At 42.4% G+C, this 263,362-nt stretch overlaps 5 protein-coding genes across 14 annotated transcripts; 4 read left to right on the plus strand and 1 right to left on the minus strand.

Moving 5' to 3' along the window:
- Positions 1 to 846: 846 nt before the first annotated feature.
- Positions 847 to 52,439, minus strand: BMX (BMX non-receptor tyrosine kinase). Of its 5 annotated transcripts, none has more exons than XM_060138253.1 (19): positions 52,314 to 52,439; positions 44,441 to 44,587; positions 43,509 to 43,613; positions 41,478 to 41,559; positions 37,254 to 37,373; positions 34,696 to 34,760; positions 32,092 to 32,267; positions 30,530 to 30,598; positions 29,815 to 29,868; positions 28,071 to 28,125; positions 26,680 to 26,759; positions 23,762 to 23,889; positions 17,249 to 17,323; positions 16,341 to 16,512; positions 11,556 to 11,772; positions 10,605 to 10,669; positions 7,778 to 7,896; positions 4,960 to 5,117; positions 847 to 1,309 (listed from the first exon to the last, which is right to left on the minus strand). In XM_060138253.1, the coding sequence occupies exons 1-19, from the start codon at positions 52,314 to 52,316 to the stop codon at positions 1,235 to 1,237; spliced, it is 1,965 nt and encodes a 654-aa protein (XP_059994236.1). In that variant the 5' UTR covers positions 52,317 to 52,439; the 3' UTR covers positions 847 to 1,234. The 5 variants fall into 5 exon arrangements, with proteins under 5 accessions (XP_059994236.1, XP_059994235.1, XP_059994238.1 ...); XM_060138252.1 differs by having other exon boundaries at positions 30,530 to 30,601; XM_060138255.1 differs by lacking the exon at positions 37,254 to 37,373 and having other exon boundaries at positions 30,530 to 30,601.
- A 13,780-nt stretch (positions 52,440 to 66,219) lies between these two features.
- PIR (pirin) lies at positions 66,220 to 169,787 on the plus strand. Its single transcript, XM_060138157.1, is given in 10 exon segments — positions 66,220 to 66,468; positions 67,803 to 67,933; positions 106,279 to 106,362; positions 108,273 to 108,479; positions 139,914 to 139,998; positions 147,482 to 147,526; positions 156,477 to 156,559; positions 159,587 to 159,653; positions 169,540 to 169,596; positions 169,599 to 169,787. Coding segments are annotated over 9 exon segments (777 nt in total). The 5' UTR covers positions 66,220 to 66,468; positions 67,803 to 67,837; the 3' UTR covers positions 169,652 to 169,787.
- Positions 169,788 to 170,278: 491 nt separating this feature from the next.
- VEGFD (vascular endothelial growth factor D) lies at positions 170,279 to 206,941 on the plus strand. 3 transcript variants are annotated; one of them, XM_060138154.1, is made up of 8 exons: positions 170,279 to 170,765; positions 190,181 to 190,391; positions 194,777 to 194,967; positions 197,908 to 197,937; positions 198,357 to 198,505; positions 199,665 to 199,765; positions 205,549 to 205,744; positions 206,325 to 206,941. In XM_060138154.1, exons 1-8 carry the CDS (start codon positions 170,676 to 170,678, stop codon positions 206,449 to 206,451), a joined length of 1,095 nt encoding a protein of 364 aa, XP_059994137.1. In that variant the 5' UTR covers positions 170,279 to 170,675; the 3' UTR covers positions 206,452 to 206,941. The 3 variants fall into 3 exon arrangements, with proteins under 3 accessions (XP_059994137.1, XP_059994138.1, XP_059994139.1); XM_060138156.1 differs by lacking the exon at positions 170,279 to 170,765 and adding an exon at positions 182,015 to 182,139; XM_060138155.1 differs by lacking the exon at positions 197,908 to 197,937 and having other exon boundaries at positions 170,282 to 170,765.
- A 5,119-nt stretch (positions 206,942 to 212,060) lies between these two features.
- PIGA (phosphatidylinositol glycan anchor biosynthesis class A) lies at positions 212,061 to 225,893 on the plus strand. 3 transcript variants are annotated; one of them, XM_060137388.1, is made up of 6 exons: positions 212,061 to 212,114; positions 214,067 to 214,846; positions 219,288 to 219,420; positions 220,178 to 220,310; positions 220,468 to 220,674; positions 223,541 to 225,893. In XM_060137388.1, the coding sequence occupies exons 2-6, from the start codon at positions 214,129 to 214,131 to the stop codon at positions 223,805 to 223,807; spliced, it is 1,458 nt and encodes a 485-aa protein (XP_059993371.1). In that variant the 5' UTR covers positions 212,061 to 212,114; positions 214,067 to 214,128; the 3' UTR covers positions 223,808 to 225,893. The 3 variants fall into 3 exon arrangements, with proteins under 3 accessions (XP_059993371.1, XP_059993372.1, XP_059993373.1); XM_060137389.1 differs by lacking the exon at positions 212,061 to 212,114 and adding an exon at positions 212,656 to 212,720; XM_060137390.1 differs by lacking the exons at positions 212,061 to 212,114; positions 214,067 to 214,846 and adding an exon at positions 216,230 to 216,400.
- Positions 225,894 to 229,257: 3,364 nt separating this feature from the next.
- On the plus strand, positions 229,258 to 254,390 carry ASB11 (ankyrin repeat and SOCS box containing 11). 2 transcript variants are annotated; one of them, XM_060137391.1, is made up of 7 exons: positions 229,258 to 229,454; positions 238,026 to 238,105; positions 243,224 to 243,331; positions 246,482 to 246,632; positions 249,634 to 249,768; positions 250,879 to 251,070; positions 253,784 to 254,390. In XM_060137391.1, exons 1-7 carry the CDS (start codon positions 229,274 to 229,276, stop codon positions 253,906 to 253,908), a joined length of 972 nt encoding a protein of 323 aa, XP_059993374.1. In that variant the 5' UTR covers positions 229,258 to 229,273; the 3' UTR covers positions 253,909 to 254,390. The 2 variants fall into 2 exon arrangements, with proteins under 2 accessions (XP_059993374.1, XP_059993375.1); XM_060137392.1 differs by lacking the exon at positions 229,258 to 229,454 and adding an exon at positions 230,342 to 230,546.
- The last annotated feature ends 8,972 nt before the right edge of the window (positions 254,391 to 263,362 follow it).

A 263,362-nucleotide genomic window follows, 5' to 3' on the forward strand; every position in this document is an offset into this window, starting at 1 on the left:
CGGTGACATTGTGAAGAAAGAAAAAGAAATTCATACTAGTTTTGCTGTCACACCTCAAACTGCAAAAGTTATGGCCGCAGTGTGTAAATGCTTAAAATGGAAAAGGCATTCAATTTGTACAGTAAGATACTCTGACAGAGAGACCACATTCACATAACTTTTATTACAGTATTCTGTTATAGTTGTTCTATTTTATTATTAGTTATTGCTGTTAATCTCTTACTGTGCCTAATTTATAAATTAAACTTAATCATAGATATGTATGTATAGGAAAAACATAGTATCTATGGGGTTTGGTATTATCCTCAGTTTCAGACATCCACTGGGGGTCTCGGAATGTATCCCCTGAAGATAAGGGGGAGTACTGTACAAAGCAACAATCTAATACAAGATCGTGGTTATACTTGAGTTGAAATTGAAAATAGTTAAGTGTAAGGAAAAAGGCATCAAGTTATACCTTAGCATCTTTAAAAATTGTGTCTGTGTGACACATAGTATATTATTGAATTATGTTATTTAACTTTAGTTTTATATTTGTGTACATAATGACATGAATTCATTTTTCTGATTTGGATATCAAATGAGAATTGTATCATTTGGATTGAATTATGGACCACCTAACGTGCCCACTACATAATGAGCCCCTAGGGCAGTTTGGACTGACTGCACAGAAACATCTGGGAGCTTGTTAAAAATACAAATTCTTGGGCTGCACTCAGATCTGCTGTACCAGAATCTCTGGGGTAGTTCCTAAGGAACCTGTGTTTTAATAAACTCTCCATTTGATTCTCATACATGCTAAAGATTGAGAACATTGAAACATGAAGGCAAGTGTCACAATTTCCATACTTGCTAATAGCATATTTAATTATCATGATAATGGTGATATTACGAAAAGAACAAATATCCAACAATTTTTCAATTCTGTTCAATCTTTACATATGGTACACACCCTCTCTATTTTGCAATCAATCAGAAGATGTGCTTCTGCTATAGGCTGGGAAGTATAATATTAAGAGCAGCATAAACAAAATTACTAATTTGACCTAAATTTCAAGGACATCTTTTGTTTCCTACCTTGTTCATTTCTAGATAATAGAACAAACAGCACACAAAATACCATTAAGAAGAACTAGCTAAATTACAATGTCTGTGCTTTGCTACATCCCTTAAAAAGAATGAAAATGTTGGCCAACATTTACACTCATTCTCATCAGAACTTCTCATTTCTTCTTCATGGTTTGTCTTTTTCCCGAAGCGGTTCAATGGAAGATAGGAGTTGCTGAAATGTGGGCCGCTTTTCTGGAAGCTAAATAAAAGAAAAATCCAATGGTTTAGTTTATGAGGGCTATGATTAAAAATAAACTATGTAAAATATTTATACCTCAGTCCTAAAACTAGCAAATTTTACAATGTGGAAACACTATAGACATTTCTTCTAAAGAGAAAACAATTAGAGCCCTAAGAATTGGGGAAGAAAAAGTATCTTTATTTGCATAAGATACGACTGCAGACCTTGGAAAACCAAGAGAATTAATGATAGAACCAACCCAAATAATAAAGGAATTCACCAGGAGAGCAGTATATAAAATTAACTTACAAAACCAATAGCCTTCCTATATGTGTACAATAACCAATTAGAAGATGTAATGGAAGAGAAAACCCCATTTACAATAGCAACAACACCTCAATAAAATATGAACAAAAATGTACCCCCCGCAAATGAGGAAAACTTTAAAACGCTGCTGAAAAATACAAACGTAGACTTGACCACATAGAAGAAAACATTGCTTGTCCTTGAATAGGACGCACCAATACCATAAAGATGGTCAATTTCCCGAGTTAAAATACAAACCAAATACAGTCTCCTCCAAAATATGAACAAGCTGGCTTCAAGCTGAACAAATTGATTATCTAGTTTGTGGATTTTTAAATATGTAAAATAGCTAAGAAAACTATAAAGAAAGATGAGCAATGAGGGGGTGCTAGCCTACCTAGTATTAAAACATGTTAAATACAGCAGAAACTAATACAACATTGTAAATCACTATACTCCAACAAAAATTAATCAAAAAAATTAGACATTAAAAAAAGTGTTATAAAGTCTCTGTAATTAAAACAATACAGTGCTAACACATGAATAGAGACCAGAGAACAGAAGAGAAAGTCCCAAAATGAATCCAAATGCCTATGCAAATTTACTATCCTGTTACTGGGTATTTTGACACCATTCGATAGAATGTTATTGCTGGGGATAACATAGTCTTTTAATAAATGGTGCCTCAACAACTGAGTAGTCATTTAGAAAACAAAATCTTTGGATCCATACTTCCATATACCAAAACAAACAGACTAGATCAGACACTTAAATGTAAAAGAATGAAACCATGAAAGTACTAGAGGAAAATCTGAGTGAACGCCTTTGCAATCTGGGTGTGGCAAAGCCTATCTAACTATAACTCAGTTTCCAGAAGCAAAAGAAGCAAATAATGGTGTAGTCAACTGTATTTTTTTAAAAAGAAAGTTTTGCATGGCAAAGAACATCATAAATTAAATCAAAGATAAGTGACAAACTGGGAGAAAATAATTACAATTTATGTCAGAGATAGAGTATTAATCTCCTGAATTTCTAAAGGGATCTTTAAAATTGAGGTGGGAGGAAAAAAAACCTTATAGAAAAAGGGAAAAGATATGACATATAATTCTCAGAAAGATATACATATGCTCTTCAAAATATGCCTCACTCATAATGAAAGATGTACCTAGGAAAGCTGCACTAAAATGCCATTTCTCGTCTATCAGATCGGCGGGAATTCAGAAGCTTAACAATGGTCTGTGTTGCTAGAGGGCCGATGCCTGTGGAGAGGAATTTGTATGCTCTTTTTTTTTTTGTAAGAAAGAAAGGGAAACAAAACCACACACCTATACATACGTGTTCATTTTTGTACAAAGAAATACGGGAAAGCTAAACTGGAATCTAATGAAAATTGTGAATTTTCTCCCCAAAATTGTGAAATAAAATACCAAAAAGAAGGGAGACTAAACTACAAAACACTCACTATAAGCAGGACCTTCAGCTGGGGACTGCCCCCGTGCAACCCCCTCTCAATGGATTCTGCCCCAATCCTCACACTTTCATGGACCAACCGTAGGAAGAAGGCAGTTCCTTCCTGTTCAGGGCCCCCTGTCCATCTGATGGTGCAGGCACATTCCCAGGAGCTGGAGTGGGGAGGGCCAGGGAGGGTCCCAGCTTCAACTCAAACACCCTTGTCTGCTCCTCTTCCCCGTCGGCCAGGTGACAGCAGTGAGTCTGCCTGGTTGTGGGCAGTGCCAGGTCTCTAACCCTTCTCTGACCCTCTAGTGCTGCCTAAGGCTCTCATCCCCTTTACATTTGGGGTAAAAAAGAGTGGGAGAGCCTTAGATAGTATTTCAAGTGACATTGGGTGGGAAGTCACCAAGTGCCCACATTCCAAGAAGAATTTAAGCTAAAAGATAAAATGTTACGTGATGCAGTCAGTAACTCTTCCAAAGTGGAATTCTAGGCTCCAACACAAGAGATGAGGAACTCTTTAAATCCTGTGCAGTCATTTATTCCTAGCACCCACATAGTGCCTGGTGCACAGCTGCTCTATTAATATGTAACAACAACGACAACCACTTAGAGCACTTACTGTATACCGGGCACTGTTCTAAGGACTTTATAATATTAACTCATTCAATCCACACAATAATCCTATCAGTTAAGTACTATTTTATAGTGAAGCACAGAGATGTTAGGAGGCTTATGCAAGGTCCCACAGCTAGCATTCAACCCAGAGCTAGCATTCTGGCTCCAGAGTCCACACGCTTAACCACGACACTGATCTGTCTCTTACGAGTGAATGAATGAATGTGTGAACGCATGACGGCAGCATTAGGCCCGTTTGTCAATGAGGCCACACCGTATAATGGCTATGGGCTGCGGGCTCTTAGATGAATGTTCTTAGAAGTCTCTTATCACATCACTCGCAAATGTCTTCAGGGGCTCCGTGTTGCCTATAGAAAGCCAAACTCACACTCCTCTCCTTGTCATTCAGGCTACAGGACCAGACGTACTCTTCCAAACTCATTTCCAGCCCTTCCAACCACAGCTCCAGCCAAGCATGCAGTGCTCATTCCTGCCTCCCCACCTGTGCTTGTGCTGGTCGCTCTCACCTGGACACCCTTGAACTGTGTCTCCACCCACATAGTTGGGGAAGCTCTGTAGGGCTTTCCAGACCTGGCTCAGATAACGATGCATTCCGGAAGCTGGGCTCCCTGTGTCCTCTGAGCTCTTCCTGTACTTACTTGTCTATGTTTCTAATTTGCACATATAATTATAAGCTACTTTCTGTTTTCAGTCCCACAAAAAAAGATACTCTTATTCTCTCCCTGCATGGAAGGCTTTTATTCAGCACTTGGGAGACAGGGGAAGGGAGAACAGACTGCTGTCCATTCTGTGCTCTCTACACGTGTTATTTGTTCTCTGTTACACATTTTCTCCTTGAGGAGAGACCCTCTAGTGTTGTGGTTGAGAACAGGGCCTCTGACACTAGCCAGCCTGCCTCTTACTAGCTGTGTGAGCTTGGGCGAGTCACTTAACCTCTCTGGGTCTCTGTTTCCACTTCTGTTCGTTTAGCCATGATAAGAGTACCTACTCATAGTGTGTTTCCTGTTGAATAAATGAGTTAATATTCGTAAAGTCCTTAGAACACTGCTGATACAAGTTGTTTGTTAAGTTGTTGGCGCCTACAGTGCTGGTTTCAGATCACAAACACCTGAGGGCAGGGGCCCAGGGCCATTTCCACCTGCTCTGTAGCAGGTGCCCCCACCCCCACCCCCACCCCCGTCCCCGCCTCAAAAACGCTTCTTCCGGCGGTGACGCAGCCACCGGCCCGGATGCGCCCGGCGCGTGCCCGCTCCCGCCAGTGGGTCACTCGCCTCGTGCCAGCAGCTGTGCATGACCTGGTAGACTGTGTCCCACGCCAGCTGGGGCCGGTAGAGCCGGTGGCCCTGGGAGACCTTCATGACCACCTGCGAGTTGTCGTACAAGTCATAAGGCTGCTTCCCCAGGCTGAACACTTCCCACATCAGGATCCCTGCACCATGGGGAGGGCGGCGGCGGACAGAGGAGAGAGCGCCAGCGTCAAAAGGTACAGTTTGTCGAACGAGCTTCACGCGGCAGGTCAGGAAGGCTCTGGGTCAGAGCCGGGATCCCTGGGGGATGAGTCCAAGCATGGAGGACGGGGTAGGGAGGGCGGGCCTGGACCATAGCTTACGGAGCCCAAGCTCTCTTCTCCCTGTTCCCTGAGACCCGGACGCCCATTCCTGCCGGGAAACGGGGAACCCGCCAGGGCAGCTGCAGGGGGAGCTCCCTGGGGTCAAGGCCCTTGGGCTGCTTCAGAGAGGCGGCTGAGGCCTGGTCCAACCCACCGTGACAAGCCCCAGCTCCAGCCCTTAGGAGTAATGGATGGGAGTCCTCGCCCTTTCTCTCTGCCTTGGCAACAGCTTCACTGCACCATCAAATTACCTTTTGGTGGAAATTTAAGATAAAATCATGGGCAACGCTCCTCCTTTTCTATTGCCACAGTGTTCTAGAATACTTTGTGGGTCAGGTGTCCTTTCAAGGATCTGATTAAAAGCATTAGCTTTTCCTCGGGGAAGTGAATGCACAGCGTTTTCGGGCTCCTTGTCTGGAAGTTCACAGGGTATTTTCTGGAAGTATCCAGTGTATGGTGGACTCCAGGTTAAGAAACCGAGTTCTGGTCATGGTGGTCAAGAGGGTTGCGTTTGGGGCCAGTCAGACGTGCCTTTTGAGGCCCAGGTTTGCCACTTACAGGCTGGGCGACTTTCTTAGTCCTTCTCAGCTCTGCTTGCCTTCTGTAATATGCGGATATCTGCACATCACAGAGTTGTCGTGAGGATTGAATAGGATAAAACACGCGGAGCATTTAGAAGGGCACTGGAGACATTTTAAATGCTCTCTAAATGGTGGCCATTGTGATGTACTGGCCAAGCCAGAGAATTCCAGCACTCAGCCAGCTTCAAAAGCTTGGAAAACTAGAAATATGTAAGAAGGGAGAAAATTGTTCTAGAACCATAACTGAAGTACTAACTTCAAAACATCTTTGACTTTTAGGGCTACAGATTTTTTTGTAAAATATTTACAGTAAGGCAATGTTACAAGTTATGGTGGCTGTGGGGTTTTTTTAAACAAATATTCTAAAACAACCATCAAAAAACGTGTTGCCCCTTTCATAGTTGTCTCTTTGGAAGGCTAACCACATATCTCAAGAATAATATCATTGCTTAAAATATCTGTGGGACCCCTCTTTGAGAATTGCTTTCAGAGGTCCTGGTTTATTTTGAGTATCTTCACTGGGGACAGATTATTTAAGAATGAATTTAGTTCTTGGAAACAGCCAGAAAATATTTGGAGCCAAATTCTGGCGCATAAGGTAAGCAGTCAGCCTGGGTAATGCAATGTTTTGGTCAAAACCCAGCTGTGACTATGGAGTAAGGATACCGATTTTTAAAAGTATCTCTCATAAGGCATATCATTTGACACAAAGAGATTGAAACTAATTCTGACAAGTTCATCAGCACAAAATGACTTCAAGTATTCACCAAAATGCTCTCTGTGGTTTTTCCTTTTTCTGTATACATTGGATTATTATTTTTTTTTACAATGAACAGTACCAATTTTACAAAAGGAATAATTATTTTTAACAATTGTCGCATAGAAAACTAAACAGCTGACTACATTTTCCTTTCTTCAGGCTGTCATGTAGAAAGTCAAATTGTGCTTATGGACTCAGACAGGCATGAAATAGTTCTCAGTTGTATTTAATAGATTCCATAGCCTTATGATAATTTGGAATATTTATCCTGGGCTCATCTGACAGTGATTTTAAACAAGCCTGACATTCCTCCCAATGTAGAAAAATACCAGAAAATCTACAGAATCACAATTTAAGAATTGTCTCTGTTGTCTAATTACGTTTACTAAATTTCAATATAGATCTTTCAATAAAATAGGGGTCAGCATACTCTTTCTATAAAGGGCCACAAAGTAAGTTTTCTAGGCTTTGAGGGTCATGCAGCCTCTGTGACAGCTACTGTTGCAAGCACAAAAGCAACCACAGACAATACATAAACCATATGTACAAAGGACATGGCTGTGCTCCGATCAAACTTTCCTTACAGAAACAGGCCACTGGAATTGGTCCTGGGCCATGGTCTGCTGACCCCTGACCTAAATGATGAATTTTAACAGGGACACTAGTTGAAGTTGGGATGGGCCAAAGAAAGTGCTGAGTCATGTTTGGTATTTACACCAGGCATGCCCCCCAAACTGGTCAATTCAGAAGGGAATGATTATCACCCCGCTTCCGTGCAGAAAGTCGATGACTTCATTTTAAGCCCTTCACCGTTTTGTACCTCATGCAAACTGGGTTTTAGTTTTCGGTGACTCCTTTTTGAAAACTGAAATCTTCAGTGGGAAAACTTTTATCCCTTTTGATTTTATGAGAAGGTGCTAGCAGTATGCCAGTTATACAATATGTGGCAGACATCCTAACACCAGCACAAGAAAGGGTCACCATCACCTTCTTCAATCCCTTGCTTGTCTCTAGCCATACATGTAATTTTGTAAGTGCCCAGAGCTTTTGCTGAAAATGGATGTTGCTGCTCTTGTGGTTTCCTGTTGTGGAAGCCAGCTTATGCAATGGGGCTGGGTCCCACGTGGCCACATTCTTACCGAACGCCCATACGTCTGACTTGCTGCTGTATTTGAAGTAGTGAAACACCTCTGGGGCTGACCATTTGACGGGAAACTTTGTTCCTACCGAACTGACATACTGGTCATCAAGAACATACCTGCAGAGGAAAACATCAACACAGCCTTTCAGCCAAGTATGCAGGACATACAGCCGTCCGGTCTCAGCGGAGGACCTTGGTTTTCCAGACCTTTTGCTTCCTTTCGGTGTGTGAGCTTAGCTAGAGGCTGCTTATGACTTGTAAGCATTTAAAAAAATGATCTCTAACTTTGAAAATAGCAAAATCTGAAGGCAAACTATTTGGTGAATAGAAAGAAACACAAACAAGTAAAAGTAAAATCACTCCGAATCCCACCCCAAAGATAACCTGTCACATGCTACCACTCAAGATACATTTTTGCTTGTACTTTCCCATCTTTTTTTCTATATATACTTTGAACAAAATTGGGTTTCTGTTGTATTGAGGTTTGCTTTTATTTTTCCTTTAAGGGCATATCAAGAACATTTTCCCCATGGTTACATTCTCCTACAGCATCATGTTTAATGGCTGACTAGTCTTCCTTCTTACGGATTAACGTAATTTGTTTAACCGTGTAACTTCTAATCTTTTGCTATTGTAAACAATGATGGACAGCAATAATATCCTATGAAGTTATCAAGACCATAAAAATATATGCTCAAGATATGCAGTACACTTATGTTTATAATAACGATAAAAATGCAATCAACCTCAATGTCCCCAGGCTGAGGAGTGATTAAATATAATATGGTACATTAATAGAATAGTATGCAGCCATGAAAAAAGAGATCACTCTACACTGACCAAAATAAAAAGATGCCTATGGTTTATGGTTAGTGCAAAAGCATGTATAGGTAATGTGATTCCATTTTTGTGGGGACAAACAGTAGATGTCCATATTTGTGTATATGATTGGGTACACTTAGGAATCAGGTTTGAAAGGACATCCACTGAATGTGTCAGCCATAGTTACTCCTAGTGCTGAAAATAAGGGGAATGGGTGGGGGGGTAGATTCTACTTTTTGCTTTATACGCTATTGCTATATTTCTTACAATAAGCATATATTATTTGTACAATTAATCAAGGAGAAGCCCACAAAAACACATAAATAATGACTACTAACTCAAGAAAATAGAAAAATGAAAATGATGGAGACTGAAACTTTGGATATAATTTATAGGAAAACTTCACACACAAAAATGTGTTAGAGATGTTTATTGTACTTTAAAATAGCTGAAAAAGCTGGTATGGCAAATCATTCTGGGAAATATTAATAATAGTAATAATAAATAATGCTTCCATAAGATTACATATAGCACCTTCCATACTTCCCTCCCAAGCCCCCTCAGCTCCTCAGACACCACCAGACACTCAGAAACAACCCTGACACCCCTGACTGGGCTCTGCTCATGACCTAAACCTTCCTTCAAATCATCAGGACCAAGTTCAATCACAGGCATCTGACTAATGTGACCCCAGAGCTTCATGACCAACAGAGCCTGGTGCATGGCCTCCAGGATCCCTTATTTAGAGCAAGACGTGCAGCCCCCTTTTCCTAAGTTACAAAGAACTTGACAGTATATTCCCTGGATGCTGGCGTAACAGCCCATATTTCTGCTTTGAGAACAAAGTGGGATCAGCTCCCTCGGCCTGGGAGCCTCTCCCTGTCCTGAGCAGCTGTGAGCAGCTTTTTCTCTTGCGCTCAGGCGAGCTGCACATTCGAAGTGTGGGCGTTGGAGAGGAAGTGCATGGTCAGAGGAGGGTGGCAGGGAGCACGCAGCTAAAGGGACACCCTGGCAACACTGAGGGGTCCCAGAAGAGGAGCAGCTTCTCTAATGAAATTTGGAGAAGACTTAAAAAAAATAGATCTTCCTATGGTGTTTTAGGGCCATGCTGGCTAAACATAGAGCTGGCTTTCGTCACCTCTTCAGATCGCTTTGAAACTGCGTTATCTCTCCTCAGAATGACGTGAGTTTATGTTGAGTGGGCACAACTTTATAGCTGTATTTTGTCTCAATGGCAGGGACATCTACTTGCCCTGTAGACTAAACCATGGGCAGTTTGAGGGCAGGGGTATCCCATACATTTCAGTATCTCTCATAAGGCCCAGGCACTGCGTAGGCACTCAATAAATGTTTGTTGAATGGAAAGGCTACCAGGTATGTCTTCATTTCCTATGTAAAACCATGAAAATTGACTCTGAGGCTTACATAGTATAAGGATTCAGAGTTCAGGAAATGGAAGACTCTTGTTAAGCTGCTGTCATACTCAAACTAATTTCTCAAATCCTGAAGTGTTGCTAGAGTGCTCACCGAGAGAATCTGAGTCTACTGCCTTACCTGATGATACAGGAAATTTAATAAAATGGCAAGAAAAATTGTCCTAGTGTTACTGCCCTGTCCATTTGAACATATAGTGTTAAGAGGAAACAGCCAGAAGGGGTGAAGGAGCCACAACACACACACACGCTCACTCAATCAAGGCTCTTTAAACTTTTCTGGGTTGTATGTCTGGCTGTAACATGTTATATTTGAATATTTAAGATTTTCATGGAATTTATTCTTAAGTTTAGGAAATATTTATCAAGGTGTTGAAAGAACTAAAAAGGACTTGGGGCAATTTCTGAAGAACAATCCCATCTTATGGGTGGAGAAATGAGGTGGGCAGAGGTAGAGTGGGGGAGGGGATCCCGGTTTCTAAGCCCCTGATTGAGAGCAGGTTCTATATCCGCATTTTGATGTGAATGGAAACCCCTGTTGCATTGGCTGCCCTGTGGGAATTGGCTTACCGCGTCATCCCAAAGTCAGAAACCTTCACAGAGAGGTCACTGTCCACCAAGCAGTTCCGAGCAGCCTTTAGAGGGAAAGCAAAATTACCAAGTAGTAAAGATGACCAAGAATCCCCTGGCATCAAAATCAGACATTTTCCTTTTCTTTGGCAGAATTCTCAGCAAAATCGAAGATTGCCTATCACAACCCCAAATGCTCTATTTCAAAGGAAATATCTAGAGTATAGGAGTTGTCTTTTTTCCTTCGCAATTTTCCATTTTTCAGAATGAAAATGTGCTCCCATAAGTATTTTGCCTCAAGCATCCATCCTTGTCAAACAGCACGAAAGGTATTAGACATTAAACACAGAACATGAGCTCATCAATGAGAAGGCAAAAATCATGTCAAGGGGTTCCCTCTCCACACTGCTAGGGCACCGTGCATTAACAGGCGCTTTGAAGGCGTAACTGCTGCGCTGGGAACCCCAAATACACTGGCCTAGGGTGCATGGCAGGTTTGCTGTTCAGCACAAGAAAATCTTAAAGATCAATCAATACCAGTGCAAACCAAGCAGAACGCTCTCCATGCCCACCCTGACCCAAAGACACACACAAATTTCATTTCTTGTATTTTGGGTTACGGTACTGAACAACTCCTTTAGCACTAAACGCTTCCTGGAGTAAAGGTAACCTTGGGTTAAATGGTTCCGGGAAACAGTAAAGTGACCAAAGTCTTTCCTTTCCATCTGTTTTCCTTTATACCGCAACCTAACTACATAGATCTTGATGGCTACTTCTACTCTTTCTATACTTCAAGTATTTTATTGTGAAATTGTGATTTTGATTACAAAAATGTCATGCGCTTAAGCATGTCACAAGTGAGCAAAGTATAAGCGAAGATGCCCTCCTTGCCATCCCTCCCAGTGGCCCCATCGCTGGAGGAGGGAGCTGGGGATAGCTTTCTTTCCTTACCAAGTCCCGGTGTATGAACTGGTGGCTCTCCAAGAAGGCCATGCCTTCACAAACATCATAGCACATTTCTAAGAGCTGGGAGGGCTCAAGTCTTTTCCCATGACTCTTCAGGTAATTCAGCAAGCAGCCATTGGTTATATATTCAGTCACTATGTATATAGGGTATCTCTTTGAACACACTCCATAGAATTTCACCAGCTTGGGATGGTTGAGTTTCCTGGAAACAACAGATGTTCAAAGTTCAATACTGAATTTCCATACTGCATTTTCCAGATGTCCTGAAAAAGAATCACTGTCGGATTTTTGTGTGTTTTAATTTCCCCCCTTCTAGTGGAACGGAGGAAGGGTCCGATTCTGGGAGCATTAGCCTTTGGAAGCAGAAAAATGCTGCCTCCTCTTGGATATTGACAACCTCAGCAGCCGTTAAGCTGTTCTGGGTGCTTGTTCAACTTTGCTACAGAGAATCAGGGAAGCAGTGGTCTGTTGCCTCAGAAATCCTGCTTAGTCTCGTGGCATCTTGAGAACTCCATGGCTGATTTGGAGGAAGCTATACCCTAGGAGAAGTCATTTCCATGTTAAAGCATCCAACTTTCATGTCTAAACATTTCCTTAAAAAAAAAATAGAATATGAAGGGTGTAGGTAAAATGAAAATAGTTTCCATGTTAGAGAAGTGAGATTAGTTCTGATTTTCCTTTTTAAAAAAATTTCATTTTGCATTATTGTGACGTTATTTTTTTGATGATAAACTTAGAAAAGAATAACCAGGTGACATAGCACTTCTAGTAGGTCATGACAGCTATTATGATGTTCATCAACTAGTCCTTATGTAATTGATCTATTCTTATCAATTTACAGGATGCTTCTTTTTCTTTTCCATTATGGTTTATTACAGGATATTGAATATAGTTTCCTGTGCTATACAATAGGACCTTGTTGTTTATCCATTCTCTATATAATAATTTGCATCTGCTAACCCCAAACTCCCACTCCATCCCTCTCCCACCCCACTTCCCCTTGGCAACCACAAGTCTGTTCTCTATGTCTGTGAGTCTGTTTCTGTTTTGTAGATAAGTTCATTTGTGTCATATTTTAGATTCCACGTCTAAGTGATATCATATGGTATTTGTCTTTCTCTGTCTGACTTACTTCACTTAGTATGATAATCTCTCGGGCCATCCATGTTGCTGCAAATGGCATTATTTCGTTCCTTTTTATGGCTGAGTAATAGTCCATTGTATATATGTTCCACATCTTCTTTATCCATTCATCAGTCGATGGACACTTAGGTTGCTTCCATGTCTTGGCTACTGTAAATAGTGCTGCTATAGATGAACTTATTTGCAAATCAGAAAGAGAGTCACAGATGTAGAAAACAAACTTATGGTTTCCAAGGGGGGAAGGGGGAGTGGGATGAATTGGGAGATTGGGACTGACATATATACACTACTGTATATAAAATAGGTAACTAATGAGAACCTACTGTATAGCACAGGGAACTCTACTCAGTGCTCTGTGGTGACCTAAATTGGAAGGAAATCTAAAAAGGAGGGAATATATGTATATGTATAACTGATTGACTTTGCTGTACAGCAGAAACTAAGAGAACATTGTAAAGCAACTGTACCCCAATAAAAAAATAGTCCTGCTATGAACATAGAGGTGCAGGTATCTTTTCCAGTTATGGTTTTCTCAGGGTATATGCCCAGGAGTGGGATTGCTGGGTCATATGGTAGCTCTATTTTTAGTTTTTTGAGGAACCTGCATACTGTTTTCCATAGTGGCTGCACCAATTTACATTCCCACCAACAGTGTAGGAGGGTTCCCTTTTCTCCACACCCTCTCCAGCATTTGTTATTTGTAGATTTTTTTGGTCATGGCCATTCTGACTCGTGTGGGGTGGTACCTCATAGTTTTGGTTTGCATTTCTCTAAAAATTAATGATGATGAGCATTACAGGATGATTCTTTAATGTTCAGATGTGTAGACTAAATTAAATTTAACATGTCAGCTTGACAATTTTTTTACCAGATGAGGATTCATTAAATATTCAGTTATTTTTTTCCTCCTTCGTTTAACTATAGGGACATGTGTTATCATGTTACTCAAGGCTGGGTTATGCATATTTGAGCAGTGTTAGGGACCTGCGTTGCTCCCTTCAAAGGGAAGGCTTGTGGTGGGACCAAGGTCTATCACCCAATAAAAGGTGTTCCTTGAGCAAATTCAGTCACTGCCCAGGGGGCACATGGTAGGAATACCATGTCAATTGACACCTCCCACATTTCAGGCCTCCGTTTGACCATTACATTTGAGATTTAACAGTTTCCCCTGATGATACAGTTTGGACTCGTTCTCTATGACTAGGTGATTTGTTAATGACTTTTTAGGATTCTGTAGGATTACCAGCTCTCTAATAGCAAAAAATATCTTTTAAAGTTACACCATGACACAGGGGTTACACCATGACCCTAAGGGAGTTCCTGTCGGATTTTTCTGTTCTGACATCAAGGACCCCTTCCCCCGTTTTATGACAGTACAATTGCCAGAGACAGGATGAACTACATAATTTGCAGGGATCAGTGCAAAGTGAAAATGCAGGGATCCTTGTGTAAGAATTATTAAGAATTTCAATGGTGACAGCACAGCATTAAACCAAGCGCGGAGCCCTTCTAAGTGCAGGAGCCCTCGACACTGTGCAGGTTGTGTGCCCGTGAAGCCAGCCCCAGCCAAAGGCTTCTGTTTGCATAGTACCTCTGCTTCCAAACAATTGGGCAATTGCAGTAAAAGTGGTTATTCTGACTCTCCGGGTGCCTTTGGTCTTCATAAAAGAATGACTAAGGAAATGGACGCTGGAAGGTCTGCTGGGTTTGCATCTCTGCTCTGCCACTTTTACTAGCTTGGTGGCCTTGGGCTAGTTATTTAACATTTCTGTGCTTTAGTTTCCTACCAAACACAACAATGGTACATCCCTCATAGCCTTCTTATGAGGATTGAATGCATTAATGTTTATAAAGCACTCAGAGAGATGCCTGTAAACGCTGTATATAAGTGTTTAAGTAAATTTTTAAAAAATGTTATTCCTCTGTAGCAGGCTAGGCTTTATGGTTTCAAGTGTCTTTGAACAAAGGCCTGCTATAGCATTGTTTTTCATACCATGCTGATTGGTTCCTTAGAGTAGGATGGCCAGCTCACTGTCCCAGTTTGCCTGGGACTGAGGGGTTTCCCAGGATGTGGGACTTTCAGTGCTGAAACCAGGAAAGTCCCAGGCAAAAATGGATGGTTGGTCACCCTTCAAAGTCTGATTCACCATGCTGACAAGAGGTATAATCATTAAAAGAGTTCTTTGTACTTACATACATGGGGGGGGGAGGGGAGGGGAGGGGGAGGGAGAGGGAGAGGGAGGGGGAGAGAGAGAGAGAGAGAACACATATGAATTGCCAAGAGTTGAGAGCTGTGCTTGGAGCTGAGGTCCATTAGGAAGGGTATCTTCATTTATCAGATGAGGAAAGAAGTAGGGTGAGAACAGGACCTGTACCACACTGTGTTGGGATATTGTTGTAGGGCGTTAGTTTTCAGTAGTGCCTTAGTCCTGGCCACTAGAAGCTCGTGCCCTTGGGCATGTGCTTTACAGGGCCCCACTCTGTTCCTCATTCCACCGCATCCCTCCCCACAGGACAAAGAGGCCAGAGGGCTAAGGAGACATGTCCACTCAGAACCAGTGTATCTCTTTATCACTCTTGGGGTACCAGGACTCTGGAATCCCCTGCCCACAAAGTACTGAGGCCTCTTCCAGGACCTTTGCAGACTCTTCCTGGTCTATCTCCCCAAGAGAGAACCATGCTATTGGTGTGCCTACCCCTAGCCGAGATAGTTGCTTGTGGGAGACACAGAGGGAGCTCGGATGTACTGAATGCTATGTCTGCACATAGGCACTGAGTACAGGATGGGGCTGGGGGTGGGAAGAGAAAGGGGAGGGGTGGAGTTTTGCGGGGGGTGGGGAGCATGGTCCAGAGGCTGACTTCTCTAAAGAGCCTTGAGAATTCTAAATTTGAATACGACCTTTCAGGTTGTTGTGAAGGTATACTTGTCAGAGGAGACGCATAGAACCAATTTTGTGTAATGTGTGTTAAATTGACTTATAACTTCTAAATATTTGTATCTATGATCTGTGGATTCTTTTATTCCTGTTGAAAAATGGTGTATTTTTAAATTAAAGTATAGTTGATTTACGATATTGTGTTAGTTTCAGGTGCACAGCAAAGTGATTCAGATACACACACACACACACAAACACACACACACTCTTTTTCACAGTCTTTTCCATTATAGGTTATTACAAGATATGAATACAGTTCCCTGTGCTGTACAGTAGGTCCTTGTTGCTTATCTATTTTATATACAGTGGTGTGTAGATGTTAATCCCAAACTCCTAATCTATCCCTCCTCTGACCTCTCCCCTTTGGTAACCATAAGTTGGTTTTCTATGTCTGAGTCTATTTCTGTTTTGTAAATAAGTTCATTTGCGTCATATTTTAGATTCCACATATAAGTGATATCATATGATATTTGTCTTTGTCTGTGTTCACTTAGTATCATCATCTCTAGGTCCATCCATGTTGCTGCAAATCGTATTATTCCATTCTTTTTTATGACTGAGTAATATTCCATTATATATTCTATGCTATGTGGACTCTTGATTCAGGCCTTGCAAATGTTAGGGACAGATCCGTTAGCATGAATGTCCCCTCATGGTGAGGGTAAACCACCATTCCTCCGGAGAAACTTACATCATGGTCTGGGCCTCCTGGAAGAATTCATCTTCTGACATGGAGCCCTCCTTGATCATCTTAACAGCAACATCATACTGCCCCTTCCACTTGCCCAGATGGACCACTCCAAACTGGCCACTTCCCAGCTCCTTCAACAGGGTAATCTCTTCTCTTTTCAGTTCCCAGATTCCTAATAAGGCAAGACAGACCCTCTTTAGGATGAGAATGGAAGGCTTTGGGGCTAACAGCTTCACAAGTGGTTCCCTCTCCAATGAGAGTTTAACACTGACAATATGAAGAACAGCAAGACCTTTTAATTTTAAGTTGATCACTTAAAAAGAAAATCCTTAGTGATATGGTCTTATGATCTGTTAGACCACATGATAATGTCACCAGAACAGTATTGTTCCTGAAGCACCTACAATTATTGACAAGAAAAGTTAGAGTGAAAAAACCTTTGCCAACCAGAGGCATCTTGGAAAGACTTGGTGTCAAAATGTGCTCAGTGCCCTTAGCTTAGTAAAATATCATTACATTTTCTTATAAAATAAATTAAGCTGTGATCCAGGTTGCAAACTGGCTCCCCTGAGCAGGCAGAGAATCCCAGAAGAAGAAAGGACAGGCAGTGGGGTTCTAGAGGCTGATGACTGGGTCAGTCTTTTTGGTAATGCTGGGGAGATTACAGAGTTAGGTTGGGAGGACAGAAAAGGTTTCAGTTTGTTTAAGAAAACGAATGAATATATTAGAGCTGAAGCCCTCCCTGACACAAGCTGAATAGGGATATCCTCCCTGTCTTCCATCTTTTTTTTCCAGTAAATTAACCACATATATATATATATATATATATATATATATATATATACACACACACATATAATGAAAAATGGTAGGAAATGGAGTTTAAGAACCCAAGGGCATGTCCATACCACTTCCCAAGGACACGGAGATGGGAACCTTGTTGGCCTTCGTTGACACAGGGTGGCGGAGTCGTGTGATCATGCCTGCAATGGAATCAGCTTCACATCATCACATGATGACATTATATCACATCACATTACCTTACATTGGTTCACACCTCTGCTTATGCTCTCTCTAGAGCAGCTGAAAAAGCACAGAGTTCATGATGTTGTCATGCAGAGAGAGAATCCATTCTAACCATATTCATCCTGTAGTTATATTAATTTGCTTGACTTGACTAACTAGTTCTATGTAAAGCAAAAATTCAAAGAGTAAAAGCTATCAATACTTTGTGATTTTTTAAAAATCTCATCAAAGTTGCTTGATGGAATCTTTTATTTTAAAAAGTTTCTCATTTTTATTTTGCTAGCTTTTCTTGTTTTAATTATTTTATTGCATTTGTAGCTAGCCATCAACTATTTTTTTAAATTGAAGTATAGTTGATTTACAATATTTTATTAGTTTCAGGTGTACAGCACAGTGATTCAATATTTTTATAGATTATACTCCACTTAAAGTTATCACAAAATAATGGCTCTTTTCCCCTGTGCTGTACAATATATACTTGTTGCTTATTTATTTTAGACATAGTAGTTTGTATCTCTTAGTCCCCTGTCTCTATCTTGTCCCTCCCCCCTTCCCTCTCCCCACTGGTAGCCACTAATTTGTTCTCTTTATCTGCAAGTATGTTTCTGTTTAGTTGTATTCATTCATTTTATTTTTTAGATTCCACATATAAGTCTTATTTCACTGACTTATTTCACTAAACATAAACCCTCTAGGTCTACCCAGTTGTTACAAATGGCAGAATTTCATTATTTTTTATTGCTGAGTAATATGCCATTGTATATACATATACCACATCTTCTTTATCCATTCATCTGTTGATGGACACTTAAGTTGTTTCCATATCTTGGCTATTGTAGATAATGCTGCTGTGAACATGGGGTGCATATATCTTTTCAAATTAGTGTTTTCATTTTCTTCAGATATATACCCAGGAGTGGGATTGCTGGGGCATATGGCAGTGCTATGTTGAGTTTTTTGAGGAACCTCCATGCTGTTTTCCATAGTGGCTGCACCAATTTACATTCCCGCCAATAGCGTACTAGGGTTCCCTTTTTTGCACATCCTTATTAACGTTTGTTATTTGTGGACTTTTTGATGGTAGCTATTCTGACAGGTGTGAGGTGATAGCTCACTGTGGTTTGGATTTGCATTTCTCTGATAAGTACTGATCTTGAGCATATTTTCATATGTCTTTTGGCCATCTATATATCTTCTTTGGAAAAATGGCTATTCAGGTATTTTGCTGTCTTTTTATAGTCCCATATTTAAGTATTATACACACAGCACATACATTTGGTTAAAAAAAACAAATCCAAACAGTACACAAGGGTACAAGATAAGTAAACCACTTGAATTTTTTTAAATGAGCTTGGGCTTCCCTGGTGGTGCAGTGGTTGAGAGTCCACCTGCCGATGCAGGGGACACGGGTTCGTGCCGCGGTCCGGGAGGATCCCACATGCCATGGAGCGGCTGGGCGTGTGAGCCATGGACGCTGGGGCTGCGCGTCCAGAGCCTGTGCTCCTCAGCGGGAGAGGCCCCAACAGTGAGAGGCCCACATACCGCAAAAATAAAAATTAAAAAAATTAAAAATGAGCTTATTCCTAAATTGCATTTAACGGTCAAGTCATTTTAATTGTTTACATGGAGTTATGGTAAAGCTGGGTTAAAATAATCAAAGTATTTGTAGTGGTTCAAAATAACTCATTTAAAAAAATACATGTTTCTTGCTTTAAATGTGTGATGTTTTCCAAGTCCTGGGAGCTCTCACACATGTTTCGTTTCTCTCCTTCCTTTTTTCTCTATTACTTATCTAGTTTTTACATGAGTGGTCTCTTGTAAATCCTGCACCTTTAATTAGCAAAAAAAAAAAAAAAATTAACATACTCCTCCAAAATATGTGTATATATAATTGCTGCTGTGTTGGTACAATATATGAATCATAAAATATACTCACAAATAGAAAACTTAAGAGAATTAGATTTTAGAAACAAATCTAAATAAACATTTTAGTATTTTCTTCCAATCCCCTGGGGAATTTCTTGTGTATCCTCTGGAGTGGAATCATTCCACTTGGAGACATCTATTTATACAATACCTTTTCCAAAGTGTATTTTTCAGGTGCTACATGTTAAAATACACAATTGGATAAATTGGGACCATGGAAAAATACAAATAAAAACCAAAATCAACACCAGGAGTAAGAGCAATTCACCCACATGCCTGTGATCAGGTCAGGTAGAGTTGCACAAATTTGATGCTGATCCCACAGCTTACTTTTACTAACTGTTGGAAATTCATCCAGTCACTGCCTGTAAGTGGAACTAGTCTAGATAAGACATTTAGAGTGGATTTTTAAATTTCATTTGTTTTAGGTTTATTGAGATTTTATTGACATATAGCATAAGTAACTCTTAAGGTGTACAACTGTGATGATTTGATACATGTCTACAGTGCAAAATGATTGCCACAATAAGGTTAGTTAATACTTCCATTACAAGGGATTTCTATATATTTTTATATTATTTTATACTATTTGTATCAGTCAATTAGGCAAAATTTAAAAAGAGTGATAGCACCCAGGGTCAGTGAGGATGAAGTGTTGCTGTTAGTGGGAGCGTACATTTCTGAATAGCATTTGACAGTGTCTGAATTTTAAACTTCTTAACCATTATCTCAAATTCCACTTTTAGGGAATTTGGCTACAGAGACACTCATACAGGTACACAGAGCTATGTTTGCATGAAACAGCCATTGTTATGTGAAAATATTGTACATAATCCAACTGCTAATCAGTATACGGTTCGGTGAATGAATTACGGAGTAATTCTACAATAGATTTCCATTAAACAGATCAGAGTGAGCTATACACATGTGCATGGAAAGACTTGTAAGACATGCAGAGTAAAGAAAGCAGGCTGAAAAGTAGTATGTACAGAATGATCTCATATCTGTAAACAGATAATGTGTGTACATACATATATATTATATATATGCATATATATAATGAATAATAAATGTTAGTGTCAGCATAGAAAAAAATTCTGTCAAAATAGACACCAGCTTGTCCATGAAGGTTATCTCTCCGATGATGCACATTTCTATATTGCTTGAATTTTGCAGTCATCTTACTTCTGTAGGCAGAAAAAAAACTGCAAATATTTTTATAAAGAGAATCTCTACTTCTAAGTCACTGAACTCACTCAACTTCATTTTTCCTGGCATTATAGAGTGTATAATGTTATATTCCAGGAAATGTAGGTTAAAAATCACAACAGTCATAGGGCTTGAGAGCATTTTTCCCCTACTTTCATGATTCCTTATATAATTAAGAGTATTAGGAGTGGGGGGAGGGATAAATCAGGAGTTTGGGATGAACAGATACACACACTACTGTATATAAAATGATAAACAACAAGGACCTACTGTACAGCACAGGGAACTACACTACTCAATATCTTGTAATACAAACTCTTCCAAAATATAGCAGAGGGAGGAACACTCCCCAACTCATTCTACGAGGCCACCATCACCCTGATACCAAAACCAGACAAGGATGTCACAAAGAAAGAAAACTACAGGCCAATATCACTGATGAACATAGATGCAAAAATCCTCAGCAAAATACTAGCAAACAGAATCCAACAGCACATTAAATGGATCATACACCATGATCAAGTGGGGTTTATTCCAGGAATGCAAGGATTCTTCAATATACGCAAATCAATCAACGTGATACACCATATTAACAAATTGAAGGAGAAAATCCATATGATCATCTCAATAGATGCAGAGAAAGCTTTTGACAAAATTCAACACCCATTTATGATAAAAACCCTGCAGAAAGTAGGCATAGAGGGAACTTTCCTCAACATAATAAAGGCCATATATGACAAACCCACAGCCAACATCGTCCTCAATGGTGAAAAACTGAAAGCATTTCCACTAAGATCAGGAACAAGACAAGGATGCCCACTCTCACCACTCTTATTCAACATAGTTTTGGAAGTTTTAGCCACAGCAGTCAGAGAAGAAAAGGAAATAAAAGGAATCCAAATCGAAAAAGAAGAAGTAAAGCTGTCACTGTTTGCAGATGACATGATACTATACATAGAGAATCCTAAAGATGCTACCAGAAAACTACTAGAGCTAATCAGTGAATTTGGTAAAGTAGCAGGATACAAAATTAATGCACAGAAATCTCTGGCATTCCTATACACTAAGGATGAAAAATCTGAAAGTGAAATCAAGAAAACACTCCCATTTACCATTGCAACAAAAAGAATAAAATACCTAGGAATAAACCTACCTAAGGAGACAAAAGACCTGTATGCAGAAAATTATAAGACACTGATGAAAGAAATTAAAGATGATACAAATAGATGGAGAGATATACCATGTTCTTGGATTGGAAGAATCAACATTGTGAAAATGACTCTACTACCCAAAGCAATCTACAGATTCAATGCAATCCCTATGAAACTACCACTGGCATTTTTCACAGAACTAGAACAAAAAATTTCACAATTTGTATGGAAACACAAAAGACCCCGAATAGCCAAAGCAATCTTGAGAACGAAAAACGGAGCTGGAGGAATCAGGCTTCCTGACTTCAGACTATACTACAAAGCTACAGTAATCAAGACAGTATGGTACTGGCACAAAAACAGAAATATAGATCAATGGAACAGGACAGAAAGCCCAGAGATAAACCCACACACATATGGTCACCTTATCTTTGACAAAGGAGGCAGAAATGTACAGTGGAGAAAGGACAGCCTATTCAATAAGTGGTGCTGGGAAAACTGGACAGCTACATGTAAAAGTATGAGATTAGATCACTCCCTAACACCATACACAAAAATAAGCTCAAAATGGATTAAAGACCTAAATGTAAGGCCAGAAACTATCAAACTCTTAGAGGAAAACATAGGCAGAACATAAATCATAATTTATGATTTAAATCATAAAACATAAATCACAGCAAGGTCCTTTATGACCCACCTCCTAGAGAAATGGAAATAAAAACAAAAGTAAACAAATGGGACCTAATGAAACTGAAAAGCTTTTGCGCAGCAAAGGAAACCATAAAGAAGACCAAAAGACAACCCTCAGAATGGGAGAGAATATTTGCAAATGAAACAACTGACAAAGGATTAATCTCCAAAATTTATAAGCAGCTCATGCAGCTTAATAACAAAAAAACGAACAACCCAATCCAAAAATGGGCAGAAGACCTAAACAGACATTTCTCCAAAGAAGATATACAGACTGCCAACAAACACATGAAAGAATGCTCAACATCACTAATCATTAGAGAAATGCAAATCAAAACTACAATGAGATATCATCTCACACCAGTCAGAATGGCCATCATCAAAAAATCTAGAAACAATAAATGCTGGAGAGGGTGTGGAGAAAAGGGAACCCTCTTACACTGCTGGTGGGAATGTAAATTGACACAGCCACTGTGGAGAACAGTATGGAGGTTCCTTAAAAAGCTACAAATAGAACTACCATATGACCCAGCAATCCCACTACTGGGCATATACCCTGAGAAAACCATAATTGAAAAAGAGTCAGGTACCAAAATGTTCATTGCAGCTCTATTTACAATAGCCCAGAGATGGAAACAACCTAAGTGTCCATCATCGGATGAATGGATAAAGAAGATGTGGCACATATATACAATGGAATATTACTCAGCCATAAAAAGAGACGAAATTGAGCTATTTGTAATGAGGTGGATAGACCTAGAGTCTGTCATACAGAGTGAAGTAAGTCAGAAAGAGAGAGACAAATACCGTATGCTAACACATATATATGGAATTTAAGAAAAAAAAATGTCATGAAAAACCTAGGGGTGAAACAGGAATAAAGACACAGACTTACTAGAGAATGGACTTGAGGCTATGGGGAGGGGGAAGGGTAAACGGTGACAAAGCGATAAAGAGGCATGGACATATGTACACTACCAAATGTAAGGTAGATAGCTAGTGGGAAGCAGCCGCATAGCACAGGGAGATCAGCTTGGTGCTTTGTGACCGCCTGGAGGGGTGGGATAGGGAGGGTGGGAGGGAGGGAGATGCAAGTGGGAAGAGATATGGGAACATATGTATATGTATAACTGATTCATTTTGTTGTGAAGCTGAAACTAACATACCATTGTAAAGCAATTATACTCCAATAAAGACGTTAAAATGAAACAAAAAATATCTTGTAATAACCTATTGAAAAGAATCTGAAAAAGAATATATATATATAATATATATCTGAATCACTTTGCTGTACACCTAAAACATTGTAAATCAACTATACTTCAATTTAAAAAAAAGAGTATTCGGAGGGTCAGTAATATCCAAGAAAATTTATATTTATCAACAAGGACCCATAAAAGAAAAACTGAACCAAGTTACCTGCTGAATTGTGTTGATGATAGTGAATAAGCTTTGGAATGGAATCAAAACAGTAGTTTTCTGCCAGGTACAATTTGTTCTCGGCATTTGTATGCACATGGTAATGTTTGACGATTCCTTTTTTATCACTAGTAAGGAAGAAAGAATGTTAGAATGTTTTTAATAAACAAGTGAAGCTTGATTACATAATGGTTAAATCATTATTTTATGTGCATTTGCAGAGTTTAGAAAGGGAAGTCAGAGGTGGCTTCTGAGTCTTGACATCTAGTGTGTTTCTGGAGGTGTCCACGATAATCCATAAGTATGGAAGAGGGCTCCTCTCTGAACTCAGTGGATCCTTTGTGCTCATACAGAATTCATCTATAATAAAATCCCCCCTTTCTGTACCGTTCTTCCTTTAGTAAGTATAAAGCCGGCATCTTCCTTTGGTGATTGAGAGCCCTGCAGTTTTCAGGATCATTATTCTGAACATTAATTCTCTTTTAGGATAGTAATGGAGATTAAAAGGTGGGAGGCAAAGGTCATTAGGCTGTGGATGGGAAGCTCTTTCTGGAGTGGAGTGTACAGGTTGGAGTTGGTGGGAATAGCCTTAAATTCCTCATGGGAACTTGTGCCTTTTTCCCATAAAACTTTTTTTATTTTCTGTTGCTCTACTTGTAGAAAATAGTGGTGAATTGATGCACGTTGATTTAGGCTAACCAGGAATGATATGCCTGTCTTAGATGTTAGAGTCTAGCGTAGCGGTCAAGAACTGGGCTTTGAGTACATTTCTATTGCTGGCTAGCTACCTCATCCAGTTGTTGGAAAGCTCAGATGAGAGTATGTATATATCAGTTGCACTATGCTTGGCACATAAGAAACTGTTAATATATTCTTGTTGCTGTAATGTCAGCCTCGTTAGAATTACAGTTATAAAAAGGAGAAAGGATGCTTTCTTGTTGCATATGGCTCATTGGCTCTTGGTCTGAGCATCACATTCACTCCAGCCGAATGATGGTGTTTCATTAAAGAAGGCTTCTGTAGTCTTTCATTGGGATTCTTTTCATTTGATTCCTCATCTATTTGCTGATTTTTTTTTCTATGTAGCCACCTTCAAAAATGAATCTGGTGTCAAGAAGCTTAACTAAGAGGACTTCTGACATCAGGTTTGGCTGAAACTGGAGGCCCTGAGGGCCATAGAGCTTTTGATATTCAGTGAACCAAGCCTTCTCCCCCTTCTTACTGGGTTGGCTTTAGTCAGCATCCAAGTTTGCAAGCTAGTACACGAGGTGCACCGGGGATGTGGCTTCTGGCCCTGGAAAATGCCATGTGAATGCTTATGGTACATGCTATTATCTCAAATTGGAGGTAGGTACTCTGTAAAAAGAATTCCCGAAATAAAATAACTTTTTCATCACTTAATTATTTAAAAAATACATATATGCACCACAAGGCAGGGCACATGGAGAAACCACCAAGGCCCTTCAATCATTCAAGGTCGTTCAATCCAATCATTAAAAAAGGGGTCGCACACATAGACTTTTTTTTTCAAATGGCCCTAATCGAGATTTGACCAGATTCTCATTCCAAAACATTGGGTGGTTTCAGCATAGACACAGGGATATGATTGAGGGAACATGAACTTGGCTGTTGAAGGCCTGGCTTCAAGTCTGTCATTTATTAGTTTTGAGGGTGGTCTTTATAAGCTCTCTTTGAGAGTGGCATGGACATATATACTCTACCAAATGTAAAATAGCTAGTGGGAAGCAGCCGCATAGCACAGGGAGATCAGCTCGGTGCTTTGTGACCACCTAGAGGGTGGGATAGGGAGGGTGGGAGAGAGATGCAAGAGACAGGGGATATGGGGATATATGTATATGTATAGCTGATTCACTTTGTTATAAAGCAGAAACTAACACACCATTGTAAAGCAATTATACTCCAATAGAGATGTTAAAAAAAGAAAAAATAAAAGCTCTCTTTGAACCTCAGTCCTCTCATATGTAAAATGGTGTAAATAAAAACAGCTTTCCTGTTTGCTTCACAGGATGTTTAGAAGGAACAAAAAGGCTAACAACCAATGGGAAAGTGGCTTGTAAGACTCTGGAGGGGGACCCTAATGTTGGTGAGGGTGACTTGCCTGAGGTAACCGTGGGGCCTTATATACCTAAGCATGCGGGGGAGGGGGGCAGGTAGAATTACTGTTTCCCAGCAACAACAATGCTAGTGATTACTATTACTTTATTAAGTGTGTGCTCTGTGTCAGGCACTGTTCTGATCCAATTTGTGAATTAACCCACTTCATCCATAGAACATAATAATGGTTATTATGTCCACTTTTCAGATGAGGAAGTTGAGGCACAGAAGTTAAGAAACTTGCCTAGTGTCATAACGTTTTGAAATGGCAGAGTCAGGATTTGGACTCAAGAGGTGCAGCTTAACACCAGAACTCTTAACCACACCAACAGGACAGCACCCCAGAAAGAAGCCATGCAGGGAATACAGCTACACTGATTCAACCTCCTGCTCGCACTGGAAAGACTTACTAAAAACCAGACACCGGGCTAGGTTTCTCAGCTCAGCAGGTGGCTAGGGCCAAGAGTGTAGAGGCACCATTGCTATTATTTTTCTCTTTCCAGGCTTAGGATGAATCAAGGGGGAATGACGCAGGATGCCTTTAACCAATGTTAAAGGCTCGCCATGCACTGGGCGTTCTGCTGCGGTCTGGGATGGGCAGGAGAGAATCGCCCAGAAAACAGCCTCTTGATAGTACGGGGTGGGGCGGGGGAAGGCAACTACGAATGGTCACATTCCACAGAAATACTTTGATCCCAAATTCCAGAGCTTAAAGATGGGATTTTATCCCCAAATGTGACTGAATGACCAGCATATTCAAAGAACATACACAAGAAGATGAAAGAAGTCTGCATCATACTTACTTCATAGCCTTACTAAACAAGGACACTGTGTACATTCCCGGCTGGCTGGAATTTCTAACCATAAATGCTCCTTCTTTTCCCTAAATAGGAAGGAGAGTGTGGAAGGGACAGAAAACATTTTCATTATTCTTGAAAACGATTTGCCCTGGTAGGTTGGTCGGAAAGTAGATCTTTTAGATCCACTTTAGACATTGATGGTACAGATTACTCACCAGTTGGCACAGAAGGGACCCCTGGTTTAGCTTTCCTCCTTCTCTCACTCAGTGTCTTTATAGATCTACCCTGTGTGCTTCAACTCTTCCTCCCCAGTTAATTTTTAACCTTCTCTGATAATTTTCCCTGTTTTGTGTTTGTGCAAGCCTAACGTTTTCATCTTTCAGAAATAAAATTTAAAACCACATATCACCATATCATGCCCTTGGAAGGTTTTAGAAAACCAAAGATGCAGAACAAATCATTTATTAAATTTATGCTCAACTTGTCTTTTGTAATGTGCTGATTCTAAGCAGATTTAGATTTAGACGAAGTGGATATTAAACTGTGCATGTGGCGAAATAGCGAGTTAGGTAGTGACCACCACGTTCTCACTAGGGCCCCTCCAAGAAATAATTGGTGTGTGTCGTATTAGGTTGAACTATAGCAAAGTGTCACTTTTGTAGGTCAAAAGAGTTTGCAATTGGAAAGTCCATTACCAATTAGTACCAAAATCCGATAGATTTATTCCCCATTACATCTGCTGTACTCCGGTTTAGGTGCTAATGGTTTTAGTGACAGGCTTGAAGTATGAGGTACAGGTGGCCCCCAGTAAATCATCTCTCTGTATATTCCTGCCCTGTGTAGTCCCCTCCCACATCGACTTTGGGCTGGCCCAGGTGATTTGCTTTGGCCAGTGGGACATTAGCAGACAAGGCAAAAGCTGAGACTCTGTAATTGCTTGCACTGAACTGTGGGGCTTGGCCTCTTCAGCCACTGCCTTGAGATGACCATGCTGTGAGGAAGCCCAAGTTAGCCACATGCAGATGGAATATGGCACCCTGGTTGACTACCCCAGCTGATCCCACCCTTAGTCAATCCACCAGCTGAATGCAGCCACATGAGTGGCCCTGAGCAAAACCTGCAGAACTGCCGGCCCAGCTGACTCACAGAACGGTGAAGAATCATAAAGCTTGTTGTTTCAAGCCACTAAATTTTGGAGTGGTTTATTATAGAGCACTGGGCTTAGAGGAAGTGGCTAGATGTGAAGGGCCTGGTAACCCACAGGGTGGGCAATTAACACTATGACGTCTTGACTGTATAATTAGCAGTAAGATTTCTATGAGCAGTGCATTACCCTCCACGCCCAACAATAGAAAGACATTCTTAGAGGCTATTTTAAAGACTAGACTACTTACCTTTTGTCTCAGTAACTGCTCAGATTGTGACCTGGAGATGTTACCTGCAAACCAGCTGCAATAGAAAGGAATTCCATTTTGAGAATTAATAGGTTTTAATTGTATAACTTGTCACTTAAGTTTCTCACCTGTAAAATGAGGCATTGACCCAGATCAGGGTTTTCCAAACCTGGCTGTTCAAGAGGATCACTTGAGGAGCTGCTAAACACTCAGATTCCTAAGTCTCCGCCACCCAGTTATGATTCTGGGGTGGGGCCTGCATATCTTTCCTGATCATTTCCCCAATGCACGCCTCTCACACCCCATTGGAATCTAGAAATGATGGAGATAGAGACTGTCTATATGGTCAGATCTGGGCTTTCCAAGTCAAAGAAAACCTTCCAATTCATCTAAATGCGAAAGACTAAAATCCATGATTAGAGGTTCTCTCCCTTTGGTTTAAGTCTTTGTCACCTGTTAAAGTATAAATATCTTTGAATAATTTTTGTGCTAGCATTTCTCAGTCATTTTTCTTTTTAACATCTTTATTGGAGTATAGTTGCTTTACAGTGGTGTGTTAGTTTCTGCTTTATAACAAAGTGAATCAGTTATACGTATACATATGTTCCCATATCTCTTCCCTCTTACGTCTCCCTCCCTCTCACCCTCCCTATCCCACCCCTCTAGGTGGTCACAAAGCACCGAGCTGATCTCCCTGGGCTATGCGGCTGCTTCCCACTAGCTGTCGGTTTTACATTTTGTATCTCAGTCATTTTTATCTTAGTTTGAATGATTCCAGTAGTTGCTTTCCAGAGGGTAGATGTTGGGGAAGAAGCTACAGTTAAAGGGGAACTAGAAGGTGGTGAAGAGTGACATGTACTTTGTAAATGCTCTCACTGCGCTCGTAGCCAATGAATCAATAACAGCACTCCTACAAAACCAGAACTAGAAATATGTGTTATCCTAGTGTCCAACTGAATTGGTCGCTGTTGGGTAGCAGGTGTCTGAGAGATGCACTGTGCCATTACTCCCACCTCTCCTTAATGCCAGACTTTAAGTCCAGGAGACGATTATTTTGTCCCTATTTGTTGTCGAATGGTAGAGTCTTAGATTTTGGAAAGGACCTTAACAACCACTTAAGACCACCCTGTCTCAGTATAATTGGGGCGATCACACGTTCTTATTTGCCCAGAGGAGTCCAGTTTATGCCTGATGTCCAGATGTAACATTGAGCAGTGCACTCTTTCTCTTTCTAAAGTGTCCTAGTTTGGATGTTCAATGATAAGGTCACTCTAGGAATAGGAATCTCTCAACATAAATGCTGTGATATTCAAGGCTCGGTTGTGCTACCTTGTAAAATTACTGCATCATAACTAACTTCACAATTGGACTCAACGCTAATAAGAGCCTTCAAACATCATCCTGGCAAGGAACCTCCAGGGAAGAAATAATCAGCAGAAATGTCATGGGCTGCATCTATGAAGTCAAAGCGAAATGAAGAGGAGGCCAGGTGTGTGATAGATCCCAGGAATGTGTGCAGCTGGTTTAGATCATCCAGACTGGGGAAAAATACTTTCATTAGCAACAACCCAGTTCATTGTCACCCATCCTCCAGATACATGGCCCAGAACCTCACATGAGTGCCTCCATGTAAATACAGCCTCCTGAGCAAGTTTGAACCATCTGCTTGTGACCTTAGGGGGAGAAAACAATAGAAACATCTATGTCTAGTTTTAGAGAAACACAGAGGACTTTCAAAACTCACTCATAGTCATCAAGGTTTTCCTCTTCTTCAGATGAACTTGACTCAGGGGATCCCCTTAAGAAGAGAGGGAATGACATGAATACAAAAAAAAAAAAAAACCCACCAGGAAATAATCCAGGTGCCTCCCAGTGCCATATCAGATCCCACCCTGCTTTCATCCATGTGAGTAAAATCTGGACTGTTAGCTTTCCCTTTTCTGCACTTGGGAAGGTGTCAGCAAAGTGAAGAGAGAATTGCTTAAAAGTTGAGCTCATGCCCAGTTTCATGAGAAATTGGCTCCTTGATACAGAAGGCCCCCAGGAATGTAGATTTCTTGGACTCTGTCGGAAGAGCAGGCTCGTGAAATAAATGAGGATGCTTCCGGGAGAGCCGTGATACAAAGCTAGAGAAAATCTTGGTTGTGCATAGAGCTATTCTCAGAGAAGAGTTACTCAACTCTACGTTGGTTTCCCTCCTGCTAGAGATGCCTGAGCCCGGTGTGTCCGTGTTCACGAGAACACCAGTGTATATCATGAACCATGGGTGGGAAATTTCAGCGTGACCCAGAAGCCATCAACTCAGACCACCTGCAGGGTTCAGAGAAGCAAACTAGCTGGATTTGTTTTATATTTACCTTAAAAAGTAAAGGCTAGTTGCAAAATTATCCCAAATGTGGTTAGTTTTCCTGCCAAAGGAAGAAATCCTGGGTGTAAAAGAATATCTGAATGTGATTTACCATGACATCTTTAGGGTGCCGTGATCTACAGCATTTCTTTCCCTTTGGTTACTGCATGCCAGCTCTTCACTGCTACAAAAAAGAGGGATGCATTTCATAAATTGATGTTTGTTTATAAATGTTAAATGACAAAAGTAGTTTTGTTAGATATGTTTCAGCTTTCACAGTTTGACCCATATATGTCACTTGGTTTGGAAATGGAAGCTAATGAGTCATTTTCACATTTTCATCCTTGCAGGGACTCCACTAAAAAGCAGTAGTTTGACAGGATGCCTAAAGAAAAGAGAATTTTTAATAATGGCTCATAATAACCCCAAACAATAGAAAACTTGGAATAATAAATCATCTTGACTGGGTTAGCCCTGATTTTCTTGTATGTATGCAAGCATTCTGTTGCTGATACATTTTAAAATAAGTTATTTTCCTCTTTGCTGTTACGATTGCAAAGGAAAGTCCTGAAAATACCAAACCGTTTAACTCCATGTGGACACAGATGGATCTGCAGGATTCTCTTCATCCTCTGCCACCCATCATTTTATCTGTCTCATTTGGGGTGCAAAGCGGAGCATGGGGAAGTACTGACTTCTCCAAGTCCAAAGGCTGTGTTATTTGGAATGTAGCACCTACTTCCTGTTTGCCTTCACAGCCCAGGGTCTTTCTCAAAACCACACTTCAGTGAATGCCTGGAGAAGCCCCAGCACAGCAATGCCTCCTTCCCCAGCTTCCCAAACAGCCTTGCTCACGAACATAGCTTTTTCCCTTCAGTTCTTCATAAGAAAACGCTCATTTAAAAATGCTAAGTGAAAAAAAAATGCTAAGCGATTTATTTAGCCTTTTTGTGGTTTTTAAGAGCACGTGGAGAGTATCCATCAATTGTGCATCGCTTAGGTTTATCCACATGGGGGAATACTATACAGACATTCAAAGTAATCAGGCAGGTTGCACAGCACTGGGAATGTAATGGGCACCACTGAACTGTACACTGCAAAATGACTAAGGTGGTAAATTTTACATGACGTTTTACCACAATTAAAACTTTAAAAAATTAAAAATTTAGTATGTTCTCATGTATTCAAATGGGAAAAATGTCCCAGATGTTAAGTGAAAAGAGGAACTGGCAAAGAAGACTGTGTGGGCGAAGGTGTACATCCTGAGAAGGCAGCCATGGCCTCACTCGATCGACTAGTCATTTGGCCAGTGATGCCGAAGTGCATTAAAAAGTAACCCACTCGAAGCTCTCTCAGACAGAGGATATAGTTGAAAGATTTGGTGTTCTGGAACATGGGGTTATTTGGAGGTGGAGGGGAGAGAAAGGAAAGGGAATAAAATGCTCAAGTATTACTTAGATCATTAGATATGATCATCTAAATGGAAAGTCTGTGCCACTGAGTCTCAGCAGGGCCACCGCTACCCAGGCTTCCGGCTCAGGCACCGACCATTTTCTCGGAGGGCATCTCTATGTCAGCTGAGGCCTGTGTGGACCGAGTTGAGGCTCAGCTCCAAGGCAGTGGGGCAGCGTCCACTCTGTGCGCCGCACAGCCAGACTGGAAGCTGGGGTTTACCTTTTCAGTCCTCTTACTTGCCACCAGTCAGGGCAGTCTTCTCTGGGCATAAACCATGTGTTGACGTTTGACTGGGAGCCACAGTTTTTCTTGGAGTCGCTGTCGTACTGAGCTAGAGCGGTACTTGAAGATGGTTCATCCATCTTGAGAACAGGAACTGCTCGAGGGACCTTCAGCTTTGGGGGATAAGAGATTTTAGTGCATCACAGTGAGGCGCAGATGCATGAACTGGGGACTAACAACCAAAGTACATTAGCTCTTAAATTTTAAAAAATCGGAAGGAAGGGAGGAGGGAAGGGGGAGAGGGAGGAAGGAAGGGGAGGGAAGGAGAAGGAGCGCGGGGGAGGGGGAGGGAGGGAGGGAGGAGGGAAGGAAGGGAGCAGGGAGGGAGGAAGGAGGGGAGGGAGGAAGGGAGGGGAGACAGGGGAGGAAGGGAGGAGGGCGGGAGGGAGGGGGAAGGAAGAATGGGGAAGGGAGAAACGGGGGAGGGAGGGGGAGGGAATTACCTGCCAGAGACTAGATGCCATGGTTTTGGGCTCCTAAATTATCCTCTGCTCTTAGATTTGTTTAAAATAAACTTTATTAGCGTATAATTTACATACCACATACTATAAAATTCACCCTTTGTAAGTGTAGAATTCAGTGATTTTTAGTAAATTTATCAGGTTGAGCAGTCATCACCACAATCCAGTCTTAGCATCTTTCCATCACCCCTGTAAGATCTCTCGGGGCCATTTGTAGTTAGTCCCCGTTCCCATCCTGCCCCTACGTAACCACTAATTGACCTTTGCTTATTCTGGACATTGCTCTTAGGTGTTTTACAGAGCCGTAATTTTCAAGCTTCAGGGCTGGAGCATGTATCCAAACCAAAAAAAGCAATATCACTGATAACAGACTAAAACTCCCAAACCTTAAAAATTCCATCAGTTTCCTAGGGCTGCCATAACAAATTACTACACATCTGGTGGTTGAAGACAACAGAAATTTATTCTCTCACAGCTCTGGAGGTCAAAAGTCCAAAATGAAGTTTTCACTTAAAGGCTGTGGGGGAGGATCTTTGCTTGCCTCTTCCAGCTTCTGGTGGTTCTAGGCATTCTTGGCTTGTGGCGGCATAAGTCCAATCTCTGCTTAGGTCTTTCAATGGCCTCCTTCTCTGTGTATCTCTCTGTGTCCCCTCATCTTATAAGGACATCAGTCATTGAATTTATGATCTATCCTAATCCAGTATGATCTCATCTTGATCCTTAACTAATTATATCTGCAAAGACCCTCTTTACAAATGAGGTCACATTCTGAGGTTTTGGGTGGACATGAATCTGGGGAGACAAAAATTCAACCTATGACAATAATGGATTTCTTTTTGTCCTTCATGTTGGTTTACAAAAGTTATATGGTTTTAACTTAGATAGAAAGAGAGAAGTAAGTACGTGTGAATGTGTGTAGGTGAAAATAAGTACCCAAGACACCACAGAGCTGATGGGTGGATGGAGATGCTCCCTTACTTTCAGGTGAGCTTCCAGAAAACCACAGGGAGGCCATTTTATGTGTCTCCTGGCATTTGAGGAGGCTGACACCTACCTGGGAAGCCTAAAAGCAGGGAGCACGAGCCACGTACAGTTTTACTAAGCAGAGCAATCAAGGTTTTGTTTGTTTTCCTGCAGGCCAACTCCACCCTTGAGTGAGGGTTGGCTGGGAGCCACCTTGAAAGGAACTCTGCCCTAGATGAGTGAATGGACCCTGTAGAAAGTTTGAGGGCTAGAAACCGGAAGAGCTAAGGGTCAAGACATTTGCTCTGTCGTAAAACTCCACCCCAGGGGGAAATCCACGAAAGTGTCCTGTATGATAAAGAATCAGCATTGGAAAACTGTCTCACCCAGAAGCCACCACTACCAAATCATGATGGGAGTGGCCACGTACGACTGTCTCTTTTTCATTATACCCTCTCTTCCTGGGCCTCAATCCTGAAAGCGTCAGAAATCTCAGCCTCTCCCTGACCTCTCCCCCAAAGCAGGCTGCCCTCTGAATGCAGACTTGATGTTTTAACTTGAAATGACGTTTCGAGTCATGGGATTATAACATTGGATGGATCACTTTAGAGGCTGTTCTCATGACTACTAGTAATTGGGAAATTTTATGTCATCTGAGGTAATGACATACCTCAGGGACAGAGAAGAAAGCCCACCAAGTGGCTCTGAAGGGATAATGGAGGGAAAGAATTATATTCTGCGTGTGCCTTATGGGGTCCCATTCCTTTGCCAGGATACGTACACGAGGCAGACTTAGCCATGCTGGTGGTGGGGGAGGAATGTCAGCCAATATAGCTGCCTGTCATATGCGATGCCATCTTAAGGGCTTCTCCCACATACGTCATTTTTTGCGTTTACAGGTTAGAAAAAGGCCCAGTCGTTAAATGCAAAAAACCATAAAATGGTTCTTTGTTTGAATTTATTATTTGCTACTGCCATGGCTGTTGGCGATAGGTCACGTCTTCTCTCTCTTTGCTGGGCATTCTGAATGAAGCCCATGTATTCCAGTCTTGAATTTGGCAACTCTTGGTTTATTTAATATATCTTGACTATGAAAAAAATTGAAATGTTGACTTACCACTCTGTCTGGGAAGATGGGAACTCTGTGTTTTTCTTCTTTGGGTTCAATGTGCAGATCAGCATCTGAAGAGTAAAACCAAGTAATAGCAGAAAAAACTTTAACTAAAACAAAGCAAAACACCCAATGTTATGAATCAAAAGAGTGAACTAGATTGTGTGAGCAATACTCCAGACTACATGAACTTAGAACATCTGGAGTGATTCTGTTGCTTTCCTGTATAATACCCAACTCAGATACCACTTCACCATTGATTATCAGTATCTTCCCAAGTGGATAAGAAATTCAAGGTCCTCTAAATTCTATAAACTGTTACTTTATGCCACATTTCTACCTCGTCTCTGAGTAACAGATATCTAATCTCATTGGGTAGTATCTACGAGCCTAGGATTCAGAATCCATGTCTGATTCTTCTTTGATCAGCTCATACAGGATGCATAGAAATAGCTGATTTATAAGTGAACAAACTTATCCTATGCTTCCCCTCACCACCCCGTTGTTAGGATACTTGCTGGTTTTTCTTTCTACTCACACCTGTAGATAGACATCCAGGTTGTGAGGGTGAAGCCATTGTATGTCTTATAAGTGGGGTCACCATATGGTTTATTGACTCAGCTGGAACCTTTCTGACAGTGATGGGTAGGCTTTTAATAACTATGCCAGGTCCCCAGCTGCAGGATGGATTGTCCCAAGCAAATTGGGGTGTATGGTCAACTTATTTATAGGCCATATATACCTTGGACAGAGGATGGTCCATGACATTTTGGAAACAGAAGGAAGCGAAGATGCCCAACTGTTCCCTTCCTAGTAGATGTGCCTGCGGGCTGCCTCGTAGCTCAGCAGAGGAGGAGGCCGAGGGAAGAAGTGACACTGAGGCAGACAGACAATATCACAGCTGTCTGCAAGCCATGACACCTCTACTACGTTCTGTAGTTTTCTTCAGAGGCTGGCAGAGAGCCTTTGGCACCCAGGACACGTGGCAGGTGCCACCCAGACAGGGCCCAGGAGGATAATCCCAAGGCAGTGCTCTCTCTGGCCTGTTTTCCTGCTCTTTACCAGGGAGTTAGGGCAGAGTCAGAGCTGGAATCTGGCCTGCTGAGTAATAATGCTGACCATAGACAGAATCACTGGGGTAAATGATTAATGCTGTAAGGCGACATTACTCTCTGGCCCTTCACACTGGAGGGAAGATCCATGCACAGTCCGTTCTGTATAGTTCATTAAATCATTACAATTCATCAGTATAAAGGGCAATGTGATCTCATTAAGATGAATAAATATTCATTGTATAGTTTAATTGAGATGGGAAATACAATGAATATTTAGTCACTGATTTTTGTGTGTGTGTGTGTGGTACACGGGCCTCTCACTGCTGTGGCCTCTCCCGTTGCGGAGCACAGGCTCCGGACGCGCAGGCTCAGCGGCCATGGCTCACGGGCCCAGCCGCTCCGCGGCATGTGGGATCCTCCCGGACCGGGGCACGAACCCGCGTCCCCTGCATCGGCAGGCGGACTCTCAACCGCTGCGCCACCAGGGAAGCCCTAGTCACTGATTTTGTTGTAAAATTACCCATAGTAACATTAACACGATTGTCGGGGGTCAATACTATTGTAGGGTGAATTTGAATAATATTTCACATCCTTGTTTTACAGTTCTTGAAGTTGTTATCATGCAGCTGATCTCATTTAATTCTTTAAAGTCATTATAGTCCAAGCATAGTTTGTCCAGGCTGGTAAAACTGTTACCAAAATAAGTTCTCCTTCTTATTTATCAACAACTTCATGTTGTTAAACAATGATAAACTTCTAAAATATATGACTGCTTCATGTAAGTATCCTGGTGATACAGTAGGACCCCGTAGGGCACAAGCAAAAAACAGCATAATTCTTTCCCTCCATTAGCCCTTCAAAGCCACTCAGTGGGCTTTTCTGTCCCTGGATAAAGTGTCAGGCAGATTTCCCTGGGAATAAAACTCTGGGTAGAATCCGATTGCACGTAAAGCAAACCCTACACTACTTTCTGTGATGTTATTAAGAAATCAGCAAACATGTACAGAATGGCAAACCACGTTAAATATATCTTTGAAAACTTGGCCATCCATCATTTTGGTATATATGGTGATTAAAAGTGTTACTTAAATTTTATCCTTGGACATATTTTTGAAAAGAATGTTGGTTTTTTAAGTTTATGATGTTAGTTTGTGCACCATGGTGATATGTTCACCACGTTCTACCCATCTGGAGTTTATCTTCAACCAGGAAGAATTTTGGGGGGAAATAAACAGCTCCTTGCTTGATTTATGATTTCCGTTTAAAAATATTTCTCATGACATGAATGAATGGCAGATGTTCATATTGTTATTATTTTAAGGAACATGACTCAGTTGACCCTGGAATTAGATTTCATTTGCTAGATATCATGTTCGAAGCTGGATATTCATGATGCTGACCAATGTGGCACATCTTGTTTTCCTGAACTGGCAGCTGTCTGGCATTTGCCAGGTTTGCCTAAAGGGCATCGTCCACCCAGGGTCCAGCCCAACAGAGGGGTCACATTACATGCTTCCCAGAGAGTACATCCTGGGGCCGCTTTGCAGCTCTGCTGGCAGCACAGGAACTTCCCGTAGGCGAAGAACCCACTGTGGTACTTGATCAGCAGATGGGGGTTGCCCCTTATCTCTGGGGAGCAGGCAGGAAGAAAGCACAGCATGAGTAAACGTTGGCCCAAGAGAAGAAACACATTCAGTAAGTGCTGTTATCAGAAAACAATGAAAACCTCATTTTGCTAGCAACCAGCCTAAGGGCAAATGGTTCCCAAAGGATGTAAGTCTTTCCCTCAGAAGTTACAAAGCCAAAAAGAAAAGTCTAATCATGTTTTAGTAAGAACAACACAGTAACTTCTATCAGTCTTTAAAAAATACTGCTAGAAACTACATATATGCATCAGCTTGGTGTTAGGATTTTAGAGTAGGACTAGATTGTAGCAAGAAGAAAAGAAGTTTCCAATAAACATATACTCCTCTCGCTTCTTTTTATTTTGAAACATTTCAAATGTGCAGAAAAGTTGCAAGAATAGTGCAGTGAATGTCCATATACCCTTCACACAGTCACCAGCTTTTAACTGTTTGTTTGTTTCATCTCATTTTCTCTCTGTACATACACATTATTATTATTATTAAAATTTTTTATCATTATTATATTTTGCTTAACCATTTGAGAGTAAGTCACAGATATCATGACCTAAATAATGTCATCCATCACTACTTGAGCGTGTAACTTCTGTTAACAAGGACATTTCCTTACATAACCGTAATACAATTATCAAATTCAAGAAATTTAACACTGATACCATACTATTACTTAATATATATTTTGTATTCAAAACTTTTCCAGTTATTCCAATAATACCCTTTGTAATCATTCACTTTTTCTGATCGAGGATCCAGTCTAGAAACACACATGGCATTTAGTTATCTAGTTCTTCCTGAGCTAGAACAGTTCCTCATCCCTTCTTGGTCTTCTGTGACTTTTGACCTGTTTCCATTAAGGAATAAATGGTTTATGGGGCTACTTTTCTAGAAATATGTGCATATTTAAAAAAACCATGGGACTAGGGCAATGTTGAATCCAAAGAAACGAAATTCTAATATTGGAGTATAATACTGTGTCTACAACAAATTCACCTCTCTCGAAATGCAGCATAGAAGCCTACAAGGTCTTAGTAGAGAACAGTTCAAGAAGATTCTCCGGGTAGGGAGGGCTGGTTCTCCGTGTGACTTAAACTCTTTCCTTCTTGATTTTGTATTCATCTTGAGGATTCCTTATTTTGATCCCAGGAGAACTCCTGGGATCAAAGTCCTGTGGCCCGACTCTGGGCTGGAATCAGGAATATTCCAAAGAGTTGATAGTCTTTTGCTTTTGGCAAAACTCTGCTTAATCCAATGGGTTTGTCCCTGTACAGTAGATTTTCCAAATGGAGTAATAAACTTTAATATAAAGTAAAAAACAGAACAAAACAAAAACCAAAAAAACAAACCAAAAAAACCCCTTCTTTACAACCATGACTCAAGGAAGTGTTTGGGGATAATAATATCTACTTTGCTGGGTCCTTGGGAGGAGATGAGCCAATGTGTGTAAAGCATCCAGCACAGTGTTTGGCTCAGAGCAGGTGCTCAGTGAACAGTGGGCTTTAATGATATCATTCCCTTAGTTTAACCCAGCTCAGCTTAGCTGAAAATTCTGGCATAAAAAAACTTTACCAAATATTAATGGGAAATTATTACAAAAGTCACAAAAAGCAAAAGAAGTAAAGATTACAAAACACTAGTTTCTGACCTTGGTCCCAAATGGCCATTGCAGTTCCTTGGGCACATTTCTTGCCTTCCTGCTCTATAAGCTCCTGGTCTCCATGTACCAGGATTCCTATTATTTTCTATTACATGGATTTGGTTTCCTGGGGAACTAATTGTTTTCCAGCCAAGTCCAAAAGTCCACATTGCAACACTCCCACCATCTAATAATGACAATAAGAGGAACTCATATATTGATTATGTGTATAGGACTTTACATTTGCATATTTTCCCTCACACTATCTCATTGAACCTACTCAACAACCTTGGGGAGAGCTATTACTGTTATCATGACTCTTACAGAGTCAAGTAAACTGAGGTGCAGAGACAACTTGCTCAAGTTCACAAATCTAGTCAATAGCGTATTTGAGACTCGGGCCCAGGCTTTTTCTACTATATTCCAATGCCCAGATGCCAGCTTCCCTGCCAAACCCCCTACAGTTTTGATTTTTGGAAAGAAGGATACAGTTTATTCACATCAGGTCAGCTGAATTCAGAGCCATGGTAGCTGATCTCACTCGCCTTCTCTCTTGCTGTCTTCCAGCACAGAGGCTGGAAAAGCCAGATCCTGTGTTCCAGCTTCCTTTGCACACAGAGATGGCCATGAGACACAGTTCTGGCCAACGAGACACGAGCAAAAGTTTGCAGAGGGGCTTCTGGGAAAGCTCAGAGCCTTTCTGGGAACCTCTTAAGGGTGGCAGAGCAGAATCTAGAAGGAGCCAGGGTTCCTACTGACTTCATTGAGCTGCTGCACCAGCCCTAGGTTTGCTTACCTCTGGCCATGGAAGAGGAACAAACATGTATCTGTTTCAGCAACTGTTTGGTGTCTTTTTACCTGCATCCCAAAGCATTATTAAATGATACAAATGGCTTACTACGCATATGGCAGCCTTAGTGATAGGGTCTCTCTGCAGCTTATGAGGGGCTAAGAGGTTCACTTCTGCTTCTCTCTCTGCTTTCCTTTTATGTTCTATAAGCCTTTACATGAGCTGCCCAGGGCCTACCCAAACCTGCCTACCATATATAGTTCCAGAAAGACCCACACAGAACCCTAGTGCGTGACAAATAGCTGCACACAGGGGGTGTCTCCATAGCAACTGCCCCTGGCAAATCCCCCCAAAGGAGACTGAATGGGAAGCAGCATCTTAGAGCTCCTCCCGGAGGCCCCGCTATAACACAGTGGTTCATGTTTGTGTGTCGGACTCTTTAATGTATTTATGAGTCATTCATTGCTGGCTCGTGAATGCTCTAGGAATAAAGAAATCTAATCTCCCATTTTACAGGTCAGGAAACTGAGACCCAGAGACGTTAGATGGTTTTATAGATGACACAGCAAAGCAGCACTTGTTCGCAGATTTGTGTGACTCTAAGAAGGATGCCCTTCTTACGTCAACAAGCTGGCGGCAGGTAGAGGGAGGCTTTTCTCTTACCTGGACCACTTGATTCTCCTACAGAATAGGTTGCTAAACCCTTTCATACAAAGGGAAAACTAAGCCCTATGAGTGAAAAAGGATGTATTTGCATTGAAGTAGAGGAGGTGGTTGTCTAAGTGGTGTAATTTGAAGGGTAGTGAGAAGAGCCCGAATCTAAAACTTAAATGAAGTAAAATCTTCCCCCATCTGGGAGCTTAATATCTGAAATTCCACCAACGGAGTCACTCGTTTGAGTTAAATATTGTCCTCATACCATTACCCACCTTTAAAATAAAAATATCATAGGGAGAAACATCATAGTGCCAAATTAGTAATAATTTTCTCTCTTCTGTCAAAGGTTGTTACCAGGGCAGCCTAAGAATCACTAAATAAATGTTTCATGAAATTCCCAGTTTTGCCTGGCATTTATACTGTACTGTTTAAAAGTTGGGTTTGGGTAATTGAATTATGTGTTCTCCATAATTAGGTATGTGACGTTTGCCATGTCTGTGTAATTTCACTTATCTGAAAAATGGAGAATAGTATTATTACCCCTTGCCGTGGAGTTGTCGAGAGGATTACCTAAGAAAATGTTTCCAACTACTTGACACAGTAGCTGGCAAATGATAAGTATTAGTAAGTATTAGACATAATTTTCTGTAAATACCCAAAGTACAGTAGCTACGGGACCCAAGAGAGAGCCCCATGAGGATCTAGACTTTGCTCTGATAAAGGCAAGCACAGTGGGTGGAGAGCAGGTGGTCTGGCTTCCTCCTAGCTGTGGGGAAGGCACAATAGCCAGGTGTGTGCTGGGCAGGAAAGGGAACACGATGCCCAGGCTTCCTCTAGGTAACAAAGCGAATGCAAAACAAGGATGAGTGCAGCACATTCTCTGAGGTTGGTAGGAAAATCAACAGATTTCTCTATTGGTGCTAGGCCCTTTTATTGCCATATCTTTCCTCCACTAAGCCTCAAAAGAGCTCAGTCAGAGACTCCCTTTGATGACATTTTAAAAAAATTACCTTTTTGTAATGCTTTCAACCACTGACTTCGGCTCTCTTCATTTGATGCATACACATAGAGAAGCCCATCTTTATAGACAATCTGGAAAGGAAAAGATTTGGTGCATTTAGATATAATTGTGTTATAGTTCACTCTGGTACAACTACAAATTTTTGTTATCCAAGAGAAACACTGAGTTTGCCTATATAATACACATTAGCTCTGGAATTAGATTTTTTAAATCTAGTTATTTTTATCCTCCACCCCTCAGTTTATATTATCCCAGACACCTCTACACTTCGGAAAATCACAGCAATGATGCATCTGACAGCAGTGAACATTGAGGCCTCAGCAGGAATGCCCTGGACCATGGAGAATTATAAAAGTATAAAATGTTAGACATTACAGGTGTCTTAGAAGTGTTCTGGTCTATCCACCAACCCAGTGCATGACTGTATTTATAGCCCACTGGAAAATGTTTATCTGCTCTATCCTTGAAAATATGTTCAGGGATAGAATGTCCTTTACTTTTGCTATGCCATCCTTGCCAATTTCCACTCATTCTGATCATTTTATGGTTCATGCTTATATTGAGTGAAAATATGTCTCCCTGTTACTTTACTCCCTTGGGTCATGTCCCACCCTGGGAATCCCCAGTATAAGTCATTTTCTATTCCTTATGATACTTGGTGAAATGTTTGAACATTCCAGTGTCTTGCCCAGATCCTTCTCTAGTTTATTCAGCTTTTGTGGGTAAACAATACAGACCATTTATTAAATACCAACTAGTTTCTGGGCTCTTTCCTAGATAATTTAACATTTTAATTCCCTTTCAAGTCTATAAAAATATATGATTATGCCCACTTTGCAAATGAAGAAACAAACTCAGAGAGAGGTTGAGAAGGTTGTCTATGGTTACGCAAATATAAGCAATGGGGCTGGGAGCTCTGGCGTTCCAAAGCTCATGTTCTTTTGAGTATTCCATGCCATGGTGATACTCATTTGAAGCATCTTCCATGAGCACACTATCCTCCGGTTTTTCCCAATTGGGCAATGTTCTTTTTTTGTAAGTGGGAACTATGGACTGTTCACTGACTGGATTATTTTATTTTATTTCATTTTTTGGCCACTGTTCCCTCATAGTAGCACAGGGTAGTCTGACCATTGGAAGAACAGTCTGTCTGTCTCTAGAGTAGAAAGATAAGTTTCCTTGATATAATAAAAGTGGGGCAGGTGTTAGATCGAGTCACTTCCATGGGGTACTGTAGGCACCCTCTCCGTAGGAGACCAGTGTTTGAAATACTTCAGGGTAAAATTCAAACTCCTTAGCGTGCTATGCAAAGCCATTTGTGATATGGCCCTGGCTACCTCTCCAGGCTCGTCTCTCACTCTTTCATGGGGCTCCTTAATTCTGAGCACCACCCGGATTTCTCCAAACATGCCACACTCTTTCACCTACCAGGGTCATGACATCTGCTGTTTCTTTGGTTTCGCTGCCCTTCCTGTTTTTGCTGGGCTAAACTCCCATTGTCCTTACCGACCTGAGTGTCACCTCCAACAGGAAACCTCCCTGACCTCTGGGAGTGAGAAGTGCAGCTTCTCCGTTCTGGGACACCATGGCTACGCTGCCGCCTTCGTCTTAACACTCACCTCCCTGCATCATAATGCTCTGTAAATGCCTTGGGGACAGGGGTAGTGTGCCTAGTACCTTGTAGCATATTGGAAATGCTGCGCAATGTTTGATGAAAGAGATCATCAGACCCCAAGGCAAGTCAGACCACTAAGGCCTACACACTCATCTATCTTTCTCTCCCACCGGGGAAGGCAGGTTGGTGGATAGAATTTTAGCAAACGGCCCCAATCCCATCTGGGGATGTTCCAGATTCAGAGAGAGGTTGAGAATGCTCTCTATGGTTACACAGATATAAGCACCTGCCATCGTCTTAATGAATCATTTAGCAACATCTTTATCCCCCCCCAATACTGAGTTCATAATAGCAAATATTAAAAGGAGAGTCATCCATCCGATGGAATGTTATCCCTCCCCTTACCTGAAATGGGTACTGTCTCTCCACGGGGGTCTGCTCCTCAAGATTTACTTTCTCCACGCATCTGATTTTCTTAATCTCAATTGATCCTTTTCTGCTGCCTCTTTTCTGAATTAAAAGGAAAATATAAGATGCCTCACGTGATATACAGTGGTGCACAAAGAACAGAATCAAGTTAACGTTACACTTAGGAGGGAGATTGGGAGATGAGATGGGCACGTGAGAATCACTCCAATTATTCCATAATAGTCAAAGTCTAATGATGAGAGAATATATTTTTCGAGTGTGGACATAAACTCCTCCAAGAGCAAGTCTTCAAGCAGCACTTAATTTTTTTTGTTAATCTTGAAACACATTTCAGATCACCTGCCATATGGTTAATCTATTCAGGAAAATTAAGCATCTTCATCTTGTTTCAATTTTATGACAGTATTTCAGTATTTCTACTGTGATAGAATTCTCAGCTGCACAGAAATAGTCTTATTTTCAGCATTTGTTAAGACAGGGTTTCTCACCTTCAGCACTATTTGGGGCCAGATGATTCTTTGTGGTGGAGCCAGCCTGGGCACTGTAGGATGTTTAGCTGCATTCCTGGCCTCCACCCACTCGATGCCAGTAGCAAACTGCCCCCCTCCCGCAGTGATGACGACCAAAAATGTCCCCAGCCATTGCCAAGTATCCTTTGGAGGGCAAAATCACCCTCAGTTGAGAACCACTGTTCTAAAGTTACAATTTGCCTTAGTAAAGTTAAGCAATGTTTGAAAATGCTTTATCTTGAATTAATTATAACTTGGCTAAGAAAAGACAATGTGATGAGTACAAGTTGATTTTTACTGTGTTTGCTAAGAAATCTGATGTTTCCTTATATTAAGCACTTTGTGGAGACTTGAGAAAAATAAGTAACATTAAAAACAATGAAATAAATAGGGTCTCACCATTTTGTCATATTCATAGTAGGAGAGGTTTGTTTTGGTCAAAACAAAAAGCCGCTCTTTGTAATTATTGGGTGACATTTTCTTCTTTTGCTGTGACCTTTTGAGAAGAAGTTCTTCTAGAATGGATTCTGTGTTCATATTGTCGTCCTAAATAAAATAAAATGATCAGAATGAATGTTGGCAGCATCTAGCTAGGTTGTCTTTTAGCTTTCATAATTTTTATTCAACTATTTCTCATTAACGGATAATACAAATAGTTTTTTTAAATTAGATTCAACAGTATAGAGGAAAATGCAATGAAGCAGGCTCTTTTTTTTTTTTTTTTTTTTGCGGTACACGGGCCTCTCACTGTTGTGGCCTCTCCCATTGCGGAGCACAGGCTCCGGACGAGCAAGGCTCAGCGGCCATGGCTCACGGGCCCAGCCGCTCCGCGGCATGTGGGATCTTCCCAGACTGGGACACGAACCCGTGTCCCCTACATCGGCAGGCGGACTCCCAACCACTGCGCCACCAGGGAAGCCCTGAAGCAGGCTCTTAAACACACACATTTCTGCACTTTCTTCTTACTGCCTTGGCTTTGACGTGTTTAAATACGTTGATATTTTTATAGCATTTTATGCAGTGTACTCATCTCCCAATTTGGATCATAAATTCACCATCTTCACACTACCTTCCAGACCACCATGTCAAAATTCTCCTTTTTCCTTAAATATTCTAGGAACATCTGTTGAATTGAATTGAATATCACCCAACTTTAAACAATCTGAACTCCAGACAGTTCATCGTGTCTGAAGTAACTGATCAGCTGAAATTTCTCTCCACTAATGTGGCCCATTGTTGGATCAAATTATCCAAACCACTGTGAGACTCTGATATTGTTGTAAATGACACCACAGTCCCTGAACATGATCAGATCTTTAGCATAAAGGACTTGGGTATAATTTTCACTGTTTCTGAGCATAAAACATTTTCAAAAGCTGTCAAAAGAGATTTAAAAGAACTGAAAGAATTGGTGCTTCATAAACTAAAAACACTCTTGCTTTTTCTTCCAAAACTGCATAAAACATTAAAAGTTAAGGTATTTCTGGAAAATAAATGCATTCATTTTCTGGTTCTACTAAGACTGTTGCTTCAACCCTCTGTCTGGTATCAGGTCTAGTAATGAAAAGCAATGCTGAGCAGTCGGCCACAAGAGACCAACCTCCTTATGTTCTTTGCTTTGTGAAATCACGTGCTTATTAGCAGTCAGATGCCCAATCATTACTATCTTTCTTTGTTTATTGATAATCTGAAGGCAATTAACTTTACTCACCTTAATTTCGACAGAGCTGAAGAAGTGTGCTTGTAGGTCTTTCACTCTCAAGCTCTAGGCAAAAAGTCACTGCTCTGAGACACCGCACTCATTTTCCCTCTGGCTATGCCAGGGTCATGCATTAAAAAGAAGATATTTGCATCCTATCTATCACCTGATCAGGAAGCAGCCACACAGTCACTAAGGGGCATGGCCGCAGAGTATGATGGGCCCACTATGGTAGGAGTGGAAGAAAGGGAGACTAAGAAACTCTGCTTGGCGTTGAATAAACCATGGTCAGGCCCAGCCAGCTTCCCTCCTGACATAGGCTACACGACTCTAAAGATGGGAATCAAGCAAATCAGCTTTTATTATTTATCTACACAGTCAGAACATATCTACATGTTCTCCAAGGGCATTGTTCGTCTCCTAGGCAGAAGTAGTAGAAATCTTAGCCATTGAATATAATAAAGACTTGGCCACTTTTTGCTTTGAATATTGTTTTACCTGGAAATAAAGTATAATTCTTTTGTGAAAGTAGAATGGGTTTCCTTTTGAGCCCAGTGAGTGCTATTCTCCATGGCCACTGGTTTATTTTTCCTGGACTCAAAGATGAGGCAGAGATCAGGACACAGTCAACCCAGCCGGCCCTGGGAAGGCAGGGAGCACGCCTCCCTTCACCTTTGCCTCCGTGGTAACCTCTGCGCACACGCCTGTTCAGATAAGATTATTTTCTACACCCATAGTCTATGGCCGGAAGAGAATTTGCTTGAAGACTTACTGAAACTCTGGAATGTCTACTTTTTGTGAGTTAAAGTTCCCTTTGGAGGAGCCATATCACACTGGGCAGAGGTGTAGGGAACTTTTTGCCTTTTAAATTTCTCCATGAAAAAAATTAACTAACAAAGCAGAAAGAGAACACTGTGAAAACTCTTGTCAAATGTCTTTTACATCCACAGCTAAAACATTCCTCCTCAAAGCAGAGTGGTAGTTAAATAGACCTGGTTAGTTGAATACAAAGTTAACTTTTCAACACTTATTTTCAGACGCTGAATCAATTTGTAACATTAAGAGCACTGTTTTAAAAATGCAAATCCCAATGTCCAAGGTAGAGCACAGCCCTTCTCGTACTACATGATGATACACATGCTTCTCTGTTTATAGAACTTGCACATTCATCACATGAAGAATGGTTTCTTGGGGAATTTTACCTAAAAAATGAATATGATGAACCACTGAAACCACTGACAAATGAAATTCACAGTCGCTTCTGTATATTGAAGGGAAGAAGGACATCGAGTAGAAAGGAAGGTACCAAGTCCTCAAGAACATTTTCTAATAAATCTCCAAGAGTTTATACACGTCGTTGCATCTAATGAAATATAATTTGTCAAATTTTAACAAAAATGTTTATTCCAAATCCTGCCCTTTGTGAATTTTTTGGCTTTCATCTTTAAAATCATATGTGATATATGTTTATTCGACAAAAGCAAGAACTACAGACAAGCAAAAGAAAACTTAACTTTTTGGTGAACATACCTTTAGATTTTTTTCAAATTACACATGCAGGTGTTTATTTTCACAAAAATGAGTTCACATGCTGTGCATATGTGTCTGTAATCTATGGTTCTCATGTCACACACACCTGGAGCCACCTGCCTCTGAAGTCCTTCAAAGTTCCACTCCCTGAGCTGGATTCCAGAGCATCTTAACAAAGTTAAAGAACCCTGTTTTGATGACTCACACTTCTTTCACCTCCGATCAGTTTCTTCTGAGACAATACTTGGTTCCTGATCAAGTTTGGACCTGCCTTTCTCCTTCTATTTGCTTCTATCCCTTCCTTGTACTTCCCTCTTCTCCTAGAGTAGCCTCGATTCTAAACTGAAGGCATTTCTATGGTGAGGACTAATTTTTAGAAATGGAACGTCTCTCGCCTCGTATTAGGACAGTAAGTCAACAGGGCTTCAGGGCCACTGTTCACTCAACCGCCTGTCCAGCGACTAGCAAACTCGGCTCTGCCTACCCACATTTAAGGGAAATTCAGTTGGGAAGGTTTTTTTTTTTTTTAAACTAAACAAAATAAAATTTGATCCTAAAGCTAGAAACCAGAAATCTATTTCCATAGAGAAGCTGGTGCAATTTGGCTGGACACTCATATATCACTACCTACATAGAACAGACACATCAATTTGCTTACCAAATAGCTCAGGCTGCCTATTTCCATAAACACATGAAACTAGAAAGATTAAAGTGCAGGGGAAGCCAAGAAAAAAAAAACTGTCAGAAATCAGTACAGTATTTTCTATAAGGAAGTCAGCAACCACTGTGTAAGTTTTAAACATAAAAGGTGCATGCTGAATTAACCAGACTTGGAATCATTATGGTTACTTAGCATTTCTAAGGAAACGATATCATGAGAGTAAGGAGTTCAAGCCTGCACATCTGTGCAGCACACTTGATGTTGAGCCTACAGTGTGCTTGAGTGACAATGAACGGGTTTGAGAGAGAGTTTCAGTAGCTCAGGGATATGCAAGCTTGCTGTGGGCTGGTAGACTCAGAAGCCTTCCAAGAGGTGACAGGACTGTCACTCGTGCACTGTGTCACCCTGACCAAGCCCCTTCCGTGCTGTAAATGTTAGTTTTCTCACCTGTGAAATGAAACGGGTAACAGCTCTTTCACTTTCTGTGACTTAAATGAGGAACTTCATGTGAAAATACTGGGCACGCTATGGGTACCCATAAGTTATTTATGATTAAAAGAGAAAAAGGTGGAGAGAAACAACTCAAGTTAGAGAGGAGTCCTTACTCTTTGCTACAAAAGGCCCGAGGAAGGAAAACTTATTATTTTTCTTAAGATAATTGAGAAAGATATTATGGAAGAGAGGGCATTCAGATTGGACCTTGAAGGATGTGAGTGATCGCGGTGATGATAATCCTGGCTAACATTTAAGGAGGGCTCACGAAGTGCCAGGAGCTGTTTAAAGAACCTTAAAATTAAAGATGCATTTGTTTACTGGTCACAACGGCCCTATGGGGTAGGCCGTAAACAGCCCCATCCTGTGGCGTAAGTTGTAACAAAGCCCCCCTACGGGGTAGGTTGCAGCATCATTCCCTGCTTATAGCTGATGACGCTGTCACAGATAAGTAAACCAACCAGGCCACGCTGCAAGTGCGCAGGAGCTGGGGTCTGAATCCAGGCAGTCTAACTCCATAGCCCATATTCATTTTATTTTATGTTGGAGAAATATAAAAAAAAATTTTAATTGAAGTATAGTTGATTTAAAATATTAGTTTCAGGTGTACAGCATACTGATTCAATATTTTTTTAGATTACATTCCTTTTAAAGTTATTAGAAAACAATGGCTCTATTTCCCTGTGCTGTACAATATATCCTTGTTGCTTATCCATTCTTTTTTATTGAAGTATAGTTGATTTACAATATTGTGTTAGTTTCAGGTGTAGAGCACAGTGATTCAGATATATATATATATATCTATTCTTTTTCAGATTCTTTTCCCATATAGGTTATTACAGAATATTGAGTAGAGTTCCCTGTGCTATACAGTAGGTCCTCGTTGTTTATCTATTTTATATATAGTGGTGTGTATCTGTTAATCCCGAACTCCTAGTGTATCCCTCCCTGCCCTTTCCCCTTTGGTAAGCATAAGTTTGTTTTCTGTGTCAGTGCCCAGCCCATATTCTTGACCACAACGCAGATGTTAGAGAGGGATATGCCAGCTGTGTAACGCTCCTAATCAGAGAAGGCTCTAACCTAAATGTAGGAAGGCAGCCACAGGGTATCAAAGGTGGTAGGAACCCTAGAAGTCATTTTATAGAGGCAACACTGAGCCCTGGCGGCCTAGGTGACTTAGCCAGAATCACGACACCGTGACTAGAGAGACACAGCCCACGGAGCCAGATCACTGGTGTCCTGCCTGGGACACTTGCCCACACCATCATGGCAATAAATACACTAAAAGAGATCTATGTGTTCAGCTAAATGTATGACAGCCTTGCTAAAGCCTGTGGTCTGGTAGAACTAGGCATAAATTTGAGCCTGACCAGGTACACGCAAGGGAGGTTTTACTGGAAATATCAGAAAGACGTGACCTATAAATAAGGAACCTTTAGAGGTTCCTTCTTTCAGCAGGAACCTCTCAAGCAGTGTTAAATAGCAAAACTCTAGCCCACGTTTTGAAAACAGGTAAGAACATACAATCTCAGAAGTTGGAATAAATTCTAAGTGGTGCAAAAGGGGCGCAGGAGTCAGGACAGGAAGGGAGAAAGGTATGTATAGTTAATTGGGGCCACTGGATGGCTCCCTCAATTAAAATGTATATTCCCTGGCTGGCTCAGGATGGTGGCTTTAAAGTTTTATTTTTTAGAATTGAGAGATGAGGGTAGCAATTCCTTACCCCTTTATTTGATTTGGTTATCCTCCCTTACTTTACGTATCATTTACCTAAGATTTTGGTAGGTGTCAAGATATTAAAATAATACGTGTGGTGGGAGGGCAGTGGAGGGGGGAGGGCGGGAAGGAAAGGGCAGACGCTCCAAGTGCGGACTGGGATGGGGGCTCCGAAAGCCAAAATGGTGGACCTGTGGCAAACTTGACCTTCAGATACTTGCCCAAGGTCAGGCCTGCTTATCTTCCTGCTAAATAACTGAACAAAATATGATGGTAAGTTAAACAGGAACAGAAAGCTTAACTCAGAATCAGGTAAAGTGGTTCAAAAATAGAACTCTTAAGATGCTGGCCAAAGACAAATACCAGCTGCACAGAAGCTGACGAATCCCCGTTTCATAGGACATTTTGCAGGCGAGAGAAAGTTACAGTTGATCTCGGCATGATACGGACAGAAATCCTTTAACGTTGACACTTGAATCCAGCATTTTGAAACACCATACCTTGGTTGCTCCAAAATGAATTTATGGAAAGCACACACTTTAGGAAGCCATTTTTGCACAGAGAATGCCAATACCTTTCCTGTTAGAGCTAAAATTTGCTTCTGGTGTGAAGCTCATCTTCAGTGCCTCACAGAGCTTTGCTAAGGCCTTTCCTTCTTTTCAGCAGCCTCTTTCCTTCTGCTCCCTCCCCTCTGCCCAGCGCACCCCTCTGGGCACCTTCCTTAGAAGAAAAGCAAAAAGTGATAAATTCACGTCCTAATACATCGTGCTGAATTAGTTTAACACGTAACACTGCTAAGGATACAGGTTGGTGTGGACAAAAGCACCAAGCTTTGGGGGGTTCAGATCCCTGGCCTGTCTCTATGCTATGGCCTAGCACCCTAGTAGGTGTTGCAGAAACCTGCACCCCTTCCCCTCATCACTCTGTAGGCGAAGTTTTTAAAAAGACCATAGCAAAGTGTAAAAACTGGAGACAACGAGATGACCTCAACATAAAAGTTTAGTCCTCACCCTCCTTCCCCCAGCCCCCTGGGGATAGGAGATACTGGGAGGGGAAGACACCTCACGCCTTCTCTCGTCAACAAGTACCTGCTCCGTGGCTCTGTTACGGCCTTGCAATCCTGGGACTGGTTACCTTAAAATCGGTTTGACTGTGTATTTGTGCCACCGATTTCTAACAAAGAAGTACGTGGATGTTACTCCAAGTGTGGCCCACGGACAGGCAGTATCAGCATACCCTGGGAGCTTGTTTGAAATTCATACTCTCAGATCCCACCCCAGCCCTAGTGCATCAGAATCTGCATTTTAGTGAGATACCCAGGTGACTTATGTGCACATGGGAGTTGGAAAAGCAATGACCTAGAGCACATTACAGTTGTACTACCTTTTAAATCCAATGAAACCATCATGGTCTGCGAGAACTTTCAAAATTCTATGTATGTGGCTGCAACTGTGTGGTTCACCTCCCTCCCATCTTTCTACCTCCATCTAGAATACCCGCAGGCCCCTGACTTAGGGAGACTTCAGGAAGCTAAGAATAAATATTCGTAGCAAAAAAAAAAACCCATTATAAAGCACAGATAAGTAAAAGAAGGCATGACTAACATTTTTTTTGTCTTTTGGGGAGCAATTACAAAGCCAATATGAAAAGTCACAGAAGGACCTATAATGGAAAATAATCTGAAAAAGGATAGATTTTTGTAAATATGTGTGTATATGTATATGTATGACTGACTCACTTTACTGTACGCCTGAAACTAACACAACACTCTAAATCGACTACACTTCAATTAAAAAAGTAAATAAAGGGGAAATAAAGAAAAGTCCTCAAAGGGCAATGGCTTAAGAATAGTATGGAGAAAATCAGCAGAGGAATAGACACAAAGCTAGATCAAGCTGATGGTGATGTACACAGAACCTGACAGGTTCCCTGAACGAGATCTTGAGCTAGGAGGGAATTTCCAGTGACTCTTCTATAGCAGGCCCCCGAATGACATGGTCCCATCCAAAGCCCCCAGAGGAGCCCCAGCAATTTCACCTTCATAATTTTGCACTATTTTTCTTAAAGCACCCCCCTCCCCCCAAGTTTGTGAACTTCAGGCTCTACAACACCCAGATCCGAACCTATTTTCCTGTAGGACGTGACGCTGTAGAGCCACCTGCCCTTCCACGTACCATTTTGCCTGGCTCTGTTGCCCGGGTCCACGGCGGTGAGGTCGCTCTGCTCTTGTAGGGACTCAGCCGCAGCTGTCCTCCTTCCAGCAGCCGCAAATTGCCTCACATTTTCCCGGCTGCTGGGTCAGAAATGGCTGCATTACTCAGTGCCCCCCAAACGTTTATTGTCCTGCAAGGTCTTACACAATCCCACAGGAAACCGCGCTCAACACTTAGCCAATACTTGTTGACCTGATTGAGCGCAACAAAAACGGAGACAAAAGCATATTTCATAAAGGTTCCAACTTTGATAACTACAGCTCCTGCTTTTCCCAGGCAGCTCTCGGGCACATGTGATAACCTCTCTTTGTTTGGAGAGTTCTGCGCTGGAAAGGACGAGAAAACATCTCGGCAAAAGCCCGCTTGTGATGCTGACTTCTCTCACACGAGTCAGGAAACCATGAGGTAACGCCAAAGTGTGCAGAGAATAAGCAATGAAAACTTCAACTCAACACTGGACCCAGGGAGGTCAGAGAGGATATGAGCGAGAAGGACTGTCAAATGATGGAAAAGGAGCACATTTCCACAGCTTAAATTAAGAAATCCAGAAATGGAAGAGAGATGGGTGTGGCTCACGTACCAGGCACCAGAAGTGCAGTGAAAGAATGTGATTATCACTTGAATAACTTATGATGATCACTCTAATGATTTATGACATCACAACTTTTAAATTTTATTTTTTATTAAAATTTTTTTTTTATTGAAGTATACTTGATTTACAGTGTTGTGTTAGTTTCAGGTGTACAGCAAAGTGATTCAGTTATACATACATATATATATATTCTTTTTCCAATTCTTTTCCATTATGGTTTATTACAGGATAATAATAAATATAGTTTATTATTGAATATAGTTCCCTGTGCTCTACAGTAGGACCTTGTTGTTTATCTATTTTATATAGAGTAGTGTGTATCTATTCATCCCAAACTCCTAATTTATCCCTCCCCCCTTTCCCCTAGGGTAACCATAAGTTTGTTTCCTATGTCTGTGAGTCATAATATCATGGCTTTATTCATTCTGCCATCTTCTCCAGTGCACACTGACTGTATGTAATCTGTAATAAGTCTAATGACTTATTTTAGGTTCAGCTATGGATGGCTGAGAAAATCATCCTTTTGGCATGCATTGACACACTATATTAGCTTATAAATTGTTGGCTACTTTAACTTATTTGTAAACGTCTGTGTTGTGATGAAATCTTGGGTGGGCAGAGGATGGTGAAGCCCCTGACTTTGAAAGAGGTATTCTTTTGAGTGGACACAGGGTGAGCATCATTTCTATTCATTCGTTCAGTCTTATTGAGAACCTACCATCTACCAAGCATTCTGTTAGGTCTAGAGACACAGCAGTAAACAGAACAGCGGCAGCGCACATATTCAGGAGGCTTATGTCCAGTGGAGGAAGGACTACAAATAAAGATTTAATTACAGTAGAGTGTCTGAAAAATAAATTATTTGAAACTGGAATTTGGGGAACGACAGAGTCCTTCAGAACAATTCAAAAGAGGAGAAATTACACCCTGATAGCAAATAAGTCACTGATGGATTCCACATAGGTCTCCATCCTCTAGGAATCAAGTAGGCAGTCATTCGAGAAATTGATGGTGAAGCAGAGTGACAGTGGCAAAGCACCTTGGCCAAATAAATGAATTCTACACTCTGCTAATTCACTACCTTTCCCACATGGCGATTTGTATTTACTGTGCGGTTTAAACATGGTAGCATGGCTGAAGATCAATTCTAGAATAAAAAGTCAGTTTAGGGGAGGAGAGGAGGACGTGGCAGAACGCTGAAAACACCTAGGCACGACCTCTTGGGATTCTCATCCCTTCTTGCGGCTTGAAACGCTCAAGGGCAGCTGGGAGGAGTGGCTTCCTCTGAGTCAAAATGTCCCAGATTTATGTATTTATTCTATTCATTCACTTCCTCTGCTACTTCTCCGGAACTTTTCTTGGGCTTCGTATTTTCCATGTCTTCAGTCCAATTCTAACTTGTTGTGGCGACCTACTGTTTCCGTTATGTGATTTAATTTGCTCGAATTATGGTGTGCGTTGTCACCTCTACCCAGGGAGACCCATAGGAATTTTCTCTGAGCTTCTCTGCGTGAGCTTTTAGCGCGCAACAGGTTTGTGTAGGGCTGCAGCATGGGGTGACTTGGCTTCATGATGTAAACAAGCTTGTTCAGTTGGGAGCAGTAGTGCTTACATTTTTAGAACAAGAAAGAACCTGATAGGATCCATTATATGTGTGTGTGTGTGTGTGTGTGTGTGTGTGTGTGTTTGTGTGTGTGAGAGAGAGAGAGAGAGAGAGGGAGAGGGAGGAAGAGAGAATGTGTCTGTCCGTGTTTCTTCTGGCTTCGAGTGACGTCTATTTTTCTCTTACTTTAAAAAATTCATTTGATCAAAACTACAATGAGATATCATCTCACACCAGTCAGAATGGCCATCATCAAAAAATCTAGAAACAATAAATGCTGGAGAGGGTGTGGAGAAAAGGGAACACTCTTGCACTGCTGGTGGGAATGTGAATTGGTACAGCCACTATGGAGAACAGTATGGAGGTTCCTTAAAAAACTACAAATAGAACTACCATATGACCCAGCAATCCCACTACTGGGCATATACCCTGAGAAAACCATAATTGAAAAAGAGTCATGTACCAAAATGTTCATTGCAGCTCTATTTACAATAGCCCAGAGATGGAAACAACCTAAGTGTCCATCATCGGATGAATGGATAAAGAAGATGTGGCACATATATACAATGGAATATTACTTAGTCATAAAAAGAGACGAAATTAAGCTATTTGTCATGAGGTGGATAGACCTAGAGTCTGTCATACAGAGTGAAGTAAGTCAGAAAGAGAGAGACAAATACCGTATGCTAACACATATATATGGACTTTAAGAAAAAAAAATGTCATGAAAAACCTAGGGGTGAAACAGGAATAAAGACACAGACTTACTAGAGAATGGACTTGAGACTATGGGGAGGGGGAAGGGTAAACTGTGACAAAGCGAGAGAGAGGCATGGACATATATACATTACCAAACGTAAGGTAGATAGCTAGTGGGAAGCAGCCGCATAGCACAGGGAGATCAGCTCGGTGCTTTGTGACCGCCTGGAGGGGTGGGATAGGGAGGGTGGGAGGGAGGGAGACGCAAGCGGGAAGAGATATGGGAACATATGTATATGTGTAACTGATTCATTTTGTTGTGAAGCTGAAACTAACATACCATTGTAAAGCAATTATACTCCAATAAAGATGTAAAAAAAAAAATTCATTTGAGTCATGGCTTTAAACACCATCTATATACTTATGGTTCCAAATTTCAGCCAGGTCCTCTCCCCTGAATTCCAGACTTGTATTCGACTGTCACCTTGTCCATCTATACTTGGAATATCTAAAAACCTCCTTTGAGGGGCTGCTCCAGCACAGTCCTAGGGAAATTTTTTTTTTTTTTGCGGTAAGCGGGCCTCTCACTGTTGTGGCCTCTCCCGTTGCGGAGCACAGGCTCCGGACGCGCAGGCTCAGCGGCCATGGCTCGCGGGCCCAGCCGCTCCGCGGCATGTGGGATCTTCCCGGACCGGGGCACGAACCCGTGTCCCCTGCATTGGCAGGCGGACTCTCAACCACTGTGCCACCAGGGAAGCCCGATACTTGGAATATCTAATAACCATGTCAAACGTAACATGTCCAAAGGTGACCTCCCGACTAACCCCACAAACCAGCTCCTCCTACAGGCTTTCCTTCTCAGCTGAGAGCAAATGTAGCCTTCCAGTTGCTCAGGCCAAAGAATGTGGAATCACCCTTGACTTTTACCCTTCTTTCACAACCAACATCTGATCCATCACGAAATATGGTTAGCCATATTGTCAAAATATATCCCAAATTTGGCCACTTTGCACCACCTCTACTGCTACCTACTGGTCTAAGTTGCCACCATCCGTCATCTGGAATATTGTGCTCGCCTCCTGCCTGCTCGTCCTGCTTCCACACTTGCCGCCTGCTGTCTGTTCCCCACTGACTAGCCAGAATGATGCTTTCATATGTAAGTCAAAGCCGGCCACTCCTCTTGTCTGAACTCTCCAATGGTTCCCCCTCTTCTGGTCCCCTAGTACTGTCTCTAACATCATCTTATGATTCTTCTATCTCACATTGCCACTCCTACAATATTCTGAGCACCACCTGCCCCAGGGCCTTTGCCCAGGCTGTTTCCTTTACTTGGCAAACCATCACAGACATCTGACTGGTTCGTTTCCTCATCTCCAGGCTCTGCTTCAAACGGCATCTTCCTAATGAGCCCTACCTAGACCATCTTGTTACTACCACAGCTCGCTCCACCCAGCACTCCCAATCTCCCTTACTCTGCTCTACTTTTTCTTTTTTTCATAGCACCTAACACCTTAAAACTGACTACATAATTTAGTTATTTATTACCTTTAATATCTGTCTCTCCTCCCTGAGGGGTAAGCCCACAAGGGCTCTGATAGCTTCGCTCTGCAGCCTGAGCTTTGTTCATGGGGATCTCTTCACTGGGGGCGTCACTCCGTCACCTCCTGCTCTTATGTCTCCTGGTGCTGAAATAATGTACTTGGGGGTTGGGATCTGATGTGAATAGTTTACACGTACTGGAATCAAAGATGAATGTGTCATCTCTCCTAAGGATGCTTGCATATTAAACCTCAGGTTCAATGGTGGAACCCGAGGTTTTTCTTCATGAAAGGAGATTGTGAGTGGAGGGTGAGGGTGGACACAGAAAGGTTTGTTTTTTGTTTGTTTGTTTTTCTTTTCTTTTTTTTTTTTTGGCCATGCTGCACGGCTTATGGGATCTTAGTTCCCTGACCAGGGATCAAACCTGGGCCCTTGGCCGTGAGGAACCACCAGGGAATTCCCTGTTGTGTGGTTTTGCTGTGCCCTTTCCCGACATCCATGAGATCTTTACACAGATTGTTGGCATTTTATCAATTTCACTCCTATTTTCTAGCGGAAGGTAAGGATTTGAGGTCTAGATGGGGTTGGCAAACTATTTCTACCACCTGTTTTGGGAAATAAAGATTTATTGGAGTGCAGCCATGGTCGTCCGTTCACGTGTTGTGTGAGGCTGCCCTCCTTCTCCAGCGGCAGAGTTGAGTTGTTGTGACAGAGGCCATATGCCCACAAAGTCTCAAATGTTTACTATCTGGCCTACATAGAAAAAATTTGCCAACTCATGCTCTAGAAGAATCCTGCCAGCTGTGGAAGTGACCTAGTAGCTTGGAATTTAGCTCAACAGCTCAATTCAGTAGATTTTCACTGCACTGTATTGTGTACAAGGTGCCAGTTGGAAGCAAAGGAAGTAGGCAGAGGGGAGATCTTTATGGAGCCCTTCCAGCTACGATTCCCACTTCGATTCAAATGATTTTTTCCCAAAATTTTATTATGAATAATTTCAAAACACAGAAAAGTTGTTAAAAAGTATGGTGAACACCCATGCACCACCAGATTCTACAATTACGTTTTATTATATCTGCTTTGTCATCTATTTATCCACCCCCTATGCATCCATCAGTCCACCTTATTGGTATTACTACTATTACTGTTATTTTTTGCTGCGTTCAAAGTAAGTCACAGACACCAGTGGACTTCATACGTGAACACCTCAGAGTACATAACATCAACGAGGATAATTCAAATTAGCCTTTTATTTTATGTATTTTTAGTTACTTTCTTTTTATTGGAGTATAATTGCTTTACAATGTTGTGTTAGTTTCTGCCACACAGCGAAGTGAATCAGCCATACGCATACACACGTCCCCTCCCTCTTGGACCTCCCTCCCATCCCCACCCCCCCATCCCGCCCATCTAGGCCATCACAGAGCACCGAGCTGAGCTCCCTGTGCTATGCAGCAGGTTCCCACTAGCTAGCTATTTTACACATGGTAGTGGATTTATGTCAAACCTAATCTCCCAGTTCATCCCACCCTCCCTTTCCCACCCTGTGTCCATACGTCCGTTCTCTACGTCTGCCTTTCTGTTCCTACCCTGCAAATAGGTTCATCTGTGACATTGTTCTAGATTACACATATATGCGTTAATATACGATATTTGTTTTTTAGCCTTTTAACTCCAATCCTGGGATCTTGAAAGCAGCCTTCATTTGGCCAGAAGACACAGTCTTACACAAGCTGAAAACTGAGAAAAGTTACCAGGATAACTGAGGTAAGTATCATTCACCTACATTTCTCCATTTCCCTGGTTCAGAGATGAATCGGCCTTTCAGGGCTGAGAATGTTTTGCATGTGATGAATTCTAGGAAAGTTCTGTGGCTCAAGAGAGAGGGTCATAAGCTATTCTTTTCTGGCACACTGCCAAAAACCCATGGGAAAGACAACTACGTGTTTCATGCAATGGCTGATCACATGTAGCCTCTGGGTCAGAGCCCTGGCCGATGGGCCAGACCACATCCATGCAGATTGCTCTCGCGAGGGTGGAAGCAGGAGTCACGTATACACATCTTTTCTGGATATTTTTGGATGTCCTTGACCACAAGCACATTAATGCCCTTCATAAATGAATGTTTACAAAATAATCAGTCCCTTACTTGGAGACATTTCCTGGGTCCAGAGAGTCTGAATCCCTAATATGGAATATTCTAAAGATATTTGTCATTTAATGAACAGCATTTACCATGCCCTGGGAGGCAAATTACCGAAACCTGATCCATCTGCAAGAAAGATTTTTTTTTAAAAAAGACTTTTTGAGTTGACTGCTTGAAGGAGAAAAAAAATTGCAAATGATGAAATGTATAAGATGTCCATATATTTCTATAAAGTATATTTTTGAGAAGAAAGTCAGTCAGTCATCCAGGAGAAGAAAATCAAATTTTGGAATGAAAAAGGAAAAAAGGTCACATAAAATATGTTGATAATATGAGTGTCTTCAAGGATAACGGTGTTACTTGGAATCATTGAGCGATTGATGCTGTATCTACACGCTCATATATCCAGCTGCCTGTTTAGCATCTCCAACTGGATGGCAAATGACTGTGAAAAGTGCTCAGAGCTCCATGTATGAAGTCACATTTCTCATCTCAAAAGCCAGCCTTGTTACAGTGAGACATTACTTGCTGCATGTTCTCTTTGTAACAATTTGCCCCCACCTTCGTTTTTCCTCATTTTAAGTTTTCTAGCTTTTCAGGTCTGCTCTTTTTCTTTTTTTCTGCAGCAGCCCACAAACAGACTTCCCTGCCTTACCCTGACAATGCACACCCTTGGACTTAGCTTCTCCCCATGACTGGCTTCCCAAAGTCAGGAAGGAAGGGAAGCTCTTCTGCCTGTTTCAGTTTCAGAGGTGGAGGGGATTCTGAGTCCCAGGGGAGGTTCTGAAAAGGTGATAAACTGAAAGCATCCTCAAGAGTATGGCAAGTCCAATATAGAAGTGGGTAAAAATGCACAGCGATGCCATTCTCTCCTGTTTTCTTGTATTAGGAAGCTGTCCTTCTAAATGCTACATGTAACAGAGAAAACTTTCAGGACATCCGTGCATCAGAGGTTACTGCTCTGGCCAGTGGGATGCAACATTTCATCTCTCAAGTCTAGTTTAATAAATTTTTATCTTACTGGATGGCTGCTTGCCTTGGTACTAACATTTAAATGAACAGATCTCTTTCTGAAAGGGTAAATTTTTTTTTAAACATCTTTATTGGAGTATAATTGCTTTACAATGGTGTGTTAGTTTCTGCTTTATAACAAAGTGGATCGGCTATACGTATACATATATCCCCACATCTCTTCCCTCTTGTGTCTCCCTCCCTCCCATGCTCCCTATCCCACCCCTCTAGGTGGTCACAAAGCGCGGAACTGAAATCCCTGTGCCATGCGGCTGCCTCCCACTAGCTATCTACCTTACGTTTGGTAGTGTATATGTGTCCATGCCACTCTCTCACTTCGTCCCACCTTACCCTTCCCTCTCCCCGTGTCCTCAAGCCCGTTGTCTACGTCTGAGTCTTTATTCCTGTCCTGCCCCTATGTTCTTCATAACTTTTTTGTTTTTTAGATTCCATATATTTGTGTTAGCATAAGATATTTTTATCTTTCTGACTTACTTCACTCTGTATGACAGACTCTAGGTCCATGTACCTCACTACAAATAACTCAGTTTCGTTTCTTTTTGTGGCTGAGTGATATTCCATTGTATATATGTGCCACATCTGCTTTATCCATTCATCTGTCAATGGACACTTAGGTTGCTTCCATCTCCGGGCTATTGTAAATAGTGCTGCAATGAACACTGTGGTACATGACTCTTTTTGAATTATGGTTTTCTCAGGGTATATGCCCAGTAGTGGGATTGCTGGGTCATATGGTAGTTCTATTTTTAGTGTTTTAAGGAACCTCCATACTTTACTCCATAGTGGCTGTATCAATTTACACCAACAGTGCAAGAGGGTTCCCTTTTCTCCATACCCTCTCCAGCATTTATTGTTTGTAGATATTTTGATGATGGCCATTCTGACTGGTGTGAGGTGATACCTCATTGTAGTTTTGATTTGCATTTCTCTCATGATTAGTGATGTTGAGCATCCTTTCATGTGTTTGTTGGCAATCTGTATATCTTCTTTGGAGAAATGTCTGTTTAGGTCTTCTGCCCATTTTTGGATTGGGTTGTTTGTTTTTTTGAAATTGAGCTGTATGAGCTGCTTGTAAATTTTGGAGATTAATCCTTTGTCAGTTGCTTCATTTGCAAATATTCTCTCCCATTCTGAGGGTTGTCTTTTCGTCTTGTTTATGGTTTCCTTTGCTGTGCAAAAGCTTTTAAGTTTCATTAGGTCCCATTTGTTTATTTTTGTTTTTATTTCCATTTCTTTAGGAGATGGGTCAAAAAGGATCTTGCTGTGATTTATGTCATAGAGTATTCTGCCTATTTCCTCTAAGAGTTTTATAGTGTCTGGCCTTACGTTTAGGTCTTTAATCCATTTTGAGTTAAGTTTTGTGTATGGTGTTAGGGAGTGTTCTAATTTCATTCTTTTACGTGTAGCTGTCCAGTTTTCCCAGCACCACTTATTGAAGAGGCTGTCTTTTCTCCATTGTATGTTTTTGCCTCCTTTGTCAAAAATAAGGCGACCATATGTGCGTGGGTTTATCTCTGGGCTTTCTGTCCTGTTCCATTGATCTATATTTCTGTTTCTGTGCCAGTACCATACTGTCTTGATTACTGTCGCTTTGTAGTATAGTCTGAAGTCCAGGAACCTGACTCCTCCAGCTCCGTTTTTCGTTCTCAAGATTGCGTTGGCTATTCAGGGTCTTTTGTGTTTCCATACAAATTGTGAATTTTTTTGTTCTAGTTCTGTGAAAAATACCTTTGGTAGCTTGATAGGGATTGCACTGAATCTGTAGATTGCTTTGGGTAGTATAGTCGTTTTCACAATGTTGATTCTTCCAATCCAAGAACATGGTATATCTCTCTGCTTGTATCATCTTTAATTTCTTTCATCAGTGTCTTATAGTTTTCTGCATACAGGTCTTTTGTCTCCTTAGGTAGGTTTATTCCTAGATATTTTATTCTTTTTGTTGCAGTGGTAAATGGGAGTGTTTCCTTAATTTCTCTTTCAGATTTTTCATCATTAGTGGTTAGGAATGCAAGAGATTTCTGTGCATTAATTTTGTATCCTGCTACTTTACCAAATTCATTGATTAGCTCTAGTAGTTTTCTGGTAGCATCTTTAGGATTCTCTCTGTATAGTATCATGTTATCTGCAAGCAGTGACAGCTTTACTTCTTGTTTTCCGATTTGGATTCCTTTTATTTCTTTTTCTTCTCTGATTGCTGTGGCTAAAACTTCCAAAACTATGTTGAATAATAGTGGTCAGAGTGGACCACCTTGTTTTCTTCCTGATCTTAGAGGAAATGGTTTCGGTTTTTCACCATTAAAAACGATGCTGTGACAGGGCGAGAGAGAGGCATGGACATATATACACTAACAAACGTAAGGTAGATAGCTAGTGGGAAACAGCCGCATGGCACAGGGATATCGGCTCGGTGCTTTGTGACCGCCTGGAGGGGTGGGATGGGGAGGGTGGGAGGGAGGGAGACGCAAGAGGGAAGAGATATGGGAACGTATGTATATGTATAACTGATTCACTTTGTTATAAAGCAGAAACTAACACACCATTGTAAAGCAATTATACCCTAATAAAGATGTTAAAAAAAAAAGAGAACAATGCTGGCTGTGGGTTTGTCATATAGGCCTTTATTATGTTGAGGTAAGTTCCCTCTATGCCTACTTTCTGCAGGGTTTTTATCATAAATGGGTGTTGAATTTTGTCGAAAGCCTTTTCTGCATCTATTGAGATGATCATATGGTTTTTCTCCTTCAATTTGTTAATATGGTTTATCACATTGATTGATTTGCATATATTGAGGAATCCTTGCATTCCTGGGATAAACCCCACTCGATCATGGTGTATGATCCTTTTAATGTGCTGTTGGATTCTGTTTGCTAGTATTTTGTTGAGGATTTTTGCACCCATGTTCATCAGTGATATTGGTCTGTAGTTTTCTTTCTTTGTGACATCTTTGTCTGGTATTGGTATCAGGGTGATGGTGGCCTCCTAGAATGAGTTTGGGAGTGTTCCTCCCTCTGCTATATTTCGGAAGAGTTTGAGAAGGATAGGTGTTAGCTCTTCTCTAAATGTTTGATAGAATTCGCCTGTGAAGCCATCTGGTCCTGGGCTTTTGTTTGTTGGAAGATTTTTAATCACAGTTTCAATTTCAGTGCTTGTGATTGGTCTGTTCATATTTTCTATTTCTTCCTGGTTCAGTCTCGGAAGGTTGTGCTTTTCTAAGAATTTGTCCATTTCTTCCAGGTTGTCCATTTTATTGGCATAGAGTAGCTTGTAGTAATCTCTCATGGTCCTTTGTATTTCTGCCGTGTCAGTTGTTACTTCTCCTTTTTCATTTCTAATTCTGTTGATTTGAGTCTTCTCCCTTTTTTTCTTGATGAGTCTGGCTAATGGTTTATCAATTTTGTTTATCTTCTCAAAGTGAAAGAGTAAATATTTGTAAGAGTTTTTTTTTAAGCCCACAGAGCTTTGAAAAGCCACCTTATCTGTGTTCTAGCATAAAAGCATATTTTCCAGTTATCTATTATCATGAAACAAATGACCTGGAAACTGAGTGGCTTGAGACAACCGTGTTTATCTGCTCACAAGTCTGTGGGTCTGGAAGTTGGGAAGCACACAGGTGGGTGTTCATGTCTTAGCCACGGGGCATCAGCTGGGGCAGCTGGGCCTGGATGAGCCACTTCCTAGATGGCTTGTTTGTCTATATGTCTGGCGCCACAGTGTCCTTGGCCTCTGTCTCCTTCCTCACATGGCGTTTCTTCCTCCAGGACCTCTCCTCCACATGGTGTGGGCTTCTCCCACAAAGCTGGTCTCAGAGTCCTCACTCTTCCTACATGGCAGCTGGTTTCCCAAAGGCAGGAAGCAGAAGCTGGCAGGTCATTTCAGAGCCACGCCCAGAAGTGGCACACTGCCCCTTCCACCATATTCCATCGGTCAGAGCAGCCAAAGGCCCTGCCTAGACTTAAGAGGAAGAGAAGTAAACTCCACTTGTGATGGGGGGGGTGTCAGGGTCACACTGAAGAAGAAGACAAGTGTATATGGGAGATACTGTTGGAGCCATCTTAGGAAAATAGAATCTTCCAAAGGAGGAGAAATGATGACTCTGGTCAACAGTGTGTAGTCATGATGACTGCCAAGTCAAACTTCTCACCCAGACTTGAGGGGACAGACAGGCAACGCTTCCTAGAGGGAGTGATGTGGAAACTGAGAGCTGAAAGATGAATGGCGATAGGCCAGATCAAGGAGAAAGAAATGTCCAGGCAGAGGCACAGCAAGTTGACAAGAGAGTGAATGCACATTCGAGAGCCTAAAAAAGTTGAGCATAATGGAAAGAGGGGCTGCTGCTGTGTGTGTGTGTGTGTGTGTGTGTGTGTGTGTGTGTGTGTGTCTGTCCATCCTTGAGCAAGTGTCAGCATGCTGAGGGTGAGGCTGGGTTAACGACATCACAGGACTTTCTTTTGAGGGCAGTGAAGGTTTTAGGCGGTTATTCCATTTCCCTGCGACGTGGAGAATGGCTTGGCTATCAGAGAAGATGGATGGTGGCAGTCAAAATGGGAAGCACTGGATATATTGCTACTTAAGAGAAATAGCAGAATCCACAAGATTTCAAGGTGGAAGAGTGATATCCTGAGTTTCAGGCTCAGGCAATTGGCTAAACATTGAACATTTTGGTAGGGAAGGCAGAAGTATTTACCCAGGTCTGCCAAGTGCCAGACAGAGAGCCCATGCTTCTATTTTCTTTGGAGACACCTGCAGACGTTAAGTAGAATGATGATGAGCAACAATATTATTTCATGGTACTTTTAAGGTTCACGTGTATTATCTCATTAGCTTTTTTAAAACTATTTTATTTATTTATGTTTGGCTGCATTGGGTCTTTATTGCTGCGCGCGGGCTTTCTCTAGTTGAGGCGAGCGGGGGCTACTCTTCATTGCGGCGCGCGGGCTTCTCATTGCAGTGGCTTCTCTTGTTGCGCAGCTCAGGCTCTAGGTGCGTGGGCTTCAGTAGTTGTGGCGCGTGGGCCAGTAGTTGTGGCTCGCGGGCTCTAGAGCACAGGCTCAGCAGTTGTGGTGCATGTGCTCCGCGGCATATGGGATTTCCTGGACCAGGGTTCGAACCCATGTCCCCCGCATTGGCGGGCGGATTCTTAACCACTGCGCCACCAGGGGGACCCTCTCATTTAGCTTTCACTCATCGGAGTAAAGTGGGAAGGGGGGACTTGAGCCCCACTGACATACAAGGCATCAGGGGGAATGCCTACGGACTGTTGTCTTAAAGCAGGGGTCTGCAAACTAGGCCTGCAGCCAAGTCTGGCCCACTACCTCGTTTTTTTAGAGCCTGCGAGCTAACAGTGGTTTTTACACTTATAAGCACTTGAACTAAAAAACCAAAAGGAGAGTAACACTTCCTGACAAGTGAAAATTACATGAAATTCAAATGTCAGTAGCCATAATTAAAGTTTTATTGAAACACAGCCACGCCCATTTACTTGTTGCCTCTGGCTGTTTTGTTGCTACAAAGACCAACTGGCTTGGTAGCCACAGAGAACACGTGCAAAATCGAAAACATTTACTATCCAGCACTTTCTTTCCTTCTTCAAAACCAGGCAGTGAGCTTTCTTGTATTTACAGAACAGAAACCGCGAAGGCTTCTGCAACTCCGCACTCCCCTGGGAACTCTCCAATTCCCTCACCCCCTTGCAGGAAGAGAGCAGCAAGCAACTTATTTATGTAGCCAACAGTTGTGTAATGCTTAGCACCTGCCCAGCTCATTTCATTCTCATCACAACCCCATCAGGTGGTATTATCACCTTGTCCATTTTACAATGGAGGAACCGGAGGCACAAAGAGGCTGAGCCATCTGCCCAAGGTCACACAGCTAGAAGTGGTGGAGGCAGGATTGAAACCCGTGCCGCCAAGCTCCTCGGATTGCGTGACCAGCGCACTCCAGGTAGAGACAGGTGTCCTAGAAGGTCCACTGGGGCCTTCGCCCTGAACAGAACACCTGCCAGGTCAAACCCCCGCTCCCAGGGCCCAGCGCGCAGCTCTAGGGGGCGGGAGGGGCGTCGAGGTCAGGCGGGGGCGGGGGAGCGGCGGGGGGCGGAGCGAGAGGATCCGCGCGGCGGCGAACTGTCAATCAAGGAGTATCAACCCCGCCCAGGGCCCCAGAGACCCACACACTCCCGCCTCCCGCCTCCCGCCTCCCGCCTCCCTGCGGCCGCCGGCAGCGAAGTGCTGAGTCACCGTGAGGCAGGTGCGCGGCGCCCTCCGAGCCCACCTTCCCCACGCCTCCCCCGCCGCACGGGCTGCAGCAGCCGCCCTCACCGGGCGGGACTACAGAACGCCGGCGGGGCCGGGCGGGTGCCGGCTATCAGTTAGCAGGACCCCGCCCTCTCCGGCCCGTCTCAGACTCCCAGGGGAATCTCCTAGGGAGATGGCCAGAGATGCTTAAATAGTCCTCTGCAATTGGGTGCAAGTGGTAGACAACTTTTCTTTCTGCAGACCACTTTGATCTGGTAAGTACCTCATCAATGATTCACGTGCATAGAATTTAATTGTAGGAGTCTGGAAAGACCCAGAAATAGTCCAAATTGAGGGGGCGGGGCGTAAAATACCAATACTTTCAAGATGGGTGTAGGTAGGTGATGACAGTTATGTACGGCGTGGAGGATTGAGCTCATTTTAGGTGCCCCACAGCCCAGCACCCAGTAAATATTTATTGATTGCCTGCCTCGGGGAGGGCACATTTAGGGTGAGCCTCGCTTGCCTGCCTGGAGGTCTTTGCCCCGCACAGTGCTCTGAGTAGCAGCAGCTCACGTTCTTAGAGCGCTGACTACACTCCTTTGCGGTAGGCCGTCTTATTACTCCTATTTCGCAGGTGGAAAAACTGAGGAACAGAGAGGCTTAGCAGTTGGCCTCAGGTCACACAGCTGGTACGTTGGTGAACTTGGGATGCAGACCCAGGCTGTTTGGCTCCAGAGTATGCTTCTTGCTGAAGCATCTCTCTCGGTTTGAGTGGGAATCTTTGAAGGAAAGGATTATACGCAGTTTGCAGAAGAGCGTTAGGGATTGCGGGTATTGTATGCAAGCATTTGAACTGGAAAGGGGGTTGATTATACCTGTTTTGTGAGATGCCGTTGAGCAGGCTTTCGACCCACAAAGAGGAAACACTTTTGGATTGGGGCTGTGGATGGGTGCCGAAATGGATAGCACTGTCAAGGGTACCTCCTCCATGAGTTTCCTGTGCTCTACTTCACATGAAAGCTCCAAGATTTCTTGCTACTTAAGTTGACCCTGAGCTTCAGGGATAGATGGGTCTTTGAATTTGATGACCCTCAAAGATCCCTTTCAATGTCAAGGTCTTTGGCATGTTCAGGTGAGAGTCCCAGACCTGTTGGTTTTTCTCCGTGTTCCCTGTGTCGCCACACAGATCTCTCTCAGCTCAAGGTAGCACCTCCGTCATGGGGCAGCGCGGGGTGGGGGGGAGGTCGAGGGACTTCAATCATGTAAAGCAGATAAAGTGAGCGTTCGAGGTCCTTAGTCAATGCCCAGCGGAGCTGTTACCACTAACCCTCGCCAAAGGTGGTCGTAGGACTACACCCGCTAAACATTGTAAATCATTAGTAGGGTGCTGGGAACCTAGTTAGTACTCCCACGCGTTCACCATCATTATGCTTGTTTTAAAGCACCTAGCCCAGGTCTTGTGCAGAGTAAGCAATTTAAAAGTTGTAGCTGTTAATACTTGGGGCAGGTGTGAATTTCGTATCCTCTATTTTATAGTCCTTGGGTGGTCCCTCCTTGATGATTTCTCTGTTTTGTTGTTCCTCCTCTTGCCCTCTGTCGTCTACAGCTCAGCCTCAGAACGCTCTCTTTTTAGCCTTGGGCATGGCGTGGTCCAAAAAGGTTACCCTCTCACTGCTCAGCCGCGAGCAGTCGGAAGGGGTTGGAGCGTGGGTCCGCAGAAGCATCGGCAGACCTGAGGTACGCTGGCTAGTTGGGTGGCTGTTTCCTGCTTTGTAGCAGAAAGGACTGGTGGGACCCTGAGGATAAACTTGGGAAGAGAGGGCATGAGACAATCACGAGCCGCCCTGTTGGGTGCCTTGGGAACCAACTCTAAACTTAGCAATTGGGGTCCTCCCCGGAGCAGCCCCAGTCCCAAGGGGGTTTCTGTAATATGGATCCGGTGGTCCTGAGGTGAAACCTCTGTGCCCCTCTCTGCACACCCATGTCCCATCCTGGGTTTATCTGTCAGCCTCTGTGGGCACTTCACCAGGCTCACCCACCTGATACCCCCGGGTTTACATGCCCACAGGTCAAAGCACCAAGGAGAGACACTGGGGCCCCATCCCAAATTCCCAGGAGAGAGAATCCGACCGGCTCGGCTTGGGTCAGGTCTCTACCCTGGACCAGTCAGCCATTGCCAGGGATCTGAATTCTTAGAGAGACCCCTGAGACCCAACTTTGTGGACCTCTTGGTGGGAGGTAAGTGGGGGCTTCCCTCAGAGAAGGTGATTGTAGGTGAGGCAGATATCTTTCCACATTAGAGAGCAGTTTTATTTGAAAATTATGGGAGACGTGAGACTTGGCGGAAAAGAAAATCTTATTCGCATAGAAAGGTCATCAAATGGTGGTTATCGCCCAAGGAATACAGTGCCCAGCCCCAGATTCCAAAAACAGATTTCTTTTTATTGAGGTATGATCGACATATAACATTACTTTCAGGTGTACAACACAATGATTCAGTATTTGTATATATTGCAAAATGATCACGAGTCTAGTTAACTTCTGTCATCATACATAATTATTTTTCTCGTGATGAGAACTTTTAAGATCTACTCTCATAGCAACTTTCAAATATGCAGTACAGTATTAACTATAGTCACCATGTTGTATATTCCATCCTCATGACTCATTTATTTTGTAACTTAAAGTTTGTACCTTTTGACCTCCTTCATCCATTTTGCTCACCCCACCCCCACATCTGGCAACCACCAGTCTGTTCTCTGTATCTATGAGCTTGTTTTTAGTTTCCACATATGAGATCATACAGTATTTGTGTTTCCCTCTCTGACTTATTTCACTCAGCAGAATGCCCTCAAGGTCCATCCATGTTGTTGCAAACAGCAAGATTTCATTCTTTTTTGTAGTTGAATAATATTCCGTTGTATATTTACACCACATTTTCTTTATCCGTTCATCTGTTGGTGGACACCTAGGTTGTTTCTATGTCTTGATTATTGTAAATGATGCTGCAATGAACATGGGGGAGCATACAGCTTTTCAAGTTAGTGTTTTCGTTTTCTTTGGATAAATACCCAGAAGTGAAATTGCTGGATCGTATGGTAGTTATACTTTTAATTTTGGGGGGAACTTCCATACTGTTTTCTATAGTGGCTGCACCAATTTACATTCCCACCAACAGTGCACGAAGGTTCTCTTTTCTCCACACACTCACCAACACTGTCATTTCTTGTCTTTTTGATAATAGCCTTCCTAATACGTGTGAGGTGATATCTCAGTGTGGTTTTGATTTGCATTTCCCTAATTAGTGATGCTGAACTTATCTTTCAAAAAATATTTTTGAATAAAGGAAGAAGTATATTAGGGAAATGGATTCTTTTTGAAAAGTGAGGCTGGTTTGTTCCTCTTCTTAAATTCTGCTCTGATATTCTCATACTCTTCCCACCGTTAGGTTCCTATTCATCTGAGAATGTCTCTTGAGGTCTGTCAAACATGGTTTTTCCGAAGGGACACACGCAAACAGGATTATTCTAAGGGCTAAATGCACAGTGGATGTTGGGAAGATGCAGGTGGGCATGGTGTCATTTTATACTAGGCCACATCGCCAACAGGGGAATTCAAATACCCATCAGCAAACCCACTATTGTATGTTGAGGGTAGCTAATACTTTAATTACTCCATCTGTCAGAAACACATCTGCTGAGGAGTTCTCAATTTTTCTGGTCTTGTGAACCCCTTTGGAGGTCTGCTGAAAACCATCAGTTCATTCTCAGAATAATGTTTTATCCATTCCTTCTCAGAAAAATGTTTTTTACTTTTATTTATTTTTTAATACATCTTTATCGGAGTATAATTGCCTCACAACACTGTGTTAGTTTCTGTTGCACAGCAAAGCGAATCAGCCATAGGCATACACATATCCCCTCCCTCTTGAGCCTCCCTCCCACCCTCCCTATCCCACCCCTCTAGGTCACCACAGAGCACCGAGCTGATCTCCCTGTGCTATGCTGCTGCTTCCCACCAGCCAACTATTTTATATTCGGTAGTGTATATATGTCGATGTTACTCTCACTTCACCCCAGCTTCGCTTTCCCACCCCATGTCATCAAGTCCATTCTCTATGTCTACCTCTTTATTCCTGCCCTGCAACTAGGTTCATCAGTACCATTTTTTTTTTTTAGATTCCATATATATGTGTTAGCATACAGTATTTGTTTTTCTCATTTACTTCACTCTGTATGACAGACTCTAGGTCCATCCACCTCACTACAAATAACTCAGTTGCATTTCCTTTTATGGTTGAGTAATATTCCATTGTATGTATGTGCCACATCTTCTTTATCCATTCATCTGTCGATGGACATTTAGGTTGGTTCCATGTCCTGGCTGTTGTAAATAGAGCTGCAATGAACATTGTGGTACATGACTCTTTTTGAATTATGGTTTTCTCAGGGTATATGCCCAGTAGTGGGATTGCTGGGTAGTTTGGTAGTTCTATTTTTAGTTTTCTAAGGAACCTCGATACTGTTTTCCATAGTGGTTGTATCAATTTACATTCCCACCGACAGTGTAGGAGGGTTTCCTTTTCTCCACAGCCTCTCCAGCATTTATTGTTTCTAGCTTTTTTGATAATGGCCATTCTGACCTTCATGAGGTGATACCCCATTGTAGTTTTGATTTGAATTTCTCTAATAATTAGTGATGATGAGCATCTTTTCATGTGCCTCTTGGCCATCTCTAAGTCTTCCTTGGTGAAATGTCTATTTAGGTCTTCCGCCCATTTTTTAACTGGATTGTTTGTTTTTTTGATATTGAGCTCCATGAGCTGTTTGTGTATTTTAGAGATTAATCCTTTGTTGTTTCATTTGCAAATATTTTCTCCCATTTTGAGGGTTGTCTTTTTGTCTTGTTCATGTTTTAATTTGATGTGCAAAAGCTTTTAAGTTTAATTATGTCCCATTTATTTGTTTTAATTTCTGTTACTCTAGGAGATGGGTCAAAAAGGATCTTGCTGTGATTTATGTGAAAGAGTGTTCTTCCTATGTTTTCCTCTAAGAGTTTTATAGTGTCCAGTCTTACATTTAGGTCTCTAATCCATTTTGAGTTTATTTTTGTGTATGGTGTTAGGGAGTGTTCTAATTTCATTCTTTTACATGTAGCTGTCCAGTTTTCCCAGCACCACTTATTGAAGAAACTGTCTTTTCTCCATTGTATATCCTTGCCTCATTTGTCATAGATTAGTTGACCATAGGTGTGTGGGTTTATCTCTGGGCTTTCTATCCTGTTCCATTGATCTATATTTTTGTTGTTGTGCCAATACCATATTGTCTTGATTACTGTAGCTTTGTAGTATAGTCTGAAGTCAGAGAGTCAGATTCCTCCAGCTGTGTTTTTTTCCCTCAAGACTGCTTTGGCTATTCGGGGTCTTTTGTGTCTCCGTACAAATTTTAAGATTTTTTGTTCTAGTTCTGTAAAAAATGCCGTTGGTAATTTGATAGGGATTGCATTGAATCTGTAGATTGCTTTGGGTAGTATAGTCATTTTACTATAGTCAACATACAATATTGATTCTTCCAATCTAGGAACAGGGTCTCTCTCTCCATCTGTTTATATCATCTTTAATTTCTTTCATCAGTGTCTTAGAGTTTTCTGCATACAGGTCTTTTGTCTCCCTAGGGAGGTTTATTCCTAGGTATTTTATTCTTTGTGTTGCAGTGGTAAATGGGAGTGTTTCCTTAATTTCTCTTTCAGGTTTTTCATCATTAGTGTATAGGAATGCAAGAGATTTCTGTGCGTTAATTTTGTATCCTGCAACTTTACCAAATTCACTGATTAGCTCTAGTAGTTTTCTGGTGGCATCTTTAGGATTCTGTATGTATAGTATCATATCATCTGCAAACAGTGACAGTTTTACTTCTTCTTTTCCAAATTGTATCCCTTTTATTTATTTTTCTTCTCTGACTGCTGTGGCTAGGACTTCCAAAATTGTGTTGAATAATAATAGTGGCAAGAGTGGACATCCTTGTCTTGTTCCTGATCCTAGAGGAAATGTTTTCAGTTTTTCACCATTGAGAATGATGTTTGCTGTGGGTTTGTTGTATATGGCCTTTATTTTGTTGAGGTAGGTTCCCTCTGTGCCCATTTTCTGGAGAGTTTTTATCATAAAAGGGTGTTGAATTTTGTCAAAAGCTTTTTCTGCATCTATTGAGATGTTATGGTTTTTATTCTTCAATTTGTTAATATGGTGTATCACATTGATTGATTTGCATACATTGAAGAATCCTTGCATCCCTGGGATAAATCCCACTTGATCATGGTGTATGAGCCTTTTATTGTGTTTTTGGATTCTATTTGCTAGTGTTTTGTTGAGGATTTTTGCATCTATATTCATGAGTGATATTGGTCTGTAATTTTCTTTTTTTGTAGTATCTTTGTCTGGTTTTGGTATCAGGGTGATGGTGGCCTCATAGAATGAGTTTGGGAGTGTTCCTTCCTCTGAAATTTTTTGGAAGAGTTTGAGAAGGATGGGTGTTAGCTTTTCTCTAAATGTTTGAAAGAATTCACCTGTGAAGCCATGTGATCCTGGACTTTTGTTTGTTGGAAGATTTTTAATCACAGTTTCCATTTCTTTCTTGTGATTGGTCTGTTCCTATTTTCTATTTCTTCCTGGTTCAGTCTTGGAAGGTTATACCTTTCTAAGAATTTGTCCATTTCTTCCAGGTTGTCCATTTTATTGGCATAGAGTTGCTTGTAGTAGTCTCATAGGATGCTCTGTATTTCTGCCGTGTCTGTTGTAACTTCTCCTTTTTAATTTCTAATTTTATTCATTTGAGTCCTCTCCCTCTTCTTCATCATGAGTCTGGCTAATGGTTTATCAATTTCATTTATCTTCTCAAAGAACCAGCTTTTAGGTTTGTTGATCTTTGCTACTGTTTTCTTTGTTTCCATTTCATTTATTTCTGCTCTGATCTTTATGATTTCTTTCCTTGTACTAACTTTGGGTTTTGTTTATTCTTCTTCTCTAGTTCCTTTAGGTGTAACGTTAGATTGTTTATTTAAGATTTTTCTTGTTTCTTGAGGTAGGCTTGTATAGCTGTAAACTTCCCTCTTAGAACTGCTTTTGCTGCATCCCATAGGTTTTGGATCGTCGTGTTTTCATTGTCATTTGTCTCCAGGTATTTTTTGATTTCCTGTTTGATTTCTTCAGTGATCTCTTGGTTATTTAGTAATGTATTGTTTAGCCTCCTTGTATTTGTGTTTTTTACAGTTTTTTTTCCCTGTAATTGATTTCCAATCTCATAGCATTTTGGTCAGAAAAGATGCTTGATACGATTTCAGTTTTCTTAAATTTACTGAGGCTTGCTTTGTGACCCAAGATGTGATCTGTCCTGGAAAATGTTCCATGTGCACTTGAGAAGAAAGTGTATTCTGCCACTTTTGGTGGAATGTTGTATAATTTTCGATTAGATCTGTCTGTTGTGTCATTTAAAGCTTGTGTTTCCTTATTTATTTTCTGTTTGGATGATCTGTCCATTGGCGTAAGTGGGGTGTTAAAGTCCCGTACTATTATTTTGTTACTGTCAATTTCTCCTTTCATGGTTGTTAGCATTTGCCTTATGTATTGAGGTGCTCCTATGTTGGATGCATAAACATTTATAATTGTTATATCTTCTTCTGGGATTGATCCCTTGATCATTATGTCGTGTCCTTCTTTGTCTCTTGTAACAGTCTTTATGTTAAAGTCTATTTTATCTGATACGAGTATTGCTACTCCAGCTTTCTTCTGATTTCCATTTGCATGGAATATCTTTTTCCATCCCTTTGCTTTCAGTCTGTATGTGTCCCTAGATCTGAAGTGGGTCTCTTGTAGACAGCGTATATATATGGGTCTTTTAAGCCAGTCTGTGTCTTTTGGTTGGGGCATTTAATCCATTTACATTCAAAGTTATTATCGATATGTATGTTCCTGTTACCATTTTTTAATTGTTTTTGGTTTGTTTTTGTGGGTCTTTTTCTTCTCCTGTGTTTCCTGCTTAGAGAAGTTTCTTTAGCATTTGTTGTAAAGCTGGTTTGGTGGTGCTGAATTCTCTTAGCTTTTGTTTGTCTGAAAAGCTTTTGACTTCTCCATCGAATCTGAAAGATCCTTGCTGGGTAGAGTATTCTTGGTTGTAGGTTTTTCCCTTTCATCACTTTAAATATGTCCTGCCTCTCCCTTCTGGCTTGCAGAGTTTCTGCTGAAAGATCAGCTGTTAACCTTATGGGGATTCCCTTGTATGTTATTTGTTGCTCTTCCCTTGCTGCTTTTCATATTTTTTCTTTGTATTTAATTTTTGATAGTTTGATTAATATGTGTCTTGTAGTGTTTCTCCTTGAATTTATTCTGTATGGGATTCTCTGCACTTCCTGGACTTGATTGACTATTTCCTTCCCCTAACATGTTAGGGAAGTTTGCAACTATTATCTCTTCAAAAATTTCCTGGTCCCTTTCTGTTTCTCTTCTTCTTCTGGGACCCCCTATAATTAGAATGTTGGTGCGTTTAGTGTTGTCCCAGAGGTCTCTGAGATTGTCTTCAATTCTTTTCATTCTTTTTTCTTTATTCTGCTCCTCAGCAGTTATTTCCACCATTTTGTCTTCCAGCTCACTTTTTCGTTCTTCTGCCTCTGTTATTCTGTTATTGATTCCTTCTAGTGTATTTTCCATTTTGGTTATTGTGTTGTCCATCTCTGTTTGTTTGTTCTTTAGTTCTTCTGGACCTTTGTTAAACATTCCTTGTGCTTTCTCAGTCCGTGCTTCCATTCTGTTTCCGAGATTCTGGATCATCTTTACTATCGTTACTCTGAATTCTTCTTCAGGTAGATTGCCTATTTCCTCTTCATTTATTTGGTATTGCAGGTTTTTACCTTTCTCCTTCATCTGTGACATATTTTTTTGCTGTCTCATTTTTTTTTTTATGAGTGGGATTGTGTTCCTGTTTTACTGGTTGTTTGGCCTGATGCTTTCCACACTGGAGTTTGTAGGCTATTGGGTAGAGCTGGGTGTTGGTGCTGAGATGAGGAATTCTGTGAGGCCTCACTCTGATGAATATTCCCTGGGGTCTGAGGTTCTCTGTTAGTCCAGTGGATTGGACTCAGAGCTCCCACCACAGGAGCTTCCGCCTGACCCCAGGCTTGCGAATCAAGATCCCGCAAGCTGCGTGGGGCAGCAAAAAAAGAACAATGACAAAGTAAAAGATAAAATTAGACTAGGAAGCTAACAGATATGTTAGAAAGACTGTAAAAATAAAAATATAGATGAATCAACAGCTGGAAGGTAAATCAGTACCACAATAGTAAAAAAGAGGAGGTGGGAGAAGAAAAAAAAAAAGGCAGGGTGGGGGGAAGGCCTTAGCTGTGGAGGGCAGGGCCTAAGCAAGGGCAAAGTTTGGGTGGTGGGCGGGGCCAATGCTCAGGACCCACAGGGCTGGAAAAGGCCCTGGGGGCTGTGTGGGGTGGGGCTTAGGCATGGTATTACATACAAAGGAAAACCTTTGTATTGAAATATGGTTAGCAAAATATTACAGAACAAATCTGTAATCTAGTAACTTAAATAACAACTCTAGTGACATTCAATAAGGAGATCTGGTGGCAGTTCTCATAACTACCTAATTTCAAATCTGTGAGGGGCATGAACAGTAGTTCGGTATACCTGCAACAGCTATGATGTGATATGAAAGGAGCTTTGATTTCGGTTGGGGGCAAAGTCACAGGTCCTGGTAAATTACTGTGGTTCTTTGACTACATCCATAATTAAAGGCAATGTTACATTTTACTTTGGAGCTGGGTGGTGGTGACTTGTTGCGCACCAGCGTGAATGTACTTAATGCCACTAAACTGTATACTTACAAACGGTTAAAATGGTAAATTCCATGTTATGTTTGTTTTACTACAAAAAAATTCAGAAGAAAAAAATTTCCAGTTAGAGGTTAGTGAAAACAAAAATGTGTGTGTGTGTGTGTGTGTGTGTTTGTTTTTTTCCCCCAGCCAAGTTTACCTGAATTGTATCCATGGTTCCCAGTTAAGAGTCCCTGGCTGGGCTTCCCTGGTGGCGCAGTGGTTGAGAGTCCGCCTGCCGATGCAGGGGACGCGGGTTCGTGCCCCGGTCCGGGAAGATCCCACATGCCGCGGAGCGGCTGGGCCCGTGGGCCATGGCCGCTGAGCCTGCACATCTGGGGCCTGTGCTCCGCAACGGGAGAGGCCCCGCGTACCGCAAAAAAAAAAAAAGTCCCTGGCTGAAAACCTATGCTTTAAAGACCTCTGCATTTTACTAATGCCATGCCCCAGGTGTGCCTCTACCCTAAAGAAAAATAAATGGATAGGAATCATTCCTAATGCCATCACTCTGGTTTAATCACTGTTAAGACAAAGCATGTTTCCTTTTGTCTGTGTATAGTTAAATATTTTAGTTGTACAGAATAAAGAATTTTGTGTCCTTAGTTTTTCATTTAAGAGGGTAGCAAAAGGACTTCCCATGTTATTATAAATTCTTCGTAAACACCATTTAAGTAGTTATGACATATTCCAGTGTATGAGCATACCATTATTCTCTTACTCCTGGCCCTACATTTTTTATTTTTTAATTTTTAAAAAAATTTTTATTGAAGGATAGTTGATTTACAATGTGTTAATTACTGCTCTGCAGCAAAGTGATTCAGTTACACATACATATATATATATATATATATATTCTTTTTTTATATTCTTTTCCATTATGGTTTATCATAGGATATTGAATATAGTTCCCTGTGCTATGTTGTAGGACCTTGTTGTTTATCCATTCTGTATATATAAAACCTTACATCTGCTAACCCCGACCTCCTCCCCCTTGGCAACCACCAGTCTCTTAACTATGTCCGTGATTCTGTTTCTATTTCATAGACAGGTTCATTTGTGTCATATTTTAGATTCCACGTGTAAGTGGAATCATGATATTTGTCTTTCTTGGTCTGATTTACTTCACTTAGTATGATAATCTCTAGGTCCACCCATGTTGCTGCAAATGGCATTATTTCATTATTTTTAATGGCTGAGTAATATTCCCTTGTATGTATGTACCACATCTTTATCCATTCATCTGTCGAGGGACGTTTATGGCAACTCTGTTTTTAGTTTTCAGGGGAACCTCCATACTGTTTTCCACAGTGGCTGCACCAGCTTACGTTCCCACCAACAGTGTAGGAGGGTTCCCTTTTCTCCACACCCTCTCCAGCATTTATTATTTGTAGACTTTTTGATGATGCTGGCCCTGCATTTGACCATTTAGATTGTTACCCTATTTGTTAGCACTCCGCACACTGCCAGCTTGCCAGAAAGATGGACCCCAACCCTCCCATCAGCAGAGGAGGAAAGCATCACTCTCACTTCAAGGTGGTTACTTTTCAAACTTTTTGCACCAAGGCTCTGTCAGTAGAAAATAAAATCTCATAAGAAATCTGGAGCCCAGAGCTATTCTAGTGTAGAATTTACAACAGTGTTTGATGTTAGTGGCCCTAGGTGACACATTCCCTGTGACTGTAAATGTGGAGGTGGAGGAATTCACAGTGCTCTTTCGGTGATGAATGGTAAACAGGATGGAGTTGGGCTGCCTGGCACCTTCCATTAAAGTTGTGTGTGGGCCGGGACAGCCCCAAGCTGGAATTGAAATGATCGCACAGCATGATGCTGACGGGTGGTTCCTCTATGCTTCCAGCAGGAGGGAAACCCACCCATCACCTGCATTTGCCTCTATGCCCCACTTCCCCTTCCACCAGACAGTCCTTGCTGATGTGATTTTCCTTGGACCACTGTCATGCAGTGACACCTCAGAGATGTTGCGGGTTCCATTCCAGGCCACTGCAATAAAGCGAATATTGCAGTAAAGCAGGTCACGTGATTATCTTGGTTTCTCAGTGCATACAGAAATTACTTAACGTTTAAACTATACTATAGTCTACTAAGTGTGCAATAGCATTGTGTCCAAAAAAACAATGTACACACCTTAATTAAAAAAATACTTTATTGCTAAAAAATGTGAACTGTTATCTGAGCCTTCAGTGAGTTGTAGTGGTAACGTCAAAAATCACTGATCACAGATCACCATAACGAATAGAATAACAGTGGAAAAGTGTGAAATATTGTGAGAATTACCAAAGTGTGACACAGAGATACAAAGTGAGCAAACGCTGTTGGAAAAATGCCACCGATAGACACTTGACGCAGGGCTGCCACAAACCTTCAATTTGTAAAAACCACAATATCTGCAAAGCGCAATACCTCTAAGTGCAATAAAACAAGGTATGCCTGTATATGTTTTTTATTAGGAAGAATTTCTAACGTAGAAAAGTAGAAAATAGTATAATGACTCTCCAGGTACCCAGCATCCACAGTGATCAACTCATGGGCAGCCTTGTTTCCAATCTTGGTCCCCATCCATTTCTTCCGTCAGAGTATTTTGAAGTGAATCATTTCATTTCATTCAGAAATATTTCAGTTTTTACTTAAAAAATATAACTGTAATCCCATTATCACAGTTAAAATTGTAAGAGTCTCTTAATATCAAACCACCTTGGTCCTAGTTGATGCAGGACTTGTAGATGGCGCTCTCCATTAGCAGTGTCTCTAGACCTTGAGTCAAGGTAGAGGAGCACAGAGTCACAGGTCAAGTCCATTCAAGGCCATATTTCGACCTCAGTCTGGACTACGTGTTGGCAGTTTCCTTCTACCTTCTCATTGTTACCCTCAGGCTCCAGTCTAGAGGCTGAGTTAGGCCCAGGGGATAGTCTGAGGTGTTGGGAGTCTACCTTTGGGGGCCTCTGCCTTTTTTTGCTGCCATATTATCTTGATGTAGCCTGGCCTTTTGTCAGGTGTTGGGAGGGTTGGGGGGGTCCTCTCCGGAGACAATAATTTAAAAGAAGAAAAAATAATGTAAAAAACAGGCCTTGCCCTTATATCAGTTAGGTTAGGCTCAGTTGTGTATAACAGAAAGCATCCTCCGAAACCAGTGGTTTATGTATGTAAGGATTTGTGTTTCTCTTTTGAAAATCCAAAAGTAGGTGGTCCAGGGTGGGCCTGGAAGCTTCACACTTACCAGAGACCCATGCTCGTTCTATCTTAGTTCATCCTTCTTACTGCATTCTTACTGTATCCCGTTATGGTCCAAGACGCTGTCAGAGCAGTAGCAACCATTTGCCCTTGGGGGCAGAAAGGAGGAAGGAGGGGAAAGGCAAAACGATATATGCCAGCTGTCTATCTCCTTTTATAAGGGATTTCCCTAAAAGTCCCACCCAGTTCCTCTCATTAGCCAGATTTGGTCATATGACCACACCTACCTACAAGGGAAGCTAGGGACCTAGCACAAGTACCACTTGGGATGTTGGTGGAGTACCTTCTGTGTACACAGAATTATTCTAGATTCAGTGGAGCATCATAGAAAAGCATAACGTTGGCCCTGTCCCCAAGGAAGTGATATTCCTGGTTACTTCCGGTGCTTCCTGATTTCACTAAAATGCCAGGCTGCTGAAGCTTTGTTAAAGGAGCACCACAGGCTGGAGGGGTGGTGGCCACAGGTTTCAGCTGGCCTTCTCAAGAGATCCAAAGAAATAGCTTGGAAGCTGCCAGCCGAAGGTGGCAGCTAAAAGATTTGGAAGTGTTTGAAGGAAAGGAAATTCTCATATCGTTCAAAAACTTTGAAAGATCATCAGTTTACTGAGTTGGGGACCAAGTCAAGACATTTAAAAAAGTCAGAGTTCTTATATGTCTCAGAGCTTGTCTTGCAGATAACAGGTGTCTCTCTAACATGTTCTTGGATACATGCTGACTGTTTAGAGAATGTGAGGAACTTTGGTGAGGGCTAATACCTAACCTGCAAATAACACTTTAGGACAATAGTCTGATGCAGATACTCTTGCTTGTCGGAGGAAGAGTGTCTCTTACACACGTGCCCCATCCTTTAGCCAGATAAACAGTTCATCCCTCTGACTTTCACCACATCCAGCCCCCTGGCTTCTGCAGGCTTCTTGTGCTGCCTTTCTTTGTGTGTGTGTCCATATGTCATGGACTGGTGACAGAAGGGTTGGATATGCGATCCAGATGTCACAAATAGGACTTTCCAAACAATGAATACCTACTGGTCTCTTAAGTGGCAGATGGTGATGAGGGTAGTACTGGAAAGAGGGAACCTCTTCTTTTCATGATTTAGTTAACAGCAGGACATATTTGCTCATAGGAAACTGATCCCAAGAAGCAATGCACATCTCTTGATCTCATCTTTACCCACATTTTAATACCATAGAACCACAATAATGTAGAAGTAAAAAGCCATCTTGAGGCTGTAGACCCTTTGTTTGGCAAGTAGTTGTGTCTCAGAGATTTATGGAACTGGTACAACGTAACAGATCCACCCATCTATGTAGAGCCTGCCCTGCTTTAGGCTCTGGACCAGGTGTTCTCCATTCATTGTTTCCAGGCCTTCAAGCTGTGTATTATCCTGTGAGAAGCAGCAGTGTATAATAAGGTATGAGAATTTTCAGCCTCTCCTCCTCCCAACCCCAGTTCCATTCCTGGGCTTTTCACTGAGCTGAAATGGAATTATGAGAGACAGGATGAGACCGAGAGGATCTGAGATCTGATTTTCACTGGAAAGGACAGGGAATTACTGGTGGGAGAGAAAAGAATAAATTCAGAAGGTGAGGGGGAGAAGGAGAAAAGGGAGGAGCTGCCTCCACATGGGTGGAGGAGATTTGAAGGGTTAGAGTGAGAGACGATGGAAATATTGGAGACATTTATTGGAGAGGAGGAGGGCTGATTTGAAATCTTTAAGCCGAAGCCCCTTTTGGCATTTTTGAGAGAATTCAATAGATATTTGAATTGTTTTCCAGTTACTTTTAAATATTGGACTGGATGAAACACTGGGCTAAGATGGGTTACAAAGTGGCCCAGCTATATATGGCTTACAGCCCGTATTTTATTTTTTATTTTTTTATTTTTTATTTTTTTTTACAGCCCGTATTTTAAAGTGAAGAAATTGAGACTTGATTAGGCTAAAAAACTTGTAGTAACTTGTTGAATGTGTGTGTGTGTGTGTGTATGTACTATATGTGTTACATGTATGTATATACAGATGTGTGTGCAAGTGTGTATGCATATTTTTTCCACAGAAAGTGAAAATAAGAGTCAAGACAAGAGACAGGGAGGGTTTGGTACCTTCATTTCCAGCAATAGGACAGAGTAGATACCCTGAAACAAAGAAGCAAACAAACAGATAAATAACCTAAAAATTAATTAGCTGAGCTGACAGGAAGTTAGAGCAATTCTTAGAGTCTAAAAACAATGAGAAAGAAAGGAAAAATAGGAAATCTGAATAGTTTCATAGCTAGTAGGGTAATTGAATCAGCATTTTGAAAGTTTATTACAAAGCAACAGGTCCAGATGTTACAGACAGATTTTACCAGATATTTAAGGTACAGATAATTCCACTAATACACAAACTCTCCAGGAGATGAAGCTCCAGGGGGTCCTCAAATCACGTTATGAAGTCCCGTTACCTTGCTATCAAGACCAGGCAAGGACAGCAAATGAAGGGACAATTGCCTCTCGTTTAGAAACATTTTTGCAGGACTCATAAGCAAAATATTAACCAACCAAATACAGCAATGTATAAAAAGGTATTATGTCATGACCAAGTTTGGATTGTCTGAAGAAAGCAAATTTGGTTTAATGTTGGAAAATCTATTTATATAACTTAACCAACACTAAGAGATTAAAGGAGAAAAAACATATAATGTCTCAATCAGTGCAGAAAGCACATTCACTGGAAGTCAGCATCCATTTATGCTAAAGAAAAAATCAGTAAACTAGGAATAAAAGGGAAATTCCTTAACATTACGACAGGAATCTACAGAAAACCCACATTAAACAACCTGCTTACCAGTGAAACTTTAAAAAGCAATCTGTGTAACATTAGGGACTAGGCAAGGTTGCCTATTACCATCTATTCTACTCAGCATCCTTGTAGAGGGGCCAGCTTGAAAGAAGACAGAAAAAGAAATAGAAAGTATAAGGGTTGAAAATAAAGGGCGGAAAACAGTTATTTGCTGATGGCTGTTGGTTGGAATATTACTCCCAAATATTCACTCCCTCCCTGTAATAGATTATACACTCCCACCCACTTTTGGGTGCGTTACCCATGAGTCCACAGGGCGGGTTTAAGTGCCCTCCTGTCTGCCTTTGGGCTCGACCACGTCACGTGCTTTGACCAATGGGACAATGTAACTGGGATTGTGCACCATTTGCCTCCTGCCCTTGGCTATGAGAGCAGCACGTCCTAGAGAGTGGCCACTGTTTCATCTTGGGACCCAGAATGAGAAGACATGTAGAGGCCAGCCTGGCCCAGCAAAACCCAGAGAAATGGCAGCCTGCCTCAGCTTTAATCTAATGCAAGCAAAAAATCCTTTGTGAACTATTGGCCAAAAGCTTATTGATAAATATACTGGTGATGAATGTCTGCAAAGAAAACCCAAAGGAAGCTACAGATGAATTATTAAAATTAATAAGAGCTTAGCAGTGTTCAAAATCGCCTTTGTATTCACGTTTCTTTCTTTTTCTTTTTTTTTTTTTAAACATTTTTTGGCTGCACCGCGTGGCTTGCAGGGTCTTAGTTCCCCGACCAGGGATTGAACCCGTGCCCCCTGCAGTGAAAGCACGGAGTGTTAACCACTTACCACCAGGGAAGTCCCTCTATTCACATTTCTGATCCCCAGCAGCAGACTGTTCAAAAACATTAGTTAAAAATGCTGTTTACATTCCTGTAGCTTTGTGATATAGTTTGAAATCAGGGAGTGTGATGCCTCCAGCTTGGTTCTATTCAGGGTCTTATGTGGTTCCGTACCCACTTTAGGATTGTTTGTTCTATTTCTATGAAGAATGTTATTGGGATTTTAATAGGGATTGTATTGAATACTTTGGGTAATATAGGCATTTTAACAATATTAATTCTTCCAGGACATGAGCACAGAATGTATTTCCTTTTATTTGTGTCATCTGCACTTCGTTTCATCAGTGTCTTATAGTTTTTAGTGTATAGGTCTTTCACCTCCTTGGATAATTTATTCCTAGGAATTTTATTCTTTTTGATGCAATTGTAAATGGGATTTTTTTTAAATTTCTCTTTCTAATAGTTTGTTGTTAGTACATAGAAACTCAACAGGTTATGGTAGTGCATATCTGAAAGTTGCTAAGAGAGTACCTTTGTGTAGTGACAGATGGTAATTAGACTTAGTGTGGTGATCATTTTGCAGTATTTACAAATATCAAATCATTACCTTCGGGGCTTCCCTGGTGGTGCAGTGGTTGAGAGTCCGCCTGCCGATGCAGGGGACACGGGTTCGTGCCCCGGTCCGGGAGGATCCCACATGCTGCGGAGCAGCTGGGCCCGTGAGCCATGGCCGCTGAGCCTGCGCGTCTGGAGCCTGTGCTCCGCAACGGGAGAGGCCACAGCAGTGAGAGGCCCACATACCACAAAAAAAAAAAAAAAAAAAAAATTACCTTCCACATCTGAAACTAATATAATGTTGTATGTCAGTTATACCTCAATGAAAATACTATTTACAATACTATAAAAGTATGTTAGAAAAAATGTTTAATGTATGCAAAATCTGTATGGAGAAAATTATAAATCCTATTGAAAGACATTTTCAAAGACCTGAATAAATGGAGATAACCATGTTTATGAGTAGGAAAACTCAGTATTATATAAATGTCATTTCTTCCCAAATTGATCCATAGATTCAAAGCAAGTCCAATCAAAAGTCTAACATTTTTGTTTGTATATGTTTTTAAGTTTTCTAAAATTTGTGTAGACTAACAAATGGCCAAGAATAACCAAGATGAACATAAAGATATGCTGATGACAGCCAAATCTGTTTCTGCCTCTAATTTAGCCTCAAGATTTATCTTCAGTTGCCATCTAGCTTTTGCACAATATACTGGACACTGAATATTCATAGTTCTATTTATATAAATATTTATATACATATCTCAAACTCAACGTGACCTAGAATGAAGTCACCTTGACTACTTCAAGGCTGCTGCTTCTGTTATGTTTCTTGTGCTTCTGGATGGCCCTACTGTCCTCCCAGGCCCCATAGCTAGAAATTTGGGAGGGATCTCATGCTCTTCCTTTTTTTTTTTTTTTTTGCGGTACGCGGGCCTCTCACTGTTGTGGCCTCTCCCACTGCGGAGCACAGGCTCCGGACGTGCAGGCTCAGTGGCCATGGCTCACGGGCCCAGCCGCTCCGCGGCATGTGGGATCTTCCCGGACCGGGGCACGAACCCGTGTCCCCTGCATCGGCAGGCGGACTCTCAACCGCTGCGCCACCAGGGAAGTCCTAATGCTCTTCGTTTTTCCCATTCTCCATCACTACTGCCATTGCCTTAGTTCTGGCCTTTGTCGTTGCCTGGACTGTTGAAATCACCTTCTGAATATTCTTTGCCTCACGTCTCTTCCTTTTCCAGACCATCTTCCACATGTATGCTAGGGTGGTCTTTCTAGATCTGATCGTGTCAACCTGATGAAAACCCATCACCTTCAGGATAAAACCCAAACTCCTTTAAGATTTGGCCTGTATCCTCAGCCCATCTCTCATCATAAATCCATGTGCTTCTTTTGCTTCAGTCGTTTCCTCGCAGTTTTTCAAGTTTGCCGAGCTGCTTCTCTGCTCTTTCATTTAGAATATTCTTCCTTCTCCCACTTCTTGATTAACTTCTACATGTACTTCAAGACCCAGCTCAAGTGACACCTCCTTGGTAGAACCTTCCCTGATCCCACCCTACGCTCCTGTGTGTTGTCTTTCTCCAGAGCATTTATCATCACAGCACAGTAATTGATGTTCTAGTCTGTTCCCCTGTGATGAATCTGTTTATATATAGACTGTATCTCAATTGTGCTTGACTATTCAGATCTTAGACAATCATAAATTGTCCACTTCTCATAAAATGTCAACTGTTTAACTTAGTGAATCCGTGTTTGTGTGTGTGTGTGTGTGTATGTGTGTGTGGGTGTGTAAGGAGTTCTTTCCTGAAAGCAACTAGCATTGCAAAAAGTTGCTCATTAGTCAAATCATTTTTAATTAGGTTTGCTAGATCTCTTCTTGAATGTAGCCCCGAGTAGCGTGGCTTAAAAGGCACATCTAATCTGCTGGATTTTTTTTTTTTTCAGTTAAAACATCTGGATCCATTTTTACTGTTTGATGAATTTAAAGGCGGTAGACCAGGTGGATTTCCTGATCACCCGCACCGAGGTTTTGAAATAGTAAGTCAAAGAATTTGACCACAGAATTGTGTATTTTAAAATTTACCTCTGTTCTTAAAATTAGTAATCACTTCTAATAGAAAATTCAAATTTAAGAGCAATGAATAATAGGCAAAAATTAATTTATAAGTTCCTGGCTATAGACTGGTTGTTAACAGAATTGTAATATCTATTTTACATGAAATATATTCAAATTTAAATATTTACTGTGTTTAATCTTCTTTGAATTTGTTTGAATTTGTGCCACTGGATCTATTCCTATCTGAGCAGTTAAAAAAGGCAAGAATTGGCTTCTTAAAGTATTTATATAATTAAAATAATTTATTGGAGGTAGAAGAAACAATTTAAGATGTGATTAAAATACTTTTATATGAAAACCTGCTTCTCCTCAAGAATTTTCAGAAATGTTTAATCTCATGTAGTGTAATATTTTACACCCCAAAAGACAATCCAAGAACACTGTTAGTATTTAACTCAGTTCTAAGGAGTTACAGAATCAAGGGGCCGAAACAGAATGTGGCCTAAAAATTAGAATTTTAAGGCCAAATATATACATTTACAAATTTAACTGTAAAGTCTATAGATTCTGCTGAACACTTATTTTCAGTTTTAGTTCAGTGAGAAAATAAGAATGTGTAATATAATATTGGGGCCCTTTCAAAGATTCCCATTCTCCACACACACAGGTACTGTGGGGAAAGATGCAGGGACAGTTCCCAGCCAAGTTCAGTCACCTGCTCCCTGAGGAAAACCTGTATTCTAAGGAAACAGACCAGGGCTTAGTGTGTTTGTCAAGTCCACTACTGAATGAGCAAATATTTATTGATGTCTGGTGACATGAAGCATGGTGTCAGGTGATCTTTTGTATGTTGGGATGTGTGTGTTTGTGTGTTGGGGGAACTGGGCAGAGGCAGAGGAAGGGGAGGCTAATGAAGAATGAGGCATGACCCCTGCTTGCCTCCAGTATGGGGTTTAGTTAAGGATGTAAAAGATGGACAGGTAAAGAGTAAACCTCTGCAGTGTGAAAATAGAATAAGCCTAGAAGCTTCTGGAAACAGTATGAAGGATTAAGGTCGTTGGGCTGGTTTCCATTTGTCACTTAGCCATTTGCCTTCTGGTTCTCTTCTCTGTGACCACTTCGGGGCCACTGTGCCTTGCTTTACAGCAGTAATGGAAGGCATGCCTTTCACCTCGCCTACACTCATGCTGAGTTCTGACTGTGCTCTTCTGCCTCTGGTATCAGGACATTCTCACCACTCCATCCCACAGCTCCAGCTACCATTTTACTAATCCTTCAAGATCTTTTCAGATATTACTGTCTCCATCATGTTTTCCAGACAGTCCCGAGAGGATACCCTTTCTCCTTCGTTTGGCCGCCGTAGCATTAGATTTTTCCACTCATACATGTTAGATATTTATGGTGGCCTTGATCATATTCTGTTTTGTATTAAAATGAGGAATTGCCTCAACCTCCCCCTCCCACACCCAAGAGGACTGTAAGTTTCTTCAGCTCACATCATCCCGCCCATCTCCATGTTCTCCTGGTGGAGATTCTCAGTCACTCCTGGCTGAATTTAATTGAATAGTAAAAAGAGAAGGTTTCTGCTGAAGACGACAAATATATTAAATAAAATGAATGATGAAACACGTTGCTTTCCTTTCCATTATTGAAAGAAAATTTAATTTCCTTTCTTTTTTTTTTTTGCCACACCACGCTGCATGCGGGATCTTAGTTCTCTGAGCAGGGATCAAACCCGCTCCAGGGAAGTCCCTAATTTCCTTTCTAAGTTACAATTTATAAATTGTACAGTGCTCAATGTTAAACTACTCTGGGAAGGGGTCCAGCTGTAGAATATCGATTTTCGGCTCTTTACTTTTGAGTAAAGCATTTTCCTGAAAAGTGTAATTGTAGCTATAGCCAGCCCTCATCGTCTGTAGATTCTATATTCGTGAATTCACCTACTCACTAAATGTATTTGTAACTGTGGTGCTTGCGCCGTCATTGACGGGCATGCGCAGAGCAGCCCAATGTGCACATGCTCTCAGCTGAGGGTCAGCAAGACGATGCTCTGCCTTCTTGTTTCAGCTCTCATACTGCAAACAGGTGTCCTTCTTGAGGTCTATTTAGTGCCACATTTTTGTGCTTTTTGTTGGTGATCTCGCTGTTTTAAGTGCTGTCCAGTGATCCTAAGTGCAAGAAGGCTGTGAGGGGCCTCATGGAGAAAATACGTGTGTCAAGAGACGCTTCTTTCAGGCGTGAGTTACACTGCTGCTGGCCGTGAGTTCAGTGTTAATGAATCAGTGATATATATTCAGTAAGGTGTCTTTAAACAGAAGCACACATAACAGGAGGTTACGTATTGATTCTTGGTTGTGACTTGAGGCTCGCAGGAACGTAGCCCTTTATTTCCCCAGGAGCAGAGGTTCAGTGTTGGCTCATTCAGTGATCATGGCAACTTTATAGAACATCGCTACTGTAAATAACTAGAATCGATTGTACCAGTTTCCCCCAGGAGTGTAGGTAAGCTAAGGACCCAGCTGTCTCTTACTGTGAACTTCAATGGTCTGCAGTTCAAAACCAGGTGCACTTCTAGGCTCTCCTCACCTCCTCCCTGGAGCATTTTCTACAGGCTTGTTGTAAATTTTGAAAATGCTAATTAGTATAAAGAACAGAGTTAGAATCACCTGTTACCTTACCATCCAGAAATAGGCATTGCTATTGTTCTTCCAGTACTTTTTTTTCTGGTATGCTGTATATGTTTTGTGTCTTTTTTATTTCCTAACATTATACTGTTAACAGTTTCCCAATGTTTAAAAAAAGACTAATCTGGGGCTTCCCTGGTGGCGCAGTGGTTGAGAGTCCGCCTGCCGATGCAGGGGACACGGGTTCGTGCCCCGGTCCGGGAAGATCCCACATGCCGCGGAGCGGCTGGGCCCGTGAGCCATGGCCGCTGAGCCTGCGCTTCCGGAGCCTGCGCTTCCGGAGCCTGTGCTCCGCAACGGGAGAGGCCACAACAGTGAGAGGCCCGCGTACCGCAAAAAAAAAAACAAAAACAAAAGACTAATCTTTGATGGCTTCATTAAGCATCTGCCATGAAATTGCACCAGTTGACATGACCAGAGCAACGTATGAGGGTACTTGTTTTCCTTCAGCATCACCAACACAATATATTTACCCAACTTTTCTTTATCTTTGCCATTTTGACAAGTGAAAAATAATGCTTCATCAGTTTTAATATGAATTTTTCTTATCTGAGCAAGGTTGGATATCTTTTCATTCATTTTTGGCTGCATGGGGTCTTCGTTGCTGTGTGTGGGCTTTCTCTAGTTGTGGTGAGCGGGGGCTACTCTTTGTTGCGGTGCATGGGCTTCTCATTGCAGTGGCTTGTCTTGTTGTGGAGCACAGGCTCTAGGCATGTGGGCTTCAATAGTTGTGGCCTGTGGGCTCAGTAGCTGTGGCTCGCAGTCTCTAGAGCGCAGGCTCAGTAGTTGTGGTGCACGGGCTTAGTTGCTCCGTGGCCTGTGGGATCTTCCCGGACCAGGGCTTGAACCCATGTTCCCTGCATTGGCAGGCAGATTCTTAACCACTGTGCCACCAGGGAAGCCCTTCTTTGCATTTTTAAGCATCTTTTTACCATACATGTTTATATTCTTGGCCTATTTTGTTCTGTTGGGTTGGTGGTATTATTCTTATTGCTTTATAAATGCTCTTTCCATATTAAGGAAATCAGGCCCTTTTCAATGATAGGAGTTGAAATAGTGTTAACAAGGATTTGGCTTGTTTTGCACGCCCCCAAAGGTAGACCTTTAGTTACAAAGCATAGATACAACCCAATAGAAGGAAGCCCTTTTTAACAATTTCTTATGCAAAGATGGAATAGGTCCCCTGGATCAGTCATTTTCTTATGCCTGGAGAAATACAAGCATGCACTGCATGTTAACATAATGGGTATGTTATCAAGATAAATGGCCCTCAAAATAGGCTTTGTGTGAGATGAGTCAGTGCTGTGCTGAAATAAAATATTAGAACTCATGTTTATATTTTTAAAGAAAACTGAAATTATGCTGGACTAACACATGAATATAAAATAGAACTAAATATATGTTGTTTAGTCCCTGCTCATAATGTTTTAAACTAATAGTGATACATGATCAAAGAAATGTGGAGAATATTATCCTGCAAAATTCTTATTACCCCAGGTGTGATCCGTGAACCAGCAGTGGTATCACCTGGAACCTCAGGTGCCAACTCAACCTAGGAGTCACTTATCTAGATGACCCTCCAAACCAGAAATATTATTTTTTAATTGAAGTATAGTTGATTTACAATGTTGTGTTAATTTCTGCTGTACAGCAAAGTGATTCAGTTATATATATGTGTGTGTGTGTGTCTATAAATATATATATATACTTTTTCATTTTCTCTTCCATTGTGGTTTATCACAGGATATTGAATATAGTTTCCTGTGCTATACAGTAGGTGCTTGTTGTTTATCCATCCTATATATAGTAGTTTGCATCTGCTAATCCCAAACTCCCAATCCGTCCCTCCCCCACCCCCACCTTGGCAACCACAAATCTGTTTTCTATATCTGTGAGTCTGTTTCTGTTTCATAGATAAGTTCATTTGTGTCATATTTTAGATTCCACATATAAGTGATATCATATGGTATTTGTCTTTCTCTTCCTGACTTACTTCACTTAGTATTATAATCTCTGGGTCTATCCATGTTACTGCAAATGACATCATTTCATTCTTCTTTATGGCTGAGTAGTATTCCGTTGTATATGTGTACCACATCTTCTTTATCCAAGAAATATTATAACTCTATGAGCTAGGAACAAGAACCTGATTTTACTGAGTTAATGGCTAATCATTTTCTAAAACTTAACTCTTCGGTTTAGATAGCGAAATATATTCTGTTAAAAACTTGCATAAAAGTTGAGGAAGAAGGAAGGCCCTGGAGGAGGCACAGCTGGTGGTACCAAGACAAAGGGGAAAATGCACGCAATATTTCCTGCCTGTAGTTTGGACTCCGGGGAGCATTGTTTTGAAAGGCCAAGTGGTAAAGGGTGGAATGATTTTGCAGTTACCTATTTCTGGTCAGGCCTGATATCTTGATTTGTTTAGGGCAACTCTATATGCTCAGAACAAAGAACCATCTGAAAAAATGCTCAACACTCTTCCTTTTTAATCCACGCCCTGCCCAAGTTTAATTTTGCCTGAAAGAGAAGTGCTTCAAGTTCACACACTGTTGATGAACCCTTCACCTACCATTTTGTACCTTTCAAAATCATCCTTTAAATTATAGCCTCAGGACTTTCCAGGTTTTAGCACTGAAAGGCCCCTTTTCCTAGGAACCCCTCTGTCCTGGGGAAACCAACGTGGTTGACCATTTCTGCTTCAGTTGAAGAACGTTAGGAGGAACCGTCCTGCCTGCTTTGCAGGAATGTTTTAGGATGGTCTCCATTCTGTCCTTAGTTGGGCTTAGAAATGTTTTATCAAGTTTTTCACCACAAGCCTCAGCAGATTCTTTGATTTTGTTCAGGAGAACAAACCCGCTCTGTTTCCAAGGGTGTGCCCATCAGAAAAGCCAGACTGGCATTTACTGGTTGGCAGCCAGCAGCGTTTGCATGCAACCTCTGAACAATACCTCTAGAGGAAGGGTAGGGTTCTGTTGATTCACACCTAAAACTTAAAACTGGACCCAAACCTCCCGTCTCCCACGCGGCCTGTTTTTTCTAGTTTGCGTTGCACTTTCAAACTCAGGCCATACCATCGTTGAATCAAAGCTGGGGGAAAAAAAAGCTTGATTGAATTCAAAATCCATTCTGGAGGGACTTCACTGGTGCAGTGGTTAAGAATCCGCCTGCCAATGCAGGGGACACGGGTTTGAGCCCTGGTCCAGGAAGATCCCACATGCCGTGGAGTGACTAAGCCTGTGCATCACAACTACTGAGCCTGCGCTCTACAGCCTGTGCGCCACAACTACTGAAGCCTGTGCACTTAGAGCCCGTGGTCCACAACAAGAGAAGCCACCGCAATGAGAAGCCCATGCACCGCAACGAAGAGTAGCCCCTGCTCGCTGCAAGTACAGAAAGCCTGTGCAAAGCAAAGAAGACCCAACACAGCCAAAAATAAATAAGTAAATAAATTTAATTATAAAAACATAACGTTTAAAAAAATCCATTCTGGAAAGAAAAAAAATACTCTAGGAAAGGTAGGAAAGAAGGATATTTTCTGAGCATCAGACTGTTGTTCAAGGAACATCCTCTTTCATCTCTAACATGGAGGTATTGACACGTTCCTGTCACTGTGAGAAAAAAGATGAGAATGTTTACCAGCACCACCACGATTGAATATGGTTCTGGAAGCTTTGACGCTATTAATAAGAGAGCTATTGGAAAGGAGGAGGACAAATTATTTATTTGTAGGTAATATGCTAATAAAATGAAACCCCACGGTGGCTGCATCCAGCTTTGGGTGGTGATGTGATTGGAGCACGTTGGAGGGCACAGGACTTGTTCTGAAGTTACCGTTACAGTGCAGCGTATGGATTTTAGCGTATACGTTTATTTGGCGTGAATTGGGGGTGACACTAACAGATTATAGGAAGGAAGCTAAAGCCACCCTCACCCCCAGGACACCCCTCGGCACCACCATGCTAAGAACATCAACCAAAACCTCTTATTAATAGAAAATATTAATTTTTTAATAGATAGAATGGATAGAAATGGATAGAAAATAACTATGCAAAAATCACCCACTTTCCTGCCCAAAGGCAATAGCCAGATATAATGGGGGGGCAGTCCCATTCATAGTAGCAATAAGACCCCTTATAATTCCAGGGCAAAAAGTTCTTCTCCTTTAATCCAATTATCCTACTTCTAGGAGTCTAATAATTTCCTGAAAAAAACAAAAACAAAACCAACATAAGAACAGAGGCTTGTTATACAGATGTTTCTTCCAGTGCAATATTAAAAAGTCAAAAAAAGAAAAAAAGGCACAGAGTAAGTATCCAAAATAAAAGGGAAATGATTATATATGTGGAGATTATATGTAAGGAAATTTTTGTATGTCTGGAAGGTGGAATATTATGCAACATTATTTATAAAAGCAGATATTATAAATAATTTAAATTTTCATGAATCGTGGTCTGTTTAAATCAAGGTTTCTCACCCTTGGCGCTATTGACATTTTGGTTGGATCATTCTTTGCTGTGGGGGTCTGTGCATTGTAGGTTGTTCCGCTGCATGCCGTCCCCTTCTCACCGGATACCGATAGCACCCCCCTTACCTCCAGTGGCGACAAGAAAAAATGTCTCCAGGTATTATTGCCAGTTGTGCACTTTGGGCAGGGAGGCCACCACATTGCCGCCAGTTGAGAACTAGTGGTTTACATACATGTGTGCATATAATGACATACTACGCAGCTGGTAGAAGAATGTCACAGCTTGATAGGTCCTGATAAAGAATCATCTCCATGATAGTTGGAAAGTGACAGAGGCAAGGTACAAAATTGTTACGGCATAATGTGGGATTTGTATAAAGAGCAAAGACTGTACCTTTATTCTTTCCCCAAAATGGTTTATTATTTATTGTGGGGAAGGGGGATTCTCTGAATGAATGATGACTTCCACAGATTACGCTGATGCAAAGAAAACAGAATTACAGAATTCATGTAACAATACCGAAAGAAGATGGTGCTTAGAGAGAAGACATATAACGGCAGATAAAAATATATATTCACAAAGCTTTTTTGAAAATTTAGTATATTCATAAGATTGTGCAAGTCTCACCACTGATTCTAGACATTTTCATCACCCCCCAAAAGAAAGCCGTCACCCATTAGCAGTCAATTGCATCACCATGTCCCCCAACCTCTGACAACATCTGAAACTTTGTGTTTCTGTGGATTTGCCTATTCCGGACACTTCATATAAAAGGAATCTTACAGTATGTGGTCTTTTTTTTTTTTTTTTTCTTTTGCGGTACGCGGGCCTCCCACTGCCGTGGCCTCTCCCGTTGCAGAGCACAGGCTCCGGACGCGCAGGCTCAGCGGCCATGGCTCACGGGCCCAGCCGCTCCGCGGCATGTGGGACCCTCCCAGACCGGGGCACGAACCCGCGTCCCCTGCATCGGCAGGCGGACGCCCAACCACTGCGCCACCAGGGAAGCCCCAGTATGTGGTCTTTTGTGACTGGCTTCTTTCACTTAGCATAATGTTTTCAAGCTTCATCCATGTTGTAGCATGTGTCAGAACCTTATTCCTTTATGGCTAATAGTCCATTGTATGGCTGTGTGACATTTTGTTTATCCAGTCATCTCATGATGGACATTCGGGTTGTTTCCACTCATACTTTGATTCTTGGGAGTGCCTAGATTCTCTCTTCAAAGGACACCCAAGAAGCTGATAATGTACCTTCCAGGGAAGGTTACTGGGTGATGAGGGAGAGTGGGAAAGAGTTAATTTTCACTCTAACCCTCTTTTTCTCTTTGTACCATTAGAATTTGGAGCATGTATATTGGTTGTTTAAAATATATTTTCAAAATTCCCTCTTCACACGCCACATTTGAAGATAAACCGTGTTCTCTGTCATGGTCGATGAAGGTCCTGGCGCTCACTTGCTCTCCAGGAACTCTTGCTGAGGCCTTCACCTTGGGGCGGCCTTCTCCACATGAAATCGAGCTCGTTTGTGTTCTGTTCCAGTCAACCAGATAAGTTAATAACATACGCCAGAGTGGAAGGTGGGTGGGGTGTGATCTAGGGGCAGCTTCCTCTAGGAAACATTTATGCACCATTGGGGTGCCCATGAAATTTAAAAGGGCCTCAAATTAAAAAGCATAACTTTCTCCTCCTCAACGTGTTCCCTGTCCGAAAGGAAACTATAATTGTGTGTGTGTGTATACACGGATGCGTGTGCATGAGTTTACAGGTGGGGGCAGAGGACTTCCAGTTTGTAAGAAAGTTAGAAAATGATTTAAGGAGGAACCAGAGAGGTCCAACTGATGTAGTTTTGCATTCTGAGGGAGAAGCTAGCACTTCTAACAAGTCTGGGAGGGTTTCAGGGAAGATCTTTAGTCTAAAAGTCTGGCTTTTAGACTGTGTCAGTGGTTCTCAACTGGGGGTGATTTTGTCCGCACGGGGTCTTGTGGCAATGTCTGGAGACCATGCTGGTTATACCAACTGGAGGGTGCTACTGCCATCTAGTGGGTAGAGGCCAGGAATGCCGCTGAATACCCTGCAGTGCTCAGGACAGCTCCCAGCATAGGTCATATGAGGGAAAGAAGCAGTTTAATGGAAATATTCTTTGAAAGTAGTCAAAATATTTTCCCAACCAATTTCCCCATCTGCCCCACTCCCCCACCCGATTCCAATTACAAACAGAAACCATTCGTGTCTGAGAGACTACATTCCTAGAGTTCTTAAGTAGACAAATTGAAGCGGGATGTAATAAAGACTATATACTAGTCGTTAAACATTCTTTTATGTTACCAAATATAAAATAATGCTTCTTAAGTGAGACCAAAGATAAGTCTAAAATAAATTAACATAGATCATTACGTGACAAAAAGCTTCTTCCAAATGTTAAGCACCATTAGCAAAGCTTCTTCAGAGTTACCCGTCAGTACAGTCTTTTCAAGTGAAATGCCTGAACATGCAGGAGTAAATGCAAAGGAAATTTGCCTCGCAGTAATATTAACTCCCTGTTGTATGAGACGCTTCACGTGCTGTGTCTGCATTAGCTCTAAACCTCACAGCAACCCTGAAAAGCAGGAATTGTTAGCACACATGCCCACCCCCCATTTTACAGATGAGGAAACAGAGGCCAGAGAAGTGATGACTTGTCAAGCTCACGGCCTGTACAAGGCAGGTGGGCCCCTCTGATCCCAGGCCCACACCGGTCCACTCTTCCATGCTCCCACTCCTGGAACAAAGTTCCCATTCTGTACGTCTGATAGTGTTTCAGTACATAGACACGTTCATAGCATTTGAAGTGAGGTTGCACAGGTGGCACAGATCCTCAAGCTGTGAGCACCTCATACTTCTTCTGTAACTTAGTGTGGGACCCACTGCTCTCATGGTTCAGGGACCTGGATTTTCCTGCCCATAAGTTCAAAGTAACGCTCTCACTTCTCTGAACTTCCAGTATAATGAGGAAATGGATTGGGTTGGTTGACTGCTGGGATATTTAAGGACCAATCATTGAACTTCTTGTAGCCACAAGGAGACCATTCATGATTAGGAATAACATGATAATTAACAAAATGGTGCTTTAGTTGCTTATGACCTTTTATTACAACCTAAAGATTCTTTTCCTCCTTCTCTGTACCGTTTTGCCCCACCCACCCCAGCTTTTCCCCAATATTTCAGTCCTTTAGGGACCAGCTGAGGGGGCTGCCTTCTCCATGAGTTACTCCCCCATTCCTCTAGATTCATCCTCATCAGGATTGATCTTTCTTCTGTGTCCAGTGGGACTAATTGTACTTCTCTGCAGCATTCGCTTCTCTTAGCTACATGTTTTAGTAGTGTCCTCCCTGCTGGAATTACCAGTACCTCCCTGAAGGTAGGGAAGGGATAATCATTGTGTTCCCCTTGGGTGCTTTCTAACTTCCTGTTTATGAGTTTGTGATGACATTTTCTCTTGTGCAGGCTGAAATGAAATAAAAAGAAAATGAGATTAAAAAATATTCCAAAATAAAAGGATTATTTAAAAAGGCAAAAGAAAGGGCTTACCTGGTGGCGCAGTGGTTGAGAGTCCGCCTGCCGATGCAGGGGACGCGGGTTCGTGCTCCGATCCGGGAAGATCCCACATGCCTCGGAGCGGCTGGGCCCGTGAGCCATGGCCGCTGAGCCTGCGCGTCCGGAGCCTGTGCTCCGCAACGGGAGAGGCCACAGCAGTGAGAGGCCCGCGTACCGCAAAAAAAAAAAAAAAAAAGACGAAAGACAAAAATTGGCATCCCTGTATCACACCCCCTTATTATAAAGTGTTTTATTGCTTCTTGAAGTCCAAAATCCCGAGAACTGTGGCCCGATAACATCAAGTGCAACGAACACATTCACTGAAACATTCAGAAATTAGATCCTTACAATGAATTAGGAATAATAAGAAATCACCCACCAAAAGGTGTCACCTGCTTAATTAAATTAAATATTATTATAATGAAATTTTAACAAAATATTAAAACGAGGGAAATCGACATGATTCCCTTAACTCTGTCTCTGTAAGAGCCCTGTGAGCCCCAAGCCTGCCTAGGACCATGTGTGCGGAGGAGCGTTTCAGGCCTTTCTTTCCTGGGTGTTGACCTTGACAGCTTTTAACTAGAGGAAAACTCACTTCTACACCACAGCACATCCCCTCCCTTGATGAATAGAGGGCAGCCTGCCCCATGGACACGTGTTCTTTGAGCAGAGACAACGCGCTTGGGCTGGAAGACATACTTAGTCATTGGTGAATCTTTTAGCCAGACAGCTCCCTGGTTTGGCGAGAACTGATTTTAGAAAAACAGTGAGCACCCATCATAAGGAGCCGCAGAGGGCACTCTTAAGCAACAGTGCTTTGAAGTACCCACTTTCCCGCTGGGTACAGACATAGTGCTTTTTTTTTTTTAATTAATTAATTAATTTTTGCTGTGTCGGGTCTTCGTTTCTGTGCGAGGGCTTTCTCTAGTTGTGGCAAGCGGGGGCCGCTCTTCATCACGGTGCGCGGGCCTCTCACTATCGCGGCCTCTCTTGCTGCGGAGCACAGGCTCCAGACGCGCAGGCTCAGTAGTTGTGGCGCACAGACCTAGTTGCTCCGCGGCATGCGGGATCCTCCCAGACCAGGGCTCGAACCCGTGTCCCCTGCGTTAGCAGGCAGACTCTCAACCACTGCGCCGCCAGGGGAGCCCGACATAGTGCTTTTGTATGTGGGAAATTGGGGTAATTGTAGAAGCTGGCACGCCATTCCCTAGAAGCCCCTTCAGTATAACATGGGAAATGAAACAATGGACGTGAACGCCTTGACCACAGTTTTACAAGATGTAGGTGGTATCAGTTAAGAGGCTGGCCTGACGACATGGGGAGCCAGGAGTAGTTTGTCTGAAGAGATTCCCCCAAAGGGTTGAATCCTGAGTGGAGTTTGAAGAGGAAGGGCATGTCTGAATCTGGGGTTCTAGAAGCAGCTGGAAGATTCTCAGGAAGTTTGCAATTCAGCCTGAGTGGATTTGGGAATGTGATCATCGTAGAACCTCGATGTGCATGTCTGAAATTGTATTCAGGGTGAAAGGAAAATTAGTAAATTTGGGAGACTTTTGTGAGGGGAGCAACAGAAAAATAGAAAAGGAAAGTTGCTTTCAAGTCATTTGTTCATTGCTCTGTAGTTAGACGTTGTTGGGTAGAACTTGTCAACGTCCACACCAAAGAAGGATCCCGTGATCACCTCATCGCGGGATCACGGGGCTGCCTGGCCCTCCATCAACCTCTTCTCCACTTCACCTGGGAATCCCGAGGCCTGTTTTCAGCTTTGTATACAATAGCAAGGACCCTTTCTTTGCCAGAGGTGCCAGGTTGCCTGAAGCCCTCGCAGTTGGCAGCGCTGGCTCCTCTTGCAGCTCCCATCAGCCGTCTCCTCCAAGGCAGGTGCTGTGCTCACAACACCTGTGTTACTGCCAAGATGGCGCCAGCATCTGTGGGACATTGTGGGAGAGTGAAAATAGTTTTATTCTCAGAGACAGAAAATGTTAAGTCCTTTCTCTGCTACTATTAATGGTGTAAACTTAATCACACTAAGCCACAGTGTTTTCATCAGTATCGTGTAGGTGATAATGTATTCCCAGGATCATATGCTTTTTAAGTGCTGAAATGCTATGCAAATACAAGATGCTGCCCTTCCTTCCTTCCTTCCTTCCATCCATCCATCCATCTTCAGTGTCAGCTATATGTTCTAGCCTTCAGGGAGGTTGCATTTTCTTAGGGAAGACAGATAATAAATGAATAACCAAATAATTATATAATATAGTGCCCTTCATGAAAAAGCTAGGAAGAAGAAACAGAGTCGGAGGATTGAGAATAGATTGACCAGTTAGATGACCTGGTTGGGGGTGGCCTCTCTTAGGCAGTGACATTTTTTTTTTTTGATGTGGATCATTTTTAAAGTCTTTGTTGAATTTGTTACAGTATTGCTTCTGTTTTCTGTTTTGGTTTTTTGGCCGTGAGGCATGTGGGATCTTAGCTCCCCGACCAGGGATCGAATGCACACCCCCTGCATTGGAAGGCTAAGTCTTAACCACTGGAGTGCAAGGGAAGTCTCTAGGCAGTGATATTTGAGCAGAGGCCTGAATGAAGTAAGGACGCAAACCATGAGAATATTGGGGGAAATCATTCCAGGAAGCCTCAGTGAGGACCAGAGGGAGGACCCATGAACAGGATCTCTGCTCGAGGAATGTGGCAAACGTGCTGATTCTAGAACTTACTGAACACTTGTTATGTGCTTTGCACACATCACCTGGGTTATCCCTCACCATGCTCGGTGAGCTCATTGCCTAGGTCCCTGTTGTAAGTGAAGAAACTGAGCCTCCGAGAAGTTAAGGCCTTCACCCCACATCTCACACCTGGCAAGTAAGTGGCAAAGCCCAGGTTCCCACCCAGGCTCCAGTGCCCGAGTGGCTCCCGAGGCAGGGCTTCACCAGCAGGGGGCGTCTCCAGGGGTTGTGGCAGAGCGTTAAAAGGTTTGGGTTTGCCCCTTGGCTGAATACCTAAACCATGTTGCTTCTCTTTTCCTCTTTTGTGCAAACGACCTTCTGGCGCTTGTGAAGGTGTTTTTGTGGGGTCGTGATTGGATGAGCCAACTTGGGGGCGGGGTGTGAATTTCTAGGTTTCTCAGTGATTGCTCAAGAAATTAAGACATTTTTGTAAAATAAGTCGGGTCCTGGATTGTATGGATTCAAACATGCTGTTTCTGTCCTTGAAGACCAGTTAGCCGCTTCGATTACGCAAGATGTTCCCTGCCGGCCTCTCTCATCAGCCATGACCTCAACCCGTGTTTTTGTTTTGTTTTTCTCTTTTTCCTACTCAGCTACCAATAGAGAAAAGGGCACCATTTTAGGGCAAATGGAAATTAAAAGAAAACAGAGTTTAATCTATAATATAACCTTTTTCTTTTAAAGAGTGTGTTTTGCATCTGTAACAGGGAATGAGGTCATGACACTCTTCTTCCTAAATACCAACCAGAAACAACAAACTCTGTTCAGTGCTGTAGTTCTTCAGGATTCATTTATAGCTCCTTGAGGTACACCTTCTCTAAACTTCATATTGCAGGTAATGCTTTACTTTCATTACTGTTGTGGGTTTGTGTCTTTCTCTTTCCAAATACAAACAAACACAGAAACAAATAAGAACTGACAAGGAAGCACAAATATTTCGTAAAGACCCGTGGAAAGTTTAGGACCAGGAAAGGATGCAGCAGGACCAGGAAGCACGGCAAGTCCTTTAAGAAAACACCTGTTTCAAATTACAGATTTCTTACTTAATTAGACACATGCAAGTCTCCAGTTTAAACATAACACTCCCAATCCTCTCAACCACCCACGGCAGTTCTCCAGGTGTTTGCGATTATGTAATGGCCTAAAAAATCATCTGGATCATGTCAGTTCTCAAAGTACTGCCTGAGGTTTGTTTGTTTTTTAATCCTCTGCAGCCCTTAATTTATCCTTAAGGTCTCAGTGTAACATTTACAGCACTTAGCAAAAATAAATAAATAAATAAAAGATAGTAAATAACATTTCCTGGGTTTCTGATTTTTCTTTCCCCAAAGGCGAAAAGCGTGTTTTTTGCTTTAAGTAGTAAAAGGTTGGCATTACAGACTCAGTAAAGCGTCCTTGGCCAGACTTCTCTAATTCAGATTTTATTTAGGATAGGGGAGATGCTGTTTACTTGTGTACTGCCAGAGAAAAGAGCACATCCACACGGCAAAGGTAGGGGAAAAAGGCAGCAGTAATGGTCTCGTCAGTCTTTTAGAAACAGTGTTGGAACTGCTCCCTAAAATAAAATTTGCAAAAAAAAAAAAAACCCTCTTTTGATATCCATGTAAATTTTCATCTTTAAGTGACTCATGTTCCCGACAATTTACTTTTGCAAGTTGCCTGACATAGTTTTAGATGATTAACAACTTGAAAGTCCCTAGGCTTGGATAATTGAAAGATCTTGGGGGAGGGAAAGAACATGATTTGAAAGAGACTCCTTTGAGAAGCCAAAGGGGAGCTTCAGCCCAAACAGAAAGAAATTTGCCTTTATTATGCAGTTATTTTAATTAAAAGTACATGAATAACAGGAAAAGGAAAGCAATTCTAGACACTGCTCAGTGTAGTTTGGCTGGTTGTATGAAGTTTGGAAGCTTTTTATTTGTCCTCTGAAATTCTTAAGCTCTGTATGGAGTCCTAAGTGCTTAATTCTTATTTTGGCATGAGTGCCCTCTATAAGAATTCCAGATATTTCCCATCTAGCAGCATATTAAAGGCAGAGGTACCTATGTGGTCCTCACAGGTAATAGGGAGTTATTCTGATTCTTAGTGTTTTGCCTTATGTCTCATTGCCTTCCTTCCAGCCCCAGTTTACGCACACAGGGAACCAATATTCGCCAGCATTTGTGCACAATGAAGCATATCACTTACTTTCATTCACTGATTAGTGGCAACATCTTTTTATTTTCCCCAAATAAAAAAAGTTTCCATTGTAAAAAAGTAAACTACTCATTGCAGAAAACGTAGACCAGCAGAAGAGAAAGCAGATAATAAAACGTACTTGCATTTCCACCCTTTGGAGATGACCTTTGTTCACATTTTGACATGTGTCCACCCAGGCACTTACACGCGTAGACAGCATGACGGGCTACAGTTTTATTTGAATGAACCCATTTAAATGCATCGTTGCCTTTGACCCTTTAAATACAATTGCTGCTCTGTAGCCTGCTTTTTTGATTAAATAATATTTCATTTTTCTGTATCAGTGAATAGAGATCTGTATCACTTTTTAACAGGTGCATAATAATATCCTCTTGTATGGCTGTACCATTATTTAGCTAAGTGTACCCTATTAACCCATCGTCCAGATTGTTCCTGTCTTTTTGCCATCATAATAAACATTGCTGAGAGAGATTTGTGCAGACATTTTGGATTTTTGTTGTCTCCTTACATTTAAATCTTCTAAGTGTATTTTTAAAATCCTTAATCCATTTGGAACACGTTTCTGCATGTAGTGGGGGCTTACTCTCTTTTCTCTGAGAAATAAAATACTTCCTGCCATATCTGTAAACAAAGGATGTCACAATCCTCAGGGATTGCAGCCACCGCCTTGGTGAGCTGGAGAGCCCTGAGGGAACTCAGGGATGAAAGAATACCTGCCATCTAGCAGCCGTCAGACTGCACCCACTCCCCACGGTGAGCCCTGAGGAGACTCAGGATGTGAAAACACAGGATCCTGGCCCCAGATAGCTGAGGTGCATATCAAAGGAATGGTTTCAGTGAGCCCAGACTCCTGCATCTTCCCATACGTAGAAAAGCCCTAAATTCCTTAACGTGAGATATCTGGTTTTCTTTAATTAACAGTAATCTTTCGACCTACAGACTACCTGCCCTTTGCTGCAAAACCCCTATATATCCTGCCTCCCCCTGGCCGCCTCGGAGCAGTTTCTCAGGTTTACTTGAGATGCTGCCTCTCGGGCTTGTGGTCCTTAGTATGCCCGCCGAATACAATATAGCTCTCAACTTTTAGGTTGTGAACATTCTTTTAGTCATATCTCATTTGGTCAGTCACTTGTTCCAATACCGTTTATTGGAAAAGGCATCCTTGCCCCACTGATTTGAAATTGCTGTCATTATATGTTAATTTCCCCTACAAATGGATCTCCTTTGTTCCCGTGCCAATGTTGCACTGTTGCCATTATGATAGCAAGTTTCCAGGAGGGGGTTTTAGACTTAAAATCTAGTCAGGGTTTTCCAGAGAAACAGAACCAATTGGATATATAGAGATTATGTAAGAGGAGATTTATTATAGGAATTGGCTCGTGTGATTAAGGAAGGTGGGGAAATGTCACAGTCTACTGTCTACCAGCTGGTGAACCAGGAAAGGTGGCGGTATAATTCAGACCAAGGCCCAGAATCGGAAGGCTGAGAATCGGGAGCTTTGATGTCTGAGGGCAGGAGAAGATTGTCGTCCCAGCTGAAGAAGACAGAGCAACGGCTCATCCTTTCTCCACCTTTGTGTTCTATTCGAGCCCTCAACAGATTGGATCGTGCCCCACCCACACTGGCGATGCTGGATCCTCTTTCCTCAGTCTGCTGATGCAAATACTAATCTCATCCAGAAACACCTTCACAGACACACCCAGAAATGTTTTACCAGCTATCTGGGCATCCCTTAGCCCAGCCAAGTTGATACATAAAGTTAACCACAGTCTAGACCCTCCAGTGTCTGTAGCCATCTGCCTGTCACTTGCTGGGATAAAGGTTGCTACCAAGGCCATTCTGTACACAGTATACCTCGGTGACATTGTTCTGTAGGATGACACACGAAGAGTCCTCGTGTCAGCCAGCTCGACTTGCGCTGGAGTAAGTGCTCTACAAATACTTGGTTTCAAGATCCAGCACTCAATAAAATAAAATAAAAATAAAATAAAATTTGCTCCAGAAGAGGTGGGTTTTTTATAAGGCTGTAGTATAAGATTTCAAGAGCATGACAGTACCAGGTCTTAAGTTGCCCTGAGGTGGGAATATGAAGAGGCAGAATAAACGATGGCCTGCTTTCCTAGCCTGAATTCCGAACCAGTTGAGATGAAAGAGTAAGAAAGATAGCAGACAAAAATAGACCTTTATTTCCAATAAAGCTGATACTGTCGAATGTGGCTTATATCTGCAGGCAGCTGGGCTTCTGAATACAGCACCTGAAACTGAGGCAGACTCCATTCAGACCTCACTGGCTGTGCTGGAGCCCTGCAGGCCACTGCCATGGGGGCTGGCCCTTCTCACAGAGGCAAAGAGCGGAGGAGGACCCTGACCTGTGGCAGGCTGATTCCCAAAGAGGAAAAGGAGAAGCAGGGTTCAGCTATGCGAGCGCAGCTGCTTCTTTCAAGTCCACCAATCAGATCAAGCTGTTTCCTTCCCACTATGGAGGGGTGGATGAGATACAGCAAGAGTTGAGGAGTGTTAATGTTAATGGAGTACCCTCCATGGGGAGGGAGATATCACCAAGGGCAGCGGAGGTTTTCCCTAACACTGTGTGGAAGGTCCTGCCCTGCTGATGGAGCAGGGGTCACACTGATATAGGACACCAAGGTCATGGCTGAATCTAGTGTTAGTGCAATCTTGGTTTTATTTTGTGGCCCCTTCTTGTCTCTAGGCTTATGTCTTGCCATTCGTGCTCCTTGCGTGAGTCATGATCTCCCTCACTTCTTGGTCTTCACACGTGCCTGAAACACACTCCTGGCCCACCTTCACTGCCATCTTTTTTTGTCTGGCTTACTCCCTTCCCTCCTTAGGACTCACTTCCTCCGAGAAGCTTTATCTGGCTCCCAAGTGTGAGCTAAATCCTTCCTGTGCTCCTCACACGACCGTGTACTTACCCAGCAGGACCCTTACTCCGTATTTTATTCCCAGTTACTCTGTTCTGCATGAGAATATGAGCTTCATGAAAACAATTATTGATATTTTCTGTGTCGTTTCCATTGGAAGACCTCAATGACTATTTGTTCAATGAATTCATAAATCTTTATTATTTAAAAAGTATTCTGTTGTAAGTTTTACATCTATGAATTGATAATCTTTTGGCTAGTTCCTAAATACACAAATGTATAGGAAAATGATCAGAAACCCATTGCCACTTACAGGTTATGAAACAACTTTTTGAATTTTCATATTAAAAAAGTTAGATCTACTTTTTATGCCTTAGGATACAGCAAAAACAGACTGCAAAAACAATCTGGCCTAGACATATATAATGCGTTCTTGTATGGAGGAGGAAATAATCTTATTTGTGTAAAACAGTAGTATCTGATATATATGCTGAAACCTTCATAGATATTTTCTCTTCTCTTATTACCTCTTGGGTGTATTTTTTTTTGTTTTTCTTTCCTGTTGAAATATAATATTTCTACTCTTTCTTTTTTGTGGTTTTAGAGATTTGTGATTTGTTCCTTAAAAAGTATTATTTACTCTTTTTAAGTAGTGACTTAAATTGCTATATTTGGTGGAATGGGTCTTTGAGCAAAAATTAGATCTGGCTTACATAATTACAAGAGATATTGGGATTTTAATTGCAGACTGCATTTTCTGGTTTGCTCGTTTAATAATGGTTAAAGAGAGTTTTGAAGTACAGTTTCCAAGGTTAAAACGGATAAACACATTAAGCTTTAAAGAAAGCATTTGGATAGCTAGAATGTGAAAACGTCATCCAATGATGCAAACGATCGGAGTTGTCACCCGTAAGCCTGAGGCGGGGAGCCACGCGTGGTTCGCCAGTAAACATGGTTTTGCAGACACCTTTCAGAGCTGTTGTGGCTGATTGGTATTTCTTGTTGGCATTACAGATGAATTTCATAAGTGTGTACAAAATGAGCAAAATGGAAAGTCGAATCTAAATAGAGGGGTACAGAGAGGACCCCAGCACCAACGTACGAACGGCGTCTTAAGCTTTCGGTGTTAAGTCTTACATTTCAAATGTTACCATGTCCCTGGGGTAGTTTAAAACGCTAAGTAGTTGGGTGTCTTTTTCGTTTTTGTTAGTTAGGATAATCACAGTCGTTTTTAAAGTGAGAATTGTAGAGCTGCTTGACTTTTCCGTTTAGTGAAATCATGAAATAAGAAGGGCTCGATTTTCTAGTGCTGTTTAGAATCGGTGAAATTTCGTTCTGCCAAGAGGTACTGTGATTGCAGACGCTCCCAGGAGGGTTTTGCTCCCTGCACAGAATGCCTCCCATAGATGGCTGCTGGTACGCAGATTTATTTACCAAGATCAGTGTCGTCAAATAGAACTTTCTTTGAAGATGGAAATGCGTTGTAATCTGCGCTGTCCACTGTGGTGGCCACTAGGCACATGGGGCCGTTGAACCTGCGAAATTTTTTATTTTGTTTAATTATTTTAAACGTAGCCACTTGTGGCTAGTGGCTACTGTGACGGACAACACAGAATGTCAACACGGACGGACAATGCTTTTAGATTTAGTACGGTCTTGCCTCTGGAAAAGTTGACTTTAATTTCTATGAATTCATCTGATACATCTCGCCAGCATTTATTGAGCGCCTCAGGAGTGCGTGTGCCTGGTGTTGGAAAGACATACGTCCTTTGGATTTCTCCTATCAGCCTGTGAAGGAAGGTGTGGAGGCCTGAGATCTGTCGTCCCACACACCTGGGTGAACGTGGCCTTGGTAACAAGGCTCCTGCTGTTTCAACAGGAGCTGCCTCTCTTTCACCCTGGGCTCTGGGACCCACCGTGGCAGGGCCTCATCCCGGCGGGCTGAGGGTATGAGTGGCGGTCCCTCTCACCCAGCTGGGAGCTCTGCTTGCTCAGGGCTGCATCTGCCCGGAGGAAGGGGCTCCCACTTGAAATTCTCTCAAAGATGTTGCTCAGGCTAGCGTGGCCCTGTCACTGAGGTTCATCCCCTCAGCTCGCTCAACCATCGTAGTTGCTCCTGACACTTTGGTCAACACATTTTCAGTGGAAAACGTGAACAACTCTTCACAGCCCTCCAACACCTACTTTTTCTTCTGTTTTTTTTCTTTTTTTCCCCAAAGGTACCTTACCTCCTGGAAGGGGGCAGCGTGGCCCATGAAGACTTCTGTGGACACACTGGCCAGTTGGACCCAGGAGACCTGCAGGTATGGCCGAGATGAGGAATGGCTGATGGTTTCATAGTCTTTGGGTGAGGCTGCTCCGTCCCACCCACTTCTGGTAGCTTCCCGCGTCCCCTGCTCTGTCTGTTACACCTTGGACTTGTCCCTTTCTATGGCTTCTTGCACTCCGCCTGAAAACCTGCACAGGTCCCTTGTATTCCTCTCTCATGCTTCCCTGGGCCCTCACAATCAGTTTTTAGCTCCCACGTAGGGCTTTTCCTGATGTTTCTGAAAAAAGTACTCACAAGTCACTGTCTCGGCTTCCTTCTCTTCCGTCCCATCCTCCAGTCACTGAAATCAGGGTTGGCCTCTCAGCACTGCCCCCCCAAACCTTTTCTGAAGCTGTTCAGGTCACGGTCACTCATGATGTCCCAGTTGCTGCCACATTCACTGCGCCAGTTTCCGGCCTCATCTTTCTAGATCTCTCTGCTGCCTTTGAGACAATTTTCTATTTATCTTCCAGTCCATCTGCAGGGGTAGGTGTTGTGACTTAAAGAGCATGACCCAAACCCGGCCACCATCCTAGTCCTGTCTGAGACGTGTTACCATTAAAATCCCCAGGAAGTGCTTGGTTCATCTTTGCCAGTTCTTGTAAGTGTGGACTCTGTACAGGTAGTTTCTGGGATCATTTACATATTTTGGGGGATGACATCTGCAAATATTTGAATCGTGGTGTTTCAGTGAACAGGAGATTGAGAGACAGAAAAGCAAAAGGGCAAAGAGTCGTGCCCAAAAGTCAACAGTAACCTGTCCCCGGAGCAGAGTGTAAAGCGTAGCTTCGACTGCTTGTGACCCCGGAAGTGGATTCTTCCGCCCTCCACGCATCAATTCTAACGTGCCTCGGCATGGTTCCCAGTGGGATTGAGCCCCAGGTGCCCACAGGTGTAACCTGCTCGTTAACCCCCCTTTGTGGCTTTCTCCCTTGCCTGGCTCACCTTCCTGCTCTTCCCTACTTGTGCTTTCTGTGCCACTTGCCAGATATACTCCCTGCACTCGAGCCTTTGTCTCAGCATCTTCTGTGGGAGAACCCAAGCTGAGACGGGCAAGAAACCTACCTATTGTGTTCTATCCCTTTATCCTCAGATCCCGAGGTTGGCATCTGGGGCTGGCCCCTCATGTGCTCTTAGTAAAGAAATAAATGAACGCTTGAAAAGTCTGCAGAAGAGCGGAGGCAGTAACTTCCTCCAAGTGGTGAGGGCTCCGTTCCCCGTGTTGAAGTCAGCTGCCTATGGTGTGGTGGGTCCCGTGGGCCTCCATGGGTACCAGTAGGCCCACCTCGTGTCCTCCAGCTGCTGCGAATACCGGCTGTTGATGGCTCTCAGCTGCATCCCACTCTGGGCGCTGCCCTCTGTCCCGGGAACCGCCTCTCCCAAGGTTGTGCTCGCTACTGCAGGGTGGCCCACAGTCAAGGGTTTGCTGATGTGGGGATAGAAAAGCCTCAATTTGGGACAATTCTGAAGTTTCATCTGACTCCAGAGCTCCCTGTTGGCTCGGCTAAGGCCTCCGTTGTACAATAACTGCATTGGTGATTGGCTTCTCCCCCTGCCCAGTCCTGCTTTCTTCACTTGTTAAGATGCGTCTCCGGAGAGCGCTTCTCAGTTTACTCTCTGCCCGCAACTCCCCATCTAGGGGCGCAATCTAAGACTCAGGGATGTCAAAGAGGGGGTTCTTCCATTTGTGTGAATTCCAGAGCTGATGATTTGATCGCACACGCGGAAGCATGGGACATGTTTGGAAAACTGGAAAGGGCCGCAGCAGTCGTCTCTGTCGTTTTGTTATTCCTCGGAAAGCAGACTTGTAAGGTGCCTGACTTAGTTACCAGGTGGTAATCATCCCACCTGTGGACTCATTAGAGGCCGGGTCGCACTTCCTTCTTGTCGGTCTGGTGTTTGCAGTGGATGACCGCGGGCCGGGGCATCGTGCACGCCGAGATGCCTTGCTCGGAGGAGCCAGTCCACGGCCTACAGCTGTGGGTTAACTTGAGGAGCCCACAGAAGATGGTGGAGCCTCGGTACCAGGAACTGAAAAGCAGCGAAATCCCTAAACCCAGTAAGGAGGCCGTGACCGTTGCTGTCATTTCTGGAGAAGCCCTGGGAGTCAAGGTAAGCCGCGCTGTGGTGTGTTTGTGAAAGCTGAGGTATGCGGCGACACGAGGCTGGCCCGCTCTGGGTCGACAACTCTCACCGGGTTTGTCACGGTTCAAGTCCCAGGGGATGGACTTGCTTCAAAGGTGTCAGAATAAATGCAACCTAAGGGAACCCAGAATTTATTTTGCCACGTGCAAACCTTTAGAGTTAGGAAAATTACAGGAAAGCAAGCCCATGTAAAGAATTTGGTAAAAAAGCAGTTTTCAAGATTCATCTTAATATGTGTGCAGATTGAGCCTGTTTCCTTTTGTTTATCGTGCAGTTTTAGAGTGCCTCGTTTAAGAAACAAAAACCAGAACTGACTCCACTCCCCGAAGATTGATTTAATTATTTATGCTCAACTTAGTAAGGACAGCACACTACGACATCATAGAGAGGTTTTTAAAAAAATTAACTTGAACATGTATTTAATCCATACACGCCACGCCCTGTACATTCTTCTTAACTGAGACTTTATAATATTTCGGTTCCAGGTCCCACCTTTTAATCAAATGAGATCAATTTTGGCTAAACTTTGTGAAGAGATTTTGGTAGGAAAAGGGTATGGCCAGTACTGTGTTAATTGCGCACCAGAACTGCTTGCCTGGAGCCCAGGCTTCTGGTGGTGAGCTCGGTAATGTGGTCTCTTAGGCGGAAATGATCAAAAGGGATGGGAAGGGGGGATCTGGGAGGGCCCCTCCCACCTCCAGTTCCACACGTGCTACCTGTTGTCTGTTACCTGTTGTTGAGTGGTATCAATATATTGGGAACCACTTTGCCATTCTCTTCGTGCAAAGAGCACTTAAAACTATTTTAAATACTAATTTATGTAAATTTAGATTTTGTTTATATGCACCCACAGGGATGATGGCCAGGCAGTGGGATGCATTCATGGTTAAGAGGTTGGTCATGATTACTGGTTAGGACTTCACTGGTTTTTGTATTTCCTGCACCGTAACCCGCAGTTCTTTTCCTGTACTGTGCCTAGGAGTATGTGTTATTTTGCTTTGCTTCCAGTGCAAACAGAAGTGATTGAAGAAAAAAAATATCAAAATTCACTCCCTAATAAGCATATATAGCTGACTGCTATCTACGCCCTGGCAGGCCTCCACGTTACTTTGCAGTTGGAAACGTCACCCTTCATTGTTTCCGTGACCCATTCGTGTTTTGCCAAGCATTGGGCAGTGCGCTTTTCAACTGTGCGTCTAGTTTCCTTCTCTTCAGCTTCACAGGGGAGAATACAGGTCCTGTGAGGTCTTTCAGGTATAAGGCAGAGGACCTCACCTTGTGTAGAGTCAGGCAGGGAGGGTCTAAGGAGAGCTGAATTGGTGCAGAGGAGAGGCGGCTCACTGTGTTGCCCTTGGCGTTTTTCATTCTGTGTTTTCAGGACTCTAGGGACGGGTCTTCTTGGGATACTGAGGCAGATGGTAAAGGTCAAGAGATTTCCTTCTCTCCACTTCAACCAAAGCCCAAGGCTTTACCCAGTCACATGTATTGGTATTGTCTTTAAGATTTCACTTACAAAAAGAGTTATCTGCAGCTAAAAAGAGAAATTAGACCACTGATTTAATGCATAATCAAAGCCAGCAATATCATGAATCCTTAACATTTAGAACTGCTTCTCATTTATAGAAAATACAGTGCAGTTTTAATGTCAGAGCTGGTACCAGTTACAGGCAGGAGGACATTTTAAAGCACTTCCAAGCAGCAGACCACGTGCTCTTGCAATCCCAACTAAGAATTAGAAACCAGAGGTTAATAATGTTTTAACTTAGTGAAATAATGTCTTAGTAGCTGCCAGCCTCTCTCTTTTTGTCAACTGAAACCTCTGAAGTGAATTACATTCTCCTAAATAACTGATCAGTCTTTATTTTTTAAAATTAATTAATTAATAAATTATATTTACTTTTTGCTGCATTGGGTCTTCGCTGCTGCACGCAGGCTTTTTTCTAGTTGTGGTGAGCGGGGGCTACTCTTCGTTGCGGTGCGCAGGCTTCTCATTGCGGTGGCTTCTCTTGTTGCGGAGCTCGGGCTCTAGGTGGGCAGGCTTCAGTAGTTGTGGCACGCGGGCTCAGAAGTTGTGGTTCACAGGCTGTAGAGCCCAGGCTCAGTAGTCGTGGCGCGCAGGCCCAGTTGCTCCGCGGCATGCGGGATCTTCCCGGACCAGGACTCAAACCCGTGTCTCCTGCACTGGCAGGCGGATTCTTAACCACTGCGCCACCAGGGAAGCCCGATCAGTCTTTATTATGAGAGCATTTGAATAAGGGACTCTTGGAAGCCTGGGCAGCATTAATTTGGGCTCTGAGAGGCCATGTGGTGCTGTGGTTACCAGTGTGGACTCTGGAGACAGCTGGCCTGGATTAGAATCACCACCATGAACTAGCTGTGTGGCTTAGGGCAGACCATTGAACCTCTCTGTCCTTCGTTGTCCTCATGTGTAAAATAAGGTTGCTGTGAGGATTAAGTGATTTTTTTTTTTTTTACACTTTAAGTTGTCAAAACAGCATCAGACGTGTTGTAAGCACCACACGAACGGTAGCTGTTATTATTATTTTGATTACTTTGTGTTAACTTGGGCAGGAGCTGGGCTGAGATTTATGTTTGTGGTCTATGCTAAAGGGACTTGCTGGGATTTGGGAAAGGCAATTAACCTGCTCTGAAGAAAAGACACCAGTGTGAGTCATTGTCCACACGGGGGGCTCTTGACCATTTCTTTCTGGGTGTCATAAGAAACGTAGTTTTGCACATCTGAAGCCTTAATGTCTGCTCACACAGGAATGATTGGATTGTAAAAAGTCTAGATCTACCATAAAAACGAACTGAAGATTGTATTGCATCAGGAAGGTAGTTTTAAGTTAAATCACGAGGTGAGGCTGAGAATATACCTTTCAAGAGATTGATGTGTTTATAACCAATAGAGAGTCACCAACAGCTCCCCTCCCAGCACCTTAAATAGCTAGAAGATGGAATTAGTGACCATTCCAGCGCTTCTCCGATTTTAATATTCACATGGATCACTTGGGGCTCTTGTTAAAATGCAGACTCCGATCCAGCAGGTCTGGGTGAGGCCTGAGGGTCTCCATTTCTAACCGGCTCCCAGGTGATGATGTTGCTGTGGTCTGGGGACCACAGTTTGTAATATGTGTAATGTTCCTGGAATTCAAGACATGGGAGTTCACTTATCAGGAGGGACAGTTTGATTAGGTACCTATAGAAGATGTTAAGGTCCAATTCTGTGGCTTTTGGCAAATCTTCAACCTTTATGTAGTGAGGGGGTTTTTGTGCAGAACGCTATAAGCTTTTGCATGCAGCACGACTGACCTTTGATATTCCCAAAGCTAGATGTGTCCCTGTTCCCCAGGTTATATGTGTCTGGGCATTTCTTTAGCCCTTGGGAAGCCACAGCCAACTGTGAGCAAGATTCTGCCAGGACAGCACAGTGTAAAGTGAAGGCTGAAAGGGGGAAAAGATAAAAATGGGATACTTTGAATAGTTTCTGTCACTTCTGGAAGGTCAAAAATCACATGTTTATTTCATGAGAGTGTGAAATTCTCCAAACCCCATTCCATCCTTATCAGGCAGCCGATCAGGAATATTTATTGCCAGTTCTCTCTGCAACATGATTCTTTTCCCAACAAACGCCTCTTCTTGCCTCCTGCTGTTTTAAATTACATTATGTCAGAAGCAAACCTTAAGGAGGCCTCAGCCCCACCGGGGTCAGAAAAAGGCTACCTTGAGCCAGACTGCTGAGTTCAAGGCCAGCTCCACCACTGACTGCCTTTAGAGAAGTCATGTAAGCTTGCTGGGCCTCAGTTTTCTCATCTGTAAAATGGAGATAATTATAATGACCCAGAGGGTCATTGGGAGGATTAACTTGGTTAATATGGGTAAAGAACTTAGAACAATCCCTGGCGTCGAGGAAGCCCTCTATAAGTGGTTGCTACTTTTACTTTTTTTAAAAATTATTTTATTTATTTTATCTTTGGCTGCATTGGGTCTTCGTTGCTGCACGCGGGCTTTCTCTGGTTTTGGTGAGCGGGGGCTACTCTTCGTTGTGGTCCACGGGCTTCTCATTGCGGTGGCTTCTCTTGTTGTGGAGCATGGGCTCTAGGCACACCGTCTTCAGTAGTTGTAGCACATTGGCTCAGTAGTTGTGGCACATGGGCTCAGTAGTTGTGGCCTCAGGCTCTGGAGCACAGGCTCAGTAGTTGTGGTGCACGGGCTTAGTTGCTCCGTGGCATGTGGGATCTTCCCAGACCAGGGCTCGAACCCGTGTCCCCTGCATTGGCAGGCAGATTCTTAACCACTGCACCACCAGGGAAGTCCTACTTTTACTTCTTTGCAGAAGCTTTGTGCAGTGTTCATGTGTCCCACAGTCATAACAAGAAGAAGCTTCCTTCTGATGAGCAGACTGTATATTCATGTATTGGATAACCAAAATTTAAAAAGTTCAGTTTCCAAAAGAGTTTGCCAAGCGTGTCATATAATTTGCTCAGATCTTGTTTACCACTGTGCCCCCAGCACCTGAAACAGTGGCTGATACATACAGGGCAATCAGTAAATATTTGCTGGGTGGATAAGTGAAATCGTTAAAATGTAAACGAATGCTGGAATAAGAAAGTAGGGTGAAGTAATAAGATCGACAATATAGGGATTAAGAATGACTGCAGTAAGCTTCATACAAGCTAACTAAAAAGTTGAGAGAACAATGGAATTAGCTAATTTCCGTTTTCAAATGAAATAAACTATAAGGGATTCGGAAGCAGGGAAATAAAAACCAGATTGATTTTTTTCTTTAAATATGAATACTAGGCTGTTTTTCAAGACCCACATTGTTCCTTGCAGGTTTCTTAAATTCAAGCAGTGACACCAACCACTGAGCAGAGGTTTGGAGGTTCGTGCTTCCCTTTGGGGGTCCACAGACAGGTGTCTCCTTGTCTTTGGTAGCGTCTTTCCTGTGGGTTTCAGGGCGTGGCTTGATCTGCAGTAGCGAACATACTGGCTTTCAGTGCGTCCCTGTGGGCCGTCCCCCTTCTTGGCCCCGATTTAGCTCCAGCAGGCATTGGGAGACCTCGTGTGCCTTGCACCAAAACCCAACGTGCCCACTAATCAGCCTGTGTTGGTTGTGGGCTAGCATGTGATTCGGAGAACTGGGGGTGTCTCCAGGCTGTGGCAGGTCGTTGGTACCCACACACGCCTTTTCTTACGCCAGAACTAGAGAAACAGCTGCCTGTACCACATTTCGCAGCTTTTGTTTTTATCCGGGAAACTCCAAGGGCCAAATGTCATTTGAAACACTTTATCATCAATATAGAATTTTGTCAGTATCCCCCTACCTTAATTTGATTAAAAAAATATGTAGTTTATGTGGCTTTTGAGGAAATGCTCTTACAGCACGTCCAAACGGCAGTGGGTTTTTGGCAGTAACACTGGACAGTAAACTTAGAACATTTTTACATTGTACCCATTTTGCTCTTTCAGGGGCAGTCTGAATTTTTTTAAATTGGATCTGGCAATGTGAACTGGACCTTGCCGACTTTACAGTTGGCTCCAGGTTCTCCGCTCCCCCGCTCCCCCCGCCATTTCCCTGGCCTTTCTGAGCTGGCTTCTGTTCACTTGGGGATGTGGGGAAAGCTGACCCCCTCCCACAGGAGGCCTCTCTTTCCTTCCCAAGCCCAGAAGAACAACTTCTCAAGGTAGCATTTAAAAAACAATAAATCTTGAAAGCAGGTAGCACAGACACTTGTTTTTCCTTTGAAGTATTCCAGCAGGTTCGTGAGTCTAGCTTGAAAAAGAATCATGGCTAGTCTCCCAGTGGCAGAGGTTGCGAGTGGAGCCGTGGGTTTCTGACGAAGGGAGCTCGGGTAACAGGCTTCAGCTGGCCCCGAGAGCAAGCAGAGGGAAAACAGCACCTGCTCAGAAAGGACTCCTCTCTTGCAAAGGCCTCTCTGTTCATTGTTTCTATTTATAAATCGGAGCGCTCTGTGATAGATTTTAAAACTGGATATTTAAAAAAACATTCCCTTTGGGATGGAGGGGGATAAGGATGGACCTGGGACTTCTCTCACTATGTCTTCTTATTTTTAATTTTGAAAGATGTAAATGTTTACGTATTTAAAACCAGAAAAGGAAAAAAAAACCCAAAGCTTAAAATGAAAACCGAACGGAAACAAATGAAGAACCGAAAAATTTGTGTAAAGATCTCAGCATCATAACCATACAGAGAAAATATTTATTTTAAGGGCTTTTAAACATAGTTCTCTGACTGTACAGTTTGAGTGGGATATATTCTACAGGCAAAAACATAAAATTTTAAACTTCATCTTGTGTTTGTATTGTTAATGTTGGCACTACAATTTTAAAACAGTTTTGTACATATTACGAAATAAAACAAATGAGTAAGTTTGTTAACATTTTTAGGAATCAAGATTTTTCAGTGTCAGAAAAATAGGTACAAATATAAAAGAGCCTAAAAAAATACTGGAGTATTCAGTGTTATATTAAATACTAAATTTTGTTTTGTTTTGTTTTTTTGTTTTTTGGTTTTTTACGGTACGCGGGCCTCTCACTGTTGTGGCCTCTCCCGTTGCGGAGCAAGGCTCCGTACGCGCAGGCTCAGCGGCCATCATGGCTCACGGGCCCAGCCGCTCCGCGGCATGTGGGATCTTCCCGGACCGGGGCATGAACCCGTGTCCCCTGCATCGGTAGGCAGACTCTCAACCACTGCGCCACCAGGGAAGCCCCTAAATATTTTTTTAATGGATGGCCATTGTCTCTAAGAGGCAGTTTCTGGAAACCTAATATAATTTGATCATTTTAGGAATTCAAGATTTTTAATGATGCAATTTTATCTTTCTTTGTGACAACAATGTCATTTTCCACTGGGTTTTATTTCCATTGATTTTTCTTTTATGGTCCATGTTTAATTAAATGCTATGAGGAATGCTTTTAAAAAGTCCCTCCTGAGAAATTCACAATCACCCAAACGAATTCACGCTGAATTTCCCTTTTCAGATTTTAAATAAATGTATTTTAATGGGTGGGTGTGGGGCGAGAGGCAGGGAAATATCACACAAGGCAGAGAGCCTCCTGGTCTTCCTCTGACACAGGGCAAGAGGGAAACAGAGCAGTTGGAGGAAAGGTTATTGTCAGGTGCGAAGTCCTGTAGAAATGTGGAGCCGAGGAATTCACCATCTGCATCTCCTTGCTAGTCATCACCAAGGCCCAGCCCAGTCCCCTCTCTTTAGTGAAGCCTTCTCAGCTGCCCTAGATCCACAAAGCCATCCTGTCTTCACCATCCATGAGATCTTTGGACTGACAATTATCATTTGCTTCACGCGTCCCATTTCTCTACAAGCTCTTTTCATTCAGTCATTAGATACTTGCTGTGGGTACAGTGTGCAGAGCCCTAGAGATACGATGTGAATAAAATACAGCCTCTGTCCTCAGATAAGGTCACAGTCTAGCCGGGGGCGGGGAGAAACGGGCCAACGTTAGAAGTATCATGTGATACAAGAAATGCTAAAACAGCGGTTGTGTAAAACTTCCGTGGTGGTCCGGAGGATGGAGAAGTAATTTTCCTTGTGTGGATGGAGGTAGGAAAGGAAACAAAGAAAAGAGATGGGGACAGGGGTCATGTGTTGTAATGGCTTATACAAAGGCTTGGCTAGTAGGGGTGCAGTGGCCGTTTGGGGATCATGATGGGGGGCTGCGTAGGCAAGCAGAAGCAACCAGATGCTGGTGGGGTTGTGACAGCGTGAAAGGAGATGATGCAGAGTACTGGGGAGGAGGGAGACCCAAGGCCAAGTTTGCCTACTCTTGGATTTTACCTAAGGCTGACCTTGGTTGTATATAAATTCCTGCATCCCTCTCTCTCCCAGGGCTTTTCAGTAGCATAGTTTGAGGGTAAGGTCAGGTGGGGTGCTGTGTGCAGCCCTGTCTCATCTCGAATTTCACAAAGCAGTTCATTCTATAGGACCCGCCCCATCACAGGCTGGGTAGCCCGAGCAAATGATCAGCCTCGTTGCACAGACAAGTGCAAATCTTGGTTCTGATTGAGTGTGAGACCAGGCACAGTTAGGTCTGTTAGTGTCGTTCACTAAGTAGGAAGACACCAAAGAGCTTGTCCTTGTCCTTGTCCTGAGTTGGCAGCCGTAGTTGCACTTCATCTGCAGTTAGGAATGTTCAAATAAACAGTGGTCGGGATCTGCTCACATCAGCTCTACAGAAGGCTGCTCTTGCCCAGGGCAGCCTGCTCACCCCAGAAATACCATTCCTGGTGCGCACGAAGGGCGCCAGATGTTCTTATGCCTTCAAGATGTCCCTGCCGACCCAGTCACCTAGGAGGAACATTCCAGTGGTGTCAACGAGCCCTCGTCTGCCAGTAAATGAAGATTGGATAAGTGCACTTTTAAATCAGAAGTTACATCCTGAGTCATTCATACATCGTTGGCCGTTACTAATCAGGGTTACAAATGAGCAGCAGATTTAGACTAAGAGCATAATGAAAGCTATAAAAAGCAAGGTATCACCTTCAGTAAAGGTGAGCGGACACTTTACATATCATTATAATCACTTCTGTGACTGTCAAGGCTTGTCCTTTTAGGATATAAGAAGCCTTTCCCCAGGAACACATAACAGATTTGTTTTCTAACCACAGTGAGAAAACACAGGACAGCTTCAGAGGCTCTTGCCTGTTGCATTAAACACTGAGCTCCTGTGGCTATAGACGAAGTGGATATTGGTATTTTAAAAACTGGCAACGGCACATAAAGAGCTACACTGTTGAGAGCTACGAACACCATACTTTATTTTGCCCGAAGCACAAATCTTGGGATCATGTGGCTTTTGAACAGTTTGACCAAACTCACACTAAAATGTGATGAGTAAATTTGGTGTCAGGTAGAATTCTGATTACTTGAAGCTTCAGTAAGAATTGTCCTGTGGTCAGGTATAGGTACTCCAAGAGAGATAAGCATTAAAAGTTTTCCACTCTAATGGGCTCTAAATCATGGATGGGGATGACTTTGTAAAGAAGGGGCATGTTGTGGTGTTCCGACCGCAGGGAGTCCTTTTCACCATGTGTTGCAGGCCACGGGCCGTTGAGTGTATACCCTTAGTAAAACGAGATGAGGACGTGGTCAGAGCCAGCCGTTGCTGGAAGGACTCCCGCACTGGCCATTGGGGAACTGGGAGGATTTTCCAGGAAGGTATTTATGCCACTGTAGTTCAGTTGAGCTCAGCAGATGTGTACTGAGGGATACCTATGTGCAAGACTCTGTGAAGATGTAAGGGAAAAAGGAAAAAAATCAGAGAGCTGGAAGTGCACCATCGGAGGAACAGACACATCCACTGGTAACACGAGTATGCTCTGCTGAGTCACTGGGCTAGTAAACACGGCGGGATTAGGGGAGGGCAGAACAGATGGGGGGCTCAGCCCAGTCTGGAAGCGTCAGGAGAAGCAGGCCTGAATCTAGGAGCAAACTGGCCTGGCAAAGGGTGGAGTGAGTCTAGACAGTGTGAAGGAGACAGCATGAGTGAAAGCGATTCTGTTCGTAGGTGTCAGAGTTGTCCAGTGGAATAACTCAGTACTTTTAGGAGGCCTTCAAAACGTATGTCCATTGTTTTAAGCATGAAAATTGTTCATCATCTTTACCGTGTAAAACTTTTGTGGTAATTTGGTAATTTCTCTCTCGCTCGCTTTTTTTAACTTGTCAATTTCATTCTCTTGTGTCTTCAAGAAAATCATGAATATACTGATGATGTTTCTCCTGGTGTTATTGCTCTGCTGCCTCCTCTGCCTTTTCTCGCCCTCTCTGCATGACCCAAACCAAAACAGTGCAAAATTCCAAAGGTACAGCTCTCACGTCACTGTCTGAAGGGGTCACCCACGTGGAGACTAGAGTGGTTCCATTTGGAACGCAACATGGGGTGATTAAACACCAGGTTCATTGACGAATAAAATAATGATAATTTGCCTCTTTTTCATGAAACCTGAAGCCCCTCATGAAGGCCCCCTTGCTCTCTTTGCTTCCACGTAGATGATCATTTTTAACATTATGGAAGGAAACCATGATGGCCCCAAATTTTCTTTTCCTGGTCCAACTATAAATAGCAATTCCTTTTAAAGGCAACCATTTTGAAACTCAGAACAGGGCCCTTTCCCACCACCTTCAGACACCTGCCTGGCTCAGTTTTTCTCACCTTTCTAGGCTCTAAGTTCCCATCATCATATCTCTAAGAAGAGAGTAAGGTTCTGATCTAAAACTCGTTGCCTTTATAAACCAAGTCAAAAGAAATTATAATTAAAAATTATATTCTAAATGAAATTCCAGAGTGTCCTCACCCAATTTAAATTCTGCTTTGCTTGGGTAGAATATGGATTTTCTTTTCCTTTGTAAGTGCAGTAGGCTGGGCTGCCTCCGCTGGACTGGTTGTGGCTCCATCAGGACTGCCAAACTGGAATTCATTCCACCCCAGTTCTCATTTGTCTCACTTAAAAAATATCCCCAAAGATAATAGGACACACATTTACTGCAATACCAGCCCTGGTTCCATGAGATTTTGTTGCACAAGCAAACCTCTGAGCCCTAGAGCAGTTACATCTGCAGGAAATCGATGTACGCGGTGAGGCCAGAACATTAACGTAGTTGGGAGAACAAAGCATGTACCCATAGTTCTCCATCCTCTGAGGTGAGACGTTTGTGCCTTCTTGAAATTTAGATGCTTGTATTGGTGGCAACTCCAGACACCAGGTCTTTAGAATATCTTCCACCCAACTGTTGAAGGCTAAGAAGAATATGAAGAGGTATTCTTCTGACCAATACACAGAGAAATGTGAATTCTAATAAACTACCACTTGATACCTTTTAAGTTGACAAAAATCAGGAAGGTGGGTATTATCAAGTGCTGGGAAGGACAGGAGGAGATAGAAACTTCCTGCGTGGCCAGTGAGTGTAACTGTATTCCTTGTGGAGAGCAAGCCGGCATTGCTTAGTGAAGCTAGCGCTGCATATAGGGTATGCCCCAGCCATTCCACTCATAGATATTTACTCCAGCAAAGCTTCACCAAGTAGACCTATGATGGTGGTCATGAGATGATGTAGGTGGCGACCACTTAGGGAAAAGATAAGTATAATTTGGAGGTTACGTATTATGGAATACGGTACAGCTGCTAGAAGGAATGGATTGTTTACTTGCAGCTGTTTTATTAGATCTCAGGAAATAATGTGAAATAAATAAGAACAAGAAAGCAGTTCTGCACACAATACCACTTTATTTTTTAAGGCCACCTGTCTTTCTAAATCAACATACAGAGGGTAGGTTGGAAGAATGTTCATTAGGTATGCTTGACTGAGAGCCAGTGGGGGAATGGGATTGAGGCAGAGGATGATGGAGAAAAAATACAAAATGAGGGGCTTTCATGGGTGTCTGTGACCACGTGCCATAGACCGTGGTGTATGACCACTTCATTCCCATGTACCCACGGCAGGTGTGTGTGTGTGTGTGTGTGTGTGTGTGTGAGAGAGAGAGAGAGAGAGCGAGAGAGATTGATTGATTTGTGTCCAGCAGCAGCTTTTAGGTTTTTTAGTGTAGGTGATCTCCTGTGTGGGTGATTTAAAGGATTCTAGGATGCCCTCACCCACGCCAAAAAAATTTCGGTTACATTATCTAAACTGTACCATTAGAAAGTCAATCCTACTTCTGGGAAGATGGCGGAAGAGTAAGACGTGGAGATCACCTTCCTCCCCACAGATACACCAGAAATACATCTACACGTGGAACAACTCCTACAGAGCACCTACTGAACGCTGGCAGAAGACCTCAGACCTCCCAAAAGGCAAGAACCCCCCCCCACGTACCTGGTTAGGGCAGAAGAAAAAAATAGAGACAAAAGGATAGGGACGGGTCCTGCACCAGCGGGAGGGAGCTGTGAAGGAGGAAAAGTGTCCACACACTAGGAAGCCCCTTCGCGGGCAGAGACTGCGGGTGGCGGAGTGGGGGAGCTTCGGAGCCGCGGAGGAGAGCACAGCAACAGGGGTGCGGAGGGAAAAGCGGAGAGATTACAGTGCAGAGGATCAGGGCCGACCGGCACTCACCAGCCACCAGCCGAGAGGCTTGTCTGCTCACCCGCTGGGGCGGGCGGGGCTGGGAGCTGAGGCTCCGGCTCCAGTCGGAGCACCGGGAGAGGACTGGGGTTGGCGGCGTGAACACATCCTGCAGGGCGTTAGTGCGCCGCGGCTAGCCGGGAGGGAGTCCGGGGAAAAGTCTGGGCCTGCCGAAGAGGCAAGAGACTTTTTCTCCCCTCTTTATTTCCTGGTGCGCGAGGAGAGGGGATTAAGAACGCTGTTTAAAGGAGCTCCAGAGACGGGCGCGAGCCGCGGCTAAAAGCGTGCACCCCAGAGACAGACATGAGACGCTGAGGCCGCTGCTGCCGCCACCAAGAAGCCTGTGTGCGAGCACAGGTCACTATCCACACCCCCCTTCCGGGGAGCCTGTGCAGCCCGCCACTGCCAGGGTCCTGGGATCCGGGGACAACTCCCCCGGGAGAACGCACGGCGCGCCTCAGGCTGGCAACGTCATGCCGGGCCTCTGCCGCAGCAGGCCCGCCCCGCACTCCGTGACCCTCCCTACACCCCCCCCCCCCCCGCCCCCGGCCTGAGTGAGCCAGAGCCTCCGAATCAGCGGCTCCTTTAACCCCGTCCTGTCTGAGCAAAGAACAGACGCCCTCCGGCGACCTACACGCACAGGCGGGGCCAAATCCAAAGCTGAGCCGCTGGGAGCTGTGAGAACAAAGAAGAGAAAGGGAAATCTCTCCCAGCAGCCTCAGAAGCAGCGGATTAAAGCTCCACAATCAACTTGATGTACCCTGCATCTGTGGAATACATGAATAGACAACGAATCATCCCAAATTAAGGAGCCGTGTGGATGAAAGTCTCTTGGTGCTGCAGCCAGGAGTTAGTGCTGTGCCTCTGAGGTGGGAGAGCCAACTTCAGGACACTGGTCCACAAGAGGCCTCCCAGCTGCACATAATATCAAACGGCGAAAATCTCCCAGAGATCTCCATCTCAACACCAGCACCCAGCTTCACTCAACGACCAGCAAGCTACAGTGCTGGACATCCTATGCCAAACAACTAGCAAGACAGGAACACAACCCCACCCATTAGCAGAGAGGCTGCCCAAAATCATAATAAGTCTACAGACACCCCAAAACACACCACCAGACGTGGACCTGCCCACCAGAAAGACAAGATCCAGCCTCATCCACCAGAACACAGGCACTAGTACCCTCCACCAGGAAGCCTACACAACCCACTGAAACAGCCTTAGCCACTGGGGACAGACAGCAAACACAACAGGAACTATGAACCTTCAGCCTGCAAAAAGGAGACCCCAAACACAGTAAGATAAGCAAAATGAAAAGACAGGAAAACACACAGCAGATGAAGGAGCAAGATAAAAACCCACCAGACCTAACAAATGAAGAGGAAATAGGCAGTCTACCTGAAAAAGAATTCAGAATAATGATAGTAAAGATGATCCAAAATCTTGGAAATAGAATAGACAAAATGCAAGAAACAGTTAACAAGGACCTAGAAGAACTAAAGATGAAACAAACAATGATGAACAACACAATAAAAGAAATGAAAAATACTCTAGATGGGATCAATAGCAGAATAACTGAGGCAGAAGAACGGATAAGCGACCTGGAAGATAAAATAGTGGAAATAACTACTGCAGAGCAGAATAAAGAAAAAAGAATGAAAAGAACTGAGGATAGTCTCAGAGACCTCTGGGACAACATTAAACGCACCAACATTCGAATGATAGGGGTTCCAGAAGAAGAAGAGAAAAAGAAAGGGACTGAGAAAATATTTGAAGAGATTACAGTTGAAAACTTCCCTAACATGGGAAAGGAAATAGTTAATCAAGTCCAGGAAGCACAGAGAGTCCCACACAGGATAAATCCAAGGAAAAATACACCAAGACACATATTAATCAAACTGTCAAAAATTAAATACAAAGAAAGCATATCAAAAGCAGCAAGGGAAAAACAACAAATAACACACAAGGGAATCCCCATAAGGTTAACAGCTAATCTTTCAGCAAAAACTCTGCAAGCCAGAAGGGAGTGGCAGGACATATTGAAAGTGTTGAAGGAGAAAAACCTGCAACCAAGATTACTCTACCCAGCAAGGATCTCATTCAGATTTGATGGAGAAATTAAAACCTTTACAGACAAGCAAAAGCTGAGAGAGTTCAGCACCACCAAACCAGCTCTACAACAACTACTAAAGGAACTTCTCTAGGCAAGAAACACAAAAGAAGGAAAAGACCTACAATAACGAACCCAAAACAATTAAGAAAATGGGAATGGGAACATACATATCGATAATTACCTTAAATGTAAATGGACTAAATGCCTTCACCAAAAGACACAGATTGGCTGAATGGATACAAAAACAAGACGCATATATTTGCTGTCTACAAGAGACCCACTTCAGACCTAGAGACACATACAGACTGAAAGTAAGGGGATGGAAAAAGGTATTTCATGCAAATGGAAACCAAAAGAAAGCTGGAGTAGCTATTCTCATATCAGACAAAATAGACTTTAAAATAAGGACTATTAGAAGAGACAAAGAAGGACACTACATAATGATCAAGGGATCAATCCAAGAAGAAGATATGACAATTGTAAATATTTATGCACCCAACATAGGAGCACCTCAATACATAAGGCAAATACTAACAGCCATAAAAGGGGAAATTGACAGTAACACATTCATAGTAGGGGACTTTAACACCCCACTTTCACCAATGGACAGATCATCCAAAATGAAAATAAATAAGGAAACACAAGCTTTAAATGATACATTAAACAAGATGGACTTAAGTGATATTTATAGGACATTCCATCCAAAAACAACAGAATACACATTTTTCTCAAGTGCTCATGGAACATTCTCCAGGATAGATCATAACTTGGGTCACAAATCAAGCCTTGGTAAATTTAAGAAAATTGAAATTGTATCAGGTATCTTTTCCGACCACAACACTATGAGACTAGATATCAATTACAGGAAAAGATCTGTAAAAAATACAAACACGTGGAGGCTAAACAATACACTACTTAATAACGAAGTGATCACTGAAGAAATCAAAGAGGAAATCAAAAAATACCTAGGAACAAATGACAATGGAGACACGACGACTCAAAATCTATGGGATACAGCAAAAGCAGTTCTAAGAAGGAAGTTTATAGCAATACAATCCTACCTTAAGAAACAGGAAACATCTCGGATAAACAACCTAATCTTGCACCTAAAGCAATTAGAGAAAGAAGAACAAAAAAACCCCAAAGTTAGTGGAAGGAAAGAAATCATAAAAATCAGATCAGAAATAAATGGAAAAGAAATGAAGGAAACGATAGCAAAGATCAATAAAACTAAAAGCTGGTTCTTTGAAAGGATAAAGAAAATTGATAAACCATTAGCCAGACTCATCAAGAAAAAAAGGGAGAAGACTCAAATCAATAGAATTCGAAATGAAAAAGGAGAAGTAACAACTGACACTGCAGAAATACAAAAGATCATGAGAGATTACTACAAGCAACTCTATGCCAATAAAATGGACAACCTGGAAGAAATGGACAAATTCTTAGAAAGGCACAACCTGCCAAGACTGAATCAGGAAGAAATAGAAAATATGAACAGACCAATCACAAGCACTGAAATTGAAACTGTGATTAAAAATCTTCCAACAAGCATAAGCCCAGGACCAGATGGCTTCACAGGCGAATTCTATCAAACATTTAGAGAAGAGCTATCACCTATCCTTCTCAAACTCTTCCAAAATATAGCAGAGGGAGGAACACTCCCCAACTCATTCTACGAGGCCACCATCACCCTGATACCAAAACCAGACAAGGATGTCATAAAGAAACAAAACTACAGGCCAATATCACTGATGAACATGGATGCAAAAATCCTCAACAAAATACTAGCAAACAGAATCCAACAGCACATTAAACGGATCATACACCATGATCAAGTGGGGTTTATTCCAGGAATGCAAGGATTCTTCAATATACGCAAATCAATCAACGTGATAAACCATATTAACAAATTGAAGGAGAAAAACCATATGATCATCTCAACAGATGCAGAGAAAGCTTTTGACAAAATTTAACACCCATTTATGATAAAAACCCTGCAGAAAGTAGGCATAGAGGGAACTTTCCTCAACATAATAAAGGCCATATATGACAAACCCACAGCCAACATCGTCCTCAATGGTGAAAAACTGAAAGCATTTCCACTAAGATCAGGAACAAGACAAGGTTGCCCACTCTCACCACTCTTATTCAATATAGTTTTGGAAGTTTTAGCCACAGCAATCAGAGAAGAAAAGGAAATAAAAGGAATCCAAATCGAAAAAGAAGAAGTAAAGCTGTCACTGTTTGCAGATGACATGATACTATACATAGAGAATCCTAAAGATGCTACCAGAAAACTACTAGAGCTAATCAATGAATTTGGTAAAGTAGCAGGATACAAAATTAATGCACAGAAATCTCTGGCATTCCTATACACTAAGGATGAAAAATCTGAAAGTGAAATCAAGAAAACACTCCCATTTACCATTGCAACAAAAAGAATAAAATATCTAGGAATAAACCTACCTAAGGAGACAAAATACCTGTATGCAGAAAATTATAAGACACTGATGAAAGAAATTAAAGATGATACAAATAGATGGAGAGATATACCATGTTCTTGGATTGGAAGAATCAACATTGTGAAAATGACTCTACTACCCAAAGCAATCTACAGATTCAATGCAATCCCTATCAAACTACCACTGGCATTTTTCACAGAACTAGAACAAAAGATTTCACAATTTGTATGGAAACACAAAAGACCCCGAATAGCCAAAGCAATCTTGAGAACGAAAAACGGAGCTGGAGGAATCAGGCTCCCTGACTTCAGACTATACTACAAAGCTACAGTAATCAAGACAGTATGGTACTGGCACAAAAAACAGAAATATAGACCAATGGAACAGGATAGAAAGCCCAGAGATAAACCCACGCACATATGGTCACCTTATCTTTGATACAGGAGGCAGGAATGTACAGTGGAGAAAGGACAGCCTCTTCAATAAGTGGTGCTGGGAAAACTGGACAGCTACATGTAGAAGTATGAGATTAGGTCACTCCCTAACACCATACACAAAAATAAGCTCAAAATGGATTAAAGACCTAAATCTAAGGCCAGAAACTATCAAACTCTTAGAGGAAAACATAGGCAGGACTCTCTATGACATAAATCACAGCAAGGTCCTTTTTGACCCACCTCCTAGAGAAATGGAAATAAAAACAAAAATAAACAAATGGGACCTAATGAAACTTAAAAGCTTTTGCGCAGCAAAGGAAACCATAAACAAGACCAAAAGACAACCCTCAGAATGGGAGAAAATATTTGCAAATGAAGCAACTGACAAAGGATTAATCTCCAAAATTTATAAGCAGCTCATGCAGCTTAATAACAAAAAAACAAACAACCCAATCCAAAAATGGGCAGAAGACCTAAATAGACATTTCTCCAAAGAAGATATACAGACTGCCAACAAACACATGAAAGAATGCTCAACATCACTAATCATTAGAGAAATGCAAATCAAAACTACAATGAGATATCATCTCACACCAGTCAGAATGGCCATCATCAAAACATCTAGAAACAATAAATGCTGGAGAAGGTGTGGAGAAAAGGGAACCCTCTTACACTGCTGGTGGGAATGTAAATTGATACAGCCACTGTGGAGAACAGTATGGAGGTTCCTTAAAAAACTACAAATAGAACTACCATATGACCCAGCAATCCCACTACTGGGCATATACCCCGAGAAAACCATAATTCAAAAAGAGTCATGTACCAAAATGTTCATTGCAGCTCTATTTACAATAGCCCGGAGATGGAAACAACCTAAGTGTCCATCATCGGATGAATGGATCAAGAAGATGTGGCACATATATACAATGGAATATTACTCAGCCATAAAAAGAAACGAAATTGAGCTATTTGTAATGAGGTGGATAGACCTAGGGTCTGTCATACAGAGTGAAGTAAGTCAGAAAGAGAGAGACAAATGCTGTATGCTAACATATATATGGAATTTAAGGAAAATAAATGTCATGAAAAACCTAGGGGTGAAACAGGAATAAAGACACAGAGTTACTAGAGAATGGACTTGAGACTATGGGGAGGGGGAAGGGTAAACTGTGACAAAGCGAGAGAGAGGCATGGACATGTATACACTACCAAACGTAAGGTAGATAGCTAGTGGGAAGCAGCCGCATAGCACAGGGAGATCAGCTTGGTGCTTTGTGACCGCCTGGAGGGGTGGGATAGGGAGGGAGGGTGTGAGGGAGGGAGACGCAAGCGGGAAGAGATATGGGAACATTTGTATATATATAACTGATTCATTTTGTTGTGAAGCTGAAACTAACATACCATTGTAAAGCAGTTATACTCCAATAAAGATGTTAAAATGAGAAAAAAGAAAAAAAAGAAAGAAAGTCAATCCTTTGACAGTACTATAGATGGAAAAGAGCATGGACTATGGAGTCCAGTAGACCCGGGTCCACGTTTCAGCTCTGTTGTTTAATACATCTGTGGCCTTAGGAAAATTTATTTTTGCACCTTTATTTCCTCATCTGCTGAATAGGGAGAATGACGCATAGTGCATGGTATATAATGGGCCTAGCAACAAAGAGTGTAATTCATAAATATTTGTTCCCTTTCCCTTATCTGTCTCCGTTTCTGCTCCCACATTCCCTTTTTATCATTAGACTTTACTGACAGTAAATCTCTAGAATTTCTTGGGATGAGAAATGAAAATGGCTGACATCTTTTGTAGGTTTACAAGGTACCAAATTCTAAGTCAGAGCTGTCCAGTGAAAATATAATGGGAGCCGTATGTCATTTCAAATTTTCAGTAGACACACTCAAAAAGTAAAAACAAACAGCTGAAATTAATTTTAATAGTATACTTCAGCCAATTATCTAAAATATTATCATTTCAATATATAATCAATATAAAATTATAATGAGATTTTTAATATTTTTTGTACCAAGTCTTTAAAATCCACTGTGTCTTTTGTTTTTTTTTACACTCAGAGCACATCTCAATTCACACTCGCCACATTTGCTGTGCTCCGTAGTTACAAATGGGTAATGGCAACTGTATTGGACAGTGAAGTTGTGAGTGTTTTACCTGTATCGGTTCTTTTACTCGTGATTTCACTTGGGTTCTCTGGAAAACAGCCTAAGGCAGGGCACCCCCGGGCAGTGAGAGTGAGGGAGAGGGGAAGCAAGACAGATGCTTCGTGGCACAGGCGGCCTGTTCAGAAAACTGTGGCTCAGGACTTTCTAACAAAGGAAGAAACAGGAAGAATTTTTCTGTCATCCTACACCTTCCATCCCTCTTTGGCCAAAGTCAGCGTGTGGACGCTAATTCCCTGCCCTTCTTGATTGTGTCACCAGCCCCCTGCGGCAGCCTCTGTGGAAGCCACACACATCTGGTGGCTCGGATCTTCACTCCTGTCTGGGCGTGGAGGTCTGTCAGGCCAGGCTCTGGAGCTCCTGTAGCTCCCGCCACTCTGGGGGGGTGATGGAAGCCATTCAGAACTTGACAGTCAGCCAGGAGGGGCCGAGGCGGCAGCAGCCATGGCACCTAGGGGTCTACATAAGTGGCCGAGGCCTCAGAAGCCAGGGAAGCTGACTGTGTCCAGTCAGATTCTCACGACAGCCTGCTGAGGGAGAGAACTGAGGCATCGCGAGATGAGCCACTTGCCCAGGGTTATGCATGTAGTGAGTGACAGAGCTGGCCTTCTAACTGGAGGTCTGGCCCCTGACTCTGTGCTCTTAACCACAAGCCTACACACGTCCTTACCAGTTCAGCACAACCCAATAGAAATGAGATTTTCTGCTGAGAGCGGGTTTCTTTCCCATGGAAACTTTAAAGACAGAGAGGGCCTAAGAGGAGAGATGGACGTTGACAAGGGAATTCTTGACCCATCAGTCATTTTGCTAAGGAGCTGACCCCTTCCTCCTCGCCCAGGAATTCATGAACAATCCCCTGCCCTGGATGGGGGATAAGTGCCAACCCTTCCCTAGGTCTCCAGCCCTTCAGCAGACTTGTCAACTCTTCGGTTTCTCAGAATTGTTGCTGAGTAGCAGGGAACTTACACTCTTCTTATTTCTGGGTAGAAGGGAGACCCATATCTGATACTTTTGGAGCCTGTTTGTACACTTACTTCAGTCAGATGGCTTGGTGTAGTAAGTTTGGGGTCCTGGGGGTTGATCAAGGAAGAGACAGGTTCCTGAGAGGCAGTAACACACAGGCTCTGTTTAGGTGGTGCTTGGACGGGGTGGCATGAGAAGGGAGTCCATCACGGTCAGAGACCTTCCAGAGACAGTGGCGCAAGGCCACCACCCAGAAGGGGGCTAGGATGAGGGAGCTCCCTGGGGAGTCAGAGGAATTGGAGAGGGGGCTTACGTGTTTAGGTGATGTCACTCAGCAACAGGGTGGAGAGTCTCTGGGTCAGAGAGCTCCAAAAGGCAATTGCAGTGCGGGGTCTTTTGTAGCTGGAGAGTTCGTCCTTATTTGCGGCAGATGTTGGGGGCAGTTCCACAGGATATGTAAAGTGGCTAAAAATGTGTTTCTTTGGAATATATTTAAAGTGATTGGATGTGTGAAAATTGGAGTTGGGCTCCAGCGGTCTTTGAGCTAAAGGTCCTAGCTTGCTGTGAAGAAGTAAAGAAGATGGGTGCCCTTTTTGCTTCATACACAGGGGCCACGTCAGGCCCATTTATATAACAGCTGGACAGGAAGCTTTCCATTCATTCACCTCTTTCATTGCTGTTATGAGCTATTAAGACGTGAGTGAAGTTCTTAGGGAAGCAAGAGTCTAGAATTCCTGATAGTATGAGATGCTTTTCCAGCCAGGCAAGACCTACTCTCCCTTTTTCTTCTGGCATGATTTGAATCAGAGCGTCAGGCAGCAGTAGACGTGAGAGAGCAGCTCTCCACCTCCGCCACGTTGTAGATGAGAACGCGGCAACTCAGCTGGGCCAAAGGTCACACATCTCGTTGTGGAAAGAACCCAGACCGAAACTCAGGTCTCCTGAGTTTTGTCCCATTTGATGTGCACAGTAGCCCTGCCTTATCACACCATTCAGCCCTTGTACATAAACTTGCCGAGTATGTCTCTCTCCAGTTTGGGAATGCCTTAGCTCATTTTCATGGAAGGAAGCTTCAGAATGAACCTCCATCTCTTTCTACACCAAAAGGGTACCTTCAGCCACTTACTTGTCTTCAGATGCCTCGACTGTGTCAGAACATCCTGCAGACAATCACATAGGAGAAGCCTTGTGCCATAATAGATTCCCCCTTAGACATGAAATTGAAGGTTCATGTCTACACAGTCGTCTGTCCCCAGAGCCCTGTGAAATCATGTCTTTGCCAAATAGTCTCCCATGTCGATGCACTTTCTTACAAGAACTCTTAAAGACCCTTAGTAAATACCAAGTGGAACTATTAGAGATTAAAAGTGTTATAAAGCACTGTAAGGAATATTCTAGCATCTGTTACTAGATTTACTGACTCAGCCTTGAAAAACATTACCCATGGATGGGAGATAAACGACCGGAAGGCTCCCAGTTGGCATATATGGGGGTCATTTGTGATTTTATTGTACTGTTGCCTTTGTAGGATTATGGATGAATTATTCATATAAGGGGTGGGCATTTGTTCTTTCTCTGGTTTTAATTTTCCAAAAAAAATTGAACATCTGTAACCCAATTTCAGGCAAGGATGCTGACTCAAAGGGTGAAGAAATCAAAGTCTCTACTTTCACAATTAACATGTCTCTGATTAAATTTCAGGCCCATGAGTCCTGTCAGCATCTTTATTCCCTTCCCCCTTAGCTCTTCTCTCCTCACTACCTGTACCCCAAATACAAGGTGAGAAGAGAGGGACTCAAGTGTTACTATTGATTAAAATGCTTCTTGAAAAAGGATACCCTTGAGACTAGACTGTAGAATAATTTGGCTAAAATGTCCACAATTTCTGGTCAGCTGGACAGCTTGATGGTCAAGATTTTCCGCAATCCTTTATGGCTGATAGAAGTTAAAAATGTGGTCTGACCTAAAGAGGTGGGATAGGGAGGGTGGGAGGGAGGGAGACGCAAGAGGGAAGAGATATGGGAACATATGTATATGTATAACTGATTCACTTTGCTATAAAGCAGAAACTAACACACCATTGTAAAGCAATTATACTCCAATAAAGATGTAAAAAAAAAAATGTGGTCTGGCCCTCTCTAGCTCTCACCCTATACAGAATCATTGGCATTTTGCACAAGAGTTTCTTGTCTTCTTTTTGCGTAGCACTTCATGTATATGTCTAAATGCGATTACAGGGTTTTAATCCTTCCCGTAATGCCTTTGGCACTGAGGATGGAGACTAATCTTTCCCGATCCTTATCAGAATTCTTTAAAATAATCAAGAATTCAGAAATCAGAGTGCTTTTGGATTGGAGACAGAAGACATTTACCCTTGGGTTGAAGAGCATCAGCCTATTGTCAACAAGAGTTGGAACTTGGCTTTAAATAACGTGGTAAATCTACTTTTCATTTCCTCAAATAGTAAGATCTCCCGAAGAAAGGGGAAGGTATGGTTCTCCACACTGGGACCATGGATCTGCCAGTGAGTTTCTTGAGTGTGTGCAGAGGTGTAAGTGGTGGAGAGAATGGGTCTGTGAGAGCAGGAAAGTGGCGGCAGGAAGGTGAGATTGGGAAGCCCCGTGGGCCATGGCCTGGGTGATGCCCAGAACTCCTATGGACTAGATCGTCCTCTCTTAGTTGAGTCTCCTGAGCTCGTCAGTGAAGTTTTTTCCACTGAGCCTCTTTTTTTGTGATTGGCAGAAAGAGCACCTACCCAAAATAGACGCAAGTATAGGTGCGAACTTAGCGATACAGAAGATGGTCAACAACTGGGGAAAAGAGAAGAATGAGTCAACTGGGACAACTGGTTAAACATTCATAAAAAGAAACCAGTTTTGCTCATGATCCCATCCCTCGTAGGAAAATAAACTTGACGTAGATCAAAGAATTAAATGTTAAAAAATTTGAACTAGAAAAAGGCAAACATTTAACATGATCTTTGCTTGGGAAAGACTTTCGAAGTTTAAAAGCATTGGAAGGAAAAGCTGGATAGATCTAATCCATGTCAGAAATGCCATAAATGAAATGAAAGGCCAAAGCAAGGTTTTTCCAACAAATAGTATTAAGGACAAATAGCTTTAATTTATTTTTAAGAAACCCTCTCATATAAATTGAGAAGCGCCAAACTCCCTTAACCCCACACCCTGCAGTTCTCTGCCCCCTCTCTGAGTCACACTGCACAGAAGATTTGTCGGCACGTGTTCTCTCCACTTCCCCACCTCGTCGAGGCCCTCTGCCTGGCGGCCACCCCCATCAGTGCACTGAGTCACTACTCCATGTGGCCAAACCCAGAGGTCTTTGTTTTCCTTCCTTCGCACGGGTTGCACGCTTCCTCCTCCCCACTGTCTTTCCTTCCTTTGGCCTCTGAGATAATACGTTCTTGTGTCTCTGGATGCTCTTTGCTCCTTCTCAGTGTCACTTCTCAGGTAGGTACCATTTCCTCTACTAGACTCCTAAACACCCAGCTTCCCTGGATCTCAGTCCTGAGTCCTCTTCTCTCATTGAGTGTTGTCTCCCTGGATGATCTCGCCCATCCCATGGACTTAGATACCATTTATAGTCTTACAACTCCCACATTTATTTTATATTTTTATCGGATTGTAATTTATATGTAACATTATGTTAGTTTGAGGTGTACAACATAGCGGTTTGATATTTGTATATTGTGAAATAATCACCACAATACACGGTAAGCCTAGTTAACCTCCGTCACCATACAGAATTACAGAATTTTGTGTGTGTGATGAGGCTTTTTATTCTCTTGGTCAGTTTCAAATGTCTCCCACTTTCGAACGACTCCCACATTCATATTTATAGCACAAGCCTCACCTCTGAGCTCTGTGTGGACTCATGTATTCAGCTACCTACTTGCCATCTCCATTTGCATGGTTCCCAGGCACGTCGACTTTAAAATGGCAAAAGTTGAAGTCTTGCTTCCCTACCCACACCTGCCTTGACAGCAAACACACACAAACTCGTTTCCCTTCCAGGCTTCTCCGTCTGAATGAGTGAATGGTACCACCACTCACTGCTCAGAGTGGAAACATGGCGGTCATCCTTATTACATCTCCTCCCCTACCTACATCTAGTCCGAAATATATTTTAAATCTACTTCTCTCCCATCCCCTGCCCAGCCTTGGCCAGGCCCACTGCAGCAGCTTCTTCAGGGGTCTCCCCTCTCTTATTTACTCCCTTCCAGCTCTCCACATAGCAGCTCAAGACATCTCTTCACGATAAAAATTGGATCAATGTGTTCCCATTGTACTTTAAAGAAATCCTGCCTGGGTCTTTTCTAACTCTCTAAATTCATCTCATGCCATTCTCTGCAGCCTCCTCGTGCTGTCTGCACGTGGTTCTCCTGTCAGTGTCCAGATCCTCCAGGCTCTTCACTGCCTCAGGGCCTTTGCACATGCTGTGCTCCATTCTCTGCCCAGAAACCTCTTACCCCCAACTCTTCTCATTCGATGCCTTCCATTCCTCCCCCATTTTATTTTCTCCCCTCTGCCCTGTTTATTTCACTTACGGCATGTGTTATTTTATATTTAATTTGTTAAATTGTCTTCCTTACTAGGACGTAAACCACAAAGGCTGAGCAGATCTGTTATTCACCGATATACATATCCAATGACTAGCACACTCCAGACTCTCAGTCAGTATTTCTTAAATGAGGGAGCTAAGTAATGAATGAAAACATAAATAGGTTAATGAGCAGATATTTTATAAAACGGGAAATACAAGCGGCCAAATTAATACACATGAAGTATACAGAATAGTGCCTGGGGCTTCCCTGGTGATGCAGTGGTTAAGAATCCACCTGCCCGTGCAGGGGACACAGAGCCCTGGTCCGGGAAGACACCACACGCTGCGGAGCAACTAAGCCCGTGCGCCACAACTACTGAGCCTGCGCTCTAGAGCTGTGAGCCGCAACTACTGAGCCCATGTGCTGCAACTACTGAAACCCACGTGCCTAGAGCCCGTGCTCTGCAACAAGAGAAGCCACCGCAGTGAGAAGCCCGCGTACCACAGGAGTAGCCCCCGCTCGCCACAACTAGAGAAGAGCCCGCGCGCAGCGACAAAGACCCAACACAGCCAAAAATAAAATAAATAAATAAATTTAAAAAGAATCGTGCCTGGTATATACTAAGCCCTCAATATATTTAGCTATTGTTATTCTTGTGTTAATAATATTTAGTAGCACTTGTTAAAATAATAATATCACCCAAACTAATAGTCAAAAGAGTAACGAGATATCGATTTCTGCTTCTAAGCTAAGATTAAAAAAAGATAAGATGGTCACTTATTTGATGAGATGGGCACTTTTTACAGGTAATTACCAACTGATATGACCAAAAACAATTTGGATGAAAGCATTTCAGTTAGTGTAACAATTGATAAAAGTGATCTTTTTGTTCAGAAACATGCTGCTAGATGCTGGTTGTTCAAATATTGGTATCTGTACTGTGGAGGTTGTGCCTTTAAACTTCTTTTAGGTTAAATTTTTTCCTGATTTTTTTTCTTTTTGTCTGTTTTTTCAGGCATTTCCAGGTATGTTTTTTTCTTTTCCTTTTTTTCCCCCCAGCAATTAAACCCTCTATTCTATTTTTGGACAAGGATGTATTGGGGAAAAAAAATTTAATGTGTAACAACAGGGAATTTGTTGGAATGAGTTAACTTTCTAACAATAGGAGATTAGATGAGTGAAAAAAAGCCACTATTTGGAGCACCTAATGAGTTGGAAAACGGCCCTGTGGTATAGCAAAATTACAGAGACCAGAAAAGCCAATGACTAGCAGTAGACTTGTTCAGGAAAATTGCTGTTCAGTCATGTCATCGTGTTGACCAGCTAGCTCACTTTTAGCCACATTGCATTTGGCCATAAACCTGTAGATATCTCAAGAGCCCTATTAAAATGTCTGGACTTTTAGATGTACAATTTCAGTGTGAAGGAAAAAAATAGAAATTGGTCAAAATTTTATGTGCAAAGATATTCATCAAAAGTTAACAGTGGGGGCTTCCCTGGTGGCACAGTGGTTGAGAGTCCGCCTGCCGATGCAGGGGACATGGGTTCGTGCCCCGGTCCGGGAGGATCCCACATGCCGCGGAGCGCCTGGGCCTGTGAGCCATGGCCGCTGAGCCTGCGCGTCCGGAGCCTGTGCTTAGCAACGGGAGAGGCCACAACAGTGAGAGGCCCACGTACCGCAAAAAAAAAAAAAAAAAGTTAACAGTGATGCCAAAGAACAACTGTAAAACGAAATGCCCAACCTTAGGGGCATGATCCAACATGAGAGTAAGGATCCAGGAATAGGTATACGCGCTGTTTCTTTCTTTTATACAATACTGAGGATTTGCACTTGTTACCTTAGAGTAATTTGCTTAAGCAACATCTAGTAAGATTGAGAATTCAAGTGCATTTCCTAAATAAATCACTGAATCATCAAGGGTTTTCGAAATACGTCTCAAAAAGATGTGAAAGTATTTATTACAGCTCTGACATGTAACAACTTGCTGCCCCGTGCTTTTAGGGAAGGCCAGCATGATGGCAAAATGAACAGCATTCAGGGATAAACGGGTGGCAGTTATCTGTGAAAGGAGCAGCGGCAAGATGAAAGAGACTTTATTTTCTTTACCATGCTTATATGTAGCAAGCAACATAGCACTCTTTTTCTTGGGAAGACGTACTAAGCCACATAGCTTCCATGTGGAAGTGATTTCATCTTCTAATTAAGATCACATTTAAGAATACAAGCAGAGGAAGGAAACCAGGTTAACACGGGTATCATACCAAAACCCCGGGGAAGCGGGAGGTCTTTGAAGGATAGAAGATGAAGGTAGTTCGGGTTCAGAAGGAAGTGGTTTTGTAGACTTTGTTTTCTTGTCTTGCTTGTTTTGTGGTCATTATTGGAGTGGTGTCTTAGACTCATTTAGGGTTTAATTCTGACATTTATAAAGAGAGACAGGGCTTGTCTGGGTTTGGTAGCACCCCTGTTGTTAGAGGTTAGCCAGAATTTACCCTTCACATCTCATAAAGAGTTCTGTTACTTCATTTCTAGAAGGCTTGCTTACATGGTATTTGAACTGTAAGATTTTAAGCCGTTGGGCTTTTAAAATACAGACTAAAACTTGTTTTTTTTTTTTTTTGGCGGTACGCGGGCCTCTCATTGTTGTGGCCTCTCCCGTTGCGGAGCACAGGCTCCGGACGCGCAGGCTCAGCGGCCGTGGCTCACGGGCCCAGCCGCTTCGCGGCATGTGGGATCTTCCCAGACGGGGGTACAAACCCGTGTCCCCTGCATCGGCAGGCGGACTCTCAACCACTGCGCCACCAGGGAAGCCCCAGACTAAAACCTTTAAAGATAAGTTTCCCAAATGCTTTAAAGAGAGAATTAAGAAATGAGAAGAAAAGAAAGACGAGAGAGGAATAGCTTGGGATTTTAGTACCTGTGCAGGCATGTTAATCAGGACCAAAAGAAAAAGGGAAAAGAAAGTAATGTTACTGATGGAATCCAGGTGCATTAGTTCGGTACATGCTGAAACAGGTTTATAGAGAAATGTTTTATTCTGGGTTGCCTTGGACCAATTTACTTTAATCCTGTGGAAATAGATAGATTGAGGACAAAAAGGAATGATTTGCTTAATTAAAGTTTCATTCTATTTTGAGGGCCTATTAATAGTTTAATACTATACATGAAAAGAAACAAAACAGAACTCAGGAAAGTGTGTGCCTAATGGCGACATTTCTTTATAGTTGCAAAGCAGCAGTGTGTGTGATGGAAAAATTAAGACCAGATTTGCTCAAAGTGCATTTGAGCCTGGCATTATCATCTCTGAGTTCAATGAACAGAATTTACATTTGCTATTCCAGCAGTTACCAAGGAAGATCAAAATTTTAAAAAGCAATACCTATTTGCTTTTCAAAAACTGTGTGTGTATGTGTGTGTATATATATCCATACATATATGTATACACACACTCATGGGAACAGCTTTCAAATTGAATTTTATGTCAGGATGGATTAACTGAAATAGAATAATGTACATATAGGTTTTGGGTAGTTGCTTATTCAAGACGTGTTATATTGAAACCGTCAATGATCTGATTTTCAGTACAAAAAGGAGAGTAGAATCCGAATTCTGTTTTTGGCTATAGATGTTGTGAAAAACACCTTCAAAATGAATTTCCTATTTCCCTGTAGCCCTTTTCACACTGTAAGGCAGTAGGATATATTTGTGGCTTTATAATGTCTCTCGTTGGTTTGTTTACAATTTTGTAAACGAATATGTAAGTACAGAATTCTGTGTCTGTGTGCATACGCATATCTGTGTCCTTGCAGCATTAGAGAGAGAGGTTACTGTTTTGGGGACAATATGGATTAGGTTGAGAAGCTAGAGGCAGGAAGAAAAGAGCTCACCAGGAGGGCAAAACTGATGGCCGAGCTTGAGGGCAAGAGTAGTGCAGTTAGCCAGCAGCCCCCTATTCACTCCCCACAGCCCTCATGGCTCTCCCTCGCCCCAGCCACGTTCTCACTTCTCTACAGCTCTAGTCTGAGAAATCAGAAGGGAATTTACAATATTAAAAAGTGGAGGAAGACATTAAAATTTTCTGACTTCAGATTTCAGAAGCAGAAATACACTTCAACATCAGTGAAGTCCCAACACCAGATTTTCAGATTGAGTGAACTAAGCCCAGAAGAAGATAAAGGCTTTGCTAGTCAGCAGGAAAAGCAATACCAGCATCAGAGGCTCCTGGTTTCCAGGTTGGAATGATTTTTATATGACTACATTCTGGGAGAATTCTAGTAAAAGTTAAACCGAGAGCCTCTTTTTGATTCATGTCCTTGCTGTAGGCAGGGATACTGCAGCGGCCCTGGAGGCAGAGGTTGGGAAAGATGCTTGAACCTTCTTTTTCTGGAAGAGGGCAAAATATTGCCCAGGAAGAGGAGTCATCCGATACTAAGTGAAGTTTCCCCTTGATCTTTTTAGAAGTAATTTTAGAAGTCTTCATCAGGCAAAACCAGATCCTTTCCAGATGGTGCCTTACACACTTCATGATGCTAGAGGATCAGACCCTGCATCCCGCGGGTGCTGCCCTTGTTTCATGTGTGATCCAGGCTCTTCAGATTGATTGGGAATCTTTGGCCTCAGGTTGCCCTTGATGTCACAGGTCTTTCTGCTTTCATTTATGTATGCACGGGGGAATTTGCCTTTCCAGCTTTTGGAGCTGTATAGATGCAGCTTGTCCTCCTAAGCCACATAAAACCACGTACCAGACCACTTAAAGCCCAAAGCTTCTATACATGAGACTTTTACAGGAAAGGGAACAATCTTCCGATAGCATTATTTACAGTTCTCTATTCTAAAACTTAAAGTACAGACATACACTTGGGCCATACCTAATCACTTGTCCTGAAGAGAGGCATTTTGCTACGTGTTGGTAAAGCAATTGATGAATATGCTATGTATACTGTAAATAAATTGGTTATTTTTTAAAAATAAATTTGTTATTATACATGAGATTTTCCATTATGAAACATCATTTGGTAAATATTTATTCAACACCTACTATGTGACAGGCCCTGTGCATTGGCCCCGGGTGAAAAGGGCAGATATGTCCATGTCCTCATGGAGTTTGCATAGTTAATCTCTGCCAAATGATGCCTTTATCAAGGATAGTAAATAATTCTGGGCTCTGGATTTTCTTTTGTGGTCTGTTTACACATGCATGTTTTTAACGAGTGTAAGCTTTTTGTTAAAATATAACATACACAGAAAAGTGCACAAATCATGTGTACAGCTCAGAGAATTTTCACCTAGTGAACTCATCCGTGAAATCATGAAACAGAACATTGCCAGGCTCCAGAAGCCCCCTTTTAAACCCCATTCAGTTACTAACCTTCCCAAGGTAACCACTTTTCTGACTTCTGATACGAAAGATTAGTTTTGCCTTGTTTTGAACTTTATAGAAGTGGAATCATATGTTATACAATCTGTGTCTGCCTTCGGTTGTTCAACATTGTGCTTGTGAGATTCATCTGAGTTGTTGCATATAGCTGGGTTCGTTCATTCTCTTTGCTGTATTGTAGTCCCTTGTATATATCACAGTTCATTTATCCATTCTATCATTAAAGACATTGGGAATATTTCCAGCTTGGGGCTATTGCTGACAGTGTCACCATCAAGATTTGAGTACATGTCTTCAGGTGGACATGTCTGTTGGGGACACGCCTATTGAGTTGGAATGCTGGGTCATAGATTATGCATATATTCATCTGTACTATGTACTGCCACACAGTTTTCTCAAGTGTTTATATCAAGTGATAGTCCCACCAGCAGCGTATGAAAGTCCCAGTTACTCCACATCCTTGCCGAATCTGGCGTTATGTACTTTCTCATCTCTGTGTGTTTTTTAAGTTAAAAAAAATAAGTAGAACAGAACCACTGGGACTTTGTGGTAAACAATGAAACATCATAAAGTTTATGGCAACAGTGATAATCCCTCAGATTTTGGTCTGTGCCAGTGATTCAGAATGGTGTTATGTTGAATTACAAACTCTGCTGAACTGTTGATCGAATCAAAGCCACTGTTTACAATGGAAAATCCTGCAAAAGTGGGTCTTTCTTACATTTTGAGCTGTGGCTTTTTCAGGCCAGCAGCGTTGGACCACCTTTTTATGCAAGAGGGCCAAGTTAGAACAAATAAAAATATTTACAGGCTGCCCTCTTTGAATTTCAAAATAGACATGGCTTTATTGAGACCTGGGGAAGAAAGATGCATCTGATGTGCATTAACCTACCACATTCAGTAGAAGGGTAGAAGTGAGAAAGTTGGAGCAGCTATTAGGCAGTAAACTATTGACATTGGATCATATTTGAGAAATGGCTGTAGGGAGACAGCTGTCATCTGGAAATCAGCTTGTCAAGCTAGGAGGGCTAACTTTTAGACTGCGACCCTAAGAAGGGGGCTATATTGGCAGCCCATCCTCCCTGCTCTAACAGCATCTCCCAAGGAGGAATTGTATATGTTAATGGATCCAGACTCCAGGCCCATGACAGAGGGTCCAGCTGAGGTAAAGATGAACCTTATTCTTGGAAAGATGGTGATGATTTCCTTTTTCTTTGCAGTCCAAGAGTTACACTCACACACCAGCTTTATATTTGGACTTCAGATTGGGCCAAGGAGCAAAGCATTCCCAGTCTATTCCTAAAGGTATGATGGGCTCTGCAGTTTAGCGATCATTTCAGGGGGAAAAAAACCCACAAGGGGCTGCTTTCTCTGGAATGGACTTGTTTCTGAACCTCAACACAAAGTTCTATGAACCTTGTTTACGTTTAATTATGTTTAAATTAGCAAATACTGCTTGAGCTTTTCAAGTTAAGAAAATCAGGAGGAATTCAGAGAATGTTAGGGCTGAACCGTTGGGGCCGCCCCTCATTTTATCATTGTGAACGCTGAGACCCAACACATGCGCTCCTTGCTCAAGGCCACGTGAGGACTCACTGGACGCGGCAGGACGTTTACCCAGGTCTCCTGACTTCTGGGCCACCTTTGACTCACAGAGTTCCTGGAGGGCAATCCAGTCTGTGTTAGTTATGAACAAGTGCATTCTCGATTGAGGTACAGCTTTGGTTATGGAGGATTTACTTTTAAGTCGTCGTTTAAATCCAAAGAACAGTTAGAAAACTCCCAAGTGTTTAAGGCCAGTTTTATTTTTAAAAATGGCCACCCCTGAGGTCATTAGGCATCAACCTCAGACCCATTGTTTTCTTCTTTGGTTTCTTTCATTCTGGGCATTTTTAAGTACAGGAAGATTTCTCACATGAATGCATATGCCTACCTTCATACATAATTTTTATAACAATAAATGTGATAGCACGTGTGCTTGAAGTTTTAGTGCTGTGGGTTTTTCTTTTACTTTCGAGTTTGCTTTCCTCTAAACCCTTTCCGTCCCTCATCCACCCATAGCAGTATCCTCCCTGTATATCCCAGATCTGCAGTAGATGCCAGATATATCCTTGAATTAGATCTTACAGTGTTTTTCTCGACGCTTACTCTTCTCCACTTTCATTTATGTGCATGTAAATATACACACATACAGGGTTATTTTGTCCTTGTTTTACTAAAATGGAATCATACCAGAAATAGATTTTTTGCATCTTGCTTTTGTGACCAGACAATGCCTCATGGAAATTCCTCCGAGTCTGCTCGTATGGCTTGGTTGAACGGCGACGTTCTACGCCATGGGTTGACGACGATGCATTTAGCTCTTCCCTGTCAGCGGGTGCTCCCCTTGTTCCCTGCGCCTGGCTACTGCACAGTGGTCTGCAGTTCCTCCATGACCCCACCAACACTTGCGTGTGTGGTTCATGTTAATTTTGACTCTGCACTCCACTGCCACCCTATATATTGCCTCATAAGAGAATGTGTATCTGTCAGTTTACAAAGCTGTACTTCTAGGTTATCTTGTCATTATGAATTTTAAACCTGAGATTTGTTTTCAAAAATGTTTTGGAATGCATACAAAAACAAGTAGCTTAGAAATGCATGTATATCACTGAGTCGCTCTAAACCCACTTTAAACGAGTCTGTTATAAACCCAGTTATGCAGAAGAACCTTTCTTTTCCAATATGTCACTTCCACTTACAGTGTGTACTCCCCCCCACCGTGCCCTCACCCCCCGTATACAGTCATACACGCCTTCATTGCGTTAGGTGACAAGTCTAACGTTTGAGGCTTCCCTGTCCAGTGCCAGACAAACAATTAATTCAGGTATTATAAAGCACTTACTATTTACAGACTCAATAGTACTGGCTGCCTGTAATCCAACATACTGGCTAGTAAAATTATACTGTACAAGTTTTATTATCAAACCATTCAAGTCAAGCTCACCTTTTGTCTCTTTTTTTTTTATCCGCCTTTCCAGGTCAAATTCCAGTATAAAATTCAAGGACTGTCTAAATTCATTTTATTTGAGTGCTTTGTTGCATCAAATATTCCTTGAAATGTGTAGCCCATTGGCTGGGTCCTGATCATGTTTTGTTTATAATATTTTGATTGTTTTGCTACTCATGGTAAAGGGATTTGACGTGGATGTCTGGGTTTTGTTTGGCTTTTGGCATAAGCTTTGCAATCTAACTAATTTAATGTTGACTTTCTTGTATCATCACCAAACTAAAGGGATAGAAATAGAGGCATACACTGCTACCATCCCATTTCTGACACCAGAAAAAAGCATATGTCCCAAGGGGCATCCAGTTAAGGGAGACTGGCAACATTTCTCATGAGTCAGACAGGTTTTATCTGAATTCCATCCCATAAATAATATTGGAATCGATTTTTACCATCTCTTTATTTCCTTTGGGCAAGGCACATTTCTGTGGGGCTGTGCTAATCTTGCGGAAAACAGATGTTTCATGCAGTGATGATTTGGAAGGCACTTGATATCAGAAATTGAGCTAGATGGTGCATCACTCACAAAGAATCCAGTCTGTTGAGTCCCTGACAGTACCAGATTCCTCTCACATTTTTCATGTTGGTTCTTGGCTAAAGTAAGAATAAGTAGTTGTGTTTTGTGTTTTGTGTTTTTTTGCAGTGACTTTTACCATCTCTTGCAAAGCAGTCTGATTTCCCTTGCTGCAAACTGATATACAGATAGCACCATGTGTTACCATTCATTGAGAAGGACATAAATCTGTATTTCTAGGAAAATATCAATCTTTGCCGAGAAACTTGCGCCTTCTGGTCCTCCTGTCCCCTTTGTCTTCTGACTGACTGCATCAAGGTTGGGCCCTCAACAAGCACTCTGTTTTCTCCATCTTCCTTCACAGTATCCCTGCTACTTGGCATTTAAAAGCATGATCTGGAGTGTTAAAAAATGGAGGATGTTATGGTATCGAAAAACTTAATTTTGCTTCCCTCAACTTTTAACTTTTCTTTAGAGTATATGTACATCAGTCCACAAAATTTCTTTAGAGAACATACAGCTTATCGCATTATTCTGTGGTAAGCAGAATAATGGCCCCACGAAGATGTCCACGACCTAATCCTGGAACCTTTGAATGTGTTACCTTACATGGTATAGGGGATGCTGCAGGTGTGATTAAATTAAGGATCTTGAGATGGGGAGATTAGCCTGGGTGATCCAGGTGGGCTGATGTAATCCTAAGGATCTGTATAAATGAAAGAGGGAGATGGGAGTCAGAGTGAGAGAGAGAGATGTGACAGTCGAAGCAGATACGTACAACAAAAACTGGTTGGAACCTACTAGGCCCAAGATGGCCGAAGGTTTGACTTCCTGTAGACCTTGAGCCTCATCATACGCTCATTGTAATACGTTAGCATGTTTATGACACACCCACAGTTGCCACGACAGTTCCCAGGCGGACCATAAAAGGCCAGAAAAATGGCCCGTGGCCCAATTCCTGGAAATCCCCGCCCCTTCCCCAAATTAGCTGGAATACTCCTCCCACTCGTTAGCCTATTACCCAGCCCATAAAATCTAACGTCCCCACACCCTAGAGGCCTCTCTTGCCTTCTGAGATGGACCGCACTCTGTCTATGGAGCACATATCTCCCTGGATAAATTTGCTTTCACTCTACTTCAGCTTCCTCTTGAATTCCTTCCTTTGTGAAGCCAAGGACCCTCACTTGGCAGCCCGTCCCAGGGGCTCGGATGAGACCTGGGACGTGACCATTCTTTCGTGCCCCCTTCTCCTGCAACAAAGTCACGTTCTCTGCGTGTAGAAAACTGATCGGAGATAACCAGTTAGGGGCTGTTTCTCTCACCTAAAAGAGAAGAAAGATATGAAATAAATATGCCAATGTCTATGTTCATTGTTTCATCCTTTGTGCTCTTCTGAACTAAAATATTAAAGTATTGAAAATAAACAAAAACCAGTCTCTAAAGTTGAGAGGGAAAGGGATTAACAAACAATGTGGTCTAATGATGAGGACACATCACAGAAACCCAAACTGAGGGACATTCTACAAAATAATGGGTCTGTACTTTTAATGAAGAAAACGACTGAGGAGCTATTTCAGATGAAAGGAGATTAGACATGACAACTAAATGCCGCATGTGAACCCGGATTCCATCCTGGCCTAGACATGTTTTTTTCTTTTTGCCCTAAAAAGCATTACTGAGACAACTAGCTCAATTTGAATATCTGTACATAGCTAATAGTATTGTATTAATGGTCATAATTTTTAAACTGATATTGTATTTCATAATTTTTATAAGTGCACTAGGGTTACGTTGGAAAATATCCTTGTTTTTAGGAAATTATTTCAAGGTAACGGGGTATCATGTCTCCAAGATTACTCGCAAATATTTCAGAAAGTAAAGAATGATGTATATTTCTAGAGAGAATGTTAAAGCATATGTGATAACAGGTTAGCTTTTGGAGAATCTGGGTGAGTGGTGTATGGTAATTCTCTATACTATTTTTGTAACTTTTCTGTATGTCTGAAATTATTTCAAAGGAAAAACTAACAAATAATTTGGTGGAATGAGGAGGGGGAAGGGAAGAGCCGGTGGGTCTGCCTCCTGTCCAGGAGGCCAGGCATGAGGTCCATGGTGAGTGAGCTGCCTACCCAAGCTGAATGCAGAGCCATCTGGGGGGAGGCTCTTAGGAACCAGCACTGCTTTGAGGTGTGGCATCTGGTGTGACCCAGAGTTTGGGTAGAGGTTTCTTCTCTCCTTAGCCCTGTTCCCCTCTCCCCTTTCGAACCCAGAACTGACCTTTGTCATGGATTTGGCATGCCACCAAGTCATGTTTTTCTGCTTTCTCTACACATTCATGTATAAGCAGCCATTGGAAAGTTCTTTGAAATAATGAACTTAAGACTGAGGGGGAAGGAAAATGAGCTGGGTTAAGGCAAGGAATGTAGGCCAAGAAACGCTCTCACTAGGGATGTTTGCAAGAATTGGGAACCTCCCTGGAAGTGAGAGCAAATGCCACAGAAAATGATTTGTGTTTAAAAGAAAAGTTTTCCACGTCTTCTGTTGGACTGAAGAAGGGCTGACATAAATGTGTTGCCGATTAACCCAAGCTACAGGACCAGGGGTTAATGTGACCTTCATCCCAGCTCCTGTTCGTTGTCATTGACTGAGGGAGGGAGGGGAAAGAGCTTCCCAGCTGTGAAGAGCCAGTAGCTTGGAGACCACAGTTGCAGGGCCTGTGACCTCAGACAGAAATAAAAATGCCAGGATGGTATCCATTCCTGGTGCAGGACAGAAAAGTGGGGGGAAAGATAGGGGAACAAAGAAAGATGAGAGGGACCTGAAAATCTCACAAGAGAACTCTTTGATGATACAATCCTGCTCTTGGCAGAGAAGGAATTCCAAAAAAATGTGGTAGTTCATAAACATATAGTAAGCATTCACACGATTTGAGTCTTGTTTTGCTATAGTTTTAAGAAAAAATGCTTAGTGGGAATTAAACTAGGTTCAGTAGAAGCAAGTGCAGTGCAGATAGACAACATGATAAAAAGAAGGAAAAAAGGAAATTGCCCTCTGTTCCTATTTTATTCCCTGTAACACTGTGCCTTCTAGCCAGTAGCATGAATTGTGTTATTGATGGTGAAGGTGGAGTCTGTATCCTAATGGAAGACTTTTGCAAGGAACAACAACAGGGGAATGCACATAATACATTGACTTGGCCATTCCTTTAAGCAAACGTTTGGTCCTTCTGGATAAAAGATTTAAAAAGATAAAAAGAGAAAGAAAACAGACCGAGGCAATTATGTGTAGACTAGTTTTCTGCTTGAAGGGTGAGTAGGAATGAAGCAAAGGTGGTGGAGGAGAAATGAGTTTAGAACAATCAAAATGATTCCAAATAAAAACCCACTTGAACAATTGAGAGCTTTGACGTTCTGTCAAACTTGGAAACCATTAATTTTTTAATACCTTTCAACCACGAGGAGAGGATCGATTATGTCAGTCACAACACGTCCTTGCAATGGAATGCTTTGCAGTCTTTCCCAAGGATGAATTATTTCTCTGTGTTTTGGAAAGCTATCCAAAATAGAACACTGAGTTCTAGTTTTTAAGCAAATAATATATAGTGCATAAAAGAGAAAAGAAACTGAAAACACAAAAACCAAATTGCTAATGATATTTATGGGCCGGGAACAGTTAGCATGTGTTTTCAGCATCTAGCACGAACCTCCGTCCCCCCAAATTGGACAATGTGAAGACCCCTGGCTGTGCCTTCGTCTTTCTGTCTCCACCCACAACAAGTACACCTGTGTGGTAGCTGGTCACTGGATGATGGGAGGCCGAGCTCGGAAGACTGAACAAGTGGGTCAGTAAGGGAGCAAAAGAGCGAGTGTGCTCTGAGCAGTTAGACTTAATTCCAGAGCCCTTACACTCATTCTCGTAAAATCTCGGGGAGGAAAAAGTGTGAAATAGGAGGATGAAAAAAATATCGTCTGGCGTCCACCTGAGTGTCTGTCTTTGTTTTGCCATCCTTCAGGCTTTCCGAACCAGACTCAGTTTATGTTAAGTTTGATCAGTCATGCCTTATCACGTGGGCCTCTCTTGCACTTTTCAACCCACCTGCCAGCACAGCCACATCCCTAGAGTCTACTTTGTCCTCTGTGATTCTTCCATGCCTGCCTTGGTTTTGTTTACTCTGCCACCACGTTGACTCTCTCACAGGCTCCAGTGTGGGTCCTGCCCTTGTACCTTGGACTCGGCCCTGCATTCCCTTCGCAGATCTTCTTTTCTCCCAAAGGCACACGGAGTGATGTTCTGATTCTGTTTTGAGCTGGCCACTCCTACATTCATGTCCCTCAGTGGCGCTGCAGCGTCCCCTGTGGGCCATAGGGACAATACGTAAATATCCGTGGAAATCCAGTGGTCGGTCCAAGAGGGCAGATAGTGGGTTGTCACTTAAAACTGTTTGGAGGGGACTTCCCTGGTGGCGCAGTGTTAGGAGTCTGCCTGCCAATGCAGGAGACTCAGGTTCAAGCCCTGGTCCGGGAAGATCCCACATGCCATGGAGCAGCTAAGCCCGTGCGCCACATCTAAGGAGCCTGCACTCTGGTGCACACGAGCCAGAACTACCGAGCCCACGTGCCGCAACTACTGAATCCCACCTGTGTGCTCTAGGGCCCGCGTGCCGCAACTACTGAATCCCGCACACCTAGAGCCCGTGCTCCGCAACAAGAGAAGCCACCACGATGAGAAGCCCGCGCACAGCAACGAAGACGCAACACAGCCAAAAACAAACAAACAAACAAAAACAAAAAAACTGTTTGGAGGCCCAAGGAACTGAAGATAAGCCAGACTGGTGTGTTGTGGTTCTTAACATGATGTTCAACCCGGAAGGAACAGCTTGTTTGTTAGTACAGCTGTTGGCATATAGATATATAGCCAGTGAATAGCGCACTGCCTGCTTGGGTGGCTATTAAATACTTGAGGCCAGTTCATTTAGGTTTTGGGGGGTGTGTGTGTTTGTGTGTGAATGCATGCATGTGGGACTGTGCTTAAAACTGTTTACAGAACTTAAGTTTTAAAATGTATTTATATCTAAAAGATTTCATTTTCAAACCTTTTGTATCTGTAACTTATATAAGTTTATATAGTTGTATGTCATATGTAGAGTATTAAATATTTGATATCGTTATCTCTTGGTTCCTTTTGGCATTATGGACACTAACCTTTTAATGTCGCTGGTCCTTTTTCAGGGTGGACAAGCTTCATTTGTACCATATCTGGAAATGTGTATATTGGTAAGTGATGAGTCTGTTGCTTTGGGTTCAATTGCAATATCATTTAAACTACTGCCAGGAAGGAAAGGTAGGATGAAACCTTTCGTGTAATTGAATACTGTGTTTCCTCCTGTTCGGCACCAGCCCCCTGTACATCCTGGTACATCCTGGTACACCCAGGGCAGGGCACCTCTCAGCTTCCAGTATATTCAGTGAGGGAGGAGAACAGGAACACCAGACATGACAGCAGCCATTTTACTGTGGCCTGTGTGCAAATGTAAGGTCCAGGCGCAGTTATGTGGGTTGACACCTTGCTAGGATGTTGGCAAGCCCCATACTGATAAAGCTTTAATGGGCTGCAAGGGGAGCAGGACACTATCTCCTGGGAGGTGGAAGGAGGTGAATTTGCAGTCCCAGGTGCTTCTGAGAAATGGCTAAGTCGGTTTTCTTTTATTCCGAGGGGCTGTGCATGTGTCACTTGTTGAGTCTAGTCTAGAAGGGATGTTTGAGACCCAATCAACTCTCATTTTATAGATGAGGTATGTAAAGTCTAGAGAGCTATTAAACTTGCCAGAATTATGCATTGGTAGACCTGGGACCAGAACCAAGGGCTTGTCAATTCCACTCCCCGTGCCCCACCCCATATCCTTTGTACAGTGACAGCACAGGAACCACACCATCTAACTTGTCTTTTCCAGTCTAAAGCCTTTAGCCAACCCAGTAGTAGAAGAGCCAGGAGTGGTGGGAGAGTGGAGCTTGTAGAGTAGGCTGGCTCCTGCCTGTATCTACTCCCACTCTCCCCATCCTCCTAGAAGCAGCATGGAGGCCAGGAAAGGTCGCTGTAGGTTTGTCAGGGCCCACTGACCAACTTCCAACTGCCAGTAGTACCTGTGTTTCTTGGCCTGAGGCTTTCTCTGAATCCTGGGAAGGCTACTCTGCCCCAGTCAGGGCAGGATGAAAGTGCTAAGGAAGCTGCCTTGCCCCTCAGGTGGGATAGCGCTGAGGCCTGTGTGTGACGCCTTTTCCTAGAGTCTCCTGGAGGCGTTATGTTCAAGCAACCCATGTGAGCGTCCTTGGTAACACATCCTTCATTGTCTGCCTTCCCTTTCCTGTCTAACTTTCCCAATTCCTGGACTGGTGTTTCCTGGGACTGCCTCCCAGATAGACTCCTTGGACTCAAATATGCACCTCAGGCAGTGCTTCTGGGAAAACCTACAGTAGGAGAACCAGCCTCCCTTCTCCCCTTCCCTGCCCCTCATGGCCGTGATGGGTGGTGTGGACGGGGTGAGGGGGATGGAGCAGAGCATCTGACCGCTCCAAGCTACAGGCCAAGAATCCCATTTCTGAGGCCCTCTGTGGTTGGAGCTCTTTACCCCAACCTGTAGGGTAGCCTCCTCTGCAGTGAGCTTGCTGCCCTAGCACGGCTACTCCTTGGACAACACACTCCCAGCCCCAGACAGCTGGCTCACTGATACTGTCTGCTGAGGGCTTGAAGGCTACACCCAAAGCCATTTAAAGCATTCTTTATATTCTCCAGAAGGGCAGTTTAATTGCCTGAAATTAATCTTCTGAAAAATAGTGGTACCACAAGCTCGTGTATTTTGATTTTATACCACAGAAATGGGCTTAGTTCCTCTTTCATTGATTAGCATTTCAATTATGATTCAGAAGCAAAATTCATTTATTTCAGCATTTGAGAAAGTGTGAAAACAATTTAGTAGTCGTATCACAAGTCCGTGGGCACACACATTAAACTATATTAACCATCTGGAAGGGATGAAGCGTCATTTGTTTTTATGATCTTTTGAAAATCTTGGTTATCACATAGTACTTTCTAAAATGGAGTAAAAGCCATTTTTATGGAGGTAGCACCCCTGACTTAGGATTTCAGGAGAAATAAAATAATCTGCACAAATGGAAAGTAATAAAGCACATGGATTCTGAGGTGCTAAGGATACCAGAAATGTGTAGAATGAGAAAGGACAGGGCCACATAGCAGCTCTCTTCATCATTGCGGGCCATACGGTTTCTGTTGCAGTGACTCATTCCTGCCTTTGTAGCACAAAAGCAGTCACAGGTGATACATAAATAATTGGGATGGTTGTTCCAAAAGAAGTTGATTTATGGCCACTGAAATGTGAATTTCATATATTTTTCACGTGTGATGAACTACTACTCTTGGGATTGTTTTTAGCCATTTGAAGACATAAAAACCTTTCTTAGCTTGTGGGCTCTACAAAAGCTCACATTTGACTTTGGTTTTATAGGCAAGGAAAAATTTTTCCTCTACTCTTCTAGGTTCTTTTTGGCTGGGCTATGAGTTAGATTGACATGAGACAGGTTAACAGGAGAAAAACAAACTTAATTACATAGGTACAGGGGTCCCGTAAAGTATGAGACCCAAGGGCAAGTTGGGCAGATGCCATCCTGAGCCAAAGAATGAGATAGGAACCTGGGGCTTCAAAGGGGAGGAGAGTAATTCACAGGACGATAAGAAGAGCAGATGTTTGGTAATTAGATGTTTGCCCTGCCATCCAGGTAGGTCATTCAGATGAAAGTTATCTCTGGTAATAGCTCTCTCTTTGAACCAGGCCCCTTAGCTAAATTCTTTAAGGTAGTTAAGAGAGTGGTTGGAAGCTCTTCCTGAGTCTTTTGGGCCTTGACTGTCTTCAGCTCAAAACAATGTGCATGCCAAAGGGGCACATCTTGGGGAGTCTCATTCTGAACCCCTTCAGTTTAAATGACATTGTAGAAGTTGAAGGGGAGAAAGATTAACAAATAATCTTCAAACCCTCTTTGAATCAGTAGTTAGAGCCTTGTTTCCTGACAGACCTTTAGTCCAAGAATTTAACAAGTGAAAAAGGTCAGTGGTTCGAGGGGTAAGAATGACTTACACATCCACTTGTTTTTCTCGAGGTGAGGCAGGATTTTCCTGAGTCATCCCTATTCACTGGCCTGGTCACTTCTCATGACCATGAGCCACAAGTGCAAAACATCTGGCAGGAAATGGGGTCACGGTCTGTAGTGCTGGAGCAAACTTGCATCTGTCCAGGGTAAAGTGGACCATGGAGAGAATCTAGCTCGCGAAACTGCCCTCTTGGGAACCTGCTTCAGCCAACGAATAGCTGGCCAGGTGACCTCATTTGAATTTCATCTTCTTCCCTTCCTCCTCTTGACCCCCGAATGGAGATATTAATGAGAAAAACAAAAGGGCAAGAACACATCACCAGAAAAAAAGAAACAACAAAGCAGAAATAGCTATTGAATGTGTACTGACCTATCTATAGAGAGAATCCAAAAAATGCTCTCTGACTTTATTGCCTCAGTTTTATCTTGCTTATAAAACCAGGATGGCAGCAGGCAGCCACAGATGGCAGGAACTGATAAGCAAGTATTGTCTTAAATGTCATGTACCTCCATTCTGTTGAAATAGATGTTATAAATATGTACTTAATGTATGGGGCTGGAATAAAGAGACTGCAATTTGGCTTGAGAAAGTAGTCTGGGGAGATTCCATAAGTGGAGATTAGGATGACTGTTAAAAATATTAATCGGGGCTTCCCTGGTGGTCCAGTGGTTAAGACTCCACGCTCCCAGTGCAGGGGCCCTGGGTTCGATTCCTGGTCAGGAAACTAGATCCCACATGCCTCAACTAAGAGTCCACACGCCACAACAACAAAGAAAAAGATCCCGCATGCCGCAACTAAAGATCCCACGTGCCACAATGAAGATCCCGCACGCGGCAGTGAAGATCCCATGTGCCACAGCTAAGACCCGGCGCAGCCAAATAAATAATAAATTTAAAAAAATATTAATTGACGCAGGAAGTACTTAAAAGATGGACATCAGTAGATTTAGTTTTGTAAGGACAGGTGGAGTTTTGAACGTTAGAAAATGCTGGACGTTAACTATTTGTCTAAGTTAGATATTTTAAAGTTCATGGTGAGTATAGTGAAGTCATGTAATTGCCCACTAACGACACCCTGAAGAAGAGAAGGAATTAACAGAACTAAAATAAGACAAATAGAATTAGTACTTCCTTATTTAAGAGTACTTATTTGAGATGTTTCATGGATTTCCAGGATCTTCTTAATTTTTGATACATTGTGTTTTTTTTCAAGCCTTCTGACTGTTGAATAGTAGCTTTAAAAATTGTGCAGGAGAAAGACCTTTGACAGCAGTCTTTTTCAGAGGCAACAAGTCCTTTGACCAGCCCCCGGCTGAAATCTTATGCAGTATATGATTTAAAAAAAAAACAACATAACATGGTCAGAAAATCAGTAGATCCCAAGGATATTAGCTCTAAACCCCTTCCCTGCAGCTGAGATGAAAATGACATTACACATCAACACAGAGATCAACAGGTTACAGGAGTTTGTATCCTGTGTCCCTGAAGCTTGGGGCAGTTTATCAGCTTGCATGCCAGTCCCTTAGAAGAACCAGTATCAAATATACTGTTGGGGCTTAGAAAATATATTTAGAAATCTAAAAATATTTGTGGTTATTGAGATGACAACTAACTGGTTTATGTGGGTAGTAAAATGTTTCAAACTTATTTGAATAAGTAATTATTCATGCTCACTGTGCTCCGCGCTTTGCTTCTGGTTCTGGGGGGTATTAAAAAGTTTGACACAGCCCCTGGATCTCAGTAAAGGTGGGGAAACACACTAGGAGCCCTCCGAGCTGACCTCCACTTACCCAAAATGAATTGGACTAAGCAGTACGCCTCATTCCATGCGGAATACGTTGAATGAGGTGCCTGAACGCCCAGGATGATCGGCTGCCCCGCTCCACTTGCCCCCTGCTACTCCCCCTGGCAAGTTGAAGCGGACTTAAAGGCAGGTGTGATTGTTCTCTAACCTGTTTATGCCAGTTGCACCAGTGATTGCAATTATGCGATTTAATTAAATAATATTTAAATTAACGAAATAAGCTTGAAAAGAGTTTGTATTTCTAGAGCAACCGAAGTCAAATGCTTTGTAAAAGTATATTGCTAAAGAAAACTCTTAGAATTAGTATGGCAGAGATGACAGTAAAAGATTAGGGGAAACTGTGAAAATCTAGAAGGAATTCAGTGGTGCATTATGGGTATGCTTTATAAAGAAAGGCAGTGCTTCAATCCAATTTCTAAAAATTGGCAAATGGATGCACATTTACAATTTAATTTAAAGTACAATGTTGGAGGCAGCTTAATCTTTTTCAATTAATGATCCGGATTGCATCAGATAAGAAGGCTTCAACTATACATACAAAGTTGATGATATCAAAATCTGTGATAAAAGTACCAGAATGTACGGAACAGAGGGTAAATGGGACAGTAGTTCTTGTAAAGAGAAGAAGAAAAAGGAAATCTTGTGTATGGGGAGAAGTTTCACAGCAATAAACCACACACTGAAGATGCAGCACTAACTTTAAAATGTTTTAAAGTATTTTGCCCTTTTATGACTGTTTACGCAAACAAAAATATTTGCAATTCGTTTTCAGTTAAATTTTCCTTAACTGCGCTATTAGATATCTTGGCGAAGCTTCCCAGTGGAAACTATTTATTATCTGATTTGGCTCGATTTATAATTGAAAGTAGTCAGAACCAATAAAATATATTTTCTTTGACACTTATTTTAGGTTCAGGAGATAACCAGATGGGTGAAACAGCATAGAAATAACATGAAGATGGAATCAATCTTTGCTTTATGTGATCCTGCTTTAAACATTTTATAAAATAATATAGAAGCTAAAGGTACACTTAGAATGATTAATCTTAAAAACCTGACTTTCCAGTGTCTATAAAAAAGGTTTGCCGGGCTTCCATGGTGGCGCAGTGGTTGAGAGTCCGCCTGCCGATGCAGGGGACACGGGTTCGTGCCCCGGTCCGGGAAGATCCACATGCTGCGGAGCGGCTGGGCCCGTGAGCCATGGCCGCTGAGCCTGCGCATCCGGAGCCTGTGCTCCGCAACGGGAGAGGCCACAACAGTGAGAGGCCCACGTACCGCAAAAAAAAAAAAAAAAAAAAAGTTTGCCTTATGGTGGAGCATTTCAAATGGCCTCTTCAGAATCAATACTGTGATTCCTCTCCTAGATCAGCAAGTAGAATGAGCGGAAATTGCATTCCGTATAAAATTAGAATGAGAGCTCTTAGGGAAATATGAACTCTGTTTCTAAATTAAGATTTTCTCATAGACAATGACTGGCAGTCGAGCAAGCTACCCTGATAGGAGGTGCAGAGAAATCCCAGTTCAGCATGATTTTTGAGAGCTGTCTCTTGCCAGCTCACTCCATTAAAACATAGTGAAGGGGTTTTATAAATCATTTTGCTCTCTGTATCATGAAACATCCTACATGATAAAATTAGGGGTCAGGGGTAGACCACATGGGTAATGGGCGTTACATATGAATTCATTGAAGATAAAGACATGGTTCATTGCTCCCAGGGAATCTCAGTAAAGCACACTTAATGCTGCTTTATCTCACAGTTTAAAATATTACCCCAATCTAAATGAGATTATTCTTAGACTCCGAGACCCCTCTTTCTATGGCCACATCCTTGCATGAGTGGAAAATCAGCGGAGTTCTTTCATTCACTGCCGTGACATCTGTTAACCTAACTCCTTGGGGGAGAAGAAGCCTTCAGTGATGTGCTGGGGCTCGCTCTTGCTGGAGCAGGTTGTGTACCTCTTCCCTGGCCTCAGATTGGTAGCTTGAAATTGGCCACAACGGGAGCATTTAAACCATGGAAATTGGCACACAGTACAAATCAGGTTTGTTTTTCCCCTCGTCCCCGAAAGCCGGTTGGTAAACATTAACTAGCACACCACTGCCTCTGAGACAGAAGTTCCTAAGCTTTTTGTGCCATGAACCCTTTTGACATTTGCCAAGGCCCCACCCCTGAACAATGTTTTTTGTTTTTTTTTTAATTCAGTGGTGTCATTAAAAGGTTAAAAGAACAAGTCTGTGATACAGTTCCACGTGTGCTTCTCTGATGACATTTGAAATAACATGATCCAGAAGCAGATCTACTTTAAATTGTTAAGTAGTGATTAACATAAACTTATTTTGAGATCTTTACAATGCTAATGTGATATGAAAATATCCATGATTTCTACTGGAAACAAAATCATTGGTCCAGCTAATACTGCTGTGGTTTTCTGGCTACAGTCATGACTGAAAGAAAGACCACATTTCAGTTAGGTTTTGTGAAAATAAAGATGTCATTTGTCTCCCATGCAAGTCCATGATTGCTCTGAATTCTATCCATGGACCCCTTGGGAACACATTGACTCCAGGTTAAGAAGTTCTCTGTTAGAATCCTATTTCACGTTTGCAAGCATCAGAATGAACCCTGCTGCTTCATGTAGGTTATCTCCAAAGTGGAGGTGAAAGGGAGGCCTTCTCTAGAAAATATGAGTATGTTTGAACTCCAGTCAGTATTCACAAAATTCACAAGTTATGTTTATGTGGTAATTCCTCAAGCTACTGCTTTTGCTTAAATAAGTGCTTCCACGTTGATTATTCAGCTTTAGCTGTATCGTGTCAGGTGATTGCCCTTTTTTTTTTTATAGTCCAGAATGTTATGCAGACATCGTTAACGGGCTTCTCAGCCTGCCCGGAATCTTCTCTCTGTTGTGTGTTCACGTGTCTGGTTTTCAGTCAGCTGAAAGGCCCAGCCACGTCCCACCCGCCGCCTGCTGTGGCCGTTCAGGCCGCTGCATGATGCTGCTTCTAGGGAGAATCGTGTCCTTCGGCTCTTCTCTCTCCCATTGTTGCCCAATCTTTCTTTCTCCACTCCACCTCTCAAACCCATTCCTTTCTTTCTGTGTCCACTCTCCCAGTTCAGACTGGAATTCATTTCCACTGAGACTGTTAGAATAAACTCCTAACAGGTCATCCTAACTTCAGTCGTGCCCTTTCCAATTTATTCTGTGCTCTGCTTTCAGTTATTTCTCCAAGACACAGATCTAACCATTTCCCACACACACCCTCTCCTCAGAGGTCCTCCGTTTTATACGGATAAGCATGGCCTTCATGTCTTCCCTTGACCTGAAGCAAGTGTGCATTGCCATCATTCCTCCCAGAAGAATGTTCCAGCAATGATAGAAGGTTCACCCGGGCATGCCCTGCACATTGCCAGCCCCTCACCTTTGCACAGTCTGTCCTCTTGTCTAGAGCACCCTTTATCCTAGCTTTGCCTTTTATCGGTCTATCTGATCCTGCAGAGCTCTGCAGTCCCTGTTCTCTCTTTGAACTTCGTTTATTCCTTTCTTGTTGCCTTTAACACACAATTTCATTTGTATTATTTTTTCTGTTTCATCTGTGAGCCTTAATATAGGAGGGATGGAAATACATCTATCCTGAAACCTCCCCACTCCCGCAGCATTTAGCAGAGGTCCTTGTACATAGTTCCACAGCTGTTGTTCACTAGCTCTCCAACTTACCTGCTTCCCAGTTGAATTAGTCTCTGTTTTATGAATATATATTTACTTTCTCTCAGTGAGATTTTGAGTTATTTGTATGTGAGGAATCGGCTTTGCACTTCTTTGCATTTTCTCACAGTGCTGGGCAGTTAGTTGTAGGTGTTCAGTAAATACTTGTGGAAAGGAATTAATGATGGAATTTACTAATTTTCCTAAGCATGCTTAAATCTTTTGAGGTTTATAATTGACCCAAGGAAACACTCTTATTAGCATGCAATGCCAAGGACTTTGCTTATTAATTAACCTATTAGGCATGACATTGAAAGTGTAAGTGGAAACATAATACAGGATTCACTTCCTTGTCCTTTTCTACATTGGAAAGCAGCCAGTTTTGGACTTTAATAGTAGCAAATACCATCAACAAGAGATTTCAGGAGATTCCTAAGTTGGTTGTTTCTGAACTTGAAATTCATATTATGGTGCCGTGTAGTTAACCAAGTTTGTAATCGTATGAGAAATGTACTACCATGAGGACTGAATTGAGTGGGTTGTCTTCTTTGTAGGACCTGATGACTCGCAACAAAAAATAGAACCTCATCACACAGCCGTGCTGGGGGAAGGTGACAGTGTCCAGGTGGAGAACAAGGTTAAGTATTAAAAATCTTTAATTCTCTTTTTTCAAACATTTTTTTTTGCATTTAAAAATTTTAATGTAATTTTTTTTTTTTTTTTTTTTTGCGGTACGCGGGCCTCTCACTGTTGTGGCCTCTCCCGTTGCGGAGCACAGGCTCCGGACGCGCAGGCTCAGCGGCCATGGCTCATGGGCCCAGCCGGTTCACGGCATGTGGGATCTTCCCGGACCGGGGCACGAACCCGCGTCCCCTGCATCGGCAGGCGGACTCTCAACCGCTGCACCACCAGGGAAGCCCTAATGTAATTTTTAAAGGTTACTTTCCATTAACAGTTATTAAAAAATATTGGCTCTATTCCCCGTGTGGTATAATACACTTTTGAGCCTACCTCACACCCAATGGTTTGTACCTCCTAATCCCTCACCCCTGTCTTGCCCCTCCCCCAGCACTGGTAACCACTAGTTGTTCTCTGTATCTTTGAGTCTGCTTCTTTTTTGTCACTAGTTTGTTGTATATTTTAGATTCCACATATAAGTGATATACAGTATTTGTCTTTCTCTGACTGACTTCACTTAGCATAATGCCCTCCAAGTCCATCCGTCTCACTACAAATAACTCAATATTGTTTCTTTTTATGGCTGAGTAATATTCCATTGTATATATGTACTGCATCTTCTTTCTTTATCCATTCATCTGTTGATGGACACTTAGGTTGCTTTAGTTTTCTTAACTTGTACTTTCTGCTAGTTCCCAGGAAAATGCCGAAATCTCCCGTGTACGTGGAAAATTTTTTCTCTTCCTCCGGGAAAGAAACTATGCCACAAGTTTATCAGCCCCTTTCATTAATTTCTGTTATTTCTACTGGTTTATTTTAAGGTTTTATCTACACTGATTCGTCATCTTTAGGAATCACTGAAAGTCCGTATTGTTTACCCCTAGAAACTTGAATCTGAAGGCAGCTCTTCCTTGTCTCTCACTTTTTCTTTCTTTATGCAATTGATTGATTTTATTGTTAGCATAAGTGAAAATGGATCAGCCCTTTAGGGGTATAAATATAGATCTACACACATATTCCCATGGAGCCCTCTGAAAGTCAGCCCCACGTTGAACTGAGAGGAACATATGATCCATTTTGTAGTCCTTTTGTGTTGAGTCCTTGCTTTTTAAGTAAAGTTTCTGATATTTTAGGAGTCCAAGGAGCTTTTTTTAATCCAGGTTGCCAGGTTTCTTCCTTGTGTTCCTTCCTTCATTCCCTTGGATTGTTCGCTTACCGTCTTGTGAGCCTATTAAACCCGTCTGGCCACTTTGTGACATTCCAATAAGGAGAACTGAAGAGACAGTTGTGCAGAAGCTCCTGCAAAGATGAATTTTGAAAAGTAGAGATGAAAACTATGTTGGCGTGCAGGTGACTGGCAGAGAGGGGTTTTTTAGCTTACTCTGAGTCTCAGCTGAGTTCACATTGGCATATTTTGACAGCAAATTGGGTTATGGATACATAAGGTGATGTGTAAATAAATACAGGCCTGGGAATGGTTAAACAGATGTTTTTTAAACATGAAGAAATGATTAAAGCATCCACTGGGTGGATGTGCTAAATGCACAGCCCTGGGACTGTAGGGAGTAAATTAAGACTTTTGCAGAAACCATTCGACCCTAAATTCCCTTTTAATTTTTTAAAGTTAGAGGCAGAAGGGGAAATAAATGTCGGTTCTGTAAGATACAAATATTTCTAACTACATGGAAGATTAAAGACTTCGTTCTTCATATGCTTCATGTTAGTTGAATCCAGTGATAAATCTTCTGGTACTAGTAACATTAGAATTATTTCTAATTAAAGAGCTTTATATGAGTAGGAGCATATAATATATTATCACATAGTTATATTATCACAAGTGTGATGGGAGGTTCTTCTGCTGGTTTCTCTGGCATTACTGGGTCAGAGGGCGTCAGCGACAGGAGGGCTTGAAGTCATATTGTCAAAGTGCTCTCTAGAAGGACTACAGCACCCACTTAAAATCTCCCAAATGATGTATAGAAAAGTGTATATTTCCCTGCATCCACACTAGCACTGGATTTAATAATTAATATTTTTTTTCAGTTTCAGGGAAAAAAAAACCTAATCTTAATTCTAAACAAAAACTTTTAGAGACTTTAACACAATAGGACCCTTTTGGAGAGAAATTTGCCTGAGCAGGTATCTCGGGAACGTTTTTAAAAAATAAATTTATTTATTTTTTTTGTTTATTTTTGGCTGCATTGGGTCTTCATTGCTGTGCGCAGGGTTTCTCTAGTTGCAGCGAGCGGGGGCTACTCTTCGTTGCAGTCCGCAGGCTTCTCATTGCGGTGGCTTCTCAGAGCACGGGCTCTAGGCACACGGACTTCAGTAGTTGTGGCACGTGGGCTCAGTAGTTGTGGCTCGGGGGCTCTAGAGCGCAGGCTCAGTAGTTGTGGCGCACGGGCTTAGTTGCTCCGCGGCATGTGGGATCTTCCCGGACCAGGGCTCGAACCCGTGTCCCCTGCATTGGCAGGCAGATTTTTAACCACTGCGCCACCACGGAAGCCTCCTGGGATGTTTTTGTAAGGTTCCATTTAGTGCAACATTTCTGGGGCATATTTTACATTAATAGTAATAAATGTCAAAAGTAATAAAATGTTACTTTTGGATTTGCATAAATACTCTTCACTTTTAAAAATTAAATTTTTAGCAGGAAGTTATAAGCTCTATAATAGGCCAAGTCAATCACATAGTTTGTCATAAAGATGTTTCTAGTTAAAGAAAAATCTTAATTTAAATTCTCCTTCTTTATTAGAGAAGGTTATTATTTTGGTGTTCGGGACATATTCTTGAGTTGTGATTGCTACCAAACGTCTTAAAGAATAGGCATTTCCATATCATGCGTTGCACAGAAAATATTTCTGGAATTTATCTTTAGAATTAGGGACATCATCCCTTTGGCCCGAATGTCAACTTCAAATCATTCCTAATCAGACATTCAAAAATAAGGCTGTTTATTGTTTGATGGTCTCTTTCTTGACTTTAGGATCCTGAGAGAAACCACTTCGTCCTGATTGCTGGGGAGCCATTAAGAGAACCAGTTGTCCAACATGGTAAGCCCCACATGATGGCGAGTTCTTTGGTTGGTTTTCCTTTCCTTTGAAAGTAGTGTCCATATATAGGGTCACCGGGAAGAAAGTTGGATTTTTGTCCTCTCTCCATCTACAAAGTTGAGGGTTTTGTTTCATTTCTCCATTGTGAAAGGAAAATGTATACGTGGTTTTCACTTCTACATTCATTCTCTTTCCTTTAAGGAAGCATTTCTTGAGTATCAACCACATGTAGGACATTGAGGTTTGAACTGTGGGGAAAACAAAAATAGTGTTTTTTACATAGTGTCATAGGGAATTTCAACTTAAAAAAAGATTTTGTGGTCTACTGGGGACTTGAATATCGTTTTTATCTTTACCAAAAATAACAGTGATTTCTTTCTTTCTTTTTTTTTTGGCCATGCTGTACTGCTAGCAGGATCTTAGTTGCCAGAGATTGAACCCAGGCCCATGGCAGTGAAAGCGCCGAGTCCCAACCACTGGACTGCCAGGGAATTCCCATAAATAACAGTCATTTCAGTATTGTCCTTGTAGTCTATTGTATTTTTAGTGAAAACTGGCGACCTCTTAGGAATATTTCTTTGGAAGTTTCTAAAATATTTGAGTCACTCTTAGTTTATTTTAAAAAACAAATAGAGGGACTTCCCTGGTGGTCCAGTGGTTAGGACTCGGTGCTTTCACTGTCGTGGCCCCGAGTTCAATCCCTGGTCAGGGAACTAAGATCCCGGAAGCTGCATGGCACAGCCAAAAAAAATAAAAGAAAAAAACCCGAAGATGTAAAACAGGTAAACAAAAAGGTCTTACTGTATAGCACAGTGAACTATATTCAATATTCTATAATAGAGCGTAATGGAAAAGAATATACACGGGTGTACGTGTATACATATGTATAATTGAATCACTTTGCCGTACAGCAGAAATTAACACCACATTGTAAATCAACTATATGTCAATAAAAACAAAACAAATAGAGATAACTGTACTTGGAGGCAGAAAATCCTGGAATAAGGACTCATAATAGTCACTTCAATTCTTTGTCTTGACTTCCTCAAAATACCGTTGTTTGATTGAATGAAGAACGTCTAAAAGCATCCAGAACCCAACCTATTACTTAGATAAATGCTACAAAACATAGTGTATGTCCGCTTATCTGATTATTAAATTTAACATGCATTAAAATCCCATTACACTACCTTGCCTTGCCTACAGGTATGCACAGTGATTTCGGAAAAAAAAAAAAACCTGGCTGATCATAAATTTAAAGAACACTGATTATTTTTATTTTATTTATTTATTATTTTTAATAGAACTTTATTGGAGTATAATTGCTTCACAATACCGTATTAGTTTCTGTTGCACAACAAAGCGAATCAGCCATATGCATACACATGTCCCCATATCCTCTCCCTCTTGCGTCTCCCTCCCACCCTCCCTGTCCCACCCCTCTAGGTCGTCACAAAGCACTGAGCCGATCTCCCTGTGCTATGCGGCTGCTTCCCACCAACCATTTTACATTCGGTAGTCTATATATGTTGATGCTACTCTCACTTCACCCCAGCTTCCCCCTCCCACCCGTGTCCTCAAGTCCATTCTCTATGTCTAAGTCTTCATTCCTGCCTTGCATCTAGGTTCTTCAGTACCATTTTTTTTTTTTAGATTCCATATGTATGTGTTAGCATACAGTATTTGTTTTTCTCTTTCTGACTTACTTCACTCTGTATGACAGACTGTAGGTCCATCCACCTCACTACAAATAACTCAATTTCATTTCTTTTCATGGCTGAGAAATATTCCATTGTATATATATGCCACATCTTTATCCATTCATCTGTCGATGGACATTTAGGTTGCTTCCATGTCCTGGCTATTGTAAATAGTGCTTCAGTGAACATTGTGGTGCATGTCTCTTTCTGAATTATGGTTTTCTCAGGGTATATGCCCAGTAGTGGGATTGCTGGGTCATATGGCAGTTCTATTTTTAGTTTTTTAAGGAACCTCCATACTGTTTTCCATAGTGGTTGTATCAATTTACACTCCCACCAACAGTGTAGGAGGGTTCCCTTTTCTCCACAGCCTTTCCAGCATTTATTGTTTTTCTAGCTTTTTTGATAATGGCCATTCTGACCGGCATGAGGTGATACCTCATTGCAGTTTTGATTTGCATTTCTCTAATAATTAGTGGTGCTGAGCATCTTTTCATGTGCCTCTTGGCCATCTGTATGTCTTCCTTGGTGAAATGTCTATTGAGGTCTTCACCCCATTTTTTAACTGTATTGTTTGTTTTTTTGATATTGAGCTCCATGAGCTGTCTGTACATTTTGGAGATTAATTAATTTGTTTCATTTGCAAATATTTTCTCCCATTCTGAGGGTTGTCTTTTTGTCTTGTTTATGGTTTCCTTTGCTGTGCAAAAGCTTTTAAGTTTAATTAAGTCCCATTTGTTTATTTTTCTTTTTATTTCTGTTACTCCAGGAGGTGGGTCAAAAAAGATCTTGCTATGGTTTATGTCAAAGAGTGGTTTTCCTCTAAAAGATTTATAGTGTCTGGTCTTATATCTAAGTCTCTAATCCATTTGGAGTTTATTTTTGTGTATGGTGTTAGGTAGTGTTCTAATTTCATTCTTTTACATGTAGCTGTCCAGTTTTCCCAGCACCACTTATTGAAGAGGCTGTCTTTTCTCCATTGTATGTTCTTGCCTCCTTTGACGTAAATTAGGTGACCATATGTGCGTGGGTTTATCTCTGGGCTTTCTGTCCTGTACCACTGATCTGTATTTCTGTTTTTGTGCCAGTACCATACTGTCTTGATTACTGTACCTTTGTGGTATAGTTTGAAGTCGGGGAGCCTGACTCCTCCAGCTCCGTTTTTCTTTCTCAAGATTGCTTTGGCTATTCGGGGTCTTTTGTGTTTCCATACGAATTGTAAGGTTTTTTGTTCTAATTCTGTGAAGATGCCATTGGTAGTTTCATAAGGATTGCATTGAATCTGTAGATTGCTTTGGGTAGTATAGTCATTTTCACAGTATTGATTCTTCCAATCCAAGAACATGGTATATTTCTCTATCTGTTTATGTCATCTTTGATTTCTTTCATCAGTGTTTTATAGTTTTCTGAGTACAAGTCTTTTGCCTCCTTAGGCAGGTTTATTCTTAGGTATTTTATTCTTTTTGTTGCAATGGTAAATGGGAGTGTTTCCTTAATTTCTCTTTCTGTTTCTTCATTGTTGGTGTATAGGAATGCCAGCGATTTCTGTGCATTAATTTTGTATCCTGCAACCTTACCAAATTCATTGGTTAGTTCTAGTAGTTTTCTGGTGGCATCTTTAGGATTTTCTATGTAGAGTATCATGTCATCTGCAGACAGTGACAGTTTTACTTCTTCTTTTCCAATTTGTATTCCTTTTATTTCTTTTTCTTCTCTGATTGCTGTGGCTAGGACTTCCAAAACTATTTTGAATAATAGTGGCGAGAGTGGGCATCCTTGTCTTGTTCCTGATCCTAGTGGAAATGCTTTCAGTTTTTCACCATTGAGTATGATGCTTGCTGTGGGTTTGTCATATATGACCTTTATTATATTGAGGTAGGGTCCCTCTGTGCCCGTTTTCTGGAGAGTTTTTTTTTATCATAAATGGGTGTTGAATTTTGTCACAAGCTTTTTCTGCATCTGTTGAGATGATCATATGGTTTTCTTTTATTGTTTTTTTTGCGTTTTTGGTTTTTTTGCGGTACACGGGCCTCTTACTGTTGTGGCCTCTCCCGTTGCGGAGCACAGGCTCCGGACGCGCAGGCTCAGCGGCCATGGCTCATGGGCCTAGCCTCCCCGCGGCATGTGGGATCTCCCTGGACCGGAGCACGAACCCATGTCCCCTGCATTGGCAGGCGGACTCCCAACCACTGCGCCACCAGGGAAACCTGATTATATGGTTTTTATTCCTTAATTTGTTAATGTTTTGTATCACATTGATTGATTTGCATATATTGAAGAATCCTTGCATCCCTGGGATAAATCCCACTTGTTCATGGTGTGTGATCCTTTTAATGTGCTGTTGGATTCTGTTTGCTAGTGTTTTGTTCAGGATTTTTGCATCTATGTTCATCAGTGATATTGGTCTATAATTTTCTGTTTTTGTGATATCTTTTTCTGGTTTTGGTATCAGGGTTACAGTGACTTCATAGAATGAATTTGGGAGTATTCCTCCCCCTGCAATTTTTTTGGAAGTTTGAGAAGGATCAGTGTTAGCTCTTCTCTAAATGTTTGATAGAATTTTCCTGTGAAGCCATCTGGTCCTGGGCTTTTGTTTGTTGGAAGATTTTTAATTACGGTTTCAATTTCATTACTTGTGATGGGTCTGTTTATATTTTCTAACTCTTCCTGGTTCAGTCTTGGAAAATTGTACCTTTCCAAGAATTTGTCCATTTCTTCATGGTTGTCCATTTTATTGGCATATAGTTGTAGTAGTCTCTTATAATCCTTTGTATTTCTGCAGTGTCAGTTGTGATTTCTCCTTTTTCATTTCTAATTTTATTGATTTGTGTCCTCTTCCTTTTTTTCTTGATGAGTCTGGCTATGGGTTTATCAATCTTGTTTATCTTCTCAAAGAACCAGCTTTTAGTCTTGTTGATCTTTGCTATTATTTTCTTCATTTCTATTTCATTTTTTTCTCCTCTGATCTTTATGATTTATTTCCTTCTACTGAGTTTGGGTTTTCTTTGTTCTTTTTTTTTTTTTAGTTGGACCTTTTTATTTATTTATTTATTTATTTAACATCTTTATTGGCGTATAGTTGCTTTACAGTGGTGTGTTAGTTTCTGCTGTATAACAAAGTGAATCAGTTATACATATACATATGTTCTTCCTCTAGTTGTTTTAAGTGTAGGGTTAGGTTGTTTATTTGAGATTTTTCTTGTTTCTTGAGGTGAGATTGTATTGCTATAAACTTACCTCTTAGAACTGCTTTTGCTGTGTCCCATAGGTTATGGGTCGTAGTGTTTTTGTTGTCATTTGTTTCTATGTATCTTTTAATTTCTTCTTTGATTTTTTCAGTGATCCCTTGGTTATTTAGTAGCACACTGTTTAGCCTTCATGTATTTGTGTTTTTTATAGTTTCTTTTCCTGTAGTTGATTTCCATTCTCATAGCGTTGTGGTCAGAAAACATGCTTGATACGATTTCCGTTTTCTTAAATTTTCTGAGGCTTGATTTGTGACGCAAGATGTGATCTGTCCTGGAGAATGCTCCATGTGCACTTGAGAAGAAAGTGTATTCTGCCACTTTGGGGTGGAATGTTCTGTAAATATCAATTAGATCTATCTGGTCTATAGAGCACTGATTATTTTTAAAATAGTCTTTTTTGTTTTATTAGTAGCTTAAGGGAAAAGCATTAAATTATACTCCACCTAGCCCATAGCGTTTGCCTCCATTTTGCAGACTTCTGATTTCCACTCCAGAGGTTCATAGTTGTCATTTTCTTTTGGTTGAACAGCCCTGAAATAGTTCGTTCTTCTGGAAGAAGCCTGCCGACAGATTGAGTAGGGTCCTCATCTTTATTAATAGCAGCTAGAATTTAGGTGGGAAGAAGATGTGTGGGATGGAAACCTTTTCAGTTAAGCGATGTCCTCTGCATCAGTGATGAAAACCAAGACTCCAACTACAATAGGCGACATTCATCCCCTGTGAATCTTCTCCCAGAGGCTTGCAACTCGGGGACAACATAGAGATGGCCCCTGAGACCTCAGCTGATGAGAGGCAAAGCATTCTGCTTGTTTGTTTTATTTATTAATTTTATTTTGCTAACTCTTCCAAACCCAGACGTTTAAGTTTTTCTTTTACCTGTGCATGTTTGTCAAGGCCACCATAGCCGTCTCTCGACTATTTGGGAACCAGTACTAGGTGCTGAGGAAAACGGAATCCAGATGTTCCACTTATTTACCTAACAGATACCTCGGTAGCATATACTGTCTACTAGGATTGGTCGGAGTGCTTTCCAAATATTGATTCATTTAAGCTTGAGAACAACCTGACAAGGTATGTACTCTCATCCCCACTTTATGGATGAGGAAGCGGAGGTGCAGAGGTTCGTTGGCCACATAGCTGGGTTCACACTCAGGCTGTCTGGTTTCTACCCACCCTGCCCTTCCGCCTCTCACCGTGCCCGGTTGCCCCTTGCTCTGCCCTGTGGCTTCTCTGCTGGGAAGTAATTGTTGGTGGTGGAGCTGGGATTTGAACCCTAGTCTCCTAAACCCTTGTCTTGTGCTCTCTCCACTATAGGAAGTTTCTACACAATGAGAGATTCAACTCACACCATTTTTATTACAGGAGAGGGAGGGAATTCAAAGCTTTAATTAGAGAAGGGATGAATAGTGTAGTTTAAAAGAGGGTTTGTGGGATTATTGATAACTAGCAAATAATTTTCTTATTCAATTAAGAAACATGCTTTCTGGGGGAAATAATGTACAGCATGGTGATGATAGTCAATAACATTGTACTGCATATTTGAAAGCTGCTAAGAGAATAGATCTTAAAAGTTCTCATCGGGGGCTCCCCTGGTGGCGCAGTGGTTGAGAGTCCGCCTGCCGATGCAGGGGACATGGGTTCGTGCCCCGGTCCGGGAGGATCCCACATGCCACGGAGTGGCTGGGTCCGTGAGCCATGGCCGCTGGGCCTGCATGTCCGGAGCCTGTGTTCCGCAATGGGAGAGGCCACAACAGTGAGAGGCCCGCGTACCACAAAAAAAAAGAAAGTTCTCATCAAAAAAAAGAAGTTCTTATCACAAGAAAACAAATTCTATAACTGTGTATGGTGACAGATGTTAACTAGACTTATTGTGGTGATCATTTCCCAGTATATACAAATACGAAATCATTATGTTGTACACCGGAGACTAATATAATGCTGTATGTCGGTTATACCTCAATTTCAAAAAAAAAATAAATCAATTTAGTTATATATTACACCCCCCAAAAAAAGAAGAAAAACAAAAACATATACTTTCTGGTTTGGGTTTTCTTCTTCTTGAGGATCTGAGGAGATGAGCTTCCTCCCCTTGGCTTTGGAGGACTCACACTTCCAGCGCTTCCCTTGTTTCTCAAAGTGGTCCATGGACCAGCAGCAATGGCACCACTGGAGAGATAGTTAGAAATGCAGAGCTTCAGACCCCACTCCAGACCTCTTGACTCAGAATATACATTTTAATAAGATTCCCACGTGATTTATGTGCACATTATGAGTTGCGAATCACAGCAGAATACCCCAGAGAAGTGTCAAGCTGGAAGCCTGGAAGTGTACTGTTTGTACAGAAAAGTAATTGAGGGAGGGGAGAGGTGCTCATCTATAGCAAGTCTCATCTATAGCAAAATTATGACGCGCAGGAAGTCAGTCCTTGGCCCAGTACCTGCTCTCATTTTCTCTGTTCCGTCTCCCTTTCCCCTCTGCGTCCTTTAAAAAGGTGGCTTTTCCAGGATGCCCTCTTGAATTTACGATTTTTTTTGCATATGAGGGCTCTCTCATTGTTTCCTACCTAGTACAGTCCACATCTCCATCTCCAGGTGAAATTTCTCTTGCGAGCCCCAGACCCCTATTTCCAACAATGTACCGAGCACCTCTGCCAGGCAGCTATCTGATTGTCTCCAGCGCCTTCATGTCAGAATATCCAGGACTGAGTTCCTTGCTCTACCCACAGCTTCCTGTGTCTTGTGTCTCAGTTACCCTTAAACAATTCCACCATCAACTCAGCCTCCCAGGCCAGGCGTCTTCTCTACCCTGATGCCAAAGTTTTCTTCTAAAAACTGCAGATCAGATTACATTGTTCTGTCCTTAACGCTTCAGTGATTCCAGATCACCTGCAGAATTATGTCCAAACTTCTTCCCATAGATGGCGTCCAAAAACCCAGAGGGCTCAGGCCCCTTGCTACATATCAGACTCCACCCTCCTCCTTTTCCGCACCCTCACGTCCTCCTGCAGGCCGGTCCCGAAAATGCCGTTCCGCCATGTCTGCCTGTGCAGACATTACCTCCTTCTCCCCTTCTGTGCTGATTCTTTGCATTTTCCATACTTTTATCGTTCTGTGTATCACACTGTTTTGTAATAATTTGTTTTCATATCTGTTTGTGTTATAGATTTGAGGTCCTTGAGGGGAGGGAGTCTGTCATTAAGTTGTCTTTCAGCTTTATGTCTCTAGCTCCTAGCACCATGTTCGTCATTCAGTAAGCACGCAATAAATCCTGGATAGAGAGGTCACTGAGTGAATGAATGAATTTACACACCTGCTACCTGTTTTCCCTTTCTCTTGCCATCCTATTCCCTGAAATCTCCCAAAAGGCGTCAGCGTCATCAAAGCATGTGATCCTGGGTCTTCCTTCTCAAGCACTAAAGTGGGTGCCGAATCTGTGCTGATACGCCAAGAGTAGTTAAGAAGTTTGCCTGTGTTATTCCAAGTTTTAATCCGGGTCTCTCAGAGAAAGCCTCTTAGGGGAGGCACTTTGTAAAAGGTTCCTGACGGCACCTCTGAAGACTGGGGGAAGAAATATACTGACCGAATGGACAAATCTGTCAACCGCTTTCAAGACACTGCCAATGCCATATAAGAGCTGGCCTTGTTTATCCAACAGGTGGATGCTCCTACAGTATGTGAAGAGACAGACATTTTGCCTCCTGGTCGATTAGGGGAGGACTTCTTCTACACTTTTAGCAAATGCCAAGTTCAGCCCTAGGAATTAGACAAACAGTGACCATGGGCCAAATCTGTCCACTGCATGTCTTTGTAAATGAAGTTTTATCGGAACACAGCCATCCCTAGTCACTTCTATATTGTCTGTGGCTGCTTTGCGCTTCAGTAGAAGAGTTGAGTAGTTGAGACAGACACCGTTTGACACACAAAATCTAAAATATATACTGTCTGGCCCTTTACAGGAAAAGTGCACTGACCCCTAGAGAATCCAAAATGTGATGCTTTCTTGACTTGACATTTTTATAATCTCCTTTTTATTGTCAGTGAGATGCTACTAATTGTCAAAAATGACTTAGACCCCTCATGCAAGGACACAGCCTCATATACTGTGGAGATACCAACACTGTGACAAGATTTGCCAATTTAAAAAATCAGATCAGTTAAATTCTTGACATCAGCCAATGCTAGTACAACTGACAACTACAATAAATCTTAAAAGTTCTCATCACAAGAAAAAAAACTTCTGTAACTATGTATAGCGACAGATGTTAACTAGACCTATTGTGACGATCATTCTCCAATACATACAAATACAGAATCATTATATTGTTCACCTGAAACTAATATAAGGTTGTAAGTCATTTATACCTCAATAAAAAATAACGATAAAAAGAACTAACAAACAGCAGGCTTCCTTGGTGGCGCAGTGGTTGAGAGCCCGCCTGCCAATGCAGGGGACACGGGTTCGTGCCCCGGTCCGGGAAGATCCCACATGCCGCGGAGCGGCTGGGCCCGTGAGCCATGGCCGCTGAGCCTGCGCGTCCGGAGCCTGTGCTCCGCAACGGGAGAGGCCACAGCAGTGAGAGGCCCGCGTACTGCAAAAAAAAAAAATAATAATAACAGCTACAAAAATGGTCGTAATAGAACCAAACTTAAGAATGTTTTGAATAAAGAGATTGCCATTGCTGATGGCAGCCTGCAATGGATGAGTGAGATATAATTGCATTTGTTTATCTGAAGTTTGGTCTTTATAATCATACACAATCGTAGTCAAGAAACTTGTATTACAGTCCTCGGGGATTGGATGCTGCAAAAATAACCTTCTGCTGTTCAGATATGCCTGAGTTTGTCTCAAATTAAGAACTACAGAAATACGTACCATTTTCGTGGTAGAAGAAAATATTCTCGTCACCCAGAACTTTCTGAATGTCTCTTTCTGCTCTAGGTCCATTTGTGATGAACACAGATGAAGAGATTTCTCAGGCCATTCTTGATTTCAGAAATGCAAAAACGGCTTTGAAAGAGCCAAAACCTGGAAATCAAAGATTGGAAACTAGTGACAAGCGCAAGGGCAGGTCTGGCTGCCTTCTAGAATTTTGCCCTTTGTGGCATCCACCCGTTCAGTGCATCCAGTTTCCAAAGCTGACTTCGCCAGTGCTTCTAAAGAATTCCACACTCAAGTGATGACATGTTTTCTATAGCCACGTCTGTGAGATATTTCCTGGCCCAAGCAAATAAACCTAATTGTTGCTTCTTTAAAAATCAGTGTTCTTCATTTCAATCTAAGTTACTTCTGTTAAAAAAATTATTTTGTCTATGTTTTCCTTTTCATGGGCATGTGGACATTTTGTCGTCTTTGTGCCTGTGTGTTTTTTAAAGCACATTTGATTACTTTCTGTGTGTCACTGATGGAGGTGCGTGAGCATCTGAGGTCTCTTTCTGAGCAACGCAGTTTCGATGCCTATGTGCTGGGGTTTCATGTTACAGGTTATCTCCGTGGGTAAAGTAACAGCAGTGCTGAGCGTTTCAGTCAGTTTTCAAAACTGCCCTGCTATTGGTAGGGACACGACAGGATTACGGCCAAGACTTCCCTGCTTTTTCTGCCAAAATGTGTGTCAGATTTAAGACACATGCTCCTGCAAGCTTCCATGAGGGTTGTGAAAAAAGTTTGAATCCACAACTGGGTCCCAGCCTTCTGTAGCTGCAAACATTGGTGGCCAAACCACCTCCTTCTAAAACAACTCAAACCTGGGGCACAGGGGGGGAAGATTTTTTTTTTTTAGTTTGCTGGAAATGAAATGGACTTAGAGGCTTTCTCATTTCAAGTAGAAGACATATCCACTTCCTGATTATTTTTGGAGCGTACGAACATTTAAACTTTTTTTCAGTTCTCTCCCCCCCATAAGATTGTGCAGAAACCTACCTTGACTAATTGATTTTGATCACAACTGATTATTTGTTTTTCCCTGCGAACTCCTGGGGTTTCGAACTTTCCTTCTGGAGAATATGCCTTTTGAACCAGTTTGCTCTAGCTGCCTGAGGTCAACTGCTTGGTAATCAGTGGATATTAGAATATTCAAAATGTACAGACAGTGGGCAGTGGTGAATATTTTCATGATGTCTTCTCTGCAGTTGGTGCAGAGCTCCAGTTATGAACATGGACCAGTGAAGGTAGGTGAGCTCAATTTTTCATGTGATGCAGATTTTTAAGTTGGCTTATACAGAGGATGTTCTTTCTTTGCCGCCACTATTTTTGAGACAATATAAAAATGCATAACACTCCTCGTAGTGGGCAGGATATATTCTGTACTTGTTAATGAGTATTCTGTTTCTTAGGCTTACTAAGATTCTTGCCATGAGCTTTTGAAAACGCTGGGGGTGGGGGCTTTTGGAGATGTAATAGGACATGAAAGTTTCCCCTCAACTGTATGTGCAGATAGCACAGTGATTTTTTTTATTTGAAACAAATTGACTTACAGGGTTGTGTTACTTTCTGCTGTACCACAGTGATTTTCTCATGAAGCATTGACTTGTTTTTATGACACAGATAACTTTGGGGGCTGTTTATTTTCAGGTCATCTGTGAGCTAGTTTAGTTAGTTAATTTCTTCTGGGAACTGAAAACTGCCATGCTTTCTACAGATGTTTTCTATCTGGTTTTCCAAATTACCCATTGCCACCATCTAGAAAAATCTTTTCTCTGAAGTCGTTTTGGTCCTTTGCTTTTTGAAACGTGTGTAAAACTCAACCATAATCAAATCTTTGATTCTATGAGCAGGCGTCAGATAGAGCCCAATGAGTTGAGAGTAATGAAAAAAGATTAACTGGGATGTTACTGTCTGAGCACTATTTCGCCCAGTTTTATTGTAGTTCATAGACTGTACTGTTTTTCTCAGCTTTTGATTTTGAAAATGATTCAGATATAATTGTTTTGACTGAAGTGGTGCTAAATCATTATTGATTTTGGAATTTCTGGCCGTGGGCAATCAAAGTGGACTTGAGTTTTTGTAGCTGTCGTTAGGAAATGCATTTTCAACAAGGGTGATATCGCCCCCAACAGGGGAAAATTGGTCCTTGGGGGTGAAAACGTCTTACTCTTATGTATAAAGCACAGATGTACTTACACTACAGAAAGAGATACACAGTATTTCTGCGAAGGTTGAACTCTGTGTTAGGTGTAGAGAGTCACCTTGCCCAACAAGCGACACCTTTCTAACTTTCCAAATTCCAAACGGACACGAGAGAGATCACCGTCGTTCAGCTCCACTTCATTGCCACCAGCCTGGATGTGGGATCTCAATGCCAGATCGCAGGTAAAAGGGAATCTCATTTTGAGCCTAGGGGACAGGAGAAAAAAAAATCAGACTTGTTTGAAGTAAGTAAGGCTTTTCAGGCTGTACAGCTGTCTTTAAGTCCACCCAACCCCTGGCTCAATTAAATCTTTCCGATGCGAAGGAAAGACGTGCATACAGTTAAACAGAAGTTTGGGCGTAGATACGAGTGGGTGGTGAGGGCTAAGGAGGTATATCATATTGGTTATTATACATTTTCTTTTCCCCCGTAACTTTCTCTTAAGAGAAAAATCCAAGAAGATATGTGTTTCTTAATGTTCTTCTTGTTTAAATCAAAATTGAGTATGAAAGCATATTCAAGATGGTAATGATTTGGACACTGGGATATGAATGTATTTTGTGCATTTTGAGATAAAAACGTTTCATTTATTGTAAGACGTGTCCAGGGTCCTCCTTGGTGGTAGGTCCGTGAGCGTGTTCTTCTCTCCACCCTCCCCTCTTCTAACCACCTCTTTTCCCAAAAGGATGGCAATGATGCCAATTCTATCACGAGGTTGCCCTTCCCCCACAGTGGTCACTTTCTAGCCTTGAACATCCTCCTATTTTTTCAGCTTAGACTAGTAGTGCCTCTAGTACAGTTACACAAGTCTGTGAACATTTTTTTTCTGCAGTAACCATGCAAAAGGCTACCAATACCCTGCAGAATTGCTCTCAAAGCCATTTGAGTGTAAGGCATCCTGATTTCATTAGTCTTGCCAGCTGTACTTAGGACAGCTGTTTGGGGTCAGTAGTGCATGGAATTTGTGAACTGAGATAAATCTGTTGGAAAATCTCAACTCAAATCTACTGTGCCTACTGTTTAGCTGCTAAGTTTTTCAATCATCTAAGCAGAATGTGTTTTCTTCTAGAAATAAGATTAACCCAGTGCCTCTTTCTGGCTCACTAGTATAATCAGATTAACCACCTAGATATGGGATTTATTTCTGTGTCTGTTTTATCCAGCTTTTGTATATGTTGGGGTAATCATATACTGTTGCACAGAGCGTGCACTGCACAACTCTAGGATGCTCCATCCACATAGTCTCACGTCTGTATGTGACAGCCCTGAGTACAATAGCGTAGACATTCTGGGCGTTTGATAAATAAATACCTGCAACCTCACTGTCCTGTCATTCACATCGACCTTCTGACCAGCACTGTTTCTGGTGTATTTGATAAGCCTTGTTTGTCACCAGGAATCTTGGCACCCCCTTAAGTCACTAGGGGAAGCCATTGCCCTAAATCTCTTCAAAGTCACTGATGCAGACATACCAGGAGAGTGACGAAGGATTAATTCCGGGTCCTGGTAGGCTTGCCCCACTCTTCTCTGACGGAATTTGTCTCCTTCTTCCCCACACGACCTTTCAGCCCCCTCTTTCATCACTTCAGTGGTGGAAGACTGTTGCTGAGTGGTGGAGTCGTTCAAACTCGGCCTGGGACTGGAATAAATCCAAGATCCACACCTCTAAGTACCGTGAGAAGCCACATGGCTCACGAGACTTCATAACCTTTGTGTCACTTGCCTTCTCCTGAAATTGTCTCTAAAGGGAATTGAATAACAAGGACTAAGATGCACCTTCCATATTTAATTCCAGGAAGCAGACCTGCCCCCACTGCTCTCCCTACGGTCGTGCACAGGGAAGTCCATTGACTTCGTTGCTAGTCAGATGGCCCAACGAGCTCGTGCCCACTTTCGTATCAGGCACCATCCTTGGCACAAAATACATTTGAAATGTTTTCCATTAATTTCTTCTTCATTTATGACCTTATAGGTAAATGCGTTGCGTTACATGCTTCTGTACATAGATCTTTTCTATCCTTAACTGGTGGTTGAAGCTCTTATATCACTTTAGCCTATTATTGCTATTCAGGATACAGTAGGACCCTCTGTATCTTATAGCTTGAATATACTACTTCCTTGTATGACTTATTTTTTAATTTACAACCCCTGATTTGGGGAATTCCCGGGAAGTCCAGTGGTTAGGACTCCACGCTCTCACTGCCCAAGGCCCGGGTTCACTCCCTGGTCAGGGAACTAGGATCCCACAGGCCGCGTGGTATGGCCAAAAAAACCAACCACCTGATTTGGACTTGGCGGATTAGCCTTTAGACCCCTAAAAGCTCTAGAAAAAAGATCACATTAAAGCTGTATGTTGAGCGAGTTTCGTTAAGGAACTGCTCTTCGGACAGTCTTATAAAGACAATTTATGGAATGAAAATGCAGTATTTGGACACACAGATGCTTCCATGTAGGAGGTAACGTAGGACGATCTGGAACTCCCAGGCACCTTTATCATTACCACAGTGGCCTAGAGGTAGTAGAGGAAGAGGGACACAAGTGACAGTAAATTGTTTCTGAGCACCTTTCTAAGCTCAGCTCTTTCCCACCACTTGAGATTAACAGAGAGGGCGGGAAACTATCCACAATTGGGAAAGTGATGGAGATGAGGTGAGATGAGACATTTCTTTTTTTTTTAACTTTGTATTTTATATTGGAGAATAGGTGATTAACAATGTTGTGTTAGTTTCAGGTGTACAGCAAAGTGATTCAGTTATACATATCCATATATCTATTCTTTTTCAGATTCTTTTTCCATTTAGGTCATTACATAATATTGAATAGAGTTCCCTGTGCTATACAATAGGTCCTTGTTGGTTATCTATTTTAAATATAGCAGTGTGTACATGTCAATCCCAATCTCCCTATTTCTTCTTAGGTTGCTTTTATGGTGGGAAGTCCCCTTTTTTAAAATTTATATAAATTTATTTAATTAACTTATTTTTGGCTGTGTTGGGTCTTCGTTGCTGTGCGCGGGCTTTCTCTGGTTGCGGCGAGCGGGGGCTACTTTTCACTGCGGTGCGGTGGCTTCTCTTGTTGTGGAGCGCAGGCTGTAGGCGTGCAAGCTTCAGTAGTTGTGGCTCGTGGGCTCTAGAGCTCAGGCTCAGTAGTTGTGGTGTGTGGGCTTAGTTGCTCCGCGGCACGTGGGATCTTCCCAGACCAGGGCTCGAACCTGTGTCCCCTGCATTGGCAGGCGGATTCTTAATCACTGCGCCACCAGGGAAGTCCGGAAGTCCTCTTTTCTCTCTCTTACCACTCGATCTTACAGTCTCTACCAAGATACTAGGACATTATAAAGCAAAGCCTCTCTGAGGCCCCCGTGCCTCATGAAAGTCTTGACTGGTTGTGATGTCCTGTTCCTAAAGGCTCTCCCTTGCCTCTCCTTAGAACTTCCCAACATCTGACAGTTCATTTGTTTATTTATTGAGCACGTACCGTGTCGAATGCAGCAGGAAATAAGGCAGTGTTTCAGCCCTCATGGAACTCATATTCCACGTGTGGCGGGTGAAAAGTGCCACGAAGAGGATCAAGAAGGGGGCGGAGACACAGAGGGATGGGTGCGGGGGACCCCTCTGATTCCGTTTACTTTGTGCAGTGGCCGTGCGGAGGGGCCAGTGTGGCTGCAGTCGGGAGAGCGGAGGCCAGAGCTGTACTTCCGGAGCTTGGAGAAGTAGCCAGGGCAGATCACGTAGAGTGTGGCTGTGTTCCAGGAAAACCTCTTGCACGCTGAAATGTGAATTGTGCATCATTTTCATGCATCACGAAATAGGCTTCTTTCCACTTGTTGCAACCATTTAAAATTGTAGGAAGGATTTCTTGGCCCACAGGCCATATAAAAAGAGGCCGCAGGCTGGATTTGGCCCACAGGTCAGAGTTGGCCAACCCTGATCTGTATCATTACGCTGTTTTATCCTATTCATGGGACGTATCAGCACCTGACATTTTTTATTTGCTTGTGTATAGGTTTATTGCTTTGTCACCGTCCACTAGCATGAAAGGTTTTTGAGGACAGGGTTTTTCATTGTTTACTTCAGCTTCCCAGTCACCTAGTGCAAAGGTGGAATAGAATGGATACTAAAAAAGTGTTTGTTACTGACTGATGGACTGGGCATCTAGGCTTTGAGATACCCAGGCAGTATATTCCCCCTGTGCTATTTTCCTGTGGAGATGAGAGAGGATTTGGCTGGAGGTATCAAAGAATCCTGCAGTATTTTTTCAGCCATAAGCTATCCTAGAAGGTGTTTACTTCTAGGAGCTAGTTATAGAAGGAAGTCACCTTAGCCCATTTTTCCAGCTTGGTGGTCACAGAAAGAGATGGCAGAGCAGCATCTGGCCACACAGGAGATATGGATAAAACTTGGACACCTGGATGACTTCCTTCATCTTTGAGATCCTTGAAAAGTGCTGTGTTTCCATCCTACACCACGTGGTTTGTGAAGATGTGGTAAATTACGGCCAAGTACTCTGGGCAGATGCTCAGTCAGTCAGGCTAGGCCAGGATCTGCTGTAACAGGTAGCAAACAAACTCCATATCTCTTGGGGGCTCCTAAACAGCAGAAGGGGTAGTTATTGCCTGTACCACGTGACCCTCCTGGTTTGTCCAGGGTGAGCTCCACATCAGGATGAAGCTGACTGGGCATCTCCTTCTTGAATGCCATTAGTCACCATGACAGAGGGAAGGAAAGCCCTGGAGAGCCTCACCCTGGCAGTTAAATTCTCTGGCCTGGAAGTGACACACATCACTTCCGGTCACAGCCCCTTGACCCCCTGCCCCATCCAACCACCAGGGGCCAGGAAGTGCAAGCCTTCCATGTGCTCGGAAGGTAGAAGGCTGGAACTCTGGTGAATAGTATTAATGACTATACTACACACAACTTTGGTCACTTCTAAATGTTTCTGAACTCACCATTGAGATGGGAGGTGACTGTGGTTGGACACTGGGGTAGAATCATGGATGGAAGACATTTGGGTTTCTTTCTGCTGCTCAGGAGGCTCCTTTTTCTTGGGAAAAGGAAAGCTGTACATTCAGTTCAGTGAACATTTGTGGAATGTCCACCATGTGCCGGGCACATGAGTGGAAATGACATGTTTATAAAATAAAGATGTCTCAGTTATTTGCATATCTTACGAGCAGCCAAGGAGCTCAGCTTGGCCTGTGAGAAGGATAATTTTAATGCCTGAAACTTTAAGTAATAATGAAAATTTTAATGAGTCTCTCTTTTTTTTTTTTTTTTTTGGCGGTACGCGGGCCTCTCACTGCTGTGGCCTCTCCCGTTGCGGAGCACAGGCTCCGGACGCGCAGGCTCAGCGGCCATGGCTCACGGGCCCAGCCGCTCCGCGGCACGTGGGATCTTCCCGGACCAGGGCATGAAGCCGTGTCCCCTGCATCGGCAGGCGGACTCTCAACCACTGCGCCACCGGGGAAGCCCAATGAGTCTCTTTTTTGTCTTTCATTGTCATCTAAATAATTATACCACTCACGTCTTTGAGAAAAGTATTGCTTTCCTGAAATCTAGGTTTGCCTAAAGTAATTTCTGGAGAAAGAAAATGACATGTGTCGAATGTTGCTATGGCAAAGGTTTTGTTGTTACTTACTGTTCCATTCTGGAGGGAGTTAGGAAGAGTGTGATTTTGATTGAAGGAATACCCTGAGTTCATCCTATATAAGAGACCCTCCGAAAAGAACAGTTCATAACTTGGTTCATAACGATACTGTCACAGCAAGACTGGGGATCGTTGCGCATCTTAGACAGTGCAGTGGTTATGGGTGAGGGAGAGGAGAGCAGTGGATGCTGGCATGGGACCCCTGCATCTTTAGGAAGAAAGGTGAAAACGGGCGTTCTGGGCTGACTGCCAGTGGCACGGCAGGGTTGCCTTGTAAAAAAGAGGATGAGGTTTGGCATAAAGATCCTCTGTCCACCCAATGGATTGTGTTACACTTCGGCTGAGATGGGGCTGTAGCAGTTAACTATTACAACAATAATGCAGTATGACAATCCAGTCCAAATTTCAGTGGCTCGAAACATCGGTAACCTATTTTCACTGACGTTCCTGTTGGTCAGCTGGAAGCAGAGGGTCAAGGCTGGAGCCATAAGTTGAGTCTGGGTCTGCTCCACATGCCTCTCATCTGCCTCGGATCAGTGAGCCAGCAGGGGCAGGTGCTTATGGTGATGATGGAAACGTAGGAGGGCTGTGCGGTCATAAATACATTTCAGTCCTCTGCTTGCATCATGTCGTCATACCCCATCGGTCAAAGCAGGCCACGTGGCCCAACATCATTGGGACTGAGAAATACACTCCTGTCTTGGGCAGGGACAGGACAGGTGGAGGCATGGAGGCGGTGGAATTGTTTTTAACAATAACCTAATTACCATAAAGGCTTTGGATGGTTTCCTTAGACGTTGGGCCCTTGATCTTTGAGATCAGTGTTAAAGAGACTGTAACAGAGGCTTACTTCCCTGGTGGCGCAGTGGTTGAGAGTCCACCTGCCAATGCAGGAGACACGGGTTCAAGCCCTGGGCCGGGAAGATCCCACATGCCGCGGAGCAGCTAATCCCATGCGGCACAACTACTGAGCCTGTGCTCTTGAGCCCGTGAGCAAGCCTGCACGCAGCAACAAAGACCCAACACAGCCAAAAATAAATAAAAATAAGAATAAATAAATTAAAAAAAAAGACTGTAACAGACCTTAGGAATATATTCTCCTGGGGTTATTCAGAGCATCCTTTTAGAGTTTTGCTGCTCGAGCCCATTCCGCACTCATCTGTCCCCACATTTCCTAAGCATAGATGCATCCGACGGGAGCAGAGGCATTTGAGTGGAGCACGGATTTAAAACATGTGAAGGCAGGCATAGACCTCTCCCCACATGCTAGACAATTTGGCTGGGGAGAAACCCACCCACAATATTCATCAAATTAGAGCATGTGGAGGTCCCAGACATCCTAGCCGTCTAGTATCCCCTTAAAATACCCAGACAGCTGTGCCACACACACTCACACAAATGCACACACACACACACACACACACACACGCACTTTCTCTGCATCTCTAATTCCTTTCCTTAGTCTTAAGATGAACTCAACACCCTGAGTTTCTCATATATACACATTTAAACATAGAACTGCCCGAGTAGAAGAGCCACTGAGAGTGTGAGGGCCCCCAGATGGCCAGGTTTCTGGATTTCAGAGCAGTAGCACCAGGCCCTCGGGTGGCTCCATGCGAATCATTATCAGCAGCGCGTGTTCTCCTCCCTGCCCTCAGTTGGTACGGCCCATACTATTAGGTACCATCTGTTCTGGGGATGGCTGGACCCTAATGACAAAACACAAAGGTTGAAGAAGTGGGTGGTTTTCCCTCACCCACCTATAAAGACGTATGTAAAGCTTGGGTAGACACTTTAAAATTGGCCTTACATCTGAAAATACCTCCAAGAAATGTTAAGAAAAAAAAAGAAGAAGAGAAAGTTTGTCCTTGATTTACCCTGGATAAGGTTTTCTCATTAACTTTTATTTACTGTGGTTGGAGGTGTCCTATCTTGCTCTTTTCAAACTCACCTTTCTGGTTGCTAAGGGAAATCAAAGCCATAAAGCACCTCTAAACCCCAACCCAGGACCAGATGCCCCACCCCTGAGAGAGGAAAGAAAGGAAATGAACATTACTGAATGCCTCCCCTATATCTGACCCGTTCCCATGTATGACCTTGGGTCATCTCCACAGCAGCTCTATGAGGTATTGTTAGCACTGCCTTCTGAAATGAGGAAACCATGGCTTAAGGAAATTAAATAATTGGCCCACAGTCAAATAGCTAAAAGGGAGCAGTGCCTGGATTCAAAGCCAGCTTACTTTATTTTTTTAAAGGTACTATACGGTAAAATTATCATTTTTCCCATTTGATGTGCAGTTCTGTGAATTTTAGCACAGAGATTTCTGTAACCACCACCATAATCAGGATACAGAAAAAACATTCCTTTCTGCTACCCATTTATAGTCACACCCTCCTCCCAGCCTCTGGCAACCTGTGCTCTGTTCTCCATCACTATCTTTCTGGTTTTTCGAGAATGTTATTAATGGAATCATACAGTCAGTAACCTTTTGAGATTGGCTTCTTTCACTCCCTATGCCTTTGAGATCCACCCAAGTTGCTGTGCATACCAGGCATTCATTCCTTTCTACGGCTGAGTTGTATTCCATGGAATGGACGTGGCACGGTTTGCCTAAGCAACCATTCATATATTGAATGATGTGACAGTTGTTTCCAGCTTTTTAGTTCTTACGAAGAAAGCTAGTATTGATAGAAACATTCACGTCAAGGTTTTCGAATGAACCTAAGTCCTTGCTTATCAAGGGTAAACTCTCAGAAGTGGGACTGCTGGGTCACGTGGTGAGCGTCTGTTGAACTTTATAAGAAACCGCCAACACATTTCCCAGAATGCTCTACCATTCAAAACCAGTTTTGGACAATTCTCATCCATGCTCTTCCCGCGCCAATCAGCCGTCTGTCCAGACCACAGAGTGGTTTCCAGTATCGGGCAAAGCTTCCTTTCGGGGGATGTAATTTCCACTTGAGAGTTACAAGAGGCAAAGGCACAAAACTTCAGTTTGGCCTCGCGAGTCTAACATGGCCTGCGCGGGCTCCTTGACAGGTGGGAGAGTGAGAAAGGGGAAGCAGGGGTGGGGGAACGGTATCTGTGGACAGCTGGGAACGTGGCGGTACAACTTGGATCCCAAACCAGGGAAAAGCTGGTGGTTTGGGCTCAGCCTTAAACATCCAGCTAAAGATGAAATGCAAAATGCATTTCCAGTGAAAAAGAAGTTGCTAAGAGGTAGAGGGAGCATGGAATTATTTGTCTTGCAACATGATCCACTCCCTAGACCCACTGCAAAGGGAAACAAATTGCTGACTGGTTTCCTGAACTCCAGGGCCCAGTAATCAGAGGACTGGTTCCCCAGGCAACACTTGTAAATCCCTAAGCAAATCTAGGGAACGTTGTGTGAAATGTGTTCCGTCCACAGCACACGCCGAAGCTTCTGGATCTTCCAGATATACAAATTCTCTTCACCCCACCCCCTTATCACTAAACTTCCTGAAGACACATTGCCAACAGTTTGACAGAATAGAATCATCGGTTTTGAAAGGCTTGGAAACATCGACCCACAGTTCTCGAGAGGTCCAGTGGGGAATTTTGCAAAGCTGGTCTCCTTTTTCATATCTAGAACAGGAGGATTCTTAAGGGCAAAGGACTTGAATGACCCAAGAACAGCTTTTTGCAACTCGTAACTTCTAACAGCTCAGAGGCAGGATGGATCTGAGCCATGTACTCCTAAGCCACGCCCCTTCCCCTTGGCCTTGTGTTTCTGTCCTAATTTCTGTGTGCCTTCACATATTTTCTAGACTGCCGTGTGAAAGGATTAGAATTTACTATTCCCAATTAAGTCCCAGTAAGTTAAAGCAGTACCTATTATTTTTAATTCTGTTTGGGAGAAGTGGGTTGTTTTGGCTCCTTGGGAATTTTTTTCCTGTCATCTAGGATGGTCTCACATAAGGCAGCTGCTCTCCTCGTGCTGTTTAGCCTGGAAAACAGTTTTGTTGGTCTTCAATCTTGAAAAAGTCATACAGATTGGGAAGTGGGCCACAAACAGTCAGTCCGGTGACTTGAGTTAAGAAAAGGCTTAGAAAATCCAGTTCAGCAAGATATTCATCCAAGTGTTGTGAATCCACGGTATAACTCAGAGGGGTTTAAAGAATAAGACTATTTCTCAGCTTACATCTACCATTTATTCCCCACTCAGTGGGCTTGCACGGGGCTCAGGCACTCACTCAGGCCTTTTGAACTTAAACCAGCATGCACCATTCCCAAGATGAGTGTTTCTCATTCAAATCGCTTGGAAAGATTTTTTTTTTACATCTTTATTGGAGTATAATTGCTTTACAATGGTGTGTTAGTTTCTGCTTTATAACAAAGTGAATCAGTTATACATATACATATGTTCCCATATCTCTTCCCTCTGGCGTCTCCCTCCCTCCTACCCTCCCTATCCCACCCCTCTAGGTGGTCACAAAGCACCGAGCTGATCTCCCTGTGCTATGCGGCTGCTTCCCGCTAGCTATCTACCTTACATTTGGTAGTGTATATAGATTTTTTAAAGAAACTTTTTATTTTGAAATAATTTTAGATTTACAGAAAAGTTGCAAAGCAAGCGGAGAGAATAGCCTGTATGTCTCTCACCCAGCTTCTCCTAAGACTAGCAACCACTTACGAAGTTTTTCACAATCCTCATGGCAAAGCTGTAGCCCAGAACCAGAAAATGAGAATCTCTGAGGATGGGATCCAAGCATCAGTGTCTCTGTGAGGCTTCTTCCCAGGCAGGTTCAAGGTGAGGCCAAGGTTGAGAACCTCTGCTACAAACCCTTCTCAAAGTGTGGCCAGCCAACCAGCAGTATCACCATCACCTGGGTGCTTGTTAAAAATGCACCATCCCAGGTCTCACCCCAAACCTACTCCATCAGAATCTGCATCCTGGCAAGATTGCCAGGTGATTGGTATGCACAGGAAGTTTTGAGAAGCATCGCTCTATACAAAAGATTAAAGAGACCGCACAAACCTGGCCCTGATCACTCCTTTTCAAATGCGTGTATGTATTAATTTATTACTCATAAATTCCTTCTTCAGATATGCATTAAGTACTTATTATGTAAAAAGGTGAGCCTGACCCTCTAGGAGGATCTACCCTCAAGGAGATCACAGTATAGTAAGGGAACTGCAATGTGCTCATTAAAAATATAGTCTAAGTTAGGGACTTCATAGAAAGCTTCATGGAAAAAGTGGCATTTCATTTGGACCTGGAAGGAGGATACTCAGAGGAAGATCCTTGAAAAGTAAGTGATGCAGTTTGAATAAGTGAATAATCTCAGGGTTAAATTTTCTATAGCATTTGATGAATCTATTTATTCTTACATTTAATAAATATTTAGCTCTTACTATTTTTTTAATTTAAGTATAGTTGATTTATAATGTGTTAGTTTCAGGTGTACAGCAAAGTGATCCGGTTATATATATACATATATGTGTATATATATTCTTTCTTTAAATTATTTACTTATTTATTTTAAAATATTTATTTACTTATTTCTTCGTTTGGCTGCACCGGGTGTTGGTTGCAGCACACAGGCTCTTCATTGCGGCGTGCGGAATCTCAGCCGTGGTGTGCGAACTCTTGGTTGTGGCCTGTGGCATCTAGTTCCCTGACCAGGGATCAAACCCGGGCCCCCTGCATTGGGAGCGTGGAGCCTTAGCTACCGGACCACCAGGGAAGTCCCTATGTATATATATATTCTTTTAAAAATTCTTTTCCTTTATAGGTTATTACAAAATATTGAGTAGAGTTCCCTGTGCTATACGGTAGGTCCTTGTTGGTTATCTATTTTATATATAGTAGTGTGTATATGTTGTTAATCCCAACCTCCTAATTCATAGCTCTTACTACTGCTATCTGAATAAAACATATCATTACTACTCCAGTGGTCCTGAAGGACCCAGTGGGGAAGACAAGCATTTAGTAAGTAATGACACAAATAATTCATTAGCGTCAGTGGTGATAAGCGCTGGGGAGAAGGGTGGGGAGCTTGGAATCCATGTGACTGACAGGTCAGACCTAGGCCAGGGTGGGAGTAGTGGGGGAGGCTTCCCTATGCAGGTAACACCTGGCTGAGAAAGGTTTAGCTAGACAGAGTAGAGGGCATTCCCAGCAGAGGGAACAGCATGGACTAAGGCCAAAGCAAGAAGAAATGAACAGGGCTTCCCTGGTGGCGCAGTGGTTAAGAATCCGCCTGCCAATGCAGGGGACACGGGTTCGGGCCCTGGTCCGGGAAGATCCCACATGCCATGGAGCAGCTAAGCCCACACGCCACAACTACTGAGCCTGCGTTCTAGAGCCCGCGAGCCACAACTACTGAAGCCCATGTGCCACAACTACTGAGCCCGCGTGCCTAGAGCCTGTGCTCCACAACAAGAGAAGCCACCACGATGGGAAGCCGTAACGAAGAGTAGCCCCCACCCGCCGCAACTAGAGGAAGCCTGCGCACAGCAACGAAGCCCCAACTCAGCCAAAAATAAATAAATAAATTTTTTTTTAAAAAAAGAAATGAACAAAAGAGCAAACCAATGAAATGGGTGTCCAATGACATCCCATTGTTCAACTCTCTGATATTTTTCATTGCCTCCGAAATAAGTAGCCTGGCCTTTAAGCTTCCAATCCTTCCTCTTTTTTGTTTTAAACAACTACATTGTCATACAAGTTACATACTGTAAAATTTGCCCATTCACCTGTTGGAAGTAAAATTCAGTGGTGTTTAGTAAACCTACTGAGCGGTGCAGCCATCTTCCGTATAAGATCCCTTGTGCCCTTTCACAATTAACCTTCATTCCCACTCCGAGCCCCGGGCAGCCAATAATCGATTTTCTGTCTCTTATGTAATCCTTAGGAGTGGAATCGGTTCGATTTTCTGTCTCTTATGTAATCCTTAGGAGTGGAATCGGTTGACTGTTCGGTGAGTTTATGTTTAACTTTTTAAAGAACTGCTGAACTCTTTGCCAAAGTGACAGCACCATTTCACAGTCCCATCAACACTTGGTGTTGTCTTCTTGACTGTGGCCATCCTAGTGGATGTCGAGTGGTACCTCACTGCACCAACCTCTTTTCCAAGTCTTATTTGTCAGCCCTCCCACTCTCAAACCTGCTCTGTGCCGCCACCAAAGCCAACCTCCTGCTGTTTTCTTCAGTGAGGCTCCTTGATATCCCCAAATTATGCCTTTGTTCACTCTTTGAATATGTTCCTTGACTAGATATTTTTTGGAGGAAGAGGGCATTCAAATTGAGAGCTCAAATTATTAGGAGTACAGAAGGCCTTTGATTTCCCCACAGCGTGGATACTTGCAAATTCCTCCTCCAAACCCAGCCACCATACCTTTCCAAATATCTTAGTCACACTTGGTGTAGATGACTGTCTGGGCCTGAGCTATGGAGATGCTCACGCTTCCTCGGGGAGAACACCATGTGAACTTAGAAATTAACAAAAGAGAAAGTGGCTACCCTTCATTCTGTCCCTCAGGAAGCAGTATGCATTGAAATAATGGCAAAATCTTGTTACAAAGACCTTCAGCCTCACAATTTGGAAACTGGCTTGTGGCAGTCAAGACGTCAGAGAATGATTTGTTATTTAGGAGGGAAATTACTAACAGTCTTGGATTCATTACCACAGACACATAAAAAGATGTTGCTGTAACAAAAAGCAGAGATCTGGTAACCATGCCTCACTTCCTTTTGCTGAGTGCTTTCTAATTATCTTAGTTTTGATTAGCACTTCCATTAGAATATAGGAAGAAATTCGGAGCAACTTACTTGGCAAACGTTTGGTAGTTAAAACCGTTGAAATCCATGGTTTAAATATGTACTGGGGCCTATACTTACGCTTTCTAATTTTAATGTTCGTCTTGCTCAAGTAGATAAAGTTAATTATACAGAAATCAACTAGTGCAGAAAGCCTCTTGGAAACAAACAGTTATTCTTGACCCTTTGTAAACATACGCCCACCCTGGGATGAATTGGTTGTCAGGTCTCTGCTTATTCCGAATTTTCAATACCTCCACTTGTAAGAGCAAAATAAGCTGCAATTTCTCAGTTATTTCAAACTAGGTTTTAAATTATGAGGCTTAAAGTATGCTTAAATAACTTGTACTTGAGTAAACACTTCACTTTTTATGATGAGGTAAGTCATATGAGCCATTCAATGGCTTAAATTCAATCCAGAGGTTTTTTGCCCTCTGAGCTCTCATGGTTGGATAGTGTAAGAATACTTCTCAGATTGAATTGAAACCTGTAAGAGCTATGAAGCCTCATCATTCCGTATTTATGGATTTGCCTCAATAAAAATCCTCTCAGTAGAGTACAATTTTTAAAACATATAAAAAGCCATTTGATTGTTTTCATTATTTTGATGGGGAAGCAGTGTTGTAACAAAATTTTATTTCGCAGAGTGGATTGAATATGAAGTAGTCGTGGCGTCCAATTAGAAGAGGGAATGAATAATCATGAAAAGAGAAACTATTGAAAAACGAGCCTTGTTGGCACATCATTGAATTTGAGTCACTGGAGAGATCGGCAGTTATTCAATTTCATCCCCGGATTTCTTAGATGAAGCAGCTGTGGCACGCTCCTGAGATTCAGTGCCTGTTCCCCAAACCCTATCTATGCTCTTCAAGCTTCCTCCAGCCCTTGCGCCCAGAAAATTGCCTTGATTCCAGCTTCTCAAAGAAGTGAGAAATCATAGGTCCCAAGCAGTCCTGCGATCTACAGACCCGCAACATCTCTATGAGCCTCCTCTTCCAGACCCTCTCATTCATTCATCTTCTGTCCACCTGTCTCTGGAACTTATGTCACACCAACCCCTCTAGGTCCCTGCTTTCTCATGCATATGTTCCGTTTCTTCCTCTCTGTTGGTTCTTTCCCTCAGGTCATAAACATGTTCAAGATTTTCCCACCTTTATTAAAACATGCACACATGTACACACACACATTCACATTCACATCTGGACTTCCAAGCAAGATGACCGTCTACATTCATGTTTTGAGATGGTTTATAGTCCGTAGCAATGATCGATAAAATGTAAAATTTATCACAGGATGGTAAACATCTGCAAATGGCAAACGTTTGCAGAAATGGTACCAAAAACATGAAGCTGAAGAAATCAACATGTCGTATACCTTAAACTTATACCACGCTGTCAACTGTATCTCAAGAAAAATAAATTTTAAAAAAACCATGAAGCTGAAGCTACAGAACTGATGGACTGTTCTGGAAGGTGGAGGCCACCACAAGTTCAGTTCCAGTGGGTAATGGGCTCCATGAGTGCAGTCCAGCAGATCCATGAAAGAGGAACAGTTACTGCTCTTGGCTGCCTGGAGCCGTGTCGTCTATGAAACTGCTTAACATGAGCCAGAGGACGAGGCAGGGCTTGAACTGAGCTGATCCCTGAGTCATAAGCACTCAGTAAGATTCTGGACCCAGGGCCCTGAGTGTCAGGGGACGCAACCACAGACCTTTTTGTGTGTGTGTGTGGTACGCAGGCCTCTCACTGCCGCGGCCTCTCCCGCTGCGGAGCACAGGCTCCGGACGTGCAGGCTCAGCGGCCATGGCTCATGGGCCCAGCCGCTCTGCGGCATGTGGGATCCTCCTGGACCGGGGCACGAACCCGTGTCCCAAACCCGTGTCCCCTGCATCGGCAGGCGGACTCTCAACCACTGCGCCACCAGGGAAGCCCCACAGACCTTTAAATGAAGAAAGAAAAAACGAATCCCCCGATGAAGATGAAACTACTAAACAAAATTCCAAAGCACATAGAGGTAATGATTACTGAGAAAGACAGCCAATAAAGTGAATAATCGGGAAAGAACTCATATATATGAAGTTAAAATATAAAACAATTTGAATACTTAAGTCTATTTACAACCCTCAAAGAGATAAAGGACTAATATTCATAAAACAAAAATGACAAATTAGGAAAAACGTACAGAAATGAAACAAAAAGCAGACGGGAAGGAGAATAAAGTAGAAATATTTGACATTAGGAATATGGTAATTGAAATTAAAAACTTAAACTCTAAACTCACACAATTGGAGAATTGGTGATTGGGAAGAGAAACCAATTAAATTACCTGTCACATTAAAAACATGAAGAGGAAAAATTAGATAAATAAGAAAGCACATGTAAGGTCATTAAAAGGCTCCAATACATGTCTGATAAATGTTTCAAAGAAGAGAATAGAGACAATATAATACATGGAATAATGAAAAATACAACAACGGAGAACATTAAGGAATTGTTCCAAAAAAGGACAGGTGGCCTCAGATTGAAACTGCTATGAAAGTCTATTGCAACTTCTCAACTCTCCCATTCTAGAATAAAAGCAGCTGTAGACAATATGTAAGTAAATGGACATGGCTGTGTTCCAGTAAAACTTTATTTATAAAGACAGGCAGGCAGCAGACTAAATTATGCCAGGGGGCTGTAGTTTGACAACCGTTGATCTAGAAAATTAACCATTGTTTATATTTTCATGTATATTCCTCCAGATATTACATATATATTTAATTTGATATATATGATTAACCATAGCTAATTATATATATGTATATATAATGTACATTACACACATAATTTTTAAAGACATATAACTGTATCATACATGACTGGGACCACACTTGCTCTTTTGAACACCCACTTTTGGACAACTCTCGGTATCCATCATCATAGCTTAAAAAAAAAATCCCCAACAGAGGAATGGATAAAGAAGATGTACATGTATACAATGGAATATTACTCAGCCATAAAAAGGAACGAAATTGTGCCATTTGCAGAGACATGGATGGACCTGGAGACTGTCATATAGAGTGAAGTAAGTCAGAAAGAGAAAAACAAGTATTGTATATTAACAATATATGTGGAATCTAGAAAAATGATATAGATGAACTTATTTGCAAAGCAGTAATAGAGACATAGATGTAGAGAACAAGCGTATGGATACCAAGGAGAGAAAGAGGGGGTTGGGATGAATTGGGAGATTGGGATTGACATACATACACTACCATGTATAAAATAGATGACTCATGAGAACCTGCTGTATAGCACAGGGAACTCTACTCAGTGCTCTGTGGTGACCTAAATAGGAAGGAAATCATCAAAAAAAGAGGGGATATATGTATACGTATACCTGATTCACTTTGCTGTACAGCAGAAACAAGCACAACATTGTAAAGCAACTATACTCCAATACAAATTTTAAAGGAAGAAAAAAAAAACCCACTCCCAAAACACTGCTAAATGATACAGATTTTAACTAAAGTTTTTGAGGGGCAGTGGAGGAGGATGTACATCACGCCACCCAGTGTCCAGATGGAAGTCCCATTTGCGCATCTCCGTTTTCCCCCTCTGCCCCTCCCCCTGTCAGCTGACATTCACCTCTCGCTCCACCTTCCTGTCTCAGCACCGTCCTGCAGCTACACTGTTTCTTCCCTCTCTCCCTTCCCTCACCCCAGCTCTAAAAACAAAAAGTCCTCAGCATGCGTATGCAAACCACACAGCAGAACATAAACTCAGTAACCACAGGCTCAGCAGGAGAAAATCCACGTCCCTAACCATAGACAGACTACATTATTGTCTCTCCAGCACATTCCAGGGAGGACTGAATTCCTTCTGTCCCAGTATACATCTGCATCATTGGTTTTGACGATCACATAGTATTCATTGTATGCATATATCATTATGTAACCAAGTCCCTAATTTTGAACAATTCGACTGCATACTGAACATCTTTTATCAGCCAAGTCTTTTTTTTCCTCATAAATCCATGGGTTGTATCAGTCAGTACAGTTCATGCAACTGTGTGGGAAGGAAGTTTTCAACATAAGCTCTAGAAGTGTATTTTTTCAGAAAAAAAAAAATCATGTGTTTGGAATAGTAAACAGGTTTAAAAAGGGAAAAAAAGTCCAGAGGGTTAGAAGTCAGCAAATTCAGATTATCAGGTTCTTAAAATCTTTCCTTCTTGTGTGACTGTAGGCAGGGTCCCCAAGACTTTGTGGGTCAGTGTCCCAAATAACAGATGAAAACAATTGTCACTGGCTCCTGCACAAAGTAGTGTGATTTAAAAATCTATATTAGTTTCCTGTGGCTGCCATACTGAATTATCACAGACTTGATGGCGAAGACAACAGAAATTTATTCTCTCGCGGTTCTGGAATCCAGTTGCAAAATCAAGGTGTCAGCAGGGCCATCCTCCCTCCATCGGCTCTTGGAAAGAATCATTCCTTGAGTCTTCCAGCTTCTGGTGGCTTCAGGCGACCCCTGGCTTGTGGCTGAGTTACTTTAGTCTCTGCCTCTGGCTTCACAAATCCTTCTCCTCTGTGTCAGTGTCTTCCCTCGCCTGTCTTTTATAAGGATGCTTATCTTTGTATTTAAGGTCCACCCAGATAATCCAGGATGACCTCATCTCAGGATCCTTTTAACTTCATTACATCTACAAAGATCCTTTTCCGAAAAAAAAGTCATCTTTGCAGGTTCTGGGGGTTAGGACGTGGACATGTCATTTAAATGTCCACCATTCAACCCACTACGATACTGTCTTTAAGTGTTCTGAGAACCCAGGGGGAATAAGTCATTCCATCAATCATAAATGAACAGAATGTGAATCAAAACTACTAGATGTCATTTTTCCTAGGTACTGGTGTCCATTTGAATAATCTAATTTCTTCTTAGCTCTACTTACATTTGTAAGTGTTAGCAATGAATATTATCAAGACAAACTAGAACTTGAGTAAGTTGCCTGTAAGCCAGTTTTTTTGTTTGTTTTGTTTCGCTTTAAGCGGGCATCCCGGTCAATGTTAGAACGATCTGAGCAGCAGATTAGGGCGGCTTCGGGTTTGGAGGAACTACTGCAGATCACCCACTTCGAGGACTGGAAGCTGTGGAGATGCCGACTGAAGCTCAAAAGTCTCACCAGCGCGGACTCTCGCTCAGCATCCCATCGGTCCACCAGGTTTGCGGCCACTTTCTATGACATTGAGACGCTAAAAGGTAGGTGTGTGCGTGCGGAGGCCAATTCTTCCTCTTTATCAGATAGTAACAAACGCGCCAACTTCTTGTAAAAGTTTGAGTAGGGCGGGCACGTGTCTGGGAGAAAAAAACAAGGGGGTCTTTGGTTTCATAGCTTCAGTGTTAGTGGAGAGTCCTGGTTTCGTGGGTTTACTCCACAGAGAAATATACCCAATATGATTTTGAGATCGAAAATTCAACACCACATAACACTTCCCAATATGGAAATATATTTAACTCAGAGATGTGAGGGCAAAAGGAACCCGGAAAGCCTGTTCTTAATAAAAAAAAAAATAATTGAGTTTACTTAAAAAATAAAACATCCTGGGTATTCATTAATAAGGAGCATTCTACGGCCATACATACATGGATAAAAACCAATAGATTAGGTATAGCTTTTTTATGTCTTCAAAATTCTGTGATTTTTTTTAAAGTAAAAATGAAAAGTAGAATTTAAAAGCTGAGTTGGAATAATGCATATTGGTATTACTAGGAGAATAACGGAGGGGGAAATTCTCTAGACAAAAGAATCCAGACGCTGGAGTAGAAAATAACACGATTTGAAATAAAGAGAATGACTCTTCCGTAGTAAGGTTTGGAGGATGTTTACAAGCAAACTATTGTCTGTATGTACTGTCCTATAACGAATGACATGCTTGCCAAATACAGTTGTGAGGCCTCCAATTAGGCATTTAACTTTTTTGATGATGTGTCAAAACAGCACAAGAAACCACCGTGGCATTGATGATTTAGCCTTTTAGATTTGATGAACATAGGATTACCTGGTATCGGATTGTAGCTATTGCATAGTTTAAATTGACTGCTCAGCCAAAATTATTCTTTTCTTTCTCTGTAGAGTTATCTTTATTTTCTTCCGTTTGTAAAAGGACGATATTGTTGGCTGCGGGGAAGGCTGTGCGTAGGTGGGATCGATACCTTAGCAGCACCAGAGTCCGGGAGTGAAGAGGATGCTTGGTGTGCATCTGTATGACTGTGTCTAAATGAGTTGAGATGGTTGGAACCATGGCCTAGAACCCAATTTAGCCAGAGGTCTGAAGCTCTAGTTGTTTCTGTGTGGTGAATGAGCAAGGACTTCATGAAGGCAAAGGGATCAGACCTCATCTGGAGATTCAGGGCCTTAACCAGATTACGTGTTTGAAGGCCTGAGGCAAGCCTGGAGATGCTCTGTGAAGATGGAGATAGAGAAGCATTACCATAAAACCAAGAGGAGGTGATTTTAAAAAGTCATTCATGTCGAAATTGACATTTTCTAAGAAGGAAACCATAAAAAGTTTTTAAAAATCTTTTTTAAAAACATAAATAATATGGAATTTGCCAACTCTGAAATGTCTCTTGTTACGTGGGGGGGGGGGGGCGGAATCATCTAAAGTTACTTAGTAAGTTAGAAGCAGCAAATAATTAAATCGGTGTGGTATCCCAATTATAATTTGCTCTAACTCTCCCTCATGGATTTCAGGGTAATTCCCTGAGGAAGAGCAGTCCTGCTGGGCAGTAGTAATGACAGTAGAGATATGAAGCCTTTGCTCGGTGTCATTGGTCATAGTTCCACACAATGTTCTGACTTTGAAAACTTAGTTTTATAAAAAAGAAAATAGAAAGCAACATTTAAATAGCATTTTAAGCAAGGAATGTTTTTATAACTTGAGTACTTGTTTTTGCAAGGATTTATGATTAATAATAGTGAATTAAATAGTACCTAACTGGGTAATTTATCTCCCATGTTTACAACCTTCAGACTCTGTATATAAATATTCATAATCAGGCATTTTAAGCGGTTTCTTGGACTAGTAGATTTTATGATGAAAAAACAGAGTTTAGGTAAATTGTATAGTATATGCAGTGCTTTTCAGCCAGCCAAACGTATTTTGTGTTTTCAGTGATTGAAGAAAGCATCATATGAGGAAATCTGAGATTAATGGGCGGAAAAGGAAGAAGGCTGTGGAAAAGATGTTTTAAGAGAATAATTTAGAGACTAGCGTCAGATCTGCAACAATAATGTTTTATCTGTATCCTCCAGATAGAAGTTCTCTCTATCCCTTCTGGTAGAAACACATTCACATATATGGGAATTCAGAATCTGGGCAGAGACCATTTACAAATTTTTGAAGATGGGGTAAAAATGGAGAAGAGTTTATCTATCACTGTGTAACACATTACCCCAAAACTTAGCTGCTTCAGACAACATTTTTTATCGCACAGTTTCGGTGGGTCAGAATTGCAGACATAGCCTCAACTGGTATCTCTCCTTCAGGGTCTCTCCGGAGGCTGCAGTCCAGGTGTCATCTTGGGTCACGGGCAGCATCCCAAGGTTCAGTTGGGGCCGAATGTGCCTCCAAGTTCACTCAGAGGTTGTTGGCAGGATTCAGTTCCAGACAGGCTGTTGGACTGAGGGTCCCAGCTCCACACTGGCGGTTAGGTAGAGGCCACCCTCAGTTCCCTGCCATGTGGGCCTTTCCAACATGATGGCTTGCTTCATCCAAGCCTGCAAGCTGAGAAGGCAAAAGAGTGCCAGCGAGAGTTGGGGATTGCCAGCAAGATGGAAATCAGTCTTTGTTAACCTAATCGTGGCAGTGCCACCGCATCGCTCTTGCTGTGTTCTCTTCATAACATTCGGGTCCCTAGGTCCAGCCCACAAGCAGAGGAGGGGATTATACAGGGTGTGAACACCAGGAGGTGGGCGTGATGGAGGGTCAGATGAGAAGCTGCCAACCACTAAGGGTTTTCACCACTCCCCTCCACCCCAGTGTATAATCAACTCTACAATTCCATGACAAACTAAAAGAAAGTCTTTAAATATTGTCTTTATCATAATATTGAATCATTTCCCAAAAACGTCCATAGAAAGGCTATGCAGCATTAAGTATCATAGCATCAAAATCTAATTTAAAAAAATAAACTTTGAGAGAAAGGCGAGTATGTTTTACAAGAATGTATGTAATCTTTTTTGATTCCCCGAGGATTGTTTCTTTTTCCTGTTTCCCACAAGTTAGCTAGAATGGCCAGAATATTGCTCCTTTCATCAAAATGAAGCAGCTTGGGCTTCCTTCCCTGGTGGCGCAGTGGTTAGGAGTCCGCCTGCCAATGCAGGGGACATGGGTTTGAGCCCTGGTCCGGGAGGATCCCACGTGCCGCGGAGCAGCTAAGCCTGTGCGCCACAACTACTGAGCCTGCGCTCTAGAGCCCGTGAGCCACAACTACTGAGCCCGCGTGCCACAACTACTGAAGCCCGTGTGCCTAGAGCCCGAGCTCCGCAACAAGAGAGGCCAACATGGTGAGAGGCCCACGCACTGCAACGAAGAGCAGTCCCCGCTCAACGCAACTAGAGAAAGCCCGCACGCAGCAATGGAGACCCAACGCAGCCAGAAATAAATAAATAAATAAATTTATTTTTAAAGAAATGAACCAGCTTATTTCATCATTTGATAGAAACATCAGTATCAGGCATTTGCAAATAAGAACACTCTGACTTGAGGAAAGATTAGCTCCACTTCAGTTTTTTGTTTTTGTTTTTTTTTCAGTACGCGGGCCTCTCACTGTTGTGGCCTCTCCCATTGCAGGGCAAGGCTCCGGATGTGCAGGCTCGGCGGCCGTGGCTCACGGGCCCAGCCGCTCTGTGGCATGTGGGATCTTCCCGGACTGGGGCACGAATCCGTGTCCCCTGCATCGGCAGGCGGACTCTCAACCACTGCGCCACCAGGGAAGCCCCCACTTAACTTTTCATTCATGTGTTTGCCGTATATGGTTAGTTAAGCAACCAATAGAAAGGTATTTCTTTTTTTTTAATTTTATTTTTTATTTTTTTGGCTGCACTGCACGGCTTGTGGGATCTTAAGTTCCCCGACCAGGGATTGAACCCGCACCCTCGGCAGTGAAAGCATGGAGCCCTAACCACTGGACCGCCAGGGAATTCCCAAAACGTATTTCTTAATGGTGCTAAAACCTGCCCACACCTGGCTTCAAGGAGAAGAAATGCCATCCAGCTGTGTCCTGTAAATTGCTTAATAAATAATGCTTACATGTCATTGCTTTATGTGCCTCTATTTACTTCCTTATTAGCAGGCTTCTGCAGATGTACCCAGTGTAGTCATATCCAGAACATGGTGTTCATCACCAACGGAAGGTAGAATTAGAGTCTACGAAGGGATCGTATAAATGGGAAGGAACGTAGATTTTGGTTGTAAATTTTCTGCAGACAATCCTTGGTTAAAGGACTGACCCCAAATACCCGTCTGGTGAAATCACCAAGCGCTGCACGTGTGAGAATGACGGTGTTGAGTGTAACCCTGGCACACGTGGGCATGTCAGGGCCCTTTGTTCCACTGGCCCAACGAGCTGCCTCTCCGCAGTTATAGATGAGGAATGGCAAAGGACGCAGTGCAGCCCTCGAGAGACGTGCGTGGAGGTGGCCGGCGAGCTGGGGAGAAGCACTGACACGTTCTTCAAGCCCCCCTGCGTGAACGTGTTCCGGTGTGGTGGCTGCTGCAATGAAGAGAGCCTCGTCTGTGTCAACAGCAGCACCTCGTACGTTTCCAAACAGGTATGAGGACATCAGCCCTCCCCGGAGCCCTGACGCTGATAGTGTCGACAGCTACAGCTCAGCTGAGTGCCAAGCGCTGTCTCAATGCTTTATGTATGTAATCTCATTGAACCCTGAGATAAGCTAAATGGGTAGCTTATCATCTTCCTTTATAGACGAGGAAATGGAGGCTCAGAGAGATAGCTTGTGGCAGAGCTGGGATTCAGATCCAGGTGACTCCAAAGCCTGGACCCTTGTCAGTTGCTGTCTCTCTGATGCTATAATGTCAAGGATCAGAAAATCGTATAGAAGTTACTAGAACAGACGTTTAAAGGAACGAAGATAGCCACACTGACTTGTGTATTCATTAGGTTCCGTGTTGTTCAAATGGAGTGATTGAGAAGAGTTCAGTGAAGGGTGGGGGAAGGAGAAAGGGCTGGTGAAGTACCCAGAGCTGGCAGAAAGGGAGAGCTGTTCCCACCCTTAGACTGAAGAGGCAAGAGGATGGAGCGGTTATGGGAACCGAGAGAGGAAATGGAGAAGCGGGCTGCAGGACTGGCTGGAGGAGGGGCAGCCCCTGCCAGCCCTTAGCCCGGCAAGCGGGTGGGGGGCAAGAGGGCCTATGGATGCATTCCATGGAGGTCAGCATCCTGGGATACAGCCCAGAGGGGAAGGAAGGAAAGAGGATGGCGTCTCCGGAGGCGCAAATGGAAAATATCTAGCACAAAAGACCTTTGAAAATAATCCTCCAGTCCCCATGAAAGAAATAATTCTTCCCTCTCCATCTTATAAAATTCCTTTTGCTCAGTAGATAAGTTTTTGATTCTGTCGCTACCATATTGTTGGGAAATGTAATAAACGTGGCATAGAAGAGCAGTAATAACAAACTTAGCAAAACATTAAAAAGCTGTAAGTCAAACTACATTCCTTTTGGTTCTGTGTCGCAAATTCCTCACGCACATTGGTATATTCATTTAATTGTCACATTTGCCTCTACAATCTAGCCTCATGATTGTGAAAAGAGGTAGCACAATAAAATTAGCCATGCACCGAATATACCCATGTTAGGTAATTATCTTAACTGGATGGAAAGAATGGAATCCTGATTTGTTTGATACTAGGTTAACTTATCCTTAATTTTCCCCCCCTACTTAAAATATCCCTTAAACTGAAGAGTTTCTTTTTCTAAATTCTTTTAGAGAATCTTGGAACTTGTAAAAATTCTGACCTCTGCTGTTTGACAGTCAGGGGAAAAAATGACATAAGTATGGCTAAGCATCAACTGTGAGTGGAAACAAAGCTTGCATAACGTTAACGTAAGAGACTTTAGTTCATGACCGTGTTATACCCTAGAGTATAGCTGAAAAATTTCGCAAGAAGATGAAGTTCATGCAAAATAAACACTCTTAAAAACACCCGCTTACTTAGACTCATGGATGTGCCATTACGTATAAAAAGGTCAGGCTAAACACAACTTTAATGGATTGCTTCCACTTAACAATGGATAATTGAGTATTTTGACTGCTGTCCTCAACAAATGAGTAGTTTTAAAGAATGTGCTTAAGTGTAAATGTACAGCAGTTTTTCTTTCCAAATATGCATATTTGAACATTGTAATAGTGGTTTTTCTTTTAAAGAAAAACTACCTCTCATCCCAAAGTTATGGACTGTTCAGTGAAATACATCTTAGAAACTAAGTGAATAAAATGAAGACTCTATGTAGTAAGAACTACATGGAATGCTGATTGAATGGACAGAGCATTCAAATCAAGTTGAAATGCATCCATACATCAGAGAGCCTCTCTAGAAACAAAGTAACTGATATTCTCAGCAAGTAAATTTTACTTATGGAGATCCCATCTTGCTTCCTCTGGTCACAGCAATTTCATTGCAAAAAGTAATAAGGCATATTCTTAAGAATATCCCCTCTAGCTCTAGAGTAGACTGCCTGGGTTCAAATCCCCACTCTTCCGATCAATAGTTATATGGCCTTAGGCAAGTTATATAACCTCTCTGTACATCTGTTTCTTCCCCTGTAGAGTTGGAGGGGGGTAATTTAAAAAACCCTCCCTATAATGTTGTTACAAAGGTAAATGAATTAATATAAAAGTGTTTACAACAGGGGCTAGCATATAGAAACATGGAATGATATTCATGTTACCTCTCATTGTTTGGGCATGATGGTCTTGTATCAGTCAGTTATTACTATATAATGCTGCATAATAAACACCCTAAAACTTAGTGGCTTCAAACAACGATGGCTTTTTCTCATTCGTATATCTGAGATTCCTTTAGTTTAGAGTGGGCTCAGTTGGGCTTGGTGGCAAGCTGCAGGTTGAGTCCCGGTCTGGTCCCTGTGTCTCGTATCCCTTAGACCAGCAAGCCTGCCAGCTCATGCTCTTCACATGGCTAGAGCAAATGCATGCACGCACAGTTCAAGTCTGTGCTTGTGTCATGTCTGCTAATGTCCTGTCAACCAAAGCAAGTCACATGGCCAAGTCCAAAGTCAAGGAACAGAAAACTGTATTCCTCCAATGGAGATGGCATGGGAAGAGATAAGTAAATAGTTTTGAACAGTAATCTGTTCACCATGGTTGCAAAGAAACTTCATAGCTATAATTTCATTTAATCCTTACAATTCACACTCAGACTTAAAGCAGGAGCAGGGGACATTTTACAAGGTTACCATTTCACAAGCGTTCTAGGGACGCCAAAAATTTAAGAGATTTGACAGAACTTAAATACTTGGTAAAGTTGGTTAAGGCCCTGGTCTTCTGACACCCAGCCCAGAATTCTTTCCTTCATGCCAGCCCTTAGCCTTATTAGTTCTGTTTTTTTTTAAATTTTATTGAAGTATAGCTGATTTACAATGTTGTGTTAATTTCGGTTGTACAGCAAAGCGACTCAGTTATACACATATATATTCTTCTTCATATCCTTTTCCATTATGGTTTATTACAGGTCATTGAATATAGTTCCCTGTGCTATACAGTAAGACCTTGTTGTTTATCCATCCTATATATAATAGTTTGCATATTAGCTCTATTCTTTTTTTTTTAACATCTTTATTGGAGTATAATTGCTTTACAGTGGTGTGTTAGTTTCTGCTTTATAACAAAGTGAATCAGTTATACATACACATACGTTCCCATATCTCTTCCCTCTTGCGTCTCCCTCCCTCCCACCCTCCCTCCCTATCCCACCCCTCTAGGTGGTCACAAAGCACCGAACTGATCTCCCTGTGCTATGCAGCTGCTTCCCACTAGCTATCTGTTTTACGTTTGGTAGTGTATTCTTAATGGACGACTTTGCTAAAGTCATTACCGTAAGGGACAAAGGCAAAAATGCAGACTGTAGAAATTATCCTTATTTTTGTAAATATGTATTATAGTTCTCTTTCTCTGCTCCAGCTCTTTGAGATATCAGTACCTTTGACATCAGTACCTGAATTAGTGCCTGTTAAAGTTGCCAACCATACAGGCTGTAAGTGCTTGCCAACAGCTCCCCGCCATCCGTACTCGATTATTAGAAGATCCGTCCAGATCCCCGAAGAAGATCGGTAAGCATTTCTTACACTTCTTTATGCTTGTTCTTGCCTTGGCTAAAGCTGTGTGTGGAGCATAGTTCATTAATTACAGAGTCATCGCTCTCTCTTCAAGCTCTTTGTCGTTTAGGTTCTAACCCAGATCTACGGGTAATAACTGTTTGGCAAGTATATTTTTTATGAGGTGTTACATGTATATTGCAGTAGGATCAGAAAGTTCAGTGGTTTTGAACTCAGCATGTCAAGCTGTGGGCACGTTTGTTCTTAATATGCCTAGTTTGATGCAGCTGTAAAACTCTACTCCAGACTCAGATTTGGCATCTGTTCCCTCATTCCAGAACAAGCATTAGATAAAACCCATTTCAGGCTGTTTACATCTTTAAGTCCTGAAGTTAGGAGGGGGAAAGTAGGCTCCTGGAGTCACTGGGGAGTGGCACAACTGTGTGCATCTGATTCTGGTAGTTTTTTAAGCCTTCCTCTTAAGTTGACCAAATGGGAAATATTATTTTGAATGAAAAATGACTTAAATTTAATTTGACTAGACATTTTGTGAGGATTTTGTGATTCTTTATGAGACAAATTATGACACCCTCAAGTGTTCTGAAATCAAAGGTAAGAATCATTGATTTGGGGGAAAAGAATTTACTACAGAGAAACAAAGGGCAAATCACAACTCTTGAATAAAAATACAGAGTAATTAAGTTGGATACTTAGATCTTGCACAAGTAAAGGAGTAAACGCACTGTGTGAGTGCCAAGTAGAAAAGAAAGCTCGTAATAGAGGAACATTTATCCTCAAGATTTTCCTGCTGTCCTGGCCAATGTTCTTATCTCCGTGTTACAGACATAATGCTCAGGAGCTATGTTAGAACACTATTCACTTGGGGTAAATAAGCTCTGTTGACAGCTAATTTACATAGTTTTTAACACCAATCCTCTTAAAAAGATTATACCTTTCCAAAATTACAGTTTGGTTTCCAAACGTTTCCACAGAGAATATTTGTAATTACAGAATTACTATCTAATAACATGCTGTTCATCAATATGAATTAAGCTCCTTAAAAATCTTCACTGTTCTCCACTCAGAAATGTATTCAACGTTTCTTAGAAAATGTTCCAAAGGTATGACTGCTCTCGAAAGCTTTAAAATCTGATTTATTGTTTTCTCCTCCTAGCTGTTCCCATTCCAAGAAACTCTGTCCTATTGACATGCTCTGGGACAGCAACAAATGTAAATGTGTTTTACAGGAGGAGAATCCACTCGCCGGAATGGAAGGTAATCATAGCAGTGGTGAAATGATAATAGTAATAATAATAATAACAACAATAGCAGCTAGTATTTACTGACCAAGCGATCTTGTAAGCCTTTTATATGTATCAACTCATTTAATCCTCCCAATAATCCTAATGTATGATTAGTATCCCTTTTTTTTTTTACAATTACAAAATGGACACACGAAAATGTCTAGTAACTTTCTAGACACACAGCTAAGAGTGATAGAAGCAGTGAGATTCCAGAGACCTCTGTGCTATAATTATATAGTAAGTCTACCAATGCATCATTCTGCTTTTTAATCTTAAAGACCCAAATGATTAGAGCATCCCAAAACATTGAATTTGAAAGGGGATGATAAACTTTAATGAAAGCCACTTCAGAATGAAACACGAGTCAACCACGTTTTACTAAGTTATTTATATAAAAAGTCCTACAGGAATGTAAGGTCATTTTGGACGTGTTGGTTTCTTTCAACTGTGTCATGGGAAAACATGCCAATAATTTGAAAAAAATGGGGAATAAGAGAAGAATTCTTCTGAAACGAGGGCAAAGTAAAGCAAAACACAGCTGTTGGGCTCAGGGGAGTTGGGAACCAGATGAGCTAGGCTCTCGTCACTGCACATAACTCACAATGCTCTGATTTTTGATTACGAACATCTGGCTGAAAGTGAATCCACTTTTTATTGACTTCTGAGAGAACTTGACGTGATTCCACTGTAAAGATAGTAAGGAATCATGCAATTTGAACCTTGCTTGTTTCCAACTATGATCTGCAAGCAAGATTAGTAAGGATTAAGCTCTAAGGAATCTGTCCTAGAAACTGTAAATAACAAGCTACTCCCTGTGCTTCAGTCTCTCAGCTTCCAAGTGTTTTCATGAAAGCTCAGCCCAGGGTTTGAGGGAATCTTAAAGTTCATGTCGCTTAAATGCCCATGCAGATCTTTTTTAAAAATTGAAGTATAGTTGACTTACAATGTTTCAGGTATAGAGCAAAGTGGTTCAGTTTTATATATATATTCTTTTTCAGATTATTTTCCATTATAAGTTATTGAATATAGTTCCCTGTGCTATACAGTAAGTCCTTGTTGTTTATCTATTTTATATATAGTAGTGTGTTTATGTTAATCCAAAACTCCTAATTTATCCTCTCACCCCTTTCCTTTTGGTAACCATAAGTTTGTTTTCTATGTCTGTGAGTCTGTTTCTGTTTTGTAAATAAGTTCATTTGTATCATTTTTTTAGATTCCACATATAAGTGATATCATATGACATTTGTCTTTCTCTGACTTACTTCACTGAGTATGATAATCTCTGGGTCCATCCATGTTGCTGCAAATGGCATTATTTCATTCTCTTTTATGACTGAGTAGTATTCCATTGTATACATGTGCCACATCTTCTTTATCCGTTCCTCTGTTGATGGACATTTAGGTTGCTTCCATGTCTTGGCTATTGTAAGTAGTGCTAACATTGGGGTGCATGTACCCTTGCAAATTAGAGTTTTTGTCTTTTCTGGATATATGCCCAGGAGTGGGATTGCTGGGTCATACAGTAACTCTGTAAATGCCCATGCCAATCTTGAATGTCATGTACATCCTTCCCACCAAGTCTTCAGCCGTCCTCTGCTAGAAGATGCATCAGTCATGGGGAAACTTGACAAACCCACTGAGGCATCTCAGTTACACTGGGCACACTCTTGTTGCTAATAAACTATATTGAACCTGAATCTGTCTCTCTCTCTGTCTAGAAGAGTGCTGTCCAGTGGAATTACAGTGAGAGTCACATATGCAACTTACATTTTATAGTACTCACATTAAAAAGGTTAAAAGAAACAGATGAAATTAATTTTAATGTTTTACTTAATCTCATATTTAAAAAATACTCTCATTTCAACATGCAGGCAATATAAAATTTATCAAGGATATACCCTTCATTCTTTGTGCTGAGTCTTTGAAATCCAGTGTGTATTTTACACTTAGAGCACATCTCAATTCACACTTGCCATTTCATGCTCATTCTGGCCCGTAGCCAGCATGTTGGACAGCCCAGCTCTAGAGCATCAACTTGTTAGTTCAGCTTTACCCTATAGAACCATGTAAAACCAATCTAATTCTTTCTCCATGTGACCCATTTTTAAATGTGTTAGACAGTTATTGTGTGGAATCCAAAAAACGGCACAAATGAACTTATTTACAAAACAGAAATAGAGTCACAGATGTAGAAAACGAACTTACGGTTACCAAGGGGGAAGGGGGGGGGAGGGATAAATTGGGAGATTGGGATTGGCATATACACAGTATCATACATAAAATAGATAACTGATAAGGACCTACTGTACAGCACAGGGAACTCTACTCAATACTCTGTAATGACCTATATGGAAAAAGAATCTAAAAAAGAGTAGATATAGGTATATGTATAACTGATTCACTTTGCTGTACACCTGAAACTAACACAACATTGTAAATCAACTATTCTCCAATAAAAATTTTTTTAAAAAGGAAGTTATCGTGGAAAGCTGTATACATAGAACTTAAAGGCTGTTCTAATCAAGCTTTTCCTGGTACACAGCTCCTGGGAGAGAGATTTGTACTGTGGAGGTTTACATGCAGGACTGCTTTCAAAGGTGAAGGGTCGGGGGCAGGACTGGGCAGAGGGAGAAGTTGAACCGTGTTGCAGTTGCTGAGAGGCATTAGCCAAGCCTGTGGGGAGCTGAAACTGGGACAGCCCGTGGGGGGACGCCGCAAATTGAGGCAAAGGGGCTGGGTCCTATGGACTCGTCACTGGATATGGGCTGCCTCAGAGAGGGGATATAACCTTGGGTGAGGCAGCTTCTTTCTGCTGAAGGTAATTCCTGGGGAGGGACTTAGCCGGCGCCCATGTGGGTTGAGGGCCGGAAGAGTAGTGGAGAAAGAGAGGAGTGCTCTGAGCCAGGGAAAAATGAGCGCTCAGGGCTGGAAGTGAAAGACCGCAGCGCGTCAGGCTGCTGGAAGACGGTCAGCATGGTGGGGACGTTACAGGAGGGGGCTGGGTAGATGTGAGAGAGGAAGCTGGAGAGGTTCACAGGGGACCCTTGTAAAGCGTGTCCCAGAGCTTGGACGTGATGCTAAACGCAAAAGGAAACCACTCAACTGGTTTAAGTGGACAGTGACAGCACCAGTTAGAATTTTAACAAAATCAACCGAGTGACAGTGTACAAGAGGATGGGTTGGCCTGGGGCAGGCGAGGAGGAAGGGGACCTTTTAGGAAGTTGTGGCAATGATGGAAGTGAGAGGCATGGGGTAGCCTGGATCACTTCTGATCACTTCTCATTTTCATCTCTTGCAACTCAGTTAATGTGGGCCAAGTTCATGGTCACTTCTCCAGTGGCTTCATCAAACTGATGACATATATTGAGCTTACTGTTCACTAAATACTTTTTCTTCCCACACACGTGGCTATTAAGCCAGCTGCCTTTTCTACAATAACTTCTCTTCCCTGGATGAGCATATGTGAGTTAGTGAATCCAAGTCCAATTTAATTTCATCTTGTTAGATTCAGGCCATTGCTCTAAACTGTTTTAAAAAACAAACAAGAAGACTAACAATACCAAAAAAAGAAAAAAAATTAGGGAGTCCTGATTCTGGATTTTAAATTCTTCAAGATACCCACAAATTCAAGAAGTTACTTTGAAAAATTCCATCAGTTTATTGATTTAAAATGATAAATGGAACAAGGCTGAGGACCTAACACGTCGGTACCCCATCATCAACTTCCCTAGGATTGAAATTGATACACAATGCATGGGGTATCACCCTTAGCTAGTTACCGCTTCACTCAGCTCTCCTACGTCCATTCTCTGTCACTTTCAACTTATCTATAAGGATCGAGGTCAGCCACCGCCAACTACCTTGCTGAAGTTCAGCAAGTACCCGGTAGACTGTGTTTCCCTAAACCACGGCTCTAAGAATGGAGTTGGGACAGCCTGAAGTGTTCTAAGTGAATCTCTACTGCCACCTAGTGATCCATGCAAATCTTTTAGGAGCTTCTGTCTAGTCTCGTCTTGCCCCAGAGTGACATCTGGCATCTGCATATGGCTTACAAAGCTTACCTTCTTCCTCTTCACACAATTCAGAATGGAGGATCCTCAGCTCTAGCCTTTCAATACGCATTCCACAGGAGCCCTCAAAGATCATCAGTCACAGAGCAGTTAAGACTATGAGATTGGATGACATGAGACTGCCATTTTGATATATCATTAATGGCCAGATACTGGCAAGACCGTATGCCTTAACCCAATGTCTTGGAATGCTAGATGGGATTCTTCAGAATCTCCATATATCGGCCTGCTTCAGGACCCTTTTATTACAACAGATAAACTCAGCAAATGTTTTTCAAGTGCCTATTTTATGCCAGAACGATGAGACCTGATCCCTATAACCTTTAGGAGTTTTTCATTAACAGAGGAAACAGAGAAATAAACAGACAAATGTAAGCAGTACCAGAAAGGACAGAATGGAAATATGCACAGGGTAGGGCACTTAACTAAATTTGAAGTTGGGAAGGGTATCGGGGGAAAGGATGACTAGCAAAGGGAACGACAAGGCGAAAAGCATGGGGTTGAGAGACCCTGACATATCACGAGAACTGAAAGTACTATAATTTGGTATGGAGGAACATAGGATACGTGAGAGAGAGACAGAAGATGAGTCTGGGAGGTTAATAGGGTCCAGCTCATGGAGGGTCTCTTATGTCTTGGTGGGGAAATTGACTCTTATTGGGGAAGAGAGAACCTTTTAAGGTAGTTAAAGCAGTAGAGCAGGGACTTCCCTGGTGGCGCAGTGCTTAGGAATCCGCCTGCCAATGCAGGGGACATGGGTTTGATTCCTGGTCCGGGAAGATCCTACATGACGTGGAGCAACTAAGCCCGTGCGCCACAACTACTGAGCCTGCGCTTTAGAGCCCATGAGCCACAACTACTGAGCCCTCATGCCTAGAGCCCGTGCTCCGCAGCAAGAGAAGCCACCACAATGAGAAGCCCGCCCGCCACAACGAAGAGTAGCCCCCGCTCACAGCAACTAGAGAAAGCCTGCGTGCAGCAACGAAAGACCCAACACAGCCAAAAATAAATAAATTAAAAAAAAAATAAAGCAGTAGAGTGACATGATTAGATTTGCATTTGATATTGTGGAGAATGGATTGAAAGGGTAAAGCTTGTGGTGAAGTGAATGAGTGCCATCTGCACAAAAAGTACAAGGCACTGACTTAATTGAGGCAGTGGCAGTGATGATGCAAAAGAATAAATTCAGGGAGGCAGAACTGGGTGGACATGGTAATTAGATTCAACATGGCGGGTGAGTCAAGAGTGATGGTACCATTCACTAAGTGAGGCACACTGGGAGAGAAGCAGGTTTGGGGAAGAAACTCAACACTTAACTTTCCTCCGAGCCTTTCAAGAATGCTAAGGTGACATTGCCAAGTTCTTCCAAAGTTTCTGTCTCCTTTGTTTTTTGCAATGAATTTCAACTCGATGATCAGAATTGGACATGGAGTAGTAGTTATCCAGTTGTTTTGTATATTTTCTAGAAGAAATATCGGTCAGCTAAGTGTGTCAAAAACCTCTCAGACCCTCGTCTCTCAGCTGATCATGTGTTCCGACAGATGTCTGTGGAATCAAAGTTCATTGTCACTGCTGTATCCTTTATATTAGTATTATGATCTGCGGTGGGGAAATACATCACTGTTTCTACCCATAGCCTGGAAGGTGTGAGGTGTATTTTTTGACCATCACTTTTTCCGTTTAGATCACGCTCATCTCCAGGAGCTGGCTCTCTGCGGTCCACACATGAAGTTTGATGAAGATCGTTGTGAGTGTGTCTGTAAAACGCCATGTCCCAGAGATCTCATCCAGCACCCAGAAAACTGCAGTTGCATTGAGTGCAGAGAAACTCTGGAGAGCTGCTGCCAGAAGCACAAGATATTTCACCCAGACACCTGCAGGTGAATGACTTTTGCACTTTTGCCTAAATTTGGCCCGTTGACATTTAATGTAAATACCATTTAGATTTGGTGGGATTCCTTATTAAGCCAATTTTACTGTTCAGTGCCAAGCCCCCTTTTTGATAGTAAGACAGAGGTTTGGCAACTACGGAATAAGTATATAGAGTGATGATTGACTGTGAAATCCAGAAAATCCTGCCTACTGTTGTTGGCTTATGGATCTTAAGCAAAAAGTAAAGTTGATGAAATTTCAGCAATTATTATTTCAGATCAGCTGACTCTTTAGCTCAATCTCTCTCTCAATATATATCCACATATGTTTGCTTTTTTTCTTTGAGGAAGGGGATGTCATTGGATTTATATAGCAAGAACTTCACTGATGAATAGAACACTTAGAAGTTAGCAATTGTGCTTTAATAGATTTTGAAACCATGTGGGGTAACCATCAGGATTTTATATTGACATTGCAAATATGTATCTGGAAAATTTACTTTGAAAACGTAATCAAATCAGATCAGCGTTTTTCGTTGGAATTTAGCCCTTGATTCTGAATTCTCATGTTTATTTTCTTTTGTAACAGCTGTGAGGACAGATGCCCCTTTCACACGAGAACCTGTGCAAATGGAAAACCAGCATGTCCAAAGCATTGCCGCTTTCCAAAGGAGAGAAGGGCCGCCCATGGGCTCCACGATCGAGAAAATCCTTGATTCAGCCTTGATCCCCAGTTCCCCATCCCTGTCGTTTTAAACAGCATGCTGCTTTGCCAAGTTGCTGTCACTGTTCCAGGTGTTAGAAAAAAAATCCGTTTTACATAGTACTATGGTGAATCCAGATGGACCTTCCATTAAACACCAGCTGAGGATCCCCTGGCTCTCTGACAGATGTCTTCTAACTGAAGGTGCTCTGCACACCAAGGAATGGAGAGTGAAAAAGGTTTGATCATCGTGGAATGACAGGTACCATGTGATTAATTACTCAGAGCAGATGAGGCAGTTCGCATAGTCTTCGAGTCCTTTGCTAATTGCAACTCTCTTGTGAATTATTCTGATTCTTTCTTATGCCGATTTTGATTTGTATGATCAGCACTGATTATCTGATTACTGTCCAGCTTGTAGTTTTGAGTTTACCAAACTACTGTCTGTTGTTTCATATTTAAGTGTATTTAAAGAAAATAAACACATCATTCAAGCCAGAGAATTTCGTGTGTTATTGAATATGCTACCGCTCTAAATTTTATGCTAAATAAAAAAATATTTTACAGAGAGAAAGGAATTCAGAAGTGTGAGGTGTGGGAGAGACATGAACACAAGAAAACTCGACTCCACTTTTGGGAAACCGAAAGAATAGGTCTCAGAAGGTTTAAGGTTCTAAACGAGGTTAAATAAATGTGACCCCCAAATCAGCTGGACATCAGTCTTTCCTTTGAGATTCAGTTGACCTTGACTTGACCCCCAGTTGAACTTGACTTGATGGAGGAGAGCCCACTGGTGCCCCTGACATCTTTGCGGCCGTATATTTCTTCCGGCCACCTCCAGCTCCACGTTTCTGCGCTTATTCAACTATCAGTCTCATTCACATCTCAGTTCTCAGGGCCTCATGATTCATCTCTCTTTTCCACAGCTACCCAGGAAGGGAGCACAAGCTTTTTTCCTTTGCTTTTTTGCTCAAATACTCCCACAAATAACTTGTTGATGGTGTAGATTTACTGAAAAGTTTGGTAAAACAGGGAATTTAGCAGCTCTAGCGGAACTAAGTTACTTAGCAAATAACTTAAAAATTGATGCTCTCCCAAGCATCTTGCATAGATAGGCAGGTAGGTAGGTAGGTAGATAGATGATAGATACACACATAATCTATTACATTTATTGCACACTTTTGTAAATAGTTATGTTCACGTTATCTCCCCACTACTCTGTGACCTCTTTGCGATTGGAACTGTGTCCTGATCAAACTTGTGTAACCCAAGTTTCTCAGGCCAGACCATCTGGAGCAGTACAATAATAAGGAGATAAAGAATGATAAACATAGCAAAAAACTGTATTGTTTCTCCTAGAGCCGAGTGGTAGAATGGTTGGATCCTGTCCCAAATCCCTGCCCTTCCTCTCTCAGGGTTCCTAAGCAGTTCCCAAGTTCTCCCGTCCTTTGCTGAAGTTCTCTCGGAGGCTGTGGCTCTGGGCCCTCTGCTTCCTTCCTTCCTTCCTTGCCTTAGCTCTCAGCCCCTACCCTGGGGACACAGCTGATCTTGACCTTGCCTGGGACCAGTCCCCACAGTGCAGCCATTACCATGGCCTCATCATTTACTGGTGTTGGCCCAGTCACTCCTGTCCTGTCACTGTCCCTTTTGTCCTCACTTTATGACCTTTATGTCAATGGGCCTTCTTTCTTCTAGTTGTACTGTTTGATTCTCAGGCTTCTGAAAGGGCTCACAGGTAACTTAGTTTCTTAAATGTATTAGCATTCAGCTTCTCGCTCTGTCCCTTCATTCAGTTTCTACCACTCTCTCCTCCTCAATAGTATTTGGTTAAATTCCCTTGAGAGCTGGGGCAGCAGACGGTCCAAGGGACACTGCTCAATTAGAGTCACTTTGCTCATCTTGATTGGTTAGAAAGAGAGGTCGAATCCCAGACAAGGAGAAAAGACTTGAGTTGAAGGACAGGCTCTGCCACTTAATTGCATTATGAGGCCAAGCTACCTCAGGGTGCCTTCGCTTCCTCTCCTGCTAAAGGCATGAGTGATAATCTCATCTCCCTGTATCTCAGGGTTGTTAATTTCACTCCATAAATGAAAACAATTTGAAAAATACAATGTACTTTACATATTAAAGGGATTGTCCGCCAAAAGAGAAGCATGACTGTGAGCAAAATTCTTGCCTTATACTGGATTCCTGGATCTGCCCTAAAACCAACTCAAACCACATTTTGGTTAGTGGCTCTGGCTTCCCAATTGCCATTTAGATGGAGATGTTATAGGGAACTCTGGACAAAACTATACGAGATCCAGCTTTCCACTTCCAAAACCTGGCCCCCTGTTTTCTCCCCAACCATCTCTAAGCACCAGGAGACTTGGACTTGGATTCCCTGAGGCTGGGATGGAGCGGTCCTTAGGGTGGAGGTGGCGGAACTGGCCTATTGCCTTGTTAGAGTTCACTGGTCATCGTACAGGAATATTTGTCATACTAATAGCTTTGGAACGTGAGCTGCAATTTTTCAACCCACAAAATTGTGTTGCAAAATAAAAATATGTGAGAAAGCCCCGAGAGCTTAAAGCAAACACGATAAATGCCAGCGATGCATGATGTCCCTGATTATCTAAGCCACGAGGCCAGAAAATGCATTAATAGGACAGCACAGATCATAAATCTGTGACTACAGCAGCGTGGGAGACCCTTTGGAGGTGGAAACAGATTGGATGGTATAATGGTCAGAGTTGGATGAGGTTAAAATACTGCCTGAGATACTTGATAAAGGAGATGACACAAATAATCCATTTTAAGACTTTTAAGGAAAGGAAGAGTTGCGTGAAAATTGTGAGCTTAATGGATTTGGTCATTTGCTCAACAAGAGCTGGACTTTGTCTCATTTACTCATAATCCTCAGAGGGGGAACAATGTCTTGCATGTAGTGGGTGCCTAATAAATAATTATTTAGTTAATAGTGAAGTATTGATTCTGTGACCAGTGAATGGGAACTCATCTGCCACTGTAATGCCCAAGATGAACTCTTATTCTCCAGGGCTTCTCTCCAGGTGGCTTTTCATCATTCAGTATCTTGCCTGAGTTTCTTCACAGCATAGCCACTGGCTTTCAAGAGGAGAGCTTCCAACAGGACATGCCTCAGTGCATAAGCACGTATTAAGCTTCTGCTGTATCTCATTTACTGATGTCCCATTGGCCAAGTGAGTCACGTGGCCAAGCCTAGAGTTGATGTGGGAAGGGATTAGACAACGGTGTGAACATAGGAAAATGGTTCATTGAAGGCCACCATGTAACAGTCTCCCACAGGGTTGCTTCCTGTCTCTAGCCACACATGGAGACCTTTTAGTCTCTATTGTTTTACAAGAGCTGAACCCTCGTCAGTGTCTTCCTGCTTCCACATACAGAGTACAGGACCTATGTGGCTTGGTTCTGATCACCGTTTTGCACTTTGGTTCTGTTTCTGATACATGGAAATATTTAGGATCTTAATCACAGCTATAACATGAATTTTCTCATTTATGTCTCTTGTTTTTCTTTTTGAAGCACAAGGAGAAGAGAGGAATCTCAAAATATTAAATGAAAATGTCATCTTGGCTGGAAGTCTGGCTCAGCATCAAATCCATTTTCCATAGTAAGATCCTCTATCAGTTTTCTCCAACCTTCCCTGGAAATACCGCCCTTCTCCTATCTGAACCCTTCCCCTTCTCTCCTGCTGTGAAATTGCACAACAGCATTCACTGGACAGTCAGCATCTGTCTCTGTACCCCGGTCACGTTGTTCTTGGAATAATCTTGCTCCCAGCAGTTGCATGAGCACTCTTTACTTCCAGGAGCTAAATGCTGGCAGCCAGAAATACTCTTTCCCTCTGAACTCCCAGTATTTTTCTTGTATTTCTTTTGTGACATTTATCGCTTCCTACCTTTTATCATAGATATTTACATATGCCTTAACTTTGCCTTGTTTCCTTGCTGGTAAAGCTCATGCCAGTTTTTCCCTGCCTTGTGCCTTGTATATATATAGATAGTGGGTTCTCCATACAAATTCATTGCCTTCCCACTCCAAAATTATCCAAGAGCTAATTTACGTATGAATTTGCAAAGAGTTGAATTTCAAGGGAAGGTGATATCTAGTTTTATTTTATTTTATTATTATTATTTTTTTGGTGGTACATGGGCCTCTCACTGTTGTGGCCTCTCCCGTTGCGGAGCACAGGCATTAATACAGCTAAAACGTATTCAGTGTCTAGTACCAGGAACAGACCCTGCTTCTGCTTACTCCCTGGCTGGGAAGGCAGACATTTAACAAGCAAATACAAATGCCAATTTTCAGAAAGCAGTCCATGTGAGATCCCAAGAAAACACAAGTCTCCAAGGATCAGGTTGAGGAAGAAGGCGGGGGAGGGGGTGTGAGGGGGAACAGACAAAACAAATTGAATATCACCTGATAAATGCTATACCAGCATATGGCCAAAGTGCTGTCAAAATACAAAAGAGGGAGGATTTAATTCTCTCTGGAAGTTTGGGTAGGGCATCAGAAAGGAGCCGAAATCTTCAGGGATGAACAGGCTTTCTACAGGCTTGAGATGGGTGCTGGCAACGATGGTGGTGATGGCGCTCAGGAAGGCATTTGCTCGGCTGGGGAACCCTGTGTACCCACTGTGAGGGCTGGATGACCATCAGACCACTTCCAGTGATTCATTAGCCTCTTGGCCAAGCACCACCATAGCCAGCTGAACCAGTTTGAATGGGAGTTGGTATTTCAGGTCAGACCTCAGGTTTTTTTCCTCCAGAGTGGAGGGTTGCCAGGTAGAATGAAACGTGCCCAGTTAAATCTGAATTTCAGATAAACAACGAATATTTTTTTAGTAAAGACCCCAATATTTGGGACACACTTATATTAAAAAAAATTTGTTTATTTGAAATTCAAATTACTAAAAACTTTGACTTGACTTTTTATTTGTGTATTTTATTTACTACATCAAGCAATCCTCCCAGAGTGGTAAGAAACTGGCAGGTCTGCTGTGGCACAGATAATAAATAACAACACCCCACCATGACCCCAGCTTTCTGTAGCCTTCCCAGCCAAAAGTCTCTCCAATTGGAAGCCAGAGAACAAGCTTCCAGAAAAGAGACGCTGTACCTAGACAACCAAGGCGCGAACCCACCCGACGGTCCGCAAGACCCGCGTTTAGAAATGCGGTGCATCCTGGGAGTGAGTTTTCTAAGTTCGGATTCGCTTCCGAAGGCCACGGGACTACAACTCCCAGGAGCGCCAAAGAGTTGCTGCGAGGCACGCTGGGAGTACTGGTTTTACCCCGTCGAAGGGTCCCGGTGGGCTGCTTGTGTAACAAGAGCCCAAGGCCGATTTTTAGAGAATCTCAATATTCAGAATTCATATAAAAGGTTAAACCGAGGATTAGTGCTTTCAATACAGAGAAAACAAGTCTTCCGGGACATAGTGGCAACTGTGCAGGCGCCCGCTGACGTTACACCCCGCGCTGAAGGGTGGGGACTGAGCGTCACTCCTGCATGTGACCCCAGCGCCTCTTTGTGATTGGCTGTTCCGGGGGCGCGGCGCTCGGGCGCGGACGCCCCTGATTGGTGCTTCGGGGCAACGGGGCGGGACTCCGGCTGCAGCCGCGGGAGGTCCGGACACTGGCGGCCATGGGACTCGCTGGTAAGTGCGTGTCTGAGCTTCCCGCGCCGGTGCTCCCTGCCGCTTCCAGATGGGACTGAGCTGCCCTCAGGGGAGCGTGGCCGACGATGCAGGGGGCGAAGCCGAGCCGGCTTGAGGGTCGGAGGTCGGGGTCGAGGGTCTCCGGAGTCGAGTGGGGCTGAGGGTGCGCTGGGGCCGCCGAGCTGTAGCCGGTTCCGCGTCGGCTAAGGCGGGCGGGGCGAACGGCTCTGGGACTCCCGGCCTCGACCTCCTGCTCTCTCTTTGGCCGTTTTCCTCCCTTTGGGCCTGGCGAGACCCCGCCTGACTGCGCCGGGGTCGCTGACTGAGCGGGGTCATCCCTTCCTTGGCCCTGGCGCTCCCCAGCGACCCCTCAGCGAGTGAAGCTGGAACGGCGCTCGGCGGGTGGGTGGAAGCACCGTCCTTTTGACCGCAAGCCCCCGCCGGGTCACCCTAAGGCTTCTCTGGAGTCTCTGCTGATAATAACTGTCTAGGAACTTGTTGACCGTGGACTTTACGGCCGTCTCGCATTTGCCGCTCAAGTGGCTGGGTGGGGACCTTGGACCGATCGCTCAACTTGTCTGGTTTCTCATTCGTAAAATGAGAGAGGTATTCACTAGATCTCCAAGCCTTTCTTCAACTTTAAAATTTTAAGATTCTGTGATTGTGCCCTTTGTTGAGCTTTTACCCCATGAAAGTGTTAGGCGTGATAACCGTGATAGGCACATTTCTCACAGAACATTGCAGGTTAATGACAGAACTTTAAATGATTTCATTTGGTGCTTTACTCACTGTTTTCGTTACCATTCATCTTTTAAAATTGAATGGAACTGGCAATTCGGGTTTAGGTGACAAACCACAGTAAGAAAATGTTCGTGAAGCCACTTAAAAGTACAGACTTGAAGAATCTTATGATTTGGTAATATTGAATTGTAGTTAGCAAATTCAGCTCAACAAACAGTCATTGAGTATTTCTGAGACAATATTTAAAATAAACATGACTTTGTTGGAGAGAATAGACTTTGCACAAGCTGTTACTTTGCATTTTCTGAGTTTGCAGTGACATCAGAAACTCAGACCTTTAGGATGGCTTCCCATTGTATAGTTGAGTTTCTGGAGGCATGGAAATCTCATTTGTAAAGCTGAGAAGGAGTTTCACTCACTTTCCAAGATTCTCTTTAGCTTTAAATGTCTAAGAATCTGTAATCATACTGAATATTGAGTTGATGATTTTTGCGCTGATGATCTCGGGGACCCCTGAGCTGAACATTTCCTACTTTAGAGGTATAAAATGGCCCCAGATCCAGCCCGTCTCTAGTTTAGTTTTTATCTTTCGATTCCAAACTGAAGGGAGGGATACTCATGGAGGGAAGATACACATAACTGAAAGTTTAAGAAAATGAGGGGAACGGTTTGATTATCACCATTGTTGAACAGGGAAGGAGAAAATAAGGTGTGTGGCATGTGCTACAGGTGACACTTTAAAAAGCTGCTCTCAAAAGACAGTTCTAACTCCAGGTATATTTTAGTGTAAACCACAGACTTAATACTAGCGAACTTGATGAGATTCACTGAGTCAATGGCTAAGCTCTAAAGTGGGGTTAGCAAACCTTTTCTGTCAAGATCCGTGTGTTTTATTATGTGAATGAACTGGTTTGTTAACCTGGCAAAGTATTCTATACTTTGGTGTAACAAACATTATTTAAGATTATGTGTAACAGTATTTTTAGAGCAAAATTAAGATATAAGGACATGCAGAATCTAGTTTTGTTGTATGACACACAGTAAGTACTAAGCAAGTAAATGCTGTCAAATGCATGAATTCATCATACGCTTTGTTTTATTTCTAGGGGAAAAGCTAACAGATTAACATTAAAAGAATATTTATGTCTGGATTTGGAGTGTGGAATGTATTTTGTCTCTGAGCTTAGATCCTTGTTTACTCTCTCTTTCAGGTACTAGAGGACACATATCTTAACTGGGTTGCTCTAAGGACTAATGCCTAAACCATCTCAGCATGGCCTGTAGAGGAGGAGGTGGGCATGGCCAACGTCCCTCAGCTTCACTCTCCCATGTCAGCCCTGGACGTCTTTCCACGTGTAGAACCTGTACCCATAATATATGCATGGTGTCGGACTTTTTCTACCCAAATATGGGAGGCGTGGAAGGCCACATTTACCAGCTCTCTCAGTGCCTGATTGAAAGAGGGCACAAGGTCATAATTGTCACCCATGCTTATGGAAATCGCAAAGGCATCCGTTACCTCACTAATGGCCTCAAAGTCTATTACTTGCCTCTGAAAGTCATGTACAACCAATCTACAGCCACGACCCTCTTTCACAGTCTGCCATTGCTCAGGTACATATTTGTTCGGGAGAGAGTCACGATAATCCATTCACATAGTTCCTTTTCTGCCATGGCCCATGATGCCCTCTTCCACGCCAAGACAATGGGCCTCCAGACAGTCTTCACGGACCATTCCCTTTTTGGATTTGCTGATGTCAGCTCGGTGCTTACAAACAAGCTTCTAACTGTGTCTCTTTGTGACACAAACCACATAATTTGTGTCTCTTACACTAGTAAGGAAAACACTGTGCTAAGAGCAGCACTGAATCCTGAAATAGTGTCCGTCATTCCTAATGCTGTAGATCCTACTGACTTCACTCCAGACCCATTTAGGAGGCATGATAGTGTAATAACTGTTGTTGTTGTCAGCAGACTTGTTTACAGAAAAGGTAATGAAATGATAGCTACAAATGCACTGCACAGCCTTTTTTTCCTTGTAGAAAGCTGTTGAATATTTGTGTTATAATGACTGTTGGGCTTTTTGTTTTGTTTTATGGTTTCATAACAACTGCGTTAAATACAGCAAAGAAGGGTCTAATAATGTTTTATACATCTTAAAGGAGAAATTTCTGGAACAGTGGTAAATGCTATCCCCAGCCCCAGCCCCCCCCCCCCCCGATGTTTTCATAGTTATTTAAAAGGAAAAACAATAACCTGATGTTGTTTAATAGGTCAGGTCTTTTAAAAATTTCCGTACACATGCAGTAGCAAGTACAGGGCCCAGACCATCACATAACCCTTTCTTTTCATTGCAGATATTTTGAAAACTAAGAAAATCGCAAGGGTGAAAACTAAAATCAGCTGTAACTGTATTATTCAGGGATGACCCTAATGAACGTTTGATTTATAGCTTTCCTGTCGTTTTTATGCATACACTCAAAGTCAGTGAGCTTGTTCTGCACGTGACTGTTTTGTAGCGTGCTTATTTCCTTTAATCGTAGATAAGATGTTAATAATGAATTGGCACGTAAGTGCTAAAGGGGGGTCAGATAGCCCAGAGTCTGATCCTGGCTCCATCCTCCTGTGTGATCGAAGACAAGCTACTTGACATCTCCGAGTCTCAATTTTTTTCTGTTGTGTGATTTGGGCAACATTGGTAATCTTGTGAGGTTCAGTGATGGTTCCTGTACAGTACTTAGCCCAATTTGTACTCGGTATGTGTCTGCTGTGCACAAGGAGGATTGTTTTAGTGCCTCTGCAGCACTTTATGGATGCCGCAGTAGAATTTGTAGAGCCTTGCTGACTAAAAGTCTGAAGCAGTCCAGTTATTCAAAACATAAATGGTTTTCTGGATGGTATTTGAAAACCTGTCCAGCAATCAAAATTGTCACTAAAAGTGGGGAATTGTTAAAAAGATAATATGTAAAACCCCCCCCTTTAAAATATTTTAATTTACTCAAAATATTATTACCATGCACTGAATCACCAAGAATTTGGTTTAGGCCTGCAGGCTTAAGAGTACTGGTCCACTGATTTGAGCTGCGTCATCTTTCTTGCACAGTCACCTTTAAAAAGCATAACTTACAGTTGCCAGTTTGGGTCTCTTGAATGTGGTGAGAACCTAAAGGCACATGAAGTCATGTACTTCTGGATTTTTCATTTGTTTTTGACCTTATACAGTGGTTCAGGATATCCCCTAATCTGACAAGGTTTTTTTTACTGTGTCTTTATTGAATTTTTCAAACCGTTCAGCTTAGTTTCACAGAAACTCATTTTGTCCATTTTTGTGCTATTTAAATACTGTAACAAGTATAATAAAATAGGCGTCAGACAGATTTGTGGACAAATGCAGCTGATTCTTGGTAAGCATGAAGCTCAGCGGTGGGATCAGAAGTGTCCCAGTGTACTAGGGAGTGGCCTAAAATCCAGATGTGGGCCTTGGCCACGATGTTTTACCTTTGGAATGGAGAGCCTTGGTCCATGCAGTGATCCACTAAGCAGAGGTTGGTGAGAAAACTTCTACTGAACTGCGTTTTTGGGGGTGAAGGCAATGAAATGCTTCCATTCCTTACTTGAAGAAGATGTGAATGGAGCAGCATTCTGTGTTCTGAAGCCCTCTTGGGATATTGGTAATGTGTTTGTTGTAACTTAAGAAATGTGCCTATTTTGTTTTTTCACCAAATAATATACCTTTGTGAGATAGCTAGCTGAGAAAGCATATGATGCGTGCATTGTCAAGGATCAGAGCAAAATTAACTTACCTGATCAAAGATTGAACCTTTACCTTTACTTCACTAACTATGGTATTTTAACCAGCTGAGCTAACCACCAAAGAGTGAAGGTACAGCCTTTCCTGTTCTCAGTTCAGTCATTTAACAAATATTTATCAAACCCTTTCCGTATGTCAGGCACTGTGCAAAAAGTAACATTCTGAGAAGGAATGGCCACATCTGTAGTTCAAAAGTGAGTAGTTGTATTAATGGTCCATTAATTATTAATAAATTAATTTCTTTAGGAGGTGTTCATTTGGACCAGATATCAAAGGCCACTGGAACATATTAAGTAAGAGAGAATAAATCAGAAGTCCTATTACCCAGGATCCCTGGCCTCTTCCCTCTTCCATTGAGCCTGTTTTGCTCTCAGGCAGGGTTTAGCAGTGCTCACGTGCATGTGCAGACATGCCCCACTTCTGCTCTAGTGCTAATGATGACTTACATTTATATTCTGCAGTTGATAAAGCCTGTACATGGTACAGTACCTAACTTGACCCTCCCAGCAACTGTAGGGTAGATGTTATCTGCATGTAACAGACAAAGAAACTGAGTCTCAGAGGGGGTAAGTAACTCACCCAGGTTAACACAGTAAGTAACAGAGATGACAAGCCTGAGTTGAGCTCTTCTGCAGTTAAGGTCTCCTGTTCCCTCCACCCTCAGCCCAGCCACCATTATCCTAGGTATAGATTCAGAAGATTCTATTAGACTGTGCTTTAGAAGCACTTCAGATCAGAGCTTTTCTTGTCCATTTTGTGAGAATATGGCAATTGAAAGTCCTTTGGTATGTTTCATTGTGTTGGACGCTTGCTAGAGGCACGAGAACAACTTCTTATGGGGAGAAAAAAACCTTTATTCTTAGAATAATAATATAGATCGTTGATAATATTAATCGTTTCCGTTTCTTTTAAAGTACTTGTCAGAATTAAACAACAATGCATTTAAAGCCCACCGCCAGGTATAGTAAGCCCTCAGTAATTGTAGCTATTGTTACTAATTATGATTATTGCTCTAGATGTGGGGTTTGGGGTTTTTTCCATTTAAAGAATGGATTCTTAACCTTTGTATTAGAAGGGAGAAAGGGCAAGGAGGGAGGGGAAGGAAACAATTATACGAGGTAACTTGTTAAAAGTCATTAAGACACCTTCTGGTTTATCTAAAAATCCAGTTGATGGACTTGGTAATAAGCTTGAAACAAAGATAGGTAAGATTTTAATGAGAAGCTTTCATAATTCAGAAAAGCCACATGTGGGGCTTCCCTGGTGGCGCAGTGCTTGAGAATTCGCCTGCTGGTGCAGGGGACATGGGTTCGTGCCCCGGTCCGGGAAGATCCCACATGCCGCGGAGCGGCTGGGCCCGTGAGCCATGGCTGCTGAGCCTGCGCGTCTGGAGCCTGTGCTCAGCAACGGGAGAGGCCACAACAGTGAGAGGCCCGCGTACCGCAAAAACAATAACAAAAAAAAGCCACATGTGAATTTATGTTTGCTAATGCAGTCATATTTTGAAAATACTAGCAGAGTTTACGTAATAAATCCTACTTGGAATTATTTAATAAAAATGACCCTATATATATTATTTCTCCTACCATCTTTTTAATAATTGATCTGCCTGTATTTGGGAAGATTGATAGAAGAAGTGCAGTTCTTGTGTATGTATGTGTATGCATTTCTTTAACTGGCTTATTTTACATTTACTTTTGAATGTGTATGATTTGTACTTGTTAATGAGCTAAATTCTTAAACATCAATACTACTGTCACTTTGGATTGCTACTTTCAGACTAGTAGGGCATGATTTATTTTGCTGCTTTATATTACCTAAGGTTGTATTTACATATTATAAGAAAGTTTCATTAAAAAGAAAAAAAAGGACCGAGATGCACCCTTTTGTTCTGCAGACTGTAATGATCTGGCAGTGGAAGTCCTGCCACCTTCATTCACTGTCATTCGGGGGAAGTGGGCTGTAGCAGATTTGGATGGACTCTTACAAATTTTGCTAATACCCTAGTGTTCGCTGCAAAGTCCTCTGTACAAACTGCATTCTCAACACAATGGAGGCAGCAGTCATATTTTGCTGCTTAGCCCTTTCCTATAGTAGGAAGTAGAATCATAACGCTGGTAGAATTTTGTAGGTGAAAGAGACCTTGGACTTCAGGTACGTCGGTCTGTTCATTTTCTCTTATCAGGAAAGTCCCATTATCAGAGTTTGCTCATAAAAAGGCTGGGTCAAGACCCAGATCTCCAGTCAACTCTCCTGCTCTGCAGAAAGTTTTAACTGAAATGTAAGCTACCTCAAATGCCATTTTTTAGCAGCAGGTGTGTAAACACAGGTGAATAACCTACAACACAATGTTGAAACGGAACAGAATAGTCCACGAACTGGGTGTGTGGAAGGTACCCATGGGTGTCAGTGTATATATCCTCAAGAACTCTTGGGGGACCCCTGGCAGTTTGAACGATTCCACCATTCCAAGAAAGGTTTAAGAGAATTTGTTTCTCTCCTTAAGTAAGGGAGGCATAGCTAATATTACTTTTCAAAGTGAGTGGATTCTCAGAAGTTCTGATAAAAATTTTTTTAAGGTTAATTATTGATAACTCAAACATTCAACTTGATGTTTTCAGGGACCGATTTGCTTAGTGGTATAATACCTGAACTCTGTCAGAAATATCCCAATTTAAATTTCATAATTGGAGGAGAGGGACCAAAGAGAGTCATTTTGGAAGAAGTACGGGAAAGATACCAGCTCCATGACAGGTATTGATGGATTCCATATTGTCTTGGGTGAGAAAATATCAGTTACCTAAAATTGGTTTTGGCTACATGCCTGCATTAAGTGGGCTGCTTCTCCTACATGTACTTGACATAAAAATGTAATGCAAGGCCTATTTAAGAAAAATTATATAAAATGGGGAACCCTAGTTAAGGAATTCATAATTTTATTTTTTCTGTTAGCCCAACATTATTTGACTTTAGGGGGCCCTGGTTGGGGCACCCGAGAATGCACAAAAAAACAGCTATTTGATTGGAAATGTTTGCAGATTCTCAAGCCATACTGAGTTGTGATTTAAATAGCACGGCCCAAATCATGTAAATTGCTCTGCATGTACAGATTCGAACATTTCTCTTCCTCGGTAACTTAGTTAACATGTGAGCTGTGTGCATGTGAAGCATCAATTTAAAAGGAACATTTTCCTGTTTAGAAACGACACTTTAACATTTACTCATCAAAGTGTATTAACATTTTCATTGAATGCAGACTGATTTTGGAGAAGATGAAATTTGATCTGTGTGACAAAAGTTAGAAATATGTTAGCTGTACAAGCTTTAACCAAACAGCTTTATATGACTTCCTTTTAGATCAGAGTTGGGTGATATTAATCTTTTGAGATGGAAAGCATTAGAAGCAGTAAGATTCTAAGTATAATATGAGTAGCACACTTGGCTTATAAATGGTATTTCTTTTGTAGCATGATTTTTACTCCCCTCTTTTTTCTCTCGTTTCAAAAATCAGAGTGCGTCTCTTGGGAGCCTTAGAACACAAAGATGTCAGAAATGTCTTAGTTCAAGGACATATTTTTCTTAATACTTCCCTTACTGAAGCATTCTGCATGGCAATTGTGGAAGCAGCCAGTTGTGGTTTACAGGTAAAAAGCTTTGAGGGCTTATTACACTGTTGGGGTCTCTGTATTTGTATTTTGAAAAATAATCAGATGCAGTCTGTAATATTTTTTTAAATTGGTATTGTTTATTTTCCTGAGAGATGAATTATGGAGGATCACATGTTCTTTTTTCCTTTTTAAGGTTGTAAGTACCAGGGTTGGTGGAATTCCTGAAGTACTTCCAGAAAATCTTATCATTTTATGTGAGCCTTCTGTAAAATCTTTGTGTGAGGGATTGGAAAAAGCTGTTTCCCAACTGAAGTCAGGAGCATTGCCGCCTCCAGAAAATATCCACAACATCGTAAAGACTTTCTACACCTGGAGGAATGTTGCGGAGAGAACTGAAAAAGTATGTCACATGCTAAGAGAAGGGTATTTGAAGATTGTGTCTTGAATTCTTACTTGATGTTTCACGTACACACTTGCTGCTTTTATATAGGTTTACCATTTCTGCTCTATTGCTTAAGTTTATGAAGTCTCTTCCAAGTGAAAAGAAGTGAATTCTGTATTACTTCTGGTATATGTTAGGCTAAGTTTCTAGTCAAATCATTGCATTTGACATCTGAAAATAGCAGTAATGCAGTATCTAGACCTTTCATTAAACTGGGCATGCAGGAGTTACAAAATTTTCTAGAAGTCACAACAATTAGAGGCAAAACTAATATTAAGATCTACTCTTAGACATTTTCTTGAGGCTCTTTATAATTCTAAAGCATATAGGTCTATTAGAAAATATACGGTTTTGCTTAGCCCGATTGTGGCAACTTATAAGTTACAAATAGTTAATCCAGGCTACTTCCTAAAATTCCCGTGTCACTTTTGCTAGCTGCTGTGATTTTTCTACAGGAGAGGGATTTTTGCATCTTTGGGCTGATTGAGAACATAGTAAGTTAGAATTCAAAAAGCACGTGACAAATGTTGGCAATAGGATCACAAATAAAAAGCAGCAGTAGAAAATTGGTAAAAGGACAGGTGCAGGAAATAGGTTAATGCCCTTAGGTGGGAGAGTACAGTTGTAGGAAATGCTTCCTTATTTCGAGGTCAGGACTTCATTTATTCTACTCAGTTGTGCCCTTTGTTTAAGTACCTCTCATGACTTCGTCTACCTCCTGCCTCTTATTATCACATAGCAAGTTGGATGGAAACGCTGTGCTTCTTAGAAATTGTGACCCAGAAAGACAGTTGGGAGCGTGGAGAAGGTAGTGCTTTATACTCTCCTTGTGTTCAGTGGAGCAACTAGTTTCTAGCCCAAAGTAGAGAGCAAGATGGAGCCGAGTAAGCAGAAAGGCTTTCTTGCTTGGTTTAAATTGTAAATTCCCGTACGTAAGGTGAGCCCCGATTTGAATGGAAATGCAACAAAACTCTTTTTATCTCTAAAAATCGTCATACACAGTTTGCATTGAAACATGAGAAGTTTCAACTAACAAACAGTTTTGACTGAAATAGCTCTGAGATAGCCACTTTCTAGAAGTTTTGCAATCGCGCCACCCGTATGAATTAAGTACATTTCCTTGTTTTCCTTTGGAAGTTGGGGTGCAGCACTGATTACCTGCTGGGAGCGCGTGGCAGAATCGCCCCGGGAGCCTTTTCGGGCTCTGTCCGGTTCATCTTCCTGTGCCCACTGCTGGATTCTAAAGTGACCCTTTAGGAGCAGAGGGGATATGGGAATGGTGGGCAGGGATATTTGGTTAGGCAGGTTTTTTCAGTGAAACCCACCCTGATTGAGGACCACATCTCTGTAATTGTGCCTTTACCTTCTTGATCAATGTCGTGTAAATCTCAGAAGTTTGCGCTGTTGTACATGATAAGTTTGGGGCAGAGAACTACGGTGACAGTTTGTCACCTTGTGTTAAAGGAGTGCATTAGGGTTTTTTTTAAAAACCACGAATTTTCTTTTATTTAGGCTTAAAGTAACAGTAGGACGTCTGTATTGTTTTCAGTTTTACAGCCTGGCAGTTTACAGTACACATTCCAAAAAAGACGTTAATCCTTGTCCCTAATGGATTGTCCTCCCTGTCATTCTCTCCCTAGTAGCAAATTGTTATTTTGTCACTTGAGATCATGAATTAACTGACTTAGAAATAAAGGTGGACGCACGGGTGAGTTTGTAGTTGCTCTTTTAATTCTACCTGTTCCACACAGGATGTTTGATCCCTTTCAACTCCTTAGTTTAACTGCTATTTAGAAAAATTGATCAAGAAATTAAATCAGCATTCATGCTGGAAACATACTTTTTCATGTATAATTCGCCAGTCTCAGCATAACGCTCGATATAATTCTGACTACAGTGTATTCCAAATGTCCTCGGGGTAGAGGAGCTAGATGAAAACAGCCCGTACCTTTCAGAGGCCGTTGACCTTTAGAACTTGCTCTGCACGTCAGAACTTTCTTGAGTTCAAAAGGAGATGGTTTACAGGTCTGATAACGTGAGAGTGACCACAGGTAATGCCCAAATGCCGTTAAAAAACGTGAATGCCGGCCCATTTTATGAGTTTGAAATAAGTATATTCAGGGACCTTTGTTTTTTTCTTTAATACTTCAGAGTTTAGTGCTTAGCAATACTTTAAAAAAGCAAGCCACCTACTACCAATGCTCAGCAATAAACTTTATTTTGTTTGCCACTGTTTGACCTATACCATCTACCAAAATTTCCCCCATCTCTTTCTGCTCCTTTTACTTGGAATCCGTGAAATGTCTCTGTATATTCTCCCCGTTTGTGCTCAGCAACACGGCGTCACTTGGGTGTGGAAAGAGGAGCCTCTCTGTACCCAGAAGCACACTAGATTGTTAACTCTCTGATGGTAGTTGAGTCAAGGAATCTTAAAGGGCCAGTCCTTCCTCCCTGCTTGGGGAGTCACTGCTGAAGTAAATATGGCCTCGACAGGTGGCCCGCAAAGCCGCTCCAGCGTCTCAGGACTTTGGAATTCTCATAGTTGGTTAAATATTGATGGGGATCCCCTAGGGGACAGGAGCCGTGGTAGATTCATCTTTGTACCACACGGTATACATACCCCAGTGTTTCGTCCAGAATAGGCACTCCATAAGTGTTGTCTCAAATGGCAATACATAGTGTAATCAGTTTCATTCGTCTCATCGTTTCTGTAACAACAGTGAAGTGTACGCGCCTTCTGTTGACATCTCTAAAGCACTCCTGGCCTGTGCAGGTCGTTGTTTATTGTGGCTCACGGTGCTCATTCTCGGCTCTCTCCCGCCAGGTGTACGACCAAGTGGCAGGAGAAGCTGTGTTATCGATGGACAAACGACTGGACAGACTCATCTCTCAGTGTGGCCCCTTGACAGGCTGCATTTTTGCTCTGTTGGCTGTATTCAGCTTTTTCTTCCTCATTTTCCTGAGATGGGTGACTCCGGATTCTATCATCGATGTTGCAGTAGATGCCACAGGGCCAAAGGGTGCCTGGACTCATCAGTATCCTTACAGGAAAAAGGTGGACGAGAACAACGAGGTATCTAAAACCAGGTAGAAGAAAGCCTGGATTGTGGGATTTGAAACACTTGTAATAGTTCTATTAAGACTATTGAAAATAACCTTGCTTTTTTTCTTTTTAAAGTTAATAGTAAGTTATGCTACCTCTTTATCATTCCGTGTTTTATTTTGAGGAAAGATAAACACTTATGCAATTCCTGAGTGTAGAAACTCCTTGCACTTATTTAAAATTTAGGAGAGAACATTGAAGCCACTCAGGTATGCAATTTTTCAGACTACTGAAATCCCTCTAGCAGAGATGTTTTAACGTTATATTTTGGGAGCTTTGGGTGCTGAAGGGCCAAACGTTTTCTGGGCATTTTTTGGCCAATTTTAAATGTTCTACCATTAATTAGACATTCACCAGATGTTTACAAGTTTTCTTTAGGGAAGTACAACAACTCTGTGAACTGTTTTAAGTTGTGTTCATACTACATTTATTAGACACTTAAGTCGTGTTCTTAAACTTTTATTGGGTATGCTCAGTAAGTGTTCCATATGATCAGCAGGTTTCTTGAGTAAAATGGGCTGTCAGCGACCAGCATGTTTTAAGCACCTACCAGGCATAGAACGTTGAACTAGATGCTTCCTGCGGTAAGGACCGGGGGTGGGGGGGGGGTGGGGGGGTGCATTCGCTCTTTGTTGATCAGTCAGATGGCTCACTTCGTCATAGTCAGGTTTGACATGAAGTGGTAAGATATCCGCCATGCCGAAAATGCTCATGCTTTTAATGCCGGGAAAAAATCGCCGGCGTACTCTCAGTTCTTCTTTGATCCTGTTGGATGCATTCTCCTAGGTCGAGCCTTCATCTTCGCTTGTGTGTATGAAAATACTTTTTGCTTTTTAAATACTAGGGACCGATACCACTGTTGATGATAGTGCAGAGAAACCCTCCACATCTCTCAGTGCATAATTGAGTCCTGTCAATGCCTTCTTGTTTTCCGAGCGCAGTGTACGAGGTGTGCCATCTCAAAATCAGCTGCTACCCTGTCCCTTTGATAGAAGTCACTTCCCTTCACTTGTGGCCTAGCTGATGCCTGATAAGTATTGTCAGTGTGCAGAAGTCTTGACCCCAGAATGTTTTGTTTATAGCCAATTGAGTCTGAAAATTTTAGGAACACAGTCTCTTTGTGGATGGATGTTGTTATCTGTAATCGTTGTGGCCCATAACCATGGGTTTTTAAACCCCCAGTTATCCACATGGTGTGTCTTATTAATTCTTTGAACTCCTTAGAATAAGTTTTTGTGATTAAGGACCGTGAAGTCACAAGAATGAGGCACTGGGGGCGCGCTAGTTAGATGCTGGCAGTATTGCGATTCTGTACAGGATTTTTTTTTTTAATGACAACATTCACAGAACTTCTTTTGAAAAAGTATCTTAACATAACTACTAATTGGTTGCCACTGATACATAAGAAATATATTTGTGTTTTGTACTAAAACACAAATGCAAGAGTGCAGTTTTTAAAATCTAGAAGTTAGGGGTTCTTTTGTTAAAGAAAAACAGACTGACCCAAACCATTAAATCTTACTGGGATTTTTATGCATAGAAACTGACTTATATAAATATGAAATAAACAGTGCCAATATTCATGATAAAGCAAGAAACTGTAACATTTGGTTTAATTTATTCTGTTCAGCAATTTTTAAAGGCATACTGCTGTTTTTTCTTGTATGTTATTTTTGTTTCTTAGCTTTTTTTCAGAATTGTCTATTAAATTGCCATTTAGTTCAGATGGAAAATAAATAGGATTTAAAGTTCTTGCATGAAACATGTAATTTGCATATTTTCCTTTTTTTTTCCCCTTTAGCAAATGGAAGTAAATCTGCTTGTTCTAGTAAATCTTAATTTTCAGGCTTCCTGAATACCTAAATTGTAACTGTCATTGTTGCACTGGTCAATATGTGGAAACATATTGTTCTGCCCTGCTACTTACATTTATTTGAAAGTGAACTTGCAGTGATGAGGAATTTATGAAAAATATATTGTATTTCTTCGGATGTTCCAAAAAGTAGCACATGTAAAACTGATTTATGGAAACATTGCTACATGTCCAAAAATAAAGACCAAAATGACATTTTGACATTTTTCTTGAGTTTGTCTTGTTTGAAGAACAGAATATTATTTACTAGTTGAGCAACACTGCCCCCAGCCCCTACCTCCCATGTTTTTTTTTTTTCAGTGCAATTTGATGGTTTGCTTAGTCTGTTAGAAAAACAGGAAATATCCTTCAGTTGATGAATTACTCTGTCATCTTTTCTTTCTACAATATTCTCTCTATTACTCATGGAATAGCAAGTTCAATTGTGCCTTTGTTTCCTAATCCAAACTCTTGTTTTTCAGTGCACTAGAGTTTTTCAGTGCACTGCGTGAGACAAATGAATACATCTGTACAGTACTGTGCATGTGAGCTACATAATTATGCATTATATCTTGCAAGCTATTTTAAGAGAAATTGGAATTTTGACTTCATTTACAGAAGCCCAGTGTATGATCAGGCCCCCCAAGATGGCTGTTCTCATGCTCTCTGTACATCCCCTGCCGGACCAGTGCCTGCTTCACCTACACCCCACTCACATGACTGACCTTGCTACATTCCTGCCCCGACCTGAGCTAGTGATTATTCTAATCTTTAGATCAGAACATCTCCACCTGATAACTTATCAAAGGAGCCGTGAGGGGCGTGCCCCTCTGCTGGTTTCCCTGGTAACTGATGAGCCCACCTGACGTCAATTCCCCTATAACTGGTAAATCTGCCCCTTCCCTGGGTAGCGAAGACTCCTGCCATGTCCCGCCATCCTGCCAGCTGCTGTCTGCCGCACGCCGTGGGGTGTCGCTCCAGGACCTTGCTTCAAATGTGTAAGATCCCCCATCTATCAAACCACTGCTATCTCTGTCGCTGACTGTAGACCCTTCGGTCTTGAGGCTGGGCAAGTATAGGGCTTGCAGGCCTGCGGGGTGCAGCCCAATGCCCAGCTTCTCCAACCCACTTTGTTGGAAGCAGTCCCCTACGTTGATATGTTCTGATTTATCTTCCACCAAAACATTTTTGGCTCAGTCAGGGTATCCTAGGTCTGTGTTTAGTTTCGTGAAGGATTTTTAAAGGCCTCTTTATCCTTCTCTGCATTCGCAAAAGAATCTGGGTAGATGTTAAATTGTATCATTCTATGGCTGGATTTTTAAAATCTGAAATTCTGAAAATTAAAGTTCTCTACAGATTTTGATTTGTATTCACAGTACTTTGGGGAGTTGGTTTTCCTTTATCCTTCATATTTGGTCGTGGCTCAGTGATTCTCAACTGGATGTGGCAGTGGTGATTTTGCCCCCTGGGGGACATCTGGCAGTGCCTGGAGACATTTCTGTTTGTTCCAGCTGGATAGGAGTGGGGCACTGGCATCAGGTGGGATGCTGCTTAATGTCCTATGATGCTTTTGGACTGCCTCCCACACCAAAGAATGATCTGGCCCAAAATGCCGGTAGTGCCAAGGCTGAGAAACCCTGGAGCTCTAGATGGTTTCGCCTCCTTCAAAGATACCATGAGTTAACTCCTTACTTCAGTAGCCTTTTACGTCCATCTCAAATGTAGTGCTCAAACGTGCTAAAGATGGTCTCTCTGAAAGAGTACAAAAGTCGACCTTCTCATGGCCAGCTTTTTTTTTTTTTTTTTTTTTTTGCGGTACGCGGGCCTCTCACTGTTGTAGCCTCTCCCGCTGCGGAGCACAGGCTCAGCGGCCATGGCTCACGGGCCCAGCCGCTCCGCGGCATGTGGGATCTTCCCGGACCGGGGCACGAACCCGTGTCCCCTGCATCGGCAGGCGGACTCCCAACCACTGCGCCACCAGGGAAGCCCTCATGGCCAGCTTTTCTGGTATGTAAAACAAAAAGAACAACGAGGTTTTAAATGAAAATTAGGGCGAAAACAAGATTGAATGGTGTTATGTAATTCTAGATACACCACTGGGCTGACGTGAGTAAATGATCACCTTCTTACAGAACAATTGGAGAAAGAGACATGAAAAGAACTGAAATACTTGTGTTGAGGTATTTTCATACACTGGCACGCTACCAGGTAATCTAAGCTTGGTAAAGTAACCTTATATGTCCTTGAGAATGGAAACCGCACAAGCTCGCGATGGCGTGGTGATACACAGAAATGGGTATGTTGTATATTGTGACTCAAGGCTGATTCTCATGCCTTACCCTTTTCACAGAGTACAGGGGGGCGGTTCTTACATAGGGAGTCATTCTGTTTTGCCTGAGTGCTAGGAGAAACTCCCGTATTTTTGCATGAAGCATTTATTAAATAAGATTGATTTAGTTGTCTCCTATAATTTTGTTTGGGCTTGTTTTTTCCAATAGGTTGTAGAGATTTAGAAAATCTAATATAGCCAAGAATGAAACAGGAGACCTAGAGTTTCCTCCTCTGTTCTTCCCAGGTGAGGAAAATTACACATAAATCAATTTTACCAGTATTGGCCAGCTGATGCATGTCAAAGAATCAGGGTTACAAGAGAATATTGTCCAGCGAGGGAAGGTACTGATTCACAGAATCTTTGGGTACTTCACCCAGAACCTAGATCATCTTCATCCATTTCATTGCAAGCCCTCCATGATCGACTATAGCCCACATTTTCCAGAACGAGGCACCACCTTTACTGACACCTACAATGGGAAGTAAAAGACCAGGAATGTTGCCGGAGGACTTTGTCATGGATGAAACTATTACAGGCAGTGGTCTAATGCTTCCAGTCTGGAGAGGCCTCCAAGCTGGGCCTTTCAGGGGCTTCCCTGGCGGTCCAGTGGTCAAGACTCCACACTTCCACTGCAGGGGGCACGGGTTCAATCCCTGGTTGGAGAACTAAGATCCCACATGCCGTGTGGTGCAGCCAAAAGAAAAACATCAAGCTGGGCCTTTTATTAAATACTGCCTTAGAGTAAATCATCTTTCTTAACTGGTCATATTTTAGATTTGGGCTTTATCTCCCGTAAACCTCAGAATGCAGAGGAAATGAAACGTTCCAGGGGCTGGTACTTCCCACCAAGAGCATAGAATGTATTAGTACTTCTTTCCATGAGCTTCAAATAACTTGCTTCGTCCCCATGGGATCTGAAAGGTTTGTTCTATCTTTCCAATCCTGCCTTCCAACATAATGTAGCAAAAACTGGGATTTAGGAGTAGAAACGTTTTGGACCTGAATCCTGTTTGTTAAACAACACTGAGGAATGTAGGTCCAGAACTATTGGGTGTTTCTGGTTTGAAGGAAGTTTCTTTAGTTCATTTAACATTGCCATGAATGTCAGTGCATGCAGTCGCCAAATCACAGTTAGCTTAGAATCTACAAACTCAGTTCTCTGTAACAGGAACACGGAGAGCTAGAAGGTTTAAAATAGATGTCATATGATACCGATTATAACTCAGTGAAATTTTGCAGTCCCAAGAACCTATACAGAGTGTGAACCAAAATGGAGGACGGTCCTGTTTCCTTTGGCTTTAAAAACATTTTTATTACAATGTTTGCTACTTTTTTTTTCTTCAAGCTTTTAATTAAAGTGTTCTTGGCGCTCCTAACCCATTTCTATATCGTCAAAGGAAATAGAAAAGAAGCGGCTAGGATAGCAGAAGAGATCTATGGTGAAATTTCAGGTAAAAATACATGAATTTGTTCCCAATACTTTAAAAGAAACCTCCTAGATAATTCATATGAATAATATTTCTAGAAAGCAGATTTTATTTATTTAAACTTTGGCTTTGAGTGGGTAGTTTTAAAAAATTATCATTTAAAGTAGCAAATGGTGTTGACTGCACCAATTTGTGAAGGATTTTCAGCTTTCTTTTCTGTAAATTAGTAGTTTCATTAGCAGTTATTATTTAAGAAGTGAATAGACTAGTGGCTTTCTAAGAGTATTTTGGGAAAACTCATTTCTGCTAACAAAAGAATTACTTTATAGGATTATCTTCTTGAATATTTGTAATCAAATGTTAGCAGTGCATTCTAAAACTGTTTTCCCCAGGAAATGGAATGACCAATAAATTTGATTTAAAGCAGCAATATATATGCAATATATATATGTATTTGTGTGTGTGTGTGTGTGTGTGTGTGTGTGTGCGCGCGCTGTCATTTGCAATTCGAATTGCTTAGCCACTTGTCACTGTCAGGAAAAAACCCTTCACTGAATCCATTTATGCCCAGCACCATGCAAAGCACAGCAAACAAAGGTTATTGTAATATGAAATGCCAACCTTTGGTCCAAACGTTTTAAAGTCTCCTGCTTTGCAGAATTCAGTCTCCATTTCTTTCGAGAAATGATTCACGTTAATTGTAGGGAGAGGCTACGAAAGTAAATGAATCAGGTATCTTGGTTACTGCTGGGACTGCCACTGGATAGAGGAGTATTTATTCATAAACAGAGTTCCAAATTTCCCTGTGTATTTTTAGTGTTCGCAGGGGTTCCAGGGTTACCTCATTCTTTATCTAGTATCCATTTCACCTTGCACCCTGGATTCTCTTTCAAAATAGACTTATGTTATGTGATTCCAATACACCAGACAACTTTAAGGACACTAGGGAACAGCAGTCTTATCCGAAGAGTTAAGACCTCCAAAGACAGAGCATCAGAATGCTTCAATTAACAGGGGAAAATGAGAAGAATCTCGAAGTTTCGGGAAGCGGCAGAAGGCTCGGAGTGTGGAAAGAGGTTTCTTTTGGGGATTACATTTGTCACACGTTTCAGGGAGGTATGTCGCTTTGACTTGGTTTTTAAAAAAAACTTAAAGTAACCTTAATTTCAAGTTAAGCATAATCTGAAAAGCTGTTTTCTAATTTAATTTGTAAATAGGGGCAGGGGCTTTCTAGACGTTTCCATCACAGTTTTAACGTTCTCATAGATACATCATCCTCATGGCTTAAATTAGTAAAGTCCGACAGCATCAGCAAGAGTGTGTTCAAAACGTTTTCTCCTGGTGCTCATGTGCATTATTTCTGCCCTTGTGGTCCTTAACGAAGTACTCGTAAGCAAGTTTTATAAGAGTCAAAACCTGGAGCCATAATGCAATTCTCATAAATAGAGCGCCCTCATTTTTTAGCTCAAGTATCTTGTTGAAGCTCCTAGGATAATCATTTAATTTGCAAATGGCATGGTGTTCTACTGCAAATGGCGTGGTGTTCTAAAGTCAGAAATGTGTTTTTCAGTGATCACTAACAAGAAGCAGTGGGGTGAATAGTGCCTGTTAATTTCTCAGTTTAATTTCCTATATACATGTGTATGTGTGTGAGGATGGCTGCGTATACGTCTACACACCACTGACACACCCACACACGTATATAGTAGAGAGTATATCCAGATTCGGTAAATAAGGCTTTCTGTAATTAGGCAATAATATGCCAGAAACAGTGGTTTTTACATGATTCCCACAGCGATTTTTCTTTTGACACTGTTAACAGATACTATATATATATATATATATATATATATATATATATTTAAAGCTAGACATTTTAAAAACCAAGAACAAAATTTTGTCTAAGTGTTCAACTCAAACCAGAAATTACCTTTGCTGCTTGTTGGTCAGACAAATGTTTGTTGGGAAAATATGTGACATTTAATCAGTAAGTCAGCTAATCGACTTACTAAAATCTCAGAACTTTCTTGAGTCCAGTAGCATATTCTGTTCCTGTAACTATCGTCAGTGTTGTAAAAAACAAGGGGAGGTAGTAAAAAACTCAGCCAGGGCAGAGTTTAGCCTGTCATAGGTCCTGGCACTTTTCTTCTAGAAGCTGCACCTAGCATCACATCCCTCATTAAATATCTTTTTTTTTTTTTTTTTGGCTGTAAAATTTTTTGGGAAGTTTTTTTTCATATTCTGGAGTACATCATTCGATACTTTCTTTGTGGTTTAAACTATTACTTTTGTAAATAACTCATCAGAATGGAGTTCAGCTATGTTTGGTTGGCTGTACTTAGTTTTTTCCGGCTTCTTTGTGTAATTTGTCAATAATATATATATATTTTTAAGTTTGAAACATTGTCATTGGCCCTTGATATTCTTATATCTAGAGCACCAGATGCATCACTGGCCCCCGCCTTCAGGCCATACATATTTCTGCAGGCACTCTCTCTCCCGAGAGACGTGGGGTATGATTTTTCAACCTTTGCTAATTTGGCCAGAACTGAAGCTATATTTAGTACAGTGACTTGGTCATCACACTTGATAAAAATAAAGTGTAGATGCAGGTTGATAATCTCTTATTGACAACCCTTGGGCCAGATGTTTTAGGATTCAGGAGTCTGGAGGATACTAGAATCATTATGCAGCGTGTATACCGTATATGATGTGGCACTCCCAGCAGGACCTGGAGCTTCCTCCTGTAATCAAACGTTTTGATATTTCTATAGTAAAAAATATGAATATTCACACTAAGTGAAAATACAAATTAAAAATAATAGTTTGCTAAACCTGAGTCCTGACCATGTTTTGCTGCCAGAAGAGCGTGTTGCCAACTTGGTTTTCAGAACTGGGGGAAATTTACAATTGCAGGTAAGAGATTGTGGAGTTACTGTACCCTTTAAAAAAATGAGTTCTTTGCTTCCCTGGTGGCGCAGTGGTTGAGAGTCCGCCTGCCGATGCAGGGGACACGGGTTCGTGCCCCGGTCCGGGAAGATCCCACATGTCGCGGAGTGGCTGGGCCCGTGAGCCACGGCCGCTGAGCCTGCGCGTCCGGAGCCTGTGCTCCGCAACGGGAGAGGCCACAACAGTGGGGGGCCTGCGTACCAAAAAAAAAAAAAAAAAAAAAAAAAAAGAGTTCTATTCTAAGTGTTTTGCCTAAAATCAGTTGTCCTTGTTTTTCTAAATTCAAAGGACTGACCTTGATTTGATGGCCACGCCTCTGCCTGACTCACCATCCTGACTCCTTTTCTCTATCCTTCCCGTGTCAACAGTTTTTTTCCCTCCTTTGGTCCATTCCTGCCCGGTCCTCCACCTCGCCTTGTTCAGTGTTGGTGCTTGTCTCCTCAAGCCTTGGTCCCCCCATCCTCTGAGTGGTTATATATCACAGGTGCCTGCTGGCTTTCCCAAGTTGGGACACACAGCACTCAGCAGGGGCTCTGCCACCCGACCTGTCATCTTCAGCTCAGCTCTCCTGCTCCTGATGGGTTCAAAGGAAGCTTCTTTCTAACACATTACAAAGAGATGTTCATTGACTGTAGTTCATCTCCTGGCCAGAGCTGAGTGTTGTAGAGGGTACGCGTTTTAACTCAATTATATTAGAATACTTTTGATACCTTGGGAAATTTCTTGTAATATGTTTTTTTTCCAGTTACCTTTATTTTACTTAAGATATCATTAACTCTGTTAGGCTCTTGCCTATATTTTGGTTCAAATTTGAATTTTCTATATTTTTTTGATAAGTGCTACAGGAGAAGATATTCCTTCATATGATTTTGGAACTTGAATAAAGCGAATAAAGATTGTTTCACGGGCACTGGAGATAATAACCAGTCAGGCAGTTAAAAAAATAAATAAACCAGTCGTCTCAAATACTTGTTGGAAATCGGCAGGGTAAAAATTGCAAAAAAAAAATTAAAAATAATAACTGATTTTTATCTTGAATTCTTGGAGCTCAGACACCCATATTCCATCTGAACCCATTTTGTTATTGAAATCTATGGTTTTAGACATTGTCATGAATTTGTTATTCAGAGAGCCTGAGAACTAGAGATACAAATCACATTCTGAGAAAAAGTCAAAGGGGGGAATGGAAATGTACTTGAACATTTTCCATACACCTCATCAGGAACAAGTAGACATGTTTGTACAGTAAACAATCTTCAAAATGTTCCTGCAGCCCTGTGACACAGGCGGCGCGCCAAATAACTGAAACTAGACTGCCTTAGGCGCGAAGGATTGATTGCTACTTCAGCATTCATTTATTCGGAGATCTTAGATACATATTTCCTGAAAGGAATGGAAAAACTCCCTAGCCGCCAAATAACTTTTATCCTCAGTTTCTCGCAATTAGCTCCAATTTGCAAAACAAGAATGATAAGAGCAAGAGGCTGTGTGTTGGGAATCAGAATAGAAAAACAGAAGAGCCCACCGTGGCAGAGTTTCTGGAAAAGCGTTTTGTGTGAAAACCCTTCAAGGTCCTTTGAAGCAAGTGCTGGGCAACAGACTGACCGGAAAGGTGACTTCCAGGAGAGTGGCTTTATTTCCAGTTGGGAAACTGAAATGACTTCCACATTTAAGGCAATCCAATTGATTTATTTCATGTTATTTACAGAGATAAGGGGGATGTAGGAAGGCACCCCCCCCCCAACAAGTCAATCTACCAGGAGGATGGGCAGGATAGAAAAACCAGTAGTTCTTAAAACCAGAACGGGGTGCGTTCTCAAAGTGACTCCTCAAATAGGGAGAAAGAGAGCTGGAAAGCAGTGGCGAGGAAATAGAAGCCCAGGACCACCCACCCTTCCCTCTTCCTCCCTGGATCAGAAGATGGCCTGCACGCTTGCGTCCACCTCGGAAGCCTGCGGTGGGAGTTGGGGGTATCAGACGATGCTGCACTGATGGGGGACACTAGGAGAGGTGGCCAAGTGCCAGCGCGTAGGAAAGGCACTGGGTGTGAGACGTGCAGTTGAGGCCGAGTGCACAGGACTGGTCCCCTCTTCCAGGCCGCTAGGGAGACATCTCCCCATCCCTCTCGCTTCTCCCCACCCCCACGGCACCAGAGGGGCTGTTGGCACCTCAAGAAGGAACTGAGAACATGCTGCCCTTCCTCGGGCGGAGAGGGGGCCATCCCCTGCCCTGAGAGTGGGCAGAGGAGCGGAGATGACAGTTTTAAAGCGGACTGACCAGTAGACTGGTGGCCTTGAAATGTCTTTCTTGAAGTATGCCATAAATACAGATAAGTGCACAAACCCCAAAGCGGACAGCTGGGTGAGTTTTCACCGTGGAATGCCAGCTCCCAAGAACAAGAAACCGCCCGCTATCAGCATGACCCTCACCCCACCCACCTCCGGTCAGTCCCTGCCCCTTCTCATGGTACTTTTGACTCCCAACGCCCGAAGTGAGTCTGGCCCTTTTGTACTTTATGGAAAGGGAGTCATCTCTTCTGTGCAGGGCCGCCTTCATCAGCGTGATGTTTGAGAGATCTGTCCAGGCCGTGTGTACGGATGGCGTGGGTCTTAGGGGGCTGAGGGGTAACAGAAAGTTACTAGAAACAGGATGAGATCGTGGTTAAGGTGCCTGCTTCCCAGCAGGAAAGGGGACACCGCGGCCCGCTTGGAGGCAAGCTTTAGAAATAAAGCCATTTCATGTTGCTGTTCTAAGTTAATAATAGCAAGTTGCCATTTAAATCCTGGTGTGAAGCAAATACTTAGAGTACCTTCAGGTGACTCAGTTGGCTGGCTATTGTTAGAACAAAAGAATAGCAAAGCCACAGCTGTGGGCTTGCTTCTTAGGTGGGTCAGGGCGCTGAGTTGCCATCCATGGGGGAAGACCGTCCTTCCAAACTCGGTGCTTGTCCCTCTCCAAGCCTGATGAGGCGAGAGGGCGACGCGTCTGGCGCACACTTCATATTGAATGGGATGGAGATGTGGTCGAAGAAAACCAAGGCTGACTACTGAGGATTCTGTGCGTACGTTATCTCATTATTCCTAACTTATGCAAATGATCAATGTCCAAAGAGGTTGAAAAATCCTCCACTCATCAGCTTTTAACTGACTCAGGAACAAGTGGACATACAAACGCAATATATTTTCAGGTTAAAATTGTCTGTTTTTCTTACTAGAAAAAGTATTCTACATATCAGAAGTATGCATTTCACCAGTGATTAGACAGATAGATTGATGGATAGATTAACAGATGGACAGATATAGTTAGGTATAGATAGATACACACTTTTTATTTTGGAACCAAAGTGGTACAAAGAATTCCCACTGCTCTTTGCCCAGACTCCATTCATGTCTATCCAACTGTCCAGTTAACATCCTTGATAGCAAAAGGATCCAGTCCGGGCACACGTTGCCTTTAGATGTTGTGTCTCGTCAGCCTCCTTCAATCTGGTTACACACCAATTAGTTTTGAGAACATCCCTCAGTTTGAGTTGGTTTGAGGTGTCCTCACGATTAGATTCAGGCTATGCATTTTGAGCAGGAATATTCCCAGCAACGCTGTGTTCTTTTCACTGCGTTCCCTCCGGTAGTATGTGATGTGGCTCATTGTGTTCCAACAGACGGCACACTGTGTCAATTGGTTCCATCGCTTCTGAGGTTAATTTTGATCCCCGGGGTAAGGTGGTGCCTACCATTTCGTTCCACTGTACAATTACCCCTGTTCCCTTGATAACTATGTAATTATTTTGTGGGGAGATAATTTGAGGCCGATTCTATTATTTCTCCTACGTGTCTGAAGTTGGTGTTCTACTATGAGGCAGAGCTTTCTCTTCTCCCTGTTTATATATTCATTTGTATCAGTGAGGCCTTATAGATTCCTGTTTTATTTGCTAGGGTATAATCATGATTTATTTTCATGCTCAAATCGTCCCATATTTGGCCAGTGGAAGCCCCTTCAAGGCAGCTTCTGTACTTTTTGACGTTTCCCATCGTTCACTGAGCACTTCCTTACTTTCTGGCAAGATGTTTGCGGCCCATCTTACATTTGTCCTGGCATTTCAGCCTCGGAGTCAGCCATTTCTCCAAGCAGCCTTGGTTTAGGTTTTCTCAGTATACAGTGCTATTCTGTCTATCTAGATATATCTATATATCTGTCTATAGGTAGAGATATATAGATATATCTGTAGAGAGAGAACCAGATGGGTCACCAGATCCCACCTTCAGCCCATAGATGTTTCTGTAGGCACCATCTTTCCATATACACACATATATTGAAAATCACATTTTCATACCAGTTGCTCTAATTGTTCCCATTTCAATCCAACCCTGTAGAATTCATTCTAGCTTTCTCCCTTTTCAAAACCCAGAGGGTTGGAGAAGATAAAAATTGAGTTTCAATGTAAGAAGAGCTTTTATGGAAATGTTGAGCCCTGGTTCTCATCCACTGGAAAATTTCAGTCTCTCCATGAGGACACACTACTTCAAGTTCACATAATTCCATATTTGTTGGGATTGTTTTTGTCAAGGTTGTAGGTACGGGAAAACCTGAATTCTTAGCACCATCCAAATCACCTAGAAAAAGGTGATAAGATGGGCCTTTTGTGTTAAACCCAAACTGTATGACGTGCTCGTCAATGTATGAAGAGCACAGTTATACTTTGAAGAATGCCCCAATTTTGCAAACCAGTGTAGGTTTTCTTCCAAAACAAATGATTGCCCTTTGGCATGTTTAATAGAAGCTTACTTCTCAAATGCACACTTAAGCTTGTTAGTCTTGTTTCCTGACAAGCAATTAACAAGAAATATACATTTGTAAGGCAGTTCTAAGGCTGTTCCTTAGAGCGCTACCCTACCACGTGTACTTATTAATCATAACTTTTCTTGAGCACCTAACATCATGGATGTACTTTAGTGGCCTACTTAGAGACCAAAGAACCTGCTAAATACTAGATCACGATTCCCCCACTTTACAGATCAAGAAATTGAGGTTCAAATGATTTTAGTAACTTGCCCATTTTGGCAGAGATAGTGGTTGAGGCAGGACTGGCCCAGTGCTTAGCCATCACATTCTAACTGCCCACCAAAAACTCTTGGAGGATTATGTCATCTGAAAAACAACATTCTGCATTATGATAACAGACCGGCTTCATTACCAAAATCAAAGAATTATCTAGGGAGTTTCGAACAAAACCATTTTCCCTGAGCCCTTAGGGTCTCCTTCCTGGCATATAGGATGTCTTAGGGTAGGGGTGAAGGGGGAGAGGCAGGGGAAAGAAGAAAGTGGGGAAGTTCATGGACCAGCTTTGCCCTTCATTTTGCCTATTCAGAGTTATCGGAGTCAATCACTGGGCAGTATTTATTTGAATGAAATGTATTCCTTATGAAAACTGCCCCCTAAAGCCAGAGAGATGGTCTGTGCTCCCTCTCCACGCCCATGGACTGTATCCTCAGTGGCTGGTCACCCTGCGAGTGGCAGACCGGAGAACCTGATGCGTGGTGCCGGCTCCCCTCCCCTTCCGCCAGACCTCCTCTCACAGTGGGCGGGCACATGAACAAGCTCGAGGAAGAAGACTCCTGACCTTGACTCTGAGCTTGATGTGTGTTTCAGATTGCTGGGCCGATCGGTCTCCACTTCATGAAGCGGCAGCTCAGGGGCGCCTACTGGCCCTGAAAACTTTAATTGCACAGGTGAGTAAACGAAAGACTTGATCCTTGGTGCTTGTGCTATAACCAAGCATCATTCTTGATCAGCTTTGACTGCAGCAGGGGTCTTGCTGGCCCCATCTGGTTCCCAGCACAGCCATTCTACATGGATGCATCCTCTCCCAGGTATTTGTTCCTCCTGCCTCTCCCTCCTTGGGGAGCTGGCTGGTTTTCTGCCCAATTACCAACCTTCCCCTTCTAAGTTTCCCTTTGCTTCATAAAAAGTTTCCCTATGAGGCTGATGGGGGATGCCCTCAAACCTGTGTTGCACTAACTCACCTTGCTCTCTCCCAGTGTGCCTTAGTAACAGCAGCCCTGAAGTTGCATAAGTCAGCTATTGCTCTGTAACAAATTACCTTGAAACACAGTGGCTGAAGACAACAAACACTTAGAGTCTCATGGTTTCTGTAGGCCAAGGAGCAGCTTAGCTGGGTGGTTCTGGCTCCGAGTCTCTTGCAGGCTTCAAAGTATCAGCCAGGGCTGCAGTCATCTTACAGCTTGAGCAGGGGAAGGATCTGCTTCTAATCTCACTCATGAGGTTGTTGGCCATTTTCAGTGCCTTGATGCCTGGGCCTCTCCATAGGGCTGTGTCACAAGATGGTAGCTGGCTTCCTCCACAGACAGCATGAGAAAGGGCCTAAGAAGGAAGTCTCAGTACATAACCTGTCTCCAAAGTGACATCTGATTGCTTCTGCCGTAGTCTATTAATTAGACGGGAGTCAGTAAATCCCGCCCATGTCCAAGGGGAGGGGATTACACCAGTGAGCCAATACCAGGAGTCAGGACCCATCTTGATCCCTGGGAACCATCTTAGAGGCTGCCTACCCTGGTGATCCACTGTTTCAAAAGCAAACATTGAAATAGGTTGACAAATGGGTAAATCTTACTCCTTTGGGAAGATTTCTTCAAGTCTTAGTTATTAAAGCTAATTTATTTTTACTTATGACTGTATCCCTAGCACCATGAATAATGACTAGAGGCCTAGTAAATATTTGTGAGATGAATGAAAGTGCACACAGTGCATTTACTTTGTTTTAGAGTCTGTGTGTGTACAGAGGAGGTAAGTCATTAGATCTTTTTTCCACAGCCTAGCTACCACCCAACCTGGCTTCCTTATTTGAAATTTAAACAGCTGGACACACTGCTCTTTTCCTCTCTGTGTGTGTATGTGTGTGCCTTTTCTTTCTTTCTCCTTTATGAGTTGTGTTACTTCTTAAAAAAGTGGAGGCAAAAGGAAAACAGTACTGCCAGTAATAATCAAATGGACTTTGCACTTGATTTTATCACTTGCTTATTTATTTGTAAGCAATTAAAATTTTATTTGGTTTGATTTTTGTCCTTCCAGTTTTATTGAGATATAATTGGCCTACGGCACTGTATAAGTTTAAGGTATACAGCATAATGATTTGACTTACATACATCATGGAAGGATTATCACAATATAGTGACCATCCATTGTCTCGTATAGATTTAACAGTAAAGAAATAGAAAAAAGGTTTTTCCTTGTGATTAGAACTTTCAGGATTTACTCTCTTAACTTTCATAATATAACATACAGCTGTGTTAATTATATCTATCATGCTGTATCATGCTGTGTTACATCCCTAGTATCTTCTACTGGAAGTTTGTACCTTTTGACTCCCTCCATCCAATTCCTTCTCCCCACTGCCCCCACCCGACCTCTGGTAACCACAAATCTGATCTCTTTTTCTATGAGTTTGCTTTTGAAGTATAATTGACCTACAACACTATGTTAGTTCCTGTTATACAACATAGTGATTCGATATTTCTATACACTTCCAAATAACCACCATGATAGGTCTAGTTACTATCTGTCACCAAAGAGATTACATAGTTATTGACTATCTTCCCCACACTGTATATTTCATGCCCGTGACTCATTTGTTTTGCAACCGAAAGTTTGTACCTCTTAATCTCCCTCATCTATTTCCCTCCTCCTCCGACCTCCTCCTCCTCTGTCTTGAAGCACTTAAACTGTTATTTGATTTGATTATTTTTAATATGTGACATATTCACATAGTTTCCAAATTAAAATGATAGAAAAAGGTACACAGTGAAAAGTCTTGCTTTCAGCTCCTTCTTCTTGGCCCCCGACCTCAATACTTTTATTAGTATTTAAAATTTTTAATTTTAGAATACTTTTAAAGAAGAGTTGCAAAGATAATACACAGAGTTCCAGCATACTCTTCACCCAACTTCCCCTCGTGTTAATATCATACATAACCATGGTACTTTAGTCAAAAATAAGAAATTAACATTGGTACAACACCATTAACTAAACTACAGACTACTGAGACGACACCAGTCTTCCCACTAGGGTCCTTTTTCTCTTCCAGGATCCAGTCCAGGATATCACATTGCTTTTAGCACTTCTTTATTTTTAACTGTATTTTGTAAGCATGTTGGTTTCTATAGTGTCCTTCAACGTGTAAAGAGCATTCTTCATGGAGAATTCTTCAGCCTTTTCTTAGTACCTCCCCACTTTTTTACCCTTACACACTGGTAAAAAATGGATTATTCTCCTTTATTTTCTACTCTATTTTACGTGTAGACAGTGTGGTGTGCTGTGAGCAAAACATTAAACCAAGGGTCAGGAGCTTCTGCCGATCACACTGGCTGTCACCGACAGCAGGGGAACCTCAAATCTTAATAATTTGAACTCTCTGCTCCCCCATGTTCTCACCCGCAATGACAGTGAGTCACTCTCGCTGAGCTTTCAGGCCTGTCCCACATTACATTTGTACAGTTTCAGGGATTCTTGAGAGTTTGCATCGGGTCAATGTTTTTCTTTAGCACACTGCTGCCACCTTGTGGACTTTTTTTTGGGGCCACGCCGCCGGGCTTGCAGGATCCTAGTTCCCGGACCAGGGATTGAACCCCGGGCCCTCGGCAGTGAAAGCGCCAAGTCCGAACCACTGGACCGCCAGGGAATTCCTTGTGGACTATTTTTTAAAATGCTCTTATTTTTTCTTTATTTTCTTAAAATGAAATTATAAATGGGAAGAGGAAAAGAAACCTCCTTGTATTAGATATCCAATTGTAAATATACAGCACGGCTCTGGAGTAATGACGTCATATTCAGGATATAAACATGGACAGGACCAAGGAGGCACAAACAGGCCCTAAGATGACGATGGGACTGGCAATAGTGGGTAGTCCCAGCTGCTGGCCACAGGAGGGATGCGGCCAGCACCATGGAGGTCTGGTGGGAGGGGTTGGGAACTTAGGTTGGGGTTTGGGGTCCAGGGTCTTGCACTAGGTTTTGGAGCGTTTCAGCAGGTAGTTACGAGGCAGAGAATCAAAAGCAGAACTCGGCTGGGTCCTGGCAGAACCTAAATCCTTTCACAGATAGAAAGTGGTGATCATGGGGGCAAGCGGTAAGGGCAAAGTAGAGTCAGGGCATGAAGTTGGCCGGCAGCTAGGCTGAGCCTGGCATCTGTCAAATGGACTCCAAGGCGAGGAAAGTGGAGCACGGCACGATGCGGAGGGCAAGTGTGCCAGGACTGGGCGGAGACGCTCGGATCTGGGGAAGGAGAGGAGCGCTAGGGGAAGCCCCCGGCTCCAGCCTCTGCTCCTGCGGAGAGCTCGGCAGGCAGTGGAGGTCTGGCAGTCAGCATCACGGCTACTCAGGCACAGGAACCCTAGGAGCATCATCTATTTTACTTTCTACTCTTTTTTTGCGGTACGCGGGCCTCTCACTGTTGTGGCCTCTCCCGCCGCGGAGCGCAGGCTCCGGACGCGCAGGCTCAGCGGCCATGGCTCACGGGCCCAGCCGCCCCGCGGCACGTGGGATCTTCCCGGACTGGGGCACGAACCCGCGTCCCCTGCATTGGCAGGCGGACTCCCAACCACTGCGCCACCAGGGAAGCCCTTTACTTTCTACTCTTGAGCCTGGGCGTCATCCTTCTGTGCCACATCCACTTCTAACACCCCCAACCCTGGACTCTGTCACCCGCTCCCCGTACCCACTGCTGTTCACACCTATATCAGCCTGTGCCTGACTCATCGCCATGTCTTCATGACGCTCCTTCCTCCAGTGTCACATCCCTACCTCTCCGAGCAGCCCTCCTTGGTGCTGCCAGTGTGCTTTTCCGAAAACGTCCTATGTATTGGCTCCAGACCTTCTACGGACTAACAGACTCGAAAGGCGCCTCATTCCCTATAACACATGCACCCCACCTCCACCCCCGTTCGGAAACCAAGGCCTTTCACGATCTGTCTCTAGCCTACCGTCCCCTTTCATCTTCCCCCTCCCCCCACTTCCCCTTTTTTCTTCCTCCTCTGTCACGTGCGGGCTCTTTCTGATCCAGAGATTTGGCAACTATCCACCTCCGTGCCCTGCCTCGCCCTCCTCCGCGTCCCACATTTGCATATCCTGTTCCCTCCTAAGGGAATGCCTTTTTTTTGCCTTCCTAGTTTTTTTTTTAACATCTTTATTGGAGTATAATTGCTTTACAATGGTGTGTTAGTTTCTGCTTTATAACAAAGTGAGTCAGCTATACGTATACATATGTCCCCATATCTCCTCCCTCTTGCGTCTCCCTCCTCCCACCCTCCCTATCCCACCCCTCTAGGTGGTCACACAGCACCGAGCTGATCTCCCTGTGCTATGCGGCCTAGTTTGAAATTTTTTATGCTTCAAGCCGTAGCTAAATACTCGCTCATTTGCAAAGTTTTCTCTTACTCCCCAAGGCAGATTCAAGGATACCCTATGTCCCCAATTAAAATGTGAACATGCTTCCAGTATGGCAGTATTCTGGCTGGGTGCCTCCCCACCGTACCCCACCCCACTTCCCGCCACCATTTCTGTCTCCCCACTAAGCTCTTAGAGGAGAGAGACCCATGTCATAAGCTTTGAAGCCCCAGGTGCCGGCACATGGCCTGGCCCAGGATACCGAATGAGCTTTCGCTGGATCAGTGAAGCCGAGGCTCCCAGCTGTGTTTGGATTCCCCTAGTCATGGCCTCTACTCCTCTCTAGGTGGTGCCCGCAGGCTACGAACACTTCACAAACACGTCCGACAACCTTGCCGTGTATTCTTATTGCTGATGCAGCCTTTAATCTACTTCTCTCCAAATTGTAGGGCGTCAACGTGAACCTGGTAACAATTAACCGGGTCTCTTCTCTCCATGAGGCGTGCCTGGGAGGCCACGTGGCCTGCGCTAAGGCCCTATTGGAGAACGGCGCCCACGTGAGTACCATCCCCGCCCGCGGGTCTGGCTGCCCAGGTGCAACCGCTAACATGTAAAGACCCATCACCTTCCAGAACCCTTACCCGCGGTGGGGTGCGCAGGCCTGGCCCCATCGGCGCCCATATTCTTGGATGGTCGGGAAGACACTGCTGGTTACCCCTCTCTCCAGCCTCTATGTCCCTGTGCCAACGTTCAGATAAGGTAATTTACGGAATTCGTTCAGAACTGTGATACTAACTTGAAAAAAAACAGCTTGAGCTAAAGTAATTTGAACACTGATCTTGGAAAATTTATTTTAAAACATTTAGAAGAACACATTTAAAAAGAACAACAGGTGGGGCTTCCCTGGTGGCGCAGTGGTTGAGAGTCCGCCTGCTGATGCAGGGGACGCGGGTTCGTGCCCCGGTCTGGGAGGATCCCTGCATGCCGCGGGGCGGCTGGGCCCGTGGGCCATGGCCGCTGGGCCTGCGCGTCTGGAGCCTGCGCTCCGCGGCGGGAGAGGCCACAGCAGTGAGAGGCCCACGTACCGCAAAAAAAAAAAAAAAAAAAGAATAGGGGACTTCCCTGGTGGACCAGTGGTTAAGACTCGGCGCTTCCACTGAAGGGGGCATGGGTTCCATCCCTGGGCGGGGAAGATCCTGCATGCCGTGCAACGCGGCCAAAAAAATTTAATTAAATTTTAAAAACTATGAAAAAAAAATATAAAAGAACAGCAATCAAAAACCACTCTTAATTCAACACGCTACACCCACAACAATTTTTGTTGAGCAAACTTATCAAACTAAATGAGCTTGTAATAAATAATACATTGGAAAAACACTACGCAATGAACTTTATCTTTTTAAATTCTCTCCTTTTCAAGGAGTGACTGAGCTGCTGTATGTCGTACAGATATCAGCATAGAATTCTGAAATTAATACTTTTGAAAATCTCAAGGACTTTTATTTAGTCACCAGATATTGTTGTGATGTTACCTTCGTTTTTTAAAAATTTTTTTAAGGGAATTCCTTTACTTTTATTGTTTATTTATTTATTTTTGGCTGTGTTGGGTCTTCGTTTCTGTGCAAGGGCTTTCTCTAGTTGCGGCAAGCGGGGGCCACTCTTCATCGCGGTGCGCGGGCCTCTCACTGTCGCGGCCTCTCCCGTTGCGGAGCACAGGCTCCGGACGCGCAGGCTCAGCAGCCATGGCTTACGGGCCCAGCCGCTCCACGGCATGTGGGATCTTCCCGGACCAGGGCTACGAACTCGTGTCCCCTGCATCTGTAGGCGGACTCCCAACCACTGCGCCACCAGAGAAGCCCGTTACTTTCGTTTTTGAATTCAGTCCTTGTATTCTTTGTTTCACGAGCTATAATGTTTTTAAGTGCCTAACGAAGATTTTTCTTTGCATTTTATATGGAAGTTGGGTTTCTATGTGTAGCACAGGTGGGAAATAGAGGAGCCTCTGGGAGGTTCTGTGGGGGACAGAGAGTAGGACGTGGTTCCTTGTCTTTGGCAATCTTATGAGGGAACAGTCAGTAAATATTATACTATTTAACATTCAAATCAGAGTGAGAGAAGGAATAAGAGAAAGTTGATCAATCAGTAGAAAATTCCTCAAAATTGGCAGTCCCGTGGGTGCTTCGAACTCAGTGCATCTGAAACTGCTTATCGTGTTCTTCCCTCTGGGAGCGGCTCCTTTCTTGGATTCCCAGCCTCAGAGACCAGGTGAAACATATTCCTGGTTTCCCCAGCCCCAAGCCTGGAATCATCCTGTTTCTTCCATCTCCCCATCTAATTAATCACAACCTCCTAGAAATCCTTAGAGTTTATGAATTTACACATATTTGTCCCTGTCCGTCTCTGCCATCTTAGCATCTCATCTTTAACTTTCCAGTTGAATGGGGGCTATCCTGGCATTGTGGAGAAAGATCTTGTTTCTGAAACAAGAAAATTTAGTATCCTGGTGATCACAAGCGTATGTCCTTAGTTGTTGAGGCAGAATGGCTTGACATCAAACCTTCGTTGTCCTACATGTCCTGCCAGAGCCTCCCCACCAGAATGCCTTGGTTCCAGGATGTTCTTTTCAATCTGGTGCTAATACTCAAAGATGCCTCCCAGCTGTGCTGGTTCTCCCCTGCCCCTCAGATCCCTAGAAGGTACTGAGGGTGGTTAGAGACACCATGTTGATGACTGTTTTCTTTGTGTATTTCGCCTGGTCATGATCTCTTTGGGTTCCCTTTTGGCATATGCAGTTTCTGTGGATGGTACTGGACCAGAAAGGAAATCTGTGGCTAGATGGTTTCTCCAATACTTTTTGCTCCTGACATGTTTGTTCATGATTGGCACGGGGAGTCGGCTCCATATGAATGGAAAATGGAGATCATGGAGATAATTGTTGCAAATGTCTCTCTCTCTCTTTTTTTTTTTTTTTTTTTTTTTTTGCGGTACGCGGGCCTCTCACTGTTGTGGCCTCTCCCGTTGCGGAGCGCAGGCTCCGGACGCGCAGCCGCAGCGGCCATGGCCCACGGGCCCAGCCGCCCCGCGGCATGTGGGATCTTCCGGACCGGGGCACGAACCCATGTCGCCTGCATCGGCAGGCGGACTCTCAACCACTGCGCCACCAGGGAAGCCCCTGCAAATGTCTCTTGAATGCTTACTGGGCACCAGGCAACGTTCTAGGTGTTTACCATATAGTAACTCACCTCATCCGCCCAATAACCTCCTGAGGTCGATTCTTTTATGATCCTCATTTTACAGATAAGGAAACCCAGGCACAGAAAGTTAGTATCCCAACCAGATCTCTGAGCACATAAAGGAGAGAGAACTGGGATTTGAACGCAAGCTAATTGTTCCAGAGACCATGTTCTGATCCACCATACAGGACCACTCCTCACAGCTAGGAGGCTCCTAGGAAGCTCTAGAATACCCCTGAGTACATCTTAAAAACTGTCCCATTTGGCCTCATTTCTGCTACTATTGATATTTATAGGTGAGAGTTGATAGGCTACTGGTACCTAAAAGAACCCCACAATACTGTAAGGATGCGGGGTTCCCTCGTTCATTCACTGGCGTGGGAAGTTTCTCCAGGCAGATACATAGGAATGCACACTTGGAGATGGTGAGAAGGAAATAGCAAACCCTCTGGTTCTCTCTTTGCCCATCGTTAGGTCAACGGGGTGACAGTTCACGGAGCCACGCCCCTCTTCAATGCTTGCTGCAGTGGCAGCGCTGCGTGCGTCAACGTGCTGCTGGAGTTCGGAGCCAAGGCCCAGCTTGAGGTGCACCTGGCTTCACCCATCCACGAGGCAGTGAAGAGAGGTAAACGAGGCATCGTGTCGCACACAGAACATTGGTGGGCTCCCTCCTACCTGCATGAATCAGTCATAGAGGGTTTTCTTTGCAAGGATCGCCCAAATCTTTTTCCCCAGTGGACTAGCTGTGGCTTAGAAATCCCACAGCAGTAACTTGAATATACCTCAATCTTTAGGAAATACCACTGGGGCATGACACAGCTCTTCTCAGAACCAGGGAATGGCCGCCTGCCTCAGATGTCCTCTTTCCTGGGCTCAGTCTCCCAACGGGCCTTGCTTGAGGCTCCTTGCTGGTGTTTGGGCGGCAGCTGGTGGAGTCAGGAGTGCAGGGGTAACTTCCATGAGCTGTACTGTGTTTATGTCTCTGTTCTTACTAGAAAAGAACAGTTCATGCCCCAAAGCCCATAAAACATCAACCACCGCCATAAAATAGGTGGTGAAAGTGTTTGAAAGCCCAGACCGATAGTGTCTCTAATGGAGGATTAAAGGTAACTGCACAACAAGCAATATACTCTAGATGAGCTGATAGCTCTCAAGGTCATTAGTTATTGAAAAAAAGTTGCCACTGTAAAAACTGTGGCGTTGGAAACCTTGAGGTGAATTCTAGATTTCTGTGTTCTCAGTTGCTTTTGAAATGATGGAAAAGAGTAAAATTAAGGAATTTTAAAACTGTATGCATAGACTAGACATGAACAAGAAGAGCCATTGAAAGGCCAACGCCATTTGTCAAAGGTCACACCCAAAGAGCAACATTTTCTGTGTTACCCAGCGGTGGAGTTATTCTCTTATATTGAGATCAGAAATACAGTGGAGAGAGTTCCCTGGTGGTCTGGTGGTTAGGATTGGGTGCTTTCACTGCTATGGCCCGGGTTCAATCCCTGGTCGGGGAACTGAGATCCTACAAGCTGCATAGCATGGCCAAAACAGAAAAAAAAATTTTTTTAATTAAAAAAATAGAAATACCGTGGAGAAGTTAGAACACTGTAGAACAGTGATCTTCGCTGGTATAATGAGAATTAAAGTCTTTATTTCAAAAGGCAATAGTGAAAGTTTTGTCCCAGGTTGTTAAACATGTCACTTGGTAATTTTTTTTTTTTTTTGCAGTGGATTACTATAAATGATACAAACCCCCAAATCTCTGTGTATCTATGGTTTTGATGTCCTGTACATATTTAACAAACATTTATTAATTAATAATTGATGCTGATTATTTCCCAAACTTCAAGTAAGTCCTTTAAGTTGTAGGGAAATAGTCTACTTTGGAAATGGTATAAAAGTGTTTAAAATTTTTAAAATATTGATTTGAAGTAAAAATCTATTATCTGTATTTCCATCCAAATGCTTAAAAATGGATGAACGTTGGTAATGATTTGAATTAAGTAATTCTGCAGTGCTTGGATGGTTATATATGGAGTGTTTGGTATCTATGTACCTCTGGTATATACATGCTTATCATAAACAGATGAATTCATGTGTCTCTACGTATTTTTTTCTGTATCATAAAAACATGTGAGGGACCAATGTCCACAGAGTGGAAGGATGAATAGCAAATTCATTATTTTAGATACTATTATATTAGTGCCAATCATTTGACTTTTATATATTCATTTTTTTAAAACTGCCTGAGAACACTTAAATTTAACTCAAGCTAGGCTCAGTTTCTTTTGGGAAAAAAAGACAGGAATTACGCTTTTTTTTTTTTTTTTTTTTTTTTTTTTTTTTTTTTTTTACGGTGTGCGGGCCTCTCACTGTTGTGGCCTTTCCCGTTGCGGAGCACAGGCTCCGGACACGCAGGCTCAGCGGCCATGGCTCACGGGCCCAGCTGCTCCGCGGCATGTGGGATCTTCCCGGACCGGGGCACGAACCCGTGTCCCCCGCATCAGCAGGCAGACTCTCAACCACTGCGCCACCAGGGAAGCCCAGGAATTATGCTTTTAAATGTTTATTAGATACACTGAATTTACCAGGCAGTTTTAGGTCCTGATTAGATATTTCTGGATTCTTACAGCTTTAAACCTCTAGGAACAAGAGGGGTCAGTCTGAGTCAATACTTTGACAGATTAATGCTATAATATAAAATTGACTTATGTGAACAATAGTAAAGTAGTTGGAATTCACGGAAGCCTTACTTGTAGATTTTAATGCATAATTGTGCTTAATTCAGAATTTGTGATGAATGAAGCAGGCTGAGATGAAGCTTATTTTGGTGTCATCTCTAAAAAAAAGGTTGGTTAAGCTAATCAGTGATGATAAGATTTTGTTTATTTTAGGAAACATTTCAACCTTCAAAAAAAGAACCAACTCTTTATAAAACTCCCATCAATACCTCAGAAGCATTTGCTCCCAAACAAATCATTCATATTCTGCAAATTAATCATGTCTGTCTCTTCACTGGGTGAACTCTCCAAGGAGAATGCTTACTTATCTAGTTCTTGTTGGCCACTAGACTTGAAAGTGCATTTAAATAGATTCTATACTTGAGGCTTTTTGTTAATTCTCACAGGAGTCTTACAAGTTGACCAAAATAAGGAGGTGCATGGCGTGACCATCCACCCAATCTTACATGCATGGGCGAGGAAGAGAAGGAGAGATTTGTAATGGAGATGGATGGATCAGGGCTGGGCCTTGGATTTGAGCACTGGCTTTTCAGGGTAATAAGAGCACGAGTCATTTATTCCCCTGGGTCTTGTAACCTCTGCCTGTAATCCGGTGACTTATTATAGAGAGTGATTTCAGCCGTGTTCCTTGGAACCCTTAGTTTGGTTGGAGGTACCTCAAGGCTGCAGGGAAGAATGTCAGCGGGGCAGGGGGTGGTGCATGGGCATGCTCTTCTTTCTAATCTTTTTATTTTGGAGATTTCTAAGATTTCCCCCACCTCCCAAATTTTTTTCCTGCTGAAAAAAAAAATCTAGGTTGTTTCTAAAGCCCATTCCAGATAAGCAATCTTATAATTCTGTGAATCGTTAGTATTTCCCTTACTTGAGTGAGCTTGTCTTGTGTTCCACCAGGTAATAGAGAGTGCATGGAGATTCTGCTGGCAAATAACGTTAACATTGACCAGGAAGTGCCTCACCTTGGAACTCCCCTGTATGTGGCTTGCACCTATCAGAGGCTAGACTGTGTGAAGAAGCTTCTAGAATTAGGTAACTTCCAGAAGTCTTTTCATGAGAAGAACCAGTTAACCTCGTTGGTTTTCCATGGCTTCAGAGGCGAAGTGCTTGTCAGGCTGGACAAAATTCTGACAGCATTTGATATCTAAATGGTTAAAACAACTTCAGAGATGAGTGTCTGTAGTTCTCAGTTCTGCTTCTTTTGATATTGGCTCCATTTACCTGGTATGGTTCTCCTTGGTGGTCTGAAGAGAGAGCAAGAGTCTCTTTCCCATAAATCCTAGGGGAAAACAACCAATTGTATTTCACTGGCTCTTTTTAAGTCACATGCCCATTTCTGAACCAATCATGGTGGCCAAGGGAATACAATATGCAGACTGGCTTAGGCCTAGATTTCAGTGTACACTGCAGTTGTTGGGCTTCACTGGAAGCACATGAGCTGGGAATCACGGGAGATGGTTCCCCAGAGGGAAATCTAGGTGTGGTTACCAGGAAGATGCTGGCTAGTAAAAACAGCAGACATTTGTCATAGAGTACTTTAGATCAACCCTGCAAAATTTGTTGTTTAATTCTCAAAGGCATGTACAGAAACTGAGTGTCCAGGGAAAAATAAAACATCTTGAAAGTATTATTTGGTTAAAGATTCCCCAAACTTAGCCACTGACATAAAGGTCGAGATTGTATTAAGAAACTTTAAATAAGAATTTTTGTCTCTAAGATTTTTTTGTCCCTTTTTTATCCCCTATCATTTACCACTCCCTATAGTAATTCAGAAAACTTTTTTTTCGAGCCCAGAATAATGTAAATACCCAATAAACCTAGCTGTGTCCTTTGCCAAAAAAAACAAAATAACTATGTAAAAGGAGCTGCAAAGATTTAATTTTCTCTGTCACACAGTTCCTGTGGGAAGGCAAGTGAAGCATTTAAAATAACTAAAAATATCTTTATTCGATACTTTTCTCATCAGAGTGTTTGGAAACAGTAGGCATTGCTGGGGGTCTGAGCTTCAGTCATATATTTTCAAAGATTTGTCACATATGTCATGGCGTTTAAGATGTCTTTATCGATGGCTAGCACATCTCAGGCTCGTAGTGTTTCTCCATTAACCTTGGGTGTTGACTTGTGGTCATCTGCTTTGTTAAGGAGCCAATGTTGACCACGGCCAGTGGCTGGACACCCCCCTCCATGCCGCTGCGAAGCAGAACAGTGTGGAAATCATCCACCTGCTGATAGACTACGGGGCTAGCCTCAAGTGCAAAAACGCTCAGGGCAAGAGTGCACTTGATCTGGCAGCTCCGAAAAGCGGCGTGCAGCAGGCGCTTCTGCTCCGGGAAGGTAAGGAAGGGCTGGGCGTCCGCTTCTCTTCCACAGGCACATTCGCCCTCTCTCCTTCCAGTCTCCCCTCTAGACTCTCTTACCCTTTCCTTTGCGTCTTTTTAATTGGGAGTGGCACATGGGAGGGGGCAAGTCCTAGCATCTCAGAGATGGGATTTTTGTCTGCTGGGTGTATTCACTTATAACAAAGGGACATTTACATACCACTGGTACGTTGCTTTGTATTTGCATTAACAAGAAAATAATCGGAGAACTTTGGTGAAAGGGCTGGGCTGTCTTATCTATCCTGGCATAAGCACGTGATTGAGCAGACCAAAACTCTGCTTTGTAATTTTCGGAGGCAGTTCAGGGAAAATGAAAAATACTTGAGTAGAGATGGTCGGGTGGACACAGAGTGTGTCTTTCAGAAACTGGACTAAGCGGTGAAGTTGTCTGCCTGTTCTCCAGCTCAGGGAGTAGGTGGGTTTGCGCTCCGCATTGCCCCACGCCCATGTCCACATGGGCTAACGCATCTCTAGACGCTAGAGGAGGGAAGGTGGCGTCTACAAGGCTTCATATCCCAGATTCTAAAGAGAACCGTGCTGTGTCCCTACAGAAAGAGAACACTATCTGAGCCTCTTCTGAGCGTTTGTATGCTCGGGAGACTATTAAAGTAATAATAATTATTCAGCTTTCCACGTGTCAGACGCTGAGCTAGGTCTGAAACACAGATTCATCTCACTGAATTCTCAAAACTTTAAAGCCATGAGAACTTTATAGTAACTGGTGCTATCCCAGCTGCAAGCGGGAAATGAGGGGCATGAAGAGATGGGCTTTCAGAAGGTTACACGGCTACTAAAAAGTAGGTCTAGGATGCTAACCAAGGAATAGGATTCCAACTTGCACTCTCTTTTTTTTATTATTGGAGTATACTTGATTTATAATGTGTTGCAGGTATACAGCACAGTGATTCAGCTATATATGTGTGTGTATGTATATATAAGTATTATGTGTGTGTGTATATATATCCTTTTTCAGATTCTTTTCCCTTATAGGTTATTACAAAATATTGAGTGTAGGTCCCTGTGCTATATAGTAGGTCCTTGTAGTTTATCTATTTTATATATAGTAGTGTGTATCTGTTAACCCCACAGTCCTAATTTATCCCTCCCTTTCTTCCCCTTTGGTAACCATAAGTTTCCAATGTGCACTCTTTTTTTTTGTTTTGTTTTGTTTTATTTTGTTGTCTTTTTGCGGTACGCGGGCCTCTCACTGTTGTGGCCTCTCCCGTTGTGGAGCACAGGCTCCAGACGCGCAGGCTCAGTGGCCATGGCTCACGGGCCCAGCCGCTCCGCGGCATGTGGGATCCTCCCGGACCGGGGCACGAACCCGCGTCCCCCACATCGGCAGGCGGACTCTCAACCACTGTGCCACCAGGGAAGCCCCAATGTGCACTCTTAATGTTTTGATGCCCCAATCCTGAATCTTCTGAAACAGTTTCTAATGAGGAAGAGTTTAATTTCACTCACCAGTTCCATTTTGTGAAAATGCCCCCATGTCTTGTATGCCTTCCAGGTGGGATGCTTGGTTCAATAGTTTTAGGAATACTCTCCAGACAAGTGCTTCTTAAGCTTCAATGTGCATATGAATCACCTGGGGTTCTCCTTAAAACGCAGATTCTAATTCAGGAGCTCTGGGGTGGGGTCCCAGACGCTGCACGGCCACCAGGCTCTCAGGTGAAGCTGATGCTGCCAGTCTGAGGTCACTTTGAGTAAGATGGGTCTAGGTTATTTCCAGTAGTCTGTGTCATTAATGATTGTTCTTTGATTTGAACCTCTACTGGAAGAATTAGGACCCTCCTTACCAGCTCCCAGTTTGGAAATATGGGACACTTAACAACTATTAGCCGAGAATACGGCTTATAGCAGTTGTCACGTTTCCTGTTTGCTTGCATCAAAAATGTTTCCAGGTCCAGGATTCATATTTCTTCTAAACAAGTTCCTCTGTCTCTGTCTTCATAAATACAGCTGCTTGCTCTAGAGGGATGAACAGCAGCTATGTCAGAGGTCACTCAGTTGTGTGACAGGAGAGACACTTTGCATTCTCGCTTCCCAAGGTTTTAAGGAAGGGCGATGGTCTGCTCCTCCAGGTAGCGTTCTGTCACGTGGGTGCTCCTTGGCAATATCAATCCACGTGTCATGCAGCTACTTACTTGCCTGTGTAGTCACCGTTTCTCATGGGGTGCTAGACGCTGTGACAATAGGATTTCCTTGAAAAGGAAAACTTTGTCTAGTCCAGTAATCACATGCATCTACTTGCATCCATCTTTATTGATAGTCAGGTAAGGAAATAGTGGGGCATTATTACAAATGCCCCTGTGTGACACGGATCCCAGCCAAATGCTCAGTCAGCCTATTCACCCATATTTTGGACACTGGTTAGTTTGCTCTCCTTCGGGACTCAAAGCCTTGGTTGGGCACGGTGACTCCATGAGACCCCATGAGACTGAGGTTCAGGGTACAATGGGGTCTAAGTGAGTTGGATCCTTTCTCCAGATCCTCTGCTGAGCTGGGATCCTTGCGAGAATGGAGGTCCCTGCCGAGTGTGAGTGGGGACCCAGCCAGCACCGCCGCATGGGCAGCTAGAGCCAGGAGGTCCCTGTGGCCTGACTGTCAGGCCCCAGCACATCTCCTGACACCGCCTCTGTGACCGCGCGTTTTAATTCCTCCCTCAGGCCCGCCTGCTCTTTCCCAGCTCTGCCGCCTGTGTGTCCGGAAGTGCTTGGGTCGCACCTGTCATCAGACCATCCACAAACTGTATCTGCCGGAGCCACTGGAAAAATTCCTCCTATACCAGTAGTCCCAACTGTCCACGGGAAGATACTTGGAAATAAACAGGTTGTTGCCTGCTGTACCCAGGGTACCTAGTATAGACACCCAACAGCTAGACTCCCTAGTGTAACACCCAACAGCTAGACTCTCAAATGAGCTAAGCTAGTTAGAGCACATCCCTGATGGACTGACACACGTGGGGAATGAAAACTCCTGGTTAGTTTAATGTTCTCTTTAACCAAGGGGCAATCAGAAACTTCTCTGTTTTTAGCTCTTGCTGTTAAGAAACTTTAAAAAACTGTGAAGTAGGGTGAAATTAATAGGCTGTTTTTCAAGATTCATGATCTTTGATTAAGGATCACCATTCTGAATAGCGTGTAGACACATATAAATCTGGGTGGGTAAGATTAGGATGAATATGAGTATTCGAAGATGGGTTCCTGATTTAGTTCTTCCCTTCTTCCCCCTTTCTTTCTTTCCTTCCATGAATAAATCTCTGCTAAAATTTTATTTTCTTGTGTTTTATTTTATATATAAAAAAGCCAAATACTTTAAACCATCACAGTTAATTGAGACTTGCACTTACTGAGGTCCTGGTTGACGTTGATTACGCATGGAAATGATAATATTTTGAATATATTAGGTATATTTCATTATTAAAATTAATTTCACTTCTTTTTACTTTTTAAGTGTGACTACAGTCCAGTTTTCAATTACACATGTAGCTAGCATTATATTTCTGTTAATACTGTTCAGGACCTTTTCTGATCTTCACAACTCTGGAATATCACATAACTTAATCTTAATTAGTTAACTATTTGGGAATAAAGATTAAATTCTTATTTCACATAATCATCTAAAAACGAATCTTGGTTTTTGAAAAATGTTAAAACATTTTAAACGATAGTATAAAATACTGGAATAAAACTTTCGTGAATGTACATGAAAGGGAAGCTCTTTTCTAATCATAATATCAAAGGCAGAAACTTTAAAGGAAAATACTGCTAAATTAAAATACATATGATAGAATATGCAGGAATTGGAGGCTTTCTATCTTCAAAGTGTTCTCGGGAGTGCATTTTTTGGTCAGCCTGCATCTTGCTGAATGTCTGAAGTCTGTGTTAAGCCCCAGGATGTCCTAGGGGGTTCAGTCTGTCTAGAATCCTGCTGTGGCACTCACTTTCTGAAACGTCGGACCATGGATTTCACGAATCGTTTGTACGAACCTCCGAACTCTGGTAGGGGTGTGTGCGTGTGTGAATCACTCACCAGAACCGAGCCTTCTGGATCCGGAACGGATGCAGAACAAGTCCAGATCCCTGCATCTTGGGGTTGTGATGTTTTAGCATTTATGATTGGGCATGAGATAGTCTTTAGATTCCCTCTGAACCTTCCAGTCCATCAAGCTAGAATTAGACCCTCAGATGAATCATCTAGTTTAGATGAGATTATATGGCTTGCTTTTGGGGGTTCTGGGCACTAATATAGATTATTTCATTTTTTTCACAGGATGTGGAATGTTTTATTCCCAGAGTGGCGTGATTTCTCACAATTTCAGTCATATTTGAAGTGCTCTAGGGTAACTTCTCCATTCATTCATTCACACATTTTTACTCAGTATCTGTTATGTGCCAGACACGGTTTGAGGCTGTGAAAAAGACAAGGTCCTTGCCCCCGAACGGCTTATGTGTTAGTGGAGGCAACAAGGAATAAGCATACGCGTGTCATCATGTCAGGAAATAAGAAGAAAAATGAAGGAGATTAGAGTAAAGAGTGATGGTGAGAGCCACTATTTTAGATAAGTTGATTAGGCAAGGTCCCTGGCTGGGTGACAGGATTTTAAAAGAACTATTCGTGTGTGTATCTAACATTTATTATTTAATTTTTACTATTAAGGTTTTAGTGACTTTTTTCAGTGTATTTTCAGTACATCATGATGGTTTTCTGTTTGTTACTTTGACTGATTTAATATAGCAATCCTGCGCTTCCCTGGTGGCGCAGTGATTGAGAGTCCGCCTGCCGATGCAGGGGACACGGGTTCGTGCCCCGGTCCGGGAAGATCCCACATGCGGCGGAGCGGCTGGGCCCGTGAGCCATGGCCGCTGAGCCTGCGCGTCCGGAGCCTGTGCCCCACAACGGGAGAGGCCACAACGGTGAGAGGCCTGCGTACTGCAAAAAAAAAAAAAAAAAAAAAAAAAAAAAAAAATATATATATATATATATATATATATATATATATATATAGCAATCCTATTACAAAAGTATTTTTTTAATTGAAGTATAGTTGATTTACATTGTTGTGTTTGTTTCTGGTGTACAGCAAAGTGATCTAGTGATACATACATATGTCTGTTGTTTTCCATATTCTTTTCCATTATGGTTTATTACAGGATACTGAATATAGTTCCCTGGGCTATACAGTGGGTCCTTGTTTATTATCTATTTTATATATAGTAGTGTATATCTGCTAATCCCAAACTCCTACTTTATCCCTCCCCCACACCCTTTCCCCTTTGGTAACCGTAAGTTTGTTTTCTGTGTCTGAGTCTGTTTCTGTTTCGTAAGTTCATTTGTGTCATATTTTAGATTCCACATACAAGTGATATCATATGGTATTTGTCTTTCTCTGTCTTCACTTAGTATGATCATCTCTAGGTCCATCCATGTGGCTGCAAATGGCATTATTTCATTCTTTTTTATGGCTGAGGAATATTCCATTGTATATACGTACCACATCTTCTTTATCCATTCATCTGTCGATGGACATTTAGGTTGCTTCCATGTCTTGGCTGTTGTAAATAGTGCTGCAGTGAACACTGGGTTGCATGTATCTTTTTAAATCAGAGTTTTCTTCAGATATATGCCCAGGAGTGGGATTGCTGGATCATACGGCAACTCTAGTTTTAGTTTTTTAAAGAACCTACCTACTGTTCTCCATAGTGGCTGTACCAATTTACATTCCCACCGACAGTGTTAGGACTGTTCCCTTTCTCCACATCCTCTCCAGCATTTATTGCTTGTAGACATTTTGGTGATGGCTCTTCTGACTAGTGTGAGGTGATATCTCATTGTAGTTTTGATTTGCATTTCTCTAATAATTAGCGATGTTGGGCTTCTTTTCATCTGCCTATTGGCCATCTGTATGTCTTCTTTGGAGAAATGTCTATTGAGGTCTTCTGCCCATTTTTTTTTTTTTTTTTTTTTTGCGGTATGGGGGCCTCTCACTGTTGTGGCCTCTCCCATTGCGGAGCACAGGCTCCGGACGTGCAGGTCCAGCGGCCATGGCTCACGGACCCAGCCACTCCGCGGCATGTGGGATCCTCCCAGACCGGGGCACCAACCCGTGTCCCCTGCATCAGCAGGCGGACTCTCAACCACTGCACCACCAGGGAAGCCCCCTCTGCCCATTTTTTGATTGGGTTGTTTGTTTTTTTGATACTGAGTTATATGAGCTGTTTGTATATTTTGGAAATTAAGCACTTGTCAGTTGCATCGTTTGCAAATATTTTTTCCCATCCTGTAGGTTGTCTTTTTGTTTTGTTTCCTTTGCTGTGCAAAAGCTTATAAGTTTGACTGGGTCTCATTTGTTTATTTTTGCTATAAAAGTATGTTTTGATTCCTGCTTTCCCCACAAAGTATGTTGTAATGATTTTCTAAGTTTCAAACCCTTTGAAACTACCCTTTAAAATGGCTGTATCATATTTCTTAGCTATTTCCATGTTGTTGGATACTTAGATTATTTCTAATTTCTTGCTATTTTAAATAATACTAGTGTGAACTTCATTTTTTTTTTTTTTTTTTTTTTTTTGCGGTACGCGGGCCTCTCACTGTTGTGGCCTCTCCCTTTGCGGAGCACAGGCTCTGGACACGCAGGCTCAGCGGCCATGGCTCACGGGCCCAGCTGCTCCGTGGCACGTGGGATCCTCCCGGACCGGGACACGAACCTGTGTCCCCTGCATCGGCAGGCAGACTCTCAACCACTGCACCACCAGGGAAGCCCTGAACTTCGTTTTTTATAAATCTTTTAAAATGTTTGAATTATTTCTTAGATGTTCAGAAGTGATATTTACTGATTAAGAAAACTATTTCAAATAATAGTATAAAATAATTTTAAATATATATATAATGAATCATTTTAAGGGAAAAGTATTTGCATAGCCAAATACCACATATTATCTGTTCATATGCCATCTGTCTCTCTATATAGACATCTAATATATCTATCTACATACCATGTGTCTGTCTGTCGTCTGTCTGTCCATCCATCATTTATCTAACTGTATCCATCATCTGCCTTGACCCATTATTTAAAAAAAAATAAGCTTGCCTGTGTCACTTGAAGATGTAAACCTCAACTCTTTGAAAAGCCCATAAATTATTTAAAAGATTGGGTACGTCATTCAACATCTCTTAAGTTTTTGTTCACATTTTATTAAGGAACCATTTCTCCCAAAGTAATCCTCCTCCCTGATATTTCTAATATTGCCATGTCAAACAAACCTGAGGTTTACAGATAATACTTTTTTCAGTAACAACGCTCATTGCTGAGACAGTTTTATGCGCTTAACACAAAGAGGAGAGCTGACGCTTCAGAGACATTGCCTGAGGGATGAATCCTTGTCAGGGAAGGGCGCGCTCGGGGGCTGGAGGACCTCACGTTTCCTCCCATCACAAATCCTCGCCAGGGGCTGCTCCTGCATGGACGTTTGCATGTGAAATACATCATCTCCTTCCTTTAGCAGAGTCAGTACCAGGACAAGACCCAGGTCACGCTCAAAATAGCAGCTTTATTTTTCAACATGAGTTTAACCTATAAAAAAATGTATATCAGGTTTTTATTTTCATTTATTAATTTCTTCCCCTGCCATTGTTATATCTTGAAAATCTTTCCGCGTACAGAAAAATTACAAGAATAATACAATGAATATTTGTACATCCGTCACTTCAGTTCGTCAATTGATAGGATTTTGCCGCATTTGCTTATGTCTTTGTGTGTGTGTGTGTACGTATGTATGTGTGCAGGTGTGTACACACACCTATATAATATATATGTATATAAGTAAGCCCATGTATAATGAATACCTATACACATATATTTTTTTTAATGAATCATTTGTGAGTAAACTGTCGACATCGTCATTCTTCACCAGGGCTAGGATTAGGAGGAAGTGAGTGAGGCAAAAAATTTAAGGGGGCACCAAAAATGTAATCATTGGGAGAAAAATTTTAGTGCAATTTTAAAAAATACAAATGTTAAGGGAAAAAATCCCCTGATGACCAAAATATCAAAAATTTTGATAAAGACAGGCTGTGGTTTGTTTGTTTTAGGACCCTGCATAATTGTGCAATGAGAACAGTGTTCCCCATCAGCCCAAGGTCCTGGGACATGGGACTGCTGGGTTTATGAGGAATGACAATGGCTTGTGAGCAGAGTGGGCAATGTGGGCTTTATATATACTCAAGCTTTTTGACTGTAGGGCTTGCGTTAGCTTTTTCTATTTGGTGCAAAACGTGTACATAGGGACATGCATTTCTCCCCCTGCGTCACGCTCGCGCGCGTCTCCATACTGACCACTTCAGCGAGCATCTCCTAAGGACACAGCTTCTTTGACATAACTGCGGGTGATGCAGTGATCACACACAGGAAATTTGACATTGATGCACTATGAGTATCCGATATACGTCTGTATTTAAATTTCCATGGTTGTGGCTTTGATGTCTTTTATGTCTTGTCCTCCGCAATCAGGACCCAGTCAAGGATCATGTCATTTAACGATCAAGTGTCTTCATTCTCCTTTCATCTGGAAACCTCCTCCACCACTTTTGTCTTTTACCCCACCCCACTGGCATTTTTGAAGGGTTCAGACTTACTGTTACGGAGACCCTCTCTCAGTTTCGATTTGCCCAATTGTTTCCTCAAGAATACGGCATTATGCCAGATTTTTTAAAAACACACCCTTGTTTGAATCTTACTGCGCTGGTCGATGGAGTAAGAATGAGTGACAGCTTTCTAAAGTCGCGACATCAGCCAGCTCAGCATATGCAGAGCCAGTTAGGCGAGCACAACTCAGATAGGAGTTTCGCAGGAAAAGCAGATCATTCCAAATGACCAGAGGAGACGTGCACCTTTAGGTTTTTAAAGGTTTTGTGCTAGAAAGATTGCCAGCTGGATTGACAAGAGGTTTCAGCTCCTGGGCCAACTTCGACTGATTGGAGGTGACTGTCAAGACTCCCCAGGGCCTCGGGAGGAAAGTCTTATAATCCATGAATGATGTCAGCCGTGGACATCTAGGGGTGGGGCAGTGGCTAGTGTTAAGTCTGCACGTGATAAAGAGGGTTATGGCCTTACTGCTGCTACAGGCCAGAATTCTTTTTTCTTACCTAACCTGGGCCAAGTTTCCTGAACATGCAGACACACACAGAGACTGACTCGAAGCTGGTAAGATTGTTCTGCTCTTGTGGCTTTTTGTAAGCCAACCTATTTCTCTATAATCCCAGCTCATATACATGTAATTCAACTTTATCCCCATGTAGATCCTTAAAAATGCATGGACTTCCCTTGTAGTGGTTTTCTAATTCCTGACTAGAACTGCTGTTAAATAGTTTAAAAAAAATCAGTTCCCATCCTCCAATGTCCACAGGTGTTGATCAACATTATAAATATAATGAGAAGATAAAATGGTGATTAATTCCCTCCCAGGTACTAAGGCAACAACCTGGCAATCTTCTTTATTGTCATTTTGGGCAATCAAGTTAAATTTGAATATGCAAAAACCTTATCTTCTTGGAATTTAATGAAAAGTAAATAAAATCTCTACTATGAAGATTTTGCTCAGAAAGAATGGAATGGTGTCTAGCTTTCCCACTGCACCCCTCTGTTTAACTCCTTGTCAGCAGTCTACATTGGGAGTAAATTTCTCCCTCTCTGCCAAATACAAGCTGCATTGTTCTTCAAATCTTTCCTGACGCAGTAGTGAACAATGTATATGCTTATGGCCTTCTCGGTTAATTCGGCAAATAATAGAGCCGGAGGGCAGTTTGGCAGTGTTTCAATTTTAAGTGAACAGCTTAATTAATTAATAATTGTAGATTCACATGCAGTTTCAAGAAATAATACAGAAAGATCTCCTATAGCTTTGCCCAGTTTCCCCCAATGATAACTTTGTGCAAAACTGTAGTACAGGACTTCCCTTGTTGCACAGTGGTTAAGAATCCGCCTGCCAATGCAGGGGACACGGGTTTAAGCCCTGGTGCGGGAAGATCCCACATGCCATGGAGCAGCTAAGCCTGTGTGCCACAGCTACTGAGCCTGTGCTCCAGAGCCTGTGAGCCACAACTACTGAAGACTGTGTGCCTAGAGCCCGTGCTCCACAACAAGAGAAACCACTGCAATGAGAAGCCTGTGCACTGCAACGAAGAGTAGCCCCCACTCTCTGCAACCGGAGAAAGCCCGTGCTCAGCAACGAAGACCCAACAAGCCAAAAATAAATTTAAAAAAACAAAAAAACTGTAGTACAATATCACAACCAGGAAATCAACATTGAGACCATCCATTGATCTCATTTGGGATTCTCGTTTGACTTGTACCCACTCTTTTTTTTTTTGCGGTACGCGGGCCTCTCACTGTTGTGGCCTCTCCCGTTGCGGAGCACAGCCTCCGGACGCACAGGCTCAGCGGCCATGGCTCACGGGCCCAGCCGCTCCGCGGCATGTGGGATCTTCCCGGACCGGGGCATGAACCCATGTCCCCTGCATCGGCAGGTGAACTCTCAACCACTGCACCACCAGGGAAGCCCTGTACCCACTCTTGTGTGTGTCTTTAGTTCCATAGAAATGATCAAGTGTGTATGAGCACAACTTGGACCTAGCATGTCCACTCTTAGGAATCTCGCCTCCAGAAATATTTGCATATTGTCACTGAACCAAATTTGGGTCCACTCGCCTGTACAGTAAAGCCAATCTACTGACACCAGGTTGTGGTGAAGGAAAGTATAGCGTTTATTGCGGGGCACCAAGCAAGGAGAACGGGTAGCTCATGCTCAAATGACCCAAACTCTCCAATGGCCTTCAGGGGAGGGGTTTTAAAGGCAGTGTGAGGGAGGGCGCCGCAGGTTGCCTGATGAGCTCGTGCACAACTCTTGGATTGGTTGGCATCAAGATGAAGTTTCAAGCATCATCAACCTTCAGGTTTTGACCAGTCTAGGGTCTACATGCTTGCAGTTAGCAGTTTTCATCTGGTGCAGGTCTGCTTCCTGTAAAAACAGCTTAGGCATGTGTGTCAGACCTTTAGCTGTATCTTTTAGGGAGCTGGGAGCTCAGTGATTCTGCTGGGTAGCTGGTTTATAGTCTAAAGTGTCACCAGTTTCCCCACCCAACAGTATAATATTCTTTGTTTCTACATCTTCACATTTCCCAATCGTTAACTCTTGAGACAGTCTTTTGAGACTCAGGGAGGCCTGGGCGACTAAAGCAAAAGCCTTTTACTTCAAAGGACAGGGACACGGGGGCTTGTACATGGCTTGAATCCCCCCTTGTCTTTGATACCCCTCAGTCTGAGGGGAGCAGGTTCAGGACAAGAAAGGGAATAAAATTTTGGACAGTGGTTAATCATAAACTTGGTGGAGGAACTCAGTTTTAGGGGGACTTGGTTTCAATATGTGCACGAAGCCATATGGAGAGATCTATGGACTGCAGTATTTTTGTAGTAGTAAAAGAAAGTGGTAACATTCTGCCTCCATCGTTAGGGGAATAATGAAATACTTTTGGCATGAAATATTTATGGAATGCTATGCAGTAGTACATAAAGGGACAGAGCTATTCTGCTGAAATGGAAAGATCTCCAAGACAAGTGTAAAAAGCATATAGGATAATCTAATTACAATTATGTGGAAAATGTAAAGGAATAAATGTGTATCCACATACATGTGTGCATGGACATGCATTTTAAAACATGAAGGACATTCCTCAAACTGTAAACAGTGGCTACCACGTGGGTCGACTGAGGCTTCATAAATCCAAAACAGTAAGGCTGTATCTTTGGCGTTAAAAATAATCTGTAATTATTGCATAGCCAGGCTATGCTTGAGAAGAACTCAGAGACTTCCTGAATAGGGAAGAAAAATCCCTTTCTACCTGGAAGAGAGGAGCTGGGTGCGGGGAGGAGGGGGGTAGTCCGGGGGTGGCCATCAGCCTGAACCAGCACCAAGTGGTGCGGGGAAACAGGGTTTATCTGAAAACACACAGACAAAACCCCAAATGTTTTGTAAAAGCAAATAGGCGGAACCTTCACAAAGTAAAGCCTTTTATAACGAATCATTGAAAGATAGCAGCTCTCCTCCAGCGCTCCCTGCCGCCCAGCAATCCATTTTTGTTTTTGCGATAGCAACCCTGAATTATTTTGGAGGAGGGTGAACGGGACATTTAGCACAACCCTGGCAGTCAGAGGAAGAAAATAGAAGTTCTTTCCAAACGTGCATTTTTGT

The sequence above is a fragment of the Lagenorhynchus albirostris genome, chromosome X, assembly GCF_949774975.1.
Source record: "Lagenorhynchus albirostris chromosome X, mLagAlb1.1, whole genome shotgun sequence".
Taxonomy (NCBI): Eukaryota; Metazoa; Chordata; class Mammalia; order Artiodactyla; family Delphinidae; genus Lagenorhynchus; species Lagenorhynchus albirostris.

Bases quoted from the DNA above. Each gene is read 5' to 3' on its own strand.
- ASB11 (XM_060137391.1), top strand. From the start codon at position 229,274: ATGGAGGACGGTCCTGTTTCCTTTGGCTTTAAAAACATTTTTATTACA. The intron at 229,455-238,025 runs GTAAAAATACAT...TGTGTGTTTCAG, and splicing joins GATCTATGGTGAAATTTCAG to ATTGCTGGGCCGATCGGTCT. The intron at 246,633-249,633 runs GTAAACGAGGCA...GTGTTCCACCAG, and splicing joins CCACGAGGCAGTGAAGAGAG to GTAATAGAGAGTGCATGGAG.
- VEGFD (XM_060138154.1), top strand. From the start codon at position 170,676: ATGTACAGACAGTGGGCAGTGGTGAATATTTTCATGATGTCTTCTCTG. The intron at 194,968-197,907 runs GTATGAGGACAT...GGTTTATTACAG, and splicing joins CCTCGTACGTTTCCAAACAG to GTCATTGAATATAGTTCCCT. The intron at 199,766-205,548 runs GTAATCATAGCA...TTTTCCGTTTAG, and splicing joins TCCACTCGCCGGAATGGAAG to ATCACGCTCATCTCCAGGAG.
- PIGA (XM_060137388.1), top strand. From the start codon at position 214,129: ATGGCCTGTAGAGGAGGAGGTGGGCATGGCCAACGTCCCTCAGCTTCA. The intron at 214,847-219,287 runs GTAATGAAATGA...TGATGTTTTCAG, and splicing joins CAGACTTGTTTACAGAAAAG to GGACCGATTTGCTTAGTGGT. The intron at 219,421-220,177 runs GTATTGATGGAT...TTCAAAAATCAG, and splicing joins AGATACCAGCTCCATGACAG to AGTGCGTCTCTTGGGAGCCT.
- BMX (XM_060138252.1), bottom strand. The intron at 23,890-26,679 runs GTAAGTATGATG...CTTCCTTACTAG, and splicing joins TTGTTTAGTAAGGCTATGAA to TGATAAAAAAGGAATCGTCA. The intron at 1,310-4,959 runs GCGAGTGACCCA...TCTTTTATTTAG, and splicing joins TGCACAGCTGCTGGCACGAG to CTTCCAGAAAAGCGGCCCAC.